Source organism: Camarhynchus parvulus, chromosome 1 (genome assembly GCF_901933205.1).
Source record: "Camarhynchus parvulus chromosome 1, STF_HiC, whole genome shotgun sequence".
NCBI classification, from domain to species: domain Eukaryota; kingdom Metazoa; phylum Chordata; class Aves; order Passeriformes; family Thraupidae; genus Camarhynchus; species Camarhynchus parvulus.
Window position 1 is genome coordinate 27,978,849 of NC_044571.1, and position 236,445 is coordinate 28,215,293.

At 39.8% G+C, this 236,445-nt stretch overlaps 2 protein-coding genes across 3 annotated transcripts; one reads left to right on the forward strand and one right to left on the reverse strand.

Moving 5' to 3' along the window:
* The first annotated feature begins 35,428 nt into the window (after positions 1-35,428).
* Positions 35,429-83,396, forward strand: ST6GAL2 (ST6 beta-galactoside alpha-2,6-sialyltransferase 2). Of its 2 annotated transcripts, XM_030947818.1 has the most exons (7): positions 35,507-35,634; positions 36,403-36,469; positions 60,200-61,202; positions 65,109-65,206; positions 68,302-68,403; positions 69,501-69,675; positions 81,026-83,396. In XM_030947818.1, exons 2-7 carry the CDS (start codon positions 36,437-36,439, stop codon positions 81,292-81,294), a joined length of 1,680 nt encoding a protein of 559 aa, XP_030803678.1. In that variant the 5' UTR covers positions 35,507-35,634; positions 36,403-36,436; the 3' UTR covers positions 81,295-83,396. The 2 variants fall into 2 exon arrangements, with proteins under 2 accessions (XP_030803764.1, XP_030803678.1); XM_030947904.1 differs by lacking the exon at positions 36,403-36,469 and having other exon boundaries at positions 35,429-35,634.
* On the reverse strand, positions 78,735-159,050 carry LOC115903477 (pinopsin-like). Its single transcript, XM_030948029.1, has 5 exons — positions 158,786-159,050; positions 153,542-154,299; positions 126,982-127,307; positions 100,339-100,572; positions 78,735-79,368 (listed from the first exon to the last, which is right to left on the reverse strand). The coding sequence occupies exons 2-5, from the start codon at positions 153,891-153,893 to the stop codon at positions 79,153-79,155; spliced, it is 1,128 nt and encodes a 375-aa protein (XP_030803889.1). The 5' UTR covers positions 153,894-154,299; positions 158,786-159,050; the 3' UTR covers positions 78,735-79,152.
* Between the last annotated feature and the right edge of the window lie 77,395 nt (positions 159,051-236,445).

The following is a 236,445-nucleotide window of genomic DNA, read 5'->3' on the forward strand; positions in this document are numbered from 1 at the left end:
TTAGAATTGGGAACAGAGTGTTGCTTAAGAGTGAGAAAAAGAGGGAGTGATTCTCATGTCCTACTGTCTAGGCCTACTAGACATCTAATCTTTAAAGAATTAACTGGGAGAAGTGTTCTTGATATCTTGATATCTCCTGGACAAACCATAATTACTTGTCTCTATAGATGGACTAGATAGCCAGCATGTGGCACTGGATTATTGCTGGATCAATCTAGGTCTGGTTTAGAATTTTGTTTTTTAAACAAAAAGAGTAACCAGCATGTGAGGGCTTCAGCTTGTCACAGTTCTTGTGGCTTGCAGAGTCCCACCTACTTAGTGCCTGAAAATATGAAATGGAGTTCTTTTTCAGTGTTTCCAGGTGATCAAAGCCAGGGCAGAAACAAGAACAAAACTTCCAGCCACTGTTTAAATGACAGCAAAGTCCCATAGCAGAATTCCAGGTGAGATGGTATGGACAAATTACTCTTAAACTTTGTCATGCAGAAGAGTTCAGTGACACCTCTGAGGTGTTGAAAACATTTTGCTGTCTGGGCAGGACAATGCATGAAAGAAAATAGCAGAATGTTCCCTAAATGCCATCTGTATATGGCCCAATGTGTAGAGTCCCTGGTGGTATCCCTGCCACACTGACAAGGAGAACCTCAGTACTTCAGCAGGGAGAAGGTCAGACTGAGCTTCATTTATTTAAGCTGGTCAAAAGATTTTTTTTTTATTATTATTTTTAATACAGAGTAGTGCCACCATCATTCTTAACATAGGCATAATTGTGTTTGGACAAAATACTTTAAAAATTGTGTAAGATGTGACTGCCTTCAATAACAGGGAGCTGGAACCAGTTATTTGGAAGTGTGGTTCTCACCTCTTATCAGATGTTTCATATGTCTGTATGTCTGCACCAGTAATTAAAAATAACCGAGCTTAAAAGTCTGCACAGTTCCCCATTCGCTGTTCCAAAATCATAACCAGTTTTCTTTTGGAAAGAAACTACAGCCCAATGAAAGTGATGTTGGTCTCAAATCATATTAACTTGTAGAGCCTTGTGCACAAAAGGACCACTCACACAATTGCTCCTATGAGGCATAACACAGAGTTTGGCCCTTTTTAGGAAACTCATTACTTAACAATACATTGTTGTGTTTGATTGAATTGGCTCAGATAAGCCTGGCAAGGCTGCAAGAAAAATCTGTGTTGTCATGCCAAATGTTTTTCAACCTGTGTGTGCCTGTGCTGAGGTCTGATAAGGTTATCTATGGTGCATATGCTTGTCATCAAAAGGTTACATTCTTGTACTGTCCAACAGGCTTCAGGGTGGTGGCATTTAAAGCTGAAAAAACCCGCCTGGAAAGGAAATTCTGCCCTAGCACGTGGCTAGATCAGCACCCCTTGCCCTATTCTGCTTATGTGCCTGTGACTGGTTACATTGTCTCTCAAAAAGAGCGGGACAGCATCCCTTTCAAATTCATCCTCTGTCTGTTTTGTGCAGCACTTACGAAGACAAAACTGTGGGTTTGCACATTTTGGGGATTGATGGGGTGACAGAAGCAACTTCCCCTTCCCTCATCGATAAGCTTTAGTCACCGTACCAGAAAAGAGGTCCTTTCCTTTCTCAAAGGTGTGTTGAAATGAGCCTGGACCTGCTGTTGCTCCTGCACATCGGGTACATGCTGAAAATGCTGCATTCCTGGAAGTGTACGAGGCCAGTTTGGATGGGGCTTCGACCTTGGTCTAGTGGAAGGTGTCCATGCCCATAGGAACTAGATTATATCTAAGGACCTTTCCAACACAAACCATCCTATGATTCTCTAATATGACTGCTGGCCATATCTGACCACAGGTCTTAAAGAGAAGGCTCTGTCTTTGGGTAGGGACAATATATCCAGCTCACCAGTCTTTTGTCCAAACATGCCCTGGCATTCATATTTAGGCATCTGCTAGATTTTGATGGCTTTTTAAAAGCTCATCCCAGACTGGGGACTTCCGGGCTGTGGATGGTTTTCAGTGCTGCCATATGAGTTCTTAGTTTAGGTGCCATTGCAGGTTCTTTGATTCTCTTGCCAAAGTAGGGGATGCTGGAAACTTTTCCCTACCCAAAGAATGGGTACACTGGAAAATTAGGGATATTGAGCTCTCTGTCAATCCTGATTAAACCTAATTTGAACACAGGTATTTCATTGTCTTAAATTAGTTAAATAATTTATTTTCTTTTTTAACAGTATCACTGGTACAATTCTTACTGTGTATGCAATTATGTCAGGCTAAAAAGTGCTTCATATTTGTATGTGTACACAGGAAGGGGTACTGGCAATTTTGTTCATATTGAGCTACTGTACGTCTTTATATTAGACTTATCTAAACAATTCATTCCTAACATCTTTTATAGACTTCTGAGTTGCCCCTGCTCAGGTTTTGTGTCTGGCTCTCTGATGTGTAGGTGTAGTGGGTTGCTAACTAGCAGAGCAGGGTGTTGCCTTTTTTAAGGACAAGTGCACATTTCTGTTGCTAGAATAGGGCTCTGAAGTCACACATGCTTGCAAAAGGTCAAGTTTGCTAACCTGCTATTCATCAGCATCTGTTGTCCACTGGTTTCTTCCTTTAGTCTAAAAATGTTCCATTTTTTAGGCAGCTCCATTTCATATGATGTTGCCTCCATGAATCTTCTTTTCACCATTTTGTCATTACTGTATACAGATGTAGAAGTGCAGGAAGTGTCCAGGATCATCCTGATTTCTCTTTTTCCCATTCTCTATTTCTTTCTTCTTGTTCTCATTCCCTAGACAGCTATTAATTTGATACCTGGCAGATTTCCATGTTTTGAGATGCCTTCCCCAACTAATTTCTTAACGCCCAACTTCTGATTGCCTCGCTCTTGGCAAAATGCCCCTCTGATGTCAAGAAAAAAATAAGATCTCTAATATACAGTATCAGTTCTTACCTGGTAGGTTTTGTTTGCCAGTCTGAGGACTCAATTTTTTTTTCCTCGATTTATATCCTGAAGAAAAAGAAAATGTTGAGACAGCTGGTTGTTTAGGAACAGATGCTCTTAGTGTCTTGTGATAAGAGCTTTCCTTCCTTGCCTGGGCAAGTTCTTTTTCCTCTGAAGGACTGAAACAGTACTGATTCAAGAAGCCCATTTTTGTAAAAAGTTTCAGATCAAGGTCCTTTTTGAGTTACCATCTCCAAAAGCAGGTGATGAAGAGGAAGCCATCTCTGAGTGATATGCTGGGCAAACACATGACGTGGTTCATAGTGCCATCTCTGCACAATCTGTGTAACCAGACATGGCTCAAAAGTACCTTTCTTGGCTTACCTTCATTTTTTTGGCTGAACACAAGTCTATTTGTCCTTCCTGTTTAGACAACTGCAACTTGTTTGCCCAGGAAGAAAATTGCTTTGGTAGTTTTATCAGTGTTTGTGGCAAAAAGCTGTGGAGAGCAATGTGCCTGCTCTGCTGAAACCTCCCATAACATCCCTGCATGTACTTCTGCTGTAATTCTGCGCACATGAAAAAATGGGGTGGAGATAAGGACCCTTCTCTCTTCATCATTGCTGGCATTCAGACATAGAGAGAAGCTTCATGCCACCCCCTGAGTGAGAGCTGAGCTACCAATTTGTGTCAGTCATGTTCCCCATGTTTATACATGAGAGTAGCAGCAGTTGCTACTCCTTGAGCTCCCACAGATTTGGTAGAAATGCCTTCAGGAGTAGCTCCCTCTGCACCTTCCCCCCACTGCTGGATGTTGCTTAGAGCCACAATCCAGCCCTTAGACTGCAAATGGCTTAGAGCAGGGATTATGTTTTTCTTTTATGTTAAACAAGAGCAACCCACACTGAGTGTGCTCATTAAAAAATCATGTTGTTCGACACTGTTCCCTTGGGCTATGGTTAGAGCTTTGCAATTTAACATGCAAAAGACAGGTTGGATTCTCAGGCCAGTCAGGCTCAGAAAGGGATGAGTGGATGGTAAAACAGCATGCTGGAAGAATAAACCCCATACCCACGGTGGGGCAACAAGCCTTCAACAGGAGATGTTCATAACAATGTGATTGCTTATATTAATTTAGAAAAACTCCTAACAGGTGTTAAAGAAACGGCTGTTTCTTTCAACCAGAAAGATAAGTTCTTGGCCATGCTGCCTTGAAAATCACATGAAAAACCAAGTTAAATAGTACCTTGTGCCATTTCTAGAAGGTTCATTTCCCATCCTTCCCTATCAAGGAAGCTTACCCTTCTCTAAAGACCACATGCATAGGTGGATAAACAAGGTAGGAAAGAGGGAAAATTACTAACAAGTTAATAATGTTATACATTGTACTAACTTCATAAATGACCCTAATAATTTTGCTGTGGGTGTAGGGCATGAGGGAACTAGGAGAGATGAAAGATGTTATATCTATAGCAGTTCAAGGGTTCCATAAAATAGATGCACCACCTGAGCTGAACACAGAATGATGTTCTGAGAAAAACTTTGAGACTTCAAATTTTTTCCATCCTAAATATCAGGAGCTTTAAATGAAGAGAACAGGATTCCACACACACAGTTTCTGCTTCAGATGTTCTGACCAGTTTCAGCCTCTCTGGGCAAACTCTTCCATGCAAGGTCATCCTACTGTAGCCTCTTGTTTTGGCTGCCCCCACAATGCTCCTGCTCCAATAAAGTTGCATTGGGCTGTGTTCAGGAGAGATATCTCCAAAGAGAATTAAGGCACAAAGGAGGGAGAAGAGAAACCTCCTCCATTCTAATGGAGGCTGCAAAACCAATTGCATTAATACTCCCTCAATTCCTTAGTGCATCATTTGAAGATGAAATTTGATAGGCAACTATCTCTGCATCATTATCATGATGAGGCAGTTCAATAGTTAGAGCCTCAACACTCTACCAGCCTGAACCTAGGGAGGCAGAATAAAAACTTGACTGTTAAAATTGCAATTGTGCTGTTCACTGCTGGGATAAAAAAAAAAAAAATTAAAACTTCTAAGTAGTTGGCAGAGACATAGACATCACAGAAAAGTGGTGTCTCTGTTAGGTTCCAGGTACAAGATTAAAAGAATGTAAGTAACAGAAGAGTTGAGCATAATTTCTCTGCCTCAGTGGGCATAATACCAACTATCTATGAGATATTCAGAGATGATCCTCAAAAAGATTCTACCTAGTTAGTTTTCAAAAATAAAGACATTTCCCTACATTATTCCCACTCATACAGGTAAGTATGCCAGAGAATTTAGGGAAGGACACCAAAGGTATTGAAACAACAATTAAAGTAAATCCTATAGGAATTCACTCAGAGTGAATCCTATGAAATCATCCTTTGAGGATATCAGAAGAAAATGGGCTAAGAACCTCCAAGCCTTGGAAACACATTGGCATCTAACTTGACCGACTTGTGAGATTTTCTTTCCTCCTTGTTGCTTTTTGCATTGATATTGTTGTACATTAAAAGTCCAGATCAGATATTAATGGGCTGATCAGCTGTGTTTACAGCAAGCTGTTGCCTTTAAAGTACTTTCTTTTTTCCTTCTCCTCTGCAAGGTGGACACAAATCCTGCTGATTCTTGTAGGATTGATCTGCAGGAAAGGAATTAGAAACTGTTTTGTCATAAGACTGGGAAAGAAAAAGGTGATCAAAGGTCTCATTGTTATCCTTTTGAACCTGAACAACTGCACTAAGGACACAGTGGGCTGTCCTGGGGTCAGTATTAACAGAACCTACAAGCTTTGGTGTGTGCATGAGGGAACCATTTGCCTGCAGAAATCTTGCTGGTGGAATAGAATGATGGACTAAGCAAAACCTCCCTACTTTGTGCTGGTAAGCAGGCATGTTACCAGCACACTGTCCTCATGCCTGGACAATTGTGACAGCTGGGCCATGCAAAACATATTGTCCTAAGGAAACATCCCATGCTGCTGAAGCATTCTATGCAGCCAGCACCAGTGGTGACCTGACTTTGGGAACAGCACAGGAGAGCTCCTTCCTGAGTCCAAACAGGGGATCCCACGTCTTCCCTCCTGGGAAACCTCAGACACATTTTGAAACAATTCCTTGCTTGTGACTGGGAAGAAAAACATTTGGATTTAAATTCACCAACAGTTTGGCCTGCCATGACACCACCCGAAGATCATTTGTAATCTCTATATTTAGTGGGTTAGTGTACATCCCTTCCAACAGTTGGAGAAGAACTGATGATAACTACCAAGAAAAGTGTCTTGATTTATAGCAATACTAAGTAAAGTGTTTAATTGTTTACAAAGCCATTACACTGCTTTTCTTAATGTAGATGAGTTCTGCAACAAAAATTGGAGATAATTATCAGGAATCTGTTTTAGAGATACACTACTTTGTTCTTCTGGAAGCAGAAAAGTTGCCTACTAGTGCATGCCAGGACAGTAGGGCAGCGTCCTTTCCATGGAGTTTTTTTCCCACGTGTTATTTTATGTCTCAAATGCTAAAAGATGCTTTGCTGCTGCTCCATGAAAGGTAGCCTGTAGAGAAGAGTATGCAGGCAGAAGTGGACCAGTATTTCCAGCTGGAACTAGGTTGTTGCTATAGTAACACTCAAATGATAGACAGATTTTCTGAATGTGCAGTGGTCTACTGTGATAAGAGAGCTTCCAGGATTCCTACCAAATTGTTCCAAACTTGCTGGAGTGCAATACATGAAATGCCACATTTTTGAAATAGCACAAGCAAACAAAAACCAGCACAATAACCAAATAATTTTTTCCCCTAGCTTTCAAATAAAAACTGCACTTAACACATGGCATTTATATTCCTAGACAATATCTTCCTGACAATCTCTTTTTAGTGCACTGGCATTCCAAATGACAGACCACACTCTAAGTTTAACACCACCTACAGATAGATTTAATACGCAGCATGCAAAGTCTTGCGTGCACACGTCATTAACTTCTTTGGAGTTTTATTTTTGGGTGAATGCAGCCTGTGCACTGGTGAGAACCCCACTGAATCAGTGGAGCCTGGCAAGAGCACACCACTCTGTTCAGGGCTATATTTTGCAGCACAGAGACCTTAGAGATAAGCACATGGCGGAACAAATATTACCTTCATAAACCATCCAAAGAGAAGTTTCCCAGGGGCCACTTCCATAAGGTATAAAACATACTGGCCTTGGTCACGTCCCCCTCACACACACTGTGCATGTGGTTTTCATTCAAAGCAGTTTCCTCCTCTGCTCTTCCTTCTTGCTCTGCTCCGAGGGAGGAGGGTTCAGGATTTTGGATTTCCAGGAAGAAATCTTTCTCTGAGCACAGCCGGGGCTCGTGAGCATTGCAGAGACATTTTGGCTTTGTCTCTTCATCATCCATTAGCTCTCAGTGGGAGTGCTACTGCACAGTCTGCAGTCTGCAGCTGACAGAGTGTGTTTAATATCCCTTTGCCCCAGTACCCAATCCCCCCAGCATTTCCTCTCCCTAGCAAGCTGCTGCCAATTATATTGGTGAAATCTTCCACTGAACTTAGCCTGATTTTTGTAAAGGCAATTTCATCCCCATTGAAATGTCCAAGACAGAGGTTTTGACCTGTTTGTGTGTATGAAATATAGTGTGTACATAGATTACCCTCACTACCCTTAGACTTGTAAACTAGCTATTACCAGTGCCTTTATCCTCACAAGAGATGTGGGACATAGGAAAGTTTTAACAGCAGCTTTGATGTAAAGGTAGCTGTTAACTTGGAGACCTTTGCACAAAATGTTAAATGAGAAGCCTTGAGCTGGAAACCAATTTTCCTCATTTCAGGGCTTAGATCTTATGCACACAGTCCTTCTGCTATCAAACATTTCTAGGTAATAAAGAGGAAAGATTTCCTACACCTGTATGACAAAATCTCATTGATTGCAAGAGGAATTACATGTGCTGAAGGGTGTCAGAAGCACTAAATCATGTGCATGCCCAGATATGATAACAGATATATAATTTAGGAATGGATTAATATATGAAACAGTAGCTTGGAGTTTGATTAAATAGTTACATGTATTTGCTTGTTATTTTGGGGAGTGGGGGGAGTTCAGTTGTCTTAAGATTGCTTTGGAACTAGTTTTTTCTTGCTTACTTGGTTTATACAACTTTGATAATGTCCTACAATAGGGCTTAACTAAACAAAAAGATTAATTGCCTTTATGATTCACAAGGCACTCTGGATAATTAATTACTCAGCATTTATGGTTTGGCATGTGGTCATCAATCATTCAAAAAATTCATGTTTGTAAACATATCCTTTGCAGCTGGTCTTCTTATGTCAGACTTCAAAATGACTAGTGGCGATATGACAGAGCTATAAATGTCTTCCTTTAAAATTTACTGGTTGTGCTCCAGTTTATTTCTTGTGGGAAAAATTAAGCAACAGATGTGGCAGGGAAGGAGCTCTAAGAAAGAATGGTAAAGCATCTTGAATGGTTCTCAAATGTATTTTCTTTTTCTCTTTTTGTTATTAGATGTTGGAATCTTAACTGCTCTTTTTTATGGCTTCTGTCTGTGAGCATTAGTTCTGATTGTAAGGTGACTTGAAAGACTTGAAGAAGTCTGAAATGAGACCTGTGTCAGAACAAGAAGAAAAGCTAACCAACACAGTTAGTATCTACTCAGCTCTGCCCAGCAGGGGAAGGCAGTGTAAGAACCACAAATCCTAAAAGAATAGGCTTTATTTTTTTATCAGAAAGATCAGCAGCTCCATGGCTTACAAAAAGAATTCTTAATACTCTCCATGGTAAGACTTAAGACTATCTGGTCATTAGATAGCAGAAATCACAACCATCTGAGCTAGAATTTTTCATTGGGGTTGAAGTTGATGTATGAGAGGTGTCCCACAGCTGACTGATTCTCCCACGGCACAGTCCTGATCATCACCACCCAGGCTGCTCATGTCCTGAAAGGGGCAGAAAATCTGTGAGGGAAATGAAATGCCTTCTTATAAAGTTAAGGATCATATTATCTTTAAGACAAACTCATCTTCAGATTGCTTGAGTTATGTTATTTCTTCATTTCCTAAGTTGCAAACACTTCCATTTCAAGCTGTGCACTTTTTACCAAGTGATTGACAGCCACTCTATGTATGCATATATGTATGCAAATTCTGAGAGTCTATGCAGCATCTATTTTTAGAAGTGATACAGGAAAAGGCAACTGAACACCATTTCTATTTAAATTATAGTGTCAGTTCATTGCTTTTTTAAAGACTAACTTGTGCTTTTAAAATCAAATGCCAGCTACTATGCCACACAGTGAAACTTTGATCTGCCTTAAGTGTAGGCTTCAGCTTTAGTATGGACCTGTTGAAGGACATATATTTAGAATTAGAAGGACCTTTCTGGTTGCCATGAGACATCTCTACAGGCTATGCTGAAAGGGCTGACTTCTGGGAGGCCAGGACAAAGGCTTTGGGACAAGAGTAGGTACAACTTTAGTGACTGCAGACTCCGCATGCAAATCAATGTAAATATTATGCTTGTTTACTTTGACCTACTGTGTCAGAGAGATTTCTGTACTGCAGTTGTCATACCCTCAGGTATCTGTCCCAGAGTTTGTGGCCCTATCTCCATGTCTTTCCTCCTAATAGTCTACCCTGTCATCAGGGTAAAGTCATGAACCCCCCAGACCCAGTATGTGCTTTCCAAGCCTGTTTTGGGGGGTGGAAGAAAAGGAGTCTTTAGTATAAATAGTTTTTTAGCTTAATAATATATTAAAAGGTAAGCAAACTTGCTTGTCTGCTGCCTGTAAGACTTGGGCATGCTTAGAGGTGGCAGTGTTGGCGCCCTGTCTTGCATCATCTGAACCCCCAGTCTCTCACTGTCATATGTACAATCCACACCACTTTGGGGGGCAGAAGGAGACAAGAGGGATTTTAGGCTTAAAGTGAAACAGTGTCCAGATACTGAAGAGTTACCTGCAGCATGCAAACAAGACAGGACACACTCCCTAAGGCTGGGTTCATAGAGTCCTATGCTAAAACAGCCTACACTGTGCGTAGTAGAAGCAGGGAAATTATCTATATTTGTCTTTGCTTGCCTCAGGTCCTGGTGTGCCATGTTATTACTGGTTCATTTTTGCTGCAGCTTAGGGAAGAGGGAGGCAGCTGGAAGATTGTCCTGCACAGGGGCAGCTCTGACAGCTCCAAAATCTGGTTGGTAGTGTCAGTTCTTCCCTGGTGAACAAGTTAAGCTAACAGCAGGCTTTGAGGAGCCTTGGGAAGCCCCATGCAAGGAAACACTTGAACTCATAAGAACAATAAAAAACCCTTGAGTACCACTGTAGGGCATTTTTAACATATGTGGAAGGAAGAAGTGGGTAGCTTGTGCTGACAGGACTCAAGGCTTGGATGCTTAGCAGCAGTACTGAGGTACACAGAAAGAATCCAGGGGGAATAAATCAACAGCACTGCATTATGTGTTATGAAAAATCTACAGAGAGGTTTAACACAGCTATCTCAATGAATGCTGTGAGCAAACTTCAGCATAAATTACCCAGCCAATTCCTTCTCTTGCTGATGCACATAATAGGGATGGAGATTTTGCATGGCTAAATATAGAAGGAATGTGGGGCAGAGATATTTTGTACACCTTGACTAGAGCTTGCAGTTTACACAAGTCTCTATGTGTCAGAGAGAGTACTACTCAGAATACCATGGTTTTGCCTGCCATTTAGGGCTGGCCTGTGTTAGAGAGGCTTTATCCTGCTATTTTCACTAGCACACGAAGATACAGGCCCTTTTTTGAGTGTTTTACATCTGTTTCTGGAAGCTGCAGTTTATGTAGTTTGAAAGTACCATTTGTACTAGAGAAACTCATTTTGTAGCTGGAAGCAGAATAAGCTCTGCCACTAGAAGCACCTTTAACTGGTATGATTACATGGGGTCTCAGGAAAGTAAGAATGGCTCCTTTACTACTGCAGCTAAAGCTGCAAGACTTGCTAGCCTAAACAAATCTTTAGGTGCACTTTTCCCACTCCAGCTGTTTTCATCCGTAACACTCCTAGAGTTCTCAGGTCCTTCACTGCAACATGGAGTGCAGTGAGGGAGATGGAATTGAAAACCACATCTGCTTTCTTTCTGAGTACCAAACTAGGGGAGTGGGCATGGTATGCAACAATAGTTTGTTTTCAACCAGCCTGATTACAGTGATGAACCCTGATTAATCTGCATGTGTGAATAATGCCTTTGCATTCTGCCTGGAAATCAGCTCGTTCTGTAAGCATGGCCTGAGCTTGCCAGCCCTCCTTCAGCACACAGCTCCCTCCACAATCCCCCAGATCACTGCACACACTCTCTTGCTGCCTTATAACCACTGGAAAATTGTCTACCCATGTTCTGAAGGACACTGTTTCAGCTAGAGCCTTGCCAGGTGCACAGTGCCTCTGCATAAAGAGAACAGACAGGGGAGAATTTACTTTAAATGGAGCAAACTTAATTACAAAAGAAGAACTTTTCTTGGGTAGAATGATGTCTTTCTCATAGCTTTTTCTGCTCCCAGGATTCTTTTTGCTTAATTTATTTTTTTTTTTTTTTTTTTAAATATGGGTGTGGTGCCTGAGGGCTTGGCTTGGGACAGGCAAGTGCTACATGCATGTGGCCAGCCTAAGCCACATCCTGACACATCCTTCACTTTCTCAGAGCTCGAGTTTGAGGGTTTGTGTTCTGGCAGCCTCCCTACTCAGTTGGGAGCTATTCAATACAGTGATAGAACATGGGGAGAGATTTATCTCATCCTGAAATAAATGCCTATTAGCTGGTCAGCTGAATCCCTTCCATACTCCAGTGAGTATACAGGGAGACAGAGAAGGAGGTAAGAACATGGTCAAATCAAACTGAATACAACAACTATAGACACTTTTGTTGACTCTCATCAGGGACAGCATTAATTAGCTAGGATTACCATAATTTTGTGGATGCCAGAGATTCAAAATTTCTGCAAAATCCAAGAAACCAACATTTGATGTGTGCACGTATTTAAGATACCTGAGAAAAGATAAGAGCCTCCAGGACTGAGAAGCTCAGTTATATAGACATGAACATTGTTTCCAAATATTTTCAAGCATATGATCTCAGAGATTTTTCCCAAAAGTGTCAGAGACCTGTTCCTAGCAGTAGAATCATAGAATCATTGTACTATGGAAGAGTTTGAGCTAGAAAGAACCTTTAAATCTCATCTAATCTCATCCCCTGGCAAAGAGCAGGGACATCTTCAACTCAATCAGGTTGATAAGATCCCCATCCAAACTGATCTTCAATGTTTCTAGGGATGGGGCATCTACCACATCTCTGGGAAATCTGCTTCAGTGTTTTACCACCCTCACTGTAAAATTCTTTCTTATTTCTAATCTAAATAATCTTATCTAAATCATAGCTAAATAATCAACGATCAACTGATTTGTGAGTCCTCCAGTGCTTAAATGAGTAGTAAAGTTTTTGGAATTTGGGGGAAGAGGAGAAGGGGCTGTGCCTGGAATATTTGGAGATCAAGTTCAAATCTGAAGTACTCTGCGTGATGTCCTGTAAGTCTCAGGACACTGTCCAGAGTGAAAGGAGGTGATGTGTCTTCCTTTTCTTAATTTCATTCATTACTGCAAGTTTTGTTCCATTATAACGAATACTCAGCTCCTGTATGAAAGTATATTTGTACATACATACTCATTTTCTGGTCCAGCTCTTTTGAATACATCAGGAATTGTATCCAGAAACATTATTATATGGAGGGGGATTATATCTCTGAGGACTCTGAAAGTAATCAGAAACAGTAGAGGAAGTGAGTAGAGAGAACTATTCCAAACTGACTGCATACAACCCTCCCTGAAATCCTACTCCATATGGAATATGTATCTGTTCCCTGTGGAACATATGTGGTGCCACTGAATTTGCTGAGAGTACAGACTAGTTCCATACAAATACCTACTATCTGATATTTAATCTTGCACATTCAGTAGTTTGTGCTCTAAAAGCAGGGGAAAAAATTAATTCCCTTCTTTGACCTGACCTTTAAGCACTGAAACCTGTACATGGCCCACATCCAGGCTTAACCCCTTCAGATATTTCACTATTTTTAAAAGCAAGGCTAGAGTCTATTGTAAAAAATACAATATATACACAGACTGTCTCCTTGTTGTTCCTTTGGGCAGAGATAGGAAAAAAGCCACCAGATGTTCTAGGGAGTAGGGCAAGGTGTTTGCAAAGGATTAAATTCTCTTGTATAAGAACACTACTGATTTTCTGCCTAGATATTTCTTCCCTTTCTACTGTGTGCTGCTTGTCTATTACAAAGGAATAGTGATGCTGAAATTTCCTGAAGTATGACAGAAATGAAGGTCATGGAAAAGATATAGTTAACTCCTATTCTTTGATCCAGCTTTGAATAAAGGCCCACCTAGAGGACTGCTGCATTGTGGCTGCATTCTTTGCCCACCAACAGGGATGGAAAAAACATGTGAGTTTTCAGAGACGTCAGAATGGGCATCCTTTCTTCAGATTAATGTGTTCATCTTGTTTTGAGGACAAATGCAAATAAAGCACCTGAAATGATTACACTGCAAGTGTAATTCATAGCTCTGCCTCTAAAATCATGTGACCATGCATGAAATAGGATGCTTCTGACTTCAAAACATATTTTCTCCTATGAAGATCAAACCCTGGTATTTTGACTTAGTGTATATAGTACCATAAATTGGTAAACATGTTTTATAGACAAAAAAAAATAATTTTTTATTCTGTTGGAGAAAGTAACAAGGGAGGTCTTGAATGTCTTCTGTCACCACAGCTACTCTGTCTCAATACAACCCAAGTGGAAAATGCCTTGCAAAAGTACCTGCATCACCTCCATCTCTTACATCTCTGTGGTACTTCCAGGGATGTGGCAAGTCACAGCTGCTGCCATAGACCTGCCAATTCCTTATGTGATACCCAACAGCTGTTGGAAGCTGTGTGTTAAAACTCATGCTGGGATTTGAATTTCTATATACTCTTCCTCAGGAAGTGAAAACTGCAAAGCAATCTTTATGTCCCTAAACTCCCAGCCTGTGCTTCCTTTATTAATAGGGATTCCACTTTGGCTGAGAATATGCACTACAACATGCTGTTATTCTTAATTTCTTAATTTTTTTTTTCACAAAACTACATTTTGGCATGCAATCACTGCCTCCATCTGCCTACTACACATGCATGTGCTTTCAGTTACAAAGCACTCTGACTTATATCTTATGTAAAAATGCAAAGCTTCGGGAACACATCTCAGGAGGGCTGCAGCTTTCTCAGGACTGGCAGCATCTGTATTCCTCTGCCTCTGCCAAACACCATACAGAGGGCTCAGTTCCAACACCATTAGTGCTGCTGAAGCTGATTTCTGGCTACTGCTACATTTTTCAAGGGCTGCTGAGGGCTGTATCCCCAGCTGGAGAGTTGAGAACCCAGAGACAAGGTGCAGAGAGGAGCAAACAAGGAAGCTGCAGGTAGAATATTGCCCACCAGTCTAAGCAAGTCTTTGCCAGACAGGGTCCAAAAAAACCTGCAGGACATTCAGAAAAGGGCAACAAAAATATTTAAAGGACTTGAGGGATTCATTTCCAGAGAAGATTAAAGAAATAAAAGTTTAGCTCAGTATCACTAACAGACTAAGGGGGAATAGAATAACTCCATAAAAGCCTCTGCAGGTGCAAAGAAATAGAGAAAGCTTGTTTAAAATGATTTAAAGATTAGCTAGTAACAAAAGATTGGCATTGATTAAAGGAAAAGTAGACAAAACTCCTGGAAGCTCTTTGTAGCATTGTAGCAACCAAGAGATGGATGAATTCTAGAATCTGAATTCTAGAATCCAATGGAAGCTGTCTTGCTTTGATAATTTGAAAAACAGACTGGGCAAAGTTGCCAGCACTAATTGGGAATGAACAAGATAAATATCATATGGAAAAATATGTACTTTTATTTTTAAGAGGTAGGAACACACCACTAAGAAGAAGATGTCCCTGTGCAGCAGAGGTGCAAAGGAGATTTTAATGGCTCTCTCAGTGTATGGCACCAGGAGCTGAGCAGTTTGACTCAGATACCCTCTGGCTGATCCACATATGCGTGGCCATGAGAAAAACCTTTCAGACTTGTTGGTCATATAGCAATAAACTGCTTTACCCAAGCAGACTTCTGGTGCTGGACTTAATGCCAGTCCCAGTGGTTCACATTTCAGACAGGAGCTGCACAGGAGGATGAATCCTATCCTGTCTACCACCCACTCAGACTCTTGTTTTTCCTCATGTGGTGCTGAAGTAACCATGATGAGCAGAAGAACTGCACTGAACAGTTCTGGTGCAGAAAGATGCAAAAATGAAAAGTGCCCTCTGTTGTGGTGAAGAAGTCCAAGCTGCAATAAATAGAACTTGAGTCATCATTTCAGGATACAGGCTGGGGAGGTTCAGCTCTGCTGAAAAGCAGCTGGGGGTTCTAGTGAGAAGCAGACCAAACATGATCCAGAGTCTGTCCTTACAACAAGCCATACCTGAGCCTGTACCAGCAAGAGTACAACCAGCGCATAAAGGAAAGTAATTACCTCATAGTAATAGAGGCAATGGTACTTTTTAGGCCTCACACAGAAAGAACACTGTGCCCCAGTTTGAGAGAAGCATTGAAAAACTGGAGAGGACCCCGAGAACAGTCATGAAGCTGATGAGAGGATTGTAAAATATGGCATAAAGAAATAGTGACAAAATTGGCTTTACTTGTTCTGGAAAATGAAAGGCTCCAGGGGGATGTAGCCACAGCCTTTCAATACCTGAAATGCAGCTACAGAGTTGATGGATGTCCTGACAATGATGCATAGAGTTTCATCAAGAGAAAGTCTGTCTGGATATAAGAAATAATTTTTTATTGTGAAACAATTAAAACACTGGCTGAGGCTGTCCTGAAGTGGTAGAATCTCCCTCATGGCAAACATTCAACACAGAGGTCCCTTCCAGACGAGACTTGCCAAGCCCACTTGAGTTACATGAAAAACTTAGAATACTTCTGTCATATAGAGATGATTCTTACTCACTTTCATAAAGCATATACCTGCATTTCTTTCCTGCAGTTCCTTAATTAGCTTTCTTTCTAAGGTTGTCTGAGAAAAGACCTTAGTTAACTTGTTCCTTTCCATAGGACAGGTGAATTTTTCTTTCTAAGATCCAAAGGAATAGCTCTCCACCATGATATCAAGCCACATCCCTTTGATTTCATCGTGGCAAATTTATTTGCTCAGATAACTCCATAAGCATTTTGCCCTAAAAGAGATTTTAATATAAAGAGCACATTTCTATCCCAAATCAGTTACTTCAAAAATGTTACTTCAACCATCTCTTTTAAACAATAGCACAAGAAAATTATCCAAAAAGCTTTAGGCTAATAGTTATTTGTAATGCTTGGTTTTAGTTTTCACATTTTATCTTTATTAAACCTTTTTCAAGCACGTCTTTGCCTTTCTTCAAAAGGTAGGAAAACTTTCTTTTGAAGCAACAAATTTCTATAAGTGGTTTCATCTACTTTGTGTGAATCAGAAGATCTGGCAAAGCTGACCCTCTTCTGTGAACTTTTCAATTCAATCAGACAATACTATTTTTCAATGTTGGACCAAGCTGCTTTTCTGGCATATTTCCAAGGCACTGAACTTTGGATACTGAGCAGAGTAATCCACAGAAGTTCAGTATATGTTAGCAAAATGTAAGAGTTATTTCTTTAAATGCTCCTGTGGAGCCCTTGCTGGCGAGGAGCACTGCATCGAAGATGTGAGCTTTGCTTATGAAGGAAGGCTGTGCCCTTTGAAAGAATGGAAGTGTGAGTGGTTAAAGAGGCAATGTACCCACTCTAAGTTGAACACTAATGAAGTTACCTAGCCTCAGAGGAAGAGATTGGATGTTCCATCTTCCTCTGTCAAGCCAACATTTCTATGGGCTTTTAAATCCCATACTTAATGCCGATATGCATCTTTGTAAATGCGATATTTTTCCTCCTGAGCCAAGCCTATTTGTCAATCCCATGAGCTGCATTTTAAGTAGCTAAAGATTAGAATGTTTTAAAACAAACCAATGTCTTTTAGTGAGTTACTGAAAAAATGGAATTCAGAATTGGCCTTACTTATAAAAAGTAGCTATATTAACTCTGCAACCTTATTAATTAAGTTGGACTTGCATATATATAAATAAGGTGAAATTTGGTCCACCATTTTTAATTCTGATCTTGTCATGGTCATAAAGGTCACGGGGGGGGGGAAAGAAAAGAAAAAGGATAAAAAGAAATGAAAAAAAGAAAAGAAAAGAAAAGAAAAGAAAAGAAAAGAAAAGAAAAGAAAAGAAAAGAAAAGAAAAGAAAAGAAAAGAAAAGAAAAGAAAAGAAAAGAAAAGAAAAGAAAAGAAAAGAAAAGAAAAGAAAAGAAAAGAAAAGAAAAGAAAAGAAAAGAAAAGAAAAGAGAAAAAGGTCTAATGAAAAACTGGAGAAATAACCTACTAATCTAGGCAAAAAAAGAATCAAACACAATTTCCATAGGCTTATAAGCATACATGTATCATGGGGATTAGTGAGAAACTTAATTGTCAATGTACTGCCTTTGAGAGCTTTGCCAGATCTCATATCTTTGACGATTCTGATTTTCTTCTAGCTGGCGTCCCTGCATGAGTTTCTAATGCAGCTAATTCCTCAACTAAATCAAAAGAAGAAAGCTTAATTTTAATGCCCTAGAGTCTTTGCAAGTGACTTTCACACTGGAACAAACTTGAAACTATTTTAACATGGAAGAAAAGCAATTAACTTTGTCAGTAACTTTTTCACTTGCATGTTTGGTATTATTTCAGCTGTGATTTTAAATTAGTTCTCTGCACCTCACTTTGCTTCTTACTTGATTTGCCAATGAAATCTGATCTCAGTGTTAGTCACATCACAGTCTTGCATGAAACTAAGATGAAGGCAGGCTTTACTCCTAGCTGAACCTACATAATTTTGATGGAATGTGATACTCAGTCACTTCACTACCCACTTGGTCAATAAACTACAATCTCTTTTGAGGTTGCAGATAAATTGAATGATTTTGAGAAAAACTATTTGGTTTCAACATAGTATTTGTGTTTCACAGCAAATCTGTGTGCTTTGGGGCTCCACAGTTTGTCATACTTCAATCAGGTAGGCTCCATCCAGCAATAAGCAGTGATGCCATTTCCCTGTTGGTGTGGTGTGTACTCCTGTGTGCTCCTGCAGGACTGGCAAGTCTGTGCTGTGTGCACACCCAAGCTCCCTGAGTGCTAATGAGGAGGAAATACAATTCCTCACACATCCCAGACTTCAGAGTGTGTCTTCATCTCTGCTACAGGCAGCTGGTGAGGAGCATTGTTCTGCATCATGCCTTGGAAAAGCAGGCTGTCAGGACACAACTAGGAGTCATTACAGTCAAAGATAATGAGACACTTCAAGCTAGAGCCTCTGGCACAGCAGAAGGATGTTACTTATGGTAACATCAACTTTAGACATGAAAAAATCGTAGAATGCTTTGGCCTGGGTTGGGAGGGACCTTAAAGATCATCTACTTTCAGTCCCCCTGCCATGGGCAGGGATACCTTGCACTAGACCAGGCTGTGTAGGGCTCCATCCATGGTGGCCTTGAATGCTTTCAGGGCTACCACAAGTGCTCTGGGCAACCTGTGCCTCACCAATCTCAGAGCCAAGAATTTCCTCCCAGTATCTAATCTAAACCTTTCAATTTGAAGTCATTCCCCCTTGTCATGTCACTACATGTTCTTGCAAATGATCTCTCTCCATTTTTCTTTTAGGCTCCCTTCAGGTACTGGAAGGCTGCAGTTAGGTCACCCCAAAGCCTTCTCCTTTCCAGATGGAACAATCCCAGTTTTCTTAGCCTTTCCTCATAACTTGGAGAGAGGTGCTCCATCCCTCTAATTATCTTTATGGCCCTCCTCTGGACTTGCTCCAACAGGTTGATGTCCTTCTACGTTGGGATCTCAGAGCTGGATGCAGTGTTCCCTGTGGGGTCTCACCAGAGCAGAGCCAAGCAGAGCAGAGGGGCAGAATCACCTCCCTCACCCTGCTGGCCACACTGCTTTGGATGCAGCCCAGGAAATTGCTTTTCTAAGCTGTGAGCACCCACTGTCAGCTCATGTTCAGCCTCTCATCCACTATACAAAATGTCATGCTCAGAGAAAATCATTACTGTGTTAAAAGTACATTTCCCTCCAAGTTTTGTGTTTTCCACTTTCCTCCAGTTTTCAGGGTCCTGAAGGCATAGCAGCCTTCCTCTTTTCAAAAGGCTCTTCCTAGCTGCAGAGGCTAAGTCTTATTTTTGTCAAGCTGGAAGTGAGGGGTGCTTGGAGAAAAGTGAAACTCCCTTGATACAGCCACATGTCATGCCTCCTAAGTGCAGCCCATGCCTCATGTTCCAGCAGCCCAATGCCACCAGCTGTTTCCTGGCTGGCATATCTCTCCTGCCAAAGCTCAATGCTGACAGTCAGTGGCTGTCCTGAGGCACTTCATTATCCCTGTGTCCTGCCACCTACAGCAACCCACACTCTGCTCCGATTTGCAAATTTCAGTTGTCCATGCCCACACCACAGAGACTTGTTGCATCTTGTCCACTGCTCATTTTCACTTGGCTGGCAGACAGAGCCTGATTCTTCACCCTCATGCCTGCTTGGTTTGTGATCTCCTTCCATTTCCTGAAATCTCTAGGCTGTCTCTCATATAACTGCTGAATTGAATTACCTTTCCTAGAAAGATCTTGGCCACACGTCCTTTCTCAGATTTTTTCTCAGGAAAGAATGGCTGCTTGGGAGAAAGCTGATAGACTGACTGCTGCAGATCCTGTTTCTCATAACACTTACAGCCCAGGGCAGGAGGCACACAATGAACCCTTTACCACCCAGGAGCTCTTGGGCTGCACTCATGCCAAGTCTTAGTCCTGAGTTAGTAATGGTCCACATGCATTATTTCTTTTGGTTGTTTCTTAAGTGTGGCTGCCAGTCATGAACATGTGAAGACAATTAAGTTCTCAACTCGAAAAAGAGGCTGTGCATTGAGGTCTGTACTCCATAGCACTTCTCTAGGCAGCATTTCCCTCATAATGGATGAACAGCTTGTTTATAATTAATCTGAGCCCAGGGACATCCCTTAGCTTGATTTTCTGTATGCCTTCTTCCTATTCAATCAGCAGCAAGGCAAGAACAAGCAATAGTTGTGTGGAAAATGTGCTAAAGAGTATCTGTATCAAGTTCAAGCAGTACAAACAGAGCTTGGGTGAGGAAGGGGATATTTTAACTGAACAGAGCCCCTAAGAATCAGAGACACCTCTAGATGGAGATCCTTCTGGTGAGGGACATTCACTGGACCATGGCCCCATTTAAACATTGGTGGTCATCTTAAAGAGTTGTGGAAGCATCCCAGCAGCTGCAGGAGTTGGTGAGGAAGTCCTGCAGCTGGGTTAGACTATAAAGTTTCCTTTTTTTTCTGTGCATCTTTCTAGAAATGCAGCAACTCCACCACTGCTTTTTGAACCATGGAAGTCAAGTCTGTCTTTCCTTTTCCTTCATTTTCTCTGGTGATCAGGGTGATTTTAAGACATTTGGCAAACTACTGATGCTCCATTTCCTTTTCCTTCATTTTCTCTGGTGATCAGGGTGATTTTAAGACATTTGGCAAACTACTGATGCTCCATTTCCCAATGAAACAATAAGCCATAAAACAACTTTACTAGAACATTCTTGCAATTCTCAGCATGTCCCTCAAGACTTGGGCAGCAACTGAGAGCTTCCATACTAAACAGTAGGGACCACTTTGAACTCTGGTCATGTAAGGCATCAGCTGAGAGGGATGTTCTCTAGGGATCATGGTTAGCCAGTGTTTCTGGAGAAGGTTCTCTAGGGATCAGTGTTAGCCAGTGTTTCTGGAATGTGCTACATAGCAATGGAAGGATATTCTGGCCTCTTGCAAGTTTGAAACAAGAGCCAGGAGGGAATATAATTTTCCAAGGCTGGGAGAGCACCATTTCAAAGTAAAGGCTAAATAACCGATGCTCCCATCTAGTGGTGAAACTGTACCCAATGGCTGAGATGTCAGACATCAACCTGAGCCTCCCAGGCGACATGGAATTGGAAGGGCCAGGCCACAGGACAGTGCCACTCCTGGGAACTTCTGTAGGGCTTTGCAATCTGTGGGAAGCTCCCGAAACCATTTAAAAGCTCATGAGAAACCAATTAATAAACTAATTTAAAACTACAAGATTAGTAATAACAAATAAAGTGATAACATCAGGATCAAGGGTCCTTTGAAGGCAAGGGAAGCATTCTCAGCTGCATTCTCAAAATGTCTTAAGTAACCTTCAGTGAGATGCAGGCACCCTCATTATCTTGGCATTTGTTCCTAAAGCATGAAGGCTGCTATCAAAATGCTACCCAAAGATAGTAACTAGCAACACATCATGGTTGGGTTGTTGCTACAAGATTACTGTGTAATTAATATGCTAATGTTCTGCTGAACACTGTTGAACTTATAATTATTGGCCAGAAGAATACCATACTTTTGTTTGTTTCATTCTTTTTAATTTACACCTGAAAGCTTACAGTCAGATGTGAGCAATTACCATAGGCTCCATTTATTGGAAATCACCCTGTGACATTCTTGTAAATAATTTCATGAGGTCTGCTCAGTTCTTTCTAATATGCTTATTTCCATTTGATATGCTTGGAAGCTGATCAGATCAGCAGGAAAGGGTGCTGTTCTTCTCACTGGATTTTATTTTAAAGGCATAGCTGATGCCTACAGGATATCCCCAGAAGCAAAATTCATTAATGATGCTGAGACTGTACTTTGTCACAAGAATGGTTAAAAGGGTTTTAGCATATTTTCTTGTTATACTGTAATTGTTACTGCTCTGTTTTGACTTCATTGCCCTTCTTTACTATACCTACATATGGTAAAGCAAATATAGGAAAAATAGGAAAATAAATCTAATACTTGTCTTGTATCCACACACTTTCCAACATATTTTGGAGCACTTCGCACTGCCATAATTCCCATTGTACAGAGTCCTAATTTCCAAATCTCAGTACACTGCAACATATGATAGGGCTTCACACAAAGCAAAGGGTAGGACACTCCTTGAGAGGACAGAATATTCTGGAGTGTACTCTTAATGGAGCTGAAGGACAGAAAGGCAACTCTCCTGACAAGCAGTAGGGCTCCAAGCAACAGAAAGACTGGCTTGCATTTCGCTGCAGGTCACAATAAAGAAGGAACTACACATTTTCTGTTTAACCTGAGTAGGAAGAAGAGACAGCAACATGGATAGAGCTTGGCTAGATTTTAGCTGAATATCTAAACTGTTCTCTCCAAAAAGCTAATCCACTATTGGCAAGCCATGAATTTAATGACTTGGAACAAGATCCAAAGGGAGCCCACAGAGTGGTTTATGACACGTTTGCTAATGAACGATTCTGTGTTTATTTATAGGGATGAAATTGATCCAATACTAAGTAATATATGAGAAAAAATCAGTAAGAATTCATTTAGGTTGACTGAAACTAAGCAAAAAGTACTGCTAAAACTATTGGGATGATGAAAGTGCTGATAAAATCCATTCCAAATCAAAACATAGCTGTCAGTGTTTGCATCCTGTGTGGAGGTTTTACACCTGCAAATGAAGGAAAAGTCTGTGGCAAATGAGTGAGAAGCCACAAACACAGTGGGTGGCTGTCACAAGAAATTATGCTGCCAGAGTAAAAGAAAAATAACTCTTCAAAATGAGAGCAATACATGGGTAGCAAATAGACCAAAGATTCTGCCTTAATGAAGAAGAAAGTTAAGGAAAGTAAAGATCACATCAGAACTAATGTCACCTTGTCAGTAAGAGACCAGGTGTCACTGACAGAGATTATTCCTAAGATGAATGCCACTGCAAAGCCCAAGCAAAATTTCAGTACACCAGTCAAAATAATGCTTGTAAAAGTCCATAAGCAGTCACAGCTCTCAAACCTTGCAAAATTGTCAGGCAGAGATTTTTTTATAAAGGACAGAACTGCTAATCATCGTGTCAAGTGTGTCCACAAGCACACTGCATACTCAAGCACATATGGATATGACATTCAGGTTGTGTAAAACTGCCATTCCTGTACTATAATCCTGAGAACTTCAGTCCAGGATACAACATGACACAAATCTGCATCATGTTCCATACACCTAAGAAAGGAACAAGTGCATCATCAGAGTAAAATATTTTTATCCTGTTCTTTCAGCTTAGGATAACCCTAAAAAATTGGTAAAAAGATCTGCTACTGTTGTTGTGTATTTGACTTAAAAAGATATTAGAGGTTTCAAGTTATCTTGTCAAGCTTTTACCGTATTTTTCAGAAGTCTTGGTAACACTCAGATCTGTTAACGATTGCATTTCAATGGGATGCTGGCAGGAATCCACCTTCATCAAATGATGTAAATAATAAAAATTCAGATGGATGCATCCAAGAGATGACTTGTGGCTCTGTTACTGCAGGTAGGGCAGTGAGCAGCTTATGTATGCAGCTCTTCCAGCTCTACAGTAATAACGTATGCAGAGATTGAAAAAAGAGATGTGTGCAATTGTGTTTGGCTGAGAGGGTTTCCATCAGGGTGTGTGGGAGAAATGTGATTGTGGAATCTCATCATACGTTGCCCATGCTGCCTCAATTGCAAACCTATCTGGAAAACACAATCTATAAATATTTTTATTCCTATTTGAATAATGTGGTTTGTCATTAAATATCAGGGCTCTAAAAGACATACGCTAAGCAATTTTATGTTTACATTAATTGAACTTACCTTATTGCTATTTTACCTCTGTTAGGAATGGAGATAAAGTAAGGGATCTAGAGGCAAATGCAATAAATATATTTTGATTCGTTTTAGCACAACATTTGTATTGCTGGTGACAGAGAATCATCAGTAAATAGAGTGACCTTGAAACTACCAATTGTGTGAGGCATTAACAAGAGGGAAGACATGACAAAAATGACAGAGCATTTTCACTCTTCCTGCATTCCCCTGTGAAAGAGGAAACACAGAAAACCATGGCATCTGTGCTAAGGAAACATCTATGAGCATTAATTAATTATAATGCTAGTCCTCTGTGTGCTGGATACAGTGTCACTGTCTCATAAACAGTTTACTCGTTCCACCATCATCAACTCAATTATTTGAGATGCCTCTTGGCAGGTGTATGTGACGTGCTCTTTCCAAAGCTCCTTTGTGATGAAATATTCTCAATGGGTTAATGTATGTTCCTGTATGCCACAGACTGTTAAAAGCCCAGTCACATCCCTAGCTCAAAAACCCCTCAACAACATCCAAGCTAATAATATAGCAAGAGCCAGTCACAATGACAGTAAAATTTGTGACTTATCTATTGAGGCCAAACAAACCACTCAAAAGCATACCACAGCCTGAGTGGGTTGAAGTCTATCCTTGCCTCATCCTCTGGCACAAAGAAGTGTGAGGAGTAAGAGAGTGGGAACACTTGGAAAAGAGCAGAGCAGCGTGACTTGAAACCTCCTCTCTAGCCAGTCTGGATGTGGGAGAGAGCCCACACTTGGCATGGACTGGCAGCCTCTGAGACAGCACCACCAGCTTGAAGCACTCCTGAATAACAGCAACTACTCAGATCAACAGGAGAACATCACACCATGCTTGGGGTCCTATTTTCTCTTGTGTGTCAGAAGGAATTCTCTATGCTTCGAGGGTCTCCCATGGTTCAGGTAAGATCTTTAGCTCTGGAAGAGATTTCTCTGTGACTGTCCTGTTGCTGCCAAACATAACATTTAAAGCAAGGGGCTCAGCAGGCACGTAAGTCAAACCGTGACTGACCATATACATGTCAATCCACAACTACTGGTGTAGCAACACCATCCTTGGGACTTCAGTTCATGCTTTTTATTAGCTAAAGTAGAAATACTCCTCATATCTAGCGAAAAAAAAAAAAAGATAAAAAGATGCCATCATTAAGTGTTGGCCCATTGGGTGTATGTTATGTTTTCAAGCACCAGGTTCTACAGCTGACTTCCACTACGATGGGTGGCAGTACACAGTACTGGGAGATGGAGCCTCTTTCATGTGTTTCATACTCATTCCTCATTAAAATCCTTCCCTTCCCCATCCACTGCTAGAGACCAATCTGCTCCAATTGGAGAGAAACCATGATAAAACTCTAAATGAGAAGTCTGGCTACAGATATTCAGGAAATTCCCTGCCAAAGGTTGCACTATTTATCCACAGTGCACTGTATATGCTTTACAGATGTGGAATATAATTAATGGATAATATTACCTGTCTCCACTTTTAAAGCTGTTGTTTCAAGATGATGTCACACACAGACAATACTCCCTGGCTAAATTAAACTCCCATGGCAGTAGGGAGGGAAGAAATTTAGGGCTATGCTACACAAGCCCAGATCCCATTGCTTCATTTTGCAATAGAAATGACGTACAAGTAGGCTAGCTTGTCTTATTTGCAGTTATTTTGTACTCTGATTTTCCTATATTATGGAGCAGTCAGACCAAAAACATGTTGTTGTTAGAGCCATGTACAATCTGTTCTTTCTGCTTTGAGAATGCTTTGTTTATAAGGCAATTTGTCGGAGAGACAGAGGACAAATAGGAGAGGCCCGTTCCATATTGCTAAAACTGAATTCAGATATGATAGAGACACAGAAGTGGTGCCACAGTCTTTCCAGTTTAATCATGCCTCTGCTTTTGATCCTATCTCTGTGGAAAATAACAGCAAATCCCCATTGATCTCAAGGTTAGAAAGCAGGGCTTGACTTCAAAACATCTGCTGAACAACTCTCTGGTGGGTGCTGACATTTTTGACTCTCAAACCCTTCATTAGGGTTTGCTGGCTTGTTTCATACTTAGTAAACTTGCTGTGCAGTCATGATGTTCCTGCTGCTATGGGAGACAGCCCATGGATGATATACATCCCTATGAATTCCCATCAAGAAGTGTAGATGTTCCATTATAATGCAGGTATATTTACAACTACTTCCATCCTGTTTGACATTCACTAGACTTCTTTGTTTGTAATCCAACCAGATTTACATGCTCCTACATTGCTGAAATCCCAGTGTGCTCCTGCATCATCTCTGGCACCAGGCACATTTTCTTGGTCTTCTTCACAGATATGAGGATTTCTCAGAACACAGAGTTTTTCAAACTCCATCTGCTGTAGTTTTACTTTAGGTTTGTGATTTTATTCTTCAGGGACCAGGTGATAATTGGAGCAAAAGGTCTTTCTGGGGTTAAGAAAAACAGTAGCTCTTTGCCTTAGTAAATACAAGAAGGATATAGATCTTACAGAGCTATAAGCTCAAACTCACGTCCACCATACTATTTCCTTACCATGCTGAAAGTTTCTTTATCATAAGATCAAAGCCTTGCCAAGCCTTGCCAAGCCTTGCCTTGCCTTGCATTACCTTCCATCTTTCAGCTCTCATTTATGTGTTTTTTCCCTTTTTCTCCAAACTGCTAGTGAATGATTGCAACCTTAGCTAGACTTCCCATTGACTTGACTGGTTTAGACTTTTGTAACAGATTTAAGTAATTGTCTGGTTATTTAAGATACAGCCGCTTATTAGTCCAAGAGGACTTCCATGTAATGGAGAAACACAGATGTTCTGCAGTTTTCTCTTAATAGGTGAATGTCCCTGCTTCTTTAGTTTTCCTCTGGTGGGCAGATGGGCCAAATGTTCCAAGAGCTGCAATCTGACACAGATATGTATTCATGGTCCCTGATGAGAAACAGAAAAACTTTGTATGGAGGCCTCAAATTGATACCATTGTTTGTTGCAAATTTCCCAGATGTTATGATTCAAATGTTTTCATGATGCAGGGGAAAACAGCACTTTCCCTGCAGTCAGAGGAGCTCAAGGCTTTCCAATTATGGTCACACACTCAGACTTATTAGCACAAAATTTAATTTGAGTTAATCAGACTGAGGTGGGTAGAGCGCGAAATTAACTTGACTTCCATTTTGCGCCATACAGCAAACCAGCTTGGTGAAATCAGTGTAGAAATCTGAGCTGTGAATGATGGATGAGCTGAAAAAAACCCAGAGAATAAACAGAGTTGTGCAATCATCACTGCACTAAAAGGGACACAATATTCAATTCACTTGTTCGGAGAAATGCTTTACTTCCTTGGCAAATCAAAGGGTCTGTGCCCTCAGCTGCACCCATGTTTTGCCTCTAAAGCCAAGAACAGAGTTTGGACCTAAAATAATTTTCTTCAGCATCCCCTCTGTTCTGAGAGCTGTATGTGCTCTGTCAGTCAATCTTGTCAGAATTTTCCAAACCATTATTTTTGCCAGAAAATGACAATTTAATGAAAATAGAAACACATCAGTTTCAATGAAATTTCCATTTGCAGTTCAAGACTCTTCAAAATTCAGAGGGAAAGAGAAGCATTCACTGGGGGCAATCCAGAAGCCACAAGTTGTCCAAGTGGAAGGGATATGGGTTTCAAGTGCCTGCTCCTTGTGAGGAAGAGTAAGAATATACACCTGAGATCTTCCACAGCTCAGAAAAGTACAGTGATGACTGGCTCTTCTGGAAGCAGGTATTCCCTTGAACCTATTGAAAAAGCTTCTGTTTCACTTTGATTAAGAGCAAAGTCTTGACATTTTCCTTTGATTCTTTTCTCTTTTTTCAAACCAAAATTCCATTTTCCAGCAAAGGGTAACATTAATTTTCCTTTTCCAAATCTCTGCTAAATGTGTGGCTAAAATAAATGTTTGGGAGACAGAAGAGGGCCCATACACTGGAACCATAAATGCCTCTATCTGAGCCTTATAAACAACTGGAAAAATAAAACAATGCTTTTCAAGCTTTGATCTCCAACTTTTTCAGTAAGATTTTAGCAAGTTGACCCACCTCTTGCTATAAACTGTCTTGGTTTTGGAACAGATCTATTTCTGTCTTGGAACAAACTGCAAATTTGAAAAGGATATCAGCCCAGCAAGAAAGCTTCAGAAAATTTTAGAACATCAAAGGGGTAAGTTTGGAGGGGAGAATCAAGAGAGAAAGGCTTCCACTTCCTTCAACAAGAGCTTAGAAAACAAAAATATTAAAGTTCAATTCTGTGCAGAAAGACCTGGGTGAGACAGGGACTGCAGCAATGTCAAATGGGCAAAGGAATCAGGAAAACGGACATGATCTTACAGCCATGGTGACAGGTGCCTGGATGCCACCCAGCTTCTGACAACAGGACAAAGCTCCTCCTGTTTATACCTGGTGCTATCTACAGGAGGAGAAGATTCCCTGCACTAAATGGCCATAATATTTTTTTTTCAGGAAAAGACTAAATTTTATCACCAAATGGAAAACAGTGCTTACTGTTTACTATCTTTAAAATGCAAAATATGCTGGAAAATAAAGACTTTAATTAAAGTTGTATTTTCAATGCCTATTCCTTGTAGAAAAGTGACACCATTTCAAAACTCAGCTTTTCTCATATGCCTCTATTTGCTTTCTCATTTTTCATACAATAGCTTCTATTTAACCAATTTCAGCAACATATTTAACATCATTGCAAAGGTGACTGCAGTACAAGTTAAGAGCCAGTAAAGTCAAGAGCCCAGTAAAGTAGGATAAAATTCTATGGTATACTTGGTGTATCCAAAACAAGTGAGGAATACAAGACCAATTAGCCTAAGAGTTGTTTTCCCATATTGATGTCAGAACTCCCGCCTTTGTTATTTAAACAAACCAGATAATGTTTGCACTGTAAAGTTCTGAAGTAAAAAATACCAAAGCAAGGTAGGAACAGGTTTTGCCAACTCTTCCGCTTAACAGTGGAGGCTAAAAGTTGCTGACTCACTTTGTGACACTAATTCACTAATTGGCTAAACCTCCCTGTACTTTAATTGTGGTTTTAACTGTCTTAAAAATGTATCTGCATATTTAATGTATGATACATAGCCTGTATGTATGCAAACCACCATTAAACCACAGCAGTCTTCATGTTTCTTTACTTGTCTTAAAGCATTAGGAAAGTATGCACGATGAGAGCAGCTTTGCTCCACTGATCTATCTGCACTCCCTTGCAGCAGAGACAATGCCAGGGGGGTTTTTCAGGCTGTGTACAGCAGAAACCAAGGCAGCATTTCCCAGGCCAGATGCAAAGTTACATGAAACAGAGTAGTAAGAAACTAGCAATAACCAGCTCTGGACCAAAGAACAGCCAGCAACCAAGTTACTCCTGGGAAAGAGCCGTTGCATTTTAAATCAAGAAGAAAATGATGACCCATTTTTAAAGCATAAAGTCATTCCTGTAAGAAAACTAACTTTCTTCAGCAGTTCCTACCCAGGCAAAACCAGTGTATGGGACTTCTGCAAAGGCACAATTCCACTTGAATCTGTGAATCCCATCCGCAGGAGCGTTGCACATTGCCCTGGAACTGCCAATGCTGTTGGCCAGACAACACTTGCAGGAGGGACACTTGCAGGGGAAGCAGGCACTAAGGATGAATTCATGAGTGCCTTCTGATCAAGTGGTATCAGGGTACTCTTTTTTGACTTTTTGGTTATGTCTGATAAACCCTTAATTTAAGGAGATGAAGGCTGGTTGTGGTCATCAGGACAGATGGAAGGATCTTCTAGATCCCTTCAGGTACAAATGCCCTAAATCAGACTTCCACAGGGGTCAGCAGGAGGTCAGAGAAGGGGAAGAGATGGCAGAACAGGAGAGGCCTTCTCCTCCATGCAGGTGCACACTCTGCTGTGCTGCCCTGCGCTGCCTGGACTGCAGGGATAACTCCTGGCCTTGCATGCTGCCCTGCCTCGCTCTGACAGGCTGGGCTGCCTCTGAGCCAGTGTCTGCTGCCCTGGCCAGGCTGGGCAGGGCAGCCTCTCTGCCTGCTAAAGTTTTGGGAAATGAATATCTATGTTTCCCTCCTGATAACACCATCCAGGTAAATAGGTATTTCTTCTTTGGAAGGAAGTATTCCACTGTACATTGAGAAAACTCTGATTCCGAACACAATTTTTTTCTCCATTCTCCCATCTTGATGATCCAGCAGATAAGGCACATTATTTTTCTTCAAAAAGCTGCTACATAAATGTTTATTTCAGTTAATCTTTTCACCCAAAGAGCCAGCTCACTTCAGTAATGCCTCCATACATCACATCCACTCAGAGTGCAGGCAGAGATTAATTCAATGTAATTTTGTGTATAAAATTTGCTCTAAAACTCATCTGTCTCCAGATATTTATTTACCTATACAGAATATCCAGGGTTTTATTCCAGCACTGACTGATTTTTAATAAAAATTCCCCAAACACTACAAATTATTTTAGCTTCTTCAACTTCCACTAGAAGTTGACAAGGAGTCAAGGCACATAGTACGCAATGAGTGCTGCCAGTAGTAATAAGTAACAGTGGGAAAAATGGACAGAAAGTTCCTCTGCTTCAGTAGAAAATTGGATGAGAACATTGTTCAAGTTCATCAAAGCAGTCAGGTTTTAGGAACATTTTACTGACCATGTCTTTAGGATGCTGCTAATCTTTTGCTTGTGTAGGATTTGTGATCTCGTTAACATGACAAACTGAGATTTATGACATTTGTGATTTTAGCTGTGTGACTATGCCTATAATGCTTGTTCAGTGCCATGAAAGCACTGGCTAGAGGATGACTGCTGAGGTCAGTGGGACAGAGCACCACAGGCAACAGCAGGGAGCTCCTGGCCCTGCTGATTTCGAAGTCCCAACCCTACTACTCGCTTGTTTTACAAATGCAGCTGAAGTCCACTCTTTTTCACAGTTTGGGGATGACTTCTGCAATAATGTGACAACTAGCAAAAAACCCCCAAGCTGAAGGTAGCTCTGGTACCCTTGGCTTTTCATTTCAGCTCTTTACTGTTTCTTATGAAACTGGCTTGATGAGAAGCCAGAGAGGGGACTTGCATGTATCATGGAGTAAATGGACAGGTGACTCTAGTGTTGTCAAAAGTTCATGGAAGTCCATGTTTCCTTCCCAAGGCAAATATGAGGGAAAGTAAAGAATAGGCTCTAACTCTGCTTATTGGCTTCCACATCTGAGCCAGCGCTGAAGGATAAGAATTAGTTATTAATACAGGTCAGGTCAGCAGTAAGTTAGCACTTTCTTTCAAGACCAGAGAAAACTGGAAAGAAATTGTGTCCATTATATCTTTGAGTCCCAGGGCTTCTTCAGAGATGGTGTAGCTCTCACTTGGTGGCCAGACTCTGAATTTGTAATTCATTCTGTTTCCTACTGCACCTTGCCCAGACACAAAGAACATTAGCCAGCAACTGGGCTGGCTCTTCAGACACACAGGCAACAGGACATACACAGAATTCTTCCTGACATCATCTATGCCATGCTGGCAAATGCTATTTCTTCACTTCTTTTTTCCCCTGCCAGCCCTGTGCAAGCAAAAAGAGTCCTTGGGAAAACTTTGTGCACACACAGAGCAAGGATGTAACTTTGTGCAGACATCCATCAGCAGGGATGTAACAAGCCTTGCGAGCACAGCCAAATGTGCATACACCTCTGAAACTAAACACCTCGTCAATGAGTCAGGGAGAATTTTGTCACGATGTTCCTGAAGGGCAGAGAAACAGCTTGCTTGGGAGAGGAGGCAATTCTGCCAATCATCTGCCATGAGATGATGAGAAAAAGAAACCAGGCCACTCTCTCTCCTAAGGGAGAGCTGTTAATTGAGGTCTGTAGGTTCCAATCCTAAATCCACATAGGCAACTGAACAACTGCAACGCTGTAATGCCTCTGATGTGTGCAGAAACCAGCAACAGTATCTTCAGCTTATGAAACATCTGCTCGATGACTAGAAGCAAAATGCAGGTCTGCACTAACAAAAATCATGGCATGTGATAACTGCAGGTCCCTCCTGGTGCAGCCAGGCCAAAAGAGCCTCACCCAGAGGCAGCACTGCTGGAGATTCACCACCTCACTGCTAAACGGACCAGACTGAAGCATGTTTCTTCCTTCCCACCCCAAGGAGGGAAAGCACACTTCCCCAAGATGTTTGAGGGTTTGCAGAAGGCAGTGGGAACCCACCTAACAAGTTCCCTTTGGAAGTGATAACAGAAAAATACCTCAGGGAACCATGAGAAGTGGGAGGTGCACAGTCTATGGACACACAGAGCTTACTCATTCATGTAACGTTAATAGCAGCTATTTGTTCAACACCAAAAAAGTTCTGAAATAAAATTACAATTACTTGGGTGAAACTCAGATTTGGTAGAGTCAAGAGAAAAATTCTCTTTTCCATCAGTGGAGTCATATTAGCTAAGAATATATTCTGAAAAGGTTAAATAAACTTGTGCCTGGGCTTTAAGGATCTTTGTGTACTGTACCTGCCAGTTTAAATGATGACTGCAAAGATCTGTTATAAAACTTTTTCCAGGAGAGGCAAAAGCTTTCTCTGTGCCACTGTTTTTAATATACTGTGACTCTTGCTCACAGTAAATTAGGTTATTTATCCCTTTTATTTATATGCACTGCTCTAACACAGTAACAAACCAAAGTGATAGATACATCCATACCAGTCATCAAACTCAATAACAAAGCAACAGCAACTGTGTGTAACTTTACCCTATTGCCATCAATTTATATAAAAGACAAATTCTTCAAGCTGCAAACATGTGAAAGTAAATTCTTTACCATTCTAGACTTCCAGCTATTACTATGTCCTCTGATCTAAAATCCTTCCCCAGGCAGCTCCCACATCATGGAGACCTGATGTTGATCTCACAGACCTTATCCCAATTCACCTCTGGCTTCCAGAGAAGCTGTTCTTTATTATTCTACTGAAACTGAAGGCAGAATCAGGCCAGTGATCAGAAATACACAGGATGCAGAGTTCTTCCATTTTGGAGTTCAGAGTCTAAGCCAAAAGCAGAATGTCAAAGGCTGAAGCAAACCTTATTGGATTGCAGAATAACTCCTTCTGCCTTCTGCAGATAAATTTTACATTTAGATGCATAGGGGAGACTCCCACTGCAGCCAATAAAAATTATGCTCATCCAGCATTATTTATCACCAATCCAACTGCCCATTCTGTAAGTGCTTGGCTAAGAAAAGGGGAGTCTTCCGGCAACAAGCATTCCTGATACTGTGTTTAAAATGTCTCAGATTCTCACGTAGAATCTCTCACGCAGAAGCTTTATCAGCTCCCCTGAAATACTCACCTAATTTATGCTATTCATTTACATTCTATTCCAAATTGAAGTTCTATTTCACTGGCATATTAAAATGAGCATACTAAAGAGTGGTGCATTTTAAAATAGTAACAGATGGATATGTCTGTAGAGTTGTACAGATTTAGATTCCTACTTTAATTATATAATTTTAAAAAATTGAGTAAGCAGTATCCACCTTTCACTTTGTTTCTTGAAACACGTGCTTATAGTTTATTCCATGAGCCAGCATGCAATATAATATCATTTTGTAGACAGATGCAGCAAGTCTAGGCACAAAAAATAAAATTACTGGGAAAATATCCTAGGCACAAAAAATAAAATTACTGGGAAAATATCCATCCCTTAACTGCTAACTATCTTTATAAATTTAGATTTTTGAATTAATGCTATACAGGACTATTCCGCAAGCAGCACTGTTGTCCAAAACCACCAGTTTGTGGATATATCTACATCACAGTGTCCCTGAATAGAATTTTTGCTGTCTTTATCTATGTAAGACAAGCTCTCTTATCACGCTGATAAACAAGGATTTTTGTTCTTTTGAATTAGCTCTAAGTTTGAAATTTCTTTTCAAAATGTCCTAAACTGGGGGAAAATATGGTCTTTTTATTCATTAATTGCTTTGCTATTAATGAAATTCCTCAAAATGGAATAAGTGCATGAACTTACCTAGAATTTAGAAACATTATTTGCTTTTATCATCATTTATCATTGTTATCATTTCAAACAATCATATTTTTTAACCTGTTAACCTATTCTTGATTGTGCTTTGCTTCTCATATCCTTATGATGCCACCTCTTAATTTAGGAAATGGCACCTTTTTTCCTTTAGTTCTGATGGCTTTTACTTCGCCACTTGTTTCGCAGCTTAGAAGGCGTGCCTTTTGCAGGCATGCTGCTCCGATCAGCTTACACCTTACAAATATGGGCACAAAGAAGCTTCAGTCTCAGATGCATTTACACAGATGCTTATCTTGGAGCACAGAGTCGGCACAAAAAAAAAGGTTATCTGTCATTACCCTAATTATTTGTAAGTGACGACTTAGACTATCTGCAAGGTAAACTACTATTAAATTTGAACCAAAAGTAAAATATGCTTTAAGGTACTTCTAGCCTTTCAGCAAGCTGAGAAAGCACACCAACGACTGCACGGAAAACATTTCCCTTTTCCCGCACCGCTGGACAGGCACTGAAAGTCCCAGCGGAACGATCAGTGCCGTGTGGGTCCGGCGGCGGGACCGCGCATTTACCGCGCTCCGGCAGCATCTCTCTGATCTCTCCTTTCCTTTGTGATCGTTGATCCAACAGCCCTGTTTCGCATTGTTTTTCTACCCGCTTTATTAGCGAGTTAATGTGTTTCTTCTCAGGAGACCTTTAAGCTTAAAATATTTCTTTAATTAACGGAGCCTAATCTTAAAGAGCCAAAGCCGGCTGCGGCGCTTCCACACGGCTTGAGTGCGGGAATCCCACCGCCCCGGCTCACGGGGGATGCTGAGGAAAGGACCACGCCTTCAACTTGCCGGACCGGTCACAGAGAGAGCCGGCGACCCCGGCCGGCTCCCGGAGTCCCGGGGGAGCCGGAACGCTCCAGGGCTCTCCGAGCTCGGTAGGCGGGGGTCACAGAGACAACGCGAGAAAGCTGCCAGCCCCTCGCCCGCGCCCCTCCTACCCTTCCCTGCCGCTTTGAACTTCTCCAGCACAGACCCCGAAGGTGCAGCGCGGCCCCAGCACGCCGCGCCACGCCAGGGGAAGGCGCGGCGCCAGCGCCCCATCCGCGAGCATCCCCCCGTCCCCGCCGGCGCGGAGGGAGATGCCCCGCTGCCGCCGGCCCCACGCAGTCCTCCCACGCGGCCAAGATGCCGGGCTGTCCCCAGCCCCTGCCCGTGCGGCGGAAAGCGCGGCAGTACCCCCGCCGCCGGGGTGACCCCCTCCCGCCGCAGCTCCAGCCCTTCCCGCCGCTGCCCTTCCCGAACAATGAGCCGGGACAGCACGGCACGGCCCCGGGGCAACCCCGGCATGTCCGCCCGGCCCGGCCCGCCCCGCCGCCGTAGCGCCCGGCTCCGCCCGCGAGGTACCGGGGGCGGGGGCACCCCAGCCCGGGAGGGGCCGGGCGGCGGCGCGGGGGGCGCTCGGCCGTGTGCGGGGGCGGCTCCCGGGGGCGGTGCCGTGCCGTGCCGAGCCGAGCTGTGCCCAGCCGTGCCGAGCCGAGCCGCCCGTGCCGCCGCAATCCGGCCGCGCCGCGGTGCCGCCCGGCTCGGCCGCTGCCCTGCGCTTTGTGCGTGCGGCGGGCAGCGGCAGCGGCAGCAGCAGCAGCAGCATGCGGGGGGAGAGGCTCCGCGTGGGACGCGGCGAGGCGGAGCGCCCGCGCCGCCCCGGCTGCTGCACCTCGGGGGGCAGGGCCCCCAGAGAGCCCTGAGCGCCCGGCGGTACGTAGGGGCGACCCCGGGCGGAGAGCTTCTCCCTTTTATTATTATTCTTTTGGGGTTTTTTGGGGTATTTTTTTGTTGTTGTTGTTTCTGGGAGGTGGGTGGTGATGGTGAAGGGGAGGATTTCTACTGTGCAGCGTGTGCAGGAAAGAAAACCCTGTAGGTGAAGCCATATGAGCTCTCGGTGGCATGGCTTAGTGGCTTCTTGGCTTAACAGTTTTCGGGCGGGGAGTGTGCAGGGTGTGTTTTAGGAGGGCTCGACTGCTCAAGAGAGCTTGAATAGATACGTTTAGAGGAGCAGCGCTTTCCAGGAATTTAAATGAGACCCTTTTTTTGTGGTTGCTTTTCGAGGCTGTTCTGTTAGTTCTATATTTGCTTTTGCAGATTGCTCTTATCAATAGTTAGGCAGCTGTGGTAGCATATAAAAATCGGTGTCTCAAAGGAAAAAAGAAAGTCTCGGCGAATTCACCTCTGCTAAGCGGTGTGGATCACTTCTGTGGTCTGGTTTTATGATTTATAGGGAATGTTATAGTCTCTAATGCTCAACTACCATTTCTAGTTTATTTTGTTATGGCAATGTGTTTCTTTTGGTACTAGAAAAAAAAATGGTTGGGTTACTCATTCAAGTAATTTAGTTGGTAACTTGGAGGAACGTTTAGTCATCTCATTTCAGATATGGAGGGAAATGCTAAGAGAAAGGCAGACGGCAGTGGCAAACCTCAAGGTTTAGGTTTTTGCACATTTTTAAATTTGGTTTTCCTTTTTCAGTCTTGCAAACTTTCTGAACTTTAACCCTTTTGCAATGAAACTTTCCAGGAGTGGCGTCTGCATCCAGGTAATGTTAATACATATATATGTATGTATATATCTTTTTCTTGTTTGGAAAACTTAGGTGAAAATAATTCAACTAGTTTGCACAGTGTGGGGCTGTTTGGTATGGGGAAAGAATTACCACGTTTTTTCCATTTAAAGATGGAGCTCTTGCAGTTTTTTGGGGGGTTTTTTTGGGTTTTTTTGTTTTTTTTTCTTTTTAAGAGGGTTTTATTATTTATGTAAATCTGAAGTATGGTTTAGAGGTACTATTCTTTCATGGGCAGTTTCTGATTAAAGTACTCTTTGATGGAAATCCTGCCGTGGATACCTACTAATTCTGTGTGTATCTTGCTAAGACCAACTGCAGCACTATTTGGAAAATATGTGCTATATTTGCTGAATGAGAAGCTGTGATAAAGGGTCTGGAGGTGAAGTCCCATCCATGTACTCAAACCCAAGGACTCAACACTGATTTCTGCAGCTGACAACTTTGTGGACACCTGTGCTGTAGGAGGCAGGCTCCTCTTTCCATTTCCTGTGGAAGTGCTGGATTTGAGATCTTGTGAGTGAAGACTTGAAACAATTTGTAGGCAGAAGTCTTCTCTGATTGAGTGTAGGATGTCTAAAACTCCTGGTGTGGTAGTCAGAGAACTCTTTTCTACTTTACACTTTATCTGGGCAGAGGACAGGATTTCCCAGCATTGTCCGCACTGCACATTTAGAGTTGGAGGATGTATACAAAGTGTTAGAGGTTTCTTGCAAGGTTACAGAGTTCTACATCTATGGTTTGTTAAGTGTTTTCTACCAATGACATGAAAAGAAAGGCCAAACAATAGGGAAAATGTTACAAAAATTTTTTAAGGGGAGCTGAAAGAGATGCCAGGGTTGCATATATAAACATCATAGTGGAAAGACATAATGGATGAAGTTGTGTGTTCATCTGATCTCTTGTTCTTTGGAATCTGCAAAATAATTGTTACATGCCCTTTTAGGTTAAATGTAGATTTATGCATAAGTAAAATCAGGCAATTTTGTTTCCTGATTTAAAATCAAGAAAGCAAAATTAAAAAGTAAATGTAATACTACAGATTTTTTTATATTTTTTTTTATTGCAGATTAATTAAATAAGGTAGAATAGCATCCTGGTGGTAGCACCCTAACAACTGCATTGTGAATTGATGCTGTGTGTGCTGCTTACTGCATAAACTATTGGGACATGCTGACTTTTACATGAGTTGTTGGAATGCTACTGGTCCATCAGAAATATGCAAATCTCTCTGCAGTAATTTTCAGACTGTGATTTGGAAACTTCTCTGTACTTGCTAGGGAATTGGCTAGCAGTCTGCAGAGAAGTACTTGGGCATATGGTGTAGGCTCATTTTCCATGTATTTAACTACTAATGGCATTAAAATAAGCCAAAATACATTAAATACCTCTCTAATATTAATTATCTTGTTAAGAATTTGCTGAAAATGCTATTAAAATCACAGATGTGTACAAGGGCGGTGTGATCAGTGTGAAGGCAAATCCAGGGAATAGGGTCAGTGGGAAATCTGTTGATCTGCAAAGGTTTTCTGAGATGCTGCTGTTACTTCAAAAAAAAAAAAACATCGCTCCTGTGGCATTGTAACTTTGGAACAAAGACATAGGGACTTGCTTCAAGGAATGGAAAATCTGACTTTACTGCTACTTTTGTAGTGAAAGGATCATTTTTGTTGAGTAAGGCTGTTGGCTTCCTCAACCTAAAGGTTTACAACCCTTAAATAGCTCTTCCTGACACTAAGCAGCATGCCTTTGATGTGTTTCAAGTGTGTTAGAAAGGCTGGCTGGCAACATTGGTACTGATGAATGAAAAAGAGAAATTTACAACATCAGATAGTTTCTTTAAATTATTTCCCTTGTTGTTAGTTATTACCAAGCATTAGACTGCCACACTTGAATATAATTAATGTAGTAAATGGCTTATTAGGCACCATCTGAACTTTTGCCTTGTTTAATTATAGTAGCTTAGTGCAGTGATCTGTGTACAATATTCACCCAAAATAATTGCTTTCAGACTTTTATCTGACTATGGTTATTTTTGGAGCAGCTGCATACATGGTTTTTCCCTGAACTTTGCACTTCTTAGGCTCTCTGCAGTCCTGACACTACATTTTCATTTGCGTAACTAAAAGCAGTTGTGTTTTGATTTTGCTGGTAGCAATTCAGAGAATTTTTCTGTATGCCATTCATATGCTAATGTGTTTTGAGCTTCCTTAAAATTCTCTAATTCATATTTAGATATCAATCAATCCATGACACAAATGGGAAAGTTGTGATAATTTTTTTAAGTTTTTAAATTGGTACTGAAGTTAAAAGTATTTCTTCCAGTGACATTGTATGTATTGAAAATTATGTTAAAAGTGTGAAAGGAGTGGCATGGGATGAAATCAGCACCACAAAGGATTTACAATAAAGGGTTCTGATTCAGCAAGCCCTTCTTCAAGTGCTTAATTATGTATATTAATTTCACAATAAATGCCATCTTCCTCTAGTAGAACTCATGGTGACATATTTAGAACTCAAGATCACGTGAAAAGCTGAGTACAGCTACCATATTATACCTGTAAAAACCTCTGATACTTGTTACTGGGTTTGTGAACATTTTATAATTTAGATCCATTTTTTTCTAAGGTGCAGCCATAGAAAACTGATTTTCTTGATGTGTAACACTTCTAAAAAATAGTCTTGTAAAGAAATTCAGATTTCTTTTTATCTGGTCTGAAAATTTTACATAGACTAGAATCAGTGCTTCAATAGTTGGCCTCAAGGGCAAAGCATGCCAAAATCATTCTGTTTGCTATATGCATCTCTCAGAGATTGTCTCTTTCCAGAAAGATTAACTCTTGAAGAGTTAAATATTAGGGAGTGGTTCCCAGTGTTTTTGATGAGGGTCCTTGACCTTGGAGCTCGCACGGGACAGATGCTCTGGCAGACCTTATTGGTCTGCAGAACTTCAAAGCCCTCTTTGACACCAGTCACTTTGGAGAGGCCAGTTTCTTCCATGCTGCTGAAGATAGCCAGAGGCTTGGAGGAGCTGAGGAGGTGGAACAGAGTTTAGCAGAGAGGTGTGGCAGCCTGGATTGCTGTTACATTTCACTGGAGATGCAGCCGTACAGCTGGTTGTGTGTGTGTTAGCACACTGTGCTTTCTGGAAGATGTGCTTAAGAAATCTAAATGTAAATTAAAAGTAAATGTTATTCATTGCATAGCTCTGCAGTTGTCATCAGAGCAGGAGTCACCACAGGTTTTGTGCAGTGTCTGCTTATTATATTAAATTGCATCAATGCTATCCCAGAGTAGGGTGTTACATAACTGGGGTTGTGAAATGACTATGAGTGCTCTGAGGTATCATCACAAAATCTTTGTAATAACCAAATGGCTGTTAACTTTGGAAACTTTCTTCTTCACATGTGATGTGTATTTCTCTGGCTGGAAGATATGTGGCCAACCAGATACAGAGGGCTTAGCAAGATGGGGAGATTTGTTCTGTCACTTTCTGAATCCCTTATGTCACTGATTGAGCCAGAGGCCTGGAGGGTGTAAAATTTGATGAAGTCTCTTTTTAGCATCCTCAGTTTAAAGTAACTGTGCTAAGTTCTGTATGTAATTTTGGTAGTGGAGTTGTCTTTCTGTCCATCACTGGAAGGACTACTTTTGGTCTAGTTATTGTCATATCGGTGTCTCAGCAAAAGCTCTGATCCTGTCTCTGTGAAATACCAAGTCACATCTGCCCACGATGTTCTGAGTAAATACCTTATTTGTATAAAAATGTAGTGATGTACTCTACAATCTACAATAGTCCAAAATGCTCTCAAACTTTGCATAATTGAGTAGTGAAGAATTTTCATTCTCTTGTGAGGCTGGTGCCTAGATGAGAAAATGCTAGTTAAGATTGTGTTTCAACACAATTTGGAAAACGCAGATATTTTATAATTCACTGTACAAAGCAGGAGGTGTGTGGCTCTGGACTGACAATGGAATATCAGGCTGTTCACCCTTGCCCTGCGTCAGGGAAGGGAGGTCAGTAACAAATGAAAGCTGTTACCATCTGATGGCTGCTCAGTCACCTGTGAAATGTGGTTTCTAATAGGCAGGTTTCCACATCATAGGAGCAGCAACCGCAATTAGATGAGCAGAGCCAGCCCCCTTGTCAGAAGCGTCGTTCATCATGCTTCATCTTTGCCTCAAACCGATCCTGCCAGTTAAGTGTTTCCAAACACAGCCCAGGGACCTGGGGATGCTCTGCCTGCTGGTGGAGGAAGAGCGTGTTTATTGTTGAAACTGTTGGCCTTTCTCTCCTAGAAAGGCTTAAGCTGTGGAATCAGAAAAAAGTAGAGCCTACAGCAGCATCCATGAGGTCCTGGTTCCATGTGAATAAATTCCTTGCAAAATGTTCAAAGGCTTTACTGGGTTTAGGATTTCATCCTGTGGAACATTATAGAGGGCACCCTGTATCTCCCAGTGAAGGTAGCTAATCATGTCCAGACGTGGTAGTAGTTAGCTGACAAATTGGCTGAGAAGTCAGTGATTAATTTTAACAAATGAGTTTTCTTTGAATGCAAGCTCATGCATGACAATTATAACAGTATGCCTATGATAAAATTAGAGATTTTTATTCTTTAAGCTTCAAATCTGATTGTGTATGATTACTTTTTCCAGTGTCTTAAAACATCTGCCTTTTGTGAGGAGTATCACTGGGGGAAGGGGACAAACACACATAGAAAAGAAGTGTACTTTCTTTCCCAAAATACCCTAAATACCAATGAAACGTTCAAAGCGATTGCAGAATTCCTTTTAAGTGCTAAGGAGTATTTAATATATGGTATCATACATTCTATAAGGCCTCTGGTGTCTTCAGTGAACCACAGGTCTAATATCCACTCCCATAAAACTAGTGAAAGGTTCTGTATCACCTTTAAGTGAGCTCAGGGTCTAGATCCCAGTGAATCCTAGTTTGTGTTCTAGCTGCAGGCTCCTCTTAACAGGACACTGAACTTGGGTGGTAGGAAACAAAGCTGCTAGCAAACATACCTGAGTTGGGTCATATTTTGATGTATTGAGGAAGCTGCTTTTAAAATCAAGCATGCTCGGGATAAATATGTTGTGAGATATTAGGGAGAAAACATTAAGAATAAGAAGAGTGTAGGATTTTTTTTAATAAAGCAGTGTACACTATGTGGCTTTTTTTTCTCCCCCTAAAGAGTGTGGTGCTAGCACAGAAATTGCATTATAGCTGCATGGACAAAAAGCCGCCTTTCTTAAGAACACAAATGCGTCCTATAGGAAAACCAAGCCATGCCTTGTTTTTAGGCATTTAACTTGGATCCAGTCTTGCAGATGGATGGAAGTTTGTGATCAAACCACCTTGACTTCACGCTCAGATCTTTATTAGCACAGCTGAAGGGCACAGAGTATCAAGGGTGGCTTTGCAGCAATGAGTTTGTGTGACTGTAGAAGTGTGGTGTTGACATTTCCTTTATGATATGCCACCCAATTTTCAGAATCTTATCATTCACCTATAAACCACATGTTCTGATATAAAGCGTAGTTAAAAGGTCTATTTAGTGGAAGGACAAGTTTTAGTAAGTATAAAAATGGTAGCTTTGACCAAATAGAGAAGAATGTGGCATTAACAAAGAGAACTTCTTTTCCTTTTTCTTTCTTTTGTTTTTTTAAACATGCATAACTCTCAAGCACCCTTGGATTTAAAAGGCATTTAGAGAAAGACCTTTAGAAAAATTGAAGTCTCTTTAAACATTGTTTCTTTCATTGTCTTGACAAACCTTGAAAAGTAGTTTCTGTGCCTGCACATTTCAGAAACAGTTCTTAGGGGTTTTATTATGTGCTGAAACATATGTTTATAAAAAAGACTATAACCTGGTGGAAAAAGTGTCTTATAATAATAAACCTGTCGATGGGCCATATGCTGCCATCAGTATGTTTGAAAAAAAATAAATTCTTCTACAAGTGTTAAGTAAGTTTACAGCCTGAGTGTTAAGTTAGGGTCAGACTGTGACTCACCCTTTGTGGATTGAGAGGGGGAGGAAAGTGCCTGCAGATCCTCCTCATGCTCTTTTCATTAGCTCGCAGGGCAGCGGGCAGGCTGGAGCTGGGAAGCACCCTTCCCAAAGGGCAGTGGAGGCTGGACCTCTGGGAGAGACTGAGAGTTCTCCTCCTGTAGCCTTTCCTTGGTGCTCTGCAGGTTTGTGCTGGCCCAGCACAGGCCAATGTATTTTGTGAAACTTGATTGAGTATTGTGTGGTCTCTGCTGAGAAGAGCACAACTCTGAGTTAGATTTAAAGGTGAGAGAACAGATATTTGAAGTTGGTACAAATAAAAGAGCTCTGATAAATCTCGAATTGGATAAGAAATGTGGAAAAAAAAGTCTGTTCTTGCTGTCTATTAGGTAGATAATTCTTATTTTATGGGTGTTTTTGGTGATTATAGTACCGGTTTAGGTTTTTAATGTAGGGGTCGTGGTCATTGCACAGTCTTTTGTTTTTGAAGAGCAAAAGTAAGATGCAGAAGGTCAAAGGAAATGTCATTCTTAAAAGGCACTTTCTGTGTGGGATCAGTGTTTGGTAGATGTAGACACTTTCGAGCCTATTTTACTTTGGATTCACTTGCGTAGCTCCTGTGAATGGGAGTCATGCATGTGTGCATCTCAGAAAGAATGGGTCTCTTTGTAACACTCCATGCAGAAACATACTTCACTGGGAAGTGTTTTAATAGCCAAATGTTTCCCACCACCAGTCAGCTGTGCACTGCTTGTTTTCCTGGCAAGGTAGCAGGTGATAGTCATTGTCAAAGGAAATATCAAACACTAAGGAGAATTGTTTAAAGTAGTTGACCATGCTGAAAGCTGTGTCAAGTGATACCTGTGGTTGCCATAGTATCTGTTATCAGAATCAAGATTGTGAACAGAACAGTCCCCATCAGGAGTGAATTCCTCACCCACAGTCTCTCCAGGGTTCATCAGGCAAATTAGAAGTTTACTCAGGGGAGCAAATTTGCTTCTTGAGGGCTGAAATGTTCCCCCTTGGTGTTCCTGTCCAGAAGTCTATTGCCCTGTGTAGTGTCTATGTGTACAAGGCTCCTAGTCTAGTAGAGGGCCTTGGAGACCAAAATAGTGGAGCAGAGAGGGGGAATCTGCTTCAGAAGAGGCACTCAGACCTCAGCACAGACTCTGCAATCAGCATGGAAATGCGAAATAGATTGGATCAGTAATCCATGGAGGAAAGGGTTGGGAACTATGTGGATGTTCACTGAGAAAAGTTTTTGGGTTCATCAGAGAGTAAGTCTAAGTATGGATTGAAGGAGTAGGAAGAGGACAACACTAACACAACAGGGGAGGAAACCATCTGGGTCTGGAGTTTTCTCACCTTTCCAAGAGAGGCACTTTGGTACTGGCAAGGATGGGAACCACCCCAGGACCATTCCTCTCCAGCTTGACAGAATGTCTCCCCATGGAGTCTGTAAAGTCCAGCCAAGTTCTTATACCCACTTGGACCTGAGGGAAGGGTCTTGGGCTTCCAGGCTGCCTCCTGAGCACAGCTGATGAGGTGATGGAGGAGCCTGCAGCGGGTCAGGCTGGCTTGCCTGCGGCACGCACAAGCCAACGTATTGTGTTAACAACTGCAGCACTCAGAGTGTGCACAAACCCACATTCAGTAATAAAATAGCCTGCAACTAGTCAAAGGCACCAGTAGTAGCCAAGCAAATTTGGAATGTGTAAGCCAACCATTTTTAAGTTATGGTGGGCCAAAAAAAATTAGGGAACAGTCCAAGAAATGGAGAACACCTCACTTTTCAGGAACTCTCATATCTTCAAGATGCCTTGGCTGATCTACCTCAAACTTTCCAGAGGAGCTTTCCTTGGCATGAGACCATGACTGAAATTTCATGTGACTGGTTTTACTTTGTTGAAGTTATGAAGGTTAAAGCCAGAGTTTGTTATAGAAGGCTAATCTCTCCATTAGAAATATTTGTGCATATTTAATATTCATTCCATTGTCATTGTTCACTGCTTGTTCAGACTGATTCTATTTTTGCTATTTATTTCAGGGTTGGTTTTTTTTTCAAGGGTAAGTTCAGAGCAGTGTAGGTTGGAGCCAAAATGTGCATGGCTGGCTATAGGCTCATGTGGTAAGGCAGAAGCATTAGCCCTGTACCTGCTGGAGAAGCATTTGCACTTGGAGTCCTACTGCCACGGTACTGTCACTGAAAGCTTTTTGGAGTGTCTGGTTTGAGAGATCACTATTTAGTACAGCTTTTCCTTCTCTGCTCGGTCGAAAAGAGTATCCCTGTTGGCCTAGTTATATTCTGACCTCAAGGCAAAAAATGTTTCTGATTGATGGCATTTAGCTTGGCATTTAGGGTTTCCGTAGTGGCAGCTCCTGCTGTGGAAAGCTGTGAGGGTGGCAGTGGCGTGAGATGGGGATCAGTATTCTCCATATGTGCTTTTGAGCTGCTCTTCCTTGTGTCTAAAAATCTGTAGGCTGAAATGTCTAGCTTTCAAAATTGCAAGATTTCAGGCAGGCATTAGAAAATGGAGAGATAATGTTTGTGGGCCGGGAAGTGCCTTTTATTTTTCAGCTTAGAGGCACCTTAGCGGTGACTTCTGTACTGGGGTGGGACCTGGTTGTGCACCAGCCCTTTCCTCTGCTCTGACTGCTGTTTTCTGAATGATGAGAAGACCACAGAATGCTATTGCAGATACTTGCTATTGCTGGATGGAGTCAAATGAGCAAAGGTCTCTAAATATGCTGTATTTTAAGACATTGAATTAGTTTGATTGAGCCACTGTATAGACAGAGCAAGCAGGGCTGGAACAGATGTCAGGCTGGAACGAGCCCTCACCCTGAGGCAGAGGCTCAGAGTGTTTGAAGTCACTGCTTGTCTGTATTTTTCTTTCTGGGGCTTAAGTTATAAAGCTCCAGGAGAGACTTGGCAGAAGTCAGGAGGTGCTGCTCCTGATGAGACAGGGTGCTGTGCATCACTGTTTGCTAGGGCTGCCTTTTAGGCTGCATCACTCAGCACCTGCCAGCTCTGCAGTCAATGGGGCTAGAAGGTGCTCTGTGTGTCTGTGCAAGGCCAGTGTTTGTCCTGTTTGCCATCTCTGCTGATACTGGCCAGCAGCTGTAGCAGAGGGGCATGCCTGCTTCTTGCCTAACACACCCCACACCAAAAATACAATTCCTACATTAGTTTACAACGGGTTAATTCCTGTAAAAGGGTATCTGCATAAAGGAGCGATCAGTGGGTTTTCTATTTGCTCAGGCCTTTTATTATTAGGAGCACTGAAAAAGCCAATAGAGTCAGCTAAAAATCAATGTGCCTCTATATGGACAGCCACTGAGAAGGGTGCAGGTAATGTGATCACAGCTACTTAAACCAGTGATATCAGTATTGTCTGCAAAAGCTTCAAGCACAAGAAAAACCCTATGGAAAACTCCTGGACCATGGAATTAAAATAATTAAGTCTTGCAGTCTCTGAAATATATAGTGCTCTTGCAAGCTCGTCATGAGATAAAAAGGGACACTAGCACTAGGCAGAGCACACTGTATAGGTGGAACTTGGCTTCTGTCCTGTGTGACATTAGGCTCTTTATTTTTGTGAAACAATAACTAGTTGCAGTTGAAAGTGCCCTGAGAATTCTTCAGTGATGATAGCACCGAAACCAAAGCCATCAAAGGGGAAGTGCAAAGCAAAATATGAGGATATGAAGATGCATCTTTTGTTCCTAAGTTAGCTCAGATACTTATCACTGCATGTCATTGGAGTGCCTGCATAGTGACTCTCTGCATGATTTCTTTGGTAAGCAGGACCTTGAAGGAGGAGGTCACCCCAAAGAATTTTTATCTTCTTGGTGTTTCTAGAAATAGTATATCTGCACTCTTCAGGCTGCAGGGCTGAAAAGCTTTGAGTTACACTATCCCATGCTCCCAGATTAAAGTTTCCAAGGAGTGTCATAAACCTGTTGCACAAGCTGAGAGAAGGAACAGAAAACTGCAAAGCCTGTAATGCTGCAATATTATAGTATTGTCTACTGCTGCAATAACCCTGCTGTGTTTGGAAGGTCTCAGGCATACCAGCACCATGGTTAATCAGTCAAGCAGCCAATAGTAATTCATAGCCTTGACTGCTGAGAAATTCAGCACGGCTAAGATAGACATCTGGTCCAGCTCAAGAAAGTAAAGGCATCTTCCCACAGCAGTTTGCTTTTTGACTGAGTTGCTTTAACCCTCTTTCCGATTTTTCTTACTTATTTTCTAAAGAATACTTTTCATATTTCTTTCATTTAGAGTTACTAAACAAAATGTTCTTTGAAATGTGATATCTTTTAAAGCAAAAGTTTCCTCTCATTTATTTTCTGCCAACCTGAAGTGGGGTTACAAAAGAAGACAGTTACAACTCCCATGTGCGCAAAGTACGTAGGGAAAATGTCAAGTGACTTGGAAACAGACATGCTAAATAAAACTGTCATCAAGAGAAAGAGAAATTGGGTCAAGACTTATAGCAATGTGACTGTTTTGTAGATCTTGGAGTTCAGAATAGAGGTACTACTTCTGACTTTTGGAAATCAAGGTGATTATAGTGATACAGTGGTGCCAGCGGAGACACACTGCTGTAATCTGGAGTTTTCAGTCACTGGCTGAAAAGCTGGAGAAATAGTAGCAGTAAATAAAGTACATAAAGTATTTATTATATTAACAATATTATTTTTCCAAGAAAAATAATGCTTTTAGAGAGCTAATGTTGTACACGAAAAGTCTATTTTTCCCCCTGATTCTCTGATGCCCAAGCCAAGTGAATTGATTTTAAACTGAAGTGTGCCTGTTTTGTACAAGTGTCCTTGGCAGAAAAGTGATGCACTAGAATTCACATAAACTTGGATTCTTCAGCTCTTGGAAAAGAGACTGTATATGTTACCCACTGATGGAAACATGGGCTCCTCTACACTGTGCCCTTGGGCATGTTCTGTTTAAGTGTCTTGAAAATACGTGGTTATTCCTCATGTGCTTGTCCACGCTCCGTTTGTTTATGGAGACTGTGACATTTACAGTATCTGCAGTCTGGAATACTGCTTTTGCCATAGCTTTTAATGATTATCTCCTTTTACTAAATAAAACCTTAGGAGATCTAGGCAAGGCAGTTGCGTAGAAGACGTGGCAGATACAAATTGTTAACTGCATGTGGTGATAAAGTTAGAAAACACTTTAAAGAAATCAAACTTGCCATTAGCCTGATCTGAACCATACAAATTCTTCTCCTTTAATTTCTCTTCCCTCATGGTATAAAAGTCTGCTCATTCTTTCATCAGAAATGATTCAGACCTGAGGGACACTTGTAATTTGGAAGTAATTAGTAAATAAGTCAGATAAATATTATCCATTGAGATTTGTGAAAGCACATTGGATAGGATTCTTAAAGAGCTGTATCAAATCTGAACAATTAAAGTTTAAAAAAATTATCTCTAGTTAGTATGATAAGTCCATTTCATCATAAATTAATTTACTGTTAATAGTTTCTGCTGCTTTTGGAGCAATCTGAAAGGGTTTGGGAATCTGAAAAAGTAGCTAAAATAGAAGAAAATCTCTAATAGCACAGCATATTTAGACAGAATTTTGACAGTATCCAGATTGTGAGATCTTGCTTGTGTGCAGATGTCCTCAGTGGGGTTCTGGGTCCAGAGCTGAACCTCAGATCTGTGGGTATGAGTACCCACTCCTCACTCCCCATCTAACATCAAACAATATTTCTCTTGGTTCTTGTTGGGCGTAGCATATTGTCTGCCTTCTGGTTTAAGAAAAGCTCAGTGGTACTCATTTTCTTATGCTGAAGTCAAAAATCCCTGGTTATGTGGCTGTTACTGTTCACAACTTCGGGCTCTTTAAGAAGAAACGCAGAATTTGAGGTGCATTTGAATAAATGTGGTTTGTAAGTAGACTGACCAACAGCTGCTCCTAAATAATCTTAAAATCTTTGTATACCCCTACCTAAAATTGTGGATTGAGAGGTGATACAGAATTCTCCTGGAGCTTTGAATCAATGCACTGGTGGGGTACTGGGAGCACACAGAGTTCTACCATTACCCCCTGGGAATAACCTAGTGTCTCTCATGACCATCCAGGGTATGTTGGATCTATTATCAGGTTTCACATTTGGAAGGTTTATATAATAAAAAGTCACTACAGTTACTGGAAGTACTATGAAATTATATAATGCATTAAAATGGATTAAAACATTACTGTTCCCATATAGATTTCCTTCTGTTTTATTGAAATGGTAAATTTGGTTTAATCAATTCACCAAACCAGGTTTGGTGATTGATAGGTTTAGTACTGGTGGCAGGTGTCCTGCCTGATTGCCAGCACCTTGCTGTGCTGCTGCACGCCCAAATACTGATTTGTAAGAATTTTACTCTTTTCCTAGAGCAGAGCAAGCACAACAGACTATTTTTGCATAGATACTGAAAATTTTGAAAGAGTTTGGAGCAGATTGAACACAGCTGAACACCAGAACAAGAGTCTTGTCACTGCTTGACATCATTTATGATTGCTACTAATATATTTATTTGCATTTTTATACTCGTCTTTAGTATGAACTTCAATGCATTTTTCTCCAACATTTAAAAGGACCTAACAACCTAGTGTGACGAAAGTAGGAAAATTTTGCTTTGCTTGCAGTCATCCTGTATAGTATAGTCTATATCTGCTATGGTAGCTTTAACTGTTAGTAAAACATCTCTACTAACACTGACTAGAAGTATAGATGTAAATCAGAAAATAAAAGCAAAAGTCCTGAAAATTTTAGAAATGTTAGGCATTGGTTTTTAGATCAGACTAACCTTTTCCCCCATTTATTTACTGTCTTAATGGGATTGAAGGAAGACTAAACCCCATTAGCACAATATGTTTGATAGGATTGGGTGTTGCTGAGGAATCAATCTATGTTAAAACCAGGATTTCTTTTTCGCAAGTCTCTTCTCATGTTGGTAGAGAAAACCTTCTGATTGAGTTAGGGTAGTGAATTAGGGCTTTACTTTATTACTTACCTCGTGCCTTTAGCACTTAAAAGCTGCAGGCAAGGGTTGGGGTTGTACTATCCTAGGCAAGGGTCAAAACCACATAAATGTGTCCTCTCCACCATTGCAAACCTTTTTCCTAATTCTCCCAGTGGTTGGTTTGAGTGTTGCCAGTAGGTTTCCGAAATGGTAAATGGTGGCATGGTGAGGGAAAGCTCCTGTTTCCTGGGAAGGGCACAAGCCAGAAGAGAAGCAAGCACTGTCTCAGAAGAGGCTCTCTGGGAAAGGAAGCTGCTGGGTTTGCTAGGGCAGGGTGGGCACACCCCATGTGCCCCTCGCCGCAGGTCTGGTTCTGTGTGTCTGTTCCCATAGATGCTGAGTTGTCAGTGTGCAGCAAGAGAGGAGAGGAGAGGGAGAGTTTCAGATGTTTCTCACATCTTGATGAGAGGATGGCTGTGCTCTGTGCTGGGCAAGAGGATGCACTTCATCAGCACCTTCTCTGCAGATGTGTCTACATCTCCTAAACAGAGTATGCAAAAGGCAGGCAGGGGTTTGCATGTCTCAGATGCTTAAAGGTAGTGTTAGAAGGAGGGCTTTTCAATGAAATTGGTGGTATTTCAAAGGCCTTCCTGTTGGCTGAAAATCAAGAAGTGTATAGCTAATATTTGAAATACTAAGAAATATGTTAATGAAAATTTTGATTATGCCGCCTGTTGAACAATTGAAGGAAGGGAATATAATGCATATATACTGCTTAGCTTCAGGTTTTAAAGTCAGTATTTAAATTGAGACTTTAGAGATAAAGGCACCAAAAAAACCTCTACCAAGTATCTTGGAAAGTAAAGTATTTACTCTTTCACAGACTCAGTAGTAGCCTGTAGGTTTCAGAATACAAGGTTTTAGGTTTTGTTGTCTCTTATGATGGTGAAAATTACCATCAAATGGTAATTCCACAGTTATATCCATGAGGATGGTCTCAATCTAATTCTTATCCCATCCTTCTAACTTTTATAACAAAAACAACTAATATAAATAATCTTGGGAGCTAGCCAGCTCTGTCTTGTGTCTCACCTCTGTATCTCATTGTTTTAATGGTGTCAGAGCTTTCAGAGAACCTAATCCTTTTTGTGCTACCTTCCATCTTGTAAAAGTCAGTTGTATTTGTAGGGAGTGGATGGCAAGTGCTGGGGGGAAAGACATCTTGTGTGCTGCACATGGGCATCAATGATTGACCAAGGGGATGAAGAACCCAGCCAAGAACCTTGGTTCATCACTATTGCTCATGCTAATTTCATGCTGGTAGTTGTTAGAGATTCTGATTCTTTGTAAAATTTCCAGACAGATAGGATTCAGGTTCCAGTGGTTCATGTCAGGTTAGAAACAGCTGTATCCCCCACAGAAGAGATTTCTGTTGAGCTAGTCATAGTTTAAACTAATTTTGCCCACAGCCATGCATTAAACAGTGCCAGAATGGAGAGAGAAAGAAAGAGGTGGGGGGGAAAATACTAATACCACTTCATTTTGTTTTGGGAAGCCAACCAAAATACCCCAGCTAGTGTAGGTTGGCTTATTATCAGCGTAATCATGTTAAGTATTAAAATATACAAAAAAGAGGGGAAAATTGTTTCAGTCCAGGAAATTTCATTTTTAGATTGTAATGTAACAAAGGGCTGAACTGACTTCATCCTTCAGTTTGGCAAGCCTTCTTCCAGGGTGAAATTTTTTACTCAAGCTTTTAGACTAAGGCAAATAAGCACATAAGAGGCATGTTGTTTATATGTATATATATGAATATACAGAAATGAGATGTTAACAATGATAATTTTCTAAATATCCTCCTACAATTATTTTGCTAACATAAACAAATGGGAACTGCCCCGAGATAGAGCTGAGAAACAGGGAACAATTTGTTTAACATTTTTCTTATTAGAGTTTTTAAACAAGGGCTGAGTTGCTTGCTTTCTGTAACAAATGTAAAAAGACAAACTACAGTCCAATAAAGAAGTTAGTAATTAAAAGGAAAGCAGTGCCTACAGTGTTAGAAACATACAGTAAGAACATACTTGGCAGAGGAAAAACACACTACTACACAGAGATGTGAATAATTGGTATATCTCAGAAATGTTGCTTTAGAGTGAAAAATCAAAATTCTCCAATCACTTCTGCCTGGAAGAGTGAGTGAATTTGGTCAAGTTTTTGTGATGAGATTGAAACAGGTCTTTTGTAACTGTACGCTCTGTTCATGTGTGTGTTATTATAAATGTTTCCTTCTTTAAGGAAGCAATTCAGATTGCCCTTTTTCAGGGCAATTACTGCTGTGTTAAGTTCAAGTAATATAGCATCTAAAAACATTTATGGAGCAAAGAAAAGAAGGCTTTTATTCTAACCTTGCCAAGAGCAGAAATAAAATGAGCTGTTGTGCTGGAAGTGTAGAACTGCATGAGGATTTGTAACGTCCTATTTCTCGTGGTTTAGTCTTGTGTGCAGCCTGAGATTTGTGTGATTTAATGAGACTTTGATTTGTTTATCCTGTCAAGCTTTAAATAAAAACCCTCAAAGCACTTCCTTCCTTTTTTGAATTATGTGTTTTTTGCAAGTACGGTATCAAAAGCTGTCCCTTAAAAAGAGAGAGGGGAACCCAATACAGTTATGTATGTTGGCTGGATTTTTTTTCTTCTGTTTTATTATACACTGAGTAGTATTATCCATTTCTCTGTGCCTCTCTGTCTTGTTTTGGTGCATTTAGAAGTTCCTGCCATCCTGTTCAGTTACACATGAAAGCAGAACATAAGCACAGGCTGCTCCTGAACTCTGCTTTTGCAGGGGGGATTGGGATTAAAACCTTACTCTGTGGGTGGGATATAAGTCCCACAGAAAGCCAGGCTGTGCCAAAGATGGGCATAAACTCCTGCTCATGTTGTGTGTCCTCAGGCACCATCTGTGCCTGTATGTTGGAGTGTCCCTGCATGGGGTGTGAAGGAACCTTCACAGGGGAAATGTGTGCAACCTTCACAGGGGAAATGTGTGCAACCCTTTTGGGCGCTGGTCCATTGCAAGCTCAATCTGAAAGTGCCCTGGTACAAGGGTTGTGCTCCACCTGCAAGGACCAGGATCAGTGCTCCAGGGTCCCCTTTCCCAGTCACAGGGGTGGCAGGGAGCAGCACACTGACCTGGGAGTGGCCATCCAGAATAAGGGGAAAGATGCAGCATGGGCCCTGCCACTCACCCGGGCTTCCCATCTGCTGAAGGAACGTGGGAGCCTCTTTCCCATCTTGGGAGGAATAGGGTAGGATGCTCTAGTCCAGAGCCTTCCCTCAGCAAGGCTCTCATGCTGCTTCCCCAAAGGGAAGGATGTGATCATTCTGGTGGGAGGAAGTTTTCACTTCCAGTTCTCATCCCTGTGGTGCTGAGGTGTCGCTGCCTCTCTGGCAGGTGTTGTTTTGCTCCTCCACTAGCACTATGGGTGTAGTTTATTTTCAGTCTCTCTGCCTTCCTGCCCTCTCTGCTGCCCTGCAGCCAGGCTTCCTTCTTTCCTGGCCCAGTGCCACAGCCTCCCCCAGCCCCTGCTTCTTCCTCCCTGTGTTGGTGTACAACTCACTTCCTCCTCATCGGCCTCACTGCAGCAGTAAAACTAAATACTTTAATAAAGTGGTTATGTGTGTGTGGAGGATGCACAAGTAAGTGATGGCCATCAGTCTGGTCAGCTTGTTTCCACACATGGGTTTTATCTCCAGCCAGCTTGATGTTTCAGTCTGCTTAGCATTCAGCTTCCTAGGACCTTCATGGTAATCAGATGCCCTGGGAACACCTGCAGTTCCTCTGAAATCTGCAGTTTGTGAGAGGGAAGAGAGCTGCACAAAGGTAGCACAGAAAAACCACATGCAGCTCTGTGGTTGGATCTGCAGAGGAACCACTGAGGTGGAAGAGTGGAGCCTGCTGGTATGGTGTTTGTGCAAACCTAGATCCCTCCATGACTGTGCAGTGGCATACTGAATTTCACTTTGGAAAAGTGATTTGCACTGTTTTGGATATTTGCAGTGGTTTTATATTGGTGTAAGTACAAGTGGATTTTTCCCCCTGCTATCTGGATCAAGAGACAGTGCTGTGGCAGCTGAAATATGACCAAAACCCAGCCAAAACACCCAGCTGCTAGATCTGCAAGGGCAGTGAAAATACTTCATCTGTTTCCTTACTGTGTGTGAGGGCATGCTAGGGACTGTGGCCAAAGTGGTGGCTTCTGCCCCTGGTTGCTGTGGTGGAACCAAGCTCTGTTGGCAATCGCAGCAACTTAAACAGCCTTGAACCTTTGCATCTTTCTGTGAACAGGTCCCAGAAACAGCAAAGGTGTGGCAAGAGCAAAGGGCAAAAAAGGGGTCAGAAGTAGATAAGGCTGAGTACAGGTGGTACAGGGCTCTGTGAGACACTCCTTGAGAGGCTGTGGGGGGTGATTTGAGTTGTGAAAACTGCTTGTCTTCACACAACTCTGACACTTCTGCTCCTTTGTAGTTTTGATTAAAGAGCTTGGAAGTGATTTACACTAAAGTTGTACTGAATCTCGCATGAAGTGGTATGTACCACATTTCTATAGAAACCCTCAGTTAGAATAACAAGACTGTGGTCAGCTCATACCTCTCTGGAAAAGACAGAAGTTCAGTTGTCTCCTGTGACCTGAAATTAGTGAGGAAGTCCTGGCTGGAGTGGTGAATCTCAGGGCATGTCAGAATGAGAGCTCCTCTCTCTCATGGCTCCTGAGAAAAGCTGCTGCGGGTTGGCTAGGTGGAGGTTCACCTGCAAGGTGCAGTCAGTCACTGGGAAACCAGGTTCTCCCTGACAGTTGTTGCTCTGTTAAACGTTTCCACTGGTGGTGGGAAGGTCTGCATGTGAAGGGTCAGAGCTGGTACAGCTTTTCTTTTCTATTTTTACTTCCCTCCTGTCAGCCCACACTCCGACAACCTGTATGTGGTCTGTGGGCTGTGGGAAAGCGATAGCTGGCTTCAATGCCAGGAAGCTTGGACTTGATGATGGAGCATGGAGACTAGATATCAGATGCATAGAAGATAACTTTGACCTTCCTCTAAGCCCCAGAGACTGATGCATCTAAGCCTCCATGCTCCTACGTAATAATCTAGGACGCGTTCCTTGGCAGAAACCCCACTGAGCATTTCTCCAGCTGCCGGGTTGCCAGCTTGAGTGAGTTTTACTGCAAGTTTCACTATATTTGGCAATTTTCTTACAGCCTAAGCTCCTGGAAATGGGTCATTAGTAAAAATAAATAAAAAAGTTGCTTCACTCCCACCCCCTTTAACTTGAAATCCTAGGTTTTATCTGAGGGCTGAAGAACAGGCACACTGCCTGCCTGCATCCTCAAAAGTAAGAACCTGAGACTGGTCTTTCCAAATGCTCTGACTTGGGACACTCACATTTAGTAGGTGGTTCAGGTTAGCAATATCATTATTTGAACACCTCTCAAGGAATTTTCTCTTAAGTAGATAATTAAATATAGGTTTAAAAGGCAATATTGGAAAAAAGATCCTACTTCAGATTTCTTTGGGCGTTTTTCCTTTATTTCAGAAGACAGTTTCTTAGGTTGCCACAAAAAATACTGAATGCAGTTTGACTCCTCTGAAGGAAAGAGCCAGATTTATTGGGACTAACAAGGAAGTTGTCCAAAAGAGATTCATTAATTAGGAGACCTAATCAGAGCCAATAAGACAAATGCACAGGCCATCCACAGACTAATATACATCTTTTGGCAGGCACCACTCCCCACAGGCTTGCCTGTCTGTTGCTGCCTACTGTATGGCTTCCACTGCAGAAATGATGTGATAACACTAAAACCAATTTGGCACTTTCCACATGAGAGGACGAGTGTATTCCCCACCCTGGAAATGCAGCCTCCAGCTGTCTTGCCCTATGCCAGAGGTTTCTTAATACTCTGGAATTAGCTGACTAAGAGATGCAGCAAACTAACAGAGCATTTGCTATCTGTTCAGGCTGCCTAAGCTTTCCATCAAATAAACTTTGGTTTGATTCTCAGCCCTTTGGGAATGGTTGCCCACAGCTAACATTTCCTACCCCAAATAACCCTGTGGTGACCTTTGCTGCAAAGCTGCAGCCAAGAAAAACCCTGTTTAACATAACAGTGCACATCTTAGCACATCAACTTGAACCATCCTGACCTCTGAGCTGCCAGGGTCTGTACAAATTAATTTTAACAATAGACAGCGTTGAAAGGAAGGAATGTTTCAAAGGAATTAAAAAAATCTCTCTTATCCATCTCTTCTCATTTAAGAAATAGTCAGGAGGCCTACTTTAGAAAAATGAAAAGTGCTCCTTGTTGCAAAACAATGGGCTTTATAAAGGGAGGGGGAACTCTTTAGTTTCTTGCATCTGAGCTTGGCAAGATGAAATTTCCCACAAGTGGGTGCTGCTTCTGGAAAATCAGCCTTTAATTTCCACTGGGGAATTGCCTTTATTTCCTGGGATGCCTCAAAGATACCATTGGGGTTTGCCTTTCTTTTTCATAGCTGCTGCTAAGACTTCTATTAAGCAAATAACAAAGTCTTCCCTTTCTGCCCACTTCACTGGTTTGTGCCTTGCGTCATGTTTTCCAGGGCTTTTGTGTGAATGCCCAGACTGGGAAAGGAGAAAAGCCATTCTCCATGTGGTAGCTGGAACTTAAATCAGTTAATGATTGAAGGACCCCATCGGAAGGGAGATACATAGGAAAATGAGGTCTTCAGCCTCTGGGGCTAAACAGGCTTATCACTTCTGCTGGAGAGGAAGCTGGGTTGGGTTAAGTCTCCAGTGTTTCCCCCAGGGGTAGACTTATTCCTCTGCTCCTCCTCTGCAGCAGCTTTGACTCCAGCAGTCTGTAAGTAGGGAGGATTATTACAGCGGGGGGGGTGAAGTGGGAGACAATAAAAAATGCTAAGGATAATTTAAAAACTTGTGTAGAATTGCTTTAACAGTTTAAAAGCTGTATGTTGAGCATCGGTAAAAAAGATGGAAGCTTGTCCTGTAGCATCCAGTGGACTTCAGTAATTGCACCCATGAAACCACCTGTTTTTATTTATTTAGCCAGTGTAATTTGTTGCACTCCTCATTTCTGGTTTCCTACACAAATGCTTTTCTCTTTGCAATTGAGATGTGTTGCTGAAGGCAGCACAGGGCAGGAATCCAGGGGCATCCCCAGATGGTGCTGAGGAAGATACCCCTTGAGCAGCAGAGGGGTCTGCTGCCAACAGGAGGATGGTGGGGAGGATGTGGAACGCCTGCCCTCTCCTCCCAAACATTTTCGAAGCCAGGGACTGTGAGGTGTGAGAAGCTGCAAGGGCTGAGGGGGAGAGGACTGGATGTTTAGTGTAGAGGGAGATAAGATAAACTGATATTTCTCTGAACTTCGTGCAGCTTTCGACACACAGCCTTCAAGATCCTGTGAGGTTGTAGAGGTCCTCTTGCAACTAATACAGTAATGACCTTGAATTTGCTTCCAGCTCAGCTGTACTGCTGGAGGACAGGGCATTTCTTGTGAGCAAAAAACATTAAAGCAGCACAGAGATTTGCCTGCATAGCTCCAGTTTTCAAGAGATTTGGGTATCCTTTCTGAAGCCCCACTTGCAACAAGGAATTGCAGATAAGCTTCTGCAGTATTTAATGTGTAAAGTTTTTTCATTTATTCTCACTGGTGCCTCTCCTTTTGCTTGTAATGTTGACAAATATATTGTTGGGTGCTGTTTTTTTGTTTTATGTGGGTATTTTTTTGCTGCACAAAGAAGCTAATCATATGCATACTAATATGTGCATGCTGACCAAGATGAGTGTGCTTTCATGACATAAATGTTGTGGAGGGCTTGGGGGGGCAGATTTTTGTTTGCTTTAATTTAAAATAATTAATAATGCATCTCAGTCCTTTTTCATATTTTTAGGCTGAATACTGAGTCTTGACTTATTATGTTGTGGCAGTCTGCTGTGCCAAACATATATGATCACACACAATTAGAAATTTGTAGTCTCACACCTGAATTAGGGCTAAACCTTTCTATTTCTTAACAACTTCTGGTTATAAGATACAACAAAACTTGGGGGAGGGGGAAAAATGAGTAAATTGTAACATTTATAGATTAAATTGTGTCTGGACTTGCTACGTGACTCAGTGCAAAATACTAGTGACCTCTTCCTTTATGACTTTGACTTCCTGCAAGCTTATCTGTTAAAAAGATCATGCGAGATGCTTCCATTGCTGATCTTGTAAGAAATGTATATTCAGCAGGAGAAACATCTGACTGAGCAAAGACTAACTTACACAGTGGTTTGGAAGCTACATGTTGAAAAGTGCTGGGGAAACGCATCAGGGAAAATGATAAAAAGAGATGAAAGCAGTTCAGATGGGTGAAGAATGCTGATTTTAAAATGCGAACCATCTGAACACTGATGAGTGGGCAGGTTGCAATAACTTCAGGGCAGACCTAACTGGCACAACAGCCATATACTGTAAGGCAACTCCCACAGGACATCACCTGCAGTGATTTAAAATTGGAAGGTGTGGGAGTGTTGAGGTACTGCAGAGAGCAATCTTGCAGCAGCAGAGTGCAAGTAGGAAATGGGTCAGTTGGAGTAATAGCTTTCTTCCGTGTGGTTTCTGTGAGCTGAGCCAAGCCAAACATATGTGGAGCACTGGGTTATCACAGTCATGACTTTTTTTTCCCTGTGTATTAGAAATTGCAATGAAATTTGGTCATCCAAGCGTAACTCTATGAATCCTCCCTCTGGTTGGACACTGCCTTGAGCCCCAAAGTCAGCTGTCTTTGTTGAGATCATTAAAATAGACTGTGTTTGGAAACGTTATAGTGCAGTCTCACATTCTCAGGAGGTCAGCAGAAACACAGCCTGAGTATCTCTGCTAATACCACCTGCGGTTTGTTCTCGCCTCTGCATTGTGGTGAGTGATTTCCCCATTTGTGCTGAAACAACTGGATGTGTGACCACACTGAAGTGGGTAAAGGGGCTGACCCAGTTAAAAAAAAAAAAAAAAACACCAAAAAACCAAGAAAACCCTCTAACCTATATTTCCCTACTGTATCAGTTCCACACACGGGGGTGTTGGCAGCAGCAGAGGCACAATGCAGGAATGAAGGACAGAAAGAGAACGTCTTACACTGGTGTTACTGCTGGCTTCTTTTTCATGTGAAAACACAGTCTTAGTTACAGCTTTGGTTTAAACTTTGCACTCAGCTTTGATGTACTTTAGCAGCTTGCAGAAAGGTGATAGCGTGTGGTGACTGTGGCTTTGGTCCCTCCTGATGGCCAGAGGGAGCAGGCAGTGTGTTATCACAGGCATGTAAACTGTTTGGATATGATGTGATGAGATGGTGGCTCCTGAGGCGCAGGCTGGTAATGAAATCCAAGCTTGCCCCTGCTCCCATTCCCTTTTGCTGATCACAGTTGGCTGGTACAAGTGGCTCTTAAGTCCCACCATTAAGTTGCTATCGACACAAATGGGTTAGAAAGAAAACTCCAGAAGAAGGGGCTTGGCTCATTTTTAATTTGGATCAGGTGAGTGATCTGTCACTAATTAGTACACTGAGTTACACTGATGATGACTGTGGTGCAGGGAGGTGAATGGTAAGGCTTATGGTGGGGATTTGCTTCAGTCAGGCTTGTAACTGATAGTCACACCACTTGATTAAGCAAGTGAGTTCGTGTAAGGGCATAGTGTGCTCGATGGTCTAGCAATGTGGTATGTATTTTCCTTGGAACACAGCCCCCTCAGTCAAACTTTGTTTCATTTGGACCATGCATCCCTCCACTAATGCACAAGCTGTCCAAAACCCCCAGGTATTAGTAGGGCACATATTTCTAGGACTAAGTCTGACATTCTCTACCCACTCCCTTTATGTAAATCTCAATCTTATCCTAAAGGAATGTATTTAGATACTTGTGCCACCCATTTTCCTTTTTGGAAAATATAAACCCCCCTGGCACCTTGATGTGCACAACTCCTTCATGCCACTTCAGTGTGCATGCAGCATCTGTAGCAGAGGTATAGGAGTTGCTCTTACTCAGGTCTGATACCAGGTAAGAAATGATGCAGCCACTGAGGCTGTGCCGGCTCATACCAGCTGAGGAAGAGGCTCCCCTCTGACCCATTTGTGTGGTGCTCTACCCTTCACCCCCTGATGATATGCACAGAGCACCATCATTTCCAGGCTGTGGGCAGAGGAGGGCTGCAGCACAGAGCTTGTGCTCCCTGCCTGGTCCCTTTGGAGACAGGCTTGCTCACAGTTCCCCTGTGTGAGGACTTTCAGTGGTAAAGAGAAGACAGCTTCTGTTGCACCCACCGTGCGTGCAGCCAGGCATGGGCTTTGCTTTTGCTCTCTTAACGCTGTGCTGGGTATAGCAGAAGCAGGCAGGCACATGATCTCCCCGAAGGCAGGATCCAGAGTTACTGTAGACACTGGCCACCAGCTTCTTTTGTAGCTAGCAACTGTCACGGTGTGGTTACAGCCAAAGCCTGTCACTCCTACAGTGTCTGCGGGCTCTGGAGTGTATTTCTGCTACTGAATCCTTTGTGCTACTGCCTGGAGATTAATTCTGCACCATCTATCAATATGTGTTAAGATATTTCTGAGTTGTATTTATTTTTTGAACGATTTTTAATAGCATTTGATGTTCTCTACAGGTTTCATTTTCCTTCACCAATACTTCAAGGCACAGAGGAGCTGGTAAAGGCATTGCCATGAAACCTAACTTGAAGCAATGGAAACAACTCATGCTTTTTGGTATCTTTGCATGGGGCCTGCTTTTCTTGGTGATATTCATCTATTTTACAGATAGCAACACTGCTGAACCAGTTCCAAGTTCCTTTTCTTACATTGAAACTAAGAGACTTCTGCCCCTTCAGGGCAAGCAGAGAGTCATCATGGGAGCCATTCATGACCCATCATTCTCTGAAACCATTGATGGGAACGAGGTACTTCTTAATGAAGATCTCCTAGGTACTTTTAAATCGGGGACTGGAAATTCTAAGAAATGGACTGTATTGGAAGAGGCCTTTAGAAATGAAGATGAGTTTTTTCCACCCCAGTTAGGAAGAAAATCAAAAAGTGCTTTCTACCAAGTGAATGATGATTATTTATTTGCTGCTGGTCAGCCTCAGTCACACAGCCATCTTCAAGAGATAGAAAAATTCATTTCAGCTGACGTGAATAATCCAAAAGGAAATATTTTACAGAACAACTGGAGCCATCAGAGAAGAATGAGGAGAAGGAGCACAAAGCGTAGGAGAGGCCAGATGCTTGATGAATCTGATGACTGGGATGGGCTGTATTCCACAATGTCGAAATCCTTTCTTTACAAGCTTTGGAAAGGGGATGTCTCTTCCAAGATGCTAAACCCTCGACTGCAGAAGGCGATGAAAGATTATTTGAGTACCAATAAGCATGGGGTGCGGTTCAAGGGGAAGCGAAACTCCAAGTTGACAGGAGACCAGCTATTCTGTGAGCTAAAAGAAAGAGTGAATGTGAAAACAATAGATGGCAAGGAGGCTCCCTTCTCCACTCTTGGATGGGAAAAGCACGTTCCCCAAATTCCACTGGTCAAATTATATACACATGGCTTTGGGAGCTGTGCAGTAGTTATGTCTGCTGGTGCAATACTGAACTCCTCTCTAGGGGATGAGATAGGTGGGTGAAATGCATCTATTTGTGTGTGTATATATATGTAGATGTGCGTGTTCATGTTTAAATTTCAGAAGAGTCATGTTTCTCAAGCACAGATCAGTAAAGTCTGGTTGTTCTCTTTCACTAGAGTTGCATGAATGTAAACTAATGGACTTCAGTGAGGCTGTTCCCTTTTAGAACAATATAACTGAAAGGAAAATCAGGCCTGAAGTCATAATCTAATTTAAAGAAAACAATGATGCTTTCATATCATATTATAGCTTGTACTAGGGAGGCAGAACTGGTTTCATCAGATCTGCCATATTCAACATTTGTGTGCAACATGTGTTTATTTCTTCAGCAGATTAGAGCTGTGTTCAGGTTTTATTCTGCAAAGCTGTATTATACTGGTCTTTATTTTGCAGCAGCTCACAACTGCTGTTGTGTGGTTGGCTGAGACATTTGTCTCCATGTCAAGAAGCAGTAGAGTGTCCTCTTCATCTCTTGCTAGTTTAGAGTTCACAGACATAAAGAATTCAGACCCTCGAGTAGCTTCATGCACTGAGATCAAGTCCCCTGGCCTCTTTTCTGAGACTGAATTTAAATGAGTTCAAGTGTGTTCACCCATTGTTTTCCCATTGCCACACTGAGTCAGTGAGGTTACAGGTGTGCTGAGATGTCAGTGTCACTCAGAATCCCCTACCTCAAGGTGGGAGTTTTCTAGTAGCTATTCAGAAAAGGATGGTGGGACCATAAAACTAATCCAGGTCGCTTCTGTTTTTTCTTTTCAAATATTGCTACTACCTGTGTTAATGTCTCAGTAGTTCTTCATTTTTGTAGTACATGTGCAGTATGCTAAGAGTGTTGAAAGAAGGATGAAAGGTTTCAGAACTTGTTTCTGAAACAAGAAGAGTTATCTCCTTCAGCACTCCACAAAAAACCTTTTGATGTTCACTCATTAATCCTCCCCATCCTTCCAGGACTTCACTTGCCTCATCACTCTGTCTCATCTCTTTGACACAGATAGGTTTTCTTTAAATCTCTGGGATATGTTGGAGCTTCTAGGATTATCAAACTCCTGCAATAGGCTTCCAGCACAGCAAAGGTGCCCAGCTAGCCTGCTGCTAAAATCACACCAGGGTAACCCCTAATTCCATAGGAAGCCTCACTGATGTAGACATCTTTGGGGTGAAAAAGGTTAGCAGTTCCTACCTTCTTGTTATCTTTGTTATCTTTGCTAGCATGTTATCTTTGACTGAAACAGAATCTTCTGTCAGTGTTCCCCAGTACAACCAGTTTACACCAGTATGGATTAGTGCTGTACTGTAGAATCCATAGCACAATTGTGACATATTTACATAATCACATATTACAGCATTTTTCAAGTCATATTTGCACACTCAGGTGCAGCCCAGGCATGGACTTGGGTGTTTGACATGGTACCTGGGGCCTGCTTGCTCCTGAGTGCACCCATTTTCTTAGGAAACTTCTGGGCACAGAAGCTTATGTCATTTCCTACAGAAGAACTTCGGATTTAAATGGGAAATTGTCATCTGATGCCACCTAAAGGGAGGAAGATTGGGTTTGAAAAAGCCCACATAGAATTTTTAGATCTCATACATGTTGTGCAAGGAGATGTTGGGGCATCAGCAATCACAGAAGGTTTTTTATAAGATTCTCTCAGGGCAGATACCAGTGACTGAGGAGAGGATTTGGCCCAGACTGTGGGGGGCGAAATGACTGCTTATAGCAATGGTAGACAAGGGAGAGCAATTTTAAGCTAAAAGAGAGGAGGCTTAAATTAAATGTTAGGAAGAAATTCTTTACAGTGAGGGTGGTGAAGCCCTGGAACAGACTGCCCAGAGAACTGTGGATGCCCTATCCCTGGATATGTTCAAGGCCAGGTTGGATGGAGCTCTGAGCAACCTGGTCTAGTGGAAGTGTCCCTGCCTATGGCAGGGTGGTTGGAACTAGATGGTCTTAAAGGTCCCTCCTCACCCAAACCATTCTGTGGTTCTATGGTTTATTCTCCCAAGAGAGGGAAAAAAAAGCCTATGAAAGAAGTAGTGAAGGACATTTCCCTTCATAGGCCTTTAGCTCCCTCTTCTGTGTTCCTATTAGAAACACAAGCAAAAATGTTAATTTGTGTTCTGCCTTTTGCCCTCCTCTCCCCCACCCCTCTGACTGTTTTTAACTGACAGTAGGCATGGAAATACTGTGCAAGTATAGCAAACACTCCTATCGTGATCATGCTATTAATTGAGAGAACCAATTATTTTGGCATTGTAGGAAGTAACAGGGCCCTGTGATCAAACCCCAAACTTTTTTTGATCTTTAAAATGCTTATCTACAAACACATACACATTAAAATCAGTTTATTTAAAACCAGCTATTTTTGGCAAAGAAGAAGTTTTTCATCTGTATATGAAGAACCAGCATGAGTGTTGTTGGAAATGCATCACGCTGTCTCTCAATTAAGCTGCAAATCATACAATTCCCATTTCATAATCCAGTTCTCAGTCACCACATTGTCTAAAAGTTGTCAATCCCGGTTCCAAATTTATGTTCTTAAATTCATTACAGCAAGCTTGTGTTTTTCTTTTCCTTCTCCAAATATGTGAAGTACCTGCAGATTTTTCATTTCCTTTAGTTCCTGCACAATCAAGATGCTTGGTAGATGAAGTCTAAGTGTTGAGGCTAGGGCTGTCCCTTCATGGGACACAGAATAAATTTCCACTCCTTAGGTTCTGAAGAGTTGGGTTTGGTGGGCATCTGGCAAAATCCCTCTTTTCAGACATGACATATTAATGCTAACATGTATGTCTGAGATCAGACTGTTGCCTGCATGCCACACTGTGTTTCCCTGTATGGAGTACAAGAAGTGCAGAGTAAAGGAGGGGAAAGATGAAAGATCCCAATTTGATAGGAGCAAGTCAAGGCTTCATTGAGGCATGTTGGTTATCTTTGGAGACTTTTGCCTCTTCCAGTTTTTGAGCTACAGAGAACACATTTTAAATGACTAGAGATGAGCAGCTATACAGACTACCTGTGGGTTAAGGCATTTCATATTCTCAGCTTCCATGGATAGAAGGGATAAAAGCAGACCAAATACCACCTACCAGCAGGGGCCATTGTTTCTAGACAGTGGATAAAATGTCTTGCTCTCCTTCACACCTTTTGGGCTTTGACATCCCCTTAAAAGAAGTGCTGGGAGAGTGATTATCTCTTATCCAATGGAGGCTTGCATGTGGTGTCTACCCTTGACCCATACTTGACCTAGAGCTGCTTTCTCTTCTCCAAGGTCAACTGCTTGTGCAGTAACTTTGACAGTTCAGCTCTGTTAGATCTTTGCTACCAAGGGATCCTGAGGTTTCTTTATGTGAGCAGATGTGTGGGCTGGCTTCCATACAGAGGCTTTTTAAGATTTGTACTGAGCTTGAGAATAAGTACACAGTATGATTAATAGATTTGGGGTAGTCTGCGATTTTCAGGTATTATAAAATACTGTGAAACACAATCTTATAGTTAAGCATTGTTGTTCATTCAAATGTGCAATTAGATATCCTTGCCGTTTACATGCTTTTCCATGGAGTAATTCTCTGTAAATTTTGTGATAGAAGTAGCGAGCAATTGTGTGTGCTGGGTGTACTAATAGTCTTCCCACAGTAAGTCTATCCAATTAAGAGAAGTATTTTAGTATTGCATGCTAAATTAATAGATGAATCTGAACTTTTTTCCCAGTGGGCTTTTATGTTAATAACATATGGCAGATGCAAGAGGATTTTTGTTTGTGCATTGCAGAACATTCATCATCCTTAGAATATCCAGATTAGGACAAATGTGTAAGCTTTGTATTAGTTTAGATAACTGGTTTTATCTTACTGTTCTGCATACTAAGAAAAAATAGTTACCCCTCATTTGTGCTTCTAGATTCTCATGATGCTGTTTTAAGATTTAATTCTGCTCCAACACGTGGCTATGAAAAAGATGTTGGCAATAAAACAACCATGCGGATCATTAATTCTCAGGTAAGATCTTCCTTTTCAGAGTTCAAGTCAATGTCTCTAATGTACAATATGACAGGAAGTAAATAACCTCTGAAAAAGTGTTGGGTAATATGGGAAGCAGGTAGTGATTCAACAGTTGTGATGCAGAGAAGGTGAAAGTTTTCCCTTACGGGGATGTTGGCACTGCTGTCAGTGTAGAGTGAATTGATAGCCTCGTTTCAGAGAACCAGTTTGTAAAGTTTCTCATGTGAACTAATCTGTAAAGGCTCTGCAGGATGCCAGAGAGCTGTCGGTACAGAAGACCTTGACCTCCTGGAGAAGCCATTGCCTCCAGGATTTTCATGGAGCTCAGGCTGTGGTGATTCCAAAGCTGTTTTCTCATATTTTCCAGTTCCCCAATTATTTCCTGGCTGGAAGGCAAAAGAAATGGGAACTGAGTTGTGTAACACTAGGCAAGTCATCATGGTTTAAAAATTTGGAAAGAACTAGTAAAAAATTTTAGTGTGTACTGGGTATTACACATCAGGTGAGTTTGTTCATCTGAATGGAAACAAGAGAAAGTGGGGTTTTCTGTGTAAATAAATAAATAAATAAATGTGACTTGAGCTACAGTGACACCTTATGGTTGAGATTAGTTTTTCAAGTTCAAAAATGCTATTGCCTGAATTCCTGTCTTGGGCAAACCAAACCTCTTTGTTCTTTATGAAACGCAGACAAAAAATCAGCAACAGAATTTCTGTGAAATTTTATGACATACTGAAATGAGTTTACTTAGTCAACACCAAGAGTATGGTTGGCCATGTAGTATGCTCTGCACATACTGATTCTTGTTGAAGGATAGCAAAATTTTCAGTTACTGTAATTTTTTTGAGTTCATTTTTTCTTCTGCTTTGAGTGGCTGCCCATGCCAAGTCTGTTCTTGGTGTGTGTGTGTTTTTTTATGTGTATAAGCTCATGTTCTTTGCCATCAAAAAGAGGACTGTTTGCTGTCATTCACTTCACTTATTTTGTAGGTATTTGTGAGGCTGCAGAACAGACTAGATCTTTGAAGTGATTTGGGTTAAATATGCCCCCTTTCTTTTGTTTGCAAGAAGAAAGAAGAAATATCTTATTCTGCCTTAAGTGCTGTAATCAGTATATCAGGGAACATGGATTTTCATGTATTTTATTTTACTTTTTTTTTTGTTTTGTTGGTTTTTTTCCTTTTCTTTGATGATTCTCTGTTTTACTGTTGGCCAAAATGTCCTGATATTGACCATGCCTGAACTCCTGAACTGGTCAAGGATCAAGGTTTAGAAACTCTTTATAGTTTACTAGATTCAGTAGGCTTCCTGTAGAAGAGAGAAATGTTCTCAGGGAGTGATCTGAGCCTTTTAGCTCCCCAGCACATTCAGAGAGATTGTGGTTAAATTATCTACTCCCCGTGCAGGGCAGACTGGGGTCTTCTGGCTCCCAGAGCTGCTGCAGTACATTCCCACTGGGATGGTAGTGGAGGGAGGGTCCTGTGGTCTTCTCTTCTGCACTGTGTAAGGTTTGCTCCCCATAAGACCTCTCAAGAAAACAGAGAGCAAAATTCTGGCCAGGTCAGATCACATGGCTTCCTCACAAGTGTTGTTTGTATTCCCACCAGCTTTGTGCTCCTTTAAAGAGGTTAGAAGCCATTCATGGTGGTTTGTCCCCTTGCTGAGATTTTACCTTGCCCTCTATGAGACTGAAATCTGCACAGGCACTTGATGGAAGTTGCTTTCCCTACCTGTACTGTAGCTGGGTTACCTGTACAGGTTTACTGACCCTCCTCCCCTTCTCACTATTGGAAACTCCTGCGTTCACTTAAAAGTCTGAAGTGGCCCCTTGTTCCTTCATATTCTCCACTGTGAAAGCCCAAAGGACATGAAGGAAGCCTGTGCACTGGCAGCAGATACTGTTATTGCAGCAAAAACTCATAGGTACGATACAGACTCACTGAATGTGAAGGCAGTAAGAGCTCTTTTGTGTGGTAAGCATGGAACCAAACTTTTAAAATCTTAGCCTTTTGGTCAATTTGGTCTGTATACTCAAAAAAGATGTTTACATTCTGAGGTGAAAATTGTTCTGAGAAATTAAGTTGAGGATGCTTGCTGATAGCAGCATGACTAATTCTGTTCTTACTGTAGAAGGCTGATGGAAATCATTAAACTCAAAGTTTATGGTAGGAAGAATATTGCTATGGCAACAATATTATTTTTCTGAAGAAAAATATGCATAATTAAATATGGCTCATTGGATCCTAAAGGGAAATGAAAATTATTATGAATTTATTTGTCTGGAATGTTGATTATTTTAACAGCTGGAAGAAAATTCATGCTGTTTTGACCAATGCTGAAGTGGCTGGCATTGGATGCACCAGGAATCAAAATTATCTAGTTAGACATGGAGGGTTCTGGAAGGGGTGAGCCAACAGGAGTGAAGAATAGACTTCCACTGTGGTGGGATGACCAGGCAAAGTACTGGGAGATGCAGGAAGGAGTTATATGAGAGCAGTAGATTAGACCAAAATGACAATTCCTTCAAAAATAGGCCTGTAATGTGTGTAACATGCCTGTTGTTGGAATTATTTCTCTAGGTGTTCCAATTTGTACAGTCGTGGTCTAATTTGCTTTTTTGTTTTTTTTGATTGAAATGACACTGACTTTCTGTTAAAATGAGAAAACCTTGAAAAAGGTGGTTGGGGATCGGTGACAAAGACATTAACCTTGGGGGCTGTAGCCCTTCAAAGAAAGCTGCTCTGTGTCCAAGAGGATCCCACAGGTGATCTGAAATACTGTTTCATTTTCGAGTTCCAGAGTACACAGTAATGTTGATACACAATAACACAGCATCTCAAGTGGTACCATCACATCCCTCGCAGATGGAGAGTAATTCAGCATACTGCTACTTCAGACTGTCATGAGTGCTGTTTATGGCTAAGCTTTTTTTGTATATTTTTTTAACAAAACAAGATGCTTAAAATCAACCAGAACTGAAGCATAACAAACAGCAGCGTGGGTAGGACTGTTCACTTGAGAGAAGGATTTTGCCATTTTTCTGGATCCCACTTGCTTTTAATGCTGTGGAATTCTTTGCATTTGTGTTTGCAGATTCTCACCAATCCAAACCATCACTTTGTCGACAGCTCCTTGTATAAAGATGTTATTTTAGTAGCCTGGGATCCTGCTCCCTATTCTGCAAATCTGAATGTGGTAAGATATCCACTTGGACCTTTCTTCCCAATTATTTGAAAGTACTGGAGAAAATTAATTTACTACTTTAGTCTTCTGGTTTCCCCTTTTCACCATGAGCCCCAGGTGTGTATCTGAGTGGAGAATGCTATGTCTATAGGAATTGGTCAAAATTGGTTTATTGATCAAAAACTTTTTAGTAGCCAGCAATTATACTGGAAGGGACTGTTCTGAGATGCTAGGATAGATGAATAGTGGCATTTGTTTGATAACACATTGCTATTTTCACATAACAGTGTGTTTTCTGTGTGTTTGCCAAGGAGGGAACATTGCTAGATTTCAGAAGTAGGTTTTATCAGGAAAGGTGAAAAACTGCATCAGTTTTTCCCCATCTTCCCTTCTGCCTTCCCAAACAAAATACAACATCCAAGTGCAAATCTCTCTGGGTGCCCTCCCCATTTCTCAGGCCTCCTCCTCACCAGTATTCCCTTTATGTCCACTGTCCCACAGCCATCTGTGCCCTGCCGTCCACCCCCTCACTGAGAGCAGCAGATGTCCATCTGCTTGTCACTGGGAGAGTCTCTACTTTGGCTGTTGCTGCAGCTCCAGCAGACAAGTTGATCTGATGGCTTTTGGCACAGGGAGCTCGGAGCTGAGCAGGCTGCAGAGTAGAAAGTAAACCTTCATCTGCTGCACTCCCTTAGCAACAGATGCCAGGGGCTGCCTGCTCCCACGCAGGCTGCCATCAGCCCGCGTCACGGCTGCCGCTGCCTCCATCCGGGCCAGGCATGCTTTCAGAGGAACATTCACCCCCAGGCCCAGATATCATGTCAAAGCTCTTTGAACCTCTTCTTTAATGTGGGTCTGTGAGGGAAAAATGGTCTTGGCTCATCCCACAGCAGTCAATTACTTATTGGGAGTTTCTGTATGAAGAGAAGAAACAGAATAGCCCAGAGTGAGGCATGCCTTTCTAGCAGAAGCATCCACCAGTGCAGGCTGCTTTGCTACCTTTGCTTCTGTTCTGCAGAACCCAAATGAAACCAGTTTATGCTATTGCACATGTAGTGTTCAAAACATGTTTCTCACTATTAAAAAACATGTGACTTTTTTCCTCCCAGTGGTATAAGAAGCCAGACTACAATCTGTTCACTCCCTACGTACAGCATCGCAGGAAGAATCCAACCCAGCCATTCTACATCCTCCATCCAAAGTTTATATGGCAGCTCTGGGACATCATTCAGGAGAACACTAAAGAGAAGATACAGCCCAACCCTCCTTCTTCAGGGTTTATTGGTAGGTGTACCATAGATGGTCCCAGTAGACAGGTTAGATTAAAAAAATAATTTCAAACGTATACATTGCATGAGGATCAAGTCCATAAATGTGTACTGTATGCTCTAAACAGAATCAATGACTAGCAAAAACACACAGTATGAGAACTAGAAAATAGCTGAGTGAATTTGATGTTCTGCTTTCTCGCCCTTTACATCCATAGTGTGTCTACCATATCTATAAAATATGCATATATCTATGAGAAATTTGTATTATTCCATATTAATGTATCTTTTGAGGACCTAGTGAATTCTGAAGTTCCTCATTGGGATCATAGAGCAGAGAATCCTCAGACAACAAATGAAAGCAGATGGCAGATCATGTAGACAGGATGAAATCAATGGCAGGCTGAGCTGTATTCCCTACATAGGCCAAGGGCTTCTAGTGCTCAGTCTGAGCACTTCTCTTCTTCACTGGAAGTAATAGAGTTTCACTGTATTTTTTTGGTCCTTCCTTAGTATTTCTGAGGGCACAATTTGGCACTCTGCCCACAGCAGGTCCTGAGTGTGGACAGGTCTAGAGGATGCAAGTAGGCAGAGTGGCAAGGCTGAATCAGGGTCATCCTGGCTTGTGCTTCTAGATCAGAGGGCAGTAGAGCTTCAAATACCATCTTCTGCTTTGGAAACTCCATTATTTCCTCACTGACATTGTGATATTGATCTGATAGGTATTTGCCGCAGTCAGAAAATGGTTTGGTTTTTTTCTTTATATTTGAAAGCAAAGACACCTGAGATTGCATCTGATATGGGAAAACCAGTTTTGAACATTTATCTTGGGTTCTGTATGCAGTAGTGGCATCCTAGGTCACCTTGGAGCACAGCAAAGGCCTTAGAGAGGGTGCAGAAGCTCCCAGAGGGAGAATACAAAGGTTTCTGGGAGATGCTCATCTTTGCCTTGAGTGGCTTGTGCATACTTGGAACATGAGTGGAAGGTAAAGGAGGCCTGGTGTGTTGCTGGACGGAGCCTTGGCAGTTGGTTACTTCTTGAAGTGAGGTTTTTCTGGAACCTGCTTGTAAAAATTCACAGGGAGAAGACAGTTCATGTGAAATGATCCCACCAGCTGCATTTTGCAAAAGTGTTTCTTGTAGCAATGAAGCTGTTGATAAAAATAGGTTAACAGCTGCTGATTGTAAGAATATTGAAGAGGATCATTGTGCTGTCAATCTGTACTTCCACCATGCATAAAAAACACTTCAAAAGCTTTCTTTGAAGAAATGGAATTAATTTCACTATGAGACTAGAACAGCAATCTTCAATCCCAAATCTAAATGTTAGTGACAAAAAATATCCTTCAAGCAGAGAAAGCTTTGAAAATATGAACCATTAAATAAGCAAAATTTTAACAACAAAAGCTGTACAGATAAATATACTCTGTGTACAGATGCAAATTTGCCTTCTTCTCTAGTGGGAATTTTATTTATGTTGTTCTTTTCCAAGGAGCAGTGCTTTTTGGTAGGCTGTTACTAACTTTAAAGAACCAAGGTATTAAGATGAGCTTATTGGATGTCATATCCACCCCATTTCATAACCAGCTCCTGTTCTAATAGATGTATTTTAAATATTTTATTAGGGAGAGTCTTCCTGTTTTGATAACTTTATCGAATTAATGTCTATGTATTGCACATGTAACATAATCTATATACAGAGGTGGCACAGAAAGAGCAAATGCATATTGTCAGGGACATAAAGGGTAAGATAAAGCATACAAAATATAATGCAGCTTGGCAGAAAGCTGAAAAGTCATGTTGGTCTTCACTTCAGGTATCTCTCAATCACTCATGCAGCAAATAATCCTGTTGGAACTGAAGCTGGCAGACACAACTAGTATACCTGTATGAAAGAGGAATGCTGAATATTGAGCTTATACCTGATCTTATAAAATCTATAAAATTATTTCCTATAGAATTAGTAGAAAGATTGAGTAAGTGATGGCTATCATAAAATATGAGTGTCTTAATTTCAAGAAGAGAAAATAATTTATTAAATTACCACACTACTAAATGCTACTGTACTTAAAACATCTATATGAAGGAAATAGACTGTTGTTAAATAGGGGGTATGAATTTTTACCGAGATATACATTCCTGAATCTGAGCAATTTCTAGCAAGGACTATGATGATCTTAATCATATAGAAAAGGTTACAAAAATGGTTCTGAGTCAAGTGAAGCACTTTTGTTCCAAGCTTTTTAGCTTCCATTAGGCCCAATTTACAAAATTGGACAAATGTATAAATTAAAACATGGAAACATGAGAATGTTTCTTTTCACAAATGTCAAGAATGTTTTTGCATGGTCTTACACTTTTTCTTCAGTAATTACATTTTTCTCCTGACAATTGTATATATTCCTGCTGCTTGGCACTATTTATAAGAAACTGAATCTTGCCAAAGGGAGGATGTTGGTGGAATGTGTCCTCAAGGTGTTCTTCTGCAGCAATGAGTCAGCATCCTTCCACAGTGACTTATGTCAGGGGAATCTTTTAACATCATTAATAATGGTATTGCAGTACTTAAGTCACAATATTATTAAATCTCTCAGAAAGGGAGCCAGTGGGGAAGAGGCAGTCTCTCACGTGCTTTGATTTTAGAGGAATGAGAGAGAGAGAGAGAGAAGAGGTAGAACTGCTCCCCTGTTTGTTTCACTGCGTGGGAGCTAGGGAAAATAATGGTTTTTGCACTTCCTTTGGGGTACGGGCTGCCCTGTATCTGCATAAACTCTGCCTGGACCCCCTGCCTCCCTCAAACCCTGCTAGGTCAGCTCTGCATCAGCTCAGTGTTGCTGAGGAGAGGCAGCAGCATTTGATAGCTGGTGGCTGGGTGAGGGAAGCACAGGGCATGTCCCAGCTGTGGAGGGGAAATGAGAGGATGGGAAGAGCAGGATTGGTTGGGGAGATGGTTTGTGGGTAAAGGTCCAACAGGGTAAACCAACCTTTTGATTTTAATCTGGGAGTCTCTTTTGGTTTGTTTCCTGAGACACCAGCATGGACTTCAGCTGGCTTATAACTTTGCCTTATGTGACATGTCATAGCTTAGCTAATGCCACTTCTCACAATAAACCATTTCTTTGTCTTCCTAGTCTAATGCTTATAAGAGCTTTGAGAAGTCATTCCTTCATATTTTTGCATTCCTTTTGCAGCTGCTGCCTTCACACTTCTAAACAAATTTCTGCACAGTATTCTCATCATCTTGCATTAGCATTAGGCAATTGCCATGGTGGCTTTTCACAGTTAAAGTTGTTGGTTCCCATTTGGCTGAAAATAAGTTTGCTAAATGAGTATTGATATGTTTACATCTCATCTTGGACTTGGATCTATGCCATTTTCCTCAGAAGATAGATAAGCTTCCAACCATCAAACCTCAGGCTTGGATTCCACTGGCAAATCCTAAATTAACACTGTTACTAGAGAAGGATTTGCCCTACCTTTTGGCAAAAGAAGTAAGTCACCTCTCACTTCCTGTTAAGTCTTTCATTGTGAAATGTGAACTCAGTCTTCCTCCCTTCTTTCTGTACGTATCAAAGCTCAGTTTTTAATTGAATCTGACAGTATATAAAGTGTCAGTCTCTACTGTTAGTATTCTGCTGTAAGAGCTGACTGTTCCTGTACCCTCTTTGGTAGCCAATGTAAACAGCCTATTCTGACCTTAAATTTTTGTCATCTGAAGACCAGGAGTAAAACTGCAGTTTCTCAAAAGCAGCATTCTGTGCTCATTGGATGGGATGGTACATTAGCATTTGGAAATTCTGAGAGCTTTTTAATAATGTCAAGATCATATAAAGGCTTTTCTGTGGAGATTTTGCTCCTGTCCACTGTTTACTTAGTGGGTTTTCTATAAATTCCTACTTACCATAGTCCATCAGTACACTTTCCTGATTTACCTCTTCAGAGGTGACTTTAATTGAAATTCACATTTATGTACTGTTAGAGAGCAATGACTTTGATCTTTTTAAAAGCTAGCTGAAAGCTGTGACTGGAGTATTTTGGTTTGTTTTCAATCAAAACATAACCTGTGTAGATTCTCACATTTTAGGTTGTCTCTGTAGGTGGTAGTTTTGATATGTGCTAGAAATTTTAGCATAACATACAGTCCATGGAATACAAAATAACAAAGCCTAGATTACTTTATTGTTGGGAGAAGGGAAATGTTTGAGGCTTTACAGTTGACACTCCAGTTTTAACAGTTATGCATCAGTAATAGTCAATAACATTATTTTAATCTACATTTGCATGCATCAAGACAATAGTACAAGCAAGGCTATCATTGCACTGCAACATTAGCTGGTTGTTGTAAGACTAAGAACTTAAATTTAAAACAGCTTTGGAGAGCAAGTTGCATAGCAGTATACAGCTCATCTCCAGCTCTGCCTAGAAAAAAATGCATTTTCATGAACTCAAAGAAACAATTGACATATTAAGAGTTGCCTTTGTTGCTGTAATTCAGTTGCTTTAAAAGCAGTTGGTGTAGGAACAGAATAGTGCTCACTCTTGCCAGCTCAGTGTTGTTCAAGTATTAGCCCACAAATAAATAATACATCCAATACATAAGCTTCAAATTATTCTTACTCTAATAAAAAGCACACTGAAATTTGAGTATCTCCCACTTCTCAAAATGGAGACATAAAAGAGCAAACTCTCCTCTTAAATCACATTTAAAAATTTATTATTCTAGTGTATCACCCAAAATTAAACAATACATTTAGAATTACATTATATTACTGGTCAGTATTTTCCAGTCTATGCTCATATTACAGAATATATTATTGTGATTAATGTAGAGCTTTTTGCATTCACCAAGTTATAAACATGTAATTTTCAAGGTCTACTTTGTAATGCTAGTATCTATACATCAAAGATGACAAGTATTGCACAAATTATTAAGCTTAGGCACAGGGCCATTTGTTGACAATTCTTTGATAAATAATTTGTTTTTCTTGTGGTTTATATTTTTCACATAGTTCACGAACTAAACAGAGGTGAGAGAACCCTTTTTAAGAAACAAAGTGTTTTAAAAAGCCAGAGCTATTTTTACTGCATGTACCAAAGAACAACTGAGGCACATTTGGCCCAGTTTCAAGGAGTTTCCTGTGGTATCTGCAATCCAGTCAAGAGAGACTATAGTAGTAGACTATCATATAGAAGATTATACCTTCTAAATGCTTTATGCTTATTTGTAATGCTTTCAAATACACAAACTTACTAGTATATTCAGCTAAATTATTTTCTGTAACTGAATTTACAATGTGCGTGAAATTATACATTATGGGAATGAATCAGATTATGTATATTTAAATGTTTTCAACATTTCTTTCATTATGTTATAATGATTCTGTGTTCTTGATGAATGTTTGAGTTACACTTGTAATTCTAGATGCTTTCATACAGCATCTGTTGATTGAGATATATTAAACTATATTTTATTTATTTGTAAACTAGAAAACATTCTTTTTTAAATTAGAGTGCTAGTCACAATGCTTAATTGTACCATACAACATTCATGTTGGAAAATCAAAACCTTTGGAATTATTCAAATTGCCAAGAAAAAATTTTAAAAAAATTAATTTTCTCCTTATGATTAGAATCCACAGAACATATCCATTTGTAAAAACCATCCATGCAAGGAATTTATTCTTCATATAATTCTGGTTTAAATGTCCTCAGTGCAGATTGTAAAAGCTACGTTTATTTGTCCCATTTGGACTGAGTTTAAACTATACCCAACACTTCCTAACACCAAGGGTATCTTCTAAATAGGAAAAAATAAAATTCCTACACTACACTTGATCTTAACCAAAATGCCAAGAAGACATAACACACTTTTCTAAGATTTTTGAAATCTTAATATATAATATTTCAAAATACGCAATATATAATATTTCAAAATACGTAATACTGTTTTACCATCTATAATTGCACTGTTATGGCAAAATTACATTTGACTGTTTCTCTGACAACCACATAATTTCTTTGGAATAATAAATTTTATAGTATTTCTAAAAGAGTATTCTATGCTCACAATTCTGTTTTTTCCTTTCTTTTTTTAAAATGTTCAGTTGGATGTTCACGAATATTGCCATTCAATTATAAAACATTCACAAAGCACACCTTTGAATGTTCTACCACAAACCAGGCAGAATTATTTTGCATTTTTCCATTTTTACAATTGTAATCCAAATGGGACTTTGAAAAATCAAGCAGAGGTATTAGAATTAGATTAGAGTGGCCTATGCAGAATTATCTTCAGTTGTGATTTTGAATGTCTGGTAGCGCCTGTTATGTTTGTCAAAACTAAAATCAGGCTGGATACCCTGACCTTTTCATTAATGTGAAACATGGATTACATATTTAAGATCTAAAAAGCTTTTTTTGTATTGAGATGCTACAGACAGCCTATAGGCTTTCCCTTTCAGGTTTTGTGTTTTCTCAAGTTGTGCATGTCTACTGGCCTTTCCTAAATACTTTGTAATTATCTGTTTTTACTCCCATTCCCATACCTTAGTATTTATGAGTGGTGGAAAAAAAAAACCCACATCTCCCATCAGCTTAATTCTTGCACATAAATTTGCCATATCTGTATGGTCCATGTCTGGGTCAGTCAGAGAGCAGGATTTATGCTTCCTGACTTCAGCTCTTTCCAGTGCAGGTCTGTATTTGTGTTAGTCACCCTCAGAATTATTAGAGCAAAAAATAGGTACCTCTTAAATATTACTGTGAGCCCCAAAGTGTCCTCAACATGTGAAATTTTCATCCCATCCTGGGAGTGCAGCTATCCATACTACTACTCAGGCTTCTCCTACAGCCAACAGAAGAAAAACAGGAGCTTCCGGGGAATGGCTTGTATGATCCATTAGACATTCACTGCTACCTAAAAGTGCCCACTTTCTTGTGCTGATAGCAAGGGAGCCTGCGATACTGCACCAGGGGCACTTTTGATCATGCCTTGTTTTTATTTTTTCTCATTGTGCTTCTGGAAAAGAAGCACAAAAGATTGTATTATTTTTCATGATGCTCCAAAAGCTACTTACACAGGAGAGTAGAGGAGAAGGTTCTTGATAGCCAAGTACCAGACTCTTATTTTTGGTTTCAAGTCAGTGGAGAGAAACACCACTAAAAGGACAGTTCTCTATAAGTGAACTATTCAACACATCCTAAAGGAGATATCTAAAATAAGTCAAATGAGTTTTGCCCTAGAAATACCTGTGTCCTGCATTGTCTGTAAAGAATGCTTTAAACCAGCAAGGTCAGAGATGGGCATGAACAACTTCGTAAGATTAGTTCTGTCCAGACTCTGTATTGTGTTGGGACAATGACTGTCTCATCCTGTTTATTAATAGCTCCTTAGGTCACATGTAAGACAGTGTGTGCTGTTTTATATATATATATAATAATTGTGCATTGACCTGAAAATTGTTTTAAGGACTGTTAGCAAAGACAAATATTGAAGTGTATCATATGGAAATTCTTCACCTTACAGGCTATCAAACAATGAGGTTTTCACTCATGCTGATGATCCTGGAGGAGTGCTGAGATATGGAACAAAGTCAATGCAGATGATGTTGAATTGGGCAGTTGTGAAAAGTACACAGACAAAAGAATTAAGTGTAAAGACATACTCAGAGAGCAGTACAGGGATAGGACATAAAGAAGGCACACTTTGGCACTACAGGTGTGGGAGAAAATGCCAAGAAATTCAGCCACAAAAGAGAAACTTAGAAAGCAGTAGTACAGACAGAAATGTGTAAAGATAAAGATAACAATTGGGAAGCAGCTTCAGACTTCTCAGAATAGACAGGCAAGCAAAGTGAGTTAATGGAACGAAGATTAAGTCTGAAAGCAGTTAGGCACATTCCTCTTCTTTAGCTTTGAGACTGCAACCAAGACATAAAAGTTCAAACACAATGTAAAAAATATTTTGGGGGTCATGTAAGTGGCACAAAGCAATTGGTGATTTAAAAAATTTTATCCCTGAAGCTAAATGGAGGAGAAAAGGGAAGGTAGATGAAAATATAGACAGCTTGGCACACTTATGCCTGCTGGAGAAAGATGTCAGTAGCTCCCTGCAACATTAAAACCAAGCAAAGAGAGGAATGGAGTTAAAGAGTGGTATGAAAAAATATGGGATGGAATGTGAGACCTGTAGTCCAGGGAGCTTTGTTGGCAGTGCTGTTTTAGGGACTTAGGAGAAACAACCGAGACACATGGCATTAGAAAAAACATAGAATAAAACCTGGATATATCTTAGTACATGGACTGATGTAAATGTCCTAGTGGTCTAAATTGCTGCTATTCTTTTAAAGATGCTCAATGAACATTTTTTATAAACTGAGTTTGCAGTAATGGCTCTACAATACTAGGGCTGTCCCCTCTGGAGGGGTTTCACATACTCCAAGGCATGAGACAGAAATGAAACCATTTATTCTCTATTTCAGAGAGGACTTTATTTAAAAAGAAGATGGCTTCCTTTCCAAAAATAACCTTTTTTAAAATTCTTCCTTCTCTGTCCCCTTGTTTTCTCTTGATTTTTTTTTTGTTTTGAATGCAGTGCAGAACAGCAGGAGCAGATCATTTCAAGGGAGAATCTGGGGGCTCTGCCAGCTGAGTAGAGGGCCCTACCTCCTCAGGTCTATGTGTTATCCTGCATCTCATCCACAGATGGCTTGGATGGAAGTCCTGGTTGTACCACACTGTTGGTCCCATGGGCTGGAGGTCTGTAGTGTTAGAGGTGCTAAAGGAAGAGCAGCCTGGCACTAAACATGTTTTTTGCCCAGACTAGGGCTTGAGCATTTGACATGTACACAAGGCCTGGAAGTATCAGGAGTGCTCCTGATTCCACCAGGACACATAAGCCTCTAGCACAGGGATGGCTCTATGTGTGGTAATCTCCACTTATTGTTGTAGCTCATCTTTCAGACTTCAACACAAGAATGTGCTATAACTTAGTGGTTACCACTCAAAAATAGTCTGCCAAGTCAATGTCTTTCCTCCTGACAAACATGATTGTCCAGCATGAGCAAAAATGTAAGTAGAAGCTATGGTTATTTATGAACAACCTAGACTGAAGTCCCAAGACATGGTCTGGATGGAACCAGGCAGGAAAAGTAAGGAGCTAAATTAGATTGCCCAGTGTGCCTTTTTGGTTGATTCTGGAGGACACTGAACCACTGATGACTAGAAGGTAAAACTCTACCACTTCTAAGTCATCCATTAACTAATTTACAGGAAAGTCAGTGATACTGCTTAAAATTTTGTCATGGTTGCACCATATCTGCAGCTAAGTGGTTAATTTTCTGTTATTAAGGAGTCAATTTTTGTTCTTGACAGTTTTTCAATCCCGCAAATGGCAACTTCCTTTATTACTTGTAGAGCTAGCTTGGTAATGTGGCAGTGAAATAATAAAACACACTTTGGTTAAGGCTTGTACTTTCCATCAGAGCCAGTTTTTCTAAGATGTTGGTGGTATAGCTTTTGAAGTTGTCTCTGGGCACAGGAGAGAAGTCATTTTACTGTCTGTTTCTGGATGTGGTTCATTATTGCCCACGTTTCCACCGTCCATCCTCTGATCCAGCTGGATAACGGTTACCTTGGAATGGTAGGTGGGCTCTCCATCAGTGGAGGAAGGAGGTTGGCAGTGGAAAAGCTGGCGAAAGCATTTGTAAAACTAAAACAACAAAAAACCAAACAATTCTAGATATAGCTGCTTGGCAGGTTACGGTTCAGAGCATCTCTATAACATCTTCAATGCAAGGAAACATGGTTTATTAAGATTGTACTTTTTTTTCAAATAGGGATTAAATATTTTTTCACCATGAGTATGTGTTTCTTGCTGCTTAAGACTAAAGTACACTCAAATTTGAGAACTTTAGAATCGATAAGCTTAGCTTTTCTAACACTGTAGATTCTGTAGAGTGTAAAGCTGTAGAACAATTAGAAAATATTTTCAGAACCTTTAATTTATGATAAAATATTTAATCACAGAAGTAATTGGTTTTCAGTTACTTCACACATCAGGCAGGGAAAAGTCATTTTGATAATCTAATGATACACAGCAGGGAGAACATAGGGTTCTTTTCATTAGGAAGCCATTGAAATCCCTGCATTCCCAAACTGTAAAGTGAACTTCAGAAAATGGCTTTGCTTAATTAAGAAACAAAAATAGTTTTTTATGTTAATTTATTTCACTTCTGAGATCTACCCAAAACACCTTTGATGATGCCAAAGCTGTTGTGCATAAAAAAGCCCCAAACAACAGTTACATTAATTCTCATCTGTAAGTGCCAAGTGAGCAGAGTTACACACCTACCTCCACTGCGAGCTGACACTCCTGTTCCACAGCTAGGGATACCAGTAATGCTACAAGTGCATCAATACATTTTCTACACAAATTTATTTTCTAAGTGAAATCTTAAAAAAAAGAAATGGCATCCAAAACTTCATGTCACTTTCCTTTTGCATGGCTTTGTGAAACAGAAAAATCTTCCAGGAGCTGTGATTGATGTGAAAGTATTGTAGTTTAGGCAATGTTGTTGATCATTATCTGGTATTAGTCCATCTGAAAATGTGCAGCTGCAACAGCAATATTTCTCTTGTTTCAAGGGTATAAAAACCGCAATTGATGGTGCTGATGATAGTGTGCCATTGGCATGCGGCAGAAAAAAATGGGTTGGCATTTTGTGAATTTCTCCTTGCTGAGCAAGGAAGTGGTGAAGGGCTTTTCCTGATGACAGCAGTGCTTAAGTAGAAATTTGTCTCTGGTGTCTCCCCACGAGACTTGTCTGAAGCTGTGGGTGATGTTTCTTTATATGCCCTTCTGCATGTGTTTGGCCAAGTCTTGCTGCTTAGAGAGAAGCAAGTGGATGGGAAAAGTGGAATTGGTTCAATTTCAGACTAAGAAAGACCAACATTGCAATAAGGTGGAGATGTTTCAAGGATTCTTGTGAGGCATGTTTTGTGGACAGTCCATAGAGTTAATGGGGGGAAGTGGGAAAGAGCAGTCTGCTCACTCTGGAGGCTGATGGTGATATGCAAGTTCTTTACAGGCTTTTCACTCTTTCTTTGTGACTGTTATCCTACCCTGTTGACTCTATAGGGATCACAGTCTTTATGTATCAGGGACCACAATCTTTATGTATCAGGGACAAGTGAAAGCTGCTCAAACAAAAGAAACTATTGCTTCACTTAATGATTTTACAGAATGCTTTAAGGTGTGTGACAGCAAAGAAAAGAAGGAAAGAAAAAATAGATTGGATGACAGCAGGGAAATTTCTGCAAGAAAAGTGAAAGCTGGGGTTCACTTCTGTTTTCACTTCTTGTTGCAGGTATCCTCATCATGATGTCCATGTGTAACGAAGTGCACGTGTACGAGTACATCCCTTCGGTGCGACAGACCGACCTGTGTCACTACCATGAACTCTACTACGATGCAGCTTGCACCTTAGGGGCCTACCATCCACTGCTCTACGAGAAGCTCCTGGTGCAGAGGATGAACAAAGGTTTGCAGGATGATCTGTATCGGAAGGGGAAAGTCATTTTGCCAGGGTTCAAAGCTGTCAAGTGCCCCAAACGAAATAATTTCCCACACTTGTAGAAGTAAGTCTTTCAGAAACAATGTGCAATAAGGTACTACTATCGTACTATAAACAAGAAGAGAATACTTGAAAAAATATATCTTAGACCAATCTAGTCTTGAGTCTATAAATTGTAATTAAGTAGCAGGCATGAGAAATACTTCTTTTCTGAGCCTGAGTATTTATTACTGCTTTGGAAATAGTTACAGAATAAAAGCAAAAGCTTAGTTCATGAAGGTGCAAAGGATATACTTAGGCAGAAATATAATGTATCATTGTTGGTATGACTGTCAGAATTTGTCGGTGGTCTCATGCCACATATGCTAGACTGTAAGTTTTTTTTAATGAATTTATTTAACTGTCAAACCTGGCATTGTGAAACAGCCTCCGTTGTTCATGTATGTACAGAGTGGCCAGTTGAACAATGCAGCATTTCCTGTGACTCCATGGGATTTTCACACTGTCCCAGAATGAAGTAATTGCTACTCCAAGCTGTGCAGTCACTCACTAGAGCAGACTTCAATGCCTGTTCCTATACAGGCTCAGTGCCAGGCCTCCAGCTGAACAGGGGTTGAGGGTAGCCCTGAAGTGTGTGCAGTCAGAGATGGCTGTACACAGCTAAACCAGTTACACTACTGGATGTCGTTTTAGATGCCAGTCTCTCATGCTCACACTCACTGAAGAGGGAAGAGAGAAACCATTTCTTTAGAGAAAAAAGAACATATTTGTAACCCAATTAGGAAGAAAAACTCTCCCTGAAAGGACTATCAGGAAGGTGTGAGATGGAAATGGTGCCTTCCACCAGTCTGCACAGATACAAAAGATCCAGAGAAAACCAAGGGAGGCTGTGCAGCATTCACCCATTACACTGAAAAGCAAGCATAGAGGGGCTCACCACTTGTCAACAAAGACAGCATTCAGGAATGCAGACATTATTTTTAGGTGTTTCATTGGTATCTGAATCAAAGTCACTTGTTCACAAGTTCTTGCTGTTCAGAAAGGAAAAATTTTCTGACAAAATAAGATGATATCAGCATTTTTTACTTAATGCTTGAAAGACTATAACCCAGAAAAGCTGTAATGCCTGCAAAAAAACCTGACAACAGATTGCATATAGAGATGGTTTGATATTTTCATTCATAACACACAAGGACAATATTCTTTAACACAATTCTAAAAGTTAATGGTCTAGAGTGGTTTTCTCAGTTTTTTGATTTGGCTTTTTCCCACCTGACTGTACATTTTCTTTTAGAGTAAGTTCAGCAGGAATATGTGTACACAAAAGCACAGCTATATCCTACTCATGTCCATCCAGTAAAAAAAGCAGACAGCTCAAAGGGGCATTGAAAAGAATAGCTGACTGGTTGTGGTGGAAAGTGTTTTTTGTGTTTTGATTTAAGCAGAAAGCCTTTTGCCAGAAAGGCAAAGAAAAGTAAACAACATTAATGACTATTTCACCTTCAATTGTAATGTAAGGATAATCATAAAATCCTTTTTCTCTTGCTCAGCTCTTTGGGAAGCAGTATTGGAAGGATCTTTTGGAAGGATTATTTTCTTCCCCAAAATGAAGAATAAATATCTTACATAGGACTAAGCCTTCTTTTTGGGCTTTATGATGATCTTAAGATTCTTCCTGTTGACAGAAATCATGTAGATGATCTAATAACTGTACTTCTGTGTTATATGGAAAGTTATGTCCATAAGGCATTTTGGTACATATCAAAATTAATAAGTTTCACTCATACTGGGCTTGGACTCTGGATGTATTACATACCAATTTCTTTTTAATGTTGTGTGTGGTGGCAACTTTTATTCTTGAAGTTAATAACATTCTTATTTAAATGCATGGAGGATAAATAGCCTACACAGAACTAATCTATTTTTCCATATGTTTCGTACCCTGTTTGCAAAACATGAGCAGTCTGAACAGTGCAATTAAATATGTCTCTCTCTGCTGTACCCTGGGTTAGCTATGACATAACTGTAAAGGAAGAGAGTTTAGCTTTCTAAGACTTGCGAATATGCTACTTTTCAATAAGCAGGAACTTCTAGAGTTCCAAAAAGAAAAAAAAAAAATCACTTTGGCCTACAACCACTAACTTTTAATTTTGATTTTCACAAAGAAGAAAAATACTAACTGCATTGCTCAACCACCCACAGCAGGATTATGTAGTATTATTTATTCTCTCAATAATTTTTCAGAATAATCAACATAACTGTTGCTTATACAGAACAAGGCAAATTATAACGTTTCATGTAACAAGTGCTAAGCATACCTACTTAGTACATCATTTATGTACCAATGCAGAACCAGGTCGAGATGTTATATAATGAACTGTATATTTTTAATTTACTGGACTACACACTCAAGCCCTTGCAGCCAAAATTTTTTCTTTGCCATATCCTTCTTTGTATGGCAGTCACTCCTCCTTCCAAGAGTGCAAATGCAGTTGTTGTAGCACCATCACCTCAGAAGATGCTGCAGAGCTGTGCTGCAAACATTTGCTCACAGAGGAGAAAGACCAATCTGTGATGCCACCTTTAAAAATGAGCCTGGAATGGCTTTCTAACACTGGTATCCACTGTGATGTTTTACTGGTCTGCCTGCTCAAACACACTGTGGTTGTTTAAAGAGCATTTTCTCTCCTACCTTGTCTTGTCCTCCTTCAGATTCTGGCACAAGTGCGAGTGTGTTTGATCTGTTAATTGAGGGCTCCCCTCCACTTGCTGCAAGGGGAGAAGGGGCAGAAATTAAGGGAAAACATAGAGGACCTGCAGAGATGCTCCTCTCACCTCTTCTTACTCTTTGTGGCGTTGGCATTCAGGCTTTTATAAGAGCCCTCGGAGTGCTTTTGAATTCATGGGCATCTCCCCATCCCTTGTGAGGGCTGAGAAATGTTTGCAAAGAACCACATTCAGTAAATTTAAAACAGTCAACGTGTAACAGCACTTGAACCACAGCTCTTCTAAAAATAATGGGTGAGAGTGCTGGGTTTAGATGCATGTTAAATGCAGGAATGTGAAAGGAAGTGTATTTTTTCACCAAGATCATGGGACTTTTTGGGGAAAAGATACAGGCATGGCTTCATAGCTCTCCCATGTGGCTGTCCCACACTAACAGAGTGGGACAGCACCTAGACAAGAGAGGTTTGCACTTACCTGATGCATCTCAAGGTGTATCATCAGCCAAGCAATTGCCTCTGTATTGGGCCCCTGAGCTCCCTTTGCATTGTAGGCTTTAAATTTATGGAATTTTACTGACAAGTAGGAACAAGTTGCCTTCAAACACTATCAAGCCTCATTTCTGTGCCCTGGTGCTGTGGACAACACTTAAAGTTAACTGGAACAAACCAGAAACACAGCAGCAGTTTAAGGAAATGCACTGAGTTTATGCTGAATTTAATTATGCTCTTCTTTCCCCACTGTGAATTCTGTAACTTTTCTGACTTGCGGTGCTCTATTATTTCATGCATTCAGTTTTGGATGGTTAAATCAAGGTATTCTTTTGTTTAATCAAGAAAAAATTACGAAATATTTTGCCTCATTTTGAGCCAAAATCTTTTTACTAGGAAAAAAATCATTATTTTGTTCCATTCCTCTACAGTTTTAAAGGTTACCTCAGCATAAACTCATAGCTCAGTCTGTCCTTGGATTAAACTACTACATCTTTTTTTACCTTGTTGTGCAATTTTATGCTGTACAAACTCTGGTAAATTCAGTGAAATTACCATGATGTACCTTTGGAGAGAGAGAGGTGATATTAAACACTCTAATATATTCTGTACAAATTTAATTTAAGCATTTCTTGTCTTTGGTAAAGACATTTTCTTTGGTGAAGACATACAAATTTTGAACTTGTTGCTGTAGATCTCTTGCCAAAGTCAGAAAAACCAAAAGTTTTTTTTTTTTAAATGAAGACAAGTGTCTACACTTACTGGTTGCACAGACTGAGCACAGTCATTTTAGAGACTGATTGAATTAAACAGGAGTTCAAAACGTGGAGCAATCCCTAGTAGGGTTTTTTATTTCTTTTTTCTTCAGAAGTTTTTAAGGGTGGAAAATGCCATTTGGACAGTGACACAGATGTACTATGAAAGGAGTATTAAATGCATTGACTGCAACAATAAATGGTTACTATTTTTCCCTTCATGCTTTCTAAAGTTGATGCATATTTAAATGAAATCCCGCTTTGAAGTAGGCAATTCAGAAGCCTGCTGTTAAAATGATTTGAATCTTTCCCAGCATCTGTCCTCTCACACACAAGGCGGATACCTGATTTAACTGTTTGAAATTAAAGTAGCCCATGTCAGGGGTACGTGAATCACTTAATAAATTTTGACAGTGCAGATGTCTTCTCTCTGGCTTAGCAATCAGATTCAGAATTTTGTTCTTGAAATAAAAGTTATGTGTAAAAGCCTTACTTTTTTTCATACCATCTCATCACTCTTAAAATATGTAGTCATTGAACTATTCAAATATAGACTGTGTACTTTTTTAATAGCTTTGAGAATTATTTTGTATGATGATTTTTTTAAATGAATGTGTACTCTAATAACAAACCTTAAGATTTTACAGGAGTCACATTTTTAAGCAGTGTTTGTATACATTTTAACACTTTTTATATTTTCTATTATGATTTTGTATATTTTTATGTATACACAGTGTACAGATTTTCTCCTGTAAATAAAACATTTGTTTTCATTTGTTTAGGAGTGCTGGTCTTTTCATATTGCATTAAATTAATGACACTGAAATACAGGTGGAACAAAACAGGGAAGGTGCCTGTCAGTTTTGCCCACAATTTCAGTGAGATCTCAAATGGAAATGGACAGCTAATCTGACAAGGAGGCATCACAGTAAACTACAGAAAAGAGGCAAATATTGTAAAGTCAGTTTTATTCTAAAGTGAACATGTGTACCTGAGCAGATGTGCTAGGATTTCCTGGGAGAATATATTCACCATACTGCTCAGTCAATTTCTGAGCAGTAAATTTCTGGTGATTGTCAGGCAAGGAGGTCATGGATTGTCAGGTATGGAGGTCGTGCTCTGATGACTTGGTGATGTACTTGAAGTGCTGATAGACTTCAGCTAAATGGCTGTGCTACCCATTCAGGGAATCCAGTGTTGTGTTTAAGGGAGAAGAACAGGCTTTTTAATAATTTATTAATTAAAATTAAAAACAACTTACCAAAGGGAAAATGGAACTTGCCCTTCAGTCTGTGATAAGTACTGTATAATTCAACCACAACAAGCCTGCTCACATCTGTTAAATATGGGGCATACTGCTGCCTTTTGGTAGTACTTGAACTACACAGGGGCCTGAGTTGGGCCAATGGAGGTGCTAATCAGTGTTTTCATCCCAGGGACTCATCTTGAGTCCATGCCAACAAGACAGCTGGTTACACATTAGTGGAATGATAACAGTTGGATTGCCATCATGTACTCTCCTGGCAGACAATAATCACACAGCTCATCCTGTGTATTGCACCAGCTCCTGACAGGCAGTGTTGAGGGGCTAGTTACTGCCATGATATGCAAGTAACACCTCTCAGAAAACTCACATCAGTGAGATACTCTAGAGAATAAACTGAATACTGGGACCTATGCATGAAGCAACTAATTGATATCTTTTAAATTCAGCATCTTTCCTTTTTTTATTTAAAACACTAGCAAGAAAATATGATCACTGCGTTCACTGTCTATTGAATGTTCAGTCACCTTCACTGACTGTGACATCAGAGAGGCCATTCTTGTCTTACTGCATTCAAACTGTACCTCAGTAGAAGGTGTAAATTAACTATATTGTGTGGGGTACAGAGAACATCTTGCTTACACACTATTCTTCAGCAGGGACAGCTAGAGGAGGTGTGACATTACCTTTCTGATAGTATCTCAGGGAGCCTTGGAGGCAACTCATTTTCAGGTTTATTCCCAAAATTGCACTGCCCTTTTTTGAACAACATGCCTTTGTTGGAAGTCCCTTTTATTGTTTTACTCATAGAAGCCAGCTGTGTTTCACTTCAGTAGTTCTTAGGGACATAGTTCTATTGACAGGCGAAACTTCATACAGGCATTTTGGTCTGTTTATCTGCATTATTAGCTTGCCTGTTGTGATCTGGCTGAGAGACATATCTCAGGATTTTTAATTCAGCTTGCTGTTTTGACTGCAGCATGAACTTGTTGAAGTGTTTCTCGCCCTCTCTGCTCTGGTGAGACCCCAGCTAGAGTGTTACATCCAGACCTGGGATTTCCAGCGTAAGAAGGACATGGACTTGTTGAAGCAAACCCAGAGGAGGCCCACAAAGAGGTCAGAGGTCTTGAGCACCTCTTTTATGAGGAGAGGCTGAGACAGTTAGGGTTGTTCAGCCTGGAGAAGGCTCTGAGGAGACCTTATTGTGGCCTTTCAGTATTTAAAGTGGACTTATAAGAGAGATGGGACAGGCTTTTTAGTAGGGCGTGTAGCAGTAGGACAAGGAGTAATGGTTTTAATATAAAATAGTGAAGATTTTGACTAGATACAAGAAAGAAATTTTTTATTATGAGCATGGTGGAACACTGGAACAGGTTGTCCAGAGAGGTGGTAGGTGCCCCATGCCTGGAAATATTCAAGGTCAGATTGGATGGGACTTTGAACAACCTGTCTGAGTTGAAGAAGGTCCTGATCATTGCAGGGGGGTAAGACTAGATGAGCTTTAAAAGTGACCTTCCAACCCAAACTACTCTGTGGTACTGTGATAAGAACAGCTAGCAAGCTAGGGAGGACTCAGTCTTTTACAATAATCACATCCACCATCTTCTGCAGGTAACTGCATCTGCAGCAATGATTTAACAGTATCTTACTGTGGGACTGCATCAATCAGTGTGAACAGAGCACTAGCACCCATGGTTTGTTTTCCAGGACTTCTGTTCTAGCTTTCCTGGTATCTTGGTCTTTCCAGGGTGACAAGTTTGATTGCTTCATCAGAATAGCATGGATTTATCTGCTGCAATCCAAGATTTACCAATGTCTACTCCATATAGGTATCCTTCCTTGTTTTTTTAGATTCTACTTTCTTACACAGTAAGTTACTCCAAAGACTGCACTTCAAAGAAATGCCAGTACTGTTATGGAAGTATAGTCTGACCCCAAATCTTCATGCCTTAATAACCAAGGCAAGTAAGCCCTGTTATTTCTTTTTCCTAAAATTAGCTAAATAAATGCTTATTTAGTTTGATGAAAATATTAACTGTTTGTATTAAGCTGAGAAGCATTATAATGCAGTAATATAGTGGGTTTTTTTTAAACTGGAGGCAGAATAGCCACCAGAAGACTGGCAGCACAAGAAGGTTGTGACAGATCACAGGGGGAATCATTGCTGGTGTGATTGCTGGATTCTAGAAATTACAAAAGTAAAGGAGGTCCAGTGAAAGGAAGGGGGAGAGACAAGGAATTATGAAAGACACTAAGAAAACAAAGAAACAGCTAGAAGATGTACCATAACAGATGGGCAGGACTATTGCTTTTTCCTAATAGTCATTTACCTGGGTTTGGCATCTTGTTTTCTTACGTTTCTTCTTCACATTTGAAAGAAACCCAAGTCATCTGTTGGTGCTTGTATTGCTGCTGTCAGGTTTAGTGTGCTGGGATGTGATCTTAAAATGAAGAACTATAATAGAGCTAACAACAGACTTCTGCTGGAGTTCAACTTCTTTGTAAACAAATTACTACAAATTTAACTGAAAAAAGACTAACAGGGTTACAGTGCTACATTCTGAACAACCTCCTCCCTGTGCTTATGGTCATCTGTATGATAACTGTTAAATAAGACAACTGATTTCCTCTGGTGACCTGTTTCTGCACATAGACAAATACAAATCAAATTTCTACTTGGTTCCAAGATGCTGACAGGTAGGGGATAATTACTGTAGCAATAATTCCTTATAAGCTTGTGAGAGGACTCCAGAACCCTGAGGGTTATTGAGGGCAGGCAACAGGCATCACAGGTGCCTTGACTTTATGGAAGCAGCCAGAGGGGAAAACCACTGCCAGTGCTGACTCCAGGCTGTGTCAGCTGCTGTTAATTACCTTGCTCCCAGTCACTTGTCTGACTGCAACTGAGCTGCCTGATTAAAATATTTTACTACCCCACCTTCTAAACAGTAGTTGTTTTCCACCCTCATTCCTAGAGCACTGATGGATAGGTTGTACTGGCTGCATCCTGCACTGTTGCTACTGTGTGCAGCAGGTATGTCTCCTGTGAAAGTGAGGCCCTTGAGGTGGAGGGGGTGGGAGTGTTGCTAATGGAAGAGGTTTGGGCAATTCTGGATTGTTTTGGTTTGCAGAAATCTAAAAGGCTTTGTTTTATCTTTTAAGATAAAAATTTTTGTCTTTATCTTCTTGTTTGGTGATAGCAGTTATAGGAAGCATAACGTGAATGTGCCCCAAGAAGTTAGAGTTCATGACTTGTGAGTTGTCTGATGTTCTGCTAACTAGGCAGCATTCTCAGTCTAAAGTATCTACACTTCGGACTAAGACAAGCAAAATGTCAATTTTCCATTTGCCAAATCAAACAATTTTTGGCAAATTAAGGCAAGAAACATGAAACGTGTCTTGGGCAAGCTGAAAGTGCCAGAGGTCTAGCCCTAGGCCCAGCCCTACTGCCCATGAGGCACATGAGCCAGGAGGTTTATATAAAGTGCTGTATCCTGAGCATGAAGAAGACAGTTGACCAGAAAGGAAAAGTGGGGAAGTTTGGTTCTGGACCTGTTTCTGAGCCTGCTGTTTCAGTAAAAGGGATAGGAGTCTTAGCTGATGCTTCCAACTGGATCAAGCACCATTACTTTTCTCCCCTAGCAATATTCCTCTTTGGAAATGTTGGGCTGTTTTTCAGTTATTTTCAGTGCTTGCTTTTGTCTATACAAATGAAATTATAAGCTATCTGATGGGCCTAATTTAGACTTTACAAATGCATGGGGCTGAATGTAGCAGTCAGGACATTAGGCATTTTAATGAGCAGTTGTAGCATCCCAAGAAGAAGAGATAAGAAGAAAATGTGTAAGCTGTTACCAAAATAATATTAACAGATTTGTTCCATGGTAGAAAAGCAAGGAAGGCAAAAACAACAGGGCATATAGCCTGTCTGAGAAATATTGCCTCATTTTCATGGTTATAACATGCTATTCAGATAATTATCTTAAAATACTCCTTTTAGATAAGTCCCCATGAAACATGTGCTCTCATATAAAGTTAACAAAGTGAGAGATCAAAGCTGAAGGGATCATAAAGTAGGGATAGTTATTTTGTCAGAAGAAACAGGGAAAAACTTTTCTTTGCCCATACTTCAGTATAATCAGCATGGCTGCTGAACTTCAAAGGGATTGATTATGCCCATGAAAGCAAATATTAACAATGCTACTGTGTCTTCAATGCATGCTGGTTTAAGACAGCACATGGTTGCTTTCAATGGGTTTATCACTGCAGGAAAACCAGACCAGTTGTCATATTTATCTCATAAATGGTCTTCCCTGGCCTTAAACAGAGTTACTAAACCCCATACAGTATACAATACAAGTAGCATGTGAAGTTAATTCCTCCTACATAAAAGAAACTTAAGAGTTTCCTAAATCAAGATGAGGAACTTCAGTGAATAGCAAAAAAAAAATAGATCCTCCCTCTGTTTCCTATTCCCATTTCATAAGTTAGATTGTTTAGGGTTTTGCAGTGTGATTGATGGATCCTGAATAACAGAGGCAGCAGCAAATTTACCAGTCCCTACAGCAACATTCTACCTTGTAAGGAGAAATGAAGGGTCTATTACCACCATAATATGGGATGAGTGATTCCCAGATCATTTTAAAATAACTCTCATTTTGCTGAAAGTTCAAAGCATAACAATGAGAAGTATTTTGACACTTGAAAAATCTATGTGTGTGTTTAGTTACAGTTAATATGCTGTTCTGCTGACCCAGTTTTTTCTTGCATTTTCAATTATTCAGCCATGGACTCTAGATCAGCTCAAATGGATTAAAATGAAGACTGTGGCTGACTGTGATAGGTTTATGCTGGTATATTCCTGCCCCAATCTTGCTATGAATATAGTACATTATTAAATATTTGTAAAAATGTGATCTTATTGTGTTGGGGTGGGGGGGAGATGTTTGTGATTGGGTGATTTTCTTTTTGGGGGAGTAGGTTATGAACTGCCTGTCTTTGGCTACGTAACACATTTAGGGAAAGCAGATCTTCCAGATGTTCCTTACAGAGTTTCATTAAGGCTGAAGCCCAGAACACTGCACAAGGAAATCCAGAGTGTTTGGCTAAAACATAAGTTCTTACAAGCCTCCTCCTCCTCCCCTAGATTTCCTGACTACCTGCCCTGTTGCTTCTGTTGCCCAAAATTACATTTCCATCAATTGCTACGAATGAGATACAAGAAGTTCTCTGATATGGGAATGCTGGAAGAACCTTTTAATTGCCAGATAAGCGTTCTACTGCTGGATGAGGGCACTTAATACTTTATCAAGAAATGAGAGCTGCAGTAGAGTAAGTGGTGGGTATAAAGGATGAGGACTAAGTCTTCCCTGGGTTTTACTTTTATCTTGGTTTTCAGGCAATTAGGTATTGATTTTACCCAAGGCAGAATTAGAAATTACCGAGAGGGGGTTTATTTGTAACTGTGTTTTTGTAGCAGTCATTTGGTTTTATGTGTGAGTAATGCAATAACAGAACCCATTGGGCTGAGAAATCAAATTTTCTCTTCTGACAGTATTTTTAATTCTTCTATAATTTCTTTCTCATATTGAACAAAACCAAAACAAATTATCAAAAAATTCCAGACAAAACCGCAGACTGTTAAAATATCCAGTTACATGTAGATGTTTTTATGGATCTATAGTTCAACTTCATTCGGACTGTCCCTCTATAAATTAGATCATTGGGCTGGGCTACATTTCACTACATTACCTCCCCCTCACTGAGCCACTGCTGAGGCACATGAGGGATGCAGTCTGGTAAGAGACCTTGATCTGCTGGGTGAAGGATAATGCTTTTTTTCAAAAGTAGATACTTTTGACAAGATCCAAGGTGTAGAAGCTTAAGCATGGAGATCTGAGCTGAAATGTCCTTTTTTTTCCCCCACTGAAAATAAAATTGGCCAAATTAACAGCTTCTCTAATATTGAAGAAGCCACATTTCATGCTGAAAAAATGCTTTACTATGAAATTGACTAACAAGTGACAAACATGCCTGGTTTTTGTTCTCTAATTCACATAGAAATTCCTTGATTCCAAGATGGTGCTTGCTGTGAGAGAGGTGAAGAGTGGTGAAGGTGAAAAGGAAGACAAGTGATATAAGTTTTTGGTTGACCTTTGAATCCTGCTTGTAGTGAATTTCTATTGGCCTAAAACCAGCAAACACAGAAGTCCTGTAAATTCTTGGGTGAGTTGTAAGGTCTTGAGTAAGTGTTTTCCCTGCAGGGTTTGGACATTACATCTGAAGCAAGGTCATCCATAAAGTACTCAGCATGCAATGGTTGTTCCTTATGTAGCAGACCTCTTGTGTATATTTCTACACACCCATTTCTGAAAATCTGATTCTAATTTAGATAAAGGGATTTAAGAGGCCACTGTAGAGCTGATGTTCTTGTTTTCAGTTCAGATTCTGAAGATGATAATAAAAATCAAGAGAGTTAGACACTGCAAGCAAGACAGAAACAAGATAACTCCTACTACATTGGGGTGTTCGTTCTCTATTAACATCCAGTGAATGCCTAAAAAGTTTCCCAAATTAAATACCCAGTTCCAAGCATGACTACCAAAATTATAATTTGAATATTGGTTTTGAACATGAAATTATGAAAAGAACTAAACTAGTTCACACTAGCAATGTGGGGATAGAAAGTGATATGTTTATGGTATCCCAGTATAAGGAAAAGACAACTACCAAAGAAGAAGGGCTTTTTGAAAAATACAGATTTATAAACTAGATACAGATACATTTAGTTTGAGAGCAGTTATTATACTAAACATCAGGGGAACAAAGCTCTGTAATAGCTTCTACTTCAAATGACAATGATCCTTCAAATTTATTTTCATTTGGACACAGTCAGATTTTTGAATTGCACTAAATGATGCTGTTGTAATGAAAAGGGGGTTATTCTAATGAATTACAGGCCCAGTACAGTTTTATATTGTATTTTCCATACTATGTCAATGATTATTTCTTTGAGTACAGCAGATTTTTTGCCCTGGAGGAAGAAGGACATCAGGATAAAATCATAAAATAAAGTTTTACAGATTTGAATTAGAATTGTCAAGCAAGTTCGTGAGGGTCTGAGCATTAATCTAACTTTTAATCCTCAAATTTCTCCTGCTGTAGGACTAGGATGATGATAATCACATGCTTCACAAGGATACCAAGATTAACTCAATTAAAAATATTTATTTAGTGGAGGTTACATAAATGCTGAAAAATATTCTCTGTCTAGGAAAACCCATTTTGTTTTTTCTCCATCCACCTAATCTGAAACAATTGTTGCTTCAATTCTTAGTAAGATGCATGACTGCAAAGATATGCCTGGTACACACAGTAAAACTCTGAGAAGTAATCTCAATTGACAAAATATGTAGAAAAAATGTCCTTGTCTGAATAAAATTTTAGTATTATGCCACTACCATATGACAAAAGATAACTCAGTTATTGAACAGGAGAGGAAAATTAGAGACTCTGTCACTGCCAGGGTTGCGCTTACTTTTTCAATATTTTTTCATCTGTTGAATTTGATTGTTGTCATAAAGCAACTGAAATCTTTGTTTATCTAATATGCTGTATTGCACTGCATTACAGAATGTTGTATTCTGTTTTCTTCACCTGACCTGTGCCTGTATTCAGCCTTGAAGCGGTAAGTAGTACCAAATGCCTAACTGGAGTCCTACTTATAAAACATAACATTAGACATATTATAGAAAACCTGGAATATTAAAACTGAAATGGGGAATCCTGAGGCTAAATAGATGCTTGACCTTAATCAAACCAAGGTGTGGGCTAAAATTGATTCTGATCCCTGACGTGCCATTGCAGTTTAGACCACTGCAACAGAAGATCCTGTGACATCCATTCAGTGTGTCTTGGCAATGCCATTTTGAAGAGTAGCTCAAGTTTAGATTACCTGTGGATCACATATGTCTTTGTAGGACTTTAACTGTCCACACCAAACTTGGAAATCAGTTCAGAAAAAAAAAAACTTGACTGCCAAGTGCTTTCACCCAACTTCTAGATCACACTGAAGTAATGGAAAGTGAGAAACAGCACAATTGCTCATATTTCATCCTTTCCCCCCCCTGTATTTCTCTTAGGACTGGATGAGCTCTTGACCCTCTAGACTCCCCCTTGAGGACAGATGTACCTATGAAGCCAGCAAAGAAACACCACTTTGGCTGAGCTTCCTATGATGTCCACTTGCAAGAAAAATGAGGCTACCAAGGGACCTTGCTTACAAAAATCCTCACACCTTTCTTTTAGCTGTGAACATACCACATTTCTTGCTCTACAGTAAGCTCTGAATACTGGAAATTACCATTTATCTATCAATCTATCCTGCAGGTTTAATGTTATAGGTGGAAGTGTATGAAAAACAGCTGGTTGTAAATGAAGTTCTGAAACTGCCAGCACAGCTGTAGGCTGATCATGGTAGGCAAGGGCAAACTATTTGGCTGAAGCTGTTTTTCCTGTACTGGAGAAAATTTGAGATGTGTAACCGTACAATTTATCTGAATCCTTAAACAGTTTGTTGTTTTGTTCCCTTTAGGTAATGACAATGATTCTAGAGGTCAAGTCTTCCCCTACAGCTACTTCCTTGCTAGCCCTCAAACAGGCAGCAATGTAAATATCCTGTCATTCAATCATTGCAGTTTATGCTGATTTATTTCCCTGTCTCCACTAGGGTTAGTGTGACTCTGATCCCCTCTATTGACCAGCATGGCCTACAAGGTTGTCAGGAAGCAGTTGAGGCAATGCTCACGCTTCTTTAAGCTAATCTGTGATATTGAAGCCACTCCAGGACAGGCAGAACATGTCAACATAGACAAGATGTATCAAAGATATAGCCTGGGGCAGCATGAGGTCTGGCTGGGGTTGCTTGGAGCCCTAGATAAATGCCCAAGTTATTTACCTGAACTGACTTTTTGTCATGAGCTGCAAGAGAAATTCATAAAGTAATTTAAAACTTACTGTGTGAAATGCAATTATACTTAATGACAGCAGCAAAGGTGCCCTTGAGACCATTTCTCTCTTTGCCCCTCTTCTTTAGAAAGTCATAACACTACATGTTGGCAGAGAAATAAAGTCAAAACATTTCTGAGCTGTACTATAGTAGAGTATTCTTCAGTAAGAGATCATTTTGATTTGACCTATTTTAAGCTGAAGAGCTTGAGTGTGCCATTCTATTTCAACTATTAATTACTCAAAGACAGCTTAGCTACCAGTGAAAGAGGGGGAAAAAAAGCAGATCATGAGTATTGAAATCTAAGTAAATTTTAATGAAAAATTATAACAAGATAATAAATTCTATGGTAACTCCACAAACCTCTCAAAGGTTTGAACGAACCAAACAAGGACTCTTTTCAGGATTTAATAGAAGTGTCCCAATTTATGTATAAAATGAAATTTGGCACAATTGTGTCTGAATTTCACACTGTCTTTCTGGATCTGTAGTTCAGTTATCACACAGCTAAAATATCTTATCTTTCCAAATGTGAAAACGAGCAACTTATAAAATACACTGTTAACTTACACACATATTCCTCCAGCTTTAAAAGTTAGCCATTACTTTTTGTTGGAAATACTCAAAACTGCAAAATACCCCATGAAAAATGACTGAAAATATAGCTAACAGCCAGTGGAGGAATGTTAAGGTTATTTAATTTTTTTATCATGATTATGTGTATCTCCCTTTCCCAAAGCTCATCTGCATTTCTGCCTGTTCAGTGCAAAAGGTAAGATCAAGAAGGATTGAAAAGGGGTGCTAGAAAACTGCATATATAGAGAACAAATAGATTATTATTATGGACAGAAAAACTCTTTATTATTCATCTGGCATTTGGGAAGTTCCACGAAGGCCCTGGAAGAGGGGTCTGGCCTGAGCAACAGGGCAGTCACTAGGTAAGAGGAGGTGGCATAGCTTCCTGGGGACTGTCACAGCCACAGCAGAGGTGCCTGGGAGGTGTCTGATGTGTTATGTTGAGCTCAGTCCCACTGAGGAACACTCCCTAAGTACATAATTGTCATTATTATTCAAATATCTTCAGAAAAAAAAAAAAAAAGATGTCTTAGTTTTATCATTATTTCTCCTTAATTTCTCCCTTTCACATCATGCTCCGTTACATGATAAATTTGGAAAGGTCACAGTAGTAATGACTTTCAAGTAAGTGTGGTGTATATTCTTTTGAGCATCACTTCTCAAGATCCTTGGGGAAAATGACAGGGTCACCTATTTTTTAAAAGTGCAGTGATTTTAATACAAGAAGACAGACACTAGAAATCAAATCACTAATCAGGGACTTATATTCACATTTAATACATCCCTTTCCTCACACTGTCCCTCCTTATTTTGCTCAGAGGCACTTTCTGACACCAGAAATAGCACATTACTGATCACATGGTGTGAGTGGACCTTTTATCCAATTGTAATATGCAACAGAGTATTAGATGTGCTAGCCTGAGTTTCAGCAGTCCAAGGAGACTTAGGTGCACTATCTGAGCAACAAAAAATGTGAAAGAAAGTAGTGTAAAGCTCATGAGCTGCAGGAGAGCAAGGCTATTTTGCTTCAGCAAAGATTGTGACTTGTAATCTCATCTGTGGTTTTCAAACAATTGGTTCTCTAGATCTATAAGTGATACATGTTTAAACTTGACTTAAATTTGGCTGTCAGTAGCAATGCAGCAAATTTCTATTTTCTCTGAGTACCATCTTCAAATTTTGTGAAATGAGTGGAGATTCACTCAATCTCACTGTGATCTCATCCATAACCACACCTTCTTGAACACTTATTATTAGTATCTTGACTTCTATGCCAATAAAAAATGAATTTCTGGTATGTAAAAACAAGGTTAACCTCTGAAGCTGCCACACCATTAGGCTATCCAGCTAATAATCCCTGTTTCTTAGTGCAGTATGACCTCATGCACAGTTATACCAGCCAGAAAGCACTTCCATGTTGGGGTTCCCATGCTGTTCTGTGGAACACACAACAGCAGGATTCTCCCAGTGATCACCTCCTCAGCAGCAGACCCATGGCTACAAAGAAGCTCCATATCTCCTGAGTGAATGCTTAATACTTGCTTGCATGTAATATGGAAAGAGCAGGGTTCTGTCAGCACCATCATGGTGAAAGGAAGGCAGTCAGAGCTGTCATTGAAAATCTGTTTGGGGTGGCTGCATGGGTGGAAGTTTGAACAATGGGAACCTGACAGAGATATGTGATGGGAATAAAATACACTGAGAGATGTAGGAGAAGATGAAACAAAGTCTGCACAAGTACCTCAACTAGATAATTATAAAGGATTGATGCACTGAAAGTGCAGGCTGACCTTGCCCAGCTGCTTGGCTGTGTGCTGCCTTTTTGGGACCTGACACTTGGGGAAGCTGCCCCAGGCACAAACAGTCATATTGCCAAGGGCCAAAAGAGCCTTCCATAAAGAGAGAACAGGGAAAAAGGGATCTCTTCTACTTGTCTCCAGCTTCACCCCAGTATCATTTGGTCGCAGGCAGTTTAGTGCTTTAGTTTTGTCAGTGAATCTTGGAGTCTGCCTGGCATGTTAAAAGCCCAGTAACACTCCAGCTTAAACAATGCATCTCTCTCCTCTTGGAGGACAGCACAGGAAGAAGGACAGCAGCATTCCTCATGCCATCCCATCTGAGGGAGTTCCTGCAGCTGGAAAGAAATTCACTGTTTTCCTCAGTGATTTACCACCTCAGGTCAGTGCAGTAGGCAATGCCAAAGACAAAACTGTTTTTCTGGATTTCCAGGAGCATGAAAGTGACTCAGGGACTGCTTAAGAGTTAATTTAAAGACGTACTCTGTAGGATGAGTTTTAAAGCTGACTCAGAGGCTGATGGTTCCGCAATACTCTGCAGAGATTTATGACAGCTGGAAGCTAACACTGCAACTGCAGTGAACCAACACCATTTTCCAATCTTTGGGGCATTTCCCAGAGCAAAAAGACTTAAAAATAGAGAGCTAAAAATCATGCCATATGTTCTGTGTATTTTTAAGGGGCAGGAGTAAATACTGTACTGTGGCACCTCACATCTGCAAACAGAGAACTGTGAAAAATGCAGACCAGATAATTTCTCTGTTGGGAGGCACCCGCCTTCCGTGACAATTCTCAGCTAAGCATGAAGACCAGGAAAGATGAGTGCCAGGAAGATAAACAACTTCTTTTCCTGAGGTGTTAAATTTACAAGAAAGTGTGAGAACAACTACAGAGGTGCCAAGAACACCAGTGACGCATTTTATGGGGGTGTTACTATTGTTCCTGTTCTGAAAGGAAGAGGGGAACAGACAAAGGGATAGGTTTCACCTTCTTAAGCAAAGCACATTTCTCAGTGTCAGTTAAAAACAATTATTTTCACTGCTAATACACAGTGGCACAGCAGAGCTGCAGGTTAATGCTGCACATTAGCTATCATTTTGGTTTGATTAGTAAAATGTATCTATCCCAAATCTGACCAAGCACCTCCCCTTCAGGGTGGCTCATCACATCTTCATGTGTAAAGACAATGCCAAAATGTATCTGTTATCAATATTACATAACCTGCTTCAGTGATCATACCACAATCAGATTATCTCTCAGTCAAGGACCTCAGTCAAAGAGTTCAGAGAAGAAAAAAGCAAGACAGATGCTGTTGTTGAGAAGTTTTCATAAAAATTGTAAAAGGTAAGGGGGAAAAGTTGCTGGTTTTCTCCAGCATTAACACTTTTCAAATGGAATGTTCTATTTGCTTCAATGTCAGCTCAAACTAGACATTGGAAATGAAGCCCTGGTCTTGCAGAAGGCAATAGAACTTTTTCCTTCTGATTTCAAGGAGGTTTCAGAGCTTGCTTGAGATTTTCCCCTCAAATTTCGAATAGATTCTTTTGTTGTTTAAGAACTTTAAGTTAGATGAAGCAGGCCAAGAATGATTTCAGGCTGTGGCAAAACTTGAATACATTTGGCTGTTACATTCAACTCTTCCCTTGTCTCAGCTCCATAATAATATATTGCTGTTGTTGATAAACATTAAGGGTGGGCTCCAGGATACACTGAGCAAGAAAAGATGAAGGGTGTTTCTTTGCTTTGTAATGGACACAATGAGGAAAGAAAACAGAACAACCTCCAACATATAATCTAATAAAAAAAAGTTTTCATAAACTATGCATATTTTTTTTCAGATTTACTACTGCAAAACAATTTAAAACTTCCAGATCTACCATTATCAAACTTCAGAGTCAGAATTGTCAACACAGAAACATTAGGAGGCTCACTTTTGAGTACTGACAATGGCATTTACAGGAATGAAAGACCTGAACTGGATGTAGGTGCTCATGAGACAAAATTCATTATGTATTTTGGCATGTAGCTCAACTGTGAATTAAACAGTAAGGATGTAGCTGTCCACAAAAACAGTAACTGCAATGATATTTAGTTTCAAGGGGATCTATCATGAAAATGGTATTTACAAATGGTCTTTATTTTGTTTTCAAGGTCATGAAATTCCCTTGTCTCCTTGTCCATTTCCCCCCCCCACTCCTTAACCTCACCAAATGTTTGAGTATTCCTCTTGTAAATGCTTTTGGCAACTAACTCTGAAGGATACAAACTAATACACAGCGTGCTCTCAGAAGAACACAAGCAATTTCAGCAAGCAAACATTTTAACATTTTTCTGTTCTTCCTATCTAGCAATATGCTGTTTGCAAACAGTAGTATTGTTTGGACAAGCTTTCAATGTCCTTAAAGATACATCTGTAAGACAGGTAGTCACAATGGTCAAGAATATCTGATGGACCCTGAAGAAAATACACTTTAAAAATAATGTATGTCTTACCTGCTTATTCATAAGTATGTAGATAATGGGATTGCAAACAGTGCTGCTTTTTGCTAGGATGGAAGGTATGATGCTTGTAACTGGAGTCACGGCACCTGGCTTGCCAAATGTTGCAAGTAATGCTATAACCCCATATGGAATCCAGCACACCAGGTAACAGATAACTGTAGTGATCACCATGAACAGGACGTGGTATTCTCTTTTGCGGGCAGCATTCTTGTGGATTTTCCCAACCTAAGGAGAGGTTTAAAAAGAGATAAAATTTAACAAGCAGAGCTGTTGGATTGACTGCATGAGCAACCTGGGACTATTGGTCTTGGATTAGCAATAACAATCAACACTGTAGTTCCAGAAGCAAAAAAAAAATGCAAACCCAAAAGTGATTGAATGCAGTGAAAAGACTTTCATCATCTCCATCAGGCACTAGGGGAAGCTTTGCAGAGACCACATTGCACTCCAGTACAAACCAGAGCCCCAGTGGAGGTTGGAGCAAATATAGAAAGGTGTCAAAGCATCTAGTCCTAAACAGATGTTAAGTCATCTGCAGTTGCTTTTAAGGTATGGAATTTTGTGTAAATGTACCATGTTTTCATTCAAATTATGCCAGTACACAGAACTTGCTTGAGATGAAAAAGCTTTACATAGCACATCTGAACCACCAGAAGTATTTTCTGTAAAGGGTGTGGAAATAGCAGAGCAACACTGGGACTGTGCTTGGTATCTCTGTCCTTGGATCTTTTCAACATTAGATAAAGCCTCAGCTGGCCTGGCATAGTGTTAGCCATGGCCGTACTTGGAGTGGGAGACCAGAGAAGCCTTGCTGAATCACTTGATGAAGTTTTAAGTGGTAGGATTCATTCCTTCTAGACTATTTATTCCAGGTACTTAACCATTTTGGTAAAAGGACTTCACTCCTGATAATGATCAGAAACAGGTTTTTGTGCTCTTAAAAAAATGTGCTGAATGCTGATTCATTGTGGTTCATTTTTTGGGGGAATGGAGCAGAATTGGCTAAACAAGAAAAAGAGATGTAAATGGGCAGTTTCAAAGTGATGGTACAAGAATCTGTCTTGAAACCATGAATTTGCTAGTAGTTACAGTGTGTGGGAAAATCTGCTGTGGAAGTATTTATAATCTGTGCTTCAAAATTTATTCTCCTTTAACTTATTCTGGATTGAAGCATCATGCCCTTTGGGAGTCTAGAACTCTAAGATAAAGCTTTAACATTAAAATAACAGCCAACTTTTATTTTTAAGCCTTGGTGTGAATACATTTTTCTGTAGACAGCTACAGAATGCTCTTCCAGTATTTGAGCAGCTGAGTGCATTGGTGGCAACAGTGAGGAATGCTGATTCCCTAAAAATCAAAAGCAAACTCTGCAAGGAGGTTAATTTTGGAGACTCTCTCTCTGACTCTAGATGGAAACTCAGCACACTGGTCTCCTGAGGGTATAGTTGATTCCTCAGCTTTACCCCAGCATGTGTTTAGCCAACCCAGATGTGCCAGCAGGACTTCAGGAACTATTCAAATGCTTAAACTATATTGATTGAGCCTTGTACTCAGCCAAATTTAATTTATGTCCACTTGAAGGTCTTTTTGCCTCTTGAATGCAGCACTTGAGAGTAAATTGCACCCAGAGGAATTAAGCCCATGTAAAACTACAAACACAAATAAGCAAAAAAGCTGCTCTGTGTAATGGAACACATCCAAACTTTACTTAATCTAATAACAAAGAAAAAGTTTTAAATCAATAGATTTAAACTGATTCAGGTAAATGAATAGAGCACCGTTAAAGGTGGAAGTCACCAACCATCCCAGTCAAATGTCATTTGCTGTCGTCTGACACATACCTTGCCCATGCCAAGGAAATAGAGCTTTTCCTACCTCTTGGTAGTGTGGGTCTTTTTTTGCATAATGTATGTGTTTATGTATCAGACTGTGAGTTAAACACACATATAGTGACTGTATAAGGCAAAGTAATCTGGTTACAGTTTCTTTTAGTTCATTATGACTCCAGGTTTCTAGAGTGCTTGGTTCTATCTGGAGTTTCAATAGAAATGTTCCTGTAAATGAAACACACACTAACTTTGCCTGCCCAAAACTAGTAAGCATTTTTCCTGACTCTTTTTTAATGATTTTCCACAAAAAGGCAATAACAAAATAGTCTCTCCTTTCTGAGAAGACTTGGGACTACTTTTTTTATTAGACTGCAACCTGTTTATTTTATAATTACTTTAGCTTGAAAAAAGGATTAATAATAGATAATGGTTCAATCCTGTATTGCTTATTTGAACTAAATTTTTAATGACTAATGGGAAATTTCTCTGACTGATGAATCCAGGATCCCATGTGAGCTGCAGCTATGCTACAAATTAATTATTAACCCAGGAACGCAAAGCCCCAGTTAGCCATGGCATCCACAGCTGAAGTTCTTCAATAAACACAGAAGGATCAGGCAACACATTTTTGCTCTGTGTTTAGATACATATCTTGAAGAGTTTGCAAGAGTTTACCATCTGCACAGACGAAACAGAGACCATAAATGAAGGAAGGAAAGATGTCTAAAAGTAGAGTGGCTATGGATGTGATTTTGGCATGTATCCTTCCACTTTCTCATCTTTTGGTCATTTCCATAGGAAGGGAAGTTTTGAAAACATGTACCATATTTGTCCTCTCACTTTTGATTTCGTTGTCTTTGCAGTTTTGCAGCCTACCTTTAGAAGGTGTTACCTTTAAAATTTGTCTGTTTATAGGTACTGGAAGGCCTCCAGCAAAATATAACTCAGGTTCATGTAACCTACAGAAGGATTACACTTCTGCAGGAAAAAAAGCAGTAGACATTTTAACATTAAAATAATTCTATTTGTTATTTTAAAACTACTGAACAATTTACACAATTGCTACACTGTATTTTCAGTAGTCAAATGGAAATGCCTCCCTGGATATCCAGCTGGTAGAAGAGCATCAGATAGTGATGACAAAAAATAGATTTGAATAATATTCTAGAACAGCTGAGCTTGTGAATCTCTGTCTAAATGCAAACATACAGGGTATATATAATATGAATTTAAAATACTTAGAAGATCTAAACCACATTTTAAAGTGGCATAAGAAATACTGGCCAAAAATTGGGATCAGATTGTACTTATGTAGGATTTGCTGTAAATTCAGCTGTTTTCTCTGGAACAAAGATCATCTCCTGCCAAATTTAGCAATATAAAGGTTGCGAAACCACTATATTTAAAGAAAAGAAGATTGGGGGATTGGTTGTCGAGGGGTTTTTAAGGAGGAAATTGTGTTTCTCCTCTCCTTTTATCCTGGGAAGTAGCAGAAGTGTTTTGGTTTTTCAGAACTCAGCTGGAGGCAGCGAGAAGCAAGCTTGTCTAATCTCAGGCACTTAGCGTAACAGTGGCACAGTTAGCTCTGGTCTGGATTTTCCCTGCAGCCATGCTGCATCTCACATATACCCAACTCTTTTTTCAAGTCAATCTGACACAAAAAATACCACTACTTAGATCACTAGGGCAGCATGCTGAGCCCATACATTAGATGTGACAGGCCACAGGGTGTGGGAGAAGCCAGGGTGAGGAGGCTGGCATGGTAGAAATGTCATCAGAAGGAGGACAAGTGACACATTGATTGGTTGACCTCAAAAGCTGCATCTGCAGCTGGCAAGATGTGGCAGATACATTACTCACCAAGTGATGGGCTGCATTGCTATTCCATGTTTTGGAAAAGATGAAAATGGGGAGCTCTGAGCAGAGCATAGAAAATTTCAACAGCACTGGTGAAAGTCTGGAGAGGTCATAAACCAAAGACAAAGGGACCTTACAATGTGGATATGGAGGGGGTTATTAAAAAGAGATGCAAAGAGCTTTTGATGTAACTGTGGAGATCGTTAGGTTGGAGATTAAAGAAAAGGATTCAAAATATCTGTTGTGACAGGTACTTTGTCAGGAGAGAGAAAAGCCTTTAAACTGGATGCAGGCAAATGTGTGGGCCTGTCACCACAAGGACCCACAGAAAAGGTATGACCTAGAGGAAGCTTGACTTCCTCTAAGAAGAACAAGTCTGTCTTAAAGAGAAAAGTGAATGGGTCTGCCTTTGCAGAAAACAAGTAAACCTTCCGAACACATAAACACTGTTGTACAGTGGTATGGGATAATAGGATAATAGGACTGTAGGATAAGAGGACTGTAGGTCATAGGAAATGATTTTAAGGTAACAGGTTCTGGTTACCCAATTTAGACATTGTGGCTGTCAGTCGAGACCTCATCACTGTCAAAGTCAATGAGTTCAGTCAGCCTGTTCCTGGAGGGAGAAACCATTTGGCAACCACAGCTGAGTCCATGGGATTTTGTCAGGCCAAACACTGGAGATTTCATGCCCAGACAAAAGAAGACAGCAGCCACCTGCCTCTGGTCAGGGGTTTTCTGCTTTAATTTTTTTTTTTTTAGCCATTAAATAGCTTCATATGGAGAAAAGCCCTGAGCAACTCCTAACCCAGGAGACAGCCTGCCCCTTCCTGTACTCCAAAGCCAAAAGTTTGACCTACTGCAGCCCCTTGCTCAGCTCTCTCTGGATTTATCTGGGTATGACTTATGGGATCAAGGGAACAGTGGTCACACTTACATCCACTCCGAAGAAGGTGCCAGGAAAGATCTGAATGGTTGTTCACAAAGATTTGAGGCAGCTGCAAGGCCCACAGTGCCAGAGGCACATGTACAGTCAGTCCATCATATTCCCATCACCCATAGGCAAGCTGGGGTTTTTTAATATGTAAGGCAAGGGAGCTGGGCCAAAGTTAGCTGTTAAGAAGGGGAAGCTTCAATTATGAAGATCTAACCTGACTGTTTTGAATTCCCTTGTGTTTTCTTTGTCACATTTACCCTAGTCTCTGCTCCTTACTTACTGTAGCTACATGCTTTTTTTCATAAAGCATTTCCTTCATATTTTAACTGCACCCATTTTCAGCTGTGAACATCTTGAAAGGTTGTGAAGAATATATGGCACCCCATCCATTCAACCACTAGATGGAGAGAATATGCACCATTCAGAGCCACTTCAAACAGGGGACATGTACATCATAACATCTTAGAAACCAGGGATCCTGTTTGTATGTTTTGTTCTTCAAGTTACTTTCTCTTTCTCCAGCTATTTATTAAGACAGAAAATAGTATCAGCTACTATACTCTGTGTACGTAAATAGTGGGTACTGCAAACATCCTTTATGTAGCTCACTCTAAACAAGCAATATGGAAACAGGGCACAAAGTGCTTTTTCATCACGGCTGACACATTATTCCTGGATCTGTATTTGTGCATCTTACACTCATATAAGCATGTTTACTACACTACTTCAGAAGTGCCCCGTGAAGAAAAGGCTATTTATGAGCAGCAGTGTTTGTTGCCACCAGCATCTTTCAGTATCAGCTATAAGTGCTTGTTTTGACATGATCAAGTATTCGACAGTACTACCAAAACCAGGCATAAGTAAAATATTCATTCCCATCTGAGGGAAGTCTGCCAATCTTTGAACATTTAGTCTGCTATGGCTTCTTGAAATGAACAGAAGGCATCTAGACTTTTTATGCAAAAGCTGCAGTAGAGGAAAAAGCTGGAAAAAGATCATTCTTCTTCCATCATGAACCAGTCAAGTAAGACAGCAAAAAGAAAAGAAAATCAGATATGGCCTCGTTTTACTGGTATGAACAAATTTCTACTAAACTTTGCAGTCAAACTAAGCAGTGACTGAAATGTCAGTTGTGATGAGCTTTCTCCTCTTCCATCTCTGTGGATTCTGTCCTCAGGCAAAACAAGGAAAAAAGGAGAAAAAAACCAACCACACCTCCAAAGCATGTAAAGCTCTAAATAGCTGTAGGAAACATACTCTCCAAGTAATCTATTTCTCAGTGTGAGCTACCCCAGATCCAGTACTGTACAGATTAATAATAAGGGGGATTAAATACTTTGTTGTTTAAAATAGTCAATCCTGGAAAGAGAGAGTTCACTGGCTTAAAAAATAAATGCCTCCTTTGTTAGCAGTTAGGTGGCTCAGTTCAAAATAAGTGAACACTGAAGATAAGTATTGTCCTGTGGAAATGGAGAATGAACAGAAACATCTGTTTTGGGTCATCTTAGAATTCAATGGGCCTTGACTCTACAAAGCATTTACACTTATATATTCAGTGAGCAAACTGAGATTTAAACATGCACATGAGCATTTTGCTCAGCTGGGGCCACATAATGAGGTAATAGCAACAAATACAGAAGGCAGAAGCCATAAAACCACACAAGGGGCCATATAGCTAATTATTTTATGTCACTGTTAAGTGTAGGAATTTAAGTCCACAGGAAGGATATTTTATCAGCTGAAAACTGGTTTTATTGTAAATTTTTGTTATTGAAATGGGAATTAGCTGCCTTAATGCCTCAAGGTGAAGTGATGCTTAAATACAAAATTCACAGCTTTGTACAGTGCCCTTAAAGCATAACTGCTATTGATGCTAAAATCATGCCAAGTTCTATGGCTGACTTAAGGAACACCATAATCCTCTTAGATGCAGGACTTTTTTTCTACTGCTAAAGGGCTTTTAGCAGCAATTTGACTATCACAGTGAACACATTCCCATATATTAAACAAGGAGCTCATGGTGTCGCTCTCATCATTGATAATTCATGTTTTAGCCTGACCTTCTTTATTCATTGTGGATTTTCTAGCATCAGTGAGCATGAGAAGATTAAAGGTGTCAAGGCTTGCTATCACTGGGTTGCATTAACAGTTCGGTTTTAGAAAGAGAAGCTCATTAGATATACTCTTAAAAGGATCATCAAAGTCCAACTCCTGCCCTTGCACAGGGCAGCTCCAATAATCACACCATATGACTGACAGCATTGTCAAACACTAAGTTTTGGAAATTCAACAAGTCCAAATGCCAGGTGCTGCACACAGGTTGGGGAAATCTCAAAAATTACTGCAGACTGAGAAAAGTCCTTGAGACCATCCCTGCAGAAAAGGAATTCAGGGTTCTCACTGATGAAAATCTGGATGTAAGCTGGCAATGTGCTCTCAGCCCAGGAGGCCCAAATACATCCTGGGCTGCATTAAAAGAGGACTGGACAGCAGCTTGGGGGAGGTGATTTTCCTCCTCTACTCTGTCCTCCTGAGAGCCTACCTGGAGTGCTGCATCCAGCCCTGGAGTCCTTAACACAAGGAAGATGTGAATCCATATTATAACATTCCTACATGTGTTGCTGCTCTGCAACACAACTTGCCATTATAAAGGTGGAAAGTGATGAGATTGCTTTCAGAAAATCAAGGCAGTACTTTAGTTTAAAATTCCTCCTCTTGAGAAGCTTGCCAACAAATTATATTTTTAACCAATAATTTAATAACCAACTTCTGGTTTGGGTTAGGGTTTTTGTTGCTGTTGTTTTAAAAACATTTGTGATGGCTTTGACTGACTGAACAGCCCAGCTGACAATAAAGGAAAAGAAAAATGAAAAGAAAATTAAAGCTGACTTTGATGTATTTTGCATTGAAGAATTTCTGAAGCAGGAAGGGAAAATATCAGACCCTAATTCCTTCTTGGTTTCTATGTTCTTTCTTCCAAAGACAGCAAAAGGTAGAATGTGTATATGCAACATCACTAATAAAGTTGAACTCTTCAACAACAGGTGAACTCACAGGTGTAAAATCTCTTTCCAGGTTTCTTTCTATGTTACTTTATGCTAAACAATATGCTACCATCTACATAGAAAATGCACTGCACACTTTCCTGCACCTAAAGGAAAAATATTTTCTATCAATGACAAAAAATAACATTTTGGAATATGTATATACATATATTTGTATTTATGCAAAAACATATACACACCACACACTATATATCTTACAAATATATATACACACATTCTATACACACACACACATACATATTTCCAAAATTATGTGAAAATTTTTACACCAGAATCATCCAAGTTTGGAGAAGAAAGTTAGGAAAAAGCAAGTTGTGATGAAAGTATTACTCACTGCCCTCTTTACCTCGTGAATTAAATTAGCCACAACCTTTTCTACTCTAAATATCAATACTTGGAATCTGGGGTGTGAATTTAAAAAGTGTTAGGGTAATGTTTTCCCTGAAAATGGAGCTTGGCTATTCCCCTAGGTACATTTTGATATGTAAGCTCCCACTCACATTTAATGCTACCTTTCACCAGGCTAGCATATGTGGGTGAGAACTCCAGCTTTGCTTTCCTCTGGATTGGTAGCTGCACTCCTAATTGTAACCACAGTTACCCTTTCTCCTGGGAAGAGGGTGGACTTTCCCACACTTTACTGAGGGATCCCCTCCCACTTTCCTGAAAATTTCTGCTGACATAAAGCAAGGAATCATTAAGGATGTGTGAGTATGCTTTTGATATGTAGCTATTTATATTTAAATAAGCCTAATAGGTGGGCATGGATCCGCTTGTCAAATCCTATAGACCCTAAAAGAATATAAATATAAAGTGTTTTCAATGCTCTCATCTAAGTGGCATCTTGAAAAATACAGGAATCATGCCAAAAATACCCTGAAAATGTTCTCTTCCAGATGCTTTCCCTCAAATTCTAATACACTTGCCATGGCAAAGGTGTATTCAGAAAAAAACAAAACAAAACCAAGAGACTCTGAGAAGTCTGTAAGTCTTCAATTCTTCTCCTCTCACCAGGACCCTTAATACCCTCCTGGTTTTAAATCCCACTCTACAGCATATAATCCTTTTTTCAACAGAGAATGACGAACTGGACATAGAAATTAATGTAAATAGCTAACTTAGACAAATTAAATTTAATCAGTAAGACTGAAGCTCAGGTGTACACACTTTTTTCCTTGGGAGAGGGGTACTCAGGACTGTGTTGCACCTGAAGAAGTTATGTGTCCCTAGCTCTCACTCTGATAGGTGACAGGGTAAGCAAGGGAAGTTGGCTTAGTGAGTTGTACCTAGACTGGTGTTCATAAACATTTATTTATCTTCACACACAAAAAAGGAAGATAAATTCCTTTTCTGTAGCTTGTGGATTACAGACAGTCAGACAGTCCTTTATAAATTATGTAAAATCAGTGGCTACTGGAAATAACCAGAGCATGAAGTACTTTGGCTGATTTTTACATCTACCTAGAATAAGCACAGTTAATAAAAACCAAACCAAAACCTACCCAACAAAAAAATTCCTTTTTTTTTTTTGAAAGTTTCATTCCTACCCCCACAAAACAAATTTTTAAAAAAATTCCATTGGAACTGGGTATTCATAACATTAGACCAAAATTTGACATTACAAGGTGAAGGCAGCATAAAAGAATCTAAGAAAAAGATCAGGAAATAGGTATGGAAAGAATAAATAATTAGACATTAAGTAAGTAAAATCCATTCTGTAGCATATATGTGGCATTTTCTAGTGATTTGTCCAGAGAGGCTTTTCTAGTCTGGTCCTACAGGCACTGCTTTTTTGATGCTGCCTTTCCCACTGGCACTTGCAGCCTTTTGGGAGAACCATCATGCTTCAGAGTCTGGGAACATCTACTCTGTCTACCCATCCAATGGTACCTTGAGGATCGCCCCAAAGCAGCATTCCTCTTTACATCAGGGTCCACCAAGAAAGGGAAGGCAGTGGGCTTGTTCAGCCTCTTGGTTGGAATGAACACACTCTGTCAGAAACGTTTTCTAAAGAGGAGGGCATTCACTGTGGGCAGCCAGACATTGCTTCACTGGAAACAAGATGTAGGAAACTGCGTGGGAGCGACTCCTCCAAGCCTGCAGCACTCGGAATCATCATGCCTTCAGAAAACTGATATGGATCTATTTGCATAGATCCATAAACTCCATTTTTAGGAACCTCATAAAGGAATTTAAAACATGCCATTCCCAAAAGTGACAGAAGAAAAAAGGGTGTAAATAATGGGAAAGACTTTGAAGGTGTCAGGTATAGCATAATACAGCTAGTAGGCAGCAATATGACATGGAAAGAAATGGACAAGAGAAACAAGTCCCAGAGTTTGAAAGAATTGACCAGAGTTTATCCATGCCCAGTACTCTGAGACATGCAAGATCCAGCATTTATATGTTCTGACCATAGCTTGTGATATGCAGCATGCCATGTAAAAACACACTATGACTCCTACATAATACAGAAAAGATGGGCAGTTGTGTTTAGATACTATTCCTTGTTAGAATTTTGAACAAAACTAACAAAAATAAGATGCTTTCTTGTATAACTCAAAACATTCTAATTTTCCAAATGCTTAGAAATGCTCAAATGGATGAGCTCGTTGAGAGACTTCGAATTTCTACCCCCTATATTCTCACTGATGGAAGAGAGGATCTGTGGAAGCAACGATGCTTGAAAACTTGTAAGTTCTAGATACATATGGCTGAGGCAGGGATATAAATGCCATTTTTTCTTTATTTCAGTTTTACACCAAATTATGGCCTAAAGTGGAGCCAACTAGATGTCTTCCCTGCAGAGTCAGCATCATCATTAGAAAATAGAGCAAAAAACCAGATGTATGTTTGGGGCTTTTCTAGGAAAATGTCTCTGAATTTTACCAGCATACATGATTGTTCTACTCCAGATTAAAGCATTTTTTCCCTTTGTCTATCTTCTGAAGTTAAACATAATATTTGAAAAGAAAACAAAGTACATGTTTTCTAATGCAAGAGAAACACTGAAATATGCATCCCAGAGTACAATAAGCATGCCATAAAATACTCTCCAAGTGAAAACAAACACCAAACGTGAAAGAGTCAGCAAAGTTTCGGGTTATAGTTGTTGTTACATATTCACAAATCTGGCATTCTGAAAGTTTATATTACTTTGTCAGATGCACATTAAAATAAATAGCAGCTGGTGGAGACAAAGGACTGAATTTCTCTGCTTTCCTACAATTTCATTTCCATGTTATCATAAACTACTCTAGTACCATGCATTTCCTGTTACTGTGATGAAGTGGTTTTACTATCCTTGTAAATAAATATTAGGAATTCCATGAATTTTAATGCATTTAAAATCTTACAGCCAGAGGGCTTGGAGAATTCTCAAGGGATTTGATGTTGTCCTTCATTCCCCCTTCCCCTATGTGCACTAAACGCAGGACAAATACTCCTCAATCAGCCTGAAATTTACTGTCTCATAGAAAGATATTTCATACCCCTGAACAACCTTCTCCATGATTTCAACATTTTAGTAACATCTTATCTAGACCTTAATTTCTAGAAAATGTTACTTTGTGTTTTTCCATTAGTGTAAGGGCACGCAACCACAAGTCACAACTGCTTCTCTTTAGTAGCAGTGTTTTTACATTTGAAAACTATTCACATAGCAAAATATGCATATCCTGGTTTAACAAAACCAAGCAGACAGAACAGAGCGCAACCAAGGTCAGGTGTTCCACACCTCTGCTCATCTGTCCCAAAATCCTGTTTGCAAAGGTATCATGTTCCCAAAACCACACATTGTTTGGGACTCTCTATTAAAATTAGATCCCAAATTAGACTTTACTGATTCCCAGACTGTGTTTTTTCATCTTGCACGATTTCTCATTGTGCAAAACCCTGCACTTGCATTGACCAATCCTGATGTTTACTGAGTTTTAATCATAGACCAATATCATTAATGAAGGTGCTGAAAGCACGTGACAGATTCTATGAAATGGACACCTTAAAGGGAATCCTCTAGGACAGTATTTACCTAGTTGCTAAGGGCATGTCATGTGCAAAGAACTTGAGCTGTATCACAACTAACTTCCCTTTTATCCTCTAGACCACGTTACCTGTCAAAATGTGAGTATAGTTGATTCTGGCCAACTTTTGAGCAACTTATATTGGCAGCTCCAATTCAGAATATTCAACGACAAAGACATCAAAGCCTATTTAGAGTAGGGAGAGGAAGAAGAAACTTTAAAAAACACCTCCTACCTCCTGTTTGGTGCTGCCAAACTGTGACTTAATGGGGTGTCCATAGAAAGGAAGTAAGTAGAAAAGTACAGGTAGTGGATCATTACAAAACAAAACTCTTTAGCTAATGTTTCTGCAGTAAATGGCCAGTCTGATGGACAGAAAAGAAGGCTTTTCTCTTATGAATCCTATTAAGGATTAGTAGGCCACTACTAAGCCTGTTAATGCTGAGTAAGTGTTAAAATTGTCCATAGCACAGAGCACTCATCTGAGAAGTGGGGATCTACTGAGCATTTCCTGCTGACTTTGCAGCAGGCTACCAATGGTCCTCACTGAAATGAAGCTCACCAAGCTTGCTTAAAGGCAGGTCAGTGATTTTTATAGAGTCACCATCACCACTTAAGGAAGAAGTGACAGTTTTATAGCACTAAAAGCCTAGCTGGCAGCTTACTGGCATTTCTAGGAGAAAGCCAGGCATTTGTAAAAGTGATGAGCTGTGTTAACTTTACCAGACTTAGACAAATCCCTGTCATTTCTCTGTAGAAAGAGCACAATACAGATAGTGCTGACACAGGATTGTAAAGTATACTGATGCTGAATTGTACTGTTGATAGAGAAAATAAATAGATTACACATTAAAAAGAAGATGTGCAACTTCGCAAAACTTGGTTAGCTGGCAAGCTCCATTTCATTTTTATATGTGAACTGTAATCATGTATAAAGTAAAACACATCTTCCTGATAGGCATACTTACTTTGGAAGAAAACACTGAAAAACATCAGTAGCCCATCAGTTATATTGGCTTTGATACTACAAATTCTTTTGAATCCTGACAGGTCTGAGCCTGTAAAAGAGTATTATTATAGCAAAGAAACAATTTCAGTAAGAAAAAGACCAAAATAACCTCTTAGAAGATGACTGGGATACAAGATACCTTTGGTTTGGAACTTTTCTTCTAAATAAGACTGGTTTTCCCTGAAATTTGTTTCTCATTTGTTGAAGGAGAGCAGTATAGCAAACAGAGCTGGATTGTTGTTACTCTGCTGCTGTACAAAAGGTAGCATTTTTTAAATTATTTCTTCAGGTAGCACAGAATTCTGGGTTATAGGGGAATGTTGTATTAGACACATCTACAACAATACTTATACATTACAGTAATACATTATAACAGGATACACAATACAACAATACTTCTATATTACAGCAATACATTACAACTTATACATTATAACAGTTACATTACACCAGCATCTATCTCTACTTGTTGAGGTGGTCATAATGCAAAGTAAATACCTCAAATGTCCCAAAACAAAGGCCTCAAATGTCTCATTATTGCTTGTTGGTGGCTCACCTACTTCCAGGTGTCTTGACTGCAGATAATCAGGTCCAGACCTCCTTGTGGCTTCCACCTGCCACTCTCAGCTCCACCAACACCACCTCCCCCACTCCGTCCCAGTGGGTCACAGTAACCCTACACATTTTACACTAATACATTACAGTAAACATTACAACAACAGAGTCCATCCCCTCCAGGGGCTTTTCCTGATGCATGTCCATCCCCTCCAGGGGCTTTTCCCAAAGCACCCAGCCAGAAGCATCTGCAGCTAATCCAGCAGCAATCCAATGAAGGATATTGCTGCCAGACAGCCACAGAGCCCTGGCATGTCCAAAGCTTCCCCAACCCTCTCCTGGGGTCTATCCTCCTGGGGTCAATCTTCTTCTGATATTATTCATCCCTTCCGGGGGAACTCACCATCTTCTCCAGGGACTCTTCTGGTCCTCACCCTCTCCTGGGATTCTTCTCTCCTGGGGTTCCCGGTCTTTGCAGCAGCCTTCTCCCGGGCAGCCTTCTCCTAGCTCTTGCAGTCTTCTCCTGGGCAGCCTTCTCCTGGCTCTTCTTGCAGTCTTCCTCCTACTTGCAGCAGCCTTCTCCTGGCTCTTCTTGCAGCCTTCTCCTGCTCCTTCTAGCTCTTCCTGTAGTCTTCTGACTCTTTGGCTGACTCCACCCTTTTACATCCCTTGCTCTTAATTACTCACAGGTGTTAACACAGCTGCAACTCATTGGGGAATACTGTGCCCCCTTAATTACTTACAGGTGTTAACACAGCTGCAACTCATTGGGGAATACTGTGCCCCCTTACAATTCTCCCTACAGGGGAACACGACGAATAACACAGTACTGATGACAACTGAAAATAATCAATACAGATTCCAAATTTTTTATCCAAGCAGAATAATTACTATCACTCTGTAATGGTTCATTTGAGCTACTTGCCATGCATTCTCACATACTCCAAGGGGACAGACAAAGGTGCAGTATAAGAATGTTATGAATTATGATGGCTATTCTTTAGTATGTTTTGATTTTTTTTTTTGGTGGTGATTAGAATCCTGAAAGAGTAAAGTCGCAGTTGAACAGACAGCAAACTGGTCTTCTGCCAGTGAGACCACTGACTGTGTCCAAGAAGGTATCAGTTCATACAGCTGCAGGTTTTTTTTCAGGAGCAATCTAAGAGTAATCTAATATAGGGGTTCCATTAGAATGGTTCAGTCAGCAAACATGATCAGGTAGCTATACCTTAATGTGTGCTTTAATTTAGACGAAAACAATTGTTATCAGCAAGCTTCTTGCTGAGACTAACAGGAATGAGAAGGAGAGAAAAGGACAGGAGAGGATGGGAGGGAAATATGGTAGAGGGGGGAGGGAAAGGAGGAGCTAAGGAAAGGAAAATGGTAAGGGAAGGGGAAGGAAGGAATAGGTGTGACACTGTCAACTCTTGATCACTTATGGAGTTGTACTTGGAAATTCAGAGCTCATGTTCTTCTGAAACACTAGCTATATACACAGGGTTGTCAGTGGTACTCTATATGGGCCGGGATGCTTTCCAGCTTGGATCATGTTATATTAATCATATTATATTAATCTTGGAATCTGGGATTTCACCTTGAGTGTCTGAAATGTAGTACCATACTTGAAAGACAATAATATCTGAATGGTGTTTGCTGAGGATATTTCTCTCACTTTTAATCTCTCCTTGAACACAACTTTGGTAGCTCTGATAGCATTTGTTACCCTTTTTTCACCTTTTCTGTTTTTCTTATATTCTTTTCAAATGGATGACCAATATTCCTTGCAATATTCAAATTTATACAATGATACAACAACATTTGGGATGTTTCTTTCAATCCCTTTCCTAGCAATTTCATCTTATTTGTTTTGATTTTCCTGAAGAGAGAACTGATTTTTTCGTTAAGTTACTTAAACTAACTCTGCCATGACTTTGAAGGGTGGTAACCAAGAGCCCTTTATCCTACATGTATGTAGATATATGATGTATGATAGAGTTACTTTGCAGAAATAACTGTACCTCAGGTGCTGTTGCCACCTGGTATTGCCTGCCTCACCCCTGATCTGTGACATTGCTGACAAAGCTACTCACATGCCTTGTTCTCAGCTTTCCTGCTTCAGACAGTTGTTGCTGGCCATTGTCCCTTGCTTTCCTAATCAACTGAACTCACTTCCCAGCTGATGGTCTCCGTGGATATTTACTGTAAGTCTACTAAAGGGGGCTGTAACTACTGAGGATGTCACACACTAAGGATGGACATTCAGCACATGGCAAGCAGTCAGATCTGTGTTTCACTCTCAATCTGCAAACCAATACTACTTCTAATTGTATAATATATCCTTTATTTTGCAAAGAAGAGATTGGCACTAGAACAATTTGGTTTTTTACAGCTTAATTTTGGTTTGGATATATTTGTTTTGTTTTTTTTTTTTTTTTTTTTTTTACAATTACAGCCAGGAAAAATCAACACAGATATTTTTAATAATTCTCTAGAATTCCTTCTAATTCTAATTTCAGTAGGGTCAATACATCTGGGACAATTAGTGCCCAGATATATATACTATTTTAGCAATGGTTCACTAACAAGTCCAGCATTCTTCAAGTCAATATTTATTAAATAAGGATATTGCAAATTCAGTTCACTTGTGAGCAACACTTTCATTTCTTAGTTTTGCGACAGAAGAATTCTTCACAGTGCAATGAGTAAGCAGGGATAGATATAGTTAGACCCAGTAAAAACCTGTCCAGTGTGAATTTAATGACCTCAGAGATGGTGTAGTCATATAAAATTCTGCCATTCTTCTGGAAAGGCTGAAACTAATCGAGCAATACCTGTACCTCCCTAAGGAAAGGTCAAAGTGAAAAGAAGAATGAGTTAACAAGATGATTCAGCAGGCTGGAATTGTATTACTTTTAACTTGACATTTAGACTGAATTAACATCCTGAACTTACCTGGCAAGCAATGGAGACCAAAGCAAATCCATTTAATTCTATATTGAGAAAATCCAAAATGTTCCAGGCTGACATGGCTAAGCACCTACTGAGCCTTGACCATCCTGGAGCACAGAAGCATAAGCAGGGCCGAAGATCATTTACACTGCTGAATAGTGAAAGAAAACATACAAAAAGAAAATTCTCCCAGGAGTAGCATGCAATTAATAAAAGGCCAAGGCCAAGTTACCAACCAAAGTTACACATTTTCTTCAGAAAAGATTAAAGATTGATGCAGAAAGGCCAGGTTAGAGCAATGTGAAAGTCAATTCTTTCAACTGACATTTTAACTGAACTGAACATTTATCCTGAAGTTGCTCAGGGATCAGGTAAAGCATTTAAGGATTTTTATTGAGCTCTTGCAACCCATAACAATAGAGAAAGTACAAAAATTATTCAAGGTGAATTCGTTAAATGAACTTTCCCAGAGAGAGGTGTTTTTAAATGCCCAACTGCATGTTGAGGGCATCAGAGCAGAGCAGAGTGCTACTGGTATTTAACCAGGGACAGCTGCAACCAGGAACTAATGGCAATATTCATTCTATTTTCTGTGCAAGGTAGGAGCTTGTATGCAGTGTTTTACAGACATATAACCAAATTTTTAACTATGATAATGGGAATAAAAAAATGTGTATACTTCAGTGTGCTCCAGGTAAGGGAAGTTCCATTCTTTATTGGTTGTGTTTACACGATTTTTGTCTGTCTTATTGTTTATCATTTAGTCTCAGTATATTTATTAATTTCTTCCTTTTTAATTTCTGTGCAGGTCGGTTTTATTCAAATTTTGTTTTTATTTAATCTTTAATAGGTCAAATATAAGTAGCAAGATTTCAGGTAAATTAAAATCTATTTTGCCATGTTTGGGGTACTTTCAAGTGAAGTGTTATATTACCAGATAAAATTAATATCACAGCCTTCTGAAACTGCAATGTTGTTCTTCTTCTGCCATGTAAGTGACCAGAAACAAAACAAATATTGCTGAGATTCCCCTTAGAAATACCCTTCATGCTTTTTATTACCTTAGAAGCTTTTTAGTTGACAGGTCTCCTATTTAAATTCAGGTTACCACTCCCAAGTACAGGAGGTCTGGAATATACCCTAAGGCAACCCTAGCACCTACTCATCTGTGATTAATTTAGCTGCTTAGCAGATGTCAGTTGTACTACTAAAAGTCAAATAATCACCCATTCATTGTAAGACCAGGTGACTCCACCTCAAGCCAGAGACCACTGTTTGTTGTTTTAAGATGCATATGGTGTAGACATTTTAAAAGAAAGACCATTGAAAAAAAAAGATGCTTAATGAAGTCTCAGGACCCTAGACACTATAAATTAAGAGTGAATGTTCACCTCCTTAGTTTTATACATTGAAATAACAAGTGAAGAATGAATTAAGACCACAAAGGGGACAGTGGTTACCTTACAACGAAAACTGTATGAAATAGAAAAGTTGGAGAGTCAACAGATTAAAAATAACTTGAGAAGTAGAGTAAAGCACCTTATACATATTTCTCTGAAGGAAACATTGGCTAATTAAGATCTTATCTTTTTCTTTCCTATCCTTTATAGGGATAAGGATATTGATTTACTGCACAAGGATTCCTGAGCTTTTAAATATGAAGATCTTTATAACTAAGCAGCTGAAGAGTTCATCTAACAACTGCATTACCAATAAAGTGAAATTAAAATAACACATCTGCCTAATAAGAAGAAACATAAAACTGTCTACATGACGTTATATATGGGCATCAATTCTCCTGGGAAGGTTTGGAGAAATACTCCTTCAATAAAGAAAGCTCCCCATAAAGCAAGTGTCAGGGGCAAACTGGGAAAGTGCCTGAACTGTATCTCTTTTCTTCCAGCAGGAGCAGAAGTTTTGAAAAGTTATATGTTAGTACTTAATTTTAAAAAGCCTCAGAAGCCTCTGTACTACAAAGTTCACAAAGATGGGTTTCTGTCTGCTGGAAGCTGGGTATGTTTTCCCAGACCTGCCCAGGAGCAGCCACCACCTGGCCCCTGCAAACTGCACCAGTTCTCTGCTGTGGCCAAGGCACTGGCCTTGGTCTGCGGACAGACCTTCAGAAGTGTTTCTCTAGGGTACAATGCTGCCTTGCTGCTACACGTTGGACAATTAATTTTCCTCCAAGTCTTCAGTCAGGGAGTTTGCCTCAGGTCACAAGTTAGTCTCTGAAGTGGAGTTAAACTACAGAAGAGTAAGTAAGTGTAGCTAAGTTCTTGCATGCTGAAATGTAAGTACAAAACCCTGCATGTTTTACAGTACAAAACACCCTTCTGTACATTTAACCTTTCCAGTTTTATAAGGAGTGAGCAAAAAGGAAAAAAAACAACAAAAAATCCCCACCAAACAAAAAAACCTCATGCTTTTTCTTATCAGGAAAAAGCTTTACTATAGCATACCCTGAACTGAGTCGTTATGAGCACTTGGTATTGATATACACCATTTGCTGTAAACTAAAAGACTCATTAAACCACAAGCTATTTTTGTGTGCATCCAGAGATTAATGGATCAGGTCTTAAATTTCTATGAGCTTGTCATTAAAGATTATGACAGACTTATTTTCTCCCTAGTTTATCTAAAGTATGAAAAGTGGCAAACATAATGAATTCCTATTTTCTGACCAGACATTAATTTGATTTACAATGAATTTATACAGTGCCTGATTTACACTTAAGTTTTATCACTGCTTCTCTGCAAAACGCAGACAATTAACTAATGATTTATACTCCTGCAAGCACAGGGGAAAGAAGATCATGATCTTTTCTCATGTCTGCTTCCCTTCCAGCATGATCAGACCTCAAAGACGAATCTGATGACATGCTATAACATTCAGTTGACACTTTTTAATCAGAACTGCCGAGAACAGCCCTGAGTGAGTATACCTGTCATTCGTGAGCTAGAGGTGTCTGTGCAAGCACAGCTGTTGATGTCCTTAAAGATTTTGAAAGGTACTTTAGGTAGTATTGATTCACATACCTTTACTCTCCTAAAAGCTGAGATGGTGAACTTATAAGCCTTGCAGCTATACACAAAGAAAATAAAATGTGAGCTTTCTCCTTTATTTCTCAGGATTTGACATTTTTCTCCACTGTTACAGAAAACACTGAACTTTATTCCCTTGAGACAGAATCCTTTAATAAAAACTGGTATAAATGTAGTGCAAAAAACTGAAATTTTTTTGCAGTTGAAAGCAGAAAACCCCAAAAATCAATACTATATTTACAGTGTTTTCATGATAGCTACCTAATAATCACTTTGACTCCTGGCAAAACCCTAATAGTTATGAAAGACTAATTAACCACTTTAAAAACTAAGCATACTAGTAAATCTTCTTCCTAGCTAATGAAAGCAACTTTTTATTCAAACAGGTTTCCCATGAAAATGAAATTTAAAAAATATCAGCTAACAGGAATAATCAGCACCTTCTTCACCAAAATATTCTTGAACAAAAATGTAAGGATATAACTGTCTGAAACCTGAAATACTGGCATCTGAACATTGCTGTTTATAAAAGTATGAATGTCAGAAGTTAGTGTCAGAATGCTACAGCTTTTTCTTCAAGTTATGCTATGTTTGTACTTTATGCTATGACCTGGCATTAAATAGCAATTACATAATAGCATAATGATTTAACTTTTTTAGCATTTTTTGAAAATAATTGAAAACATGTACCATTAAAATATAATAATTATGATACACCATATCCTCTTTTTAAGGCGAAACTATTTCCTTGTTTTGTTATAATAGAATTTGCCTCTTTTAATGCTACTCATCTTATGTACCATCAGCTGAAAAAAATTTGCTGGTTTTGAGAATAAACTCCTTGATGTGATTTTCTTTCTTTACTGAGTACAGAGGGAATGTAGAGAGAAAAAAAATAGGATAGATAGATTCTTAAAATGCCTTGAATTCTAGGTAATTTCTGAAATTTCTGAAAATTTCTTCTCAGTACAATAGGACAGTAGTATAAGTTTTGCAAAGCCTTGGAAAATCAGCGTATATTCACAGCATCTTCAAACCATCAAAGGAAAAAATGTATGGAAATCATGGAAGGAAGGAAGGAAGGAAGGAAGGAAGGAAGGGAGGGAGGGATCTATCTAAAGAATGCTGTGAGGGTAAAGGAGAAAAGAAGCAATGGGACTCATAAGCTGTGAAGATGAGAGTGCTTACAGAAATTATCAAAAATTTTTTAAACAGAAAGAGTTGATATGCAAGGATATCTTATGTATGTAATACCATCTACAGATTGCAATCTGAGTCTAAATAAATTACATATTCAACAGAATTTAATAACTTACTAAGAAATAGTGATATATGGCTTTTTTTCCCAAGTATTCCATGCTTTTTTATTCCAGATATCAGTTCACCTACAGAATTCTAATAATTTTGATCATGTTTAGAAGCCAAGAAGATTTGAAAAAACTCAGAATTTCAAAGAACTCATCACAGATACATACTATATGCAGTCTAATGTCTTTCAGTGCTCCTCTACTTTGAAACAACAAAAAGCAGTCAGTTTTTCTACTGGAGATATGATCTAGAAATTCTGAAAAAATTGCAGTGTTACACAGGAATGCAAATTTGTCTCTTAAAGCCCATTCTTATGGCAAATACCATAGAATCAAACAATAAAAAACAGTGTCGGTTATCACAAAACATTCCTGTCATCACAGAATCAAAAAAATGGTCTGTTGCCAGCTTTGAGTTCTGGCTGTAGGGTGGCTTGCACATGAAGAATTTGGCAAAGGTCAAAAAACTGCCCAGTAAGCCAATGCTGAAAATTTTCTGCTAGGTGCTTGCTGAATGCTGTACAGAAAATTTGGAAATATTTATTTTTATTATTTTTTGTGATAGGCTGTATCACTTTATAGTAGTTAATAATCCAGCCAATATATTTCATTATATTTTGTAAGTTTATTACAATTCTCTCAACCTGAGACTTCTATTTTAATAAGTTCCCTTTTCTTCGTGATAATGGGACAGAAGACATCTATTAATTAATTTGCAAGCTAAATCTCTTTTTCATTTGAATGAGATGTAATTACTATATATTTATGGCAAGGTTTAAAAAGTAAAGGCAAAACTATTTATCATTTTTCTTCTATGCCACCAGAAACTAGAAGGGAAAGGGTATATTAAGATCCAATGGAAAGAAATAAAATTTATGAGTATATGGTAGAAAATAACAAGACATGGCTTTCTAACGAGTCTATCTGTCTGTTTAGGCTTAGATGCAGCAAAGGTCAAACATACCTGAAACCAAGTCAAATCCCAAAATACTTAATCACATTTGAAAGGGATGATCTACAGGAACTATACAATCAGGTCTACATCATCTTCACCTGAATTACTTTTCTTAGGACTTATTTTTTTAATTAAAGAACCGGAATTTTTTTAACTTTGCCTCTATGACTACAAATCTGGATTTATTTAGGGTTCTAAGAAGTTAAGATTTAATGGTGCCTAATTGCCTTATCAGCTTTCTCAGTGTAAATCATAACTTCAGTGCCATGAAATATGAACTTTCAGAAAATCAAGTTTCTCTATAGATAGGCATATGGAACACATGAAGAAATGATGGAAAAATAATTATGTTCCCATCCTATTCTTTGTATTAGGTGAAGATTTTTTTTCAGTTTAAATCATTAAGCATTCTGCCCTAATGTGCTCTCTTCCTCCAAATGATCATTTCCAAAAGAGATGTAAAACTGGACACATTCACAGGCGCGGTCCTTCCACTTTGTTGTCCTTTCCTTACTACTTTAAGGAATAATGATACAATAAATGCTTTTACAGATATGGTTTAACTGTTCCAAATAGTACAGATATAAAACAAGATTAAGGAATCAGAAATTATAAAAATTTATCTCTCTTCATTCCTTTTTCTCTTAGATTTCCTGTATGAGCACAGGAGATTTCGAAGTCACCACTGCTGTTTATACCCAAATCTTTTAAAAATAACCTAGAGTCGAAATTTCACCATACAGATTTAAAAATTAGTTTACTTTATAACCAAGTGATAATTTCACTCTGGGGCATTATTTTTGACATAAGAGATGGAAACACTTTTCCTCTGCTAAATTAGGTACTTTGAAATCTGGAAGAGGAGTAATAAAGAGGAATACACAGCTCTCTACTGTGTAATTGTGACTTTCCCTATTCCCCAACAAGATGACAAGACTCATAAAAGTCAGGAGATGGGACAATAAAAGGCTCTAGATCTAGATCTCCTATGATATTTGGAAGTCAGAAATCATGTGGCACTTCTCAAAAGAAACAAAAATATTGCTGTAAAGGGAAATAGTTGGGAAATTGCACTACCTGGACTCACATTTTGGTCACTAATTAAAGGTAGATGCTTTTTAGGAATTAAGCAAGAACAGGTGCATCACAGGATGGAGGACCAGACATACTGGTAAGGCCAATTTCTGCCTCAATTAGTCTTTAAATTTTCCCTAAATATTTTTCTGTTTTCTTTCTTTTTGGTTTTTCAAAGACAAAGTAGAACTGAAATGATGACAGGAAAAATAAACAAAACAAAAACCATCACACTGTAGGACTATCAGGTCACATTTCAAGTCCATCTGCTCCAGAACTCCATAAAACATTGGCCCTTTGCTCACTTCAACACACAGTCTCTTGCAGAGTAAGAATTGCATGTTTAAGTCTTTGTGCTCTGCTTACAGTCCTTTTTCTTTTTTTTCCATGTCCTAGCTACATTTCACAAAAAGTTCCAAGCTTTGTTCAAGCACAGCTTTCAATGAAAGAAGACTGACAATGAGATGAGAGTCTTTTATAAAACCAAACTGAAAACTTTTCTTGAAACATCCTTCTGGGACCCTTCTTGTCCTTGGGCAGGATTTTTGCATGTAAGTAGGAGATAATGCGGGCTGAAGAGATCTCTTTTTAAAAGTTTTTCTAATTTTCATTAGGCTGGTTCACATGAGTTCTCTGGGCCCCTCAGTGGAGGATTTTAATCACATAGTGTCTTTTGTGCTACAGTGATCACAATGCTAATCTCTGTAATTCCACATTTGGGAGACCACTTTTCAAAGTGTAAACAACTGACAGTGACTTCAGAAAGAACATTTTTCCAGAGGGAATGAAAGAGTAGAGTCACAGAGAAGCATCATAAGCCAAAAACTGGAAAAAAAATTCCCATGATTGTACAAGAAAAAATAAACCATCCTCAACTTCCTTCCCTTGTGCTGTAGAATGTGCATGAATAAAATACAGGTGAATAATTTGTGAAGGAGAAAACTTTGCCCCTTTGATCAGACTCAACCATCCAGATAAAGCCAATCTGGAAAAAAAAGCTCATAACTTTAAAGAAAAATGTAATTCCTAAGGATCTTCAAGTGTGATAAATGGCAAGAGCTCTGAGGTAGTGGTGGAGTTGTGTTTTAATGCTATTTAATAGCATTTGCTATTAACATAATTTATACAAGGATGTTACTGATTTTTAATTCCTTGAAAAGATGATCTTTCATAAAACCAGTATTAATGAAATCCTTTATACCATTATGTCAGCTTGCAGCTGACTTCATGGGATCTATGCTTCAAGTGACAAAATGCTACAGCACCTGACTAAATTTAGGAAGAAAAAGAGAAAGGCAGACCTATAAACATTGTCCACACAAAGAAAAAAATGAAGGCATCATGCCAGTTCTTGCATTAGCTATCCCAAATATCTTAAGATATTTCTCCCACCTCAATAAATTTACACTGCACTATTAACAATGGCATAACTCCTGCACTCTTGATTTCAGGATGCAATACCATTGTTGCTTCAGTGCTCTAACATAGAAAATTTCTATAAATCTGGCAAAATTATGAAATGCAGTCTGAAAATGTAGCAAGGAGCTGAATTTGGAACAATGCACCTTCTATGTTTGCCATGCTTCCATATTTCTTCAAATACATACCACAGAGGGTTACAGGACTTTAATCTACAAGGCCAGAAAATTGCAAGATAATTCTTTTTTTTGTCCACACCAGAAAGGTACAGCATTACAATGAATGCAACTCTCTTAACCTTTTTTAAATTATCTTACCTACTCTTTGTACTTTTATATAAGAACTACTATATGTTCATTTGCATATTGCTCATCTCTTCCTCTAGTTTGGAACATGATGTACTTTAGCATTTCATGAACTATCCTATTTATTACAGAACAGTTAAAGGACCTCAGATCAAAAGGAAAGTACTATACTTCAGTGACTGTGTCATGGTATGTTCATTAGAAATTTATATATATGTCGTAAAAAAATTATGAAATGCAAGGTTTTAGGATTATGGTGGTGAAAATAGTTCCTGGTACATCACAGAAAGCTAAGGACTGGTAAGATTTCTGATTGAGATTTTCTTTGGTGAATATAACTTATCAAGAAAATCTCTTATAAGCACCAAGAAAGCATTAGATATTTTGTGTAAAAATTTAAGGTTTAGCTATTCAAGACTTCACAAATACTCAGGCAGCTCTTAGGACCCCTAGTCATAACAACTTTAAAGATATGATCGAATCCTCACTGAAGTGCCTTTGCATTTAACAAGGGTTGGTTCCTTGCCTGTCCCTCCAACAGGTTATGCAAGATTGGGTTCAATTTTTTTTCACTTCCACCATTTACAAAATTTCTCAGGATCCTCTAACCTCAACACTCCACAGGCTTGCAGATCACTCTGGAAGGCATGAGGAGAATGGAGAAGAGAGGATGGATGGAAAATGCTCTACCTCCCCTCTTTTTTCTCCCCTCTGCACAGTTGATTGATCAATCAACCTAATCTGCCCAGTCCACCCAGTCTTCATGACCAAATAGAAAGTGGCTATAGAGTGCACATATCATTTCTATAATACTTTGTTCCCTGAGTATGTTTGCCACAACTTCTTGAGACCAATCAGGCAGATCAGTGAGGTGATGAATGCCTTTGATATAATTGAATATAAAATATAATTGAATTTTAAAAATAGTGATTGGAATAACACAAGTCTACATTTAGCACTAGAGGCTAAAGTATGTGCTACAGAAGCTTCATCCATGCAGGTATTTGTACACTGTGGATGATGACTGTTGTCAGCAAGGGCAGTGAGGGCTGAAGGAAAGAGCAGCTAATGTTTTAAGAAACAAGTATCTTCTGCATGGTTTTAGTACCACATATTCCAAGATCATATTCTTACTTTGAGGTGTTGGCAAAAGAAACTGCTGTCCAGGGGTCAGATATGGACTGACACTTCAACTGAATGGTTTACAATGACAGGAATTTTTTTCTATATTAATATTGCACAACTTTTAAGAAGAGTACTAATGTGTGATTCATAAAAGGGATTTTACTGGCCCACTCAATACTCAAAGAGGAGAAGATTTCCCATTTGGGCTTAAAGTGTTCTCAAAGTTTTGACAAATTGTGTAAGACAATCAAACTTAATTCCTTATGACTAATCAAATCAAACTACATTCACTTTAATTCTGTAGGAGTGCCTCAATTCAGGGGTTTACTGCTTTTTTTCCCCTTTTAACATCCTTAGTTAATTCATATGAACATTTTTGAGAATTGCTTTATAGAGAACACTTATGCATTAATTCCTCTCTCATTATTCATCATTAAACAATTTCATTACTGTCCCAAGTGTATTCAAACTTCACAATACCACACCCTTTTCAGGGTCTGTTTCATTTTGGAATATCTGCAGTGCACCTTAAACCACTGAGAGAAGTATCATAGTAGTGGTAGAAGTAGTAGTGGTAGTAGTAGATAGTAGTGGTAATGGTGGTTGTAGTTAGAAGGAAAATTTAAATGTGGCCTAGAATTACAAGGAGGAGATGATCCTTGGGATAATTCAAAAAATCACAGTAGAATTACATTGAGGTAGAGTTGAGATTCCAGAGATTAAGGAGCAGAAATTATTAAATTTTATGCTCCAAAACCAGGAAGTATTTGCATGGATGTCTAATTCATAAACATGTATGAATTATTAAAATTCATAATAATAAAATTCATTCAAAAATAAAATAATTATTAATTATTTATTAAAATTCATAAATGAATTTTTACTTCATTACAAATGCAAACTTCCCTCTGATATGCTGGTTTTCCCATATACTGTTTTCCACAGTATTGCCAATCACAAAATCCATATCTGTATGATGTTATCTCTTTGTTTTGACTGGAGCTTCAGGAGAATTAAGACTGCTGAAGACCTCATGCTCCTTCCTTGAGGATTTCTGCAGCCTTTTCAATTTCATTTTGGCTTGCTGATTTGCTCTCTAGCACCAGAACTTCCAAATTAGATAAAATAGAAATGTAGAACCTGCCTGAGAGCAGTCTGCACTATGAGAGCGGGCAGCTGCTTACCTGTTTGACCGCGTAGAGGAGGCGCCCGTAGCAGTACATCATGACCATCACGGGGACAGCCAAGCAGAAGATGAACAGACAGATGATGTAGGACGTGGACTCAGCCGACTCTGAGGACCAGCGTACTGAACAGCTTGTGCCTGCACCTTCTACCCCATAACTGCTCCAACCAAGCAGAGGTGGCACAGTCCAGACCAAGGAATAAATCCAAGAACCACCAACTGCCAGCAGAGCCTTGCGGAAATCATCGCTGCGCTTGTGGCACAGGGTGAGAGTGCTGTAGCGCTCGTAGGACAGCACGGCCAGGGAGATCAGCGACACGACACCTGCAATGAACCAAGCAATATAAATGCTTACTTCCATTATTTTGCATGTATCCATTCCAAATCCCAAGAAAGCAGATGGGTTTTTTGGTTATTATATATTTGAAGCAACAGTGAAACAATTTCCATTATTCTCTATACGTTAATCCTCACTGCTCCTGGTTGCTCTGTCCATCCTGTCAAATTTTGTTTAACTCAGATTTATCTTACATTGGAAGATTTTTATATTTGACAGATATCCATCTTCTAGTCAGGTTTTCAGCTTTATCTGTTTTAGTATTACTCAGGAGAAATCCATTTTCTATCTGAGCTAATAAAATTGTGAAAGATTCCCTTGATAAGGACTATTCAACTTTTAAAATCCATGAGCATTTTCAAATAGTGTATTGACTTTTACAGGGAAAAAGAAAACAAAAAGCCACATATTTAAGACTGGGAACCCCAAAGTGAAAGAAGTTTTTTCTTCTTTTGCTCTCCCCATCAGCTAGATGAACCTTCAGTTTTGACCACCCATATATGGAAAAAACCGACAACAACATCATGACTGGGATATGGCAAGTTGCAACTTTATTTTCATATATATTAGACAATCAGGTTTAAAAGTGATTTAGGTTATTATTAAGCCCTAAGTGTCATAAATCCATTATATCTTGCAGAGGAAGGCTTTAAAATTCTGGTTGTAGGATATTTCCATTCTCTTTTTTAAGGTTTGGGATCCAACCCCCTCTTCAAAACTGTATGGTTTTCCATGGTAGGTTCTTAGTCACAACTTAATGGAGAGGGGTTTGTTATTTCCTATGGTTTTATTCTCCTTGCAGCTTCCTTGAAATTCGGTGTGACACAACACTGGATACCACTCCCAGGACTTATGACAGAAGGAACTTGTTTGAAGAGCTTTAAAACCATATTTTAAAACCATATTTTCCAATATGCTTTCCAGTCCCCTTCCTTTTGCTCCTGTAAGAAGAAAAACCTGAATAGATCAATGTCAGTCCAGCTCTTTCCAAGAGTTTTTTCTTGATCTTTGCTATTAGCAACAGCACTGAGATATATAGCCTGCCAAAATTCTTTGCTTTTGAGTGGTACCTACTCCCAGCAAATGGGTTAAAAGAAAAGGTGTTCTTCAGGGCAATCCATAACTGCAATCCATTTTCCCCATTTAACTGTCAGCTTCTCCTGTAGCTCCTTCCCAGGCATGGAATAGAGGTGAGTCAGAGACTTCCCTTGGGAATAGCACTACTCTATCCTTTACCTGGGAATAAAACCCACACACAGACCCACACAGGGCACAGTGGGATATTTTCCCCAGGCACAGCATTTTGCTCCACTTTTCCTTACAATTCTGTGACTCATTTCTGAGTTAACTGGATGCAGGCACAGCTATTTCTGTCATTCTGACAATTTGCAGTTACTTAATGCAGAGCTGGGTAGGCAAAGGACCCATGGGAAATGCAAGCACTGCTTGCTGCAATAGGATGCCTTATTTCTCAGGGGGAAAGAAAGCAAAAGGGTGTGAGGAGAAGGCAACTTTTGAAGAAGAAAATTTCTTTCTTGTTACAAGAGTCTACTAAATTATTTTCCGTACTAGGAAGTCAGCCCTAAAGAGTAGATACATTTACAGCTGTAATAGCTCCACTAAATTCAAGTGACTTATAAACTGGCTTTAAAGCTAGGCTACTTTAGAGACAGGGAGACTTTCTCACCATCCCTCACCTAGGCTGATTTCCTACATAACACCACTCTTGAAAGCCCTTGGACTCAAAAGCAAAGAATCTACTACTCTCTTCATGCTCCCAGCCCACACTTAATTATCTTCACTTTCTTAGCATTGCTGCTTTCCATATTTTTATCTGCTTGACTAAAGAGCTCCTTTCTATCAAAAACATTTAGCTCATGTAGGCACCTAAGGCAAAAATCCAGACTTTATATTTGAAACTTAGGCCTCTGTCAGGTGTTACAGATCTATTTCTGTTCTTTAGATTTGACAATCATGGACTAACAGAAAACTGTCTCAGGAACAAGAAATCTCTCCCTTCCCAGCTGGGTGCTGTACAGCAAGGATCTATTGTTCTCACTGTACCTCTGATGGCAATTGAGACTGCATTTTCCCTACTTTGATGAGATAGCAAGTGAGCTGTACTTTTGTTGAGCATATCCTACATTCCTGCATGTGTGGGGCTGCCTAGAAAATCCAGACAGGATGTTCAGATTTCTCTAGCTTGGGGCCCTGCTTCCTGGATTTCTGCTTTCACCCTGGGGCTCTCAGGTCCAGCCTGGCTGCCAGCTCTGCCTGCTCATCCCTGTGGCTGTGCCACTGCCCAGCAGCTTCTTGTGGTGTGTATTGTCATGATTTATGGCATAATTTACTCTTCCTCTCATCTTCACCTATTGCCAAAGGAAGCTGCTTAGCTTTTCTTACACTGGTATTTATGATGGATGGCTCTACGGCATGGCTCTGAAGACAATTGACCATGAATGCAGGATACTTGTTTTCAGACGCAGAAAAGTTCTGTCTTACACCGGCATAGAATTAATGTTCAGATAGTAAATTAGGATCATGGTGATGTCAGTCAAGAATGAATCAAATATTAGCTATCAGACAAACACACAAAAGTTGCTTTTAAATTAGAGAAAATAATTTTCTTCTCTATCTAGAAGAAAATTCATTACATTTAATTGCACATCTTGGCAGGAGCCAATTCATCTTTGCTCACCTTATTTTTGAGTCCCACTGACATGACACAAACTACACTTTTCTCTGGAGGACAAAAATTGTAATTTATGGAATGCCAGACCACAAAAGTTCATGAAAAAATTCCATTATTTTTGAGTTTGGCACAGTAAGACTTCAAGGTTTGAACTTTTTAATAACACTACAATTAATACCACTACACACTGACTTCTATTACTTTCAAGACAGGGGAAAATGAGGAGTACACTGAAGAGGTAGTTCATAAGAGATAAAAGAATTCAACATTCTTTATGTGGTTCAAACTTAGTAAGTCCAACTAACTTTTCAGAAAAATTATAATTACTTTGAAAGAACTGGTGCTTTGAAAGACAAAAATATAAATTCAAATCCAAAATCAAAATAAAAAAATAACAAGTAGCTTTTTCCAACAGTGAGATACATTTTGTTGAATTGGCTGCGACTAATTAAAACACCTATTACCCAGGTGAGGAAGAAATAGGAACAATAGAGGCCGCTGTAACCCTCCCTGAGTTTGCTTTGTGTGACATTGGGCAGTGAAGACAAAGTCACAAGATGTGCCCCAACACTGCAGCTGCATCCAACCTTGCTGATAGAGGGCATTTCACCTTAACGCAGAAGCCAAGACTGATCAAAACCAAACTACATCAAGAGCAACCTTGTTGCAATGCTGGGACTGAGGAGCTCCAGCGTCCCTGGTTGCTAAGAATATTCTCAGCTTTTTAATTAAAACAAAAAACCAAGCAAACATTTTTTTTAATCTCACTCTTTTATTAGTTCAGTAACTGAATCCTAAAAATACACCACTATCCTTTCATCAATTATAACAGATACTCATGTGTTGGACTGAAACAACATTATTTTGTAGAAAAGGCAAAACCAGGTTTTGTGTTCAGTACTTAATTTAACAATGGCTGGAAACGAAATATGAAGATCAGGCGTGCATGACCTGTCACCTTGCAGTGAATGAGCTGCCAGCAAAAAAACTGATGGTTGCCTTGTCCTTTACATGCTATTCTTTAGCACTCAGTGTCATCCTCTCCATAATTTTTCCAGGTACTGATTTTAGATTAACAGGCTTGTAGTTTCCTCAGCCCTTCCTCATGACCTTCTTGTAATCTGTTTTGGCTAAAGTGGAATAAAGCCTCCCAGTTTTCATTATGCCTCCTAGCTTTGCATACAGAGTTTTCTTAATGCCAGGTGCATTTAACTGTAGTGACCTTTGCTAGAAATCCTGCAGCTATCTGGTATTCTATTTTATGCACTATCTGTTGTAGTCGGAGGAACTAGTGAGAATCTCAGCTTAAAAACAAAATGCAATTAAATACTTTAGGATTGTCTCTAAAGAAAAGACTTGAGTGCAATCTCCATGGCCTTAACAACCAGAAAACAAATTAAAAAAATTAATGCAAGCTATAAAAAGAAGAAAATAATTGTAATTTTTTATGCCAATGTTTCATTTATTGAGTAGTAACATTTATGACTGTGTAGACTGTGTATATTAATTTCAAATGAATAATTTTTCCTAGAACTGCAACAAAATTAGGTTCACAAATTGCAAATCTAAATGGAATTTGCTTCCAACAAACATTTAGAGCCTCAAGCTGATACCTAGACAAATAACTCCACAGGAGTCAATCATACTGAGAAATGTAATTTGCTCCCCCAACATTTCATGTGCACATAGGAACAAAAATTAGATTCTCACTGAACAGTACCGAAAAATGTCAAAAATTCCTGCATGCAGATTGCATTACAGGAATAGATAATTATTCAAAAGTTAACCATGGAAATAAGTGACTTTGATACTAGCTGGATGTGGAGCATAAACCTTGCTACATGGCAATTAGGTGCAGTGAGTAGAGTGCACGAAACTAAATTTGAAGTCATAAACCAGGACAGACATCTATTTATAGGGCTATCATCTGAAACATTATCTATTCTTTACTTTTATTTAAGGATCTGTACATTTCTCCCTGGCAGCACAGCAGAGAGTATGCTGTAAAAGGCTCAGCAAATCATTACACTTTGTTCCCATGGGTTCTATCTAAAAGTGTTACATTTTCTTATTCATTTTTGATGGTTTATGCTGCTCACTGATGTAGTAGTAACCGGAAAGGGGATGCAGCTCACCCATGGTCAGGAGGCTATGAAAAACTGAGAATCCCAGGAATTCAGCCTACACTGGATCAACGTTTTGACTTCTAATTTAGACATACTTGCCCTCTCAAATGGCCTGTAGTTCATTAGACTACATCATGGTTTGAGTCCTGGGGCTTCCTGGAGCAGTCCTGATTGTACGTTGAAAGGGATATCCTCCACTACGTTCCAGTTATCAACATTGACCAAGGGCAATGAAAAGAAAACACAGGTAACCTTAGGCAGACTGAGAATGGAGGGATACAATAGCACCTTCTTCAACAAAAAATTAATGGAGAAAAACTAAATTCAAGTGCTTGCAAAAACCCAAGACAGATTTTCCACACCCAGCCTCCATGAAGGTTGATTTTACCCACTCACAGGCATTGTCTCATAGTTTTCATTCACTCACACTCTCACACCCACAGGGTCTGTGCTTAAGAGGTCCTGTCTAGAATTTCTTTTTGTGCAACATAGAGAACAAGAGACTCCAGCTATCAGAAATCCTTCACTGCTTACAAATCCTGCCTGTAAATGTCTTGTACATCTGAGGCAAGACTGCTGCACCCTGTTGGCATTTCCTTGAGGTCATGCTTCTCTCAGTGGGTGCAGGATCCTCCACCCATGAGTATTAATACTGTTATTGTCAGCACACAATCCTTCAGGCTTGGCTGAATCAATACCTTTCACTGCTGGAAACAAAGCTCTCTTTTACCTGCTCAAACTGTTTTCACTCTTCTGCTGGGCTGTCTTCAGGCCTTTACAACCCCTTTCCCTCCCTGCATCCTGTGTACCAACCTCAGTAACTATCACGGTTTAACAAAGTCTGGTTTTCAGTTGGGGGGGAAAGTCCACAGGTTGTGGGGGTGGTTCCCTGTGGGGATCTGGCAGAGCTGATCAGCTGGCTAGTTTTGAAGATTGACACCTGGTTAAATCACCTAAAAGAGCTTAACATGCCTCTATGGAAAAGCACATTTAAGAGCGAACAAAACCTGGGAAAAAGCTCTCTGGCTTCCAGCCTTTGAACAGGTAACTGGGCACTGGCCTGGCAGGGCCTGGCCGGGCTCTGCTGTGGCACTGGCCGAGCTGGCCCCCACGGCCTGGTCGGTGCATGGCTCAGCTGGGATTTCTGCTGCTGCCATGCCTGGCCATGCTACTGGAACTATCCCAATGCTGTGAGCAACCATGTGGCCAGGACTCTCCACCAGGAGTGGCCCCACAGCTGGCACTGGGGGAGGCCCCAAGACCAGGAGCAGCCATGTGGCCAGGACTGCCCGGCTGAAACCCACATGCCTAGGGTAGTGCCATGTGGCCACAGCTCTCTCAGCATGGTCAAATGGACTTTGTTTATCCCAGTAAAAGCACCAGGAGTGGCCCTGTGGCCAGTGCTGGGGTGGGAGCAAGGCCAGAAGCAGCCTGGGGTCGGAAGTGGCTACCGCTGGCCTGGTGCAGCAGTGGCCACATGGCTGGGATTGCACGGCCAAAATCACCACAAGTGGAGCAGCACTGCACAGCTGTGGCTATCTCACCGCCATGAGACTTTGTTTAGCCACTTTTAGCCAGTTATGCTGCGGACAGAAAGACAAAAGCAGCGGCAGCAGGCTTTTTTTCTTTTTCCTGGCACCCTGCATGCAGGAAAAGTGCAGGGTGGCGCCGGGAGCCAGCATGGCTTGATGATGCAGTGCCAGTGGGGACCACAAGATTGGCAGCGAAAGACACAGCAATTCCTTGATTGCAGAGTCTGGACGAGATCGACCTTTCAGCACTGAGGAACACTATAAAAACTGTTTCAATTGATAAAGCTTGAGAACAAATGAACCTATAAACACCAATTCTCTCCCGAATCAGGAGAAGGAAAGGGTGAAGACATGTAGAGGAAACAACATGTGACACTGAGGTCAGTGAAGAAGGAGTCGAATGCTAGATGGGAAGGGATTGAGGAGATGCCTTAGTCTTGGGATGAAATTCTTTTGTAAGGCTGTGGTGAAGATATATTTGATATATCAGACTTTGTTTTTCCCAGTAATTCCTGGAATGCACTGGGGGGGTGTAGTGTTCTAACTACAGCTGTGAGCAGAAGAACCAGTATTGAAATAAGCAGATGTTGCAGTAGCTGTGATTTAAATGACAACCTTGAACAGAGAAAGATAAGAGAGATGAGAAACAGTGCCCCAGGGATAGAAGAAGAAATCCTGTGTTCCCAGAGATAAAAGAAGAGAACCTTTGTTTTCATGCTAGAACAGCTTATTCTTAAAATAGCACCCCAATAAGGTGACGTGGCCCATGAAAGCAGCTGTCGGAAAGCCGCAAGGTATGGGAGAGACTTTAACACTGCAAACAGACTTTCCTTTCCCCGGTGGGTGATTCACTGTTACACCAAAGCCACTAGAGAAGAGTTTATTGTGGAGAAGTCTCCGTGGCATGGCAAGAGAGACTCCTCTCCCTAAGAGAACTGAAGAAAGACTATCATAGAGGTGGTAAACTGACTTAAAGTTCTATGTATTGTCTCTTTATGTTGTCAGTGGGAAAGAAAAGAGGGTGTGGGGGAGGAGAAGTGTTCTGAACGTTTATTCTGATTTTTATTATCTTTTTCTTTTAGTTCTGTTAATAAAGTTTTCTTTATAGCCCTTAAAGTTTTGAGCCTATTCTGCCCTCCTCCTAACCCACATCTCACAGCAGGAAATGAGTAAATAATTCTAGTGGGTCCACTGGCATTTGGTCAGCACTAAACCCACTACACTAATTGGTGCATTATCCGGAAAACTCAGATTGGCGAACCAAAAACCACTACAGTAACCCCACAGCAAATCCACACACACCCCAGTACCACTGCAGCCCACATCCAGCCCAAACTCAGCTGCTGAGACAGAGACAGGGTAAAATGCAGCTAAGCGCCTGGTACAAGGCATGGAACCAGGGTGTACCTGGCTGTTCTGCTACTGAGCCCCACTGCAGGACGGTGCAAGCTGAGCACCCTTGGGGGTGCATCTGACCATCTGCTAGCCATGTACAAAATGTAGAGGGGAAATCAAAGGGATAGTAAGTGATACTAAGTTCCCACATGGCATCCACATGACCTTCTAATTACTCCAGAGGGGCCTGCCTCTGCCCCATGGCAGAGGTTAACCAACAGCAACTCCCACCATTGCTGCTTAAATGTGTTGCTGAATGAAGAGAAAACAATGCTGCTTCATATATTCACAAGACTCCATTTATGTATGTGTGTGCATGTAATACCCACTCCTGGGGGGCAGTTTTCACATAATATCCTAGTGCGGTGATTTAACACCAGCCAGAAATGAATCTCTAAATAAGCCACTCCTCTTCCCTGAACCCTTGTGGCAAGAGAGGGACAAAGGCAGGGACTACAGGTAGAGATAATAATTTATTGAAGGCAAACAGCAATGGAATCAGAAAAGCACAGTAATAGCAGCAATGTTAATAACAAAAGTATACAAAAAGAGAAGGTGCTTTACACACGAGGAGTTGTTCATTACCTCAGCTTAGCTCTGCATGGCCTCCAGGACAAAGTCAGGGTGGTGGCCGTTCCCATGCCCAGCACCACATGGTTTCTCCAGATGAAGAAAAGCTGTTGGGCACTATCTGCAGCCAGCACTCCTGTTCCCAAGCCTGAGACAACGAAAATCACGATGGACAAATCCCCCAAAAGCTGGATAATCTGTGCTGTGTTGCCTGGTTTTTTTCCAGATCGCTGTGCTCCACTGGTTCAGTTCCAAGCAACATGGCCACTTTGAACTGTTCTACCTTGCTCCACCTGGCTCCACTCTGCTCCTTTTGGCTCAGCTTGGCTGGAACCAGGCTCCCCTCCACCCCTGTTTCCTGCAGATGCTTCCTGCACCGGTGCTGCTTTTCAGCCCAATGTCTTGGAGGCAAGGCTGCCACTTTTTCAGGACCATGTCTCCAAGCCATGTCTTGGAGGAACTGGGAAGGGGACAGGCAGTGGCAACAGAGGACAGGGTCCACACAGCTGATCCCAGCAATCCGCCCAGTGAAGAGTGAGACAAAATGACACACTTCTGGCGGGGGGCACTCACCTTTTATTTCTCCTGAAACCATGCCTGCAGCAATGATGTGAATGTTATGGAATAGCAACCTGGACACATCCAAACAGCGCTGAGCTACACCCCCTCTCCACAGCCAGGACACCGGGGAAGGGCATCATGCAGCTGGAAGTGCAAGAGGAACGTGAACCAGCAGCTGGCAGGCTTAGACCCACCAAAAGTTGGACACTTTCCTTTTGAAGTCAGGCCGCAATGCAGTGGTGAGCAGTGAACTCGGAGACGCAGCAAGCAAGGAAGAGCGCCGTGCTGGAAGGACATTGGTAGCAGTGGAAGAGGCATGCTCTGGTCTCCATTTACAAATGCTGTGCTGGTAAGTACCTAACAGGAGCAACACATAGGGCTCTCAGAAATGTTATGCATACTAATGTAGCTATGTTCCCTTCTTTCTAGTCCCTCATTTTTCAGCTGCTATATCTGCTGTTCCATTGACTGGAGAATATGCTAAAAAGCTCCGTGGCACAATAAGATGGAGGAAGTAAGATGCAGATACGCCCCAAGTTGAGAATATTGGGGAATCCTGTGCTGAGGTATTCTTCTGCCGTTTTTTCTGGATGATACCTTTCATTGTGCTTGCCCAAGGACTTAAACACAGAAGAACAGCAGTAAGAAACAGCTCTCTTCAAATGAAGCCTCTTAATACCTCAAATCTCAAGTTTTGAGCTTAATTACAAGTTGTTCTACTGAATGGTATTACATAAATATGTTATTGAGTTATACAGAACTCATTTGATCAGTGACTCAGTACTGTTTTCAAGGGAAATAACTTTCCTGAATATAAATGAAAGCATTTCTGACAGTTCTCTACAGAAATAAAATACTCCACACATGAAAATGAAACAAAAAATTTAAGCAACATAAAAGTCATGACATTTCCAACATATTTGTACTTCTGTATCTCCTTAGAAGTCTTTCTGAAAACATATCTTAGTATCATCTGCCAGGGACTATGCATGAAATACGATTTATAGGTCTAGTATTCACAAGAACGGTTTAGAAGCAGTAAGATGTAAAAAAAAAGAAACAGTCTTTTTCTAACGGTTGCTTATTCTTCAGGAGCAATTTTGTTCCTCTGGGCCAAAGTATCTTACCTAACAATTGCCACAGCATCACAGACTGTGTAAGAACAATCCATCATCACCTTTGTTTCCACTCTCTATATACCACTTAACATTAATACTTATAAGTAAAACTCTTGGGCTCTGCTTCCATTAAAACCAATACATTTCTTCCACAAAACCACAGTGGTACTCACTCCAGTAGCTGCTGCCATCACAGATTTCTTTGCAAGTGAGGAGGTAAGACTATTATAATCATAAAAGCAGAAACTTTCAAAAGCTGACTGATTGACTTGGTTTTCTCATAGCATATTGTCCTGGGGTGACTTCAAGATGCTGAATTGTATCCCCATTCATCTGTTTAACCCAGTAAAAAGTTCTGCATCTTTAAAACTAGATCTGAGAGCAAAGAGGGTAAGAAGGAAAAGTGGTGGAATTTTTTTTTCACAGCTGTATTCAAAACACAGAGATAAGCAGTGCTCTCGGAGTTCTCTGCTCTGCAGACAGACAGGGAGTTTCCCCTTGCTGTTTTTGCTGCTTTTTCTCTTGTTAGCTGAGGCCAGAAGGTTTTTCTGGAACTGTTCAGCCATTGTTCATTCCGGGAACACAAGGATTATTGTCTGGGGGCCCCCCAAGCTGCACTGTCCCTGGGTCACTGGACCTGAGCTCCAAAGAGAGAGACCCGAGCCCCAGAGAGACTGAGAGAAAGGCAAGGACACACCCACAACAAGGACTCAGAACTACAAAAGGACTCTCTGAATTTGCCATCTCTTCAGAACAACGAGAGGTTCCATTATTTAATATTATTCATTTTCTCATGTTTGTGAATACTTTGCTTGTTGAATCAACACTTTTTTGCCACTTTTCTTGAAGGAGATTTATGTCTCCCGAACCAGTGCAGGGAGGGGCCGCTTGAATGTGCTTTCTAGAGGGACCCCTTTGGAGGTTTCCTCCCAAATTTGCCCTAAACCAAGACACATATGCACTTAAGTAAAATATGAAAAACTCCTAAGTCACAGCATCACAGAGGAAAAAAGAACAAAACTTTTTAATTGTTTAAATAAAAATTAAAATTCCATTTTGCCTTCTAGCTCTGAGTCTCATGGTAGACATTTCATTGCTAGGGAAAAATTTATGTCATATACAGTCTCCAGTAAGGTTCTGCAGGTTACATTTCTTTTTCCATTATACTGGAAATGCCAAAAAGTGGCAGCAAGAATGTTGATTGGTCTGCAAAATCTGGGATAGGCAGCCTGGAATGAAAGAAATTCAGTTAAATTGATAGAAAACAGTTAAGTGTGATAGCAACTTTCATTGCCAGTAGGGCTAGTGGAAGGGTATCATAAAATGAGCAAATCTGACAGAGAAACAGGTGAGAGATTGTGAATATGGGATTTCACAAAATATTATCAAAGATTCTAGTTTTTGTTGAGGGGGGTTGGTGTTTGGGTTTTTTTTTTTCATTTTTTGAGATGAGAAACACAAATGAATATTCAGAACGGATTCAAACAGATCTGGAGAGTGGCAGACATATATGGATACTGCTCCTTCTTCACTAAACCTCCAGAACTTTGTCCACTTTTTCCTTTTCTGTACCAAACAAGAAAAAGAGATATATATTTTATGAGCCTGCATCCAACTGATTTTGGCAGAAGACTCTAAACCCTTCCAGAGATAAAAAGAAAGCCCACTGAACGTGGAAGATATTTAAGAATTAAGATGAATGGACTCAAAGTGAGGTCTGGTCTTGGAAGACAACCAACCAGTAGTAGTCTGACTTGCCTGAAGTTCAGTGAATAAAGGAATCACAGAAGAACTTTTATGATATAGCAAAACCACAATGTGAATATAACAACTGATAAGTTCAGGGCTAATATAAAGGATATGAACTTCAGAGGAATGGATGGATGCCTTAAAAACTGACAGAAGGAGCTGAGAATGGGGTGTGCTTCAAAACACTATTGGCTTTATTTGGATATGCCTATCAAATATTTATATGATAAACATAGAATAAATGGTTAAAAATTAAATATTCTTTAATAGACTCTTATTCTAGTTGCTTCCACATATTAATCACCAGAGCACAATTTCCTTTTGATTTTCAATGCATTAAAAGCATTTCTACTTATTTGAAATTGAGAAAATATTTCCCACAATAATTTGTTGAACCTTAGCAGTTACAACCATTTTCCAAATACAGGCTACCTCAGATATCAAACATTCACTTTGAATAGAAACAAATCCACCAATTGCCATTTATCTAATGCCTGCAATTTTCTGTTCTCTTTTGCTAAGATGACTTGGAATCATGAGTCCATCAGAACAGGCAATCATTCCCTTCTCCAAAGAATTATCCTCCTGCTTAACTCTAATGGCAGTCACAGTTTAAAATTGCACTTGAAAGAAATTACTGAAAAATCTCTGTTGGATCCAACCCTGCTGGGAGAAATATGACAATGAGCATTACTGGTCCTATTCAATAAATCTTTCTTTCTCTTCTCTCAATGGTCATTTCTGTGTTCCATCCTTTGTACAACTATACCCTTTCCTTTGTGTTTGGTGATATCTTCAATACAGACAGCATGTATTACTTTTAATAGGAAAAAAAAAATTTGGGGTTTTCCTCTTTCTTTCCCCCTCCTTTTCTGAATTTTTAAAGGTGTTTATTTTGTGCTTTGAAGGTGGTCTTAATTCCTAGCTGTATCTGGTGACTTAATGTGCATCACTGAGTACTAATATATTTTTCTGCAATGTTATTAATATGCCTATCCATCCAAACAACAAACTCCCAGTGGCATAAACAGTGCAAAGAATTCCCTTTTGCATCTCAATGATACCAGCATAGTACAAAAACATCCCTGAATGTTCACTTCTGTCTCACTTTCCATATGTTATCCAGGACCCCTTTGCATTCTGCAAAGTAGGCTGGCCTCGGCAAACTCAGCTTCACGACTTGGCTGCCTCCATATCAGTATATTTATTCTGCTGCCTTAAGGAATTGAAATAAGAAATGTCAGCACTAGATGGAGCTCCTGTACAGCAACATCTCAGGAAAACTCTTTGGGGCTTACATGTATAAGAAAAGCAGAAATGGATGTGCAGCCCTGATGTAGCAGCAGGATGCTCTCAGGGCAGTGAGGTTCACTGCTGCATCCCCATGGCCACACCATCCTGCAGGGCCCCCATCTCCTGCCAGGACTGCTCCTTTTGAAACGTGGGGGCATCCCCAGGAGCTTCCTTCATGCTGAGGATGTGCACAGCTGTAATACATCACATGCTGTCTCAGGGGGTTTCTGTATGTGGGACATGGCACCAAATCAGCTAAGAGGTGAAATGACAGTGTTAGCATCTGCTAGCCAGTGAGCCAAGCATCCACCAGAACACACAACCAACGTCTTTCCAATGAGCTCCTCCTTTTTCACTGAACCCAACCACTTATTTTTAATAATAAAGGTATGTTTATAAAGATTTTCTACAATCTGGGGGTTTCTTTGGCAGTTACCATTCCTAGGGGTGGAGCACACTACAAATACTAACTCTTCTGAGTCAAGTTTTTAATAAAATCTGGTGGTCAAACTGGTTTTTATTCTAATTAGATATTAACTGGTCAATAAATAGTCATATCTGATACTATGAATGCAGTCTCAAAATATGATGACCAGGCTTTACATTGTCTTTGAGCTGGGAGTTTCTTGCGCAGTTTTACAACCCCACAATCTCACATGATGTGGAGGTGAGCTGAAACACCAGAGAAGGCTGCTCCTGTCTCTATCCAAGATCATTGTGATGGCTGAAGGATGGGCAAAGATGAAAAGTAGTATTCCCCATTCCTTAACCCCTCCAAAGGACCTCAAAGAGGAGATCATTTGCTACATCCATTAAAAAATTAAATATAACCAATGCAGACAGAAATCCTTTGCAGGACATTTTCACCCAACCAGTTAGTCTAATCAACACTGCATAGATGGGTGGAAATTGCACTAGAAAGTGTAGTAGTGGAGGTGTGACATACTGGGGCAAGAGTGGCTATCATGGAAGGAAGCCATACCTTACTTAATTCATCAGAGGTCCTTGACAGTGCCATGCAGACAGGGATGATGCCTACTTGGATAAAACCTACTTCGATTTTCAAACAACTTTGACTAGCCCAAAGGCTTTTAAGGATAGTAAGCTGCCATGCAATAACAGATATCTTGATGTGAATGAATAATTAAATAGAGGTAGGAAATAAAAAGCAGGAGAAAAAAATTAGTTTTCTTAGTGGAATCTGTGGACAGCAAAGATCCCCATGGATCTGTGCTAGGCCGTGGGCTATTCATCACATTAATAAGTGATCTGGGGAAGATAGGAAAAAGTGACAAGTTTTCTGACCATACTACACAAAATAATTCAAAATCAACAAAACCTGACTGTGAAGTACTGCAGCACAGCCACATGAAATGGAGCCATCAAGCAAATGAGATGCAGTACTGATGTAAACTGCCACATGTGGAAGAAAACAGACCTGGCTTTAAATCCACAGCAATTGTTTCTGACTTACTGTTCTGCAAAGAGAGTTAGGATAGAGAACTTTACACAAACCACTTCCACTAAGCAGCATTGCTCAGCAACTTTTAGAAAAGCAAGCATCAGGACTTACTAGAACAGGAAAAGAGAGAAAAGAAAGAGAAAAGGTGGACAGGGAAAGATTATTTAGTGTTTCCTAAAATAAGTATGTTTTCAAATTAAATCATCAAGTTGGAGACTCAATAAACAAACTGGAGAAGGTACTTCTCTTTGCATAGCACATAGTTAATAAGTAGAATTCCTTTATATATTATATTGTGCATACCAAAATTTTGCAGGTTTCCTGGGAGCAAGGGAATGGGAGATAAACACGGGAGGACCTATTAGATTCAAAGGTACTGCTTCAGGGAAGATAGGTGTCCCTACACCACAAACCACAGGCTGTGGTACATATTGGAAAAATATCATTGGATGCTGAAAATTACCCCAGCTTTAAGTTTAGTATTCTAGAAGAATAGCTAGGTAAAACACTTTGAATGGCATATACTTGATATCTATACAAAAAACACTTTGCAAGGCATAACTTATTGAAATTATAAGAAAAAACAATTACAGCACCGTGAGAGAGGGTAATACCTACATGTATCTGATATCAGTATTTCTTTTCCAAAGGTCTGAGTGCCCACAACCCTAGAAAAGATATTAACTTGTAAAATTCTTACTCATTCTCAAATTCCTTGTTAAACATCACTTGGTGCACTGACCTATAGAGAGAAACTGCTCCATGAAGCAAACCAGATGGTGATATGCTACTATCTACTGCTCTTATCTCAGTGTATATTAAGCTAAGGCTTTATCTTGCCTCATAACCTGCTTTCTACCCATTAGAAAAAGTCTATTTAAATTCTGACCATATTTATCTGGCAGCCTTTCATCCTACTCCTGTGATGTGGTCTTTGCCTCTCTCAAGGATATTAAATAGAAATACATTTTCAATTTTGCGAAGTACACATAGTAAAGCAATCCTCAGCAAAACCATGTAGCCACTGCTGGAGCTTGGCCCTCTTGCACTGCTACACATTTTTTTCCTCTGAAAACTGAGCAGTTTAAAAACAGTGTAAAATTTCAACATTTGGATAAATTAGAGCAAACTTCTCTGATTTGTTAGAAAGAATTACAAGAAGAAGAGTTACTTGGTGCACCATAGTCAGTGTACAGAACATACTGAAAATATATACACAAATGCCCCATACAAACTCCACTCTTTCACTGAGAGAATTTGTAACTTGTCCTCACTACCATAGTAAGTCCCACCCTAGAACTGTTTCTAATTAACTCCTGCTAAGCTCACACTGAGGCAGACAGGGATGGCCATCAGCCTCCCATGCAGTGGCTGCTCTGCTGCCAGCAGTGGAGGGGAGAGCAGTGCCCACCCCGCTCTGCCTTGGGCTGCCTGCTGTGCAGTGCCCAAACAGCTTGCCTAATTTCATTAGGGTGATTAAACAGTCACTCTAAAGAAATCCCCTGGTAACTCCACACACAGCCTGAACGCAGAACACAAATAACCCCCAAACTGTAAATCTGGCAAACAATAATGCTTCAGTGTGCACATGCACATAAGGATTAAGTCTAACCGTTGTGCATCCTAAAATTCTCATAAGGTCAAGTTTAACGGGATTGTCTATGGTTTTGTAAAATTCATACAACTTCGTAGCTGAAAGCAAATCTTGCCAGATGTTAATGTGCTATTCCAGTACTCAGAGGTCTGTAATAGACTCAGACAACTCTTAGATATTAAGCAATAAAATGCCATATATGTGAATTAACTAATGGTTTTGAATTTTAGAAATTACCAAAGTCCTAATCTAAAGTTTTACATAGCTTTTAATTTGTAAAGATGATCTATTCCTTATGAAATTTTTTTACAATCAAGTCTTCTTTTTGTTACCTTGTTTTCTGATAGCACTTGGTCCTGAACAAATTTCTACTGTTATAAATCTCTACAAAAATAATTCAACATAAAGAATCTCCTTATTTTGATTCATCTGAAGCCTGCTGACTTTGATTCCTTCTTGCCATAGTTATCTACTATTTCTGCTCTTAATTGCATTAGTGAAACCAATAGAAACAAAGAATAGGAGCAGGGGAAAGAAAGATATAATTGAAAAACAACACTAGAAAGTTAGAATGCCTGCCTCCAATAAAACACTGAGAAATAGATGTAAAGTTTGCCAGCTTAGCCCAGCGAGTCCCTAGCCTTCTGCTTTGTGGCTGCTATACTTTCTTAAGGAACAGCAGAAGTTTGTATCTGACCACCGGACAAGATTGTACTTCATCATATCGGAATCTTTGAAATAGGCTTAAGAAACTACAAATAGGAGAAGTAACATAATTTTACAACATGCTGGGAAGACTTGTTGGCTGAAATAGCCCAGAGCAATTGAGCCTGACGCTGATAGCTGGCACAAGAAACCTTCAGCTGAAGCAGGTGAAGTCAGCTATAATGGTAGAAAAGATGGTACTCAGGTGACCTTGATTAGAGGCATTACCATCCAGACCACAGAGAGATAGATGCCTGGGGAGTCAAACAGCCCCAGGAACCTGGGGTTTCACCCTTGCATGGGGTGATCCCCTGATTGCATCCCCTGATCCTCACTGGGCCAGTGCAGCGTGGAGGGGAGAGAGGGGCAAACAGGTCACAGGCTGCTCAGGAGGGAAAGCACAGGGACATCTCACAGAAATGAGATGCGGGCACATCATGGGGGTGAAATGCCTACTCAGAGTGGTACTCCTTGCATTTACTGTCTGCAGATTCCAAATGTTCCTCCTGCCTGTATCAATTATGGGAAAGTCTACAGTAGACAGAGGTAATTTTGAGTTAGCTTTAAAAAAACCCAAACAACCCATAACAAAACCAAACCCACAAATCTCCCAGTATTAGGAGGCATTTGGATTATTTAAAAAGTGAATCATGTTAGCTGAGAAATCCACAGAAGCAATTAAGTGGTTTGTGACTCAGTAGAGAGGTAGTTTATTGACATTACTGAATCTTTAATTTCAGAAGCAGTTTCTCAGCTAGTGTTGATATGTAGAAAATCACAAATGTAATCAGAATACTTTCAGCTTTCAAATAAACTTATTTTTCCTTTTTTATTGTCAGCACACTAACTTAACAAAATTATTTTCTCACTTAATGCACTTTTAAAATTAGAAACATAGCAGAAACACTAACATAAAAAAGCCCCAAGCAATAGGAAAAAGAATACAAACCCTAATAATTACTCTTAAGTATGAAGTATTTGCCACAGCTGAGGGGAAAAAAGAACTTTATAGTCATCACCTATTATTATGTCATTATTTGGAACTATGCCAATGGTTCTGTATCCTTTTTATCACTGAAAAGACTGTAAATTTCATTTGCTTACTGGACTGGAAGATTCTGCTTAAATGCCTCCTAAAAGGAAAAAGATATAGAAAATTAATGTCTTGAGTTAGGAAATGGTCACTAGGTGTATAACTTGGATGTGAACAGCCAAAGATAACACCCTCTCTCTGGCATACTTCAGGGGCTACAAAGGAAGCTTAAAAGTTTTCCAAAAAATAACGAATTCTGTTCAGATGTGTCAGCATATGGATGGTCTTAACAGTTCCTAGAGATTATTAAACACAATTAAACACTAGAGATTATTAAACACTATTAAACATATAGTTAAAAAATATGATTTATTAGCCCTTCACAAGCAAAGTCCATTGCTCTCTAATGTGGTTTTGATTGAATACTGCTTATTTACTGGCCTCTATTTTATTTCATTATACCCACCGAGGGACCAAAAAGCCAGCTACATTTTAATGACATATTTTTTCACATGTATGTGACCTGACTACCAACAGAGCTGGTTTCTGCCTTTTCCTAAATTAAAAGAAAGCCAACATCAAACATAGCCTTGTCTGGGTTAATGCCATGACCCAGGATTAGGGAAAAGGGCCTGGAAATATCAATGATTAAACTTGAACTCTGACAAAAATGCTGTTTCATCATCTCCAGCAGGGCTTATAGCCATGACCTTTTAGACTCAATTCACCATCAGGATAATTCTGCAAGAAATCCAACACAGTCTTTGCCTTTAAACTCCTGTTTGAGGAGTCCATGTGAACTGACTTTGTTTGTATATTTCTTTGCACAAAGTCTCCAGCATTCTGCAATGTGTGGCCATAACACAGAACCAAAAGTATGTAACTGTGCTGCAGGATGGCTGCCCAACTGGAAAGGATCAAACACTGGCAGAAATCTGTAGTCACTTGCACATGCACAAAACCAGGTCTTGGGAATGAGCAGAACACTTTTTTTGCATTGACAGCTGACATCTGTACACAAAAAATGCCAAAGGGATGATCGATTTCCTTACAGAATTCTTCTGTTCTTCTGTCCCTCTTTTCAGGGACACACACACACAAACTGCTGTTTATCCTTCACTGTTATTATTTCTGCATGATTTTTGCTGCTTTCTTTTGTACAGGCATTAGGAAAACAGACTCTAGATTCCATTTGATCATACAACAGAACATGTCAGAAAACATTAAGGATAGCAGCTAAGGGACAAAATGTTTCCATCTACACGTGGCTGCCGGTGCAAACTGAGGGTACCTGAGGATGTTTTCAGAGCACTCTCCAGCTCCTGCTTGAGCCATTGCTTGAATTTCTGCAGTGGTGAAAGATGAGAGAGGAGAGGAGGAGGGAAATGTAGGGGTTCTTAACCACAGGATCTTAACACCTTTAGCATCAACAACTATGGTCTGTATCACCTTGTAAATGGGTACATTAAATAACACTGTCCTGCTTTTCAGCTAGGGTAGAATTAATTTCTTCTCAGTAGCTCTCATAGTACTATGAGAATGAGAACGGTGTTGACAACGATGGTGTTGATTTTGGGATTTTTTTCTAAATCATGTTTATCCTAGGTCAAGGACTTCTGTTTTTTTCCTTGTCTCGTGATCTGCCAGTGAGGAGGCACGCAAATGAAACTGTGAGGGAGCATAGCTGGAACAGGTGACCAAACCAAAGGTAATCCCAGACCATAGAACAACATGGCCAATATATAAACTGAGAGGACTTAACCAGAAAGGCAGCTGGTAAGGGTCTGACATTGATAAGAAGGTGGTGAGAAACCACACTGCGCACCAATTTCCCCCCTCCTTATATTGTCATCATTGTTATTGTTTACCATTATTATTGCATTTTACCTTATCTTCAATTATTAAACTTTTCTTATCTCAACAAAAAATTTTGCTTTGATTCTCCTCCCCATTCCACAGGGAGAAGAGAGGAGGGCTTGAGCAAGGGGCTGCACAGTGCTTCACCTCCAGCACAGAACACATCTTGGGCAATACTCTGCTGTAACCAAGGCAAAACCTTTTCTTACCTCAAGAAGGTGTTAAAGTGCCTACCAGAGTGAAGTCTCTGATTTCAGGATTAACATTCAAAGTAGGACATTAGGTCTTCCATTTTCACTATCTTTTTCAAGGCATGGTTCCTGCTTTATCATGTTTTCCAAAAATTTTGCCCAAGTTGTCTCCCCGCTCTAAGCATGTAAATTGAATGCAAAGTCCAGTACTCATGCTCAACAAATTACCTGTAGAAAGAGCTGACAGCATTTTCCCTACATTATGAACTTGGGATTGTAAAATTGGTAAGAGGACTAGGACAACTCTTCATGGAAACACAGCAGACATCTTAAAAATGCTCACTCTAGCACAACTATTCTAGGCAATTTCAACATTGTATAGTGTTTAATGCATATAGGAAATAGAAATTCCTGGAAACATCCCGGAAGAGGATACTGAAGTGGGGAGGGAACCATAAGCAAAAGTAAGAAAATTAGAGAAAGAAAAAAGAAGTAATAAACACCCCATTTGTGAGGGTCATCTCATGACTTCAGAGAGGTACTGAGCAGGTATCCACCCCTGAGCTTGGGTTCCTTTCATAGTCCATGGAGATAATGGGTGCATGGAGGACACATGTCATGTCTCCCTGAAGAGAACATCTCAGATGTGTAGAACAGTGTGCATGCTGGCAGTACAGATCTGGTTTTCTATTGATTATAAAAAAGCCTTGGGGATTGGAAAATGTCTGGTTTTAGTCAGATGATTCCCATCTGTCTCTAAGGGGTTGAACATTTCATTTTTTCCAAGTAAGTACAGCCCTGAGAAGTGTATTTAATAATATACACTTTCCTCATTGATTAGTTATTTAAATAAAAAAGTATAGCAGGCTAACTTTGGTTTCTCTAAGGAGGAGATGCCAAAAGAGGAATTCAGATTACATATCTTCTTAATAACTACTTTTGTATTTTTGTTTACGATAAAAATCCAATACATATCAGGTGCTGGAAATTACATAGAAAAATTCAGGATAAACTGTCAATTGTTACACTGTATTAAAATAACTAAATCCCTCTAGGTCATGACAGCATTTGTCTTTTTTTTTTTAGATAAAGAGACTGTAAACACTTTTGACTTATTCCCATGAGTCAGGCACTGGTTTTTCCCCCTCTCTGTTTGAACCAGCGGATTATTTCTGATACTGAACCAACTACTGAGGAAAGCTTGCATGGGTCACAATGACTGCAGGCATAACAGAGTCTGTGCACTTCAAACAGAGAATGTTTTCAGGGTCTGTTGCAGAACTGTTTTCCTAAGTAATACTGATTAGTTATATTTGCTACCAGCTTCATATATAGAAGTATCACCTTTAATGCCATCCCAAGCCCACTGGGAAAGGAGCAATCAATGATGAGTGGGCAAGTGAGGAGCTGCTAAGAGTGGTTTTGCACTGGAAGATGAGTACTTGCTGCGTCAAAGCTCAGAAAACATCAGATGAGCTCTTGCAGGATCAAGCCAAGTGAGATGGTGTCTTTTATGTGGAAAAAACCGTATCTTTTCACAGAAGAGTTGTTTATTACATCTGAGATCTCAGCTGCCTCCCATAAACAGAGAGTTTCCAGTATGTCGGAAGTTTATGCTCTAAATGTAAGTACCTTAGTTTAAGGCAGTGAGTCAAAGACACAGCATATAAAATCAAGTTAAAATACTGAGAAGAAAATTATTGTTTAAGGTCACAAGGCAGCTGAACTTTAAAGAAAAATCATGAGCAGCTCCATTTCTCATTCATTGTGCTTTCTGGCAGTTTACAAGGGAATAAATTGATAACTGCTTTAATATGACTGAAAAGATTATCTACCCACTGAGTTGAGTACATGGTTTCTAAAAAGATTAAAGTCCTCATTTAGGTATGACCCTGAGTTATCAATGGACATTAGGAAACATCTACATGCCTTACTTAAGTTCAAATAGGACTGCAGCTCTCTGCTGCACCAAGGACTGACAGGATGCTGTGTGGGAAGACACAGACATCAAGTCACACAGCTTTTGTATGACATAGTCATCTCTGGCTCCTCTAGAATAGTGATGTTCTTTCACACAACACTCATCAGAATTCATTTTTTACAATGAAATATTGGAAACAACTTCTTAGCCAAGCTGCCACGTATTTTAACCACCATGAAGGTTAAGAAAGAGAAAAACAACCAGCTGAGAACAAGAGCTAAGAGTTCAACAGGCACAAAAATTTCCCTGCTAGTGAGGAATTCCTAGTGCCTTGGAACTGTTCCAGCATTACAATCTCGTGTTGGATTTCTGTAGCCAGAGACAGCTTTGTCGTTCTCATATGTATCAATCTGCTTAATATTTAATCCTGATATGACATGGCATAGAGTAGTGGTTCTAAAAATGAACTCCAGAAGTCATCTGAGCTCAAATTCTGCCTGTCCTACATGTTTGGGAAGTTTACATTAGTGCAAGTATCTTGAGAAAAGACAATTTTTTTCTGAAAGTTTGCATCTGTCCAGAGATTCGAAATGTTTAATAAGGCACTGTGCAGAGATTACATGTGAGATGGTCAAAACTGCAAAAAAAACCCTAATCTTAGGATGGCATATCACTTCCTGTGTATGCAGTCTCTATGGGAGTGCCTTAAAAATAATACATTTTTCCTAAACTAAAATCTAAGTCTTAGTCATTTCATGATATATTTAACCATCTTTTTTTCACCTTGCCTGCAAAGTTTACTGAGAGTTCAGCTGTGAAAATAGATCCTGTCCCTGTGTCACTTTCCATGTTTGCTTAAATGTATAACCATGAGCCTGTTGAACCATGATGAAGTGGTGTGTAATGGCAGCAAATTTTAAAAATCCATCCATTTCCCCAACTCAGTGACATGTGCAATTTCCACTGCAGTGACCTACTTAACAGAGCTGCAATCAAGGACAAGCACCAGGGTAAAATCATTTACTCTGGGAACAGACCATGCTGTTTCTCCTCTAGCTCCATTCCTGGTGCTTCCCCAAATCAAGACCCAACAGCTTATACTTCCAAAGCAGATCTCACAGTATTTAATTTTCTCCTTAAAAGCCCCATTACATGCTTATTGATCAGCATCTGCACTTCCCATTAGATTCCAAACCTTGTGCTTTCCACATATGATTTGAAATCACGAAGCAGATATAGGGATAGCAGCAAGTAATTAAACCAAAAAACTACACTTTGTCCATAATTTTTCACCCCTGGTGGTCATTCTTGGGTCATGGTTTTTCAGTGCCTGGGGTAGGCAATGGATTGCCTGGTAAACAGCTTACTCGATTTCCAACCAAGCGACATCAACGTACATGGCACTGTCAATACTGCTGGGAGGGGAATCAGAGGTGCTCTCCAGATCACATCCCAGGCATGTGATTTTTTATAAAACTGATCTCTCACCTTGCATTTTCTTTTGAAACAAATCTCAGCTTTCTACTTACAGTCCCTCTGGTTTCATCCAAGCCACAGACCTGAAGGATAACACCTTCACTCTCCATTTGGTTTAAAACACAAAGGAGGCTTCCACTGTATCATAAAACAAGCGAGAGGGGGGGGAAATGACCTTAAAAGTACAGTCCTGCTAGAAGATTTGCAAGTATGAAGTGTTTTTATAAATATTTTAACAGTTTGAATTTGTCTTAGGTGTGTTTTACAAATCATTAAATAATCACCAAGTTGTGAAGATTAGCGGCCCGCTTAAAGTTTCTTCATGATTTAGAAAAATACTGCAGTTAGGAAAAAAAAACCTGTGTGTATCTTCATTATCCTCATTTAGTACAAGAAAGTGCAATTCCAGTGGGGCCACTGAACTTAGAGCATCACAGAATCATCAAGGTTGTAAGAGACCTTCAAGATTATCTAGTCCAACCAGCAACCCAGCACCACCATCATTACCCCAAAACCATATCCCTAAACACCTAACATGATTAACAGTGTGTTCCTATACTGTTATTTATCCTAGAAGGATCATCTACCCCATTATAAAAATAACCCCAAATATATAAGAATATTGACGCATTTACTCTTACCAACCTTGATGCTGAACTTCAGTTCATCTTAATTACCTTTCCTATTACACATCTCTTTTCTGGATCTTAGTGCCCTTTCTCTTATCTTGGATGGGCCAAAATAGGACCTGAGGTATCGAGGATGGAAAGATAATTTTTTAGCTAATAAATGTATGAGATTTTTTTAGGAATAGCTAAAGAATGAATAATTTTATTTATCAGCAGATAAAATTTGTTTGCAAAGACACATAAATATTAGGCAATCTTCTACTCTTATTTGCTTTTACTCATGCTATATCCCAATCAATATTTTTTATTTATAAATCTGCAAGCAAACTTCTTCATTATGCCCTTTACACACATTAATGAAAGAACACATGTGAGTGCTGCAAGACTTTCACATGAACTATGCACAGTTTAATAACTACCTGCATTTAGGCTGCCTCAGCTTCCCAGGATACCCCACTGACAGCACCAACATCACTCAGAGGAGCTGAGGTCACCTTTGGCATTCTGGGTTTTGCTGGTTTGATTGTGTGTTCCTTGATGATCTAATCAATTTTAAGAATCACAGCAGAAACTATCACATGAAAACAGATAACACAATAGTACAGAAATCTGCACTCCTGCCATGCATCCAATTCATGTAGATGTGACTTTCAAGAATTGTTCCACAAACAGAATACCCTGGCAGAAACTTACCCATTTGCAGGTTTAATTCCACGGTCAGTGGGATGGTAACTCACATGTATTCAGACAGAAGCCAGCACGCTCAAAAGGGCACCTTTAACATACCTTTTTTTCTAAGCCCTTGAACACCTACTTCTTTTTCTCCCTCTCTTCAAATGTTATTCCTCCCTTCCACTGGTAAATAATAAGAAGAAAGCTCAAAGTATGGAGAAAAAAAACAGTCCTGGCTTCTTTCTGCCTGAGAAAACTACTTACAGAAATACTGGAATATATAAAACACATAAAAATGGAAATGAAACCTGGAAGAAGACATGTCATTCTGCTCAGCACAGACCAAACAGAAAACCTACCGAAACAAGCCAAGGTACTATTTACCATAAAGTCTATTTTTGGATGGCCGAAGTGCCCTTATATTACAAGCATTCTTAACTCCTGAGACTTCACTTTGGGCCAAGCAGCAGTTTCCCAGAGGAAGCTGTCAGGATGAGTTAATGGCCATGAGTGGAGCGCACATATGAGGAAAGGACAGGTACCAGAGACACACCATTGGAAGTAGCAAAGAGTTTATAATTCAGGTTGAGAGCATGTGTTTGAATTCAGCACCTGATTTTACATCAAGAGCTGTGGGAGCACTTCTTGGGTCAAAGGGCCTACACAAGGTGTGCTGCAATCCAGGGTTGGAGAAGAGCCAGGAATGTGTTTGTCCTGTCCTTCTGGCCTGGAGGCACCAAAGCAAGGATGCAAACCAAGAGGGAGCTGTGCCAAATCCCCTGGTCTGGGTTAGGTACGAATCACACCTAGACATGCACCCACAGGCCAGTTCATGCTTTAGTGGATCTTTTTAAGAATGTAGAAATACATGAAGAAAGGGTCACTGCTTGGTGATGCAACAGGCATCTTCAAGCAACAGGCCTCATCCTTGGAGGGATGAAGGTTGCCCTCTGACTGTTCATTGTCCTTTATCATCTTTTAATTAAAAAAATCCAGTTACAACACTTACATCTAGCAGTGCAAAAGATGGTGGCAAAAACATTTTGTCTGGACAGGAGAGCAACACTGAATACTTTTCCCATCACTTCTGGCAAATCTATTCCTGCAACTTAATTTTCTACTGAAGCGGCAAGCTAAATATTTTGCTTTGCAGAACAGAAATCATCTGATGATAAGAACTCACTATCTGGGACAGGAGTAATTCATATTATAGATTGAGAGATAATTAGAAATGGTAAATATAGTACTTTCAGGAGACTTTGTTCATGACAGAAACTGCACTGAGGGACTGCAGTTTAGCAATGGCACAGATTTTCCTGGAAAAGAGGGAAGTATTATATATGTTCATACACTTAACCAAACTCTCTCCAGTGACTCGCCTTTTTTTAGATTCCATTTTTAGCTCTTAGGAAATAAGTAATTTTGAAGAATGAGATATGTTAGGAAATATTTATTAGATCTATGCTACTCTTTCATAAAGTCTTTTTTTTTAATTTTTAAGCTATGCAGGTCACTTGTGCTTGACCATAACAAGGCAACAAGACTATCCTTCTGTTCACCACAGAAGAGCATTTAGCTCCCTAATCACATTGCTTAGTGCATTAGTGCTAAAAAGAATAGTAAAGAATCATCACTGAACTCTTACCAAAGCAGGAATTGACAAAGCCATACCACCTACAAGCATGGTCCCCTCCGATCCATTTGCCACGGATGTTGGATGCAAAACTGAGGGTGGTACCTGAGATGCACACTAACATGTCACTGACGCTGATGTTCAGGAGAAGCATGTTGACTGGGTTACGCAGGGTTTTAAACTTGCAGAAGAGGATGAGGACAATCAAGTTATTCAAGAAACCAAAAAACAAGATTAATCCAAGAAAAACAGCCACTACTGTGTGCCCACTCAGCGAGAGTCCAGCCCTTGGCTCAACAGGATGTGCAGGTGCACCAAAGCTCAGGTTATACATCCAAGTGTGGTTCATTTCGGACTTTGTCATGGTTCAGTGAGGGCAGAGATGCTGGGTGCCCTTTGCTGAAGCAGTTCCCCAGAAGTCAATCCATCACAGATTAAATTCTCTCAGGAGCCTTGTCATCTTTGGTCAGATGAGATATCTCTTAGATGGTTATGCAGGTGTGAAACACTGTATTGCAGCACAGGACTATCTTCCTACACTGTGTCTTTCCAGGGGTCTGCTCTGCAGTAACTCCAGGGCAACAGAACCAAGTGAAAAATCACCTCAAATTCATCTTTCTTGCTTAAACCTAGGATAATAGTAGGTGATCTTTTTTGATGTTCAAAATGGAAGGTATCTTAAAAAGATGCTTCAGCATGGTGTCCTTCAGAGCAAAGGACAGCCTTATCAACGACAGCTACCCTCCTTTCCTCTGACAATGGATGTCTTTCTGAAAATACAGAAAAAACAAATGGTTAAAACCAAACAACTCTTTCCACACAAAAACCAAAAAATAAGTACATCATTTATTAACAGCTCCTCCTGTTTTGAACTGTAACATAAATATCTCTCATTCTTTTCAGTTTTTACTCTGATTTTTAACAGAAACATCAGTTTGTTTACATTTCCTTGGATGTTTTAGGCATTTTTTCCCTAGCTCACAGTTTAGCATGGAGAGGGTCATTTGCACCTTCCTAGCAAAGTTCCTCATGTGAGCAAATGCATGGCAAAACACATTTTTTGCATCAGCTTCCCAGAGGAAGAACTCTGTCTTCCTCCACATTAAGTCAATCTACACCAAGGGAAGTTTCATTCTTGGGTTGACCTTAATTAAAATTATGACAAATTTAGGAGAAGGCATTTCTTTACCCAGAAAGAAAAATATCAAATGCCGTCCCTCAAGCTCTCCTGTGCACACAAAAGTTTGCAGATCTGTGATAACAATCTGTCCTCCCATATTTACCAGTGAACAGATGTCTTCATTTATTATTTACAAAGCAGCCAGACACCCAAAGCCTCACATCTCTCCTATTACAGGTGTAAATTTTATCCACATGCAGTGAATACATTGCTTGTGTGCTTTGTGAAACAATGGTGTTTAATGTGGACTTATAACTACATAGCCTACCTTCTCTGTGGTTGCAGGTAAATTCTGCACAGAATTTTCCATAAAAATGGAGATGCATGTGTATGTGTGTGTGTATATATACATATATATATATGTGTGTGTGAATTTCCACTCCTCAGTGCAAAATGCATGATACCCATAGCTTGCTGGACTAGAAAAAAATGAAAGCTTCTCTTTCATGTGTCATGTACTCCTAGAATGATTGCACACATGTTAAAATGGAGCATCTCCTATATTATTCATAACTGTTGTTTCCTGGAAATTGTCTTGTAGAAAAACATGTATTTAGCAACTGGAAAATTGCAAGTTCAGTTTACTGAAGATTCAGAGGTTGCTTGCTTTTTTCTTTTATATCTTTGTGTCATGATAAGAATTTAGAATAAGTATTTTGTCTTTCTATTTCTCTACTTTCACAAATTCACTCTGCTAAATGTTACAGTGATTTTAAAGTCTAACATATACAAACTGTCTTAAGGTTTTTTTCTGGTGAGTAAATTATGTACACTTCACAGATCTTCTACTGTTTGGTCATTGAGAATCTGAAACACTGATGTTTTCTGATTTTTTCTTCCCCCTTTAGGAGGTAGATGATAATTTATGTTGGAAAGGGTCCCAGGTAGCATATCTAAGAGAAAGAACTTTTCAAGTCTTCTTCCTACAATTTTGAAAAAAAAAAACTCCTACCCAATTCTGGTTGCAGGTTATAGAAGGAAACTAACTGGGTCTAACCATCAATATACTCAAATTTGTGTATAGTGTTTAAAAGAACAGAGTGAAAATTTAGTGGAACAAAAACCAAATCTTAAAAATACTCTTCTGAGCATTTCTCCTACGCAAACAGGCTGAGATAGTTGGGGCTGTTCAGCCTGGAGAAGAGAAAGCCCTGGAGAGACCTCATTGCAGCCTTTTAGTACTTAAAGGGGATTTTAGAAAAATGGGGAGAAACTTCCTAGCAGAGCCTGTAGCAAAGGGGTAAGGGTTTAAAACTCGTCAATTCAGGGTCAATAATGAATAAGTTTTTTACAACAAGGAGGGGTGAAACACTGGAACAGGTTGCCCAGAGAGATGTTAGATGCTCATCCCTGGAAGTGTTGAAGGTGACGTTGGACAGGGCTCCTAACAACCTGATTGAGTTGAAGATACCCCTGCTTACTGCAGGGGGGTTATACTAGATGACTGTTCCAACACCAATTACCCCCATGATTAAAAATTTAGCTCAAAATATAAATAATAAATTGTAGGTCTATTCTACAGTCATCCTGCATTCTTAAAAACATATCAGTAGTTAAAATTTTTAGTGCCTATAAAAGGACATTTACTCCTGGATGGGCCTCAGCTGATTACAATTTAGCAGTGTGACACCAGGTGTGCAGGTCCAGCCCAGTGTCCAGGTCACTTCTCCACTGACCACCACTTACACAGCTTTAGCTTGGCAAGTTCTTCCCCGGTGTGTTGGGAAATTATACTTTAATGCACAGGTGCTAGATGAGCAGGTCCTGAAAGTTCAGTGTAAGACACATTTTAAAATGATATTACTTGATATCAAAAGATGACAAAAACGATGCACAAAGATGAGATTCAAAAAGTTTTGGGTGAATTTAAGAGATAAGGTCTGCAGAGGAAGATATCTGAAGATTTGGGCTATATAGGAGTAAGTCTTTTTTTAGGAGCTCACGTATAAAGTGCTAAGTTTTTTACGCTGATGGATGAGGTAAAAACTAAATTCAGATTTTAAAAAAGCTTCTAAACTCCCATATTAATCCCTTGAAGAATGGGTCCAAGTTTATCTAATGTTAGCATTTAACTGAAAAATACACATTATTGTTGAAAAACACATGTAGATGAGCTTTGTGCTTAAAGCTTTTGTGTTAATTTGATTTTATTTATTTATTTTTTCTCCAGAGAGATAGCTTGGTTTAATACTCTGGAACTCTATAAACCCTGTCTTACAGGTGACACTCTGCACTCCCCAGGGCTCCATGACCTAGAAGGACAGCCTGAACCCTCCCAGTTCTTAGCAGGAAGCTAGGAGCTTGCAGAATTGCCAATTCTGCTTCTCAAAAAATGTTTAAAAACCCCCAAACAATAAAACCTACAATTCCAACCAAAGCAAGTAAATGAGCATCCAGTTTGTCCCCTTGAATTTGTCAGAGTTGACAGGGAATGGAAAACATACCCAAAGTGATACAAAACATATGGCCAGGTGAAATGGGCCAAAAGTTTGTTTAATGTCACCACCAATTAAATCCTGCATCTGTTGACTGGTTCTGACAGTAAAAGTCTAAAGATACAGCAAAACAGACACCCATCACTGCTTGTATTTTCTCTGAAGTAGTCTGTTGGAAAAAAATAATGTGTCAGATGTTAGATCAGCTTCTGGGAGCACAGGCTTTAATACTGAGAATGAGAGGCTTCTTTTCACACTTGACACCATGCATTAGTTTGAGCAGTGAAGCTGGTTTGTTTCCTTTCTCACTTTTCTACCAAATAACTTATTGAACACATTAACTTCACAAGTTTCCAGCTGGGAGATTCTTTACCACCTTCTCTTGCGCCATTGTGCAACATGCCAAAGATGATGCTTAATACACTTTAAATATTTAAAATCTGAAGAAAAGGCATAAAATAAATAAAATCAAACTTCATATTACTAAAAAAAACCTTATCCTTTTCCATCATATCCACATTGTTCTCTTGGGATATAAAGGAGCTGTAAACAACCCTCTTATATTTACATATCCACGCAATCTAAATCAACTCGTTGCTCACTTCATACAAAAATCAATTTTCAAATAATTGTTTTCCTTCATTTAAGAACTTGTGTTTCTAATGAAAAGTTAAATTAAAAACCAAACAGAAAAAAACCATTCAAACAAACCCCCCTACATAACATTTCAAAGATAATCCCAGATGAAATTTTATGAAGGAAGAATCACTTTTATGACCTGCTAACAGAATTATGACAGCAATAGTGTATTTTTAAGTTGACATACATTTAACCTCGTGTTCCAGATGAGAAACTGAATTGTTTTTAACAGAAAACATCCAAAACCAGAGATATCATCTGAAACAATTCTTTTAAAACACAGCTGAAAGATGGGGGTCTTCATGGGACTTCACAACACTGAAGTCAGAATTTCCATCCATTCTGGATTATTTTTCCATGCTCCAAGCCATGCTGCAAGATTTCAAGAGATCCAGAGAGATCTTTAGAGCTAAGCTAGAAGACTGAGAGGAGGTTCTATGGTTCAGAAGTTTGGGTATCTCCCAGCTCCCAAAACCTCCTGTCTGTGCAAGAATCTCTTGTATGCAGACCAGCAGATTTACTTTCAGCAGTTGACGTTCACGACAGAGACAGACATGGAAACGAGAACAACGTAAGTACAGAATACATGTAGCGATGAAGTTACACGTTTGACTGCTGTACTATTTACTCAAGGGGAAAATCTAAGTGTGGCAAACCCATGCTTTTGAAAAAAAAGCTACTTTCATTTAGTGTATTGAAAGTTAAGGCAATCCCTCTTACGTACGAAGAGGAAGTTTATGCACAGAGATGTCTACGGTACGAGTAGATGAGACAGACCCAATCCCGAGCTGGGCTGAAGCCATCAGAAGCGTCCCAGAGCCCGAGCCGGGACCGTGGTGGCAGCGAGGACTGAAAGCACATCCCGAATGCCCGGGTTCACCCCAGGCTTCTAAACATCGCACCAAGCAAAAGCCTCTCCAGCCATCCTCCGCGTCCTTCACAAACTTTTTTACACTTCTTTGGGAGGGGAGGGTGGCACAGTACGCTGGAAGAAAAACCCACCTGTATCTTTCATCCACAGCAACCCAAAGGGAAAACAGGCACCCAAGTCTGCGGCAAACACGTCCCGAGCGGCGGCAGCGGGAGCCCCGGTACCCGGGCTACCCTCCCGGGCGGTGGCGGCCGGCAGGCGGGAGCGGAGCCGCAGGGCGCTCACGCTGCGCGGGCTGGAGGCGGCGGGCTCGCCCTGCCCGCGCACATCCTTCTCCCCTCCCGGTGGGCTGCGAGGACATCCAGCTTCGAGAGGGCGGGGGAGAGCGAGCAGGTGCTTTTGCTAAGTTAAAGAAGAGGAGCGAGGAGCATCTCCTCCCGCTCCCGCCCGCGGCTGCCGGCGCAGCCCCCCAAGCTCCGCCCACGCCGGGGCGGTGCCGCAGCCCGAGCGCCCGGCACGGCGGGCAGCCAGCGCCCCGCGATCCGCACCCAGCGCCCGGCACGGCGGGCAGCCAGCGCCCCGCGATCCGCACCCTACCCGGCCGCCCCTCCTGCACCGGGGCTGCTCCCCCAGGGCATCCCTGGTGGTGCCGCACGGCTGCACAGCGAGATTGGACTGGGCGATCTTTTCACACTTACTGCTGGGAAACACGTTTTTTTGGTTTTGTTAAGCAAGCAGGTATAAACACCTGCTCGGCAGTGGTCAGGAATGCAGTTTAAACACGTCTCAAAATGTGGCGGGTTTGACTTGACAAAACTAAAACCAGACATATCTGAAGTGTAACTTATCAGTCATCTGCTTTGTCTGTGTTTTCCAAAAATCTTTACATTTTAAGTATTTACAGACTGAGCAAGCACTATGGTTGCTGTGTGCTGAAACCAATGCTTTCAGAAATATGTCTGTTTATCACAGAAACAGCATGTGGCTTGAAAAGCTATGTAGTACTGTGTCTTCCCGTCACTACTACTGCCTACTACTATACTGCTCTTTGAGACATACTGCTCTGGTCTTTCTAGAGAGGAAAAAAAAGTGCCCATGGGGACTGAATTGCTGGATAAAACCACTCAGAGAAAAACATTCTAGAGTAATACTTTGCTTTGTTGAACATCTCTTAGCTCTGATTCTTGCTGAATTTCTAACGAGTCTTTTAAATTTGTAGATCACAGTTAAAGCCTGTAAAGTGAACATCATAGTCATATTAGTCCAGCTAGATTTAACCTCTTATCTGATCACACTTGCAGCTTTTTCACCATCTCTGGCTTTAAGACAGACCAGCCAATGCACCTATTGTTATAGGAAAACAATCCAGCAAAAAAAAAAAGTGCTGTGAAGTTTACTCATATAATCTTTCCCCAGTGAAGTCTAAGCAGACCTCATAAGTTGTACTAATATTAATATTTTTTCCACAGCTCCACAGCCTAAATAAAACTATTTCATTAAATAAAATAAGAATTTTCTGAAGAAGTAAATCAGGAAAATACTTAGTACCATCATTTTCATAAAACACACTGTATCACAATTTTGCTGATTAGAATTCTACTGTAAACTAAGAACTGCTTCTCCCAGAAGAAAAAAAGCCAACAACCAAGTCCAAAATATTGTGCAAATGTCACATTCAGAGAGAGAGCACGAGTGTACCTCCTTTAGAGATGCCGCCTTAAAATTAAAATTAAGAGTGTTCATTTTTTAAAATATCACCTGTAAAATGTCGACCTCTGAAATTCTCCATTATGGTATCTAGTGACAAAAACAACCACAGTCACCAGTTGCACATATTTATAATAATTTTTCAACAGCATGAAAATATGTGGTGTTAAAGTGAACTTCATTACCAGATGCAAAGTCAGACAAAACTACTTACTAAAAACACTATAAAAATTAATTTGAAATTCACTTACCTGCTATGAACTTGGAAGAGTGAACTTGAACTTTAAAAAGTGGATTGTAGAAACAAAAAAAAAACCCCTTGTCAATACAAAAAAATCATCAGGCAGTTTACATTAGTTGAATCTCCTTTTGTGTCACAGATTCAGAGTAGTTTGGTAGCATTACTAATTGCCAGGGTGTGTCAGTGAAGAGTTGTCATGCTCTGGGATGGTGTCCATTTGGCTTACAATTCTGACATCCTGGTGGGGCTTCAGAAATTAAGCAAGATCACTTGATTTTAATTCCTGCTTCGGTTTAATTAAAAAAATATTTAGCAAATTCCAGCATCTTCCATGAATTTCCTGCTTACCTCTTGCTTTCAAACAACTCTTGTGACTTTTAGTGAAGTCTCAAATATCATACAGATGAAGGGACAGCAAATTAATCAAGTGGGGAGCAGTACTGAGAACACCTGTGTTGTATTAAACACGTTTACAACAATACTTATACATTACAGTAATTCATTATAACAGTATACACAATACAACAATACTTCTATATTACAGCAATACATTCCAACTTACACATTATAACAGTTATGTTACTACAGCATCTATCTCTTCTTGTCGAGGCGGTCATAAGCAGAGACCTCAAATGTCCCGTAAACAAAGATTTCAAATGCCCCATTATTACTAGTTGGTGGCTCACCTACTTCCAGGTGTCTTGATTGGAGAAAATCAGGTCCAGACCGCCTTGTGGCTTCCACCTGCCACTCTCAGCTTCACCAACACCGCCTCCCCCACTCCGCCCCAGTGGGTCACAGTTGCCCTATACACTTTACAGCAATACTTCTACTCTACAGTAAACATTACAACCATACTTATATATTACAGTGTCCATCCCCTCCGGGGACTTTTCCTGAAGCACACAGCCAGAAGCATCTGCAGCTAATCCAGCAGCGATCCAATGAAGGATATTGCTGCTAAATTGCTACAGAGCCCTGGCATGTCCACAGGCTTCAGAGTCCATTCTCTTAGGATTCTCCAACCCTTTCCTGGGGTCTACCCTCCTGGGGTCCAGCCTCTTCTGGGATTATTCCTCCCCTCCAGGGGAACTCACCTTCTTCTCCTGGGACTCTCCTGGTCCCCGCAGTATTCTCCTGCAGTCTTTCTCCCGCTTCTTGCAGCAGCCTTCTCCTGCAGTCTTCTTCTGGTTCCGTCTGACTCTGACTCCACCCTTTTATGCCACTTGTTCTTAATTGGTTACAGGTGTGTATGCCACTTGTTCTTAATTGGCCCCAGCTGCAACTCATTGGGGGATAAGATTACATACTGTGCCCCCTTACAATTCTCCCTACACACCTGCTGTTGTGTTCACCTACATCTGTACAACGTGTGGGAAGTTGAGATTATGTCCAGATACCAGTTGCCTGAAAGCATGTAAGAGTTCTTGAAGTTACTTTCTTATGTTTCTATGGGAACTGCTTTTAGTATCCTCATTTATAATCTCTCTAATTTTGGTCTTTGAGAAAGACCCAGTTAGTCCAGTTTAGCACTAGGGGTAACCTCTGTTCTGGTGTTCTAAAAAGAAAAAAAAGTTTCCTGACTCTTTCCTTACTTTTACAAAAAAGACATCAGCCATCATGGTTTCATTGGCTCAACATATGCTGTAGGGCAGTTCCTGGGCTCAGTGACATTCTGTGCATACCCAAGATACTAAAGAGTGGGGGCGCATTCCATGGTTTTGCCAAGCAGCTGCCATGAAAACATTGGAATAATTTTGTTTTGCATGACAGTAACAAAATAAGAAGAAAACATAGGGAAAGAGAGGGAAACTCTTCTTTTCTGCCTGTCCACAGCTGCAAGCACTAGTAATTCTCAAAATAATCACAGTAATGTGATGGCGTTTGACAATGAAGCAAAACCAAAGTAGCCTCAGATTTATCACAGTATCCCACAGCCTATGCCTAGGAAATCAACTCATTGACTGCTTATAAAGAATGGCAGCAGATGACAAATGCATTTGCCTGGATTACATTTTTAGATGTTTTGATTGGCACAGATTCCACAGTTTGTGAATTTGGAGAGAGAACACTAGATGTGAGACCAAGATTGAAATTGCTCATAATCTCCTTATTCTGCAGAAATCATATGAAGCCAAGACTGAAAGCAGCCACTAAAATTTAGGATTATATATAAAAATGCAATCATTCCTGTTTTGGAATTAAGATAAGAACATATTACATCATATTAAAACCACTATTAAAAGATTTTGAAATGTCTTCAGAACAGTGAAGAAGAAGATAATTTTAATTTCATATAAACTAAGGAAGAATTTGTGAGTCAAAGCCAAGTTTCTTTACCTTAAAACAATTTTTAGGTTCAGTTATCCACACAGAGATATCTAATGTGTTTGAGACATCCTTGAAAATCCCATCCAGCTCTTTTCTAAGAGGAGATAAGCCAGCGGAGTATGGGTCTCCAAAGTGCAGTCTAATAGAAGATATTATTTGTAATAGAGGCTAGAAGATGTATATAAGGCTTGTCTATTTTTCCAAGTATATTATCTGGCCTAATAACAGATGCTAGAAATTTTGTGTAGAAACTTCACCATACATGCCTTTTGACTCTCACAGCAAGAGCAATGTGACCATTCAGTGAACCAGCTCTTTCAGTTGATGTCTTATTTCTGGGAGATGATTTTTCTTAGGCTTCTGTGAGACTCTGAAATGCCTCTGTGAGCTTCTTTCTCATTTTTGGACCTCCTCTGAGTTTCTAAATCATGATCAGCTTGTATTTAATTTACCTAAAGATTCCAAAGATGCATCTAATTTGTGAGATAGAGAAGTATTTTGCAGAATCTGGATCTAGACAACAGATCCACGCTTTTCCCTGACTTCACAGTGTGTGAACAATAGTTGTGGTCATGCCCTCTCCTCTTTCTCTAACCAATTTTATTGCTCTCACTCTCAGTGTGGCTGAGAGTTACCCCAAAGTCCAGGTACCACACAGCATATCTAGGTAGGACTAGAATGTTTATCTTTATGGTAGTTTTCTTTCTGGGAGTTATTGTAGATGTAAGCCATGCTTCTTGTAGCTTTGCTTTGCCAACTTCCTGGTCAACAGCTAGATGAGCATGAGTTGGCAGAGTTCCCAGCCAAGAAATCCAGTGGCATCCTGATTGGGAGCAGCAATAGAGTGATCAGCAGGACCAGGGGAGGGATTGTCCCCCTCTACTCAGCACTGGTGAGGCCACACGTTGAGTTCTGTGTTGAGTTTTGGGGTCCTCACTACACAAAGGACATTGAGGTGCTGGAGTGTGGGCAGAGAAGAGGAGTAGGGCTGGGGAAGGGCCTGGAGCACAAGTCCTGTGAGGAGTGGCTGAGGGGACTGGGAGTGTTTGGCCTGGAGAAATAGAGGCTCAGGGGTGACCTTATCACTCTCTGCGACTGCCTGAAAGGAAGCTGGAGCCAGGCGGGGGTTGGCCTCTTCTCTCAGGCAGCCAACAACAGGACAAGAGAAAATGGTCTCAATTTGTGCCAGGGGAGGTTTAAATTGGATGTCAGAAAAAATTCCTTCACTGAATAGGTGAAAGACATTGGAATAGGCTGCTCAGAGAACTGATGGAACTACCATCCCTGGGAGCATTCAAAAGGTGTATGGATGTGGCAACTGGGGACATAGTTTAGTGGTGGATGTGGCAGTGCTGGGCTGGCAGTTGGATTTGATTATCTTAGAGGTCCTTTCCAACCTTAACAATTCTACAAATAAATGCTTAGTAGAGATTATTTTGAAGTTGCCAAAGAAGATTCTGTGCTTTTCTATTCACAGCTCATGCCCAGAGTCTTCTGCCATCAGCACAGGAAACCTCTTAGAAATCCAGACATAGTTAGAAGTTACTCCAGGAGGCAAGAGACTCCAGGTAACAGATGTGTGCCTCACTTCCCTAGTGCAATGGGGGATGTATAAAGAACATCATTCTTAGCTGCAGCAAAGGGGAAACTGAGGCAGCAAAGGGAACTTGTTCACAAAGACCCATGAAGGATCTATGGAGGAAGCTCAGTTTGCTATTAGGGCTTTACCCAATGTACCTTACTTTTATGCAAGATGGAAGCAAGCTTACATGGTTGTTCCCTCTGGAGATCATGTGTTTCTCTGACCTGCTATCATCCAGAAAGAACAGGGCTAACCAGAGCCAGACCAGGGATGGGAAAGCTTCACAGCCTGGTGTATAGCACACAGTTTCATCCTCCAAGTTTCATCCTCCAAACCACTGCTGGCATCTCTCGTGCTTTCCCATGGAAGCCAGCAGAAGGCACAGCCTACATTGCTGACATTGGTCCTCAGAATACAGATATTCAGTGCAGATGCTGATTGAAAATAAAAGAGCAGAGGAAAAAAGCTCAAAGGACTACAGAAGACAGGTCTGGCATTCCACGTTTGCACTCCTCATATTTGGATTTGTCTGGGAGAGCCCTTCCCTAGCAGAAGTCCCCCAGAGATCTTCTCCATCCTGCCTCATTGCCTGCACATATGCTAGAAAAACATTACAGGCACTTCTCTCTCCTTCCTCCTTCTGTCAGCACCCCCATTTCCAGTACTCACACTGGAAAACAGGAGGGCCACAGCCTTGCCCAGAGGCACCTTCAGTTTCCTCTATTGCCTGGCCACAATAAAGGTGCCTCAGAGAAAAGAAGGATTTAGGAATGTTATTTTGCAGTATGCCAAATAATAAAAACTAAAAATCATCAAGACTCCCTCCAACAAAATGGACTTTTTGAAGGCCTGTTATTTAAGCCAGGTTTCAGTTTGCATTGCCCTGCTGGGACACCACACTTTCAGGTGTGTGTCTGAGTAAGCACGTGAGTGACAGAAACAGAGAGGAATATTTGTGGTGCTTGCCATTGCATATTTAACTCTTGCAAACACATCTGTTCACTGTGTGCCCAGGAATTAATGCCAAACCATATACAGCCTCCTTAACAGCCTCTTCTACATCTGCTTCTTTATAGTCATACTATAACCCAACAGTTGTTTTCATCAACCATGTCTACTTCCCAAATTCTTGTGTCAGTCCCTCTTGCACCTTGAGGAATTTTGCTTCCATCTCATCCAAGCCCAAGGGGCTGCAGAAACCTAAGACACCAATCCAGAGCTCTTCACCCCTGAACCATTTTCTGATCTGATTTTTCTTTGGGGTAAGGTTTTCTCCTGGGCAATAGAAAGGGCACAAAACTTGTGAGTTTCCTGATTCTTATTTAGAAACCACTGCTTTTCTCTAGCTTTGTTCTGTCTGGCCATCCTACCTTCCACCAGTGGTTGAGACAACTGGGTACCAGTCAGAGCTTGTCATTAATTTGGTAGACAGCTGAGGCAGTTTGCTTTCTAGCATTATCTCCAGCTCAGCTGAAATCTGTTATCTCCCTACTTATAACACAAGCCAGCAGGAATATTAATGGAAAATACTGAGCAATTTGTCAGTTCAAGCTAGCAATGCACACAAATGTCAGATCTGCCACAGGGAGAAGGTAGGGCTCTGAGCTGTTTTGTATTTCTGAACATGCTCTTGCCACAGTGCTACATCTTCATTTTCTTTGCAATTGCAATTGCTTAGCTGTTCCTTTGAATCAAAGATGATTTTTTTTACAGTAGATACATTTCATACTGGATGTGAGACTTTCTTCCTCCAACTGGCAGACTGTTTTCAGCAAAAGGAAGGAGACAGGTGTAGAGCCACCAAGATCTGATGCACAGAAGAATAGACTAGGGTGCAGAAAAGGATGAGAGGTCATTACAGAGGAGGATGAAATTACATGTATTGAAAGACTGGCAAGAGTCTTCAATTTGTTTCACAGTATGGAGGTTATCTGGTAGCTGGAAAGTAGTGTTTGTATTAGAGTGGGAAACCCAGTTGTGTCCTGTGGATACTTCCTCTTGTTCCTGGGCCTTCTTGGTAGCAGTTTTTTGTGAGACACTAATTTGGGCACCAACTATCTGGGCCATGCTGGTTCTGTAGAACTCTGAAATATATGATGCTATCTTTTCACTGCTGAAGGTACCTGTGCTGTGCTCTTAAAGACAGTTCTGTTATTTCTCAACACTGATAAGGTACATTTTAGAGCAGACAGCTGCTCTGTTCAATTTCAGTAGGTTTTCTTACATGTACAGGACACTGGCTTTGTCTAAACTACAGACCCATAGACACCTTCCATGCTGTCAGATCCAAGGGTATAAACCTTGCTTAATATCCACACAAGATCTCAGCTCACAATTCCTGCCTTCTCCTGTACCTTGGTTTAGAAGGAGAACTAAACATAAAAATCAGCTCCTTGTCCTGAATTACCCCTGTCCATATCCCTGGGCTGGACATCCAGAAGCCACAAGGCAAGCAGTGATTGGCTGAGATATGGACTGAGGCATGTCAATACCATGACTGAGTAGCAATAGAGATGGTGGGATAAAGGGCACAAATGTTTTATGATCTGTCCCTCAGAATTTATCAGCAGCTGTTATTGCTTGTGCTCTGCATTCTTGATGATGAATACTGCAGTCTTTTATCATTATTTCCTTAGTAAGAGGAGATACTAAGTGTTGGGCTTTTTTCTTCCTTTTGTTTTATTACCTAAATCTCTAGTGTCCAGCTTAATTTTTTTCTGTGACAATCAAAATTTTCATTTATAAAAGCTTTTAATTATTGAAAGATGCTTCAAGCATGAAACCAGTTAAAATTGACGTGAAAAGTTCAGAAAAAGAGCTTCAAATTTACTGCTTGTATATAAGATGCTTTTTTGGAAAAAAAGCTAAATGAAGAGAAAGTCAAATTCTGTAAATCTTGGAAGCCTCAGAAGTTAAATGAATTTGAAGTAACTATAGGTTTTAAAATGGAACAATGTGCAACAAGCCCAACAGTGGATATACACATTTGATTTATACACACATAAAAAGACACATTTTATGTCATTCTGAGAATTTCATTAATATTTAAAAATCTGGCCAGGGACTCAAAATTACCAGCTAGTAAATTTTCCTATATAAGTCAGGAGCAGAATCAATTTTTCTAAAGGGCTGTCCTGTTCTTGTCTCTTTCTTAGCAATTGGTCCTGAAGGGGTAGTTTATCCATCAACACATTCTGCTTTCTGGAGGATGGAAATTATTTCAATCCGTTTTCAAGCAAAGCACAGTCAGTCGAAGCATAGTAACAAGATTTCCAGTGCAACACAAACTGAACTCCTTATGAGCTGGTATCTCAGAGAATTTAAAAATAATATTTTCAGCTCCATAATTGTCATTATTCTGATCACTTCCAGTTAATGTACTTAGCACTCCAGTCTATCCTTATGGAGAAAAAAAAGGAACTTCTTATGGAAGTCTTCCTCCCTTGCTTACAATTCCCTGCAGCAAAATGCTTCGCTACTAGAAAAATATGTCCTAGCTGGACCAAGATTTCATTCTTGTCAAAATTATAAGTGGAATTTGAAAATGCATCTCTCATATGTCTTTTTGTTGCTTTACCACTGCCTTTTTTTCTTCTAGGAATCTCCCAAACTTTCTTTTCCTTACTCTTTCTGTGTTATCCTTCTTCAGGTAAAATCTCAAATCTTACAAGCCTGTCATGATGGAGTGGGACTAAATCTTGACTTTCAATTTTCAGGATAAAATTTCAGTTTAGCTTAATAATTTTTTTTCTCTGAAAGTTTAGTGATAAAAATATAAAGTTGGTGGAAATGGAGGACAAAGATGGTTTCAGTCTCAGAATATTTCTCTCAGAAAAAAATGTATCAGATTATGTCCTGCAAAATCATCAATTCCATGACATTTTCTACCACTCCAGAAAAACAATGGTTGTCTTATTTCTGAAGCACTTGTTTGTGAAGCTGTAGTAGATAGTAGCTTTGCAGCTGGTCTGTGAAGACATGATGAGCAATGAAACGAATGGTCTCTTTATTTTTATTAAATTAAAAGTCAGTTTTAATTGGTCAATGCTAAGCATGCATTTTGCTCTATGAGAAATTGAGAGAGCTGCTATTTCTCTGATTCCAAAATTAGAAATATACAGTCTCCTACAATTTCATTAAATGTCTATAAAACTAGCACTAGCTTTCATTCTTCATCAAAAATATATCTATGCATCAAGTTCATCTTTTGACACAAATTGTCTATCAGCATTTGCTCACACAGTTCACATCTATCTCTCAGATGTAGCCAAGGCATAATTTGTGCTTAATTTACAGAAGAAAAAAATAATAACCATGTTACAGGCATTTCAGAGTGTTACACATTCAGAAGCATGTTTTAAGCAGGCATCATTTGTAAAATATTTATTTGCTTTCTATTTCCCTTTAGATCTAATTGTAGAACAAGGTTTTGCAGCAGATGTAATACACGCTGCCAACAGGAGCAGCCATGTTACGTAAGACAAAGATTTCTTACAAAATTCAGTAGATTTTTTAGCAAGATGACAGCTGTTTTTTCTTGGCATTAGTGATCACAAATCCCTAAGAGAATACTTAGGAGGCTTTATGACAATCCTGGCCAAAAACATAATTGCATGAGATCCACATTCACATTGTGCAAAAACCAATTTGCTGAATACTTGTCATGTTCCATAGTTAGCATTGCTGCTTTCTGAAAACAAGAACAGACATCTGTGTCAAATGTCTGCCAAGCCTGTGTCATAACTTTAACAATAACCAGCAATCCACAGTAGAAATGTCTGATCACCTGTGTGGCAAGCACCATGTGAAATGCCCAATGTTTCCCTCCTTGTCTCCTCAGTGACCCAGTGGAAGGCCAGGACACGCACCCCTTTTGTACTGGGATCTGCTACAAGGTGTGATGGCAGGTTTGCTGTGATGTTTCAGGATGTGTCCTCAGACAAAAATTCCACTCCTAATCCAGAGTAATGACTCAGATTGCAAATATTAATGGATAATCCAGTGCCTGGACTGGGACTCTGAGGTTTCTGAAATTCAGCTCTGCTTATATCGCTTTCTTGATTTCTGCCAGTTATGGAACTCAAGTCTGTCATCTGATGGGATGTTGGGACTTGAGAGAACAGAACTGTGCCAGAGGCAGGTATTGCTACTGTGCCAACCACCACAGCTTCTGCCATTCATTTCAATTCCACTACTTGAGTGCAGCAGAGCATAAAATGTTGGTGTCTTTGGACTTTGAGCATCAAAGAGAATGGATTTATTTGGGGTTTGGTTTAGACTCATTCTAATAAAAGAAGAGTTTATCTCCTCTTTGTGGTTATCCTAGAAACTGAGCTGTGCTAGGGGAGGAAGTGGGATTGGGCTCTGGGGCTGGGATGAAGAATATCTTCTCTTAATCAGGTTTCTGCCAGGAGTATGGAAGCACAGCACACTATCTATTCCCTCCTGGCACAGGGTGTTCTTTGGATATAGCTACCTATATAGGTTGAGAGGGAACATCTCTTGCTGACTTATAGATTCAGTGATAGGAAAGGTAGACTTTAGCCTTTATTACCAAGATTAGACTATGTTTGGTAAAAATATGAACAAGACCAATATATACCTGTGGAATAATACCTGTATGAATCTGAGCTATGTATATTTAAAAGGAATACATTTTCTAGATGAGTGTTATTCTGAGTCTGTCTCAAAATATATCAATTTACCTTACAGGATTCCTAAATGCTTTCAGGAAGCTCATCAGTGATAATTGCCAAATCCTGATGCATTCAACCCAACCACTAGCAAACTAAATTCTACAAGACCCTCAAATACAGGTATATGCATGTGGAATAATCCTTAACCTAATGAGCAATGATCCTTGCAAAGCATAGGCTTTAGTTTTTCTGACAGAGTGAGTCCCTTGACAATATTAGAATGTAAAAGGAGCGTTGAGAAATATTTATGTGCTGGGGAGGTATTAACTGCTGCTGAGTTTACAACTGACAATTACATTTTAACAAAATGTGGACAATTCATTTTTTTTCTATCCACTCCTTTGCAAAAGGATAACAAATATTCAAATGGTAGTGCTTAATATCCCCTGGATTTATGGATTATTGAGTTCTGAAAACATATTTTTGCTGCAGCATGCTGCAGATCTCTGAGAGAAAGAAGTGACATAGTGTGCAGTAGAAAAGCCTTACTTAACATAAAAGAAATAGATGTTGGATTCCAGAATGTAAGGAGAGGAAACACAGCCTTGCATTTTTCCTTATATCCCTGGGTTTTCTGCCATTAGATAATTCTCCCATGAATCCATCCCCCTGCCCTCATTATTTGTTTGTTTGTTTGTTTGTTTGCTTTTTGATGGGGGTTTTCTTTTGGGTTGTTTCTTCAGATATACTTCATTATATGGAAAAAGGCACACTTTTTGTTCAGCACATATGAAGTTACAGATCATAACAGTGACCAAGAACACTACCCTTGGGAGCAACGGCTGCAGAAGTTGCAATGGCTTCTTGTCTTTCTGAAGGTAAGGTCTTGTAGCAGTTTTCCTACCTGTTCCTGTCGAGTGCGGCCAAAAGATGGCAGCATTTTACTCAGCATCGGGGTGTAGCCTTGGGATTAATCACAGACTGCTACTCAACACCCTTTCTGAGAGGAAGCAAAAAAAACTTCTAATGGAGAAGACAGAATTTCGTTTTAATCCTTGCTGAATATTAACCATACCAAAATGTGCTATACTGTAAGTAAGGATAATTGCTATTGTATTTTTTCAGTAGTTTAACTTAAAACTGTTGAACTATTATTTGAAGATATTAGAATGAGATTTATTTTCTGCGTACTTTTGTGTCTCCCATCAACTCACAGCTGTAGTCAATCCTGAAATTCAATCTGATAATTTTGGACATGTGAAAGAAGAGATGTGGAAAATTTTGATAAATCCATAGGAGTTTTCTCTGCAGTGAAACGTATATAGATTTTTGTTTGTTTAATAATCACTTGCAGCAAACTTTCCATTCCCATGAGATGCAGATCAGCATTATTTCAGTCACAGAAATGTAGAAAGTGAGGAAACTTGTTGGAACCCTGGATGCTGAGAATTTTAAACTTTCTGTGCTTAAAGGCACACAAGAGAACACTGCAATTGACCTGAGGCTGTGGAGAAGGCTTCCAAAATTGATTAACAGCACTGGGATTATGGGTGTGTAGTTGGTTAGAAGTGTGTAATATCACAGGGTGGAAAACTTAAAGTTTGGGGTTTTAGAATATAGAAATAAATATAAAGCAAGATGGAGGTTTTAGGGTGAAGGCAGTTTGTTCTTCTTTACCTTCTTCTTCCTTTTTCATGGGTTTGGGTGGTAATTGAACAGAGAAGTCCGCATTGCAGGCTTCCAAAGATCAGTTATTGGGTTAAAAGGTAAAATAATCTAAGTGTCCTTTCTTAATTAGATAGTTTAGTCTTAAAAGACCTTACAACAAGAGATAATTAGCCATTTTGTGCCTTGCTAATGAAAGGCTGCAGAACTCATGGTTGTGAGGCTGTTTCACTGATAAGAAATAATAAACACCTGAGTCTGAACATGAACTACCATCTCAAGTGCCTTCAATCCCAACCTTGAGAATCCACAGCCAATAGAGTTACAGCTGCTTAACTGGTGCCCTCTTGGCATCCTTTACTTGGATATCTGCATACATTTTTCCAAATGCCACAAAGCATTCCTGCAGGTGTGAGACACATTTGAAACCCCAGCCTGAGTTGACTCATGATGTTCTAGAACTTTCTGTATACAATTGCCTTTGATTCTGGACCACATTATAAAGGGAGCTCAAACCCTTGCAACTAGCTTTCCAAACAGGTAGCTTAGCTGACACTGTAAAACACATCAGGTTGTTAATATCTTAATTAGTAAAAAAATAATAAAGTCTTTTCTTTTTCCTCAAGTTTTTTTTTCACCCCAAAGTTTATCAACACTAATAGTTTTGCTAAAGTCCTTGCAGTTACTTTCCAGATGACATCTTGCAACCTCATGTAGGTAAACCAGCTAATCAATGCCTGGAATAATACATGCACTTCATTAGTGTACTTAGATTTAAGGGTATTAGTGTGCAGTAGCTTGTCTGGCTTTGTCTTAAAGCCTTTCAGAGTTGCTTGGCTAATTCAGATGAAGAAAACATTCTTCTCAGGTCTGCTGTCTCTTTGCCTTGAGACTCCAAAAGCCTCCTGGATACTGATTGACATTTTGAGGCCTATCAGAGTAATTAAGAGGGCTGAAATTTCAATTTCTAAATGCAGCCCTGGTGTTGTGTGCTGAATATTTCATCTGTGATGTCAGTAGATGTCTGCACTTGTTGATATTGGATCAATACACAAGTGCACATGCCTGCACTTGCAGCAATGGCACTCAGATGAAAACTGTTCAAGCAGTCTGGAACTCATAGATTATCCATTACCATCACTACAGAGTCCCCAAAGGGACTGTGGGCAACAGGCTGTCACCACCACCATGCAGTAAATATTTTTGTTTGCTAATTTTCGTCATCTTTTAAGACTAGGGAAAAAATGCTTTCAGCTTAAAACAAATGGCAGGCTGTTTTGCACTGGAGAAAAAAAATTATTGCATGGGAATGTAAAGATCTTCAGCTGATCCAGACAGAATGTGAGAGACCAGCCAAAATTGCTTCTACTAACAAGCAATGGGTTTCAAACTTTTCAAGAATTCTTTTTCTAAGATGCTACAAAAATAGGCCACTCTATTGAAAAGGTTCTTCATACTTTATTGATGGCAGAACTTTATTAAATATGATCACTGTGTGAAAGAGGCTCCTCAACCCCTATCATCTGTAAAACTTGTTCAAGTTTACATGATCGTTACATCTTGGCTATAGAGGAACTGACAATAATCAAGGCAGAGGGGACCAATGGTGTGAACAATCATTGTCCTGAGGAGCAGAAGAAATTAAGGGGTCCTGTAAGTCCTCATCCCTTACCTGTGACCTAGCGAAGATGATATAATCATCTGCTTTTTACTCCTTGACTGCAACCCCATTTTTCTTTGAGACAAAGGAGAATAATATCACTCATGCACAGAGCTTTGGCCCTGTGAGGTTAAGCAGTCAAACCCTGGGCTGCTGACGGCATGCTGGGGAAAACAAGCAAGGTTATGAGTTCCAAAAGGGTTAATAAATCAAACTCAAGCTTTCTAACATCAAAGAGATGTTAGAAAGTTTTCTATGCCATCCAATGCTTTTATTGTGGTTATTTTTAACCAACAAAGTAAATCCGAGAGTAGCTGTGACTGTTAGTGACACTGAAATAACAGTCTCAGTGGAAATAAAGTCTTGGCACATGGAATGAGTCAATCCACTTGAACATAATTCTCAACACAGAAAATATTGTCTAGAGATTTATTTATGGGCAGTGAGCATAAAGAGTCTGTCCATTTGGCCAGCCAAAGCCTCCAGTGGGAATGGAAGTGAAGCTGAATATTAGGGTCCTCAGATCTCCAGCCACAAACAGAGGCTTTCTTTACAGAAAGAAAGTGAACCTCTGGACCCCCCTCTTTCTGCAAAGCAAAAGAAACACATTATTCTTTCTGCAGACTGGAGAACTGTTCTTCCTCAGTGTGGTTTTTCTTCTGTTTGTAACCTAATTCCACCCTTTCCTGAATATGAATCACACCAGAGTTGATGGAGAACACATACACACTTGATGTAATTTGACCCAAGGTTTCTACACACATAATTATTGGGAGTCTTCCCCTGGGATCCCTTGGCATGGCTGCAACCTGAGAAGGTAAAAAATTGAAAATAAAATTATTCTGAAACATTTTTCTATGTCACAGTCTTGTGCTCCTATGTGTATATATATATGTACTGAGTTCTATCATTTTGATTTGGCATAAAGTCCTAAAATGATGAAAAAAATCCTTGGTATGTTTAGTTGCAATTCTAAGCCTGAAACCAAAGCAACTGGACAGAAAAATGAAGGAACTAACTTCTTCTTTCCAAGTTTTCATGTCACTCAGGTGTTGATTTAAGAACCTGATTTTCTTCCATCTGGAAAAATAAACTAGGTTGATGCACTTTTTCTCATTCCCAAAGTTTTATAGTGTATGTTTCAATGGGTTATTTTGTGACGAGCACTTCAATTTTACAAATTTCTCAGAACTTCTGGAAAAAATCTGACAGACATCTCCAAACGTTCATGAAAGTCAATAGATTTAATCCAAGATTTTCAATGCTTACATAGTCTGTTCCTCATTTGCAGCCTATTGCACCTAGAGTGTATTCCCCACTGGAACAGAAAGCAAGCTACCTTACATTTGTGTGAAATATGAGTGCAGGGTGCCATAGGCATAGCAAAATTTCATTGTTGGTTCTTGTTTCTCCATTACTTCATTCCTAATTTCATTAGACTACCAAAGAAAGAGGTGTTATAATTCCACCTCAAAGTTCTACTGACTTCATTAGCAGCCTGAATATCCATCAAGGACAAGATTTCCAAAATTTCCATTTATCATGAAGAATAATAGCTGCTTTCTCTTGGTCTTCTCAAGAGGACTGTCAGAAGAACATCTGCAGTTTCTAATAAAAAGTGAAAGAGTACTGCTCCAGTTAAGTTGAGAAATAAAAGCTAGTAAAAACCTACTATAGACTGGTAAATTCCATCTGATTAGCAAGAGATTACATTGTCTTTTGCTGTCTCTCTGCATTTAGCTTTCCTCACAATATTTGCATTAGCATTAGCTAAAATGGGCACTTAACCAAATTACATGGTTTCAGTCATACATTTCTATTAAGATGAACTTTCTATAAGTTAGTCAGATGTACTCTTGATGATTTTGTGTGACTCCAGCTGCTAATTAAAAGTGGTGGTGGCCAGCAGAGCAGGGTGAGATCATGTCTCCTGTAACGATCGATATTCTCCTCCAGAAGCACTTTGTCCCTCCAAGCCTCTGCTGGAGTCATTGCTACCACTTCCATTGAACTAGATGGGACAATCGAGTATGCTTTAAGAAAACAAAGTTTACATCCAAAGAAAGGCTTGGCAGGACTTAGGCTGCAACAGCCAAATGTGTGAATCTGAGGCCTTCACTCCATATCCACCAAAACCAGAAAGTTTCCAAACTTTTGTTTGATGGGAAATTTCTCAAGCCCTCTCGGGCTCTGTTTCTGCACACATGCAGAGCAGTGCCTGTCAAGCAGTGAGTGGCTCACACTGGCCAGTGTCTCAGAGATTGCAGTCCCTGCACAGAGTGCAGAGGCAGTGGCCAGAGATACTGAGCTGCTCATGGCACCAGCTGCACTGTCATAGACTGGTTAGCACCACTGGGCCAGTCAGCCTTCATCACTCCTCCCTGCAATGGAGACATTCACATGGAAGTCCCTTTTGCCTCAGTACAAGATAGTTGCTCTCACCTGAACAAATTCAGCTGGAGGAGCCTTCATCCAAGCTGGACCTGTCCTTGGATTCCTGGATTCGTCCTTGAGGCTTCTTTTCCATTTACATTGAAAGGAGCACCATTTAAAACAAAAGCAGAATCTCAAACCACTCCTCCATGAAATGTGCACTCTTCAAGCACCTTCTCTTCACATGTCCTGCTCGTTGTATTCCCTCTGCACCGAGGCAGAGTTCCAGTGAGAAGGTGGAGGTGCATGGTGTGGTAGTTGTTGCCACTTTCCTTGGCAGTAGAGGGCTCAACTTCAGTGCTAAACTGGAGCTTTTTACACCTTCTCTGTGATTCCTTTTTTTGATAAATAAATACCATCGAATGAGGTCATGCCAGAAGCAGATGGAAAAATGTTCCTAGATCTGTATTTCTGCTTTTTCTTGCATGAGCTGTAGCTACTGAGTCTGCCAGAGGTGCACACTGGCCTGCTTTCATGTCATTTCATGCCCTGCTGGCAATGTCACCTATTCGGCAGCATCCTACCACCATGAAAAAGCAGGTAATGCCAGGTGCTTTCCTGAATGCTTGGTGCTTACTCCATGGCACAGCACAGAAGCATATGCTGCTGCTCACAAACCTCCACACCTCTGGCATCACATGGGCATTCAGATTATGGATAACTCATGGAGTACGGGACAAAGAGCAAAGGAATTCCAACACTTTCTCTTTTCTGAATTTGAAAACTTTAGACGTTCCTCAGTTCCTACAAATGACAGCAATGCATGCAGGAGGTCTGTGTTTTTGTTCCATTTCACATCATGGGTGTGCTTCTGTGTTTTTGTTCCATTTCACATCAGGGGTGTGCTTTTGGAGGAATTATCCCAACTATCACTACTAAGTGTTATTCAGTTCACATTTTAGAGGGATCTCTCTTGCAGATGACTAGCATATCCAACATGCCTAGACCTCAATAGCCCCCAAAATGCAAATGGTGCGTAAATGAGATACTCAAATCCAGCTGGTTCATTCTACAGGAATCTTTTCATTGCCCTCACTAACACAAAGCCAAAGCTGACTGCTTCCAGCCCTGACTGGGCACCTCAAGTGTCTTCAGCCACACCAGTGCTCAACCTTTCCCGCCATGCAGCTCTGTCCCTTTCCATGGGTGAAAAAGATACTGGGCAGCAACTTCACACCTGGGTTCTGCTGGAGCTAACCCTGCATAATAAGCATTTATAGCCTTTAAAAATAAAATAAAAATAAATGTCACAAATGTCTTCATGCTGAAAAATTGGAAAGTTCTCAAATCAAGAAAATGCTCTGTATGAAAACAATCTTTGTACGAACTGGTCATCTGATGCACACTGCTCTTTAGCAGCCAAAGTTTTGCCCATAAAATAAGTTTGGGGATTTTTCATGATGAAACAGAGAAGGCAAACTTTAGGAACCCTGTTTGGTCTTCACATTTCCAGTTTATCTTAATCTAAACAGCAAATCTCATAGCTACTTGTTGAAATAATATATGCTAAAATTATATTTTTCCTGAAAACCAGTAAAAAATGCATATTTGAAAATCTGATAGACTGTAGACTTTTTTTCTCTTCTTTGTTGGAGCCAAAAGAATGTGTTGTTTCAGGTTTTTTTAGCCAGTACAATACAATACTATTGTTAATTTCTTCTGTCTAAAACAAGCCACCCTTAATTGAGTAATAAAATTTTCCCACTAAACTGTGGGAAACCATTTAGAACATAAGATGATAAATAATGCTGTAGAGACAAAGAAAATCAATTACCAGGGCCAGAACTATCTGAAAATATTGTTCTGGAATGACTCAACAACGTAACAGATTTGATTTCTGCTTTCCTTAGAAAACCTATTATTTCAGTTTCTCTCATAATGTGGTATAACTCAGTCTTCAAATTGTTTGTTTTGACCCTTTCAAAAGGCTGAATAGACTTTAGGACTAGGCATCTGTGCATTTGGTCATATGCCAGCTTTCCTCTTTTGCATAAATATTTCATCTTCCCATAGTATGTACCCCACAGAAGCAGTTTAACACAGGGATTGTATCTTTCCTCAGCCTTTTCTTACTAGACTATATAAACTGTGGATATCTATCCCTTCAGTGGAGCTTATTCTGAACTGTGGAACCTAAGAGCAGCATGGATGCATTCATGGGTTGCTGTGCCTGACCTAATATATGTCTCAGCTGGCACTATCACCCTTGTTAGATTAATTTCTGCTGTGTTCTTTTGACATAACACCTTCCCAAGAGTTTTGAAGTTTTCATCATAAGCAACTTGCAGTATCGACACGATGCTTTGATGTCTCACTTCTGTTCACCTACCTGGCACCACCTGGGGGTGGAATATGGATGCAGACATGGATGGGAATCAGAATGGAATGACATGAAACTGATATCTGAAGTGAGACCAGAGGAGCACGCAGAGCTTCTGAAGTTCTGTGAACTCTCATCTCCTGTGAGAAACGTGTGAACACACATATTCTGTTCAAAAGGGCTGAACAGATGGCTTTTTAAAATTTATCTCTGTCAATATGAACTTAATTCTTCAAACGCGCAATAAAAATGTGTCTGCGCTGTAAAACACAGAAAAATTTACCAAGATCATGTAAATAAGAGCAGTGATAACAGATGCATAAATAAATAGGATATCACAGCATTCAATTTTCATTTGGCAGCTATCTCAAAAGCTGTTCCTGTGGGAAAGTTATCACACATAACAAGTCTTTACTAACCCATATAAATAAATTTGTCTGGTTCCTAATTGCCATGTTACTGATCTAAGTTGGAAAACTGCCATCTCAGAGAGCAGGCTTGGGCTCTCAGCACTATTATGAAGTTTCTGGCTTTGCACTGAGGTGTCTGGTGGCTCCTGAAGTCAGAGTCCATCCATACACAGATCAACAGAAGGGGTTTGATGCCTGAAATTCACAGCAAGTCCCCTTCTGATTGTCAGATGTTTTCACCAAAAAAACCCAGTTTTCTGTACCATGTCTTGAATGATGGTGAATTCTCTCAGATGAATACATACACATGAAATTGAGTATATTTTTTTCAGTTAGCTGTCTCTGTTTAGAGTATTAAGTAGCTGTCTTCAAGACAATTCATGCAAATTGATGTTGCAAATGCCAAACCAAAAGATTCAGCTGCAATAAACTTGCCAACAGTATCAAACAGTCATATCAACAATGTGAGAACAGTAAGAAGTAGTAATAAATATGGAAAAACTGTCATGACTTTGTGCTTATACCATTTGTGGTCTGAGTTTTCAGTTCTTGTATTTTTCCCAACAGTAAGCATTGTAGAAGAGAGTCTGTAGGTATGACCTTACGTGAAGTGAGAAACTGAAATATTCAGTATTTTGTTTCCTTGAGAAAGAAGGGAAAGGAACAGAGAAACATCTGTGTTTCCTTGGTAAGAAGGCATAAGGGATGCATGAAACTGCAGCTTATGGGATCTAACGGGACCAAATACACTTCAGCATATAGGAAATGGTGTCTGGAGAAGAGATTGCTTAAAATTCATCTAAGAGAATTATGAGAGCCTGGAGCCAGAAAAGAGAGAAGTTCGTAGTCCATCTCTTGTTATCTAACAATATCTGCATTTTGATCTGGCTTTGGAAAACAAAGCCAGGACCTCAGCTGAGAAAGGTTGCAGAGTTTGGCACAAACATGCATCAGTCATTATTCAGGATCTTATATTAAGGACACAACCCCATTCAGAGAGAGATGTGAGAGGCTGGAGAATTTTTTCACTATTTTGCTCGTTTTCTCTCCAGTTCTCTCTTCACAGAATGGGCTTATTGGAAAGATTCATTGAGACAGTAAAAGCTAGTGGATACTTGTATTTTTCCTTTGTTAGATCAAAGTCAGTATATGAAATCTTATGAAAGATCCGTAATTGCTGTCACCTGTTACAAAGAACTTCCTGCAAGATTTTCCTTTCTAAATTAAGAGGAGTGCATAGAAGAGAGAGTGCAAGTCAAAAATAGAGAGATAATTCCAGGAATGTTAAATAGAAAGTAAAAGTTTATCAAACAGTCTTAAATTCACAGGATACTCTTTGTAAAGCATCAAAATGTTGTAGTTTGTAATTCATCTGGATGCTTATGCCCTAAGGGATCTATGTTCAGCTGAAATAAAGAAAAACAGATGCTAACTCAAATATAAACACTGGCATGAAGAGCACATGTTCTAAAATCTAATTCTATCCTTTGCTTCTCCTTTGGGGAGTGTAGCTGGGACCACAGAAGGCTCAGATTGAACATAAGTATATTGGCTATTTATGCTCAGCTTGTCCTGCAGCATCCCCTTCTCTGGCTACATTGCTTGCAGCATTTAAAAATTATCCCTTTAATGTGGAACTTTAGGGTTAGCATGATAATCTACATGAGAGCACCCAGATAAGGTGACACACCTCACCTGAGGGAAACTTTTATGGGGAAGTCTAAGTAAATGTCTTATAGGTAATCCTGCCAAGCTCAGCAAAGTATCCTGAGAAACTGGTTGGTGAAAAGACACGGGCCCAGCTGGCTGAGGAGAACTGCATCATGGCATGCTGCCCAATTACGCTTTGTAATTTGTAGTGTTGTGAGTCAGACACACAGAGGATAGATGCTGCATCCAAAGCTGTGGCAGCTGTTAGAAACAAAGCCTGGGATGAATTTCTTTAGGTCTGTCACCCACTACGATAAATTCAGGCAGCTGAACCTGCACACATTCCCTTGCAAATGACAGCTGACATTTCCTAACACTATTACATGGAGAAATCATGACAGATGGACAATCTTGTCAGGAGCAGCGTTTGCTCATTTGCTTTCTGTGCTACTGTGCTGAAATTCAAGATAACTTGAAAAAAATAGCTGCATTAAAAATGTGCAAGTTGCAAATCTGAACACTTCAGAAGCTTCTAGTGTCCTTATGGCCCCTTCCACATATGAACCACTATAAATCTTTAATTACATGCTCACACACTGTTTTGCACTGAACCTCGTGTTGGGGAGTAGCTGGATATTCAGTGCTTCTCTTTCTGTCATTCAGAGGGACCTAGTTTAACACATTTCACCCAAACTGAACACAAAAAATTGTACTTGATGAACCTGTGATGTTCCCACCATTGTCACTGAGAGTGACAGAGAATGACATAAGTCTTAACCTTGTTTCAATGATCCTTTTCCTTATTTAAGTATTCCTTATTTAAAATGGGGAAATGAGCTACAGGCAGAGAGTGGTCAAAGTTGGCAAATGTCCATCCAACTGCAAGAGTGCAACTTGAAACTGATCTTCTCTTATAATATTTTATTATCAAGCACAATCCACCCTTTCCCCCTTCTCTGGGGAAAGGTATTGCTGGTACTGTTCATGTGTCCTATCTTCTCTGCTGTGGTTCCCAGGACACTTCCATTATTCATTGTGGGACTGGCTTAATGTATTATCTTGTACCAATTAATGTCAGTAGCTTGTCAATAGCAGTTGGAAGTTGCGGCTTCTGTAATTCATTTAAGAGTCTTCCTAATAGTGCTTTGCACAAGGTCTGCATCACCTCCCTCCTTAGAAGCTGATGTCTTAATGGCATCTTCTATGAAGGACTAAGAAATAAATGTGGAGTGACTTTTCATGATGGTCACCCTCCAGAATGGAAGCAAGGAAATGCTAACATGGTATACTTCATTGCCACTGCCTGCATGATGTGTAATCCCACAATGTAAGAATCTTGTTTTGACAGTACAAAATGTTTTCAAAGGGTGCTTTGGCACATGCTCACAATTAGTCTAAAATGAAATTTAGATTTTCTGGTTTGGAAATTCTTACAATGAAAATTAAATATAATCTGAAAGTTAGACAACATTTTGTAGGGAGAATTGTAAGGGGGCACAGTATTCCTCAATGAGTTGCAGCTGTGTTAACACCTGTAAGTAATTAAGAGCAAGAGACATAAAAGGGTGGAGTCAGCCAAAGTGTCAGAAGACTGCAAGAGAGCTAGGAGAAGGCTGCCCAGAAGATGACTGCAGAGGAAGACTGCAAGAAGCAGGAGAAGGCTGCTCAGGAAAAGGCTGCTGCAAAGATGAGGAACCCCAGGAGAGAAGGGAAGAATCCCAAGACCCCAGGAGAGGGTGAGGACCAGAAGAGTCCCTGGAGAAGATGGTGAGTTCCCCCAGAAGGGATGAATAATCTCAGAAGAAGATTGACCCCAGGAGCGTAGACCCCAGGAGAGGGTTGGGGAAGCTTTGGACATGCCGGGGCTCTGTGGCAGTCTGGCAGCAATATCCTTCATTGGATCGCTGCTGGATTAGCTGCAGATGCTTCTGGCTGGGTGCTTCAGGAAAAGCCCCTGGAGGGGATGGACATGCATTGGGAAAAGCCCCTGGAGGGGATGGACTCTGTTGTTGTAGTGGTCACTGTTATATATAAGTATGGTTGTAAGGTTTACTGTTATGTATAAGTATTAGTGTAAAGTGTTTAGGGCTACTGTGACCCACTGGGATGGAGTGGGGGAGGCGGCGTTGGTGAAGCTGAGAGTGGCAGATGGAAGCCACAAAGAGGTCTAGACCTGATTCAATCAAGACACCTGGGAATAGGTGAGCCACCAACAAGTAATGAGGGATTTGGTTTGGGACATTTAAGGTATTCACTTTGAGTTATGACCGCCTCAACTAGTAGAGATAGATGCTGGTGTAATGTAACTGATATAATGTATTACTGTAATGCATAAGTATAGTTGTATAATATATTACTGTTTATGTATAAGTATTGTTGTAAACGTGTTTAGTACAACAACATTTTAAACTTAAATGGCTAAAAATTTTCTCTTACCCACATATGGTAGGACACTCTCATGAAAGAAAGCATAGTGAGCATTGTGAAGCACAGCTTCTTCTGAAGATGGAATTCTTCATTTTACAGAGCATGCTGCCTGAACTACCAACACTTTCTATGCTGCAGAACTGAGCCTGCCCAGAAGCCAGCCTTCTGAGCACAGCTTCTCAAAGGATCTATGGTTTCTGTTTTACTCAAACTCAAGCACCGGGAGGTGGAGTTCACTTATTCAAACATAGTATTATATTTCAACTTTCCTGCTAGAAGCCTGAAGCATTCCACAAGGAAACTTTAACCCCACTATAATCTTTTCAACTCAGCATTTTCTACCAATTCATTTCAAAGGAAATTACTCTCCCATTGTCGTTATTTATTATCTTTCATTTGTGTGTTTCTCTCATGTTTTTTTCTTGTAAGAAAATCTAGTATGGTATCCTTTCTCAATCCCCCAAGAAACTCCAGTACCTTCTGAGTACACCTGTTTTTCCCATTCCTTTCTTTTCCTGCTTTTGCCTACTAAAGCCTGTGAGCCTTTGAATTAATTAAATTCCATATGTGAAGGTTTTGTTCTCCTCTTGTGGTTTCTGGTATAAAGAGTACTGTATACCTTAATTTAAAAGAACTCGTACTCTTTGTTTCCAGGTGTTTTTTTGAGTATTCAACTGCTGCTTGATGAGGAAAGTCAGACAAGAAATCAGGGGCAGCTTGACAGTGGTTGAACATAAGCCACTGTGTGCCCAGGTGGCCCCAAAAGCCAATGGCATCCTGGCCTGTACCAGCAATAGTGTGGCCAGCAAGAGCAGGACAGGGGCACTGATGCCCCTGTACTCGGCACTGGTGAGACCTCACCTCAAATCCTGTGCTCAGTCCTGGACCCCTCATGACAAGAAAGACGCTGAGGTGCTAGAGTGTGTTCAGAGAGGGGCACTGGAACTGGTGAAGAGTCTGGAGCACAAGTCTTATGTGGAGTGGCTAAGAGATCCATAGGGTTTTCTGCAGGTTTAAAGAGATGTTGACCTTTAAGTCCTCAAAACTTCTTTGGAGTTGTAGAGTATGAGAGTTGATAATTGTGTTGAGCTCATCTTAAATTCATTCCCATGTACTTGCAAAACACTGGTACAATCTTTAATTCATATTTCCCTTTCATCCTCTGTGACTGGCACAAATTTCAGACCTCAGTTTGCAAAGTGCTGCAAACTGAGAATCTTGCTGTGATTTTTATCGAATTAGCATCCTGCTTTGAACTATTAAATTTATACTCCACACTTCAGTGTCTCATTCAGAGAGATTTTCACACTATTCAATTTGGCAAGTACTTGGAGATTTACTATTCTTAAAAGAGAAAGCCCTAACTTTCATAAATAATTGTGAAAACCCCCACCTTTTCCTGTCCAGAAGGCAGCACTCTGGAGCTGTCTTTGCAGTTATTTTTGCAGCTTCTAACAATCGACTGTGTGGATACAATCCCATAGGAGCGTTCCCTAAAAGTGCAACTTAGAATGGACTATGCTCAAATTGAGTAAGTTCAATATTTAAAAAGCTTAAGTACTCTAGGAGGGTCAGGGCATCACAGTGTCCGTATTGCCCTGATTGTATTCACAAAATGGGACTTCTCGCCATGTGAACAATGATCACTTTATTTTCTTCTTTACTGTCTTAGCATCATGGAATAGTATTAGCAGTTGTGCACCTTTTTTTTCCCCTTTGAGTGCAAACAAGAGATTTAGATGAATTACTGGAGTCTGTGGGGCATGACTTCAGCCTGGTGTGCTAGAAGAAAAATCAAGAAACAGCTAGAAAGTGGCCATTTTATTTTTCATCATGTAGTATTGACTGGGGGAAAAATATTTTAGAATTATGCCAGTAAACATAAAGGGAAAAGGCAGAAACATTACCAAGAAATCTTCAGTATTAGAAATGAAATAATTATCTATCCATTTGCTAGGGAAATAAAGCTCAATATGACTTGTGAGGATCACTGTCCATGAAGGCAGAAGGTGTATCATGGAGAAATGGAACGGAGGTGCAAAAGGTATATTGACAAGCTGGACAAGAAGGCAAGAACTGGGTTATCATACCAGTCCCAGTGAGAGAACTGGGCATCTACAGAGGTTAAATGGAGAGCAGGAAAAGCTGGGACTGCAAAAGAGGGAGAAGAGGTGAGGAATAACAGTGGAGAGGGGCTGAAGACATCAGGAAGAACTGGGACTGACAGAGACAACAGTGTAGACAAGGAAATGAAAGAAGCTGAGATACCTTCTGAAGGTGTTGGTGAAAGGAAGAAAGAATAAAAGAAGAAAATGTGTATGTGAGACAGAGGGGGCAGGCAGAAAGGGCCTGAGAAGTGACAGGGCACCTGAAAAAGAACTGGCTACAAGAGGACACAAGAGCTGAAAGGAGTAGAGGAGGGAGCTAGAGGAAATAAGACTGGATCTGGATGGATAAGAAGAGCAGTATGGCTGGGGAAGAGAAGGGCATGGCAGAAAAGAATCAATAGAGGAATGCCTGAGTAACAGCACACCATCAGGTAAAATCTAGAGCTGGGCTGTGGCTAGAGCATGTCCTATCTCCTGTGTGTTGAGTGCATATGGATTGCCTTCAATAAAAGCCAAGATGTGATAGACAAATCAGGACAAAGCCACATCCAACAGGAGGCTACATCTTAGCTGGGTGAACTCCTGGATCCAGGCAATTGGAAGTATTCTGACATCCACGATTTAAATGCGGCCTCTCTATGTTCAAATGGCCAAAGTACCCGTTGTCAATCTGAAGGCTCAAAACTGTGCTACTGCCACAGGTGAGTAGAAAAACTTAGTAGAAAGAGGTAAAATATACTGATTGTTTTCTGAGAACATGATTGTTATGACAGTCAAATATCTTCATGCAACCTTACAACAAAATGAATGTTTCTCTTGGAAACTCATTTTGAGTCCCTTGTATTGGGAACAAAATCTTAAAAATTTAGCATAGCAAGTGTTCATATCATAATTATGGAAAGTGTTTAGTGCATTCATGGTGATGAGGTTTCACAGTCCTCAATTCAGCCTGATTTAAAGGGCTGACATTTTTGAATGCAATTTTCATTTAGTTTGTTTTTAAACACAGAATTCAGCTCCACATCAGTACATTAGCTCAGAAGAACAAAGGCATAAGTTCACAGCGCCCAAATTGTATTGTTACACTGTTGGTCTCTGCTGTCTACCTTTGTTTAAAACTGAAAGTGGAACATGATTTTAAAGGATCAATAGGTTCAGTGAATAAATTGAAACTCAGTGTGATAAGAAGCTCTAAAAAGAACACATTATTCCAGCTACTTGGATCACAGTCAACAACACTCTTAAGTGCTCCTCAGAGGAACTCATAATCATAGAGCACACAAAACCGCCCAGGTGAACCTATTTTAGTTACCTCCTAGCTTCTCAGGAGGGTAATTTCTTAACATTTGAAAGATTTTGATTGAGACAAGAGGTCAGTTTCTATTGTCTCAATTTAGACATTAAGTGGTAACTTAGGTGCTGAATGAGGCATAAGCAGGTTATAGCCACAGCTCCTGTCAGTATCTAAAGTGCATCCTGGTGCGATAAAGGCGCACAAGACAAGAAATGAGCTCAGCAACAGCAATACCTGCAAGCAAATGCCAGGTTTGAACTCTGGCACAGTGGTTCTCCAAGAAAAGGTAAAACCTGAGCCTGAATCACTTTTCAGAAATGGACTCATCACTTGGTTAAAAACTGCGAATTCAGTGGATAACCTGAAGCACCATCTCATAAGCAGCCACTGTTCCCTCTTTCTACCTGTCCTTTTCTCAGCAGCAGATCAATCAGCCTGGGCTAACTGAGGCAGAAATTATTATTTTTTACAGAATCCAGCTGGACAGGCTATGCAGCCACTTGCTGACAGTGAATTTAGTTGCAAAATTAAGCTAAGTCGGTTTCTGTCATGCCCTGCCTGTGCTAACATAGAAAACTCTTATACTGCTTTGGTGGACAGGGTGACACAATCATTGCACACAAATGTGCCCATAACCTTCCAGATGTTTCTTCTGAAGTCTGGCTGCCACAGGGACTCCAACCCAACACTTCTCCTTTTAGTAGAACATGTTTTTTCAAGATTTATGGAAGATAATTTTACCTCCACTTGTATAAATAATCTGAGGGATGAACATATTCTTCCATGCCTTGTGCTCCTCTGGAAATTAAAACAGATACAAAGTACTGTAAATGTACTTCTGTACACTCCTGTATGATCTCCTCAAATATGGCCATCATTATTTTCTAGTTCTCTTGTACTGAGACTATTAAGAATAACTGTAAGATAATTTGAATTGACTATTCAAGATGTGCACTTAAAAGTGGGGAGTTTTTTCCCCAGAATGTCTGTTATCCTTGTTTTGTAAAACCTTCTGGGCAAAAGAAGGCATCAGTAGCAATTTTAATCTAGATCAGAATTCCCTCTAATGAGCCAACATACAAACCCACCAGTAAAAGTTGGAATTTCTGGATTTCTGCCTAATTCTTTCCCAGTACTCATGCAGAAAAAAAGGAAAGACCTTGAACATTTTAAATAGTAGTAAGGTGTAGGGAGAATGGTAAGGGGGCACAGTATTCCCCAATGAGTTGCAGCTGGGGCCAATTAAGAACAGGTGGCATATACACCGGTAAGCAATTAAGTACAAGGACCATAAAAGGGTGGAGTCAGCCAAGGAGTCAGAGTAAGAGTCAGAAGCCTGCAAGAAGCAGAAGGAAGACTGTAAGAGCTAGATGAAGACTGCAAGAAGAGCTGCATGGCTGGTGTGAAGACTGCAGGAGGAGATGAAGAATCTCAGGACCCCAGGAGAGGGTGAGGACCAGGGGAGTCCCAGAGATGGCTGCTTGAGGACCAGAAGAGTCCCTGGAGAAGATGGTGAGTTCCCCCAGAAGGGATGAATAATATCAGAAGAAGATTGTCCCCAGGAGAGGGTTGGAGAAGCTTTGGACATGCCAGGGCTCTGTGGCAGTCTGGCAGCAATATCCTTCATTGGATTGCTGCTGGATTAGCTGCAGATGCTCCTGGCTGGGTGCTTTGGGAAAAGCCCCTGGAAGGGATGGACTCTGTTGTTGTAATGTTCACTGTAATATATAAGTATGGTTGTAATGTTTACTGTAATGTATAAGTATTAGTGTAAAGTGTATAGGGCAACTGTGACCCACTGGGACAGAGTGGGGGATGGTGGTGTTGGTGTAGCTGAGAGTGGCAGGTGGAAGCCACAAGGAGGTCTGGACCTGATTTTCTCCAATCAAGACACCTGGAAGTAGGTGAGCCACCAACTAGCAATAGTGGGACATTTGAAGTCTTTGTTTATGGGACATTTGCGATCTTTGTTTTATGATCACCACCTCGACAAGTAGAGATAGATGCTGTAGTAATGTAACTGCTATAATGTATAAGTTGTAATGTATTGTTGTGTAATATATGTATAAGTATTGTTGTGTAATGTATTACTGTATATGTATGAGAATTGTTGTAAACGTGTTTAATACAACAGTAAGGGGCCGTGGAATGGGCATTGTATGTAGGAGAAGAACAATTTACTCACTGATTAACCAGAAATGTGCAGTGGTTACCAAGTATAAACTTGTATCTGTCAGGTACTTAAATGGACTCATTTCTGTTCTTGACATACTTCTACTTGTTCCACTGCTTTCATACATTGTAAGAATTCTCAGTGATTATGCTTTCTCACAGGTATAAGCAGGGGTATAAAAATGAGTATAAACTTGTTCTGGGAAAAAATATTTTAAACAAGTGCATTGTGAGCTTTCTCATGAAAACAAAGAATCTTGTAAAAATATACTCACCAAATATCATCACACTTTGTGTGACAATTGGAAAGTATTAAAATTCAGAAGAACAGTGATTCAATAGCAATTTAAAAAGCAATACAGGTTTTTGTGAGAGACGTGGGGGAAATATTACTTTCAGGCAGAAGGAGGAACAGATATGAATTAAAATCTGCAGTTGAGAGTAACAGGCTATTAAAGTATACTGTATGCAGATACGACCCAAAGACAAGGCCTACTGGTAAGAAACTGGAGTTCTTTCAAGCCCTTGTTTTGCTGACACTGTAAACAGACTAATCAATATGTCAGGAAGCAGCAGTAAAGCCATGGGATGTCCAAAATAAACCAAAAACCAGAGACTTTTGTTCCCTAGCAGGACAACTTCAGACATCTGAAGATGTTTACCTGTTTCTGTGGAGTCTGAGGTTTATACCCAAGAGGGAGAATTAGCAGTTACTATTTGATAACAGACTCTGGGGACATGAAATATCAAGTCACATATGTAAAATAGAAAAGATTACCCTTGCATTTATTAACTTTTTAAGCACTGTCAAGCATAGATGCAGGTTAGTGGTGTAATATGGGGTTGGCATCCCCAGAGAGAGGGCCTTGGATCCCACCACCAGGCAGATGAAAATCATCATGATGAGACCAAAATGCCCTAGAAAAGTCATAAATAACCTCATTTTTATCCTATAAAAGAGACTGGTGACTCAGGTTGTTCTGCTAGATGATTTATGATCTATTCTAGCTAGAAGACAGAAAGATTCTTTATGTGTATGCAATAGATTCTTAAGGCAGGACCTGAGCTCCTTTTTCAATATCTTTTCCTGTTGTTAGACAGGACGTAGGCTGTGTATTTAATTTCTGCTGGATTAATACCATGATGTGGATTACATCAGACTTCTCTTTAACAGCCATTTGGTGTCAGAACATTAATTCATTTTAAATATACCGGAACTGATGCAGACAAGACAGGTTTCTTCTCTGCTTGAAAAATAAAGCAAAGTTCATGAGAGGAACTGAACCAAGGTAATGTCATTATTACAGGAGAATTAATGAGACATGCAGGACAAACCACAGACATAATGACAAAGGACTTACAGACTGGATAAAGAATTGTCAGTCACAGATGTAACCTGGCTAGCAGTTGAAGAAAATAATGAAAAGCTGAGTGCATTTTGCTTTAAAAACCAGATCCAATATTAATATATTTTCAACCTGTCACACACTTTCCAGGCTTTATTTTGTCATGGGTAGAGACAGTGTGATGTAACCTGACAATGTGCACAATGCCTGAAAAAACACAGCATGTCAATGGCAAGGCAACCCATTGAAGAGTAGAGACAAATATCTGCAAGGGATTGTTCGTGTGACAGTGCTTGCTCCATTTAGGAATGTGCTGTAAGGGATATCCTCATTATAGTTCTGCCTTAAAAGATGTAGAATTAATTGGAGAAAAATGAGAGGTTGAAGACCTTTAGTACCTAGAGATGGCATCAGGAGGCCTGTCTCTAAAATGGTGTCAAACAGCATGAACTACAGATGGGGGGATTATGTGAGGAATGCACAACTGGAAACAAAAGCTGCCACTTTGGCCACCTTTGCAGTGCTAAATTTTACAGTTTTTAGCGCTTCTGTGGGCTGCCTGAAATGTCATTGGGTGAATAGTTTCCATTTCTTGAAAGCCTGTTTGTTGCTTGGGTCAGCTCTTGGTAGAACATCAATACGGCAGAATGATATATCATTCTTAAAAATGCACTGATTCTCTCAGACAGGAAATGCAGCAACCTGAAGCAAACAGTTTAAAGCATACCAGTACTGGAAATCGAGGCACTAGCTGAGCCTCCAAACTCCTGTTGGAAACTTGGCATTTTGGTGCTGTAGTCACAGGAAAAGCAAAAGCTTGATTAGGTCTAAACAGCAGGATATGAGGTGGTACTTGCAAAAAAAAAAAAAATTCTGGCATACTCTCATTGCCAGATCTCCATAATGCTCACCCCAAAATACTAATCCTGGAGTTGCAGAGCTCATAAGAAATATTCTCTAGCTGTGCACAGAGGTTAATATATGCCAGAGCCATGACTCTGCTGTGACACAGGGAAATAGATTTGACTATGGATAAACATCAACAGAAAGCTGATTCTCAGAGGGGTGCACAATATAATGAATCTGCTGGCTCTGGGCTTCTTAGAGCACCCATCTCCATCGTGTGCCTGGTTACACACACCCACTCTTCGCTTAACAATCACAATTAAAATAACACAATGCAGCCTTATACATTTTCTAAAGGAGCTGAGATTCGTTTCCTCCAAAGACAGATTTTCCCTCTTCCCTTGTACTGAGCTGTTCAAATATGGTTTGGCTCACAGGAGCAGAGCACAGCCCAGAGGCAGGTCTTGTCAAAGTTTGGTTTACAGGAGGTGGGAAAAAAGTACCTGCTTAGCAATATCTGGGGGCAGAATGGTTGTTTTGTTGCCCACTCTCCTGCTGTGATAGCTGCCTGCTTGTATGAGTTTAGCTACATGCACACAATTCTCTGAGGTATAGAAAATTTAATCTGTTACTGCTCACGTGCTCTTATGGCACATTGGGAGGCAATTCTGCTTAAAACTGCTTAGATAAAGCCAGATGCATTTGATGAATATTACAGGGGAAAGAATCCTCTTTAACAATTTCAAAATAAGGCTATGATTTTTATTGCCCATGCTTGGTTACCTATAACATTTCCTATAATGTAATGGAATTAGAAAAATAAAAGTTTATGCCTTCTAATTTCAACTCTCAGATGCTTTGAATGGATTTAAAGCTGAAAGCATATCCAGGAGAATCTTGTCAGGGAAGGGGACTGGGATGAAGAGAAAACAGATGTGTTGTGGTTATACATCATCCCATGTTTCCTAATGATATACAGTTGTATCAGAAAACTACTCAGAGGTCATAAATGCTTATTTCATCAGTATGCAACACTGAAAGCATGGATACATTATAACGAGCCACTAGGGAGTGCTGGAGGAAAACTCAATATGTAAGAATATAATAGAGTTTTCCCTATCACAACAGTACCATATTTTGCCCTTTAGTTTTAGGTTGTTTAGTTGATTGTTTGGGGTTTTTTTTCCTTTTCCCAGAGCCTGAATTAATTAGCTAGACACTAATTACCTGAGCCATTTCCTGCACAGCTGTAAATGGTTAATGTATTACTCCCTCAGAGCAGCACTGCTGTAACACATCTGTCATCTACAACGACTGCAATAGCAAGAAACATTTTATTGTTATTACTCCCAAGTTTCTAATCAATGGTTGGTCTCATTTTCTACATTTGAAAGCCTGTCCGGTGGAGGACATCTGTACAGAAAAGAGATTTATTTACATAGGTACTAATTGTTTTGATGCAAATATCAGTAGCAGACCAACAGTGTAGAATTATCTTCTTCTTCATTTATTTCAGAGGTCATTCATCAGCCATACATCTTCAAATGCATATCTTTCCACTGCCTGGCTTTCAGTCTTAAAACTAATTGTGTATTTTAACTGGTTACTCAGATGCAACAAGCAATATTTCAAGATTTTATTGCCTCTCCTTATCTTTTAAGCTTTACAGAGCACTAGTAGTTTTTCAGGACAAAGAGAAAGCAGATTTTGTCTAGTTGAGCACAATGAGTAAAACTGAGTACATTGGTTCCTAGACTGAATATCCACATCCACCAGCTGAGGGAGAGCTTCTGTCCCCTAACGTACTGACATCCAAGGCTCATGCCAACCCCAGCTCATCCTCCGAATCCACACGGAGTGTCTTCAATGCTGTTCATCCTTATGAGGCATGTATGCTGCCCCGAAAGCTAAACTCTGTCTCTCTGAGCCCCTCAGGCTTCTCTGTGGTAGGCATTTCTAGGGACCAGAAGCACACTCAGCAAAAATTCCGCTTCTCTTTAAAGGTTCTAGTGCATTCCTCCAGTTGTCAAGTGGGGAAAGCAAAAGCAGTGCAGGGTCATCAACTCGTGACATGAAATTTTTCCTGACAGAAGAGAAGCTTAGAAATATTTAGAGGTATATTCATTCACAAAATGTTCTCTAATTTTCTAGATTTTATCTGAATTATTCACATCAATTTTCACTACCCAAGCATAAAAACATGTTTTGAGTTATTAGCACAGTGTAAGAAGAAGCCTTTTGAATTCCAAGAAGACTGACCTGATTTAAACTGAAATGTAATTTAATTCCATTTAGAAATTAACTTTCTCAAATTAATGTATTTATTGACATGATATTATTTAAGTTCTGGTGGGAAGTACTGTGCTTTTCCTTGCAACAAAAAAGAGAGTTTTCCAGTGGCATTCAGTGAGACCAGAACTTTACAACTGGTACCAAGTAGACTGCAGGAAAATGGAACAGGATTACACGCCGTGCAGTACAAAGGGCCAAATCATGACACAACAAAGCTCACACATATTGCAAAAAGAGGAGAAAAAAATGAAGGAGGAAGACACAATTTTGAGTAGAAAAAATGAGAGAAATGGCATGGATACCGAAAGAAAAAACCTGTGGCCAAAGTGAAAGACATCAAAAGGTATGGGATGCAATCAAGTGCAAGGACATGGATCAAAGCTTGAAAAAATTGATCCCCGCTGAAGGCCGAAACAGAAAAGAAGGACTTATGAACACCCTGGAATGGAGATACCATCAAAGGAAAAGAAATTGAAAGAAAAAAAAAAGGGAAATTTAGTGACTACAAGAAAATGGACTGGGATTACATTAGGTGCAGTGCAAAGGACCAAAACAGGACAAAACTAAAGTCAGAGATGTTGCAAAAGAAGGGGAAAAAATCAAGGAGGAAGACACAACTTACAGGAGAAGATATCAGGGACATAGCATGGATACTTAAAAAAAAAAGAAAGAAAAAGTCATTGCCAAAGTCAAAAGCCATGAAAAGGCCTGTATGCAAACAAGTGCAGGGACATGAACCAAAGAATTCCCAATCCGTCCCCACTGAAATCACAAGATTTTGTTTCCCTTCCCGAAAGGAAATAACATTTCCTTTCGGGAAGGGAAAAGAAATCTAGGGAATCTGAAAAGAAAGGCTTACAAACAGTCTGGAAAGGAGATAGGATCAAATGAAACGCTATTGAAAAACACCAAAAAATCCCAAAAACCAGGAGATTTCGTGACTGCAAGAAAATGGAGCGGTATTACATCTGGTGCAGTACAAAGGGCCAAAACAGGCCAAAACTACCCTAACAGATGTTGCAAAAGAAGGGGAAAACATCAAGGAAGAAAACACAACTTCCAGAGGAAGATATGAGGGACATGTCATGGATACATACAACAAAAAATATTGCCAAATTCAAAAGCAATCAAAAAGCCTGTATGCCCATAATCGCACGCACATGCAAAAAACCTTGCCAAAGCCAAACCCCGCTAAAGGCACAAACAGAAAATAAGGACTTAAAAACAATATGAAAGGGAGATACCATCAATTGAATGCAATACAAGGAGAAAAAAAAATTATGGAAATTTGGGGACTAAAAGAAAATGGACCAGGATTATATCAGGTGCAGTGCAAAAGACCAACACAGGCCAAAACAAAGTTAAGAGATGTTACAAAAGCAGGGGAAAAAATGACAAAGGAAGACACAACTTGGAGGGGAAGATATCAGGGAGATGGCATGGATAATTAAAAAAAAAATCTTACCCAAAGCTAAAACCATCAAAAGGAATGGCATGCCATCAAGTGCAGGAACATGCACAAAAGATTACCCTTTTGGTCCCCATTGAAATCGCAAGATTCCATTTGACTTCCGGAAAGGAAATGTCCTTTCCTTTTGGGAAGGCAAATGGAATATTGCAATCCCAGAAAGAAAGGCTTACAAACGCATTGAAAAAGAAGATAGGAGGAAATGAAATGCAATTGAAAAATACACAAAAACTCCAGAAAATCGGGACAGTTAGTGCCGTTGAAAAAGGCCGGTGAGGAAATGAGCTGCAGTGCAAAGGACCAAAACATGACAAAACTAAGCTCCCAGATGTTGCAGAAGTAGGGGAAAAAGTCAAGGAGGAAGACACAGCTTGGAGGGGAAGATACCAGGGACATGGCATGGATACTTAAAAAAAGGAAAAAAAAAAGATAAAAATTTCCCTATATTGAAAGCCATGAAAAGGCAGGCCATATGCCATCAAGTGCAGGCACATGCAGCAAAGCTTCAAAAATTTCATGCCTGCTGAATGCCAAAACACAAATAAGAACTCAAAAAATTTCTGGAATGCAGATACCAAGTGGGGAAATGCAATTGGAGGAGAAAAATAGAAATCATGGAAATTTAGTGACTACAAGGAAATGGACCGGGATTATATCAGGTGCAGTGCAAAAAAGCAAAGGAGGCCAAAAGTAAGCTCCCAGATGTTGCAAAAGCAGGGGAACAATCAAGAAGGAAGACACAGCATGGAGGGGAAGATACCAGGGACATGGCATGGATACTTAAAAAAAGGAAAAAAAAAGATAAAATTTTCTCTATATTGAAAGCCATCAAAAGGCAGGCAATATGCCATCAAGTGCAGGCACATGCAGCAAAGCTTCAAAAAATTCATCCCTGCTGAATGCCAAAACACAAAGAAGGGCTTACAAACACTCTGGAATGGAGATACCATCCGAGGATTTGCAATTAGAGCAGAAAAACAAAATTATGAAAATTTAGTGACTACAAGGAAATGGACCGGGATTATATCAGGTGCAGTGCAAAAAAGCAAAGGAGGCCAAAAGTAAGCTCCCAGATGTTGCAGAAGCAGGGGAAAAAGTCAAGGAGGAAGACAGAGCTTGGAGGGGAAAATATCAGGGACATGGCATGGATACTTAAAAAAAGGAAAAAAAAAAGATAAAAATTTCACTATAATGAAAGCCATCAAAAGGCAGGCCACATGCCATCAAGTGCAGGCACATGCAGCAAAGCTTCAAAAATTTCATGCCTGCTGAAGGCCAAAACACAAAGAATGACTCGCAAACTTTCTGGAATGGAGATACCATCCGAGGATTTGCAATTAGAGCAGAAAAAAAAAATTATGGAAATTTAGTGACTACAAGGAAATGGACCGGGATTATATCAGGTGCAGTGCAAAAAAGCAAAGGAGGCTAAAAGTAAGCTCCCAGATGTTGCAGAAGCAGAGGAAAAAGTCAAGGAGGAAGACACAGCTTGGAGGGGAAAATATCAGGGACATGGAATTGATACTTAAAAAATGAAAAAAAAAAAAGAAAAAAATCCTCCCCAAGTCAAAGCCATCAAAAGGCATGGCATGCCATCAAGTGCAGGGACATGCACCAAAGATTCCTCTATTGGTCCCCATTGAAATCGCAAGATTCCGTTTCCCTTCCCGAAAAGGAAATTTCATTTCCTTTCGGGAAGGGAAACGGAATCTTGCGAACCCAAAAAGAAAGGCTTACTAACACTCTGGAAAGGAGATAGGATGGAATGAAATGCAATTGAAAAGACTGCCCAAAAATCCAGAAAATTGGGAGATTTAGTGTATTCAAGAAATGGCCAGTAAGGAAATGAGCTGCAGTGCAAAGGACCAAAACATGACAAAACTAAGCTCCCAGATGTTGCAAAAGCAGGGGAAAAAGTCAAGGAGGAAGACACAGCTTGGAGGGGAAGATATCAGGGACATGGCATGGATACTTAAAAAAAGGAAAAAAAGAAGATAAAAATTTCCCTATATTGAAAGCCATCAAAAGGCAGGCCATATGCCATCAAGTGCAGGCACATGCAGCAAAGCTTGCAAAAATTTATCTCTGCTGAAGGCCAAAACAGTTAAGAAGGACTCACAAACTTTCTGGAATGGAGATACCATCCGAGCAATTGCAATTGGAGGAGACAAAAACAAATTGGGGAAATTTAGTGACTACAAGGAAATGGACCGTGATTACATCAGGTGCAATGCAAAAAAACAAAGGAGGCCAAAAGTAAGCACCCAGATGTTGCAAAAGCAGGGGAACAGTCAAGGAGGAAGACAGAGCGTGGAGGGGAAGATACCAGGGACTTGGCATGGATACTTAAAAATAGGAAAAAAAAAGATAAAAATTTCCCTATATTGAAAGCAATCAAAAGGCAGGCAATATGCCATCAAGTGCAGGCACATGCAGCAAAGCTTCAAAAAATTCATCCCTGCTGAAGGCCAAAACACAAAGAAGGGCTTAGAAATACTCTGGAATGGAGATACCATCCAAGGAATTGCAATTGGAGGAGAAAAATAGAAATTTGGGAAATTTAGTGACTACAAGGAAATGGACCGGGATTATATCAGGTGCAGTGCAAAAAAGCAAAGGAGGCCAAAAGTAAGCTCCCAGATGTTGCAAAAGCAGGGGAAAAAGTCAAGGAGGAAGACAGAGCTTGGAGGGGAAAATATCAGGGACATGGCATGGATACTTAAAAAAAGGAAAAAAAAAAGATAAAAATTTGACTATAATGAAAGCCATCAAAAGGCAGGCCACATGCCATCAAGTGCAGGCACATGCAGCAAAGCTTCAAAAATTTCATGCCTGCTGAAGGCCAAAACACAAAGAATGACTCACAAACTTTCTGGAATGGAGATACCATCCGAGGATTTGCAATTAGAGCAGAAAAAAAATTATGGAAATTTAGTGACTACAAGGAAATGGACCGGGATTATATCAGGTGCAGTGCAGAAAAGCAAAGGAGGCCAAAAGTAAGCTCCCAGATGTTGCAAAAGCAGGGGAAAAAGTCAAGGAGGAAGACAGAACTTGGAGGGGATGATATCAGGGACATGGCATGGATACTTAAAAAAGGAAAAAAAAAAAAAGAAAAAAATCCTCCCCAAGTCCAAGCCATCAAAAGGCATGGCATGCCATCAAGTGCAGGGACATGCACCAAAGATTCCTCTATTGGTCCCCGTTGAAATCGCAAGATTCCGTTTCCCTTCCCGAAAGGAAATGAAATTTCCTTTCGGGAAGGGAAACGGAATCTTGCGAACCCAAAAAGAAAGGCTTACTAACACTCTGGAAAGGAGATAGGATGGAATGAAATGCAATTGAAAAAACTGCCCAAAAATCCAGAAAATTGGGAGATTTAGTGTCTTCAAGAAATGGCCAGTGCGGAAATGAGCTGCAGTGCAAAGGACCAAAACATGACAAAACTAAGCTCCCAGATGTTGCAAAAGCCGGGGAAAAAGTCAAGGAGGAAGACACAGCTTGGAGGGGAAGATACCAGGGACTTGGCATGGATACTTAAAAAAAGGAAAAAAAAAGATAAAATTTTCCCTATATTGAAAGCAATCAAAAGGCAGGCAATATGCCATCAAGTGCAGGCACATGCAGCAAAGCTTCAAAAAATTCATCCCTGCTGAAGGCCAAAACACAAAGAAGGGCTTAGAAATACTCTGGAATGGAGATACCATCCGAGGAATTGCAATTGGAGGAGAAAAATAGAAATTTGGGAAATTTAGTGACTACAAGGAAATGGACCGGGATTATATCAGGTGCAGTGCAAAAAAGCAAAGGAGGCCAAAAGTAAGCTCCCAGATGTTGCAAAAGCAGGGGAAAAAGTCAAGGAGGAAGACAGAGCGTGGAGGGGAAGATACCAGGGACATGGCATGGATACTTAAAAATAGGAAAAAACGAAGATAAAAATTTCCCTATATTGAAAGCCATCAAAAGGCAGGCAATATGCCATCAAGTGCAGGCACATGCAGCAAAGCTTCAAAAAATTCATCTCTGCTGAAGGCCAAAACACAAAGAAGGGCTTAGAAATACTCTGGAATGGAGATACCATCCGAGGATTTGCAATTGGAGGAGAAAAATAGAAATTTGGGAAATTTAGTGACTACAAGGAAATGGACCGGGATTATATCAGGTGCAGTGCAAAAAAGCAGAGGCCAAAAGTAAGCTCCCAGATGTTGCAAAAGCAGGGGAAAAAGTCAAGGAGGAAGACAGAGCTTGGAGGGGAAAATATCATGGACATGGCATGGATACTTAAAAAATGAAAAAAAAATAAAGAAAAAAATCCTCCCCAAGTCCAAGCCATCAAAAGGCATGGCATGCCATCAAGTGCAGGGACATGCACCAAAGATTCCTCTATTGGTCCCCAAAAATTCATTCGTTCCCTTCGAAGGAATGAAATTTCCTTTCGGAAGGAAACGGAATCTTGGAACCCAAAGAAAGGCTTACTAACACTCTGGAAAGGAGATAGTATGGAATGATATGCAATTGAAAAAACTGCCCAAAAATCCAGAAAATTGGGAGATTTAGTGTCTTCATGAAATGGCCAGTGAGGAAATGAGCTGCAGTGCAAAGGACCAAAACATGACAAAACTAAGCTCCCAGATGTTGCAAAAGCAGGGGAAAAAGTCAAGGAGGAAGACACAGCTTGGAGGGGAAGATACCAGGGACTTGGCATGGATACTTAAAAAAAGGAAAAAAAAAGATAAAATTTTCCCTATATTGAAAGCAATCAAAAGGCAGGCAATATGCCATCAAGTGCAGGCACATGCAGCAAAGCTTCAAAAAATTCATCCCTGCTGAAGGCCAAAACACAAAGAAGGGCTTAGAAATACTCTGGAATGGAGATACCATCCGAGGAATTGCAATTGGAGGAGAAAAATAGAAATTTGGGAAATTTAGTGACTACAAGGAAATGGACCGGGATTATATCAGGTGCAGTGCAAAAAAGCAAAGGAGGCCAAAAGTAAGCTCCCAGATGTTGCAAAAGCAGGGGAAAAAGTCAAAAAGGAAGACACAGCTTGGAGGGGAAGATATCAGGGACATGGCATGGATACTTAAAAATAGGAAAAAACGAAGATAAAAATTTCCCTATATTGAAAGCCATCAAAAGGCAGGCCATATGCCATCAAGTGCAGGCACATGCAGCAAAGCTTCAAAAATTTCATGCCTGCTGAAGGCCAAAACACAAAGAATGACTCACAAACTTTCTGGAATGGAGATACCATCCGAGGATTTGCAATTAGAGCCGAAAAACAAAATCATGGAAATTTAGTGACTACAAGGAAATGGACCGGGATTATATCAGGTGCAGTGCAAAAAAGCAAAGGAGGCCAAAAGTAAGCTCCCAGATGTTGCAGAAGCAGGGGAAAAAGTCAAGGAGGAAGACACAGCTTGGAGGGGAAGATATCAGGGACATGGCATGGATACTTAAAAAAAGGAAAAAAAAAAGATAAAAATTTCCCTATATTGAAAGCCATCAAAAGGCAGGCCATATGCCATCAAGTGCAGGCACATGCAGCAAAGCTTGCAAAAATTCATGCCTGCTGAAGGCCAAAACACTTAAGAAGGACTTACAAACACTCTGGAATGGAGATACCAACTGGGGAATTGCAATTGGAGGAGAAAAAAAAAATTATGGAAATTTAGTGACTACAAGGAAATGGACCGGATTATATCAGGTGCAGTGCAAAAAAGCAAAGGAGGCCAAAAGTAAGCTCCCAGATGTTGCAGAAGCAGGGGAAAAAGTCAAGGAGGAAGACAGAGCTTGGAGGGGAAGATATCAGGGACATGGCATGGATACTTAAAAAAAGGAAAAAAAAAAGATAAAAATTTCACTATAATGAAAGCCATCAAAAGGCAGGCCACATGCCATCAAGTGCAGGCACATGCAGCAAAGCTTCAAAAAATTCATGCCTGCTGAATGCCAAAACACAAAGGGCTTAGAAATACTCTGGAATGGAGATACCATCCGAGGAATTCCAAATGGAGGAGAAAAATAGAAATTTGGGAAATTTAGGTACTACAAGAAAATGGACCGGGATTATATCAGGTGCAGTGCCAAAAAGCAAAAGAGGCTAAAAGTAAGCTCCCAGATGTTGCAAAAGCAGGTGAAAAAGTCAAGGAGGAAGACACAGCTTGGAGGGGAAAATATCAGGGACATGGCATGGATACTTAAAAAAAGGAAAAAAAAAAAAGATAAAAATTTCACTATAATGAAAGCCATCAAAAGGCAGGCCATATGCCATCAAGTGCAGGCACATGCAGCAAAGCTTGCAAAAATTCATGCCTGCTGAAGGCCAAAACACTTAAGAAGGACTCAGAAACTTTCTGGAATGGAGATACCATCTAGGGAATTGCAGTTGGAGGAGAAAAAAAAGAAATTTGGGAAATTTAGTGACTACAAGGAAATGGACCGGGATTATATCAGGTGCAGTGCAAAAAAGCAAGAGAGGCCAAAGGTAAGCTCCCAGATGTTGCAAAAGCAGGAGAAAAAGTCAAAGAGGAAGACACAACCTGGAGGAGAAAATATCAGGGACATGGCATGCATAGGTATAAAAAGGAGAAAAAAAAAAGATAAAATTTCACTATATTATAAGCCATCAAAAGGCATGCCATATGCCATCAAGTACAGGCACATGCAGCAAAGCCAACAAAAGTTCATCCCTGCTGAAGGCCAAAACACAAATAAGGACTTAAAAACATTCTGGAATGGAGATACCATCCAAGGCATTGCAATTGGAGGAGTAAAATAGAAATTTGGTAATTTTAGTGACTACAAGGAAATGGACCGGGATTATATCAGGTGCAGTGCAAAAAAGCAAAGGAGGCCAAAAGTAAGCTCCCAGATGTTGCAGAAGCAGGGGAAAAAGTCAAGGAGGAAGACACCGCTTGGAGGGGAAGATATCAGGGACATGGCGTGGATAGTTAAAGAAAGGAAAAAAATTGATAATAATATCCCTACATTGAAAGCCATCAAAAGGCAGGTCATATGCCATGAAGTGGAGGCACATGCAGAAAAGCTTGCAAAAATTCCTCTGTTTAAGGCCAAAACTGAAAATATTCTTACAAACATTCTGAAAGGGCGATTCCATCAAAGGGATTGCAACTGTAGGAGAAGAAAAGTATTGTAAAATTTTGTGACTAGAAACACTGGCCCGGGATTATATCAGGTGCAGTGCAAACGACCAAACCATGCCAAAACTAAGCTCAGAATTGCTGGAAAAGCTGTAGAAAAAATCAGGGAGGAGGACATGACTTTTAGGGAAACATATGAGAGATATGGCATGTACGCCGGAGGAAAAAAATGTACAAAGAATAACACAGCAGAGATTTTAGATGGTTTAAGTATAGCCTCCATGTTAAGGAAAATACATTTTTATGGCTCTATTCCATTGACAGTCATGGACGTACTGTTTTTTAATTCTTGATTCTAAATCATAAGCCTAGGAGAACTCATGAAGTAATAAAGTGTAATGTTTAAAGTATTTTTTTTTTCATGGAAAGTCCTGCCTTGTGGGAGATTAATAATAGTTAACAAGCATTTTTCAGCAGACTGTCACTGGCCTCCAAATACACAATAAGGCTTTGATTTGGGTAATGCATGGTGTTTAAGTTTTCAGAATTTTATGTATGATGTTCCTGGAAGAGATGTGTGTGGGCAAAGAACTGTGCGGTCACACATTTCACACAAAACACATTTCTCTGTGTTTTACTGCCCTGAGTGTTCCATGTTTGTTACAGCTCCTAAGGATGCTCCAGCTCCTTCATCTGTGGAAACTCTTTTTTCCAGCAGTGTCTGCTGGCACTCAGGAGTAAGTCTTCTCCTTAGATCGATTAAAACACTTGGGCAGATCAGATTGAGTATTGCCTAGCCTTCCCATCTAGTCTTTCTCTCCACCTCCCATGAAGCCTAGGAAAAAGCCTCTCATGGTGTTGGCTGTGCTGTGGAAGTCAACATTTGGGCTCACATAACAGGAGCACAAGAAGCAAAAAGAAAGCACAAGTACAAGACAGCCTATGAATGTGAAGAAGAAAAATCTGCAGCATGTATCTTGTGTCTCCCTGTGCTAGAAGGCGGAGTAGCTACCACAGTGCAGCAGTTTCTTATACATGGCTGGGAACCATGAGCTTCTGTAACTCAGATCCTGCCATCCCTGAAATATGCTTCACCTTATCTGCACATTTTTCCAGCCACTCTTGCTGTCGGGTGTGTGGCCAGTTGTCCTTTCCAGTCTGGTTCTCTACCAGCTTGTCCTGCAACCTCTGGCTTGTGGTGCCTGTGCCCCCAAATTGTAACTTCCCACTCATGTTTATGGAAACAGGTGGGAAGCTGGGGTTCCTTAGAGAAAGTTCAGTCCTGGATGTGCAGATGCCCACAAATCCACGACATATGCATCACTTGAATACAGGTATTGACTGAAGGGTAAGAATAAATCAAGGTTTAAACCTAACCCACGGCTATACAAGTGATGTCTGTGGCACACAAGGGGATTGCTTTGGTTTGTTTTGATAGCTTCTATGGGTTTTTCATGCCATAGCTCTCAATCTAAAAGAGCACTGGTTTCTGCTATGTCCCATGTCAGGTCCTAAGGCATCTTAGGTGACTCCAGCCTCCACATGGCCAACAAACTAAGACCCTAACACAGAGAGTCAATGGAGAAGACATCAGATGGGTAAAAATGAGGTGCCTACTTCAGAACTGAGTTGTGCTCCAGGCTACATTGGCTGGATTGGCCAGACCTGTCCATATGCAGAGAGCCAAACCAATGAGCTTGGAGCTCTCCTGCACAGAGGTTGTTACAGAAAAATGTGTTAATCTCAAACCAATCTCACCAAAGGGATCTCTCCAAACCTGTTCTACTGGCAGTTAGTTATGCTTTGAGGTGTGGCATCACAGTCTCATAGCTGAACAAGTCACGTGCATCCTGTGGTGCACTGTGCCCCCCTGGCTGTCCCAGCAGTGGCACTAGGCAAAGAGGTGATGCAGTCCTTTGGAAGTCAAGTTAGTACAGAAGTTATGTCATTTAGCTATTTTCAACTTTTATCACAGCTTTAGGCTTCTTACATTTGAAACTATGCAGTTCTGAGGAACAACTTGACTTTGCTAGTTCTGTTGATACTAGAAATGCAATCAGCTCTACAAACAGCTGGGATCACCATGAGATGTGAATTTCTAGGCTCTGGAAGTAAATTTTTAGCATGTCCATTCTTGTAGAACTTTCCATTTATTCTGCTGTATGTGACACAAGTGTAAACTAGGAAATGAGGTAACACATAATGGTTCAGAAGTGCAGTGGTGGAAGATGAATGTTATTCTATACAATACAGAGCAACAGGATGGTTTTAAATATGATCATAACGGCACTTAGTGAAATAAACCATTAAATTGTAGATTAGCTTTCAAGTGCTTCAGGATAACAAGTTGCCACCATCAACACCTGGCATTATAGCATTTTATAAAAATATAAAAAGACAATTTTTATAAATGGTGAATAATTAAATTATTAGAAAACCAGAGTGATACAGAGTTTCCTGTTCTACACAGTATTTCCATGCAATCAGGACCACAAACAAAGGTCCTCCACAAAACAAATGAGAAACATGAACAACTTTGGTGATGGTTTCTTTTGACCTATCAGTACAAGTGCTGTCATGCATATTTCAATGGCAAATCACGAGTCTGTAAAGTAAAGAAAAAAATCTATTACATGTGACAATGAAACAGTGCTGTGCACTTAACAACCAAAAGATTTATTTCCTCTCTATCTAAGAGCACTCCTAAAGACACTATCTATAATCCTCCTGCTTTGGGGACCTACATTTGGCAGGATAATCCCACAATGCATTTGTCCAGCCATGTGATGTCAATACTCTAAGGCTTAATTTATGTAAGACTTTTTTATACAGATCCTATGCAAATGTGTGAACCGAAAGATTTTGGGTAAATATATGTATATATAAAATACACTTCAGTCATGCTTGAAGTTTGTTGAGTTTAGGACTGCTGACCTTAGGAGAATGCTTTGTATTTCTGACTTCTCATGTTAGACTAGGAAAGCACTGGTATCTCCATAAGAAAAGTATTTTGACCTTAGTATCCAAATGCAATATTACTGTATTTCACTTTTCATAAAATTATCAAACCCTTTAGACTTGGTTTTCCATGGGAACATCAATATCAGTATTTTAAGGCCAACAGGGATTACAGGATGCAAGCATGCATGTGGGGAATTTACTGAGAAACAAAACAAGCCCCCATTGTAGATAACATTTGCATTCAATGCCCCATTCTGGGTCATCTCAAGAGATTAAAAAGCTCTGGGCTCACCTTCTGTGTAGGCACCTGTGCAAACAACAATCTCCTGGAGATCTGCTGCAGTCGCTAAGGATGAGGGATCCTTCACACATGCACCATCAGTCCTGCCCTGAGCGCACAGGCAGCTGTTTCTGTGTATCAGGTATTATCAGTGGCCCACAAAGGGAGAGCAAAGCTCTGCAGCAGTGAGATTAGTGAGCTGGATGCAATGGGACAGCAGACATCAGGTAAGATCAATAATAAGTACAGTGTCCCATGCAGGAAGCAAGGATGCATGAGACAGCAATCCAAAATACAGAATTTGGTGGGAGGATTTCCTTGTGCTGACATGCTGTTTTCTCTGGGTGCCTGATTACCCATTGATTTTCATTCTGATTCTTGGGCTGTGTGTACATAGCACCAAACAGCGAGGCAGTTGTCTTCACTGGAGTACCTGGGTGCTATGGAAACACAGCTCAGTCTAAAGCCAAAAATCTGCAAATTTCTAGCTATTGATAGAAGACCTGTGGTCCTCATTTGTAATAGTATTCAAACAGTACAAAACATATTATCTTACTGACAAAGTATTATCTTGTCTAACCATAGAATCCTTTAGCTCAGTGAACGTTCAGGTTTTGCTATAAGAATAGCCATTCTTATACAGTCCCTACTCTAATTGCTTTGATCTTTTCATTTGCTCTGAACTAAAGAACAACTTCCAAAAGCAAAACCAAACACCCTCAGTGCTCTCCCAGGTTAATGTACTTGTTCAAGACATTCCCAATCTTAACTAGTTGAAATAGAGTCACTGTCATAAAATTTATGCCAAAGAACTCAGTTTGGGTTTTGTCTTTTCCTGATTCAAGCATACAGTGATAGTTTATTGTGGTTTGTAAGTAGATACATTCTTAGAAATATTTTCCGTATGTGAGAAAAAATTTGGAAAATAAACATAATTATACATTTTATAAGACAACACAATAACCATTTCAACATAAATAAGCTATACTTTACATATCAAAGAGAAAACATGAACAGTAGTAACACAGTCCAACAGAAACAATGTTCTTTTGTTCAAGCTACTAGCATTACCTGAGCTATAATACATCTTTTAAGGAGATACACAACAGTGTCAGAGGTACCCACTACACTGGCCCAGAGCTAATAATATTGTGGAGGGCAGGGGCATGAAATATCTGAAATTTCCTTTCAAAAAAGATTCTTTTACAGAAGAATTTACCATTTTGTCTTTACTCTCCTCCGCTGAGCAAAGTTCACTTGATGAAGTCTGGGGAAGCTGCTGGGTTTTCTTTTTTTCAAGTAACATTCCTCCAGTCTACACACGCACAGGCTTAGAGGCTGATGGCATAAAGTGATGGTTAGAAAGGGGGAATTGCTGAATCCATTAGATATTGTTTACATTGACATTGTTGCAAGAACTATACTAATGATTTTCAGAGGAGGCAGGAGGATGGCTTTTATCCCAGAGAATATAAGACAACATAATTTCATTGGTATTGCTTCTCTACTGCAGATGGAAAATTAAACAACTTCATCTTGTGCAGTTAGCACTACTGAACTGTAAGTGGAAACTAGGGCAGCTCTAAAACAAGGCCTGTGAAGGTCAGCAGATGTGCCAGACACTGCCCTCTTCATACTCATGCATGAGAAATTTAGATGTCTTTTGATCCGATACTTTAATACACCGAGATTGGGTGGGGTTCATGGTTACAGGAAAAGACATAAAACCACAGAGAATGAAATAATTTATTTGGAAGGAGGCTGAGTTTCAGCATCCTGCCAACACTTCTGTATCTGGACAGTTTTACAGTTAAGGGAAGGCTTTTTTCACAGTTGTCTTTAACCATCTGACTTATTTGCTCAGCTCCATTCAGTAACCCACCTACCCTCATAGTAGTTGGAAAGACAACATTTCCAGGTTCAGCTGCTGGTCTTAGGATAGAGTGAATTACTCTACAAAGTAGACTTATTCTATATCACTACCTTATAAGAGCAGCCCGTTTTTCACGTGAATGGCATGAATCCCACCTAGAATGTCAACATCCAAGTCAGTTGTAGCCAACAAGAAATCTTCTGTGGATTCCAGTGAGGACTGCTCCACCATCCAAATATCTGAAAAACTTCTCTCTGTATCTGGCTTAAAAAAAAACTGATGTAGAGTATTCTTACAAATTTAAAAGGTGATACTAAAGCCATCACTTGGCAGAAGTGTCTCTAATGGCAAGCAGAAAAACTGGAACCAAGATGAATGAGATATGAAGTGAAAATATCCTTCTTTAGGGTCAAGTCTGTGTCTTGTGCTAATATGAAAGCCTGCTCCCAGAAGTGGTGAAATTTTGCTCCTGAAGGGGCTATTTATTCACAGAAGAAGATAAAATCTCCACTGAGTCTTTTTTTTCCTTCACTAAACATCCTTGGAGTCTGTCCCCACTGTGGGCAATCTCTGCAGTCCTTGGGGTGAGTTTTGGCATTCCTGTAAATCATTTCAACACCCAGAGAAGGCAGCTCTGCTCTCTGCAAGTACAGCACTGAGATGTCTCCGAGAAGAAGGAAAGAGGCAAGCAATATAAGGAGACCACCTTATGATTGCAGGTGGTTTTTCCTTTCTCTAAGGAATAGCACTTGGCCGACTCAGCTGGGGACTGCCTTCACCTCCCCAGCACATCTTCATCCTACCTTCTGAGCTCCTGCAGGGCACCAGTTGTCTAAGGATGCAAGAGAACACAGCTACTGTGACACATGCCAGGGACAGGAGGGATGTGTAAGCTGCCCTTCAGCAAGCAGCTTCCATTCCTACATTGTCCCTCTTTCCCATGCCTCAGCCTCCCACCATGAGCAATGTTCACACTGGAATAAATCTCTTCTTGACTTCAAGATTATCTTTCCAGCCTGATAATCTGGTAGAGGTCATGCAGGAACAACTCTGCTGCCTGTAGCCAGTGCATTATCCCATATCTGAGCTTGAAACCTGAGCCAGGACAATCTCGCTGGGCAGGTTCTCTGCCCTGGCTGGCAATAGGAAAGTAGCAGGACTGCCCTGATGAACTGATGCTCTCGGAGTAGAATAGTTCCTTACAAAAGCAACCTGAGTGTTTTTCCCTCTGCTTTCTTGTATTTCTGTCTCCTTACCATCCTTCCTATCTCTCCTTAATTTGTCTAAGATTTTAATTTATCCAACTGTGCTTTTAAGTTCCAAAAATATATTTATAATATTTAAAATTACTACTTGAATTATTTATATTATTTTAAAAGGCATAATGTGACTTGGTTTTTTTCCTTGCAAGTAGAAATACAAATAATTAGACCTTCAATTTTCTTTTCATAATACAAATGATTGGGTGATTTACCTAAGCTACAAGGATGTTATAAGATATCCCTGTCTGTAAACCTTTCAGTCCCCACTTTTATAAAAGATGTCATGAGCTTTTCAAACTCATCAGATATACACACTTGAAAAGTATAAATCTTGAATATCCTCTGCTTTTGAAATCCATTTGGAGGTCATATCTTTAACAGCTCTTAAATTTGAGGGTAGGTAAGTAAGCTGACAGATAAACATTCTAGAGGCCTGCAGGATGCATTTTAATTAGTCATGAACTGTCATGCTTCCACACAGAAATTACTGTGTATTTGAAAAGACATTTGAAGATTCTAGGAACTAAAATAACTTCAGTCTGCACGCTGATTTCTGTTCTTATTCTTGCCTTCAGCTCTATATTATCCCTGATAATATAGAGACTTTTAGTGTCTTGAACATAAACACAGTAAGACCAATGGCAATTCAGCAGCTGTTCCTGAAGTAAGGAGGAAATTCTAAGCACGAAGTGAGAATAATATTGCTGTTACACATACACACACACTAAAAATAATACAAATACAGAATTATAGAAGAGAAAGGCAAAATTCCTCTGCCAACTTCAGAAAATCATGACAAAAGTACATATTTTTCAAGAATGACCGCATTTTTGGTGTTACATAATGAAATATATAGTAGATGTCTGATGATCAAGAAATGAACAGTGAAGCTTTCTTTTGAACGAGCTGCATATTATGCTGAAGTGTGCAATAGAGTATCTAAACGTCATCTGGAGTATTTGACCAATTTTACTTTTTTTTAATGAAGTAAAAATTGCTTGGGAGATTATTTTGGTTTCAGATACAGAATCTACATATTTAGGAATCTTATTAACTGTCTTCAATATGATTCTTTATTCTCTCTCCTGCACACACTTCTGTATGACATGTAATCCTATATATTAATTTATCTTATAATAAAATATGTAGTTTTACTAGCATTTTTATTTATTAGCTTCTGGCAGTAGAAAAGGAAAAAGGAACATGGTGAGGGGCTAGAGTCAAATTCACATTTTCATTAATATTGAAAAATAATCATTACATATAAACCGAGTCTACTGTATTATATGTTTCATCTGTACTGTCTCTAGTCAAACAAATTCATTCATTGCATTGTGTTACACTTGTCAGCAGATACAAAGGACATTTTCAATTGACAATATATATATTTTCAAATTTTTTGAAAATTAAATTTTTCCAAGCTGTGTCTCTGAAATCCACTTTATTGTGGCCAGAAGTCCTGCACTCTTCTTCAGGAACAATAGGACCAGAATTTAGAAAGACTCTCCGTAACTGAGTTAGAAGGAAAATAACTTGGATCTGATTTTATTACAATGAGTTTCTCCAGAGGAATATGTTTTAGCCTGAGATGTATTCCAGCAAAAGTCAAAGTTAAGTATTCCATGTACCTGATTTATTTTTATAATTATGTTCCAGTTATGTTTTCTCTTTTTTTTTAACAGTATTTCCCATTTAGCTTGGCTAATAAAAAGATCACTGTTTAAGTTTATAAACTACTGCTTTTACTCTGTGTGAAGATGAAATATATCAAAATAATTTGGGTAGATCCAAAAAAGATGTCTACTGGATTAGAGATACAGAGAGGAGTCTGCTTAATTTTATGGAAAGATCATAATAAGAAATGTTAGATAAAAAATAATATTCTAGCCAAAAAAGGGGAAGCCAAAATGTTCCTTTTGTTTTTTAAATATTTTCAATGACTTTTTACTAGCTCTGCACAGTATACAAATACAAATCTGCTTTCCAAATATCAACCCTGCAAACTCAGGACAGGATTATAAAGTCAAGTTGTGGTATTTGTTGGCTTCTCTACTGTCAGGAATAAAATAATTTTTTAGAAATTAGTATTTTGCATTCTTGCACAGATCAGCATCTCTGAAATTCCAATGTGATTTTTTACTCTGTGATAGCACTAACTTGGTCATACTGAAAGGAATAAAATACCATTATTGATGCTGCATTTTAAGCTCCTTGCAAAGCATTCAGAATTTCTACTTACCCTTTCCTACGTAATTTTTAAAAACTTTTTTTGTTATTTTAGGTGTATTATACCATCTATCATCATTGACATAAACAAAACTCTACTGTAGTGAAAACAGTAAACCCTGTGGAGGTACAGATAAATATATTTATATATCCTGTACTATGTTTTGCTCCCTCTTACTATTTCAATATTGCAGAAATGTACAGACAGTTGGAACTTCTAATCTCTATGTCTGGGCACTTATTTTAACTATTAAAGAGTAACAATATCTGTGTTTGTGCCTGGAAATTCATATGACTAAGAAAACTAACTTTTATTAAATGGATAATGTATGAGGAGGCTAGTGGGCTGCTGTTTCAATAAAAGCATTATAAACCTGTACTCGCTTCCTTGAAAATTCCTAATTTTTATTATTTCTCTCAGAGGTTGCAAAAAAAAAAGACATTTAAAAATCTTTCACCAGTACACATAGCCTTCTGTGCAATTAGAATAGGGTTAGATTACTGTTGGTTTAGCTATGATCAAAACTGAAATTTTGCCTGGCAAAAAACCAAGCTAGTTGATGTGATTGTTTAGAACCACTTTACACCACTGAACCACCACTGACTACAGTATGACTTTTGTGATTATGCTCCTTCTGTCACTTAACACCTCTATTCTTTTATTGCTGAATGCCCTCTACTGAGATATTTAACCTAAAGCAATTAACTTTAAACATGTTCTTAAAAATCCTACCTTCCAATTCATGCCTTGAACATTTATGCAAGTCATATGCTTTGAATGGGTTTTACAGAGCTAGTTCCCAGGGGTATAAAGTATGCAAGAAAGATATTCTGTATTCAGAAATCCCTTTTCCATCTCTTAAACCAAAATTACATAGGCTTTTATGTTGGCACTCACCCAAGCTTCCCAGATGCTGCTATATTATTCAAAATTAGAACTACATATCCTTTTTCAGTGATTTCGTTATAGTACTGTAATTCACGCACACAGAAACAAAAACATGAAGATAAATTAATTCCTAAGTAACACCTCATTTATCAATATACATTTGTAAATGGATTTTGCATCCACATTTACAATTGTGATCTGAAAGATACTGAGAAAGCTGCAGGTTTCTTGATTTTCTTTTTTTTTTTTCCTATCAGAAAAGCATAATAACAATAAATTCCTCTCAGCAGCACGAAGGTTGCATGTGTGCCACACAATTGTCTGATTATTGACCCTATTGTTTATCAATACTATATAATGCTCAACATAATGGCTGAACATGTTTGCTTGCTATTTCTCCTCTCTAAAGACTAATTAAGAGATTACCAGTGCATAAGGCTATGGGCTTAATATATTAAAGCATTATAAATTATAAGTTTATAATGGAGGGAAGAAGAAGAGGGGGAAGGGGAAGAAAGTCAACCATGACCATTGCTCACAAAGATATGATAATGCAGGTTTTTTTGCAGTTTGAGTTGGTGAAAACTTTCTGACCCTCTAAACAGTGAAAACCTGTTAATAAGCCAGAACATGTACTAATAACACAGAAAAACATAGAAGCGCTGCAGTGTATTTCTATGGCACTTTTAAAGGTAAACATTTTAAAGATTTTGCTGTTTTTATATTCAGAAAACTGTCTGTCTAGTGTATTATTCTTTAAGAACAAATTCAGTTTTCTGCTTAAAAACATCAACAAAAATACAAGGCTGGGGACTAAACCCCTGAAGAATGTGACCAACAAGAAACTCACTCTTTAAACACATTTAAGATAATAATGTAGCAATGTAGGATACGAGGGAAATTTCTAGGCCACAGGTGAGCTAACAGCTGGCCAGAAATTGGGGAATAGAAAAGCATTTGTCTCCTGCTGGTCTGCTTCTGCCACCAAGCTGTGAACAGCCTGAAATAAGGACATAGGGCTCTCATGTACCCAAATACTCAATGGATCACACAAATGTGAGTCACTGTAACCGTAATTTGTTCCATAATTTGTAACCATCATTCCTTTGTTTGCACAAAACATTTTGGGAACAGATGAGTGAGAGGAATTCACATTCATGCCCAATCTATAGTCTACTCTCACACAACACATTGCTTTTAAAAGCATTGCTGCTGCTGAACTATAGGTTCTCCACTCCTACCTCTCTGTTCCCCGGGCTCTCTCATCTGAAGTGTCTGATTTTTAGAGTGAAAAATCATCTCTGATTCATACAGAAGCTGGAGCAGGAACTTTTTAGAGGGATTTACCCTGACGAATTTATCATTTAATTTTTTTTTCCTGTCACTGAAAACAGGTCTAGCTGACCTACTGCTGTGGAAAGCCTCCTCAGGGCCCCTTTTTCTTCCCTCTTTCTAACTTAGCTAAACAAACATCTTCCAGATAATTCTGTATTCCTAACAGAATTCTTTCTCTCTCCTTTATGTGTGTGTGTATATGTTTGGGTTTTATATATTTGTTTGGTTGTTATTGTTTGAGTTTTTTTCCTTGGCTTCTTCCACACATATTATTTTACTAACAGAATTCTCATTAAGTCAGTGATCTTCTCTCAATATAGTTTCAATATCACACATCTGATTTCCCTTTGGCACCCTCTTGCTGCCTCTGCTTTTTGGAGACTATTTATTATGTCTACCTTTTTAAAATTTATAATACACTGAGAAGAATGGAAAGCCTTATGGCCATCACCATGTGGTAATGGATGAAAAAGGCATAAACACACTTCCTTTTCCAGATTTTTGTATCTTACATTTTCTTATTCACCTGAACAAGCATTGCTTCACTCCAATTAGATACAGTTATTTAGAATATGATCATTTGAATATGGCTATTAACCTTTTGTGTTTCTGATCTAAAAATCACTAGAAAATGGGCTTTATGGTTTGTCTGTAGTTAGCATACCATTGTACACACCATATCAGAGATATATTACATAGATAAAACTATATATAAATAGTTTACTATGAACTGTAGACATCAAAGATTATGTTTTGTTTTATTTGAAAAGTGCTTTGATAAGCATTTTTCTTGGCTTTGGGTTCCACCACAAACAGTGAAATAATAATGAACTCTGTTTTCTCTCCATCTACTTAGTTTAATGTATTTTCTCCCCCTTATACACCATTAGACATACTAAACTTATCAAAATAATTGTGTTTTGCCTTTTACATATCTGCCATTGGGAAATCTGAATTTCTAAGTGATAAAGAGATGCTTTTCAACAGAAAATAAGATTGAAAAAGTAGAAACAAAGGAAAAAAGAAATCAAGATGGAAAAAAACCCAGAAACACTTGCATTCCAGGACATGAGACAACTACACATGGATGCTTTTTTCAAAAGACTTTCAAGTGTCTGAGTTTATGACATCCCATAATTTTACCAAAATATACCAAGACTGAGTTTCGTCTCTGATGACTTTAACCACTTTAAAATCACATATGTGAACTGAGCTACCTTCCTAGGCTCACTAGGAACAGATAACTACTTCTGAGGAATGGTCATCTCACACTTAGGTGTCTGAACTGAAAAGGTTGAGTCACCCTCTTGATATTCTTCCAACACTGCATGAAACCCTAAAAGGTTCAAAGAGTTGAAAGAATATGATATGCTTCAATGACTAATAAAGAAGTTTTGTCTCACACAGAACATTAAGGCTTTCTTCTGTCCAAGAAAAAAAATAATTACACAAATAATGGACTCATTTAGAAATGGAAAATATTGTTCCCAGGAAACCACATTTGTTTTATGTCACTACCAAGTGGAAAAATTGTAAAATGGTTTTCCATTATTGAATTAACCAGGGTGGATAAAGATCCCCACCAACCTACCATTCCTGTTTACTGCTACTGTAAGAAACCACCCCTTCAGTCTCTGTGCAGAGAAAAAACTGCCCATGGGTGGGCAGAAGGAGTAGGAATCAAGATGGTGGCACTCATGACAAAGCCACCACACAATTAAACCATGACCTGAAATCTTCCTTAGAGCTGCACTGCCTGGTCTATGATAAACTGTGAGATAAACTCTAACACTAGTCTCAAAGCTGGGGAGCAAAAGCTTAATTAAGTTGACTAACCCAATTAATCCTTTTAATTCTCAGTACAGGAGACTTCATGACACTACAAGCTGCAGGGCCAGACACTGCTTGTGTATGATTTTATGCTCTCCAGCAAAATGTCAAGTGTCTTAGATATTTCTATATATTGAATCTGGTGCCAGTAGTGTCAGATGTATAAGAATATATAGATATATTCACTGTCCTAAAACACTGGTGCTAATTTTGTTTATGCAGATAAAACTCTGTAGTGATACCATTTTTGCTACTTAGAGAGATTTTTCAGCTTTAGGGGTTTTTATTTCTCTGCTGCTAGTCTGTGATTTATCATTCATCTAATTTACTGGTAGTGACATGTAACTTGTTCCCACCTGCTGGCTTTTTCTTCATCAGATGCCCTTAATGTTTCCTTTCTGCCAGAGCATATATATCTGTAAAAGCTCATATTTCAGATCTGAGTGGAAGGTTGATTTAATTTTCATTTCTTTGCTTTTTTTCTGGAACATAACAAACTTTTTCAAAATTAAGAGAGATCTTTCTTGGTAATGATCAATTGCTCATTTCTTTCAAGACAATGATAACTGATGCTATTGGCTTTCTTTAAAACATGCTGTTAATACCTATATAAACAAGCACAAAATTAATGCTGTAGCCACTGTAATGTCCTGATTTTTCCTGGTGGCTTGTAAAATATGGAGTACAATTAGCAGCACTAGAGGGTGTATCTTCTATTCTGAAATCTAATATCTCTGCCATGTTTTCATAGTCCTGTTTTTCTGAACAAAATTAAAATAATTAAAAAAATGTGTATTTGGTATGCAAATAATGCCTTGCATTTCACTAAACTACTATCATGGTGACATAGAAATTATAATTCTACTCTGCTGTATACTGTAAAATTAGTCAAGATGCTTGATTATGGCCCTGCATTATGAAGAGCTGATATATTTCCATTACATTCTTTATGCTCTACCCTTGGACATGCACATTGCTTTCTGTAGGCAATACAGGCTCAATCCTTTTCCCATTGGCAGCCAATAAATCTTCCCAAGAGATGCTGTTGCTGTGAAAGGCTTGCAGGCTGTTAGTCTGCCAGATGTTTAGAAGGCTGGATTCTATATCTGACTATTTTTACCACAGCCAGAGAAAAAATAGTCAATTTTTGAACTTTGTAATAAGAATTGTCAGTCTGGATCAGCATTTTTGACAGCTGAGAAGCTGTATTCAACACAAGGTGTTGAGATGATTATTCTTCTTTGAATAGGAAAAGGAAAGTAAAGGGCAAAGGAAAAAAAAAAACACCAAAACGACAGAGGTTTGAGACCTCATCTTGCAAAATGTGACATGAGCAACAAAGACAGTACTGTGCCTAGTAAGATTAACATCATTGTGCCAAAATACAATTGCCCAGGCAATTTCACCCACATTTAAAAAGAATTTGCCTAGAAGCACTATCTTTTTAGCATCTTTGAGATAGTGATGTTTACAGACACATAAAGCATTCCCTCAAGTGGTGGTTAAACACTAATAATCCGTTAAGAACATGCCCTGACAAAACCTTTATAGATCATTACCACCACCCGATTGGCCTCTAAAAGACCTTGGAAGCATACTCACAGTTCACCATCTCCAAAAGAAATATTACAAAGGAAGAAAACAGGAAAACTCACTCAAAATTTCCAGGGCATAGGAGGTTTTTTAGCCTGTTCTCTCACATCTCTTCAGTGAGAGTTTGGTTGATAGGAGCAAAACCACAAAAAGCTTCCAGGGGGCTCTGTGGTCTCAGAGACCCAGGGACACCAGATACCTGAGGATGTCTGTCCATACCAAACTTCCTATCAGCTTCTCTACAGGCCTTACTGGAAGGTCAAAAGGGTGCAGAGGAGTGGGGCAGATCTTTCTGGTGTAATGCAGTGGATGCAGGGGGCCCAAGAGGCAACTTAAGAACCAGATTCCGAATACCTTGTTTAGGAACTAAGGTGTGGTACTAGAAGGCGTAAGAATATATACTCATGGTGCTGCACAGTGGTGAACAGGGTCACATTACCACTTTGAGCTCACCTCCAGAAGCAGTGACACAACTTCTTTCAGAGTACTTAAAGAACCCAGCCACTCTAATTCCAATTTACTCTTTTTTGCAAAAGTACTTTTAAGGGCCCTGCCTTAGGAGCAGTGGTGAAGAGATGACATAATCTGTTCTTTTTCTCTTTGTGTTGCTCAACATATCTGAGGTGTTGCCGCATGGAGGCTTTCTGCAAGAGGGACAGTTTTATCCCCATCTGAATCTGAGTAAGGGCACAACTTGTCACCCAGCATCCTTTGCATCCCTTGAATCTCTTAAACACCCCAAGTGTAGCACCTCAGAAGGAATTATGAGCTTTTTCTTTCAATCTCTTCAGGACAGACCTCCTGCTGGACACTTCCCATCAGGTAGAAGATGATTCACAGCACTAATGGGAACCTTCCTTGGAGGGGTTTTGACAACTTTTTAGGCTGTGCACTGTAGACTCTTTCTCGGTGAACAGACAATTTTTTCAACAGGGGTATCCTGCAGCTTATGATGGAATTAGAACACAGCTCACATATTAACATCATGATTTGTAGTATAATTTTGTGCCATGAAAAGGCCATCATTTGTCATTTAAAAAAGAGAACCATTTGCAGCTGAAAATGTTTTAATTATTTCTTCTTGAAATTACTTGGTCATTCAGCATCTCACACTATGTTGCCTATTTGACAGAAGGAAACAAATAACATCAGCAAGATCTTAGGAAGCTAGATAATGAGCTCTCTTGGTATCAGTTCTTTAGTTACACTCATCTTACAATTTCTGATCTGATGTTTAAAGCTCACCAGTTGGTCTCAGTGTTTGTAATAGATAATACACAGAACTTCAGAGTCTTAAAATGAGAGCTGCTGAGTGCACCTCTATTTTTGCCTTAATAACTCTCAGGCTTTTTGCCTGGGAATAATTGGAGGTTATGAAAACTTTCACAAAAATGAACAAACTAATTTTAGCACCTGATTTAAAACTCTTGGTCTAATACGGTAATGTTTTACTGATGTGGAATGCATTTGAAGTAGAGCTGTATGGAGATAAAGTAAGGCAGATTTTAGCCTTAACTTCATTTAGTGAGCCCATTCTCCCAGCTACAGACAGGTTGTTACATGTCTGCTTAGTACTGTTATAATAGAAATAATTGAACATACCTATTTGCACCCTCTTCTGTTATTTCCTTTAAGGTCTGCAGAGTCAACCTCTCATTTCTTGTCTTTTTTTTCCAAAACTGCCTACAACACTCTGACCTTTTGACAATTCTGATATTTCTTCTCCTGGCACTTCTTGAAGTTAATCACTTCAGCTCATTACAAAAACAAAAATAAGACCAAGGGCAATCAAGTAATCCAAATGACAGTTTAAAGTATCTTCACAGTCATAGACGAAAATATTTTTTCCTCCTTTCCCTTTTCCATTCTAAGATATTTTCATGCTGTTCATTTGAAACTAAATCTGAGTCAGTTCTCATGCAGCTAGGGTCTGGAAATTGGCTTCAGAAAACCAGCAACCTGCAGAAATGAGGTAACAGAGCAAAGGCCATTCTTACTGCCACCAAGCCACCCATAGTTCAAACCTACATGTAAGTCCAGATTTCCTGCAGCTGGAGAATGAAGCCATGGAGAATGGAGCTCTCCTGGCATGGCAGGATAATGCCCCTTGCAGCAAATGTCACCTTTCTCTGCAGTATTGCTATGGCCACAGCCTGCACCATTTCTTCTGAAAATTTAACCCCAAACTTCAGCACAGTTATCAAATGTCTTGTTCTCATATATTTCATAATGCAATATATAAAGGGAGCAGCACTTTGTGTCCTCTGGAGACTGCATTGCTGGTCAGGCTGCAGGTAACATCTGGAGGTATCAATGTCTTTGTAAGAGAGAGAGCTGTGAATCTCTACAACAACTAACAGTGACAGGAAAAATATTTTAGCCACTGTTTCCATCTATCCAACCAGAATTCTGGTTGTCTTGGAAAAAAACCTGTCCCTCTGGTATTTGTGTGCAAAGTGTCTTTTGCAAGGGAACCTTGGTCCCTCTGTAGAATCCTTAATTTTCTGTAGTTGAAATACCCATACTGTGCACAAACAGGCTAAAGGTTTCACACTACAGCCTCCTAATGTATTTTTTCAAATGCTATAACAGCCTTTTATTCTTTAACTGCCCTTTACTTTGTTAATTTTTTTCCTTGAAGTAAAGTTTGCCAAGGAGACAATTCTAATATGTATGTCAGATACAAAAGCATTAATGTTTTATTTAAAATCTTGACTATAAATTTGCTTGTCCTAGTGGGGTTCCAACAGACAACTACTTCATTTTTTTTCCTAGTGGAAGTTTTGTATTCATTTATAGCAGAAATTTATGAGTCAAGCTCAGCAGTGGGAAAGCAGTAGCAGCCTGAAAACACAGCAGAGTGCATAATGAGCATATGTACCTGAACTACTACAACACTTCACAGCAATAATATTACTATTTTAAAAAATCTGAGCTTCCAAAAAAACAACCCTGCCACAGATAAGACAGGCTCTTTCCCAGAAAATATTATATATATTAATATAATATCCCAGCAAATATGTAATATGTTGCTAACTTTTCAGTATCCCTGAGAGGCGTTTCCACGTGTCTTAGCCAGAAGTGATATTCAGTGTTATCAGCGGCTGGGGCAGAGTGGTGATGAGAAGCTGCGGTAGCCGTGTGACCCCTGCTGGCAGGAAATAATTGAGAATAAAACGTGAGAGGAAACGGGACTCTGATTGTAATGAATGACACGCTGTGACTGATCAGTAACCTACATAAAGATTTGCAGTACCAATAGAAGAAATAAATAAAAGGTCTTGTCGTTGTGAAACAGAAGGCAAATGAGTAAAAATTCTTCATTTAAAATGGCAGTTTAGCATTTTACCAAGAGAGGATGAAAACATCTGCTAGGCCATCAAGTCTAGCCCACTAGACTTGTCCTGATGGATTGTGCCTCATTTTCATCCCCAAGAGCCAAACCCGTCTGTGATACAGGATGTGCTGACCAACTGCCCTCCCTGGAACTAAGGCAGTGCTCAGAGCTTCCCTTCTGTCCCAGTGACTGCAGTTCAACCAGCCCAGCACCCAGGCTGCTGCAGGAATGTCTGACACATTATCTTCTCTTGATGCTTAAGTGCCAATCTCAGCCATGGTTACTGGAGTTTTCTAATGATTTTGGCCACTACTACTGGCCACAGCAAATCCAGGCCTCAGCGGCACAGAGTTGAGTGTGGTCCAGAACGGACACCTACTTCCCAGATGAATCACACTGAAGTCAATGGTATGCTATAGCATATTTCATGCTGCAATTTTTCTTGAAGCCAAATAAAACTTAGGAGATACAGAAAGGAAAATGCTCCAACAGACTCCGTGATCTTGTTAGTACATAACATTCCTGTTGGTATATAACAAATACCCCAATTTGGATTACAGGTTATTCCCCTTTCAAAACACAGTAGACTTCTAACACACTTAGACTAGTTCCATATTGATAAGCTGTCATGCATTTTATTGGTAATTCGCATTACTGAGGCTGAGACTGACTCATGACCCATCAGTCCAGTGCTCCAGACTCTCCCTCTTGTCTGGGCACAGCCACTGAAACACTCCCAAACTGAGAGCCTTTCCTATGGAGTAGTCAGTTGATCTCTCTACTATAACTCACAAAGTTATTTTCTTCTCTGAAATACCTACAAGGTAATGAGGTTCAAAAAAAAAAAAAAAAAAAAAAAAAGAAAGATGGATGCAGCTGAAGGAGAAAAGAACAAATACAAAGAGTTTATTTACACGGGAGGAGCAACTCCAGGCAGCATTACATGATGGGGCCACCCAGAGATGAAAAGCAGATATGCAGAAAAGGACCTGGATATTCTGGTGGTCACTAAGTTCAAGCCAGACCCTTGCCATCAAAAGCCCTTTGCCACAAACCCTACAAAAGCTGGCTTTTGTAAATCATGAAAACTGGTAAATTTTGGTAAATTGGTAATTGACTGGTAAATCATCAAAACTGAAATCTCATAGTGTATAGCAAATATTACAATTCTAGTATTGCTCATGCAGCTAATTAAAATTACTGCATATTTGCCAGACTAAATGTATATAAACAGCCCACATCCCCACCCCTTCCCTCAAGTCTGCCAATTTACAGGGGGTCAGTTTTCCCCAGTTTTTGATTCACTGATCATTCCAAAACTCCATTTCACATACAGCTCCATGTTACAGAGACCAATATACAAACAGTTTTACACATCTTGCAATCCCAACTCACACGTACCAAGCAGGTACGTGTTCCCACCTCCCATAGAGAGAGGAGACATGGAAGAAATATCATCCATTTCCTGAAGAAGATGTCCAAACAAGAAGCTGAAATCAGCTATGGGGGAGTTAACAAGCAAGACTGCACAGGAGAGGACAGAAGAAATTACAGATTTTCCGTGCAGGTAGGACATCCCACAGGGCTTTAGCTTCCAGTGGGGATAGAAACAAACCTCTAACTCATTAACCAAGGGCTGAACTTGGAACTTGGGTAAAGAGTAATGAACTTGGGTGAGATTTTTGGTCTAGCAATTTTACACTAAATTTCCCTAAGTTTAGGGAAATTCAATATGACAAAGAACCAAATTGCCTCCTGCCAGAAACTAGTGACTTAAAGCACTACAAGGCAAACGCATACTGCAAGTAAGACTGGTGAAGGGTCTTATTAAAGACATCACTCCTAGGTGTGTCCCAAGAGCTGAAGCAGAAATTTGGATGCAGTAATGGCATTCAAAACAGAGCTATCCCTTCACTCAGTGAGCTGGAAAGGTATTTTTCATTTATTTCTCATGTGTGTTCCTGCTTCTGCATCTGCGCTCTAGAGATATAGACACTGAATATGTGCTTTCTATAAGAAAACTCTTCAGGAAAATGGCAGTGAAGAATGACTTTTATAATTGGTGCTAATATATGCATGGAAATTGCTGGTCTTAAGTAAGCTAAGCAGGGCTTGGAAACATTACAGCATTTCTGTTTGGTTGCGTGTATAACAAGCTGTTGAATGCTATTCTGACAGTATTTGCAGAGTAAATATTTCTTTGTCTTAAACACAAAAGCAAATATAATGCAGATTTGTGGGCTTGCAGATTATGATTATTAATTAATATCCTCAGTGTAACTTTTGGCACTGAATTTCTTAAGTATAGTAGTCTACAAAAATAAGCAAGCAGAATTTGTTTATTTTTGGACAAAACTAATATGAAACTTGAATTTAGCTAGCACTCACTGGACATATGTGGCTTGGCCACGCATATCAGTAGAGTAGATCCATTTTATGGAACAAGTTTATAAAGGAAAAATTAATGCCCTTATTTTAAAAAAGATTTAATAAAGATATTACTGTTCTCAATATAGATTATTCCAGAGGAACTAAAACCCATGGCAGATGTATTGGTGGGCAGACAGAAACTAACAGCTGAGGTCACCCAGACAGAAGCCTTCCCAGTAGAAAGAATGTTTGAGTTCACACACATTATCTTGTGTCAGGGTCACAACCAGCAGACAACACAGACACTGATGACCATAAAAGCATCGTGACAGGAATCAGCCAGACATGGTTTCTTTTGTCTCTTTTCACACTTTGCACATTGTGCTTTTACAAACGCCTCTCTACCCTTTTAGCTGTTTTCGTTGGTTTTAGCACTTCTCCTATCACAACACTTCATGTTGCCATTCCCAATCAATTCCACTCCTCTATGCTGGATTTTCTCTTTTCTGACCTTTTCTTTTCAGAATGAATGAAGATAAACACAAACAGGCATATGACTGCAGCAGTATGTCCCCACGTACAGCTAATCAGCAAGAGCTGCAGTACATTCAATTCACAGTTGAAAAAAAAAGGTAATTTAGATTGATTTTCAAGGGAAGCTGTGCTTGGAAAATAATAGACTTCAATTTTCAAAGCTATAATAGGAGAATAAGAACTCATTACCACAGCTCTTATATTATCCTTCCTCCCTCAAAAAATAAAAATTAAACAGTGCATGAAACAACCATCAGAGGGTGCATATACATCATGAGTTTTGCTTGATCCCTATTTTAGTGTTAAGCCCTCATACGTTAGCTGCTCATACACATAAAATGTGTTAATTTCAACTCTTGGACCTAAAGCTCCAATTGCACCCCTGAGGATTCAGCCCCAGCCTAAGGGATGTGGGCCAGATCTCATTAATTAGTCTGAAGGAGCTCATAAAAATTGTATGAATGTACTTGAAGCATTCTTTTCCTAAAAGAGGAGGACTGACCCTTGAAATTTATAGACTGATCTGAGTGTGAAGGATATTTCTATCTCTGTTGATAGATACTTTGAGATAAGAATGGACTTGGAAGGTGTAAAGAATTTTTTCACTTCCTACTACATAGCCCATGGAAAACGAATCAGAGAAGAATATAAAATATAAATAGGGTAGTTACAAATAAGTTATATTCAGATTTGTCTGTGCAATGGTCCAGATACCTCCCAGTCATACATTTCCAACTATAAGCAACAAAACTGCTATATTGAAATTGAGCAGAAGCTTTAAACTATGACAAGAAGAAATCAGTCAGGAGAAAACTAAGACCTAATGCAAAAGTTACAATCATATGATTTTTTGGCTGTGGTAGTTCTCATGATTACTGAACTAGCCATGATGGTATTTCTATGGCTATTAAAGAAAGAAAGTCAAATACTTCACGCAGAATGTCCAGAAATAAGGCAAAAAATCTCCTATTACATAAAAAGAAACCAGAATTTTCTCTTTGAGAAACTCACTGGCATGTATGAGGCTATATTTCACAATCCTCTTTCCCACGGTTCAGATTTTTACTTAAGTAAACAGAGAGGTGAAGCACCAAGTTTCATCTTCAAAACTTTAGCTGTACTTCACTTATGGTTGCCAAAAGAAAGAAAAAGGAATATTGCTATTTTAGAGGAAGAAGTTAAATTTTCCACTCCCCTCTTAATTAAAAAAAACCCTGAGAGTTAGTCATGGTTTTTTAAAGCAATCTATTGTCAGACTGAAACCAAGAATGCCACAAACTGAGAAGTAGCAACCTGATAATCTGTTTGATTTTTCATTCCTAATGCCAGTGTAAGTTCCACACTCTCACTCTGAATTATGTTCACTGAACATAGTTCAACACATCATTTTGGTCATCACTCAAAGATAGATCTGCTCTGAAACATTCTGATGAAAAGAAGTAAGCATGTTGCTTTAGCCTATGCTAATACTTCAACTGCTTTCTCTTGTTTTGCACATCCTTAGATCCATATGGTTTAGCACACATTGGTGTGCTATACATCCATACACACAGCAACATTTGGAGTATAGCCCCCTCACGGCAAATGCCTCTTTTATGAAAAATGTGATATATAGAACGCTACAAAAATGGGTTAGGATAAACATAAATACCAAGTCACAAAATTGCCAAGGCTGGAAGGCAATGCCAGAGACCTTCTAGTTCAATCCTCCACTCAAAGCAGGGTCAACTAAAGCAACACTGAACACTGACCAGGAAAGGTTTGGATCTCTCCAAGGATCAAGGCTCTAGAACCTCTCAGAGCAGCAGAGTGCCAGTGTTTGATAACTTCCACTAGAAAAATTACAAACCTTGTATTTCATTTTAATTTCCAGTATTTAGTCCTTATCCACTGCTTCTTGTCCTGCTACTGGCCATCACTTAGCAGAATCTGGTTTTGACTTTTATTTTCTCTTGCAAATATTCATACACTTGAACAAGACTCCTTGAGCCTTCTCTTCTTCAGGCTGAACAACCCAAACTCTCCCAGCCTCTGTTCATACAAGAGATGCTCCAGTACCTTAATCATCTTAGTGGCCCTACTTGGAGACACTCTAGTCCATGTCTTTCTTTTACTAGGGAGCCTAGAACTGAACCTGGAATTCCAGATATGTTTCACCAGAGCTGGTTAGAGATGAAGAATCACCTTCCAAAATCTGCTGACAGTGCCCTTTCCCACTCAGCCCAGGATGCTGGAACTATTATGTAACTTCCTAATATTTACAGCATTAGCATTCTACAGAATCTATTCATAAAACTGGTATCTTCACATGAATTTGATTTTTTACATGGAAAATCCCAACTGTTGACATACATGATGCTTACATAAAAGAATACCTCACTCAAGAATGTACAGTTTACAGAAAATCCAGTCTGTTTAATAATAAAAAATACTTTGTCTTGGAGCAACTGGGAAAAGACACAAGCTCTTTAGACAACAGTCACTCATAAAACAAAAACATGAACGTCAAAGCTAATTATAGTGCCTGAGATTATACAATTTCAGCGAAAAAATAATTAAGAAAACACTTCTCAGTTTCCTCAGTCTGTTTCTGAAGTGGTTTGATCCAGATAAGCAAATAAATTTAATTACTTGGAATAAAATAATAAAACTGTACACATGATCAGAAATACCTTTCTTTCACCAAGGTGCAGATAGGATGCAACATGCACAATTTAAAGGGAATAATCACTTCCTTTGCTATATGAGAAAGCATTCTGTATGCTTTCTTGGGTATTTCTACTGCAATTGCCAATTGATAAATATCCTAAAGTGTAGCAGGGGCTGTAAAGTCTCTGTCCATAGTAGTTTCAAGACCCGACAAGGTAGTCCTAACAAATCTGGTCTTATCAGATAGCTGAGTCGTCTTTGAGAAAGTTGCTGGACTAACAACCCTCCAAGTTTTCTTGCAACCTGAATAATTCCATTATTTGATGGTCCGGATAATTAGATTTCTCTGATATATATATAGTGTTTGGAGACCTGAAAGGCCATGTGGTCCCAGATGGAAAATAAGTTCTTTGCAAATTTGTTGTGCATTTCTTACTTTATTTGTACTGTGCTGCATATGAAGCAGGAGGAAATACTATAATTTGAAAGTGGAAGTGCACTCAGAAAATTCATTTATGCTACTTAAACTGTGAGTAATTTCTTCCTTCCCTTAAGACTGTCAACAAAAGAATAAACTCCAAGACTATCTGAGGTGATTGCAAATCTCCAATCTGACAAAATAGGGGGACGGGAAAATGTGTCAGAGACTTATCCTATTTAAGCCTATCCCAAGATCTGAATGCCCTTTATGTGTTACAGAATTAATCCCATTTCTCCTGATTTTCTGCAGACTCTGGCACTCAAGGAACTAGGCTCATCTTCCCCTACACTCCCAAAGTAAGCCAGATATGGAATAGCTCCAGAATGAAAGGTGCCTCTTTATGTTAAAACACATGAATTTCCTTGAATATGCTTGTTTTTCAGATAATTTCACAAAGATGGAATGCAAAATTTCACATTATATAAAAGATTTTATGAAGCAAACACGACTGAAAAGCATTTATCAATTGAATTGAATAAAAAGCTATTCTCTGTGGAGGAGAAGCTTTTACAGGATAAGAAAAGCTTTTACAACACAATCCAAAGCCAAACAACATCCATTTCACTCCAAGTCTGTCTTCCCAAGTGTTTTGCAGAGTTTTACAAACCTAAAAATAAGTTTAGTTTAGTACAGAGTAACCTTGGCATAAAAACTCCAGAACCTGAGTTTAGAATCAAAATATCACCGTTTTAATCACCTTTTAAACGAAATCTGTCAAAAGTGAAATTTGCAAAGAACTTTTCCCTGGAATTCTCCCCTACGAAAAAAACCCCTGTTTTCCAATTTAAATAACTTAGCTAAAGAATTAAAAAAAAATCAATAATTCTAGCCAACTGAAACTGGTAAACTTCATACAGCTTTTTCTGTGAAGGTCTATTGACCTGGTATCCCTAGAGCATCATAGTGTTTTCTTTAAGATTTGCTAAGCAGTTCATCTCCAAAATACATAAAATAGTGAATCATATCAATATAGTGTAAGGAGTGAATTGAGACACAACAGGACTAATTCAAAAGGAATTATAAAACTTAGTTTGATAACTACTAAAATTTCAAACAAATGGGTAAAATTGAAGGGCTTTTTCCCCTTTGCTATGCCTTCACACACACACTTAGTACTGACCTTCTACTGTAACCTCCAGCTTCACAATTCTCTTCTTTCTCTACTCCCACTCTGTCCCCCTGCAGACAAGACCCAAATTGCTGCACCCTGTGGGACCCCCAATGTTTTGGTGACTGTGTGCGAGTGTCAGTGCCACCGGCAGTGTCTGTACATACATGCCAAAGCCGGGGCAGGCTGAGAAGGATGTCTGTCCTCAGAAGGCACCTCAAGAGGACAAATGTATTTACAGAACAAAATCTTCCTCCTTAATCTGTGTTTGCACAATGGGCTGTGCAGGGAGGATTCTCCCTACCACTCTTTCAACGAGCACAGCCCTTCTTCCAAACAAGATTACGAGGCACAGCCACCACCCTTGCATCCTGCTCCAGGCACCACAATGCCACCTTGGCAGTCCCTGTACATGCCAGTCCGTGTATGTGCCTGGGTGTATCATTAAGGCCTTTTCTATATGGAAGATGGAGAAAATGGCTCAGGACTACATCCCTTGGCTCTCCTGGGATAGAGACCAGGAAGGTAAACAGCTCCACATACTTAACAAACAGGAGCAGAAGTCCCACAGGGGAAATGCAAAGAAACTGTTTTTAAAAATGGTTTGCAAAGTCTTTTTCTACTTATTTATTTATACCCTGAATGGCACAGGCTGAAGATTGAAAGACAGAAGTGTCATTAGGGAGTGACTAGAGACAAATAAATATTCTGCATTAGAAAGCAAACAAGCCAAAACAAGGTGCTTTTTGCTCTGTGAATATTCCCTCTAGGTCTCATTAACTGTCAGAAATTAGGCAAAGTTCTAAACATTTTCCGCTGTGGCTCTTGCTGCTGGGAACATTCATATTGATGTCACCATTTCAGAAGTGATTCAGAGCAACTTGAAGGCAGAAGTCAGACAAACTTTCTACTGACATTAATATCGCTGGCTGTCATTTTACATTAAAATTTTGTTCCCTGTGCTGCAGCAGTGCTCAGTTTGTGTGACCTTCCTGGTACTGAAGTGTCAGAAAAAAAAGCTCAGACATAGCTTTTATGTTTGTTTTTGTGAGTTTTCATTGTGACCTTGCCGGCCCTGGGAAGAAATGGACCAAAAGTTGCCCTTTGTTGTTACTGCTCTTTAAACTCTGTCTTCACTAACAGCTTTGGGAACCCCTAGGTAGACAGTGTTTTTAGGACTGTGCCATGCTCCTTTCAGTGCAGCTTTTCTGGCACTGGGATAAGAGGGGAGTTATGCCAGAACACCTCTTTTACTTCTATTCTGTGCCTCTGAGGCACAGATACTCCAAAGCACATCAGCAGGTAATGCAGCCCCAATAGACACCCTGGATCTCCCAGGAGGTGCCCAAACCTCTTTTTAAAAATCCAAAAGAAGTACAGAGGGGAAACACACATGGGTCAAGTTGAACACAACTATGACTGCAGGAATCTATCCTCTGAATTCATTCCCCCTGCACTTACAAAATGAATACATGTAATAAAATTAAGGGTCTACCAGCCCAGCTAGGAAACAGCTCAAAAACTGTGTTCTTTATGGCTGATATTCAGTTCTTCTTCTTCTCATTATACCTGGAATTACTACTCCATATGAAAGCTAATCATAAGTAATTTTCATTAGTTAAAACAGAATAGCAGGATGAGGAACAAGAATCTAGGGCAGAGTCACTGCAGATAATATGAAACCAATTAAGTCAGTTGATGATTTGCCATCTCTCTTGTTGCAAAAAGTGTGAATATTAATGATCTACACATTTTTAAAAGAAAAGAAAATGTATACACTGAATTACATTACTTTGGAGGTAGTCCAATTAATATACCATTTCTGCTAGAACATCTATTATCAGCAATAGAAAAATTTTATGTCTCTGATAAATATATTGAAGTCTATAAATGAATTTTTACCACACTGCTCAAAGTACCTAATAAACAGAGAGAAAGCTAAATCTAGAAAGGTCTGCTCTACTCTTGATGTGGGCATCATGGTCCCACCAATCCTTAAGAGAGTAGTTTTCTGCTGTTAGCTTAGCTTCATTGAGGAGCTACTGTCACACATCATATTGTCAAGAACAGTAATACTTCTGAGAAAGAACAAATTAATAAAATTTGGGTAATCAACTTTTACCTTGAGAGAGGGTATCTGAGTACAGCTGCAATGAGGAGTTTAGAGCAAATGCCAAAAGAAACTCACAACTTGGCCCACAATCTCCATTAGCTGCCAAGGCATTGATCTTGGGTTTGTCTGTTTGCAGCAATGAAGAACAGTGCAGCAAGAATTATCTACTCTAAAAGAAGCCTACATTCTAATTTTCTTTTTAGAATCTGAGCCAGAGCTTTATAAAAGCCCATTTCTGCATGCCTTTATAAATAGTAGAGCTTTAGAAGTCCTGTAAAATGTATTCTAAAACAGCTTGGCGTGATTTCTTTCAGAATGAAGCATAATTAGATGTGTCAGATGTTCTATCAGCATTTTCTTCAGCACAACATAAACAGGTATAAAGAAATCCTTGGGCTAGCAGCTTGAAGCACAATGAATTACTGAAAATTCAAATACAAAGTTTAAGTTGGTCGCTCTTTTGCATCAGCTATTAAGTAGAAGAAAACCTTTGGATGAAGTGAGAAATCCCATGTTGTGGCTGAAAGAAATGCATAGAGGTTTACCTACATATAAGCTATGCAAAATGGAATTTAACTCATTCTTATCAATCAGTCTTAAATATACCAAAGAGATGGCATTTAAGATACCATTAGCTATGTGGGAGGCACATGTTGATCACCTCATCCATTATGGCAACACACTGCTCCTTCATTCTTACTACATGTAGATTCATGAGAAAGCTTGTTCATATATTCTTTCTAATCAATTGGGTAATAATGAGACAATATATAACTTAAAATATAACTGAGAACATATAAATTAAAATAGCAAAGATGCAAGGCTTTGAGATTTTCTTGGGGGTGGTGCTGGAAATAGTTATAATGAAATCTAGAGGCAGGAAAATGGAAATGCATGTTATATTTCTTCCCGTCAGTGACAGGGAGTTGGAAGAAAAAGTCAATCCTGCCATATGCAACATATTATTTATACACTGTCAGACTAGTATGTAGTTTTAGCAGTGAAAAACTAACCTGGATAGAAACAGAAATCAGTAGTATACAGGCACATGAATATGAAGGTGGCCATAAACAACTCTAAAAGTGTTACAGCAAAATTGTGGATTTTTAACATATCTGCAGGGCTGCAACCCACATCATCAAGCAATGCAGAACAGGAGGCACTGAAGAGTATGTGACAGCAGTTGTGCCTGACTCCTGTCACCCAGGGGGTGTTCTCTGTCGCACATTAAACCAGAGTACAGCAAAATGTCTAACCATAAGGCATGAGCTCTTGTTTCCATCTCAAAATGCCCAGCACAGTACATTGGGCTGGAATGGTCCTGCAGAATTTCCTACCCTTTTTCCTTCTTTCTTTAGGGTTCACTTATCATGTAGCTCTTTGTGTCATCTATTTTGCACGCACCAGGAGGACAGTGCATATGCTGCCCCAGAGAAAGAAGACAGTAGAAACAATGACTTCGGCAGGATCAAATTTCCATTATTTGGAAAATCAACATCAAAACAAGTTGGCAGACGTGAAAGCAGATATAGCGGAAGGAAGGACCCAGTATGTAAGACTGGTCTCTCATTCAGTAGCTAGTCACACAGTCTTCTCAATGCATTCATCCCCATCTTTGTTCTTGCTGGGAGTTGGAAAAAAGGAAGGAAGCTGCTCTTAAAACACCTGTGTAGGTGAATGTATGATCACTAGCAAAGTCTAGTACTCAACACATTATGTTTATTTATTGACCACAGATGGAATGACTTTACGAGAAGTCCAGCACAACCCAGAGAGATAAGACCTGAGGTTACCAAACACTAAATAGTGGTGAGCCTTATTTTGAGCTTCTCTCTCATTACGTGGAGAGAGAGAGATCAAAAGAGATGTTTTCAGAAGACAACATGCATGGTTTTGGATGGGAAGATAGGAAGAATCACTACAGGCATCTAGAACTCCCCAAACTCTGTACAATGCACATAAAAAGTAAGATACTCTTCAGTCCTAGGTTAAAATAAACTACACATGATAAACCTAACCCTAACTCATGTTAATGTCTGCAAGGTCCCTTTCAAATGGTCTGCAGCTAAGCAACAAAAAGCCAAAGACCTCTTTATCCTCTTGTAGATTGGATGGAAAACCATCCTTCAGGGAAACCTCTAGGAAAACCTGGACAGGATAAAGAAATGGGCTGACTGGAATCTCATGAAGTTCTACAGAACCAAATGCAAGGTCTTGCCTGTGGGACAGAACAACCCCCTGCACTACTGAAGGCTGGGGCCAGCTGTCTGGGGAGCAGCTCTGCACAGAAGCTGACAAGGGAATTAGACTTGATGACCTCCAGAGGTCCCTTATAAACCAAAATATTTGGTGATTCTGTGTTTCTGTGAAAAATCCTGTACACAGGAATACTAGAGGAGCATAGGGAAAACTTCCAGCTGCTATGCAAGGCAAATAACGGAAACACAATTCTGTCAGGCCTGAAAAGTGTTGGAGAGGGAATACAAAAATGTAAGTGTTCTATGTGCCAGAGAAACACAAGATTTGGAGTAAAACATTGGAGACAAAAATGAAAAAGAAAAATTGCTTTTAAGTTAAGAAAACACACAATATTCTGTCAAAATTTTCTTCAGCTACTGTCCTAGAACTGGACACCAATTTTTCATATTTTAAAACTGAAATTAAATAAAATTGAAAATATATTGCTTTCATGGAAAACAATGAGTACAAATACTTCAAATATTAACATATAAAATGGAAAAAACTAAAATTTTGACCGAAAAGAGAAACAGAAACCTAAGATATGAGAAATAAACCCAAAAATAAATCTAGTAATAATTAAAAAAAATCAGTTCTCAACAAAAATTGGTCAAAGTGCCCCTTTTGAGATACATGTCTTCTTTTAAAGAAAACCTGTTTACAAAGGGCCTGGAATTAGTGAAATTACATTGCTTTGTACAACAGCAGAACAGCCATACATTTTTGGCAATTGAAACATGTAAAAATTTCATTTAACAACCTATAGCTGTCATTTCTCCCAAAGACGACTTTTCAGTAAACAAAAAGGCAGACATACTAATATTTATAAAGTGGCAGTACCATGAATATGACAGCCTTTTATCATACTGCTGTGACAAAATCTATTCTGTCATCTTGCTTTAAAAAAACATTCTATTGAAAGGCAGCATTCCATTTCCTTTCAGATGAATGATGAAACGGTTCTGTTTAACATCTTTTTGTACTCTAACATGAAGCATGATTCACCTGCACACTTCTGAACCAGGATAAATACCTAATTATAAGTAGTCAATATTTAAAAGTACAATAGAACACATGTGACTCCTGCAGTATCTGCTCTTTACCACTTAATGGTGGTGAGAGTGACCTGCAGCTGTTACAGAAACTAAATGCCTAATGTATACATGATTCCAGAATATTCAGCAATATTCCACAATGTTCATCCCTTAGGGACGCTTGAAAGCCCCTGCCTCTCTTTTCAAAAGTTCAGTCTTTTGCAGAATATCAAACTAAAGACAGGGTTTGAGACAGCTACCACAAAAGTGGCCTGGTACTTAGTTGTGACGGTGTTCACAGGGGTCTAACATTGAGGGAAGAGACAAGCATCTGACTCCATATTTCAGATGGCTTGATTTATTATTTTATTATATATATTACATTAAAACTATACTAAAAGAATAGAAGAAAAGGTTCTCCTCAGAAGGCTAGCTAAGCTAAGAATAGAATCAGAAAGAATGATAACAAAGACAGCTGTCCCAGACTCTGTCTGAGCCAGCTGTTCTGTGATTGGCCCTTAATTATAAACATCCAAGATGGGCCAATCACAGACGCACCTTTTGCATTCCACAGCAGCAGGTAACCATTGTTTACATTTTGTTCCTGAGGCCTCTCAGCTTCTCAGGAGGAAAAAATCCTAAGGAAAGGATTTTTAATGAAAAGATGTCTGCGACACTTAGTGACCCTTTAATAATTACACAGCATAGTGGCCAGAGATGCTAGGAGTGGAGAAGAAGCAATAAAATAATTTCAAACAAAAATTATTCAAATGAAAACAGTAAAAAGCTAAAACACTGAAAGAGTTTACAAAAGCAATAATAAAAACAACCCAAAGTATCTATTCTTAACACTCTCCATTCTGCCATCATTATGAACCACTCTAGTTTATAAACATTTTTTATATTTTTGCAATCATGACAGGCTTGTGAAATGGTAAGTGAAGCTAAAAAAACAGAAAAAGATGCCTGCCCAGAAATGCACCTTTGTGATTTGGATCAATACTGTTTCCATTCAGTCTCTGAATTTTATCTAAGGTGGTGTGTTTTTAGGAAGCTCTGATGCATTAAATTCTCTTGGTTGGAAGTGTTTTGTTAGTGGGATTACATTATAAGCTTTCCGTTTGGTTCTGCAGAACCAAGCTTTTTTCAGCAGCTCTTGCTCATGCAAATATCTCTTTGTTCTATGATTTATTTGAGTAGTAGTATTAAAACTTAATAGTTTTCCTCTCTAAGATGCCTGGGTACACCCTGAAGATTTTGGTACAGTTAGCAAAATGGAAAAACTGAACACATTCAATGCTTTAGCCATTCGGAAGAACGTAAGTTGCAACAGGTAAAACTGGCTGAAACAGCAAGAAAATCACAATCTAATTCAAACACCAACTTCCCAAGGCCTACAATATTCTTATGCTTTTTGGCTGCAATGACAGGATTTTCTCTTGTGAGGCTGCTGCTGTTTTTAAAATATCTTTTTGACTGGGTCGCCAGAATGTTACTGACATTTTGCTTTTGAAGAGCCTCATCATGAAAAGCAGCTTTTTCTGTCATATGTGGAAGGACCATGCAGAAAGGGGAAAATTATTAAATTGCAGTGGATTATAAATGTAAGTGCAACGCTCTAGCACCTAAGGACAATGACAACAAGGGAAAAAAGTGAAATTAATCTGATATAGAATAGGTGCTGTTGTATTTCCAGATTTACTCTGGGCAATTGAGGAACTATAAATGAACAGACACAATCATTATAAATTTTTCCCTAACTGCAAAATGGACTTAGGAAACCATCAAGAAATTCATCCAGTGTCCTAGTAAGCCAATGAAAAGGGAAAAAAAACCCTACCTCCAAAAATGTTTGATTCATCTGTTAATAAGACTGTCATACTTTTCAGAAAAACTTAATTGCTACTTTAGTGATATTTATCAGGATGAGCTATATGCTGAGCTGAGATCAGTGGAATACAACTCCACTGACCTGACCAGAATCATTTATGCTCAAAGACTTGAACCATTTTCTTTTTGATATTTATGGAAATATCAAACATTGGGACTCCTACTGTGGCAAGCCTTCCTGTAACTAGTATGTATGCCAGCTGAGGAGCATTACATAGCAGTCTATGCTACCTCAATTATGCAAAATGCAGAGTTGGGTACTGTGAGCTGAAAGTAAGAATCCTGATTACATAGATCTCCATAAGGGTTGATGGTGCTATATCTTGCGAAACAAGCTGCTTTTTGTAAATCTTGCTCCTCACAAAGCTGCTGTTTAGACCATGAAATCTTAACTGCTCTCATTATTTGCACTAGACAGTTCATTACTTTGTGTTATTACCCTAACAGCCATTCAAGGCAGAAATGACACAGGTGCTTTACTCTCTATTAATATTACTATTTCAGATGCCAAAATCAATCATTCATGTATATTCTAGGTGATTGCAACGTATTGACCTAGGCAGCAATTCTGAAAATGCATTCAAGAGCTAAGTTGAAAAGAGATTTTGATGATATGTTACTGAGTACTTTTCCCAGTTTTGAGGATGCTGTGCAAATTCCTTTATTTTTTTTATTATAAAACATATCCAAGGCAACCTTAAATACTCAAGCAAGTTTTAAGTTTTGCCCTACAGATATTAAACTAATTCCTTTGAAAAAGTCAATTAAAATTTTTCATTAGGAGAAAACCAAAACTTTAGCCAGAATTCACTCTGGCATTTCTTACACAACAGATTTTCATAAGATATATGATACATTCATAAGAAGTTCAGTGCAGTGTGAATTACTACATATACCAGGCAGATTTTGGTGGCTAATGCTGAAGAGTGAACAGTATCTTGGGAATACAATCATGGAATCATAAACTGACTCATAGAATCACAGAATAGTTTGGGTTGGAAAGGACCTTACTGATCACCTAGTTCCAGCCCTCCTGCCCATCTTCATGGCCCCTCTCTGGATTTTCTCCAACAGGCCCACATCCATCTTATATTGGAGGTCCCAGATCTGGAAGCAGCACTCCAGGTGGGATCTCACAGAAAGTTAAGAGGTAGAATTCTCTCCCTTGACCTGCTGACCTGTTGCTTTTGATACAGCCCAAGATGAGTTTGGCTTTCTGGGCTGTGAGTCCAAAATAGCTGGTACAGGACTTCCAGTCCCCGTCCTCACTGTCACCCTCTGGCTTAAGAGCATGTGCTGCTTTTCACCCACTCTGCATTTTTATACATAATATGCAAATTCTGGTCCAAGACTGACACAAAATTTCTGCCTTTTGTCCAGCCACTCAGATCTGCATTCTCTCCATTGGTAAAAGGGACAGGATAGGAAAAGGACTGTACCATGGCAATCCTTGGGATTCCCTGAAAGAAGGGTTTTGACTTGTGTTTGTGAATGAAATAAAGATTTCTTCCCATTGTTCAGAAAACAATTTTAGTTAGGATACCAGGATGAACAGTGAATTTGTGAGAATTAAGGAGTGCAAAAGTCTCATTTAATAAAATACAACAATACCAGAGCACTGATACTGGAGATGCTTAGTGAAGTGAAAGAATAAATCTCATAACCATAATCACAAACATTCTGATTCTGGTCTTGTAGAGAATGATCTCTTCTCCCTTTGAATCCTCATCTAGCAGTAGATACTATGCAAAGTCTTCAAAACATGATATTATACAGAAATCACGCAAAAATTACAGCTCCAGTGAAACACAGGGATTTAAACAATACTAATCTATGTGAAATGAATCAAATTGAAGATAAATTAAAATTAATTCTTTCAGAACACTGATGGATTCATGCATTTCCTTACTGACTGATAATGTGAAAACAAAATTTGTAATTTAACATTTCTCAGTTAGATCTCTTTATGGTTTCCCATAGATATAGGTTTTCCCAGGGAGAGAAAAATACTGCAAATGCATCTTTGAAGAGATGCATTTTAAATTTTATATTGTAAGCATATATAAAACCAGAACAGATTGCTGTGAGGTAGCTTGCCTTACTGCATTAGAGGGTTAGAATTTTGTAACCAAGGCCATGGGGGCAGAGGTCTGTTCCTTGTAGGCTCCCTGTGGGCACTGGGTTTGGTACCCAGTGATCAAGTCTCAGCAAGAACAGAAGCAATTCAAAAACAAAACCACAATTCAATATACAAGATAAACCGCAAGATCTTTAGGCAGGTAAACTCCCACCCGAAGGTCCCTTCAGAGACCAGTGCAATGCTAGACTTGCACTGCTGTACATGAACAAAGATCAGTGTTTCTGCAGTGCTTTTTCTTCCCCTACTGCTGCCCTGGGTAATAGCTTGTAATCAACTGTTTAAAGTAGGAAAGGGACAGTTTGTACTGTGGTCATACAAGGAAATAAAGCTTGTGGAGTCATGTTGTGTATTTGGTGCTCCCATTAAGGAGTGGTTTTATTCTCCATCAAACGCCAGAAGTTCTTCTAGCAGGGGTGAGGAAGCAGGAAGTTGGGCTACCTCAGTTCTGTTGTGCAGAGAATTCCTTGCTTTTCATGTGGTCATTGACAGATGGTCTAAGCAGACAGAGTTTTCATCCTCAATGAGATGCCTGTGACACCTATGCCTTTGAAGAACTAATTCGAACTACTGTCACAGAAAAATACTTTTTCCTGTGTCCCTTCAGAAATCGAGTGATGAAGGCTGCCTTTAGACCATGTCCCTTGCTTTCTTCACCTCCAAACTGTCCTGAAGCTGCTATGTTAACCAGAAATTACAAGCTAAAGTGAAGGAAGAGCCATCACAGCACAAGTCAAAGCAAGACTATCTAGTCCCCTTAACTGATTTTTGACACCTCAGGGAAACAAATTTATGTGCAATTTGGGAAATGAGTGGCTATGTTTCTGTCAGGCTGTGTTGCCAAAATCTGTCTAGAATGGTTGATTTCCTGTGAAAGCTTGAACCTCCGGTAAAAAAATTATTCCAACTTCACATCATATTTGTTTGCTCATCTTTTTACACAGTTCATTCAGTCAGTC

Excerpts from the sequence above, each read along its gene's own strand:
- LOC115903477 (XM_030948029.1), bottom strand. The coding sequence starts at position 153,893 with ATGACAAAGTCCGAAATGAACCACACTTGGATGTATAACCTGAGCTTT. Across the intron at positions 127,308-153,541 it reads CTTTGTCAATTCCTGCTTTG|GTGTCGTGTCGCTGATCTCC; the intron begins GTAAGAGTTCAG and ends GGTTCATTGCAG. Across the intron at positions 100,573-126,981 it reads TCCTCTACGCGGTCAAACAG|GTTGGGAAAATCCACAAGAA; the intron begins GTAAGCAGCTGC and ends ACCTCTCCTTAG.
- ST6GAL2 (XM_030947818.1), top strand. The coding sequence starts at position 36,437 with ATGAAACTTTCCAGGAGTGGCGTCTGCATCCAG. Across the intron at positions 65,207-68,301 it reads TGCGGATCATTAATTCTCAG|ATTCTCACCAATCCAAACCA; the intron begins GTAAGATCTTCC and ends TTGTGTTTGCAG. Across the intron at positions 69,676-81,025 it reads TCCTTCTTCAGGGTTTATTG|GTATCCTCATCATGATGTCC; the intron begins GTAGGTGTACCA and ends TTCTTGTTGCAG.